The sequence below is a fragment of the Epithele typhae genome (assembly GCF_022376455.1).
Source record: "Epithele typhae strain CBS 203.58 chromosome Unknown BXZ73scaffold_55, whole genome shotgun sequence".
Classification (NCBI taxonomy): domain Eukaryota; kingdom Fungi; phylum Basidiomycota; class Agaricomycetes; order Polyporales; family Epitheliaceae; genus Epithele; species Epithele typhae.
In genome coordinates, this window is record NW_025954246.1 from 1 (window position 1) to 260211 (window position 260211).

The window sequence follows — 260211 nt, forward strand, 5'->3', positions numbered from 1 at the left end:
TTTTTGAACGCGGAACGCGCCAAGAGTGGCGAACTTGAGAAGTATGTCCAGGTGGAACGCTCAAGAGGCCAGGAGCTCCAAAATGCCATGAGGAATATGCAGACGGAAGCAGAACGGTTGTCGCAGCAAGTCCATCAGCAGCTGCAGGTCATCGAGTCTCTGGAGGCGGAACGCGTCTCGCTTGGGGAGAATTTGACTGAACTGCATTCAAGTTTGTCGTGTACGTGCATCGTGAATATATGCTATGACCATGGTCTGACTTCTCTTTAGTGACGCGTCAAGCGCTACAATCGGAGCAGCAGAACTCAACAAAGCTTCAGGAACAAGTCCAGTCGTTGGACCAGGCTTTGCACGAGTACACCGAACAGGTCGAACAGCAGCAGCAGACCATCTCTCTGCTGGTCTCGGAAAAGGCTTCTCTCACCTCTGCTGTCGAGAGACTTGAGTACACCGAGAGCGGTGAGTGAAGGGTGGTTGCTTATGAGAAACTTCTTTTCAAACGTGTCTCTAGCTCTCGAAGAGGCCGAGAAGCGTCTCCAGGACGAGTTGTCGAAGAGCGCGAACTCCAGGTCCGGGTATCACAGTTAGAAACTGACACGGAAGCATCTGCATCGACTATCGCCTCACTGTCCGAGTCCGAACGTGAGCTCACCGAGAAGTCGAGGGATCAGGTCCGTCCACATACGTCACCCATCACAGGCGGCCGAAGCTCAATCACTTGACGATCATGCAGGAACGCGAAATACAGCATCTCAACGCCTCACTCAACGAACTGGAGGTCCAGGCCGACGAATACCGTCGGCGTGCACGAGAACTCGAAGAACAGATTGAAAGCGACGACCGCGCGGAGCGCCTCGAAGAAACCCTCAAGAACACCAGGATCGCGCGGACGAAGTCGAGTTCCAGCTCTCGAAGTTGCGCCAGGTGAGCCTTCTCCAGCCACCGATCATCAATCACCGTTGACGAGCGTGACGAACAGGCTCACGATGCACTCCAACGCGATCGCGAAACTCTCGATAATCATCTGCAGAAGAAGACGGCTGCCGAAGCGGATTGGCAGGCACGACATGCGGAGGTCGAGCGCCAGCACGCCGCCGTCCAGGAGCAGCTCTCGCCGGTGATTGCGGAGCGCGACAGCCTCCTCGGCGAACGCACTGCGCTGCAGACGGAAGTCGAGGGCCACAAGCACATCGTCGCCGGGCTCGAGCAAAAGCTCGCTGCGCTTGCTGCGGACGTTACCGCGGGCGCACGCCAGCTGAAGCAGACCCAGGCAGAGCTCAAGGCGTCGACCGCGCGCGCAGAAGACGCGGAGCGGATGCAGAAGGAGCTCCAGACGGAGGGCATCGGTCTCATGCGCTCCCTGGACGAGATGCGGCCCAAGATCGTCGAGCTCACGGACGAAAAGCTGCGCCTGTCTGAGCGTATGGACAGCCTCGAGAAGACGGTCGCCAACCGCGACGCCATCATCGCGCACCTCGAGGGCACCATCGAGGACGCCAAGGACGAGATGGCTGCGGTCCAGCGGGAGCGTGACAACCTCCAGGCGGCGCTGGACGCCGAGCGCGCCGCGCTCCAGAAGGACTCGTCCGAGCTCCAGCAGGCCTACTCCGATCTTCAGGCCGAGCTCACTGCCGCCCGCAAACCGGCGGGGACGCAGAGGGCGACCGCACGAAGCTCCGCGCGGCCGTCGTGGCGCGCGAGGACGAGCTCCGCCGGCTCTCCGCGGACGCGCAGGCGCAGGCGAAGCAGCTCGCCGCGCTCCGCGCCGAGCTCGCGGAGCAGGCCGACGCGCAGGCGGAGGCGTCCGAGTTCCTCGCCCGCGCGCAGGCCGACGCCGAAGCCCTCCGCGCGGACGCGGCGCAGAAGGACGCGGAGCTCGAGCGCCTCCGCGACATCGTCGCCTCGCCCACCGCCGGGCCCGGTGCGGGCCCCTCGCTCGACGACGAGATGCTCAGCGCGCTCCGCCAGCAGCACGCGCTCGAGCTCTCCGCCGCGCACTCCAAGGTGCGCGCGCTCGAGTCCGCCGTGTACGACGCCGAGGCGAAGATGCACGCCCACCAGCGGCGCGCCGCCGCGCTCGAGGGCGAGCTCGCGGAGGTCCGCGCCCAGCCGCTCGCGCTCCCCAGGCGCACGTCGAGCCGGCAGAACGAGCTCCGCAGGGCGTCTATCGGGTCCGGACGCCCCGCGCGCACGGCGTCGCCCCCACCCCCGGCGACGCTCGCCGCGTTCGAGGGCCTCTCGCCCGAGGCGCGCCACAAGCGCAAGGTCAGCCTCAGCATGCTCAAGGCGCGCATCGACAGCGAGCTCGCCGCGTCTGCGCACCCGCCGCGTGCAGGAGCGACAAGCTCGCCGCGGCGGAAGGTTTCCGGACTCCCTGTGGTGGTTGAGCCTCCCGAAGTGGACGAGGCGCCGCACTCGCACGATCACACTCACCAACACGCGCACAACGGTCATAGCATTAGCCACAAGCGGCCCGTCTTCATGGACGAGTCGCACATCTTCTGGTGCCACTGCTGCCAGGGCGATCTTGTCGTACTCTGATCCCGGGGCGTACACGGTGCTGCATACTATACTTAGTTTGGGACAGGTACAGACACTTGCTAGCGGTCGGGATGTTGCTTTCGTTGTTTATTCCATTGCCGCGTTCGCTCGTGTGGAATTCATATATTATAATGTACAGGATAGTAGACATAGGCATGCAACGCTGCATGTGCGCGCGGGCGCGCAGCGCTGTCCGCGGCGCGACCATTAACAGACCATATAATATGTACACACAGGTGGGGGAGGCACAACGTCCGAACGAAGCAACGAGTCCCATGAGAGTCGTGAGAGATGATGATAGTGATGTACATGTACACGGTCGGGAAGGGGGTCGCTCATGAGGCAGTGGTGGAAGTAGACGTAAGGCTGTTGCGCTTCGACTTCAGCTTCGATAGTTTTTGTTGCAGGTCCTGGGAAGAGTTCAGGTGTGTGAGCACGCGTGTAGGAGTGAGAGGGGCACGGGATATGGCGCACCTGGACCTCGTCGGGCTTCAACGTGCCCTTGCCGCGCTCCTCCTCGACGCCCTTCTCGATGCTCTCGAGGATCTCGTTCATGAGGTCCTTGTAGTCCACGCCGAAGAACTTGCCCAGCTTCGCCGCGCGCCGGCGGCGCTGCTGGAACGTCTGCTTGCCCTCGAAGGAGCCCTCCATGGGGGTGGGGAGGAGCATGGCGCCAATGTCGGACGAAAACGAGGCGACGGACATGCGCGACGGTAGCGAGCGGCGGCGGTCCGCCTTCGAGGTCGTCGGGCTCGAGACCGAGAACTCCTCGAAGAGCTCGGGCGAGATCTGCGGGGCGCCGCTGATGGAGGCGGCGTTGGTCGGGGCGGGACGTTCGCGAACTGGAAGTCGTACTCCGAACCCACCGGGTAAGGGTCGGTGCCGGTGATGTAGTCGTGCAGCTCGGCGAGGGACTCCTTATCGTCCTGCAAGCAGGTCTGAGCACCACGCACGGGAAGTCAAGACGGAGAGCACTCACCCGGTCGATGATGTCGTTGAGAGAGTTGAGAGAGTGGCGATAGTGCATGTACACGGAAGAAAGGTTGGGTTTGAGGAAGTTATCTGCGTCGTTGATGAGAGGCTGTGAAGAATCGCCGGTGCCCGGACGTTTTGAATCCTTACTCTTGACATTCGACGATGACCCAGGGGCGACGAAGCGGAACGGAGGCGTCGCTGGCGAGCGCGGAACGGGGGTCCGCCAGCCAGGGCTCGGTGCGGTGGGAGCGCGGGTGTGGTACAGGGTCTGGGGCGGGGCGACGCCGAACATCTGTAGGCATGGAAGACGCACCCGTTCAGCAAGAGGGGCTAGCACACACGCGGGTGCTCAACGCACCTTCTCCATCTTGACGGCGCGGCGGACGTTGATCGCCTTCTCGCGCTCATTGAGGTCCTCCTTGAGGCGGTCGATGTCGTCGGACCAGGTGCGGGAGAACTCGGCAGCGGAGGAGGATCTACGGCGCCTCATCTTGGCTCTGTGGACGTCGGTGGTGCCGTCGCCGTCGTCGGGGAAGGAGGGAGCGGGAGGGGGGAGCGGGGTGCCCTCGTCGAGGGGACCGAGGACGAGGTGAGGGGGGACGCGGGAGCCAAGGTAACGATGGAGCTTCGCGAGCTTTTCACGCTTTCGACGGCGCTCGTCCTCGGCGAGCTCCATCTCGGCGAGCGACGCGGCGGACGGCGACGGCGCACGTCTCCGCCCGGGCCGCCGGGTCTCGTCCAAGTCCATGTCACCGCCCTCCTCGTCTGAGAGGTCGATGAAGGAAAGCGGGGAGCCCGGTGCGGCGGCAGAGCGGACGCTGCGCCACGAGTGGCCCGCGGCAGAGCTGGCGGTAACGTTGTCGGGCGGGCCCTCGCGCTCGCCGACATGGACGACGGCGGTGGACGGGTGCGAGTCGGCGGAGAGGCGGGAGTCGAGGGAGGACCGGGCGGGGCCGAAGAACGCGACGTCGTCCGGGGACAGGGGCGCCGAGTGCCGGCGGGCGGCGGGCGCGACGTCGGACTCGCCGCCCGGGACGGAGGGGGCGGGGCGGTGCTGCTTCCGGCGGGGATTCAAATTGAGCGCGAGCGGGCGAGGGAGGGGAAGGCAGCCCGGAGGCAGCACGACGTCATACTCGTCCCCCGTGACAGGCGAGACGGACGTCCCCGGCGGCTGCCCGAACACCTGCGCCAGCTTCCGCGTCGTCCGCACCCTGTCCGCCCGCTCCTGCGTCGAGAGCGCGTTCGAGGACGCGAACGTCGGCCCGTCCACCTCGTCCGCGTGCAGATGCGGCGGCTGCCCAGCGTCGGCGACGCCTTGCTCGTCCGCCGCGTCCCAAAGTCCGGCTTCGGCGTCGTCGGGATCGGCGGCTTGTCGTACCCGGTCGGCGCAACGAGACGCTCCAGTCGGGGCTTGTTCGACGACGACGCGGGGCCGGAGCGGGGGACTTCGAGCCGGAGCCGGAAGACGAGGACTTGCCGTGGCTCGACTCCCTGCTCGCGATGGGAGGCAGGGGCTTGTCCCCCGGCGCGGCCGGGGGCATTCCGACGTACCCAAACTCGGCGCCGCGGGGCGAGTACGTGGGCGAGGCGAGGTCGATGAACGACTCGCGGTCGGGGCTGAAATTCATAGGGGGTCGTGTGCGGGGCGGGGGGAAGAGGTCGAAGGAGTGGCTATTAGCGGTCGAGGCCGGTATGGTAGACGAGATCGAGACGCGGGGTTCTGGAGGAGGGTCGTCCGAGGCGGAGGGGAAGGAGGAGCTGAAGCGCGGCTCGAGGGAGGAGGAGGACATGTCGGACGGCTGGCGCCCGTGGGAACGGCGGGGGCGTGATGATCTGTGCTGGACCGTGATTGGACTCGGTCGAGCCCCGACTTGCGACAGTCCGAGCTCGCGCCCCGGTGCGACCGCCGCGCCTGCTGATGGCGGTCGCTCTCCGCCCCTGGTGAGCGTCCCCTGCGCGCCCGCCACCACGCCTGCGACACACAACACGATGAAATCCACCGTCAGCGACCCGCGCCGGCAGCTATTGAAACTGCGCACCTTTCCCCTTCGACCCAGACGACACCGGCGAGCTGGGCACGCTCCCGCCCACAGATGGGATCGGCTTCATCAGCTCCCCCGCCGTCCTCACGCCCCCGACCAGCCGTCGGTACCGCGACGACATCGACCCCGACAGGTCCTCGCTCCCAGAGCCGCCCTTCTTCAGCGTCCGCCTGCCCTCCCTCAGCGCGACGTCGCTCATCCGCCGTGCGGGCAGCGCCGCACCCTCCTCGGGGACCGCGCTCGGCTGGCTCTTGCCCTTGCCCCCGAGCTTCGTGATCTTCTGCAGGCCCGTCAGGACCTTGTTGCGCTGCCCGCGCGCCGCGCCCTCAGCCACCGGCGTGTCTGGCGACGACGGCTGCGAGCCGTGGAACCTGAACGCCCCGAGCTCGCCGTCCAACGCGTTGTCTGGCCAGTGGCGCGACCCGCCGACGCCGCCGACGCGCTCCCCGTCCGTCGCGACGAACGCGCGGGGATCGAGCCTGGGGGCCTGGCGCGCGATCCACGGCGGGACGTGCCCGGACGTGGACGCGGACGCGTATACAGCAGACAGCCTGCCGTCGTCGTCCTCTTCTCCGAAGCGGTCGTGGTGGCCCCGTCGCGAACGCGCCGTGGCGTACGTCTCGTCCGCGTCGTCGAGCATCGACTTGCGGCGGAGGGGCGCGAGGCCCGTCATGTCCCCGCGCAGAATGTGCGAGAGGCGCGGCGACGGCCGCACGAAGGCGTTGTCCGAGGCGCCCGGCGTCTCCGGCGAGTTCGTGGGCGGGGACGAGAGCGGGGAGCCGGGCAGGGAGCCCGCGACGAACGAGGCGAGCTGCGGGACGGGGTGCTCGCCGCTCGTGGCTGGAGAGTTTGGAGTCGAGCGCGTCGGGCGCGCTCTGTGTGTGTTCGGGCGTGGTGGGGGAGGGAGGCCGACGGGGCTCTGAGGCTGAGAGAAATGGCCTGCGGCGAAACGAGGACGTAAAAGTTAGCGGTTGGTTCGCGCTGCAAGCGGTTGGCACAGAAGCAGATGGGGAAGTGCGGTATTGTCGCTCATGCTATGAGCCGTTTGGGGTGTTGGCTCATCCACACCGTGCGGCGTTCACTGGAGAGACACGTAGCAAGAACAGGCGCGTACGTAAACGCCGTCTATTTGATCTGCAACGCGAAGTGAATACATCCTCATGCAGGCTGAATTGAGAACAGGCTTGTCTTAGGTGCCCGACCAGCCGTGCACCACTCGTCGGTGTACGCTCAGCCCACCCCCGGCAACCTATGTGATTGGTGGGGAAGAAAAGGCCGGCACACGTCGAACGCGCAATTCCTGATGCGAGTTTCCAGCACACAACCGCGCATGCCGACATACGGTGATCGGCGCCAGAGAATACGCAACAGAATGTACGGCTGTATGCACGCTCGTTCGCCCGACACGCCTTGCGACGCCGCGGCATCCGCGAAGCGCAACTCAGGCGACGACCGCCGCTCAATGGCGTGCCTCACGTGCATAACGTGGCTCGCGGGAAGCGCGCCGGAGATATCGAGGTACGCACCTGCACCGGCCGCGCCCCCGTCGCTCTCGAACGCGGCGTTCAGCACCTGCGGCTCGACGATGAACCGCCTCTTCCTCCCCGGGCCGGGGACGTCGGCGAGGTTGAGGAGCTCCTCGAGCACGGCTGCGTTCGGCGCTTTGTCGGTCATCGGGGTGCCGTCGTGGTTCGTGAAAAGACTCGAGACTTGAGGCCTTGACGCTTGGAATTGGACCGGGCTTGCACCAGGCGGGTTTAGGCAGCGTTCCAGGACGCGTCGTGACAGGCCTGTGGGCGTCGGGCGTCGGGCGTCGTGTGGGTCCGTGCTGTGTGCGGGGAAGCTCGCCCGATCGTGTCTCGTCGGAGCCGATCGTGGTGGGGGTAGGGAGGGACCAAAGTGCGTGTGCCCCCGACGCAAAGACGAGAAAAGAGGGAGGCGGGGCTTCAAGTTGGAGTGTGCAAGGCACGGCGCGCGCGAGACCTTTTAGACGGTGCCGGCTAGCGTGTGGGTATGCGGTGGGCAGCGCGCGGGGTATGCGGGAGAGGGAAGGGCCAGGGGGCGCGGCGGTGTGAAGGCGGAGCGGCCCAAACGGAGGGTGAGACCCGGGGGCGTGCGCAGGGTGCACGGGGCGAGGTGGAAGGCGAAGTGGACGAGTACGCGGGCGCGCGGGAGACGAGGTGCGCAGGTGCCAGAGGGTGGGGGCGCGCGGGGGCGCGGTGCGCTCTATATCGCATCCGCATACGGCGTGGCCTGCCCACGGCATCGATGCGCCCGCGCACTGGCCTGCGCCCCCATCGGCCCGCGCACTGGCGTTGGCCCGCGCACGCCGACGCCGGGGCGCGAGAGGGGGGAGCTGTTTCCGTCGCGCACGGAGCGAGGCGCGCGTTCCCATGGCGACTGCCCTTCGCCCCCACCCCCTCGCGAGAGAGTCGCGATCGTCGAGGCTGCAGCCGCGCGCGCGCCGCTGTGTCATGCTTGTCATGCTTCGCCCCGATCCTCGCAATCGATCCGTCTTCTGCGCGCCCCAAGCCCGTCCTCGCGCCACTGTCGCGCAGGCTCGTATTCTGAGGTTGGGAGAGCAGGAGTGCGCGCAAGAGCCTCGCGGCCCCGCGAACCTGATCCAGGCTGTCAATCATTCTCTCCGGCCGGACGCACAAACCGGCGGCTCCGTCCCAGGGCCAAGGCCCAAACCACACGCCCAGGCGCCCGGGCCCGATAATCACGATGTAGCGCCGACGTAGTCTAACCCGTCGAGAACCTTGATCGTGGCGTTCGCACCTTCCGGCCCGGGGGTGCGTCTGCCCCCGACCACGGAGAAATAGGAATCCGCTCGCGCGCGACGACCGCAAAGTGGACAGCGAAAGAAGGAAGATTGCGCGAGCTCTCGCATGCCTCCCATCGCGAATGGGCGACTGCGGCGAACCGATCGTCCGTACGTCGTGCTCGTCGCGACGCACCCCGAAGATGCTCGATCACGTCAACCACCACGCCCGGCGTGAGTACTCCCCGCACACGAGGCGTGACGGCGTGAAGACGGTCCTCCAACTCACTCATGAGATCACGTACATGCGCGGCATCCGAGACGGGTGCGCATGCCCGTCGGCGGGGCGCAGATGAAATTGTGACACTAGCGTCCAGGATCAAATAAAAAGGATGCGATTGAGGTGAGACGATATAAGGCGATGCGGCTCCAGAGGCAGAGGAAACGTTGATACAGCAGCAAGATGCAAGATGGAGATAGCTAACGAGAAGTATCGTGATGTACAATCCAGGTCGACGACGTAGGAAGTGAGTGTTGAGATCTGTAAGGACGAAGCTATGACGAGGAGAGGTGGGGATAATGATGCCAACAACTCGACGAATGACCATCTCGACAATGAGAGTGACGACGCAAGAACCTAAGTCGCTGTCCGTAGCCGGCGCGGCGGCAGCGCGGGGGGCGGTCCCCGGCCAATGGGAGGCATCGTCGACGCTCCTGATCCCGGTGGGGGGCTCGGCGGCGACGACGGGGTGGGCGTGTTCGACATAGGCGACTCCGACATGTTCGTGGACACAGGTACATTCGTACTTGAGTCCGATGCGTCTTCGCCTTGCGCGAGCGGTGGGGTCAACGGCGAGATACCAGCGGGCGGCGTCGACGACGTGAGCGATGCACGCTTCACCCGGTCCTTGACCACGATCGACTGCAGCGCGGCCGACGCAAGCGACACAGACTGAGCATCCCCCTGCCCGACCGAGGCTTCTGACGGACGCGAAATCTCCGGCTTTGCGAGCAGCGCGTGTGTCGAATTTGCGCGCGGCGGGAGCGGCGGCGGCACGCGTGCCGGTTGCGGTAGGGTCGGTAGCTGCGCTTGCAGAGCGGCTGGTGGGAGTGCTGGGATCTCTCCACGACCGCCGCTCGCCTCCGCAGAGGACGACGGAACGGGTATCGAGTCCTGGTCATGCCCTGCGAACCCAGTCTGAGACACGGGGGCAGCGTCCTCATGTTGGGGCGGTGCACCATTAGCTGGCGCCTTCCACAGACGACTGTACATGTTTTGCAGCTGCAACGGCGCCTTCTTCGTGTCCTGTGGTGGCGCTGGCGGTGGGGGTGCGTAGCCCATGGACATCACCTCGCCGCGATTCTTCGCGTGGATTCCCGGGATCATCATCGTCTTCGGTGGCAGCGGTTGAGTGTGGATGGTCGTCGCAGGCCGCTCCAGCGCTTCTGGCTCGACGTTCGCGATTGGTGCTGGTTTGCTGTGCTGCGAAGATGCCGACGCCTGCGACTCCGTTCTCTCCAGAGGTACGGGTGATTCTGCGCGCGGGGCCGCCGCGGTCTGTTTCGCACTGGCAGGGTCATCGAGCGCAGGGGGTGCAGGGAGCGGTGCGTTGGCTGGCGGCACGCTCTCCGCCCTGGCTTTGCCTTTCCCATTGGGGACGGGGACAGGTTCCATCGCAAGCTGGTTGCTCCACGACGTCTCTTGCAGCGGCGGACGCTCTCGCTCGCGCCGTTCTTCCACCGCCGCACGAACCTCGGCGTACGAAGGACGCACGCCGCGCCGGGCGCCCGCCCGTCCGCCCGGGACTGGTCCCCGTGCCCGCCATCGGGAACGTCGTCTCCGGACAGGGCCCCGGCAGACCCGCCGCTGATAGACTCCCGTCGGAAGTTGCTCCAGTTGACGCCCCATTTGCGCATCGCTTCCTTCGCAGTGTTGCTTAGCGCCTGCTTGTCCGCCGCACGAGTCTTGAGCGTCTGGAAGAACCCGCTGGGACTGGTCGGGGTCTGACGTGAGGAGCCACCATTAGCGGCAGGGCTCTTGGGCCGGTAAGTCGCAGTCTGGGCGTCCGGTGCGTCGTCGGAGACGTCACCTGCGCGAGACGACGAAACGGAGGTGGAACGTGAAGAGTTGGAGCGGAAATGCTGGGAGGAAGAGGAAGCGCGACGGGTAGAGTTGCGGGCTGACAGATACTGGGACTCTGGGACCTCGTCCGATGGTAGAACGGCGGACTCCTCCGGCTCCTCAAGGGCCCTAGAGTTCGGAACGCTTGCAGGCCTGTTTGTGACCTCCGGTCCGAGACTCCTACCCCTTGAAACGGGTTCGTCTGGGACAGGTGTATCGGAAGGAGTGGACGTGTCGGCGTCTTGCGCACTTCCAAACCATGTTCGACGTTTAGCTGAGGAGCTTGAGCCTGAAGACCCGGCGATTTCAACTGTCGTTGCTCGAACCATTGGTGCGCCGTCCGGGGGTGACGTCCCGCTGGTTTCGTTGGCAGAATGGGAGCGCTGCATCGGAGGAAATCCAGGTTCTCCAGTGTCTACCCTTGACGCCTCCTCCGGTGGTGGTCCTGTAGGCTCTCCAGCAAGCGTTGGCGCTCGTTCACGACGATATGCGTCGGCCCAGATACCACCACGGTTCGCGTACTCCTCGCTGTCGAAGAACGATATGTCGTCCATGTTGGGAAGCACCACAGACTCCAGGATCTGTCAAACGTCGTGAGCCAACAGCACACGAGAGTCAAAACGACACTTTGACATGAATAGACACGCACCACTTCCTTCAACTTGGACTGCACGGTATTGAGGATCATACTCCAGGTGATCTGCCTGTCGCTGACGACGGGCTCCACGTCCAGGACGACGTGCGGTTCCTGGGTGAACGCGTACCAGATACGGCTCGAAGGCGGCCGCTTGACCTTGATGAGCAGGTTGCCCTCGATCTCGCGGAGGACGAGCGCAAGCACGAGCTTGACGTTGTACACCTTGTTCCCCGCGAACGCCCCCAGGTTGATCGTCGCCGTCGCCTCGACCGTGATGCGCACCTGGCCCTTGTACGCGACGTGGACCTCGAGCGCGGCGTCGCCCTCCTTCGTGAGCTCCTTGAGCATCGGCTTGCTGAACGTCGGCGCGCGGTCGCCCACGCTCACGTCGCGCACGTTGATGTCGGTGAGGAACCCGGGCCGCTTCACCTTCGATATCTTCTTCATCAGCCGGCCGATGATGTACTCCTCGAGCTTCGCTGTCCGGTAGTAGCTGAAGAACACGCGCCCGAGCAGCGCGTTCAGCCACCGCATCGGGATCACGTCCGGCTGCTCGTCGAGCGTCGCGACGAGGTGCGCCATGTCCTCCGCGCGGTACACGGCGCGGAGCGGCGCGAGCGTCGGCCGGTGCGCGGGCTCGCGGCTCGCGTGCACGAGCGCGAGGTACCAGTCCTCCATCTCGACCGCGGAGCGGACGAAGATGAACCACGGCGCCGTCACGTCCGCCGCTGCGCCCGCGCCCGCGCCTCCTCCCGCCTCGTCTGCTCCACGTCTCGTTCCTCTTCGTCGTCGTCGCCCCCCAGCCGCATCTCCCTCGTCACGCTCGGCATCCCCTCTTTCCCGCTCCCTCTCCCGTTCCCGCTCCCCTCCGACCGCTCCCCGTCCTCCCCGTCCGCCCTCGGCCGCAAACAGATCGCGTTCCGCTTCGCGAACAGCTCCCCGTCCGGCAGGCCCTCGGGGTGCACCCCCACCCGATGCGCCGCGAGGTCGACCGCGGCCCCGCACTCGCCCATCCCCTCGTCCTCGTACAGGTAGAGCACCGTGCCCTTGAGCGCCGCGAACCACGCGTCCTTCGGCCGCGCCCGCCGCGGGTCCTTCGAGCGGCCGTCGAGGAAGCCCCTGACGAGCTCGACGTACGAGCCCTCTGTGGGCGGCTCCTCGAACGTGCGCCGCACGGTCAGCCAGCCCCGGCGCGGGCGCGGCGCGTCGTTCGTCTCGAGGGCGTTGTCGTTATCTGAGGGAGAGGCGGAGGCGGGTGGAGAGGGTGAGGAGGACTCGGCGTCGGCGTCAGCGTGCTCCTTCTGGGACCGCAGCTGCAGCTCGCGCTTCCGGAGCTTGTCGGGGTCCGCGTCGCCGACAGGGACGGAGGTGTAGACGGTGTAGAAGACGGCGGCAAGGACGGCGAGCGGGAGGAGGGTGAGCCCGCCGAGGATGTATGCGTAAAAGAGCGCCTTGAGCGACATCGATGAGGTGCGCGTGGGTGGAGTGGAGCGGGGAGGCCGGCGGTTCCGTTCAGCGATATATGGAGAGCATACGACGGCGTCGATGCGGACGGCTAGGGCGAGTGGGAGGTTCGGAGTAGAGCACGGCGGCGAGCGCAGGGCATGGGCAGGAATACGTGGTGGGACGGCGTCTGCTGCAGGGGCCAGGGCGCGGTGAGGTCACCGCATACAGCTGTCCCCACGTGCGTCTAAGGCACGCGCGGATTCCCCCAACCAAGTCCTCGACTGCTGTGCCACGTTCGCATCTTCCCCCGCCGCATGTGTCTCTGATGTCGACAGACACTAGATAGCATTGGAGATTACCGCACGCGTCCGCTGGCACCAGCGACGCGGTGACGGGCTACAGAACGAATATAACGACATGTACAAGAATACAGAACGCATAGCATACCTGGCAACCGACGCAGCCCGCACATCCTCCATCCACGATAACCAAACGACAGACTCTAAGGAAACCAAACGTGCCGCGGGCACGACGAACCTCCCTCCAACTCACACATTTTATCCCTCCCTCGGGCTGCCCCGCGAATACACCACCCGCCCGCGCGGCGCCGCCCCCGCCTTCTCGTCTCCCGCCCCGTCGCCGCAGCACGCGCGCGCCGGGTCGACAGCGGCCGCGAGAACATGCCCCTGCGCATCTGCTCGTGCACGGGCGGCAGCTGCGCGCGCCAGTGCCCGCGCTCGTACCGCCAGCGCTCGACGAGCAGCGGCCCGCGCGGGGGGCGGACGAGCGGCGGGAAGACGTCGTTGAGCACCGGGTGCGCGGGCACGGGCAGGCGCGCGCCGAACGCCGCGTCCTGGTACGGGACGAGGCACGCGCCCGACGGCGGCAGGGACGGGCACGGCGTCACGACGATCGTGGGCACGGCCGGGTCCGCGTTCGTGATCACGAGCGGGACGTCGGGGTTCGAGGGGAGCCCGGGGCTTGGGCTCTGGGAATGGGAGTGAGGGTGGTGAGTGCGACGACGACGAGACGTAGAGGCCGTCGGGAGAGTGCTCACCCTGGGAGACTGGGACGACCGCCGTCGGGGCCGCTGGGGTCGCAACGGCAACGCCGTCAGGTTGCCGGTGCTGGCCGTCCGTTTTAGGCCGCAGGGCTCGTCGAAGCAGCCCCGCTCTTCTGCAGGCTGCGGAGGCGTCGACGTCAGGGGCCACGTACGTACGCACCCAAGACGCCTCGGAGGTGTACGTACCGTGTGCACCTCGGAGGCCTCTTCTACCTCCGCCTCCACCTCCGTCTCCGTCTCGTCCGCCTCCGCCCCCTCCTGTTCGCCCGCCGCGCCCTCGAGCTCGGCAAACAGCCGCGTGACGGCCTCCATGTCGTCCCGCAGCGCGCCGTACACAGGCGCGACCGTCCGGGCGCACGCGTCCGCGACGCCGTGCCACGCCAGCCGGGGCAGCAAGCACAGCTCCTCGACGCTCAGGCTCTGCCGGCGACGCCGCTCAGCGCTCTCCTGTGACTTTGACACGCACGAGCACGGCCGACTCACCACCTCGCTCCGCCCGTCCTCCGACGGCCCGTGGGCCTCGACGGCGCGGAGCAGCGTCCTCGTCGCCGCGTGGGAGAGGCGCTTCAGCATGGTCGGAAACAAGTGTGCGCAGTCCGTTCCTTCGGTCTCGTCGGTGGTGACGATGGGGGGCGGGTACCGCAGGTGCAAGAGCCGCTAGCTGTGCAGGGTGTGTGCAGGATAACGGTGCATATGCAGGCGGGGCGACGCGGACATGAGAGGACTTGACCCGAGGAGGGCCAAGGTGGTTGCAGTGGAAAGGGTGACGCGGAGCCCCGCGGCTGAGTGCGGGGGTAGCAGGCGGGCGCCGTCCGGGCGCCTCTCCCGGCCCGGCTGGGGAGAGATAGCCGGAGCCGGCGGGGCGGAAACACGGGAGCGCGCCCCTCTCCCGAGATTACGATCTGCTCAAGCCCCGCAACGCGATCGGTGGCGCGCCCCTGCCCCGCAGTTGTTCTAGGCCCCCTGTGCTCCCTGCGCGCGCAGACTCTCGATCCTGGCTGCGTAGGCGTGCTGCAGTAGAGAAGGGAATTACGGATGACATATGCTATTATGATACCCAATATATACCTTGCGCAGATCTATACAGAGATGAGCGAGAACGAAGGAGAGTGTGTATAGCTACAGAGGGTCTGGGCCCCAACACGGACGGCCCCGACGGCCAAAGGAGATGGTATGTGCGCGAAAGAGCGAGAAATACGTGTGTGTAGATGCTACAGAGGCCGCCGACTCCCGTCGACGGCGATGCGAGGCTTAACGAGTGGGCGTGCGCAGCGCAGGCCTGCACATGTACAGACGAACGAAAACCGAACCTTGTCCGATCCAAACGGAAAAAAAACTAAGCGCCCCAGCCGAGACGCGGCACGGCCGACATCTCCGCGGCGGCGACGCCGTAGTTCCATTCCAGCACGTCGTTGAACGGGTGCTGCTCTGAGGGGAGCGCCAGCGCCGGCAGCTGCAGCTCTTCAGACTTGTACCACGAGAAGTTCGAGTCGAACAGCGACCCGTCCTGCTCGAGGCTCATCCACGAGTCGAGGCCAGCGTCGCTGTTGTCGACGAACATCGGCAACTCTTCTTCGACCTCCTCCTCCTTGCACGCGAGCTCCTCCTCGACCTCCATCGTCTCCGCCTCCTCTTCCTCCTCCTCCGCCGCCGCGTCCAGCGCGAGATGACTCACGACGTCGAGCTCCCGCAGGGGCAGGATCGGCTCCGACCTCCGACGCACAAAATCTTTGGGGTCGTAGTGCATCGCCGAGAGCAGGATGGGCGGCTTGAAGCCCCGCACGGGCCGTGGGCTCTTGATCTCCAGCAATTGCGTCTGATGCGGCGCAATCGATGGCGGCGGTGGCAGGACCAGCGTCAGCGCCGAGGGAGCGAACGATGTGGGCTGAGGTGCAGATGCGTGTGCGAGTGCGGAACGGGCTGCCGTCGACACGGGACGGGGTTGATCTGCGATCGGACGCGTGGCGGCGACGGCGGTTGGCGATGGCGCCGGCACCTCTTGGTGCGCGGGCACGAGGAACGGGAGCTGGGCAGAGCCGAGCGTCGCGGGCTCGCTGTGTCGACGCGCGTCGACGAAGGTGGGGGCAACGGGGGCGGCGAAGGGGTAGAGTGGCGGCGAGAGCTGCTGAGTGAAGGAACCGAAGTCGAACGAGAAACCACTCGGAGAGAGCGGCGCGGATCCTGGGACGTAAGAGAGCGCGTGCGTGAAGTGGTCTTTCGGCTTCGGCTCCAAAGTGAATGCGAAGTCGTGGCGGAACGACGCAGGGTGGAGGGCGGAGGCCAATCCGACGACGGGTTCGTTCGGCGTGGGGGTCGTAACCGTGCTGTCAGATGACGGCGTGGGATAGTCTTCGGGGTAGGGGGACGAGCTGTCCGTGTCGAACGAGGCGGATCCGCAGCTGGAACGAGACGCGGAGCGCGAGATGGGCGACGAGGGGTTCGCGGAGATGGGACCAGACGTGAAGTCCCAGCTGGCGAGCTGGTCCTCGGCCTCGAAGAAGGCGCTGGAGGCCATCATGTCCGAGGTGAAATCTGCATCGCACGAGCTATCGGTGAGAGAGGATTGGGCAAGAGGGAGATCCAGCTGACCATTGATATCAAAGTCGTAGAGAAAGTCGGGAAAGTCGGAGTCGAAGGGGGGCTTGGCGGGAACGCCACCCATGTCAGCGGGGAGCGTGTGGATGGCGGAGCGGAGTGGGTCCGGGCCGAAGTGGAAGGCCATTTGGTGGTATGGGGGGAGGAAGGGATGTGCAGTCGGGGGAGGAAGGGCGGCAAGGGCGGGATGTATATAGCCATGGGCACAAGTGGCGGCGTGGGCGGGGAGCGCGGTAGGCAGGCCAAAGGCGATCGCGGCGGAGGGGCTGTGGGCGACTTGCGGGCGACATCGATGATGCGCGGGGAGCGAGGTCGCAAGCAGACGCGTTTGGCAGGACACGGGCGTCTGTGTGCCGGATCGGGGGCGATCAGCCCGGGGGAACGGTAAATGACGGAGGATACAATGGGAGGCGGACAAAGACGGGCTCGGCCAGGTGCAGGCACGAGGCCAGAGGCCAGAGGGCGACGATGCATGCGCATTGTGCACAATGAAAGGCGAAAACAGGCCTTGGCGGCTCACCTCGGGATCGGACCCTGCGCCGACCCAGGCTCCGTTTGGGAGCCGGCTGGTCAAAGGGCGCACGCCTGCGGGGCAGCAAAGGGCGATTGGCCGGCCGGCGCTGCGGCGGGGGTGCTGGAGGTAGGGGTGGAAGGTCTTTGCACGCTTCGACGGCGGCAGGGCGAACTCGAGCGGCGCGGGGCGGGTCGTGGGCGGGGGCATGGCTGGGGCAGACGGGAGACGGAGGGGCGATGGGCGGGCTCGAGCAGGGATATTTGAAGGATTCGAGCGGACGGAAGCTGTGAGATCGGTGAGAGACCGCAAGCGAGAAGCGTTCCAAGACTGTTCCAAGTCGCGCCCGATTTGGGGGGGCGGACCACAACCGCGCACCGGAAACCAATTACTGCCCGCTTCTCCGAGTACTCGCCATCCCGTTCGCCATGATAGCCTCCGCCCCCCCAATCTCCCCCGCCTGCCTCGCACGAGCCTCTCCGCTGCACATCCACCCCGGCTTCGCAGGACGCGTTGCCCGGTGTCGTAACGCCCGCCACCTTCCACCGCGCCCATCATCCGTAGCGTTCGTTCCTGTTCGCTCTTCTGCGCCGTCCCACACAGCGCACGCCGGAATCAGTCTGCGACACAACTCCATCACTGATGCACCCCTCCTGCTCTCAGCTCGACTCGAGCACGGGCGTGGGACAGCCTTCTCTGTCTGACTGTCTGATATCCGGCCGCCGCGCAGGACGAGTCGCAAACCCGGAGGTTCACCGCCCAGATGCGCAGCGCGCGGCACGGGCGGCTGCACTCTATCCCGACGTCCGCGGTCGTCGACGGCATCGCGCGAACAGAGTACGTGGCTCGTCGTCAGCGAAAGCCCGAGAGGTACCGTCGACCGCGGCTGCGGATGGCCGAGCTCGGAGTCGTGCTTCTGTCGGCAGAGAGATCTTGAGACACCACCGAGTCACAGGCGGCCCCTGTCGCCGTATCGCGTCGCCGTGGGCGCGGGCTTCGTTTGCGGGCGTGCGTCGTAAAGGGCGGCGAGACCTGCAGCTAGAGCTCTTGAGAGTGGCCGTGTGGGCAGGATGGCGCCGATCCGTGGTCGGGTGGCCCCCGGGCCGCTCGAACTCGGCCTTCCATTGTCCGCGCGCGCGCGGCCACCACGCCACTCTGAGGCAAGTTTGCCAGACACAACGATCACTCCGTCGTCGTTCGCCATTATCCGCCCTGCCGAGCTCCAGACAACACTCGACGAGGACCGGATGGGAATGTCCATGTGCGCCGAGCGATCGCTCCGAGACCGGCAAGCTCTCTCTCCAAATGGGCGCACGGGCCCAGTCGCGAGGGCCGCCCATGATCGGAAGCCAGGCTTCTTCCAACCCTCTTCGCTCCCCTCTTTGTGTTTTTGGCTCGACAGGAAACATCACAAGGCCCGCGCTGCGTCGCCGCCACGTGTCCGCTTCGGGCCAGTGTACAGCTGCAGGCACTCCGGATTCCGAACACGGACGCCTGCAAGCTGTCCACGCCTGACGTCCTCCCGGCTATCGCTCGCGTTCTGGGGCCCCCATATATCCTCCGCGGCGTGAGGCACTCAGGGAAGCCACCGCGCGCCCGGCCCACATCGGTCTTTCATCTGTTTCTGCGTTCATGACACAACCCTCCCGCCTGCGGCGAACCGCCTCCCATCTCCGAGACCAGACCACGTACGTACGTCCGACTGATTCATGTGGACCGCGCTATCCAGAACTTACTCGTAATATTGTTCGCACCCAGACTCCGCCGGTTCCCTTCTCCGAGACGGAACCCCCCGCGGTCGACCGGGCGACGGCTGTCTGGCTTGTACGGAAGTGCGAGCCTCGCGGCGCCGTCCCAGAACACGACCGGGCTTGCCACCAAACGCTGCGCATCCCCGCACCCGTCAGGAAGTTTTTCTCTCCGGGCGCTGCTCGTCTGAACACCGAAGTTCGAACCCTGCGAGGTGCTAGCCGAACGTGGCAGTGCGGACAGCACTCAATCGGCGCATCCAGGACCCGCAGCCGCCACTCCCAATTGTGTTCCATACGAGGTCCCTGGAGGTCTCAGGCATCTCACGGCGTACAGGGAAGCCTAAAAGAGGACGAGTCCGCATCGAAGCGCTCATGTGACAGCGTCATTAACACCTTGTGGCTCCCCCCTCCGTTTCGACCAACTCATTTGGCCCCATTTTTTGTTTAAATGGCCGACGGAGAAAGGAAACCGTGTGTATCATGTCATACTTGCTGTTCGATCTGCTGATTTCGACACTATCGAAGCATTGGAGGTGAAATACCCCCTGTCCTATCCGACCTGCACAACGTCCACGCCATCTACGGTTATGCTGTCGAATCATCCAACCGCGACTATTTCCCGAAGAACTCTCGACCCGGCTCCGATATGAGGATCCTAAATTCCATCTTTCAAGCTGCAGGGGACGCCAGAGCGAGCTGTATAGGGTTTTGCCATTGCCACGTCGACGTCAACGATATACTTGAGGACAAGGACGGCCCGTATTTCATCATCCTCGCCATCAGCCACCCTCGGGAAGACCGGGAGCCGGAGGTGGAGAACCTGCACCCCGCCACAGGAAACGTCAGAGTTTGGATCGAGTCGCTAGGACTTGAGGGCAGCCCCCGGTGGACGTGAGGCAAGAAATCGATATGGGGCGGGCGTGTTCACTGTTTATTAGCTCGGTGGTCTTGTCCGGCACCCCAGCTTTGAGCAGACTCGTCTTATGGCACTTCTCATGTCTCGTGTCTCCGTGAACACGTACTAATGCATTGTCGACCCAGGCGAAATTCGTCCGGATTGTAGGCCCGTTCTCGATGCCACGTACGTTTCGCATGCTCGATTGTACCAAGGTTCACGCTCAACGATCTGCAGCGCACGCAGACACTGCGCGGAGCCCGACGATTCGTAAAAGCGCGAACTTGGTGCGCAGACCCGCGCGGGATCCCACGCTGGGGTCGCCCGGCATCCGCGACAGGCACGGCGCCGTCCGCCGTTCAATCGACCGTCGTCAGCTGTCGTCCAGCCGGGCGCGGTCCCTCCATCTCTCTGTCCAATCTGGGCGGCCAGATGGAGATGGCTCTCAGCGATGCCGGAAGCCGCGTGCTGCACCTCTCGTAACTGCAGCTCCCCTCCGTCGCTCACCATCTTGTTCTCCTCGCAAAATCCGAACTCAAAAACGGTGCCCTGTTCTTCCGCATACATACCCACCGCGCTACGTTCGAACCTGGCGTGGACCCGTGTACATTCATTCACGTCCCCCGCCCTGACGCCGACTCGCGCCTTCAGTTCTCCAGATCACTCGGCCCACCCACCGAAGCACCAGTCATCCTCTGTCACCCTGTGCTTCTGTGCGCCGCATCGGCGCGCGAACGCAACCTCGCGCGAGGGTCTCCTCATTCCGATTCCAGCGGCCCCCGGCGCGCAGTGCCACTGCACGGCTCTGTGCACGCCCGACCGCGGCGCACCTACGGGAGCACGCACGGCACCCCCGCATCAATGCATCATGGACGCGTCCGAACGCACACGGAGCCCTCTGCAGCGAACGGCGCGCGTGCTGTATATACACCGCACTAGTGTACCGCTGCCATATATCAACTGCCGATATGTGCAGTCGCTTGTCTCCTGCTGGGAAGGCGCCACACCGCATCTACGGGAGCAGCCTCGCCCGTGCGTTTGATGACACTTGCGCAGCACCCGAGGACGTACGGGACATGTGGGACTGGGACGGCGGTCTCGCCCACAACACGACCGCAACGTTCCAACGGATGATCGCGCTGGGCAGCCCGAACCCCAGCGCTCTGCCCGCGTCGATGTGACGGAACCCCGCGAACAAACTCCGCAGCGCCGGGACGGAGGGACGAGCGCACGCTCTGGCCAGAGTCTGGATATCCGGATACCCTGTCGTGCCAGAGGTGCACGCCACCGAACGCACGAAGCTCGTCGGGGTCTCCCACCAAATGCCGGAGATGAGTGGAGCGGGGTGGGCGCACCGCTGTCGTGGCCGTGCAGGGAAGCTGAGAGCGTACACATTCCGGACGATTGCGATACTCGCGTGGCGGGGCCGCTGCCAGATACGCACCCATGACGCTGAGAGACGTCGTCCCGTGGGTCTGTGCGTGCGATGCGCGTGGATGCGGAGAAGCGAGGGCGGCGTGTATTCGTACAACAGTGATAGCACAACGGTGATGTGTCAACATTCGAGATTGCCACAGGGCGCAGAATAGAGTGCGGAAGATCCGGAGAGGGCGTGCTGAAGAACGCAGGTACTGGTCGCGGTCATTTGACCGAAGATCAAACTGTGTCATGGGAAAGAAGGAGGAAGCGCATTCATAACAAGAACAGATGCTGTTGCGCGGACGCGCGCCGCTGGGGGTTGGGCGGGGCTGAGTTGGTTGATCCCTGGCCCGTTGCTGCGAGATGGGCCACACGCTTTCGCTCCCGGGCTTGCATGTTTCACAACTCAACCGGCCGTTCAGCGATCGGGATGTCCGACTGTGTGTGATAGAACGGTTAGGGCTCGGAGCAGGCGATTCGGACGAGAGCGAGCGCTCACCGCGGCAGTGTCCATGGTGTACGCCCCCTCGATGAGGCCCACGTACGCGGCCGCCTCCCACGCGAAGAGCTGCTTGAGGTGCGCGGGGAGCCCCGCGGGCGAGTGCCCGCCCCAGATGCGCGCGACCCCGGGCAGCGCGCGCCGCACGCGCTCGCTCAACTGCAGGGCCTCCGCGAGCGGCCGGCCCCGGTGCCACTCCGCCTCGAACGCAATCTTGAGGAAGACTGGAAGGGCGACCGCGTGCGTGCAAGGTCGAGCAAGTTAGATAGAGTGTGAGTGAGAGCACCGCAACGGGAAGGGGAACTGAGGAGCTTACATGGAGACTCCTCGTCATCCGGGGGGTACATCTCCGCCGCCTGCCTGTAGAACTTGGCCGCCGCCGCGAGCATCTTCCCGGCTTCGTCGGTGTTGCCGCTTCGCACCGCGTTCAGACCCTGTTGCATCCACATCGCCCCGAGCGTGCTGTTCGATGTGTGGAGAATCCGGATACGAGTGTGAGTTGACTGAGGCAATCAAGAATGCCAAGAAGACTGCTCACGCATGCGCGTCGGCCACCGGATAGACGTGGAACGAGTACCAGGAGCCTTTGTCTATGGGCCCGTCTTCCTCGCCGTCCTTGGGCACGTTCTTCGTGGTCTCGTCGACCATCGAGTTCGCCATGTCGATCAGCTCCTCGACACTGTACTTCCCCTTCTCCCCGTCGTCGTCTCCTTCGTTGCGCAGCGCCTATCCGGATCTCCATTCAGCGCCGCAGCACCGAAGGAGCGACGAAACGTGACACGCACCTTCAAGTACGTCTCCATCCGCAGCCGCCGGATCGCGCGCACGTACGTCTTGTGGAACACACCCCCGCGCTCTCCCGGCGCAATCGCGCGCTCCGCCGCGAGCTGTATGCCCCACTCGAGCACGTCGACGATGTCCGCGTACATCTGCAGAGGGACCCCTAGCCCCTTCCCGCCGCGCGTAAGGAACCACGCGCGGAGAAACCACGCCCTGCGCCGACCGTCAGCGCGTCGCTCGTGCACGGCACGCTGACAAGCGAAGGATGCGCACCGCACCGTCGCGCCCACAGCGACGCGCATAGCCTTCCAGCCCTTCTCCTCCAGCAGCGCCGCGGCCGCGGCCTTGACCGCACCCGCGTCGCCCTGCGGCCACCCGCCGAACGCGGCGAGCTCGAACTGCACTGCACGCCGGACGCCGTGAGATCGGATCCGCGGCCCTGGCGCAGGACAGGACGCACCCTGCAGCTCGAGCCGTTCGAGCCACCCCTGCGCTTCTGCCGTGCTCTCCGCGTGGAAGACGCGCTGATCCCGCAGGGTGCCGCCGACGATGCGCTGGAGCGTCTGCGCGGGCAAAGGTCAGCGCAGTGCACGGGGATGCACAAGGATGCGGGTGCGGCTCACGTTCAGATCGCCCTCGATGCCCTTGTCCGTCTTCGTGAGCTTCTTGAGGTACTCCAGGCCTTCGGAGAAGTCCTGTTTGCGCGGGTCAGTGTCAATTAGGGCACAGGGATCACGGCCTGGAGCGTCACAACTGCGCCGGCGACTATACTCTACTGACTTTGTATGCGTTCATAAGCGGCCACGCCTGTAAACGCCCGTCTCAATACCGCGAGGGAGCAGCCGAGGGAGCGGGGGGAACGTACGCAGGTGTTGAGGACGTTGTTCGCCGTGAGGACGTCTTCGAACTCGAGGGCTCTGAGCCACGGCAGCTTCTCCGTGCTGGGTTCCGAGGACGTGTACTTCTCGGTCGCCTTGAGCTCCGCCTCGGCGAGCTCGCGCCCCTCTTCGTACTGCGACTTGAGTTGGAGCTCTGATTGTGTCGAAGGCTCTGCTGGGAGACACCCCAGCGCCTTCGTCCACGCCTCCTTGCTCCTGTCGTACAGATGTAGCTCCTAAAACACATACGAATTGAGCACAGCGCAGACAGCACAGGAACGAAACGTACATGACACGACTTTGCGTATCGCGCCCATGCCTTTCCGTACGTCGGATCGAGCTGTGCGGCCTGTAACGCAGCGTGGCACAGCCGGTGAGCCTCGTGCGACGCCAGAACTCTCTTCATGCACCTTTAGCGCGTCCTTCGCTGCATCCACGTACCTGCGCACCCCGGCAGTGAATACGGTGTCGACAGCACGAGAGAGAGGGACGGAGGACGCACTGTTTGAGGGCGATGTATGTCGCCGCGCGATTCGCGTACAAGATCGCGTTCGCGGGGTCGAGGCTGATCGCTTCGGAGTACTTCGATCGGGCCGCGGGTAGTCGCCGTTCTGGTGGAGGGCGTTCCCTTGCGCTTTGAGCTGCTCTGCCGCGCCCGATGGCATGCTGATCCCTTGTCGTCGTCGTCGTTCGGGGCAGACCCTTGCCCTTGCGCCCTTCTCCCCACCTGGTGGTCACAAGACAACAGACCGGCCTCTTACCGCATATGGAAGCCCGCTGGAGCCGCACACGCAGCGTATGGAGCGAGAGAAGCCATCCAGCTAGGATTTTGTTAGAACTACAGGAGGACTACGGGAAGGGTCCCTAGGTAGTCGAATGGATGACAAGCGCTACAGGCCACTCACGGTGTCGGCGAGTGTCGGCGGTGGCCCCGTGGGCGCCTACCAGCTTCGTCATGGCTGCCGAGAGCGACGCACGGCGAGAGGGGGAAGAGCGAGGGAGAGTAAAGCCGGACAAGGGAGCGCTGCACGATTACAAACTAAGAGAACATCACAGACAGGCAGCATAATATCGAGAACATGACCTCCACCTCAGGATGCACGCCGGTTCCTCTCCTCCTCTCGTCCAATATCTCCGTCGTCTTTCGTCTTTCGTCGACCGTCTTGCTCCTCCTCCGCCCCTTGAGGCCCGCGCCTCGCGCGTTCACTCGCTGCCGACCATGCCCGCCATGGGCCGCTGCACCTCCGGGTTCGCTGCGCCGTTGATGACCCGCGGGCCCAGCCCTGGGTGCCGCACGCCCAGCGCCGCGCCGAGCATCCTCTTGCCCGGGTCCCCGATGCGCGGCGCGCCGTGCTCCGGCTGCGCCGCGAGCACCGCCGGGTCCGCCGCGGTGGGGTCGATCGGGGAGACGTCGGTGGAGAGGGAGGACGAGATGAGCGCGTTGAGCGTCGGGTGCGACGGCAGGCTGGGCAGCGTCGGCGACGGCTGGTCTCGGTCCCGGGCGCTAACGGGGGCGCCGGTCTGGTCGAGCAGGCCGTTCGTCTGGATCGTCGTGCTCGCCGCGCCCGAGTTGTTCGCGGTGCGGTTGTAGGAGTGGCTCACGGACACGCCGCGGGCGTGCGAGACGGAGGCGCGGGCGGCGTGGCCCCGAGCGTTGTTGTGCGTGCGGCTGTTCACCGACTGGATCACTTCCTGGGCATCGGGCCCGTCGTAGGGCTTGATGGTCGCGGTGGTCGAGGTGTTGGGGGAGGTGAAGATGGAAGGAGGGAAGGCGAGCGCGTGGAGATATGCCCGCTTGGCTGTAAGATTGGCAGTGGGCGAGGATCAGCGGCGCAGGCAGACGTCGAAGGCCAGTTGTGGAGGCTGGGGACGCAGACACGCACCGACGGTAGCGTCATTAAAGACAATCAGGAGACTAGTATCGTTAATCCACTTGATCTTGAAACCGCCGCTGACGGTATCCCATTCGGAGAAGGCGGCTTGGATGTCCCTCGTTTTGAGCTCCTTGGGGAAGCCGGTGAGGGAGAGGATGCGAGTGACGCAAGCGGAGAGCTGAGAGAGAGCAGCAGCCATTTGAGCACACGAGATGGGGTGGTGATGTGTGTGGGGGGATGGCCAGCGGGAGAAGGGGCGTGTTGTTGCTGTGCGAGCGGCGGGTGGAGGGGGCGAAAGGAGTTAAAGACGAGAGAGCTGTACGTTAGAGAGACGGGTTACGAGGAGGAAGGAGCGAGGAGATGGGCGTAGAGAGTCAAGAATTTCGGAGTGGCCAAGAAGCGCACCGTTGTCCCTCTAGACGCCGGGGCACATCACGCACGGCCCCGCTAAGGAACGGCCTCTTCCATCACCTTCTGACGGTTGCTCAAGTTGGCATTCAAGTTGGCACAACAACACTCGCACTCCTTCTTGGCCTACGTTTCTGGTCTATGCGCCTCTGCACGAACATGTTTTGTGGGTTGTTACGGCGGTCGATTAAAATAGAGACGGCTATGCCCACCGCAGCCAAGGCTCTAGCCATGTAGCACGACATTGACATTTAGGGCGAATAGTGTGATCGCATCTACACATACATGAGCAAGGTGTCCAGCTTATGTACAGGTCCTCCTCGTTGCTTGTCCTCAAGGACATGGTTACGTGGCTTGTTATAGGTGCCGTCGAAGTGCATTGAGTCATTGAGTAAGCTTAGATCGGGCTTCGCTAAAATCTGATGAGATTGCAATGCTTCGGGCGCCAAGTCACGTGCCTCCTATCACACCCAAACAACGTTTGTGTTAAGTAGAAGGAAGGGATTCACTCTATATGGTGCATGTGTGATGAAGATCATAGTCATTCCGCACGCAGTTGAGGACGCGGTGCAACAGATTCTCGTTCGTTCGTTCGGTGGTGGTTCTTGGCATAACGGGCAGATGCGATGTTTTCGTGGACGCCCTGAGCTATCGCACAGCTTTCTCTGTTGATAACACAACCCCTTTGCATTTTACGAGACGATGTAGGTCAGCTTAGGCAAGAGGGGTTGCAGAGTCGACACGGACATCCATGACGTCCGTTGGTCGCGAGGTCACGCCACCGGGCCGCCTCCGAGCGCAGCTCTCGTGGTGCGTGATGCGTGACATACGGACCCCAGACACCTGGAAGGACACGATGCGGGGCACACCTCGACGCGCGACTCTGCCAAGGGCGCGGTAATCCCGGACATCGTGAGGCCCACGATCCCCGCTATCCATCCTGGCTGTCTACGCGGACTCGTACGCCATGTACCACGACATGGACGCCGACCTCATACGGGCGTGGCAGATCCTCCACGAGCTCTCCGACCAAAATGCGCTCAACCAGAAGCTGGCCGCGAATCTCGCTGCTCAGGCGCACGCCCTCAAAGTGAGCACGATCTACCCGCGTTCGTCTGCACGGCTGCTCATGCATGTAGAGTCCTTTAGGCTGACGCGGAAAGCGTGGCTAGCGGGTGCTCGTTGCGGAGAGTCAATGTGGACATCTCGAAAGGTGCGCAGCCACTCAGTCCGTTCCATCTGTCCAGGCGTGCTCACTGGGCATGCCTCCTCCCAGAGGTCTTCGAGTCTGAGCTCGAGCGACATAATGCGCACATCATCATCGAGAACCACACGCTGCTGCAGGAAAACAAGCAGCTCTCCCTGCTGCTGAAGGAGTACGAGGAGACCATGGAGAACGTCATGTCCAAGTTTCGCAATCACGCAGTACGTGGCCTGCGCCCCCCTCCCCTCCCTCTCGTCCTCACGGCGTACCCCAGTTTGCGGCCCAGCAGCACGAACTGACCGTGACCCGCCACTACGAGGCCCTCGTCCAAAACCTCGACGCATCCCTCGCCCAAAACGACCTCTCCACCAACACCACCACCACCCTCTCCCTCCACCGCCTCGCCCAGTCCCTCCGCGCCCTACTCCTCTCCCTCGCCGGCGAGCCCACACACCCCCCATCCCCTTCACAACCCTACGACCCCTCCAACCCACCCCCGCTCTCCCAACACCCGCACCACGACCCCGCGCCTCCCGCACTGGCCCTCCCCGCCGCCGTGCCCACCCTCGCCGAGCTCGACGCCCTCCTCGGCGCGCGCGCGGACTGGGCGACGGAGCGCGAGGCCGAGATCGCGCGCCTGGCCGCCGCGAACGCGCGCCTCCGCGCCGCGCTCGGCGTCGACGCCGCCGCCGCCCGCGCCAACGGCTGGCTCGCGGACGAGGCGCGCGACGCCGCGCTCACGCTCTCCTACGCGCACTCGTACGGGTACGCGGCGGGCGCGGCGGCGTTCCGTCGCGCGGCGGGCTCGGCTGCGGGTGGGGGCGGGGGCGGGTACCGTGCGGGGAGCCCCGGGCAGCGCGGGCCCGTGCCCGTGTTCGACCAGCCGCAGATGGGTATGGGGATGGGTATGGGGATGGGCAGCAGCAGCAGCAGTACCAGCAGCAGGGCCCGCAGGGGCCGCAAGCGCAGCAGTTCCAGATGCAGTTCCATATGCAGCAGCAACACCAGCAGCAGCAAGCAGCAACAACAACAACAAATGCAGCAGCAGGCGCACCAGCAGCAAATGCAGCACCAGCAGCAGATGCAGATGCAGCAGGGCGTCGGCGTCCCGGGGGGCAGCCTCATGCAGCTCGCCGGCGCGGGCGGGGGTGCAGGCCCGGGCGGCATGCGCGGGGCACCGGGGAGGCGGCCGGGGATGTTTGGGCGGCGGACGGCGCCGATGTTCAGCGGCGGGCGGGGCGGGGCGAGCCTTGGGACGGTGCGGCGGGGCAGGGCCAGCCGCCGCCGGCTGGTGGCGAGCGGACTTGGTAGACTGGAGGGGGGGGCGAGACTCGAGGTCGGACTCGCCGTAGGATGAAGTTCGTTTGTCCGTACATGTGCATGCATACCACTTTTGATGACATTTTTCGCCGGGGGCATTCTTATGTCTCGCCAGAGCCACACGAGGCTTGAGGCTTGGAACGCACGCAACGCAACGTCTTGAGGCCGACAGTCACTCGCAATTAGGCATAAGTCGTTTCGTCATAGCGTGCAACTAGGTACATCGAAGGGCATGAAGTGATATCATCCGGGCGGGGTATGTCGGATCGACGTGGGGGAACGGGAGGGAGATGTGGGTGCAAGGAGAGCGTGATGGTACAACAACGCACACAGCGCCCTGCGTGTGCATGTCTACTGATATGTACAGCGAAGTGGAACGTGGGCATGATACAGTGCAAATGACTAGGCGGGCGAAGCCGTGAGCATTAGGGAACGGAGCGAGAGGGAGAGAAAGAGGGAGGGAGACGCATTATCGGAGAAGGGACCCTAAGCGTACGTGGGCGCGCCGCAGCGAAGACTCTAGACCACCAGGAGACTGCCACAAGTACAGTGCCCCGCTGCGACGGCTCTGTAGGAATGAGAATACGAGAAGAAGCGGCTCAGGGTTGGCAATAATTAGCGGCAGAGATGGGTTGGGGATGTTGGAAGCGGAAGCGGAGGAACTAGGGTGGGCTCATGGACGACGTAAAGCGTGGTATGAGTAACAAGTCGTGAGGAAATGAAGTCCGTGAAAAGCGTGGTGAGAGCAGGATCAGAGAGCAAAGCGCAGGTGAGACAGCTGAGGAACGACAGTGGGTAGACTGAACGTGAGACGGGGCGACCTAAGGAGGGATACCTGATCCGCACCTAGCACCAACGCGGAGTCCGGCTGGTGCGAGGAGCGGAACTGACCTCCCACCCGAGGCTGCTCCTCCCGATGCCCTCCCAAGCGACCCCGACCATCTTCTCCTTGCCCGCCGCGAGCGAGCCCTCCCGTCCGCGCTGCCAGGCGATGGCGCTCTGCTGGCAGGTATTGTGGAGCGCCTGGAGCCTGAGCAGCACCGGGTTCGCCACGGGACGCATGCGCGACAGACGCATACCCGGAGCGAACTGCGGCCGGAAGGGCGAGCGGGGAAGCGGGGGAGGAATGGGGAAGACGCGCTCGTGCGCGGGAAGTGTGTCGGAAGAGGGCGGGCAGAGCGGAATGAGTGTGCGTTGGTATTGCATCGACTCATCCTCGTGGTACATGTCGAGTGGGGCGAAAGTATTCACGTCGACGGACGTAGCGCGGAAGCCATCAGGTTTCAGGCCGTTTCGTCTGTGCGAACGCGAGGTGCCGGCCCCACTGGCGTATATCGGGGAGCGGGAGCGGGAGAAGGAGCGTGAGCCGGAAGAGGAGCTGCCGTAGAGATCGACACCGGCGGAGAACATGGTCGCCTTGACGTACGCACGCTGGAATTGAGCAGCCATGTCAAGGATGCTGGACACCGAACGACTGACTCGGTGAACGAGCGTGGACGAGCCTGTTCCATGCTCATCGGTGGATGGTGGCACGTCCGAGCGCCGAGTGAGGGGGCGACCACGACCAACAGCAAGGTGCTCCTTCGACTTGAGTTCAAGTGGCACCGGGAGGGCTAATGGATGGTCCACCGCAGGAATGGTGGGAGCCATCGGAGGCTTGGAAGACGCTCTGCGTACGAGAGGGCAGTCTGACGGAGGGGAGGCGGAGAAGGGCATGCCAAGAATAGCTGGAGGCTTCGTGGGAGCGACGGGCGAGGAGGAAGGCGTCGTCAACACCGTCGAGGTCGAGCGGATAGAGCTCTTACTCCCGAAGGAGAACCATGACCCCGAGCGAGTAGCGGTGGAGGCCGAGGAGGGAGTGATGGAAGACGTACTCGCGTCCGACTCGACCGAGTCGAGGGTAGAGGACCTGACAATGCGAGAGATAGCTGTCTTCTTCGCCGTCGCGACCCTCTTCGGACTCTCCTGGATACGACACTTGCCCTTCTCGATGCTCTTCTCGGGTGGATGCAGTAGGACGGCTAGCAGCTCGTTCTGATGGGCCCCATGGCGAGTAAAGACCGGCGTGTCGACGTCGTCAGGGAAGAGGGGCCCATGCATGGCCACGAGCATGTCCGTGAACGCGACCGATCGGGAGATGGCCTTCGCATGCTTGGCTGCCAACTCCCGCTGCATCCGCTGCATCGTCAGATTGTCCTTGTCCGTCGGGGAGCGGCTGGTGGGCGGAGAGTAGGACGCGAGAGAGGCGGTGCGCGAGGGTGGGGACGGCATGATGTCGTAGAGGAAGTGCTGCTGCTGACCGTTATCTCCCGCGCGGTCCGCCGCCGGCGTGGCCTTGAGAATCCGCGAGTCCGCGTTCCTGAGCCCGTCATAGCACACGAGCTGACGGGTCTGGCCGCGCGCGATCCGCAACTGCCCACTGCTCCGCGCAGCCCGCGCCGCCTCCGCGCGCCTCGCCCGGTCGCGCTCCGCCTCCTTCTCCCTCCGCTGCGCGTCGCGTCGCGCACGGTCGGCGTCCTCCTTCGCGCGCGCGGAGCGCTCCTTGTCGCCGCGGTGACGTCGTGCGGAATTCTCCCAGATGCGTTCGCATTGGCGCAGACGGGCCTCGCGCTCGCGACGTTTCTGGGCCTCGAGCGCGCGGCGCTCGGCGGCCTCTATGCGCGCCTCGGTCTCGGCGTCGAGCCGGAGACCGCCTTCGGGAACGAAGGAGGAAGAGAAGTCTTCGTCACGGACGGCGGCGATGCGGGGGTCGTCGTCGCCCGAGACGTCGATGCCCTGAAGCTTGAGGAGAAGCTTCTTGGCGAGGAGCATGTTGTCGAGGGCGTAGGCGTTCTGCATCTGGTCCTGGAGGGTGCGAGGAGGAGAAGGTGGGGAGTCGTAGTATTCCAACGGGCGGTCGAGCTGGTATGAGCTGTCATCGGGTGGGGTGAGTGGCTCGAGGGGGGTTGGCTCGGAGGAATCGGAGAAGACACTGTTGGAGGAGTGGGTGCGAGGAAGAGTGTCGGAGGGGGAGGTGGACAGCGAGGAGTGGTCTGGCTGAGGGGAGGGTGGGAGGCGTGAGGAGGACGGGACGGGGGACGGGAGGTGGTTTAGGTGGTCGCGTGCGTCCACAGGTGGTTCGATGGCAGGGGTGTATTTGGAACAGGCTGGCGGCAGGGGCGCATAGAGGTGGATGGTGGCTTGCCTCTGGACGAGGGCGGGGGAGGTGTAGGTGCCGTGCTGGCGGGCAGGGCGGGCGAAGGCGATGGGAGAGATGTCTCTCGAGCGGCCACGGTCCATGTACATGGCGGGCGCTGGAGTGCGAGGAGCACGGGAGGTCAGAGAAGGGGACGGTGAGGGCGGAAGGGGGCTTATACGCACTGGGAGGCTCGCGTTGGTGGGAAAGTGGGTGTCGGCTCGGACGGGGGTCGAGATATGGAGGATGGCGAGGCCACGAGGCGGCGTCTCCCGGCCGTCCCCTCTGCCCGTCCCGATGGCGATTACCGCACGAGCCAAACAATCGTCCGTTGTGGCACAGCCCCTCGCCTTCCACCCGCCCTCCATCACGCCCATCACCACACATATCCTGCAGCGTGCCCCCTCAGCCCGCCTTTCTGCACTTAGCTCTCCCCCGCCTGCTCTTCAGTCCACTTTCCCCCCACGGCCTGTCGCCCGTCACAGCTCTCTCCTCGTCGACATCGCTGCATCGGCTTGCGTTCATCCCTCGCGCGCTGCCCTCCCTCCTCGTCGCATTTTGCCGTGCGCCGTGCGCCACAATCGAGCAGCAGCACATGCGCCTCTGCCCCCTCGCGCCCATCTGCCGATCCTCCGAGTCTCACGCGAGCCCTCTGGGGATCTGGCCGACGAGCCCCCGCCTGCCGCGTCTGCAACGCTATCCAGACCACGAAGATCGTCGTTCTCTTTTCCGTCGTCCGATACGCCTCCAGTCCGGGACCAGGCCCGGCTTCTATAATTGGCGCCCCTGCCATGTCGCAGCCAAGTACTCCAGAAATCCAAAGCACTGTCCCCGCCGTTCGCCCGCACAGTCCTTCTGGCACACCGCCCAGACTGCCTTTGAGCCTGTACGGCAGTCTCGCCCTCTGCCCTGCGTCCGCCGCCGTTGCGCTCAGCTCGGATCGAACGTAGATTTTGGCTTTGCGGGAAGCTTTCCCCAGCGTCCGCGCCCCCGAATGCGGCGACTCCCACCTGCTCCCGCTCCCGAAGCGTCCTCAACGTCTGTCGCCCCATCCGGCCTGCTCGCCATACACGCCGCACGGCGACGGCCGCATTCTCGCTGCCCCGTCTCCACGTTCGCGCGTCGGCACCAGTTCCCTGCGCTCGCGCGGACGCCCACACTCCCAGACGGGTAGGAGCTGGGCGGCGAGGGTCGCACATCGCCTCCTCCGCGAGCTCGGTCGATGGGCTCATTTCCGCGCGCGCCCGCGCCGAGCGGGACCGCCACCCGGTGTGTGTGCGCCGCTATGAGTTTCTGGGCCGATTCTCGTGCCGCAATAGATCGAGTTGGCCAGACTTGGGGGTGCGCTCTCGCACGTCATCGCCGCCATGGCAGGCTCGGGCCCATTGCGGCACGGGAGAAGACGATGGGGGAGGAGCGTGTGCGTGGTCGTGTGTGTTCTGTTCGACGGCGGTACGCAAGCCGATAGATGGATGATGTCCTCGGACTTGGGAAGCATCTCTCTGTGGCGCGCCTTATCGCTGCACCAGCCCGTCTGAACTCTCTTCTCGTCCTCACCCTCGTCCCTTCATTCATCTCCCAGTCAGACTCCTGTGGACGCTCCGAGCAAACCTGCGCTAACTTTCTCTGAAACCGATGCGCAGGGGTGCACCGCCAGGACGAGTCAAGTCTCGGAGCTTGCTGCGCGCTGAGGGGCCGCACACGCAAGAGTACCCCACCACAGCGTCCACTAGACGTACTCGAGGTGTCCGTCCGTCCTCGCGACATACGGGCCCGGTTCCAGCGTGTCGTAAACCGGTCAATGGCAACGCCCCTGCCTTTTCTGAGCCTCCTCGCGTATCCTCCCGCGGCCAGGGCCCCTCCCTCTCGAGCACTGCAGCGCGACCTTCCCCTCCAGTGCGCGCCCTGACCACCAAGTAATTCAGACGGATGGCAACCTGCTTAGCTCCGATCACCGCAACCGCTTCCCCGCGCTCGCCGGAAAGCTAGTGGGCGAGGGAGCCCTCCTGCCTTTGTGGCGCGGCTGGGATGGGGAGGCTGCGACCAGGCACGTGCCGGTGACGCGATGTGCTCCACAACGCCTGCGCAGTGCGCACCGCAGCGAAAAAGCCGGGCTCTCGCGCCACGCCGCGCCCCCTCCAACCTGCGCCCGCCCCACGCCCCCACCCGCTCGCCCGACACGAGGCCGCGTCTGCGGTCGCCCGACGACGCGCCGCTGCTGCTGCCTCCCTCTACCTCCCGCTTCCCCGGGGACGGGTGCTCGTGGCGTTCGTATCTGGCTCAGATCCCACACGAGAACCGCCAGCTTCGAGGGCCGCGTGGGATCGCGCGCGCCGCGTGTCCCGCTAGTCCTTTGCGATCCGCGTCGAGCGCGGCGGCAGCGCCCCCCCTTTCATGAATCATGTCCGCTCGCGCGCAGGGTGGCACTGGCTCTTGGCCGCGCTGACGCGGCCGCCTGCGCACCGTCGGTTGCACCTTGCCCTCGATATCGCGCCGGGGCCGCGCTAGCGCGGTGGGATGGACAACCTCGACACGAGTACGTCATCCGAATCCGGTCTCGTCTGCGCTCTGGGGAGCCCCCGGGCTGACGTCGTCCATCCAGCTACAGGCTTCTGGTTGATGCCATGCGTCGACTGCTCCGTCCCCGGAATCCGGGTATTTGCCAGGACGGAAGCACAGAGCTGGAGCGGCCGCGACAAGGACAAGCTGGATGTCCAAACATCCACCGCCTTGCCACTCGCATGCTTATCTGTGGGCGACTTTCTGCAACCCTGAAACAGATCGGCGACAGTGCGCACTGCGCAGAGGTAATATCGTGCGTCACCCTTTCGGCCGCAGCCCCGTTTTCGAGCGTCGGGACCTCGTCTGCGCAGATTCCCGGACGACCTGGGGACCGTCGTCCATTGACAAATGTACTGAACGCCGGGCTGCTCAGCGAAAGAACGCCTTACAAGCGTTTTACGTCCGAGTACGTGGCGTAAATTCTTCTGGTTCAGATGCACCACCAAGCCCGGCCACTCTAGACGTCTCGGCGAGCACCACCGCGAATCCTGCTGACCCCGCTTCCCCTCTCACCTTGTACGGCAGGGTCTCGGTCGGCCCACGGCCGCTGCATCGTGGCTCCAAGTTATGCACGACGCGCCGCCTGCGCCGCCGCACCCCTCCCCGCTCACCGGGCCGCGGCAAGATCGCGTCGGAGCGCCAGCTTACGGCTCCACGCAAGATCCGCTGGGAACGAAGCCCGCGAACCACGCACGACGCAATACAATGTCGCAACCCCGTGAGGGTCCTGTCGTCCTCCACCGATCGCCTGCCACAAGTGGCGGTGGTGTCTGCTCGTTCTTGGGCGCCATTGGTCCTGAGGGAGGGAACGCCGTACCCTGAGTGCGACGTCCCTTCTCCCCGGGGCCGCGGCGAACGTAGGAGGGATGCTGGGTAACGCATAGCGCTGGGATCTCAGTTGGTGGGCACCGAGCGTACGGCGGGCCCTTCCAAGTACTCGCGTACGATCAGCCGTGCGTGGTACCAAGAAGACGAGGCCGAGACCGATCGTGTCAACGACCCGGTACGTGATGGTGGGGTACGTCAGCAGAGGTGCACACGGCTCTCTGTAACCCCGGGGAAGGACCAGGAACGTCATGCAGGCCTTTGGACGAGTCGCTGAGACGTCGCGGGGAGCCTGGGCTGACTCTTCACGCAGCACAAGCGAGCAGACGCGCCCGCGAGGCGTCGTTCCGCGGTCAAGCGACCCCGCACGGACGCAGCCTCGCGCGGACCCTCGAATCATTCAGTTCCCCACAACTTCGCTGCAGCACGCCGCTCTCGAGCCCGCGTTGGCGCGGCCCCTCCCGCGACGGTCAGCCCCATGTGCACTCCATAGCCGCAGCGACCACACGGACAGAGGCGAACGCGAGAGATCTACCGCATGCGACTTCGCCTTCGTCTTCGTCGTGGTCTTCTGCTTCCCTTGGGGCATGTTTGCCAAACCAGGGGCTCAGCAGCAACCGCACCCCTCCCCCACAATGCTGCCGTGCTCTCGATCGCGGACGGCACTTACCCGCCGGCTCTAGCTCTAGCTCTCCCCCACCTCCTTCACAATGATCACACCTCTCGTAAACCCCACCTCCCCGTGCCTCCCACATGCCCCCATAGACCCTGTGGCCGAACAGCCGAAACCAGCCAGCGGCCGCGAACGCTCCCCGCGCTCAGGCGGTCAGCCGACGCGCACGAACCTTCAGGATCCGCACCCCCGCAGGGCACCCCCGCCCGATCCGGAACAGATTACTGAACGCCGTCCCCACACCCGTCCCGTGACCGCGCGCGGACGCTCGCAAAACCTCGGGCCCACCGCGGACGTTGCGGCGCCCGACGGTCCTCCGCCGCCCACCCGCCCACCTCGCCAACGCTCAAGCCGACACATCGCCTCGGCCGTCGGGTGCGCGCGCGAGGGGGTGGCCACCGCAAGGCGCACCAGGCACCCTGGTTCGCCACGATGGCCCGCGGAACGTGGCGCGCGCGCATCTACGGCGACCCGCGTCCACAACGGCAATCCCATCTCCTCCATCTCCCCATCTCCCATCTGGCCCCGCGCGCGCGCAGGACGAGGGAGAATCGGCGCGATGGCGCGATCATCGATACCGAGCGCGTGCCCGCGACGGGTGCCGCGGGAGCAGTGCTCGACGCGTGCCGCCGTGCCTCCGTGGGCGTTCGGTGCGCGGGGCGCGGCCCTCGCACTTTGCGGCGGACTCGTTTGGCGGCCCTGGTCCATGGCCAAGAGCGCTACGGCGACCACCTTCCATCTGAACGTTCGCGTTCAACGTTCAGCCCTCTACGGCCACTATCTCAACGCCATCACCCCCTGCCTCCTCCGCGAGGGGCGGACCGCGCGCCTGCCATCCGTCCATGTCCAGGACGCCGTCCGCGCTTCGTGCGGGGTGGTATGACGATCGATGGGTACCAGGGGCGTGGTTGGCGTTCATTAGGACCGTGGACGGATATGTGGCCCGACGCTGTGGACGAGAGGAGAAGAGGACGCAGGAGAGCGACCATGCAGCACGCACGCGACCGCGCCGCAGCTGCTACCGCCGCACGTCTTTCTTTGGGTCAAACCACCGCAGGTCTAGTGTTGCACGCCTCGAAGTCAACGAACGGTCTGGATCAGCTCGAAGCGATGTCGCTGCGGGTTTTCGCACATCTCCACCCGCGCTCCTCCTGGAGATGCCAGGGCGGCAGAGCACCATGACCTACGATGCTCGCCTCGGACTGGTTCAAACACTGGTGGCCCCTCTCCGCGTTCGCCAGGGTGCATCTCTTCTCGCTCCTCCCCGCACACGCGCTCCTCCAAACGCCTTCCTACTTCCATACCTCACGCATATGTGACTGCACCCCAAAGACGGCCGCCGCGCACAAAGTTCTGCTCTCACCCGCGCCTTCTGCGGTTTCGTGTGCGCCTCCCTTGTTCCCCAGATGTCAACCGCCTACAGCAGCAGCAGCAGCACGCTCGACGCATCCCAAACCCAAGCCTCCTCCCCCTCCTCCCCTCTTTCCCGACGTCTCGGCACCCTGGCCGTCCCAACACCCTGCCGAGAGCATGCCGTACGCCCCGTCGCTCATTCGCTCATCCGCGCCGTCACCGCTGCCAGCCGGGAGCGACACGCGCCCCCGTTATCGCCCCCCCAACTCGAACTCGAGCTCGGGAAGCTTCCAGGGGACCGCGCGCCCAGACCGCTATCGCGTCGCGCGATCTGCGGCATCCGTGCACGAGGCGGACGCCGTCGCCGTCCGCGGCCCGCTGATTTCGACGTTTTCGAATTCGCGACGAGCACGAGCAGCGGTCGCCCGAAGGTCGGTCAGACGAGCGGCGGTTCCGGCCCCTCCGGCTCGCCATGGATGACGTCGAGGACGGGGGCGATGGTCATCAGCGTGGGGCTGTTTGTTTGTCGATGGCGGGGGTCGGGACGGGGATTCAACGGCGCCACGAGGTTGGGTAGAACATCAGACAACTACTTCCTACCAGTACATGTATAGCGCCGGCCGGTGCGACAACGCCAGTGCTGCGCGCGCGACACAATGCATATGTAGTGTATCGCCGTTCCAGACAATGTACGGGTGCGGGCCGCCGCAAGACACATGCCACCGTCCCAAAGGCTTCCTGCGGTTCCGCCGATATTACTAGGACCGCACAATGCAACACGCGCTTTCTCGAGGAACACAATGGTCCGCTATCTCTGCGTCGAGGCGGAAATGACTGTATGGGTTTCGAGTCGGCCCGGTGGGAGAACGGGAGTGGTGCACATGCGCCGGAGGTAGTGCGCCATGGGAGGATTTGGAGAACGTTTGCAATCAGAGTCTGAAGACAACGTGGTTCATTCAAACATGATAAGGTGACGCAATGTACGATGTAAAGGAGTGGAATGGTTCACTGAACGGCGCCTTCGAAGCAGTGAGTTAAGTTAAACAATGAGAGTCGAGACGAAGACGGAGAAAGGGGACGATTGAGGAGTGACAATGGGCGCGGACAGAGAGTATGTAGAACGAGGGAGTGGAACGAAACCGCGACGGGACGGAACTACCTGAGAGTGGACTCAGATACATGGCGAAGGCGTCTGGGGCGTGCAAACTCGTCGATAGCTTGCCGGGTGCGGATGAAACGCACGCACAGGGCTGCAAGTGTGCGAGGATAAACGCCTAGTAGGACCAGAAGCCTCGTCGTAGAACGTACCGATGGTGTCACATACCACCTCCCGCCGAATACGCACGCGCCCTCCCCACCCGTGGACGGGTCCACTTTCGCCTGGCGTCTTCACTGCCGCAGATTGAAGGAGGCGCGTCGCCGAGCGCACCCGCTAAGGAACTCGAAGACGTGTTGAACGGAGCGACGGGCAATGAAGACCGCATGAACGAGGTAGACGTCGCTGAGTCCGCTTGCGAAGGCACGAAGGTGACCGTCCTCTGTCTCGGGGTCGCGGCGGGGGTGTCGGAAGGGCTATGGATGATGTCGCCGAGTTCCAGAGCGAGTGTAGTCTCGTCGTCGAAGCCAGATCGGGTGGAGTCCGTCAGACAGTCTGAAGAGTAGCCGGTGGGAAGTCCTTCGGAGAATGAGGCTGACTCTGGGGAGCTGAAGTATCCAGGTTCTGAACCAGGAGGCGACGAAGCAGAGACAGGTATCGCAGCGCAGAGAGGTGGAGATGTGCTGTAAGGGAACAGGACCCGTTCGTAGTAAATCTTGGTCTGCTCTTCCATGTACGCGCTGTAAGTCCCGACGCATTCTTGAATTCCATCAGCAGGACCCAAAGCCCGAGACAAAGCCTCATAGTAGGACAGACGTTGAGAGGGATCGAGTGGTACATCTTCACGCAGAGGAGATATGCAGTCGATCAGGGGGTCGCAGAAGATTCGAGTGTTGCCGAGGGGGGGCCGGGTTGGTGCGTCGTAAACTGCGGAGACAGGATACGAAAGACACAAGGGGCCCGCTATCCAAGCTTTTGAGAGGCAGTCGTCAACGAGTACGGTAGGTTGGATCAATGGAGAGCCGGTCGAAGGATTTTGTTCCGTCGGCGTGTGTGACGTGGGAGCAATTTTGGCAACACCCTTGCTCGAACGAGCTTTGGTGGGAGGAGGTGCAATGCCAGATCGGCGCATCCGTCGCTAAGGCATAATATGCTGTGTATGAGCGCATCTAGCCAGCGACACACTCAAGACAACTCACGTGCATGCGCATAGCATCGGTTTTCTGCTCGACGGTCGCGCGCTTGTCTTCCTTGGTGACGCGCAGACCCTTGCTGTGAAACCAGTCGTAGATGTGCCGGCGGTCGACGTTGTAGCGCTGTTGTATATCCTGCCGGATCGCGAAGGAAGGCATCTCGACCGCACCAGGTCTGATGAAGCTTTGCAGCTCCGCGACGAGCTCCGGGCCTAGTCGAACAGCGAGGCTGTCAGGGTTGACACGTCTTCGGGTGTTGTTGTATGCGGGTAGGGGAGGGATGTCCTGCAGCCGGGGTTGCTTGAACGACTCGGTTGGCTGGTAAGGCAAGATGGCGGTCTCAGTGGGACGCTTGGTCGGGACGAGGGTATCGCTGCTGAGATGGGAGACATGCATCATGAAGTGTTGGTAAAGAGGAGAGTGGGAGGACGAGGGGGGGATGGGAGGAGGACGAGAAACGCGTCTGCTCGCGTTCTTGAGCGAGCAGTATACGGTGTGAAGGCATTCAGGGACCCCCGACAGCGCGTCACGGGAGTCACACTTCCTTTTCTATGGGCTCCGTGCAGGAGCATTCATTAATAGGGGCAGCAGCAGAGGGGGGACCGTCTATATGGGCATGTGATTAGTATGAACATAAGTAGGAGCCAGCGCCAGCCGTCACGACGTCCGTTTCACCACCCTCTCCGTCAAGCCGATCAGTGCGTCCTTCGCCTCGCTCTCGGGCAGCACCCCCAGCACCTCCCGTGCCTTGTCCGCATGCGCTAGCGCGAGCTCTCGTGTGCGCTCGACTCCAGAGGACCTCCGCACAAGATCCCGTGCCTGCGAAAGAGCAAGTGAGATGGGGCATCGGTGCGTAGATCAGCGCCACTTACTAGCTCAACGTCTCCTGGCTGCTCGAACTTGCGCTTTATAAGGGGGCCCATCTCCGGATGTTCTTCCCAGGCGAACAATGCGGGCCCAGTGGCAAGCCCGAGCTGAAGGTCGGCTCCTCCGGGCTTACCGAGAGTCGCCTCCCCGGCCTCATAGTCCAAGATGTCGTCCACGAGCTGGCCAGACATCAGTCACCGTGATGGCAGGTATGAGTATGAGGTTGACGGAACTCACCTGGAAGGCAATGCCCAGATTGCGGCCATAAGCATATGCAGCCTCCTTCCAAATCTCCCCGTCCTTGCATCCACCCAGCACGACCGCCGCACGCGCTCCCTTAGCCATCAAGCTAGCCGTCTTGAGGTAAGTCTTCTGAAGGTAGATGTTCCAGCTGTCTTGCCCCACGGTTGGCGACAGGCCGGTGATACCAAGCTCCTCCGCGTGGACCGCCTTCAGCTGCAGGATCTCGCCTTCGACCAGGTTCGCGATGACGCTCGCGATGAGCTCTACAACCTCGTTCTCCCCAAGCCGCGAGAGCGCGGCGCTCGTCCGCCCGAGGAGGAAGTCGCCCGCGAGCACGGTGAGCTTGTTTCCGAACGCGACCGGTGCGGAAGGCGCGCCCCGTCGCAGAGGCGACTTGTCCACCACATCGTCGTGCAGCAGGCTAGCGACGTGGATCATCTCCACGATTTGCGCGAGCCGCACCTGCGTTGGCAACAGCGTGAGTGGGGATGCGACCGTGGGGGTCGCGCCGGCTAGTTGTGCTAGGTCTGGGGGCGGGCACGGCGGCACCGCTGGAGGCCGAGGAGGGTGCAATGCGAAGGACGTTGAGAAGGAAGCGGTGTGGTCCGGCATGGATGGGTTCCAGTCGTTGAGCACGTCGGGACGCGTTAGTGGACGGTCCAGCTCTTCTGTTCGCCCGCCGGCACCCTCGCATTCCGCTGCCCACTTCTTGACGTGCCAGCCACCGCCGAGCCCGTTCGTAGCCTGGGAGAATAGTAGGACGAGGAGCGGCCGAAGTTGTTTTGACGGGTGAAGGAAATAGTACTTCGCGATCTCCGTGAGGGAAGGGTGTGACGAGCCGAGGAGATCGAGGAGGGTTTCGCGAAGGTACTTCAACTCTGGCGCGACGAGCTTGTACGGGTCTGTACGCGAAGGCGAAGTCGGTATATGCGGGGGTTTAAAGTACGCATCATTCGTCTTGAGCGGCTGGGGAGGTGTGGAAGGAGCCATTTTCTGTTGTTGTGCGTGAACGCTGTAATTTCTGTGCGTCCGTGGCCGCGTGACCGACGCGACGGAGGGCGCAGGCGGCTGTAGGCGCACTCGAGAAAAAGCACAGCGTCGCATGGCCAGCAAGGACGCTTCCGGAGGCGTTGGGGACGGAAGGACGGGTCGGGAAGGACGGTGGGCCCGAGGCGAAGGAGGTCGCGGAAAGACGGAGAGGCAGGGCGCTTGTCTCAGCTACCGGCGTCCATATCCGCCGCCTCCGGTCCCTATGACGTCCTTGCCTATTTCTTTCTCGATGTTCTGCATCTCGCACGCGCATTATCCCAAGTTCAGCTGGATTACCGCGTAACATAGTGTACAGAAGAAATACTACTCGTCTACAAACCAAGTGTCTACAACTCGTAAGGCTGACGCGCCACATGCGTCATCATCCCCCCATGGCAAGGGTGAGAGTACTCGTTCCGCGCAGCAAGTTGACTCGCAGCACCTGCTCGCACGCCATGGCCGGGGCCCGCTCTACCCCGCCCCAGCGGGGGCCTCAGCGACTAGAAGAAGACGAGAAGATTTCTCTGATGGGCCTATGTTCTCAGCTATATCCTCCGCTGCGCGAACCTGGCCTTGGATGGACAGGCACGTACGTCAACGAAGTACACCGCCCAAGGGCGCAGGTCACCGCGCCGTCCCGTCTGCGCGCCGCGGGCTCGTGACGACGTGCCTCTTGAGCGGTAGGGCTTTTTGCAGCAGCTCCGCCGGCCGGCGCAGGTGCTGGACCAGCGTCCTGGCCTGCACGCGGGCTCAGCGACGGGGCGCAAGCGCAGAACAGGAGCGAACATACCTTGAGCTCGAGCTCTTCCCAGGGCACGCTCGCGTCCGCGTTGAGCGCGAGGAGGAGTAGCGGAGGCTCTTCCTCCTTGTCATCGACTTTCTCCTTCTCCTTCTCCTTCGCCCGCGCGACGGCTGAGGCCGCTCCCGGCCGTTCCACGGGCACGACGAGCAAGTGACCCATCTGGTCTCGTCAGCGCACGTACGCGTCCCATGCGAGTTGATGCACGCACCTCAGAGTCCACCATCCCGACCTGCTCGTGGTCCCTAGTCTCCTGCCATATCTCCGTGCTCAGGCCCACGATGACGCGCACGCGGTCCTTCGTCCTACTTGGCCCTGATTCATAGCATACGAGCTCGCCTTCGGGTGTGAAGAGGGCGACAGTGTGGAGCGCGGGGAGGTCGAGAACCTTGGACAAGAGGGTGCGCAGGTTGGTGAGGTTCAACATGGCATCACGAAACGGTGGCGAGCTTGGAAGGCGCGCAAAGATTACAGCCCATTACACAGCTCTGATAAAGTTAGGCTACAGTCTCCCTTATTATGATCGCCTGACTCCATAAGCCCACCTTACAGGCGTCAAGCTGGGACGTCCGTCACGGAAACACGTACGGGCAGAGGTGGCGGAAGTAGCGTGAGTACGTAGCATATACGTACCTTCACATTGAGCAATAAAGACATGAGAGAACAAGATAACGTACGAGAAAGGCGTGTCTACGGGACAGATACTACATACGGATTGAACAACAAAACGAGATCGACAGTCTTTAACAAGGAATAAAGTAAATGTTTTGTCTACCGCTTTTGCTACATGTCATGATGCTACCGTTAGAGCCACTTCAATATGAGCACAAAGAAGTTACATACCAAGTAAGCCATCAATTGCTGGTAACCGGCATGCCCACCGTTCGTTGCAGGGGCACCAAGAGTTTGAGCACTCGCTGATGCGGGCGGCATGCTGTACGGCGGCATAGGTGGAGCACCAGGTTGAGGTGGCTGAGGCTGCCCTCCTTGCTGAAGCAACGCTAGGATGCTGGGGGGGAGGCCTGCCATCGACGGCACCCCAGGAGGCGGATATGGGTTCGGTGGAGGGGGAGGGGTCGCATGAGCGGTGGTGTAGGGGGCAGGCTGATGTGGTGGCATGGGTGGTTGGCCGTAGTAAGGCTGCATGTTCGGGGGTGGCGGTGAAATGTGTGTAGCATGCGTGAGAGTTGGTGGCCCGGGAGGAGGTGGAGGATTGCTCTGAGGTTGTTTGAGAGCGGCGAGGAGTTGTTGCACTTTCTTGGCTTGTTCAAGCCGCTCGCGCTCATCTGCAGCCTGGGGGAGATGTCAGACTCTTGATCAGGTGCAGTTTGCGGTTAATATACCTCAGCAGATGGTATAGAAGGCGGCGGCTGATTATAACCTCCGGCTGGGCCACCATAGCCAGGACCCATATTACCAGGAGGACCACCACCATAACCACCCTGTCCTCCCCTGTGGTTGGTGAACTCACCACTACGCTGGGTCCGACCAAACTCATCCTGGGGGCCCCGATTGTTGTCGCGGAAATTGCGGCGATCATCCCAGTCGTTGCCTCCGCCGTACCCTCCACCACCACCACCACCACCACCACCTCCAGCACCTCCGCCTCTCCAACGACTCCCACGACCACGCCCACGGCGGCCGCCACCACCACCACCGCCGCCGCCGCCGCCACCGCGCATGGGCATTTCGTCCCATTCGTTATGTGCAAATGGGTCGCGTCTGAAAGACCATAAGATCGATAAAGGGGACGTTCATGGGACATTCTTACCGAGGCGAAGAGGACCGAGGGTCGTCAGTTGGAGAAGCGTATGCAATCTCCATGATCCCGTCTTGGAGGCCTTGGTGACGAAGTCGATTATGCGCATCTTCACAGATCTGCACATGTTATCAGTCACACCGAATACACCCTTCGCAATGTTCATTCACCCTTGTATCGAAATACTCGATGTAGCATTGACTGTGGTACTTTTGCTTAGCATATGTAAGTTTTGAGCAGACAAGGAACTTACTCGGCACGCTCCATGACCCGTCTTACACTCTTGACTTCGCCTAACTGCTGGAACTTCCGACGCACTTCGTTCTCATCAATAGGCTGATTCGTCGCCGAATCGCGGAGAGTTACGAGCAGATTGCCTTGTAGATCCTACCAACCAGGTCGGTACACAACGTCAAAACAAAGCCAGGAATGGAACTCACTTGGTCTCTCTGCCTATCTGCGCCTTTGCCATTGTCGTCCCGAGGGAGAGAATAATGAACATCGATCTACGAACAAGCTCCAGTAAAAGAGGTGAAGGGTTGGTTTGGAATTTGCTTACAGGTCGGCCACTAATTTCAGATCCCTGCAGTCTATCTCTGGCTCTCTCTGCCGCACGGATATCATACTGCAGGCCCGATGAGTATGAGAGGCGATCACTAGCATGACTTCCGGACTCACAAATGTCACGAACACCATACCGCGGTTCCCGATAAGGTCGAAGAAGGTCTTAATTTCTCCATGCTCTTCGAAGAGACGTCTCACATCGTCGCTGCTGGTCTCATACTAGAGATGTAAATCATCTATCATCAGCCCAGGAGGCGGATTGACATCAGGCACGTTGGACTCGCCTTGATGTTACGAATAAAAAGCGTGCGACAAGGTCTCTCCCTCTGAATGCGTTCTTCAATGATTGAATCGTGCGCTTTGTCTTCTCGCTCGCGGCGCGGAGGGCGCTGTTTGAATGGACGGTTACTACTGAAAGCACCCTGACCATAGCTCTGGTCTGGGCCATCTATCGAATGGATTTAAGTGAGAATGCAGCGCTCAGAGACCGAACCACCATGACAACGAAAACTCCGAGTAGACGGTCTCCCAAGAAAGCGACGCAGGTAATCATCCTTGACTGGAAGCGTCTGGCCATCATTGCCTACGCACCAAGATCTTGGCCGAGGGCGGCCAATAGATCAGTATGTCCCAGATCACGACGAAGATAGTGTTGGCCCATCTTTGCCGAGGTCACGGTGTGTGTCGCCCATGAGCTTAGTTTCACGATAAGGCGTACTGAAGGTTCGAAAGCCTCACACCATCGTTGCGACAAGTTCTCGGCAGATAACACTTCACGACCTCAAAGGACTCAAAGACTCTTAAGCGCACCTTCATAGCCGTAGCCACCCTGGTCATAGCCAGGGGGGTCTGGATTGTACTGCCCGGGGCCTGGAGGGCCGTCGTAGTTGCCGTTCTGCTGGTAGTATGAAGGCGGTGGAGGAGGCGGCGGACCGGACTCGTAGTAGCTGTTGTAATCTCCCGTGTCACCTTGCGGGGGACCCTGGTCATACGGACCCGCATTTCTGTGGTTGTAGCCCGCCCCACCACCACCGAAGTGACCCTGACCACCGCCGCGTCCGCGGCCACGGCCGAAGCCACGTCCACGAGGGCCACCACCACCTCTGTCCGAGTAGTGAGATCTGTCGGGCCCAGGGCCGAAATTGCCGGGAGGGCCGCCTCTCCTGGGCCCTCCTCCTTCATAGGAAGCGCCGTACGGGTGATGTCGGTTCATGTTCTCAACGGGCTTCAAGGAGCTTCACGGAGACTGTTCGGACTCTGGGCGAGATTGCGTGCGCTTAACGACGAGGGGCGAGACAGCAGGGCGACGGGGTGTGCGATGACGTAGTTCACGAGGCTTGTTACACGTGTAAGCTGGCGAAAGACGAGAGATATCGCAGGATGGCGGGGGAATCTCAGGACGGCAGCGGGCGAGCGAGACGACGAAGGGGGGCTGGAGATGACGGTCGGGACGAAGGGCGAGACATCAATTTTTGGCGACATGGGGGAAAGGACGCGTGGGAAAGTTCACAAGGGGCGGGCGCCTGGATGGACCCACCCGAAGCCGGCTCAGCTCAGGCGCGTCAGACGCTGCGCTCGATAGCCTCCCCTCCTCCACCACGCCCACCATGTCCAAACAGTTCCAGTTCAAGCTCGTTCTCCTCGGTCCGTTCCTCGCACGCTTCCCTCGACCTCGCTGACCTCTCCCTCCCCCTCTTCAGGCGAATCTGCCGTCGGCAAGTCCAGGTATGGTATCGGGAATTCTACTGTGCTGTCATCCCCGCTCTGAGCCCGGCTATTCTACTAGTCTCGTCCTCCGTTTCGTGAAGGACCAGTTCGACGACTACCGGGAGAGCACTATTGGCGGTATGCATGCTGCGCCGTCTACCTTGCTAGTCGGCTGACAGCCTCGCAGCTGCCTTCCTCACACAAACCGTCACCCTCGAAGACCAGACGACGGTAAAGTTCGAGATATGGTGCGTCTGTCTGTATGTGTGCGTATGGGCACAGCAACTTAAGTCACACGGAAGGGATACCGCAGGCCAGGAGCGATACAAGGTACGAATGTCCGTATCTTCATGAAGTGTATCGTACTAATCTCAGCCTCAGTCCCTCGTATGTCCTCTCCGCTCCCAGATATCGCCTCTACCTGACAACGACCGTCTCGAAAGGCCCCCATGTACTACCGTAACGCCAACTGCGCCGTTGTCGTCTACGACATCACCCAGTCGACGTCGTTAGAGAAGGCGAAGGCCTGGATCCGCGAGCTCCAGCGACAAGCAGACCCCAACATCGTCATCGCCCTCTGCGGCAACAAGCTCGACTTGTCCGCGCGACGCCAGGTTACAGAAGAGGAGGCGAAGAAGTACGCCGAGGAGGAGGGTCTCATGTGGGGCGAGACTAGTGCCAAGTCTGGTGAAGGCGTGGCTGACATCTTCACTGCTATCGGTGCGCCCTTCGTTCTCTGTTCTAGTCCAACTGTGCCGCCGCTCATGCTGTGTGTGCATGATCAGCGAAGAAGCTGCCGCTCACCGCAGCACCGTCCGCGCGGAGTGGTGCGCGCCCCGGTGCCGCAGGCAGGACAGGAGTCGACCTCAACAAGCAGGCTGCGGGCCAGGGTCAGAACGAGGCGTGCAACTGCTGAGTGTCTCCGGCTGTTCTTGGCTCGTCATTCATCGACATCCCTCGCCCCGGCACCATCACCCTCTAATTCCTAGCTGTCCGCCCATGGTATGAGGCTACAGCTCGAGGGCCCCTTACTCATACAGGCTTGTTTCCTCTTCGTCACATTCACGCTCTACTTTGTACTCTATTATTACCATCCACACTTTCGCGCTGTTATATATGGACTTGCGTCTTGCGGACATACATACTTCCTCTCGGAAAGCTCTCGTGTGGGCGTCCGCCCAGAGTGCCACGTATGTCGTATCGAAGTAACACCACCAACGGTGCCCCTGGTAAGATGCTGATCCCGGATCGTGCGGTCGATGGTAGCAAAAGCAGCCCTAAGCGGCTTTGGCTTATTTCGGATGTATGACCCAACATATCACCAGCGACACGCCTGCAGCGACCCCGGCCGCGCGAAATGTATGCGAAAGTACCGGCGGTCCGCTGTGTAGTACGTGCGCGACCGATTACAGAGCATAGAGCAATTAGGAAAGTACAGACAAGAAGGAGCGACGGGGGGACGAGATGCGTGTGTAATGAAGCGAGTTGTACAGATGGTTAGGAGTAGCGAGGCAGCCTCAGGCTCAGTAGTGAGAAGGAGGGTGAGAGTGATGAGGTCGGGACGCCAGCCCGTATACGAGATATCCTAGCAGCGAGAGTCCCAATATATAGTCGTGCGGATAGAGATGCAATAAATACCCCCGACCGAGGGAGCGCGGCCTGGCGCAGCGCGTTCAGAAGCCGGCGAGCTCGAGGCCTTTGCGGATGTCGGCGTGGAGCATCTCCGCCTGCTGGATTTCCTGGCTCTTGGTCCAGAACACGTTCTGTTCGACGTCCCCGAACGCGAGGAGGTTCGTGTCGATGAGCGCAGCCAGCACCGCGTCCTCCGCCAACGCGTAGGGGCGCGCCTGGTGTCGGTGGATGGCGTCGAGAGCCTCCCACCACTTCTCACGCTTGGCGAAGTGGATGAGGGACGAGGTAGTGCCGAGGGGAGAGACCGCAGCGGAGACGCGGACGTCGTCTGGAAGCTGATCTTGCACTGCTTGCATGTCCGTGAGGTGCATTGCGATGTGCGGGATGCAGGGCCCGTCGGCGGACCGTTGCCAGAGGCGGTAGGAGGACAAATTCCCTGCTGGGTCGTGGTACTTGGCGAGCTGCTCGAGCTGAGCGCGCCTCTTGACGTGCGCCCATGTGAAGTGTAGCCGGGCTATGACTGGACTTGAAAGCGCGGCGACGACAGCGTGAAGGGAGGCGTAATTATTCAGCGCCTTGCATTTCTGCGCACGAGAACACACGTCAGTAAGATTGCTACTAGGGGACCTAGGGAATGAACAGATGGCACACGGTGCAGACACTCACCTCCGCCACCTTCACCCAGAAGTCGATCATTTCCGCACGCTTTCCCAAGGGTTCGAAGTTGAGAATGCTCATCTTCACCCACGGGCCGAGCTTCTCTTGGAAGGCGCTGAACGCAGCAAGGTTCTTCACTCTCGGGCCTCGCGGCGCCCGCACCCAGTCCATGCACTCCTGGGGGCGAATCTTGCTGTACAGCCGTTGTTCAAGCATGCACAAGTGTTCTGCGAGCTGCTGCGGGTCCATCTTGAGGAGTTCGGCCTTGGGAGCCTTGTTCTTCTTGTGCTTCCCATTTGCCGCGGAATGTGGAGTGGCAGGAATGACAGATATCTGTCGATTTGTCAACCAGGCTGATCAGGAAGCATAATGGTGCGGATACTCACAAATCGTTCGAGGGACTTGAGGACGTCCTGGGCCGCCTTCTTGAGTTGTGGGGGGCCGTCGACGGAAGAGACGAAGTTAACGATCCGTGGGGCCAAATGGTGATCGTCCTGGAGTAAACCAAAGTCATCCGTCCAGCTCTGAAGCACGGTGAGGACGCGGCGACGATTCGGGCGCTGCCTTCTTTCTGTCCATTGGTCCATCTCATGGGGACTGAGCCCAGATGGAGGCTCAATGTTGAACTGCATGATGAGAAGATCGAGGACCTCCTCGGCAGCACTGAATGACTTGTGGGTCATCAAGAACGCCTGCCGATATCGAACTCCCTGTATGGGTTCTTGAGACGCGTAAGTGTCGGAATCGGTTTGCCCAAAAGAAAAACCTCACTTGGAAATTCGAACGTAAGGCGCTCAACCAGAGCGCGAAGAGTGCCTGCAGTTACACTCCCGTTAGGCTGGAGCATGATCTCCTCTTCCCCGTAATGGGGGCGGAGGTACCATGTTCCCTGAACGATTTGCGCGTCATGGAAGGCCTGGGCGTCATTGTCCCCAGTGATTTGCAAGACCTTGTCGCGCGCAGTCTTGTTCGTGCGAGTGAATGCGTCGAAAGATTCAGCCACAACTGGACTTGCGATAAGGTGGTCTAGCTCTTCGATATTATGGGCCTCGAACAGGGTAGTAAGACGGTTCAGCGACGACTGGTCATCGATCAGGAGGGGTCGGCGCCGGAGATGGCGTCTAGTTGGAGGCTTGGCGGATTCTGAACGGGATCTCTGGTGGTCAGAGGGCGGTGCATCCCCAGTGGGTAGAGACAGACTACGGCGACGACCTCCCGCGGACCCTGGCGTCCGCGGAGTGATCGGCATTTCTTCAGAGGGCGCAGGAGGGAGCGTGATCACCTGTTCACCCTCGTCTAGGGCAGGCGAGTCGAGAGGTTTGGGGCGGGAGCGCCGTTTCATGCGCGACGTGATAAGCTCTGTTGGCGAAGCGAGCATTTCTTCGAGCTCTAGGAAGGCTGCTTCAATGCCTTCCGGTGGAGGGACCAGTGGACTGAATGTGGTTCCCACCCCTGAAGGTAGACTCGAATCCTCTGCGAGCTGTATAATGGGGACCAAAGGAACGTAGTCAGTGCTAGAACTTGTGAACAGCGTACACCAATCCAACATTGAACACTCGCGCCCTTCGTCTGGACATGACCTCATCTAGCTATGTGCGCCATATATGCGGTCGAGCCCGGTAGGGGACGATGATCGGTTTGTTCGTGGGGTGCGAGGACGCAAGAGAAAAGGCGTCCGAACGTACCTTGTCTCCACTGACCACAGGCATCCACTCGTAATCTTTGTTTCCATCCTCCGGAGTAACGATAAAGGGGTCGGTCAGCTGAGAATCGGGCGAGCCGTGGAAAGCGTCGTCATTCTCTGCCTGGTATATTTGAACGTTTGTATCCCTGCTTCTCAGTTTATCCGCGAGTGTGTCCGAGATCGGTTCTACGAAAGCACTCGGGATCCACCCGACGCGGTCATCGTCCAAGTGAATGGCCGCCCACCAGCCCTATGAAATTGCGGTCAAGATGGGCGGGACGCGCGACAAAGTGGGACAGGATGGTGACGTACTGTGTCCTCCTTCTTGACGACATCGAGGATATCATTCCGACGGAAGGAGAGCTGGTCGGAGTCCTCGGCGTCGTAGTCGTAGAGGCATAAGACGTAAAACAGCTCAGCTGAAGACGTCGGGGTGGCGGTTTCCGCAGAGGCCGCCAGAGTGGAAGACGGGTCCGGGGAAAAGGAGAGGCGGGAGTGGAGAGGGAGCTCGAGTCGGCAGTGGATGGGTTCGGGTCGATCCAGAGACGAGGGCGGAGCCCGGCTCTGCGCTTGTTGTGGTGAAGGACCTGGACAGCCATGCTCGCGCGGCGAGATCAGGTGCGTTGCGAGCAGGTAAGCAGGAGAGACGAGAGAGCGAGCGTGGGTACAGGGCGGGTCCGCGGGCTCTGGGCGCGCAAGATACATCCACTTCCAACCAAATTGCCATCACCGGCCCGGCCACAATCCTCCGCCACACGCACGAGCACGGTGACCATCACCATCGTGATCGAGCGCGGCCATGTCAGCGTCCTGCCCACGATCGCAGTGCGCCCGATCCCAGACTGCCAGAGCGGACGTCGTGGCCAGCGTCCTGCCTCCGCGGGCTCTTCGCCGCACGCGGCACATAGGCGATACTTAGCGGCCAGGGCGCGGGCGAATGCTTCAATCGTTCCATTTGATGGCACCTCTCAAGTGTGATGTTTGCCTGGAGGTCCATGACCTCCCTGAGTCCTGACGTGGGCCATCACTCGACTTGACTCAGAAGCACATGGCAGTTGTTGAGAACTTAAGAATGTCGATGCTTGCAGTTGCATGGTTACCACTCCTCGCACATCCATTGATCCCATTCAGACCCTGGTCACCACTCGCTCTCTTCCGCAAATAAGCTACGCTGCTCACTGCGCTTTTCGGTATTATCTACCCCAACGTAGTCAATTCCCTTACTATTAGGTTCCATGGAGGCTGTACTCCAAGCCACCGGCCCGGCCCGCGGAAATCTGATCTTATCGAGAGAGGACATTCGGCTTCGTTCCGACTACTCCAGCTCCCATCCTCGACCTCGTCTCCCGATACCTCCGTCTGTGATACCAACCATCTAGCGCGTCATGGCACCATGGAACGCTGCCAAGGCCAAGGTATGTTTCCTTGTGACTCGTCTCGGCGCCCACATTTCTTAAGCAATCTGATCAAGGTCCAACTTCGGTATTATCGTCTTCACCGTGGCTGCAGGCGCAGTCTCAACGTCGCATTGTCAGGTTAGGCGTACAGAGGCTACGAACACTCCAAGAGAAGAAGCTAGCACAAGCTAAGGCATCTCGGAGAGACATTGCGCTGCTGCTCGAGAAAGGGCGGCTGGAGACGGCGAGGATTAAAACAGAGAACAGTGAGTCCCATCCACGATCCGCACTAAACCTCCATACGAACTCGGTCTGTGTCTCAGTAATCAATGAGGACATATACGTCGAGCTTCTTGAGCTTCTCGAACTCTACTGCGAGCTCCTCATTGCGCGTTTCGGTCTGCTTGACCAGAGGTGAGCAGCATCCGCCCGCATCCGTTCATTTCCATGCAATCCATCTGCTCAACTGCCCCGCTCTGACATCATCCTCGGGTCCTCCAACTTTGGCTATCTTTCGCACCGCTGCGCACAGCACAAGAGAGCCCGATCCAGGTGTCAGTGAAGGCGTCTGCGCTATCATCTTCGCCGCCCCACGGACCGAGCTCAAAGGTACGCCGCGCGCGGCCTCATCTGCGCACCCACTGAGCCCGCATCTTTGCCACACAGAGCTCCATGTCTTGCGTGACATCCTCATGCACAAGTTCGGCCGCGACTTTGCGCTCGCCGTGATCGAGAACCGTGACGGCTGTGTGAGCGATCGGGTGTGTCTTGCTTTTTCGTCTCCGCCCCAGCGCGTTCCTCCCAATTATTCCTCCCCCTGTCTGTGTCCGCGGCCTCTGCGGCATGCGGGCGCGCCTTCCATGTCACGCCCGCACCGGTTGCGCTCGGCGCGCTCGCGACTTGCACATACACGCCGTTCCGGTACGTCCATAGTACCTGTGCTGACTGCGCTCGCCGCCCACCCAGGTCGCGCGCAAGCTAGACATCGCCACCCCGTCCACGGCGCTCGTCGACGCGTACCTCTCCGAAATCGCCAAGGGTACGGCGTCGACTGGTCCCCGGCCAGGGCCGACGGTGATGACCCCGAGGGCGGCGTGAAGGTGAGCCTCGCACAAAGATTTCTCAGTTTCTCCGCGCGCGCGTACCTCTCGCCCTCGTACCCAGACCTTGGGTCCCCAGCACGCGTCGGCTCAACCGCTCACGCACGCACGTCCCACGCCCCACAGGAACCCGCAGTGGCGACGGAGAAGGAGAAGGAGGACGCGCAGAAGCCGCCGAGCGCAGACGCGATCGCAGCGGAGGCGCGGAGCGCGGGCGCACGCACGCCTAAGCTGCCCGAGGTGCCCGTGGACGATGACGGCAACGGGAAGGAGAAGGAGAGGGCGGAGGCGCAGCAGAAGGCGGCCGCGGCTGCGGCGAAGTTCGCGCCCCCGCCGGACCCCCCGAAGAACAAAGAAGAGGAGGACGAGTTCGACGCGTTGACGAAACGCTTTGAGGCACTGAAGAAGCGGTAGTGGCGGATGATGGAGGGCATGCCACACACAGGTCAGGGATGATGACACATAGCATACGTTGCTAGGCAGGTGTAAGTTATAGTGTACGATTACTGCTGGAGCATGGAATAGCGGATGTGACGTCATGGTCGTCCTCCGCGACAGAGTAGGCTGGTCCTCCTCGCGACATGAGCAGGAGTCGACAGAAAGCAGCGGCGCGTCGGGGTCTGGATATCCAATGAAGCCACTCGGAAAGCTCTCGGGCGTCCGACCCTTGAAATTCACCGTCACTCTCTTTGGGTTCATAGTCCAAGGGGTCGTCATCGGGGGTGTGTTCATCATCCGGGAGATCGTCGTCGCGGGTGGGATCGCCATCGGATGGCATAGGCGAAGTCTCTTCTTCAGAGGAGGGATAACTGGACTGCAGAGAAGCTCCGTAATCGTGGTGTCGATACCACGGGGGACGCGCGGCGGGGTTTGGGGGTAGGGTGGTGGTGAATTCGAAACCAAATATTCGTGGGGTCATGACGCCTTGCAACTAGCTATGCGGTTCGGGGAGGCGCTCGTAAATCCATGCCTCCCGAGCGAGCGTTCGGCATCGATTCGGTCGAGCTATCTTGATGCAGAGCGCGGATTTGGTGGGGCACAGGATAGGATGTGCGTTTTGGCCTTCGGGTGGTTGAACGGAAACGACCTCTGCCTTGTACACCCAACCAGAACGGCCGCTCCCAAGACGGTCCCCGAGCTCGAGAGCGAGGTGGCCTCGATTTTTTGGTACGTAGGCGGCTTTCCATACCCCGGACAGAGTCTCGAAGCACCCCTCACCGAGATTGTACCTGCGGGCAGGGAACGACTCTACTCTTGAAAGGGTGATGGGTTTGGGTATGTGGCTCCCAGTGAGGGTCAAAGTAGAAAACAACGAGAAGGCTGGCTGATTGAAGGTATCCAGCAGACGCAGAGACTGGGCAAAAAGACTCGCATCGACGTACTTTGTTTTGAGCCATGGTTGGTGAGTGAGAGGACTGCCAAACGTCGACGTTGGGGCGAGGATGAGTCAGCAGACGCTGGCTGGCGACATCGCGACGTTGGATTTCGAGTACCCCGAAGACGGCCTCTAGATTCCTCTCCTTGAGACGGTAGTTCCCCACTGACATTTTGTAGGTCCTCTCTCGGGCACGAAAACTGTTACTGCACTGACCGGCCTCTTGTCCGCACCTACCCTTTCATCCCCTTCATCCATCCCATCCCCGTCTGTTGTCGTCCATCTTGCTAGACTCACGTTGGCAAAGACTCGTGCTAATACCTGTTTGCCGCTTCAAGTATTCGCAGCCAATCTCTATCTCTAGGCCCACTACATACATTACCGCATTCCACAATTCACCCGTCATTCGCACACCGGAAGGCTTCCTCTAGAGCCCATAATTAAAGATGTGTTGCCTTCCCAAAAGCACAGCGAGGTAGTAGGCAGCTAATGGTAGACGACGCGAGGCGCGCCAAATGGTGCACGTCCTGTTCTTCACAGTCGTATCCTTCTTCTCGCCTCTTGCAGGTACGACGGACGCGGTCTCCATCTTGTCGTCGGCCGTTGGTGGGGTGGACTGCGTGATGCAAGCCGGCGAAGCCGAGAAGGACGGCGCCGAGCTCACAAGCTGAGGGTGCCCGGTGCGAGGTGTGTTCCCTTGTGACTCGTTTCGGCGCCCACATTGCTCAAGCTTGAATCTGATCAACAGGCCCAAACGCTCTGCGCGCTCGCCGCGACTTGCGCATGCACGCCGTTCCAGCACATCCACACCTATATGCTGGTGACCGCGCTCGCCGCCCACCCATCGCCACCCCGTCCGTGGCGCCCACTCGTTCGCGACGCGTACCTCGCTGAAATCGCCAAGGGCTACGACGTCGACCGGTCCCTGACCAGGGCCGACGGTGACAGCCCCGAGGGCGGCGTGAAGGTGGGCCTCGTCCCGAGGGTACAAAGATTTCTCGGTTTCTCCGCTCGCACGCGCGTACCTCCCGTCCTCGTGAGTACCCTGATCTCCGCTCACGTACACACGCCCCACGCTCCACGCCCCACAGGAGCCCGCAGTGGCGACGGAGAAGGTGGAAGAGGACGCGCACACACGATCACAGCGGAGGCGCGGAGCGCCGGCGAACGCACACCCAAGCTGTGGACGACCACGGCAGCGGTACCTAGGGAAAAGGAGAGGGCGGATGCGCAACAGAAGGCGACCGCCGCCGCCGCGAAGGTCGCACCGCCGCCGGCCTCCCCGAAGAGCAAGGAAGAGGGGTACGAGCTGAATTTGATGCGTTGAAGAAGCGCCTTGAGAAGCGGTAGTATGGCGGATGCTGGATCGGAGGGTGGGAAGGCACGCCGCACGCAGGTGAGGGATGAGGGCAGGTAGCATGCGTTGTGAGGCAGTTGTAAGTTATAGTGTACAATTGCTGCCGGAACATGGGATGGCGGAGGCGTGCGTGTGTCGTGAGCATCTTGCTGGGTTCGTACGTGGCTAGCAGGTACAACAGGGTACAGCATGTAAAGTACAACAAATGTGACGATCGATAGCGAGCGTGCGATGCGTGCTGGAGTGGTCGTGAGGTCGTGAAAGTCGTCCTGCCGCCCTAGACCCGCGCACCGCGGATCAGATCGGCGGCGCGCTCTGCGACGGCCATGATGGGCACGACGGGGTGGCCGAGACCTGGTCAGGGAAGACAGAGCCGTCGCAGACGCGAAGTCCGCGCACGCCGTGCACGCGCAGCGCCGCGTCCACGACGCTGTCCGTCGCGTCGACACCCATCCGCGCCGAACACAGCTACCGACCGCCACGCATCAGCTTGGCTGTTCGACTAGAGCACTTGGGGAGCGAGAGGGGGCTCACCGGGTGCCATGCGGACTGCCCGCGCTCGCGGACGAACCGCCGGATCTCGTCGTCTGAGATCGCGTCCGGGTCCGCGTCTCCGGGCCAGAACCAGTTCGCGTCGTCTGGGCGCGACGCGAGCGTGCGGACGTCGAGCACTTCGGAGAGTGGGAGGTGCGCGCGAGGCGCAGGATGAGGCGCGTCGCCTTGATGATCGCGTTCATGTCGCTCTCGTCGCCGAAGTAGCTGCGAGACGTGGCGCTTAGTACAAGGGGAGGCGCACGAAGACACGCGGAGACTGACTTGGGGTCAACGACTGGGGGGTCGTACACGCTGTTGGAGCGGAGTTCGACGGAACCCTTGCTTGAGGCTTGAGCAGAATCGATCCCTAGAGCGGGTTGACGTCGCGTGAGCAAAACCTCCCATACACAACGGTAGGGAGTTAGACATACCACCGAGATACCGTTGTTTCCCAGTGGTGGTACACTATTCCCGTGCTTCGTGACAGCCACGGGGAACACGAGAATCTCAAGGTCAGGCGCGCCTGGTGCGATGAGTTATCGTTCACGGTCCCGGTGACGGGCCGAAGGGTAGGCTTCACAGAACAGACCGTCAGCATATCTGAACGTGTGGCAGAAAATGGGCCTACCTCTCGTTGTCAAGCGCGTGAAGATGGCGACTTGGGCGCCGAGCTGCGTCATCACACCCTTGCCGGTGAACATCCACTGCAGGAGCGCGGCAGTCCCCATCAACGGGTTCTGTGTGTACTTGTCGAGCGTCGTGTTCGGGCGTGCGCGGAGCACGAGGGAGCCACCCGAGTAATGCTTCCGAAGTCGCGAACAGTCAGCATTTAGAAGCATGCAAGCCGCCGATGAAATGACTCACATCCGCCAGGTTGCGTCCCACATGTGGTAATTCGCAGACGACAGGGACCTGATGCTGCTGCAAGACGGAGGCAGGACCAATGCCGGAAAGTTGGAGGATATGGGGGGAGGCCACTACGCCACCGCATACAATGACTTCACGCTTCGCCGCCGCGGCGAACTTGGCGGCGGAAGGGCCGGAGGAGACCTGGATGCCGACTGCTCGTGCCGTGCCGTCCGCTTCTGTGGTAAAGAGGACACGTTCTGTGAAGACAGCCACGGCCACCGTCAAGTTCCGTCGCTTGAGGACCTCGTGGGTGAGGTAAGCGGTGGCCGCAGAACTTCCTGTGAGCATTCACGGTGAGAACTTGCCGTCAGGATACGGCGAGAAACGCCGTACGTTGCTGGCTTGCGTCAATCATGGCAGGGAAAGCACCCGCACCCGCGGTACTTTCCGCATCTTCGAACTCCCTATCTCTGATATTAGGACAAAGGTCGCTGCAGTCGGAGATCAGCTCGACGTACTTGTTGAGGGGAAGACCGAGGTTGACGGCAGCCGCGACTGCTGCCGAGCTTGCGCCCTGAAAGGCGGCTCTGATGTCACCTTCGAAACGGAACCGACGAGCTCATCGCAGCTTACCGCGAGCTCAGCCTGCGGCTTCACTTTCAGTCCACTCTTATCTACCCGATCAAAATATCTGAATGGAAAGTGCGCCCTTCAGCAGCGAATTGGAGAGTGTCGCGGGAGCGTGCATACTCCTTGAGGACACCGTAGCCCCAGCCTTTGATGCCCTTGCGCTCCCATGAATCGAAGTCTGTCCTTTCGTTATTAGGTAAACGTCTAGCGGCGACAATCGTGTTCTCACGTACCGCGTGGGTCGGCGCGATGGTATATCATCGCATTGATAGAGCTGAGAGGCAAGCCTGAGCCACAGAAGCCCCACTGAACGCAACCCAGACTCACCTGGTCCCCCCCAGTATCCGCCCACGCGGCCAACTCACCACCCGTCCATCGAGGGTCCGCTGCGGGCTGCGTGATTTCATTAAGACCGAACGAGACCAAGCGGCTACCAGCCCAGGGCCGGATCAGGAACGCACGTCGTTTGATAGTTCCAGTCCGCCGGGGTCTTGAGCAGCCGCAGGAACGCGAGGGGGATGCGCGAGTACAGGTTCCCTTCATGACTGTGGGAGAGCCCATCAGCGGGGTCCGGGCCGAGGCATCTGCATCAGCGCGCACGCACCTCTCGCCCGCTTCGACGAGCAGGACGGACACCTGCGGGTCCTCCGACAGCCGCGAGGCGAGAATGCACCCGGCAGTCCCTGGGGCGACCGTCAGCCCTGCAGCGCCCCGAGCGGGCCGCGTTGACAGAGTGCGTTACTCACCGCCGCCGACGATGATGTAGTCGTAGGACTTCCAGGTGCTGCTCTCGGAGTCGGGGACGACGCTGCTGGACTGTGGGAGGAAGGAGGTGGCGAACGAGGCCGGGTTCTTGGTGTACCGCGAGGAGGAGTTGCCCATGTTGGCCGAGGGGAAGAAGCCGGGGAACGGTGGGATCGAGTCCGCCCGGTGCTTTAGTACGGGGGGAAGACGCCGGAGGTGAGCATACAAATGGGAGATGACGCGATGACGCGAGACCGAAGTCCGAAGTGGCGCACATGTGACATCGAGGCCGCTAGTGCAGTCTCGAGGATTGTGGGCGATGGGCGGCGACTGGGCTAGGCGGGGCTCGCACGTCGTACCGAGAGTGGGAAGCGGCGGGTGGCAGAATAATCACCGGCGCGGGCCCAGGGGCGCAGGCGAGGGGTGCGAGAGCAGATGCGAGTGCGCGGCGAGGCAAGGGAGAAAAGAGCCCGACATCGCGCCGACTAGCGTCGGCAACGAGTCTATCTCTCCCACTGGGGATAGGTCTCAGGCGCTTACTCAGTCTTGATCTCGCCCCTGATGCCTGTTTCAAGCTGTGGCCTAGTGTCTCCTTTTGTCTATATCGACCTTCCGCAAGACCACCGGGTCTGGGAAGAGGGCTTTGGATGAGATATCAGCTGCTGCCGGGCCTCGTGCAGTGGGGTTCACTGCGATACCGTGCCCAGTGTCACCGATCCCTACCATTTTCTCGACCGCTCAAGCGACGTGTCAGCACATACCGTGGCTTCCCGTCGTGTACCGTGACGTTTCGAGACGTCAAGGTTACATAGCAAACTTCATGCGACTGCAGCGCACTGGATGATTCTCGCACCAACACCAAAGTGAGGCTCCGGAGTCCTGAAATATCCGTTCGCTCAAACAGACGCATGCAAGGGTATGTCATAAGTGCACGAGGCGGCCTAGCGGCACTCACCTGAGAAAGCCACCGAGTATTTGCAACGCTGATATAAAGACAGACCACGAAACGCGGCGCCGTGATTGTATACGCCGCTTTGACCGAACTCTCGTTGCGGATCGTTGTGTCCGATATATGCAAGCTAGTGAAGGAGGACCGTGGTGAGTGCTGCGAGACAGACGCATGGTCCGAGAACACAAAGCCTGAAGTCGCAGTGACAAGGCTCTCAGAGCCAAGACATGAGCGAGATCCAAATTCCGACCGCACCTCCATAATCCATTCTTCGAGAAGAGCTTCCAAGCGTCTACAGATGAGACACTCGGAGTGACTCATCTATCCTTATCCGGTGCTTCAGCTGCGAGATCACCTCGTCCAAGAGATCCAATCGCCGTCGTACCTGACTAGACACTCCGTGATGGTTGGACAACCCGCACCAGGATCCGCTGCGTTCGGGGTGGCACCCAGCGCCGCCTGCGCATGACGTGGTCGACCGGCCACTGAGTGCACGCCGTCCACTTGAAGAGTGCGGGTGGCCCAGACCCTCGCCTCAGTGCTTCCGCGACGGTGTTAGCGTGCTCTCCAGCCACTACTGACGCCACCGGGGGATCGCAGGCCCACCATCAGCATGTACCTAAAGGGAGCCCTTGGCCAGCGCTAGCGGTGACTGCGCGCTCACTCCCACAGGCGCACAGTCACCTCACTGGGGACGAGCTGAGCCGCGCCCGAGCGTCGCGGATTTGGTTAAGAGGCTTCACGAGCGAGTCTCAGCGTGACAGCCATGGGTCCCGCCGTGGGGTCCCGGTTACCAGCCAAACGCCCGTTGCCAAGTAGCCGGATGTCGTGATCCCTGTTGAGTACAGCAGAGGCACCGCGGCGCTCGAGGTTGACGAGAGCTGGCGGGAAAACGCACGGGCTCGCGGGCTGCGAACTTTGGAATGGAAGTGGCCACTTGCTGTTTGCTCCCGACACTGTGGGCCGCCGGATCACGCGCGAACGCACCAGCCACGCCGGCGCCGTCCATCTTGAGAGTGCTCGCCAAGCTGCAGGGAAGGCGTTCGAGGGGTAATCATATCTGCTTTGAAGGCTGTTGCTATATACGCTCGACATGTGCTGAACTCTACGGGAAAAGGTCAGCGCACCTCACACTGTATTAGCGGTGTGCACGCTGCAGGCGGCAGAACATACATCAGGACAAGACGCTCGAGCGCAACATCTGCATGAGAGCCTCCCGCTCGTCGTTCGCGCTGCGCGGTGCGCACACACTTAGCTCCGCCGGTCCGGAAGCAAAGACGACAGACACCAGATTCGATCCGTATCCCCGATGGCGAATCCGATGTCGAACTCCGACTGGGTGCGCGACGTCCGTGCGCGCAGGGTGTGAACCCGCCGCGACCGCAGAAACTGAATCAGCGAGAGAGCGTCGCCCGAGAACCGCGCACTCACTTGAACGACACGCCCGCGCGAGCCCGGCCGAACAGAGCATTCAACCTTTAGCCCGGGCTCGAGTTCTGCCTCAGTGCGCGGCCGAGAGCTGGAGGCGCGGCCGCCGTACGGCGGACGCCTGGCAGCAACCGCCATGGGATCATCGGGTCGTCGGACCCTGACGGGGCTGACGAGCGCAACACGCCCCGCGGGAGGCTCGGACCGACGCCCGCGCAAAACAGGCGGTGGGAACTTGCGTTCTCCGCCGGCCGTGGCGCATGCTGTGCCGCGCCTGAAGCTCTGAAGGCCTGAACGCTAGATCGGGGCTCGCACGCGCGCGGGGCGGGTTCGCGACGAGTGGGGAAAACGGGCGCGCACGCCTCAGGTCCCGTCGTGCTGCCGAGTGAGGCGGCGGGGGTCCCCGCGGGTGTCACGAATAGCGAGATGGGAGTTGACGATGAGCCTGGGAAGCGAGCGCGTGGAGGATGGGGGACGGGTGCGCATGCTACTGTGGAGGCGGAGAGAGGGAGGAGGGTGGGAGGAGAGTCGGGCTGAATCTCGGCACTGGGCTATTCATACGGATATAGATCCTGCAGAGGGCACCGACAGGGCGCGAGCGAGGTTGGAGGGCGGTGCGCGCCAGGAGACCCGTGGAAGGCAGGTTCCCCGAGTGCGACCCCCAAAGTGCACGCAGCGGGCTCTGTTCGTCTTCAAGCCCTGCGATCAGGCTCGGCGGGGAGCCTGCGGGCCCTATGTCCGCAGAGAAGGCGAGGGCCCAGGTACGCGCGGCTTCGGGCGCGTGGTCGCTTTTCCTTCGTGTAGGCCCTTCGACCGTGATGATGGGTCGCAAGCTGGCGCGAGGGGCAGATGACGTGTCGGGATTCGAGTTGAGTGCATGATTGCGAACAGCAAAGTGCAGCGCGGGCGTCGCGTGCGGCCGAATACGTGCGCTCTATTGATGAGAACGCGCAAGCGGGTGGGAAGGCGTGCGCTCCGCCGAGCGTGCTCCGAGGCCCAAACTCGTACGAGAGGAGCGCGTCGGTGTGTCGTCGTCTTCGCAGGGCCGCCCGCCAAGCGCGGCGGACATGAAGGGCGGCCGCAAGGCGCAGTCGGATGACGTGCGGGGGGTGTTGGCGTGCACGTCGAGAGGTCCGAACAGGTTGCACCGACCGCAAGGGAGGAGGTGGATGGTCTTGGGCGTGTACACGGTGGACTCGCGGCCGCGGTGGCGGACCTCGTGCTGGAACCGGTGCGCATGTGCGGCAGGCGGAGCACGGCGAAAGCCCTGAGCGGTACACTCGTACTCAAACCTGGGGCTCGCCGGTGTGCGCTTGCGGGTCGAACGTGTCGCGGCGAAGGACGAGGCGAGGCATCTGCAGTTGGCGCGCGGCGTCCGCCTGCGATCCTGGCAGAGGAAAACCTAGTCGGCGGAGGGGACGCTGGAAGATCTCTCGGCCAGTTGTCGCTGCGCAAGGCCGGGCGATCGGAGAGGCGAACGCCGATAGGGCTGCTGGTGGGGGCGTGCGAGCGGAGGAAACAGGGCGCAGCGGGATGAGAGAATGGTTATGAGCGCAGGTGCCAGGAACGTCGGTGGAGGTTCGAGAAGAGGGGGAGGAGAGACGGGCATCGGGACTTCTTGTCTAGAGGGGGCTGTCGCGAAGATACCTCGGCGATTGGATTATAGGAAAGTGATAAGGTCATTCTGTCAATTGGTTGTCGGGCGAGGGGAACAGCTGGATGCTGGAGACGAGCATGTTGTGACCAGCACAAGGGCGTCTGTTGGAAATTCACAGACACTGGCGCGTTCCGCATCGGTGGGTTGGTGGTGACGCGGGTACTTCTGTGCTGGCCGGGGAGCGTGCTAGGAGGTGGTGTGGAGCACACGAGGCGGGCACATGTCCGAGTTCCGCCGACAGACGCAGGAACGGTGGAATACGAGAGTGGCGGCTGTGCGTGGGCAGCGGGAGTGGGTGGTGAGCGGATGTGCGCGCGCAGCGGGTCAACGGTAGCTAGAGCGATGGAGGGTGAGCGGAGCACCGGCGAGAGAGAGAGGGGTGGGCCAACTTGGGACCGGGAGCGTGACAGGAGGCAAGACCGCAGTGAGCGGCCTGCTAGTTCGGGCGAGAGCGCGGACCGGGATCAAAGGAGGCGCCGCCCACTGCGTCTCCCGCGTCGGTTGGGCGGAGGCGGGAGGCGGAAGGCGCGCTGCATTCGGCGCTGGCTGGGCCGACGCCGAGGCGGTGGCGGGCAGGATGGGGCAGCCAGGGGACCGCACGCGGCTCGCCGTCCGCGGCCGGCCGGGCGCCACCCATCGGGGAACGGAGATGCAGATCCGGCGTGCGGGAGGCCGCACGTGCGAACCCGAGTGACGCGGAGTTCGGTTCTTGTCCATGTCCTCCGCCGCAATCCTGCTCTATAAAACCCGACCCTGCGATGCTCACCGACCAGCCTTCCCCCGTCCGTCTGCCCCGCCACTCTGCGTTCATGCACGCCATCCATCCCACATGTCCCGCCACTCCACCGAATACGACGATGACGACTTTTCGATGGACGACGACTCCTGCTCTGTCGCGTCCTCTTGCATGAACGGTGCTCGATCCGTCTCTACCACGGCCACATCTCATGACTGGGAAATGCGGTCCGCGTCCCCCGCCCCCTCCATGTACTCCGTAACAAGCTCCTTCGTGCCGCATCATATCGCCACGAGTACGGCCGCGGTATCAACAACTACTCGGACGTCTACCGTCTCCCCGCCGATGATGAAGAGTTCGAGCGTCTCGGTCCGTGCTTCTCTCACTCCCGGCGCCCACTGCTGCTTACGATTCGCTCCCCGTGCGCAGACCTGCAGCACGTCATGTTCTCGGAGGTCATGGGCAGGTATGCCCAACCATTACCGGAGGTGCTAGCAGACGATGGGAGACCGAAGGCAGTGGTGGATCTGGGTTGTGGAAGTGGGAGTTGGTGCGTGATATCTCCTCGGTCTTGGACTGGTGCCTAACCTGCCCGACCCGGCAGGATCCTGGACGTCGCAAAGGACTTCCCACACTGCAGCGCGGTCGCAGTCGACCTTGTTCCCATGCAAAACGTGTGAGTGCGGACCGAGGCTCGTCCTCTGCCGTCGCTGATGGTGGCGGCCGCTTCTGCAGCAACATGCCTCCCAATTGCAGGTGGGCCGCGTCCTCGTGCCCGGCGGCCGCGCCCGGTGACTGACTGCTTGGCAGGAGCGAGGTGGACGACATCAACCTCGGCCTGCAGCACTTCTACGACTCCTTTGACGTCGCCCACGCGCGGCTCGTCTCGTCCGGGGTACGTACTCTGCTCGGGGCGGGTCCGATCCCGCCTGAGAAGCGGCAGGCGGATCTGCTCCTCGCATCTCCGGCCGTCCGCATTTGGCCGCTCGCTTACGGCAATCTCAGATCCGCGACTACAACGGCCTGATCGACGAAATGACGCAGACGCTCAGACCGCGCGGCCTCATCCACCTCATCGAGTTCGACTTCCGCGTATACGACTCCAAACACCGCCCCATCCTCCCCGCCCACGGCGGCCCAAAGGAGCCTGCCGCGCTCGCCCGCTGGATGAACCTTGTCAACGTCGCCGTCGAACAGCGCGGTGGCGAGCCTGACGCCGCCAACCACCTCCAGCGCTGGATCACGGCCCACCCGTCTCTCGAGGACGTCGTCTACCGCGAATTCTGGTTCCCCACATGTCCCTGGGCGAGGGGCACAACCCCCGAAGCTCTCCGCCATAATCGCACGGGCGCTATGATGCGTGACGACATACTGGTGCGCTCTCCTTCTCGCACCTATCTAGAGTTCACGCTGACACGGCCGCCGCTGTTGTGCTCAGGCGTTCTTGAAGTCCGGTCGGCCGCTGCTTCTCAGCAGCGACCTGAACCCCGATCTCGTTGCTGAGATCGAGGCCGACGCCGAGCGTGAGCTCCTCGAGGCCAAGGCACACACCTACATCCGCGTTCAGAATGTGTACGCCCGACGGAAAGCGCAGTAGCTCCGGCCCCCCCTTCACCCCCTCTCACTCCCCTTTCGCTACCGGGAGGGCCTGCTCTCATCTCAATATAGCATACGGTACAGACCCCCGCCGCCGCCGACGCGGCCGCGCCTAATCTTCTTCCCGCTCGCACTCATGTACTTCGCTCACGCTCATACTCCCATTCATCCGCGCCCTGTGTAGACTATAATTACGTACACGCATGCTTTCTGTGCCCGCTGTCGCTGTCGTCGTTGATGCTATGTAAATGATACACGCTCCGAGGCGTGCTTCCGCCGCCGATGGTCGTCCACTCGCGGGCGCCGCCTGTCGCGCTCGAAGCCCGATCAGCGACCGCGACCATCCAACCCTGCACCCCGGGGTCAGGTACGGGCTAGCGTGGCTGCTTAACCTAGCGGTGCGTAATCAGGCTAGGGCACGGCGCCATCTCGCGATCTGCGAACGTCGTCTGGATGAGTGGATGTATGCGTACAGACGCACACGTGCGGTGGCCCGCTCTGGCCTCTCGGCGAACTTGTGTTGTTGTTGTTGATCTGCAGTGAACCTTGCGCACGCAACGGTCGCTGAACGGGTCGTCGAAAGGCTCTGTAGTTCTAGTGCGTTTCGGGTCCGCAAACCACCAGTACTCGCGTTACGCAGGGCGGTCGGGCATAAGGTCGCGTTGAAGCACCTGACTTGCACGACACCGTGTCTCTGCAGTCGGCTTGGCGACGGCGAATTGACGATCGAGCCACTCACCCACGCAGACCCTGGGTCTCAACGTCATTGAGCGCAGCCCTGGCGGCCGGTTGATGGAGGGAGCTGGTGTTCGCCGACGGGGCACGCCGCGCGTCGTGAACGTGGTGGCCCTCGGCGTACGTCCGGCCCTTTTGTGCCCAGGTGCACACCAGCCTTGGGCCCAGAGTCTAGAGAGTGGCATGTCCCCTCCGCGACGCCAAAACGCCGTTCATCGACAGGGACCACCGGCCACCCCGCGCGCCAAATCAAGCGCAAAGCAGAGAGAAAACGTCTGATTGGTGGAGCGCCCGGCGGTAACCGGTAACCCCGGGGCGAGCGGAGACCCCACCCGTGCGCCGTCTGGACTCCGGAGCCCCCTGCAGTCGGGGTATGGACGGATCCGCCGCTCGCGCACGCGACGAGGACGAGGCCTGTCACTACTTGGAAGTTGGGGTGCACCGTGCAGGCGGCCTGGAGGCTGGCGGTCGGCGTGGCCCCGATCGCGGGGGGTCGCACGCGCAGAGCGCAGAGCGCCGGGAGCAAATCAAGTCGAGTGGCCGGGATCGGCGCCTCCTGAGGCAGCTTGGGCCCTGCCGCTTCATTTAAACGCAGAAACGCCGTGGGCGGCGGCGGCGCCACCGGCGGAGGTAAGAATCCGCCCTGCTGGAGCGTGCTCGAGGTCGCCACAAGGCGGCCGCGCACGCCGGGGCGGCGACAGGCTCGGAGGATTCTCCCGACGGGTCTCCAAGCAGATCTCCAAGACATACGCTCGGCCGCGGCCTGGTGTGGATGTTCCGCTCGGGCCTGACCGGATAAAGCCTGCAGCACCTGGCGGGACGGTCGAGCCTTTCAAGCGGGCACTTGGTACGCAGCAGGCTGGAGGGCGTTGGGTCTGGTGAAACCGGTTGCCAGACGCGCTGCTCCTGGCCCCGGCGGCGACCCTCGGGGATACAACGGTGGCCGAGAGAACGTTGGTCATGGAATCAGCGGAAGTTCGGTACGGGGCGGAAGAACGTCCGGGAAACTGCGTTTCTGCGCAAAGCGGGGACATGAGACGAGCGGGTTGGTGGCGGCGGCGGAGCTCGGGGATTGTGAAGTAGCTCGAGAGCGAGAGGCAAACCGAGCTCACGAGTCGCGGCAGACGCCATGCAGGGGTATGATATATAAACACACGCGCGCTGCTGGCCTCCGGGTTTCCCGCGAAGATATCTTAGAAGCACGGCGAAGCAGAGGCGAACAGGGGCGGGAGTCTAGCGAAACGGGGGGTTGTACAGGTCCTGTACAGCTAAGTATGTCTCTAGAATGGAATCACTTGCACTTGACCATTGTCGATGATGACGTACGAAGTGGTGAGAATGCGACCATGTCGTATTGATCCTTTGTGCTGCGTGGACTGCGTTATTTCCTATCTCCCCTGTATGCGGAATGAGCCCAGCTCCCAGTAAGGCCGATCTACATCCCAGTGCGTCGAGGAATTTCGTTGATATTGATATACCACTCCGCGCAAACGAGCTAGTTCAAGATCGGCACATAGCATGGTAGAGAGAGAGAGAGAGAGAGAGAGAGAGAGCGGTTCAGCGTCTCCCCTAGAGGGAGATACCCCGGAACCCCACTTAGACAAGCCCAGTCGCGCGCCGGCGCCCGAACTCATGCTGTGGGTGTCCCGCCGTCCGACGGGTGGCCGCACGAGCACATGTAAAGAGAGAAAGGCGTGATGTCTTACTATACTACTAGGATACTGATGGGTCATCACAGAGCAGGAAAGTGTGCCTAGTCAAGTCGGCCAGCAGTGCTACCGCGTCAGGATCTTTGATCCAGGCCGCCAAGAAGCGCATGTCGCCCTCCCAGGACGTCGCAATTGTCCACAGGTGATGGATACCCGGGTACGCACTCTGCACCTCCTCCAAAATAGCCTCCCTTCTCTCCGCCAGACCCTCATTCGCACATCTCAGTAAGAGATGGCGCTCTGTTTCCACCCGCCCCTCGGCACAGAACCTACAGACCCGACTATGGTAAGGGATGATGTCCGGGCGTAGAGAGCGATGGCTTCCAGCGCCTGTACGGTTCGCGCGCCTATGAAAGTGCGAGCGGATACAACATTTCACCGTACATATCAGAGCAGTCGAGAACAACATATAATGTCAACACACTCACGATCATGCCACCCGGCCCTCCTCACCCCGGGACCACCACGACGTCTCAGTCTTCCAGAACCCGGGTCCACCCTCCAGCCGCTCCCTCCAAGCACGTAACACTTCGTCGAGGATATATTCTTGGCCGTTGGGTCCCCTCGAGTACGGCCGGGATGGAACCAAACACCAAGAGCGGGAGGCCCTCGCGTGCATATCTTGCAGCTCCTCCCCGAACTCGCGCTCTATGCCCATGGAGTCCGACCCGAACCCACACCCGGGCCCGCGGAGCCACCCGATCCCCCTCGCGCTCGGCTGCAGGAGGAACGCGCGCAGGTGGGCGAACACGGGCGCCGCGCCCGCGTTCCGCCTCCAGTCCGCAAAAGAGCTGGGCCCTGCGACAGCGTCAGCGCCGGCGCACCCTACCCCCACCCCTGGGATACTCACCAGCACCGAGCATCGCGCACATGGCCGGGCACAGCGCGTACGACGCGCTCCTGTCTACCTCGGACACGCGCAGGTGCGTCACCCCCGGCGCGCGCCGCGCCCAGGCCGCCAGGTCCGCCGTGCCGTTGTAACCCGGGACGTGGAGGTGCGTGAGGCGGGGGAGGGGCGCGAACTCAGCATCGGCGGCGGCGGGCGCGTCGTCCCGCCTGGTGATCCGCGGCGTGAAGGAGAGCTTGGTCTCGCCGACGACGGTGAGCTCGCGGAGGTGCGGGAACGCGGTCGTCGTCCCGAGCGCGGCGGGGAGCGGCCAGGCGCGGAGGCTACCCACGGCGGCGGGGGCGCCGGCGAGCGACAGCGTGTGCAGGTGCGGGGCGGCGAGGGTGAAGAGCGCTTCCAGTTGCTCTTTGTAGTCTCGCACCTCGTTGGAGGAGGGCCGGCTGGGGTTTGCGCAGGCCGCGGCGACGTGCAGGTGGCGGATCCGAGGGGCGGGGCTCCCGGTTGCCGCGGAGTAGGCGAGTTGTGCTTCGAAGGCGCGGAGGAGCAGCGCGAGTTTGGTGCGCGAGAAGGTGAGCGAGAGCTGGACGGAGTGGAAGCGGGATGGTCTGGATAGTTCGCGCATTTCATGGGATGTGAGGGCAAGTGACGAGCCTGTGTATCCTCCATCGATACATGCTAGCTCCAAGATGGGCAACATCAGCTCCGGTGGAAGAATTCGTGGTGTGGGTGGCATGGCTGTCGTTACTGTCGACGAAGTGACTAGGCTAGAACTTGAGGCGGTAGTGGTCGAATTGAGGACATTGGCGCTTAACCGGTGAGTGCACAAATTGATGAATAGCCGAAATCGACTATAATCGCTCTCTGGGCTGTCGAGGCAATGTGGGAGCTTTCATTATGAAGCTACAAATGAGAAGAAGGGAACGAAAGAAAACAGAATGGGTGTTACAGTATGCGAAGGGCTAGCTTAGTCAGACAACAAATGTATAAGCAAGCAACAATCTACCATCATCGACGTTCCGCAACCATCACGCAGAGTACTCCGGCGGTGGGAAGTCGGGGTGGACGTCGCTCCCCAGCTCGCCCCCACCGAGGTTGGACCGACTCCCGTGCCGGCTGACGGACCGGTTCTGCTCCGTGCGTTCGATGCGGTTTATGATCACCTCCACGAGCCGCTCCACCGCCGCCGTGCTCGGCTCGGACTGCGCGCCTTGGCTCGAATGCTCGCGCACGTGCCGCGCTTGCGATGGGTTCCCCACCTGCGACCCCGACGCGCTGTACGCGCTCCCGGAGGGCTGCGACCCTGAGGCTGACGGCGCACCGGGCGAGGCCGGCGAGGTTCCAGGCGCAGTGGCCGCGCTCGGCCGCGGGTTCGCGGCGTACGCCTGCTCCGCGGCGAGCTTCGACGGCCGCCCGCCTGTATACGGCACGCGCGCCGTCGTCGCCGTTAGGGGGGTGGAGGGGGCGCCGTCGGGCGCCGCGGACATCGCAGGTGGGGGTGGGGACGAGGTGGTCGCGGGGAAGGGCGTCATCCAGTGGCCTTTCTGCGCGCGCTCGGTCCGAGCGCGGTGCCCGCGGAGCCAGAAAAAGAGAAGCGCGGCGACGAGCGCGAGACCTGCGACACTCCCCACCACAGCGCCGACGATGGTGCCGGTGTGGGACTTGGAGGTGTCGCTGCCGCTGTTATCGGGGCCCCCCGGGTTGCTTCCGGGGCTGGAGGTGTTGCTGGGGTTGGTAGACGAGGCATTTTGGACGTTGAAGAGGGTGACGGTGTTTAGCCAGAACTGGAAGCCGTTGCCGACAACAGGAGTTAGGGTGACGTTGTGGACTTGTTGCGCATCGAGTCCGTCTTGGTAGTACAAAAGTGCGTCGGGTATAAACCACTCTGTGCTGCTGTTGAAGGTGGAGCTGGTGCCATCTACACTCTGGAGTCCCGTTTGTGAGATGACGCAAGCGATCTGGACAGGCATAACATACCACAGCAAATTTCCATGCTCCGTCGTTCCGTGTGCCATTGATCGCAAGACCGGTTCCTCGGAAAGAGAACGACATACTTGGGGTCCCATTTACTACTTTGTGATAAGGCGCCGGATGCGCTATGCTTGGAATGTTGATCGTTCCGTCGGTGTTTTCCAAGGTCCACGGCCCAACGTAATTCAGAAAAGTAGTGTTTGTGTTCTGGATCACGGTTGTCTCGGGGCCATCAGGGCTTGGGAAGAATCAGTTTGCGCAGGAAAACATGCGGGGTCGGTGACACATACCCGTCTTGGTCCAGGTGCGAACGGGTGATGTTTGCACCGTCGAAAGCGAACATGCTCGAACTCGAAGCATCGCCGACAGTGACGGTGACGGTATGGGTTTGCTGGGACATGGTGCCGGAATGGAACAGCTCTGGTCCCTGTGAAGGATCCAACGAGCGTGAATCCCCGTCTACGGCGACAGTGTACGAGCAATTGGCAGAGCCGTAAAGAACGACGGTCGTTCCTGGAGCCGAGCATGAAAGGAGAACCGCTTCGGTGGGCGGGACAGGCGTACCATAAAATTTGAAGTCGAAAGAAGCACCGGGCAGTGCTGTTATGTGCTCTGATTGTCCAGCCGGAGACTGCCCGTGTTGGGGAGCTCCTCCCGGGAATGCGGAGTACCACGCCTGCCAGCCTGTGCTGAAGTGAACTCCCAGACCGCCATCCCTGTGCCAAATGAGCTGGGGATGCTAAACGTGGCGCACATGACATACCGTAAGGAGAGTAGTTGATGACGGAGCTCGAGTCGTCGATGTTGACAGTCCAGTCACTCATCGGCGCGAATGACGGAGCAGTGGTGGGAAGAGGGAGCAGCTCTACGTGGGCTGTGGAGACAATGCGTGTTATACTTGAGCTCGCAGTCTGGTGTCGCTTCGATCAGGAGCTGTACTGGATCCAGGTCGGGTGACAGAGTCCGGGCGGTGGTCCTTCCGTCCTCGGAAGGAAGTGCATGTGGTGAGGGGATGATGCCGGGGTTCCATACCGCAGAGTCTGAAGACGGGATTGGTCAGTCTTTGTGGACAATATACCCCAGGGCATCACAGGCTAGCACGGGAGTGCGCGCAAATCGGACAGATGCGCTGCGGGTGCGGTTCTGTGTCCCTGCGCTGTGCAATGGCCGACGCGCCTCTCACAGCACATCAATACCAGCACAGCGCAGGCTCGACACTCTACGAGAGGCTGGGCACTCACGGCGAGTTCATGTACGGAGACAGCATCAGCAAAGGGCGTATCTTCTTGTCACACATCGCGGCGTCTGACCGCGCTTGGCGCTTCCTGATAAGGACATGCCGTCTTTTGTCTGCTAGACGGCTGATGGTAATACATGGCAATCAATTGTATGTTTTACTATTGCTTGCAGAGCATGGTACATAGAAGATAAACCAACGCCTGTAAGGCGAGGGCTTGACATGCATGGTAATGTATGGTGGGATGGGAATACATGTGGGCATATGTAGTGTACACTGCTCGCGAACCCGGGAGGCACGCAAACTTAGGGGAGTGAGGAATCGCGTGCGAAGCCGTCGAGCTTGCACTACAGGGAGTCGGCCTGATGCGGAGAACGGAGCGCACGCGTGGAGGTTGAAGGCGAAGGAGGTGCTGGAGCGGGAGGAATCGATGTCGGATGAAGGCTGAGAAGGTGCGAGAGGCGGCGGGACGAGACAGAGGCGATGCGGAGGCTACAGTAGATGGAAGACGGCGAGACTTGGCTGACGTGTGGAGGGCGGCGGCGGCAGATGTACGGCGGACTAACTGAGTAACACGCGCGTGACACACTGAGGCTGGAGAGGGGGTGGGAACTGTAGATACGGAGCGCGGATATTACTAGACTAAATACATGAACAGTGAGTACGAGGCGTACCAACCGCGTTAACGAGGTCCGCACAGACGGAGGACAGGCATACTGGTTCGGAGGTAATGAGGCACTAGAATGGTCTAAACGAACGCCGAGAGGAGGACAAGAGTGTGTAAGGTAGAGGCCGCAGCGGCCTCGTGGTCACGAGAGATGGTAGCGAGACAGGTGTAGGTGGTGGGTGGCAGGAACTTGAACGTACCGAGTAGCTATAGGCTGAGATATCGTATACCTGAGACAGACGGAGCGGGAACGGGGCAAAGCGGGAAATGCGGGGCAACTCGGAAATACCTAGAAGCGTCAATGGAGTACTACGGAATGCGGGGAGGAGCAAGCTAGAGGAAGGGGGATCTGTCCCTGGGAGAGGTGGGGGGCGAGTGTGTTGGTGGAGTGGCCGGGCCGGCGCGCAGACGGGTCGAGGTGCAGCTGTAGCCCATCATGGTACGAGACGCACCGCGCGCGGCCGCACGGCACGCAAACAACCGCACGGATCCTCAGCCCAAGTCTCAGGGCGAAGCTCGAACGGTGGTAGCCAGGCGGGGGGAGAAGCGGAAGGGGGGACTACAAATCCAAGAACGCCCGTTGCAGATAAAACAGCTTACCTGGCAATTGCGCGTACAATGCCCCGGTGCGTGGGAGATGATTGCACCGAGTTACATCCCGACCCTCTGCAAATACACACCAGGAGGCGACGCAACAAGTCATGTCGTCTGGAATGGGAGGAACACCGGTTGAGCTGCCCCGAGGACACTGTCGGAGGCTGCACGCAGCGCGCTCTGCTGATTCCGAACAACGCGCCCAGAAGCGCCGTCTCACGCCAGGCAGGCACAGATTCCTTAAGTCGTTGGGGTAGTGTTAAAAGTAGAGAGATGGCGGGGGGTGGTGGAGAAGCACGCGGTCGCCGTCTTGTTCGTCGTACTCGAGATCAGGCGTGTTTGGCGCCCGCGCAGACAATAAGTCGCGGGCGTGGGCACGCGCTGCGCGTCTACTGAACGCTCACCACAACCGCCATCATCAGACTCCCAGTGCCACTCTCCTCAGAGTCGGGTATGTAAGAGGCACACTCATGGTGCGATCACTACATCCCGCTTCCTATTCCCTCATACCTCATGACTTTCCCCACCTCTCACAGACTGCGTGCGCAACACCGACTCAGAACACGAGTACCACCACACATCGGGCGGGCAGTTTAGAGAATGTGATCAGGTGCGCACTGGTTCACAACCAACTCGTTCAAACCTCATGTTCAATGTTGCATCCACAGCGATGCCGGCAGGTTGCTCACTCGGAAGTAGCCGGACCAGAAGTCTGTCGTGGAGATGACCAACAGGACGCTGACAGCCTCACGCTGTACTCCGTCATCGCTGCAGCCACGCTGGTGAGCTCCTCCGCCACTTCGTGTGGCGTCTTCTGACACATAATCCATCAGGTTCGCTTCCGAGCCCAGCTGGAGCTGCGCCGATGGGGACTGGGATGTTAACGAGTATGTCAAGGGCCCGTTCACTCCAACGCACACGGGAGAAGCCCGACTAGACCGTGAATCTGTGGCGTCGATGGATCAAGTGAGTTTTGCTTTGTTGCGTCACGCGTGGGCTCACTGCTCGTCGAGACCTCAACTGACTTATACGTCAGGGAGTTTTTTGGGAATGGGCACGAGGGGCGTGCAGACCATCCCCCGATCATGGGCGATCGGATCTGCGACATTGAGGAGCCTTCCGGAGATGGGTCGGGCGAGGAGCTCGGGGATTGAATGGTGTGTGCTGTACTATGTGCTTGCCTCCACGGCAACACTGGCTCATCGTGTCTCGTCTTACAGATGTATCTTCAAAATGAGGGATTTTTCCGCGTTTCCGCAACGTTATATCTCCAGTAGTATTCGATTATATATGTCGTGATTTGATAGCTTCGTTTAAATAGTTACTGCACGTCTCAATCGTCCACTGCATGTGCTACAAAATGCGATCTTACATGGCAGCCTATGACAACCGTCTAAAATCATTGCATCAGATTACCATGTTGCCCCTTGGGTATGGTCGGACAACTACAATGCGTGCAGCCAGGTATTGCCATTGTCTCCCTCGTGTATTGCCATCGGCTCCCTCATGTATTACAATGCGCGGCGGGAGAAGACAATTGTCCGACCAACCGGCGTCTAGCAGGCGGTAGATTGCCATGCCAGACGACCGATGGCCGTCTACGGCTACCACCCTGTAATACGTGATATGTCTTGTGATTACTTACCATGCAACACGGCCGTTGATCACGCACTGCAACGCATTGTCTTCAAATCCCCCGTTTTGCTGATGAGGGTATATGCAGTGTTGGCGCTACTGTGGGGCACCATAGGCTACAGCCTCCCACGTGTCTGGCAGACGCGCGCGTCAATACTTCCGAGCTTCAAGCGCCCGCAGTCGTCCTCTGTCGGTCTCCGCCCACATCCGCGTTTGCTCACGCCGCCGAATCGCGCAGTGGAGCACTCGAAACGATGATTGAACCAAAACTGATTCACAAGATCTGCATCCCGTCCGGGAGCGACGCCGACGAGCTGCTCGCTCATCTGAGGCTCGCCAATCTTCCAACCAAGGAGCAGGTTCACGACCAGATTGAGCGGAACCTGCTCCTTCCACGGCCTCGTCTCCCCGATCATTGGCTGCCGAAATACCAGCTGTAAGTGTGCCCTAATATTTTCTATTCGTGCTCACAGACCTGCCAGACACTGGGAAACAAAGCTGTCCATCCCCTCGCTGCTCAAATTCGAGCCATCGCCTCCGCCTACCTCTCTAGCCTTCGTTCGAACCGGGCTCCAAGGCCGTGTAACTGACTACACTGAGGTCAGCGACACGATAACGCGTGCTGTGCATCGAGATTAACCTCGTCACCTAGGTTGCCAACCCTCGCGTAGCCACCGGCTTGACGTCTACTGCTCTCGACCGAGCGCCCGCGCCCAGCCGCAGTTTCGTTAGGGGGAAGTCCAGCTATATCCCCTTCCTACCGGGCGGTCTCGATGTTCTCAGGAAACCAGTTGAGGAGCTGGACTTCGTCGAAGGCTCGTCGCAGTTGCGCACCCGCGCACCGGGTTTGTCGCGTGGTCTTCGACTACCCGGTGAAGTCGCAGATGAGGCAGATCCTGATTTCCTCGGTCTCAGCTTTGCGTCCCGCGCCAGAGCGCCTGAAGAGCAGGATCTGGTGCGCTCTTTTTGGATACGTGCTCCGATTTATCTTGATAATGCTACAGAGTGCACGTGCTTACGAGCCAATAGACGAAGACGCGGAAGGAAATATTGGTTTCGGACCAGGCACATCCGAGATCGATGAGCTGCTTCCCACAAGTGTAAGGCATCTTGTCATTTGAAGCGTTCGTATCTAATATTTTCTCGTTTCTGCAGAGGAGCCAGTTAAATCCCGTACGAACAACACGCAGACAGCTGCGCCGCGCCAACGTTCAGAAGCGAGATTGGGCCCATGAAGTTGACATCAACAAGCCGATGACAAACTTCCACGAGCTTGTGCCAGAGATGGCACACGAAGTGCGTAAAGCATACACTCAGGTGTCATTCCAACTGAAGCTCATGGTGGTTTCCTAGTATCCGTTTGAGCTCGACACGTTTCAGAAAGAGGCAGTGTACCACCTTGAGATGGGCGACTCTGTTTTCATTGCAGCCCACACGTCAGCCGGAAAGACCGTGGTGGCTGAATATGCTATTGCTCTCGCGGGAAAACACATGACCAGGTGCCTGAGGACCCTTCTTCCGTTCGTCACTGTTCAATTCACTCAATTTTCCCCTGCGGCTATTGACAGGGCCATCTACACTTCCCCTATCAAAGCACTATCAAACCAAAAATACCGCGACTTCAAACAAACCTTCAGCGCTGCCTCTGTGGGCATCCTTACAGGAGACGTCCAGATCAATCCAGAGGGAAACTGCCTCATTATGACCACTGAGATTCTCCGCAGCATGCTGTACAAGGGCGCGGACCTCATCCGCGACGTAGAATTCGTGATCTTTGATGAAGTCCACTATGTGAACGACGCTGAGGTGAGCGCTGGGACCGCAATCTGTCAATCGCCTTCTTGTCGCTCCGTTTCAGACACTCTTCGATGCTCACATTTCTGAGTCTAGCGAGGTGTGGTGTGGGAGGAAGTCATTATCATGTTACCGGACCACGTCAACATCATCTTGCTTTCCGCCACCGTCCCCAACTGCAAGGAGTTCGCGGACTGGGTCGGGTATGTCATTCAATATCACTTCTTTTCTACCGAACGGAACATACTAACGCTACCGCATAGCCGCACGAAGAAAAAGGATATCTACGTGATTTCCACCGCGAAGCGCCCCGTCCCGCTAGAGCACTTCCTCTACGCCAACCGCGACCTGCACAAGATCGTCGACGCAGATCGCAAATTTATCACGGAAGGGTTAGTCGCCCAGCAATCTCCGCGACCGCGGTGCGAATCGCCGGAGACTGCAGTCCGTGTTCGCTGACCCCGTTTCCGGCGAGTAGATACAAAGCCGCCGGCGAGGCGCTCCGCCGGAAGCAGGACAAGGAGCGCGAGGCACAGGGCCTCCCACCCGTACAACGGGTGGGCGCGCGCGGGGCCGCCCCGCAGCGCGGAGGTGGCCGTGGGGGCAGAGGTGCGGGCGGCGGGCGAGGAGGGCAGCCCGCACGGGGGGCTCCGGCTCGCGGGGGCTCGGGCCCGCGGGGCGGTGGTGGGGGCCGCAGCTTCCACCAGCCCGACAAGAACCTGTACCCGAATTTGCTGGACTTGCTGAAGAAGAAGACGCTGCTCCCCGTCGTCATTTTCACTTTCTCGAAGAAGCGGTGCGAGGAGAATGCGGGGACGCTGACGAACAAGGACCTGAGCACCGCGTCTGAGAAGAGCGAAATCCACGTAGCGATTGCAAAGGCGCTGTCGCGGCTCAAAGGTGCGCACCGCCGTCCATGTCTAGCGTGCAGTTTAGGCTAATAGTAAGAGTGCAGGTTCCGACAAGCAGCTGCCGCAGATCAGACGCATGCGGGAGCTGCTCCTGCGAGGGATTGGTGTTCACCATGGCGGTCTCCTCCCTATCGTCAAAGAGGTGTGTTCACCATGTAATATCGACCGCATATACTCACATGTAGTAGGTCGTGGAGATCCTCTTCGCTCGTGGACTGATCAAAGTCCTTTTCGCGACCGAGACGTTCGCCATGGGCGTGAACATGCCCGCCAAGTCCGTCGTCTTCTCACATATCCGGAAACACGATGGCCGCAGCTTCCGCGAGATCCTCCCAGGAGAGTACACCCAAATGGCGGGCCGTGCCGGTCGTCGCGGTCTTGATTCCACTGGAACGGTAATTATCGTTGCTAGCGACGGGTGTCCTGAAGTACGTCCGCACTATTTGCCCTTTTCCTTGTGCTGTCTCGCTTACGCTGTGTCATCTCTCGTAGCAAGGCGTTCTCGATACTATGATCCTGGGAGTTCCGAACAAGCTCCAGTCTCAGTTCCGCCTGACGTACAATATGATCCTGAACCTCCTGCGCGTCGAGGCTCTACGTGTCGAAGAGATGATCAAGCGGAGTTTTTCTGAGAACGCGTCGCAGCGTATGCTGCCCGAGAACCAGAAAAAGGTCATTGAGGTACGTAGAATGCATTTCTTCCTATAGCAGTGCTTCTGAAACTCGCATGTGGGGTCTTTAGCACGAGAAGAAACTAGCGGCGATGACGCGCCTTGAGTGCGATGTTTGCACGGCCGATATCGAGCACTATTACGACACGTCCTTCGACATCGTGGAACACAATGACCGCTTGCTGGAGTACGCCGTTCAACATGGCGGACGATTCATGTCACCCAAACGCGTCGTAATCCTGCGGGACGGGGTGGGTTTTCACCGCCATGTTTTCTCACCTGTGCCTTAACCCCCCACCCCAGTTGCTCAAGGGCAACGCAGCGATTTATCTCAAGGTGGCGGACGCCACCATGGGCGGACAGAATGTCAAGATGTACACCGTCCTCGTCCTCGTGGAGAGTGAGTGGAAGAAGGCAATCAACAAGACGGGGCAGCCCGGGAAAGGTCAGTCGTAAACGAGGTTGCACTAGACAGTCTGCTGACAGTCATTAATTGGCAGACTTGGAACTCGCCCCTCCACACTGGCCGATCACCCCTGAATCACTGCTGACAGACAAACCAACTTACTATGTGACCATTGTTCCTCTTAGCAGCATTTGTCTCATTGCGGACCACGTCATGGAGGTCAGCGTTTGCGCGCTCGTGTGGGCCTTGTATGTGCAATGAACGCAGCTGATATCTCCGCCAGAAACTTGATTTGGGCAAAAACCTCGACCGCATGAGCGTCGCGCGGCTGGAAGCTGGCGTTCGTGAGCTTGACGATGTGGTCAAGAAGTGGGCACGTGCCGAGACCATCCCGGAGGTCCACTGGGGCAGGACGAAGAAACTCGATTTCCAGGAAGCGCTGACCCGCCGAGATACGCTCGCCCGCACGCTCCCGCGGTTCACCTGCACGTCGTGCCCGGACTTTGAAGCGCATGTGAGTTCTCGTGGATATTCAACACCACCGCCAGGTCCGCAGCGACTGATTTCATTTTCCACACCCAGTATGCTGCCACGCACGCACGCAAGTCGCTCGAGGCGAACATCGCCGACCTCAAGGCCGCGATGTCGGACCAGAACCTCGAGCTCATCCCGGACTATGAGCAGCGCATCGAGGTCCTCCAGGAGCTCAAGTTCATCGACGACAACTCGACCGTGCTCCTCAAGGGCCGTGTCGCGTGCGAAGTAACTTCCCCTCTTTCTCCCCCCCTCTTGACGCCCCGGTGACCGAGCTCCCCCTCCACAGATCAACTCCGCGAACGAGCTCGTGCTCACCGAGCTCATCCTCGAGAACACGTTCGCAGCGTATGAGCCCGAGGAAGTCGTCGCCCTCCTCTCCTGCTTCCTCTTTCAGGAGAAGACCGACGTCGAGCCTGTCGTCCCGCCCAAGCTGCAAGACGGGCTTGCGGCGATCACCGCGATCGCGGAGCGCGTGGAGCGGGTGCAAGACCGTCACAAGGTACCCGGAGAGGAGTTCCGGCAGCTCAAGCCCGGGCTGGTCGAGGTCGTGTACGAGTGGGCGAAGGGCATGGTGCGTTGTCGGTGCTCGTGTCGGTGTCGAGCTTCGAGTTCTGAGAAGTCCGATCGCAGCCGTTCGAGCAGATCACGGAGCTTACGGACGTCGCGGAGGGCACAATCGTACGGGTAATCACCCGTCTGGACGAGACCTGCAGGGAAGTGCGAGACGCGGCTCGGGTCATCGGCGATGCAGAGCTATTCAAGAAGATGGAGGAAGCACAAATCAAGATCAAGCGGGATAGTACGTTTCTGGGTCTCCTGGTCGCTGTCTTACGCTTACCACTTTCGTCGATGCAGTTGTATTCGCAGCCAGTTTATATTTCTAGAGAGAATGCTGCCGTGGTTATAGCCCTCGCATGTAAGGAGCGCATCGTAGATGGTGTTTTGGAAGACGTGGATATGTTTTAATTGTAGGAACAACGGGCGATTTCCGTCGGTGGCGGGAATAAAGGCATTCGAGTCCACCCACACGCCAGAGGCCAGCGTCCCGACGGAATTGTCAATTATGACCATATAATTGCGCTCTACGCCTGTTGGAGATCCTCGCCAACGTCCGAAGGATCTGAAGGGAGAGTGTGGGCTCGGGTTTAGTTGTAACCTTATGTGACTTTGGGTGGGAGCAGCGGAGAGGTGGTACAGGCATTCAAGGTGCGAGATGGTATACACTTAGTTTGACATTAATCGTCGCAACCTGACGTGGAGCGAGGAGAAAACTACCTACTGGTAACAAACGATACTGGAGCCCTAAGCTTCCTGAACATACGCGGTCGGCGCGTGCCGATGGCTCTGTCGTTTTTGGCCCATTCTCACGCCCAGGCTTCCCGACTGGACATCGATGGCCTGACGCTGATCAACACTCAAGTACTCATCCTTCGCTCCCTCCCCTCACACTCTCGTTGACCATGGCGGCCCAAGAACGCGTGGACAGATCTCCCCCCTTCCTCATTGCCATGGGCTCTGAGCTGAACCTGAAGCCCTCCGCACGGGCGACCGTTTCCACTCAGGCGGCGAGTCACTCTAGGCCGAAGGGAGGAGTCCCCCAGGAGCTGCGTATGCTATACCTCGGTACAAAGATAACACACCGCTTGGCCAGCTATGTCACACCAAGGCACTCCGTTCCAGGCGTTGAAGACCAGCCCTCATCAGGAAAACCCCAAAATCCTAATTAGTACTATCAAGTATAATATTAGTGCTATCGCTTCACTAATGGGACTACTGAGTTTTGACCCTTCTAACACGTACTAAAGGGATACTAGTGCTTGAGCTTCTCATATAATATATCTATCTGCAACTATTACTTCACCTATCACTGGACACCGCTGTCTAGTCAGAATACACACACCTAGCACAGGGTCTAACCAGTGACTAACTACTGCATTTTTGGAGGTCTATAGAACTACTAATACAATCAATAGATCACACAAACGTGAAGGAGAAGCAAATCTATTTGTGTTCATTACACTACAAGGTACACAGTAGACTACAAACAAAGACACTGAACACATCCAATCAGGCGAGACGGGTGACACAGGCAAGAGCGAGGTTGGTGAGGTAAGCGTCATGGATGATGCAGACGCGGGCGAGGCGAGTCGTGGATGTGGGCGCGAGATGGAAGAGGCGGGCAAGGGAGGCGACACAGACGAGGTGGGCGGCACGGACACGACGTGGGTGGGGGCGAGGGCGACGTGGACGCAGGCAACGTGGGCGGACGAGGCGGGTCGCGCAGTCACACAGGAGCGAGACGTGGGCGACATGTCGACGCAGGGGTGAGACGCAGGCGACGAGGACGAAGTGGGTGAAATAGATGACGCGAGACGGCAGTGCGACGCGGGCGAGATGGGCGAGGGGATGGGACGGGCAAGGAGAGCAGGACGAGCAACGAGCGAGATGGACAACGAGCGAGAGGCAGGATTGACAGACGAAGCGGCGACTCGGGCCAGACTGACGCAGGTAAGCGCGAGGCGGCAGGCGCGATGTGAGTAAGGCAGGCGAGGGCGAGGGGGCAACACGGCGGGGTGTGGGCGACGCGGGCGAGGGCAAGACCGGCGAGGTGGGCAAGATGGGCCAGATGCACAAAACGGGCAAGGCGAGCGACACGGGCGAAGCGGGTGAGGTGGGTGACGCAGGGGATGCAGTCGCGCGGTCAACGCAGGGGACACGGTCGAGGTGCGAGACGTAGGCTCAGAGGGGCAAGAAGTGGGTAAGATGTAGGTGTTGCGGAGGTGGCGACAGACGTGAGTGGCATGGGCAAGATCGGTGACGCAAGCGAGGCGGGTGCAAGACGGTGCAAGACGGACGAGATCCGGGGCAACGCGAGCGAGGTGGGCGACACAGGCGAGACGGACAAGGGGCGTGAGACGGGCCAGGCAGGCGAGACGGACAAGGCAGGGGTGAGAGCAGGTGGGCGACGTGGCGACGTGGGCAGTTCGAGCAGAGGGGTCAGCGCACGTCGTGCTCCCTGCAGTTGGGCTCGGTACGCGGCATTGGAGAAGACGGGGCGAGGGTTGGCGTCGGGGCGGCTCGTACGGGAGTCGCGGAGGGGTCGAGGGCAACGTCAAGGGGACGACGAGGACGCTGCTGGCAGTGTCAAGCGCGGGAGTGCACGCGACAATTCCCACGCCTCCAGAGGCAGCGCCTGCTAGCGTGTCTGTGCTGGCACCGTCCTCTCTGTCCTCCCCGTCCTCCCGTCCTCCCCATCCTCCTCGTCCTCCCTGTCCTCCGCGTCTTTTCGTCCTGGTGCAACATCTTCGAGGAGCACGCGAACACGCCCCTCGCCTGCCGCGACGAGCTGTCTTAGTGAGTCCCTCGTTCTGCCCTCTTGCGCTCCCCATTTTGCCCACCACCTTGCCAGGCCCTGGCCGCACCACGAACCCTGTCCCCACCACGAGCACGTCCCAATGAAGCTCGTTTCACCGGTGCGGCCGTGCTCTGCGGCCGTTGTCGCCGTCTCGTATATCGCCCGCTTGCCCACTACGACTCGGGCTCCTGCGTTGTTGATACACCCACCTGTAATCCCAGCCAGGCGACGGCACGACTCGGTGCGAGGACTGCCCCGCGGGGCAGTCCTCATTGGAGGGTGCGTCCGCCTGCTGATATTGGTACGTTCTTTTCGATGGACCGTGCTCTGCGTGTGTGCTCACAGCTGCTCCGGCTTTTACTCCGACGTAAGCGCGGGCAGCTGCTCGCAGTGCTTGACACCTGGCGCGTACTCCGTCGTCCGCGTGCTCCTCCTACTCCGGCGGCCAGCTCTATTGTCCCTAGCTCCTGGCCCACCTGCTGTGCGTCCCTCCGCCGTTCTATCTTTCCACTTCCACGTGCTGACTTCTCGTCCACTCACCCCGGTTCGGCTTCGCTGTCCCATCTGCGAGCCACCCCGTCAGCCGCTTGTCCACCCCGACGCCCAGTACCTGGTTCGGCAGCATCTGGAAGCTCGCGAACGGCCGCACGACGGGCTTCCCGTCGCCCTCCCTTTGCACTGGCGCGAGGACCTCGGGGCCCGCGCGCGGCATCACCGAGACGAAGCCGCCGTGGTCGCCGAGCGTGGCGTATGCGAGCCGCTGCGTGTTCTCCGTCCGGTCGCGTCGTACGCGAAGAACATCGGCGCGCTCGACGCGGCGGCGAAGACCGCGGCGAGGAGCTCGGGGATGGGGAGTGCGTGGTCGATGATGTGCGTCGCGCCGAGGGACTGGAGGAACGCGGCGTGCGACGCTTGCCCGTGTCGTTCTTACCTCGCCCACGTCGTCTGCCTCGCTCACGTCACCCAAGTCCCCGACGTCATTCGTCTACCTTGCCCGCCTCACCCACTTCGCCACGCCCCGTCCTCTTCGCCCCCGTCCTCTTCGCCCACCCACCTCGCCCACGTCCATGTCCTGTCGGCTGCCCAGTCGCCCACGTCGTTCCCATGTTGGCCGCATGTCTACCTTGCATGTGCCATTCACGCGTCACCCACGTTGTTCCCATCCTGCCCGTCTACCCCTCGCCCGCCTCGTCTGCCTTCCCCGTGTGCGCACTGACCTCTGTAAATAGCTGGTTGTCTTGTACAATACTTTGTGTAATCTAGTCGTCATTGCCAATAAATTTCGTTCTCATTACCTCTCTATCTGTGTGACTGTCCCTGATATTGGTCCACTAATCTGAACTATTTCTGAGCTGCCCTACTATGTCTAGATGTATGAACTAATGCTTGCCTACACCTATGACTATCCCTGTCTATTTGACTAGATTAGTTTTTGGGACTTCTAAATAGACCTAATCAACTATTCCTGACTATTGGTCTAATTAGTGCTAAATAGTCCTAATTAGGAGTTTGGGGTTTCCCTGACGCTTCCGTTGCACCGATGTCCCCACGGCGCAGGTGCTAAACGAACAAATCCAAGCTGCTATCCAAGGGATGTATAGAAAGGAGTGCTCCCTCCGTGAAGATTACCCTCCTGTTCTAGAATCGGCGGAGTCTATGTTTGAAGCAGTCGGACAGCAGATCTTTCCAATCATCAACGATGTCATCAAGGTAAGCTTCACATTTCTCCTGCTTCTCGTCATAATCTCAATGCGATGCAGACCCGGGAGGTCAATACGAACACGGTGCAAAATCTACCACAACCCTCTGATATAAAGCGTGTTGCTACCCAGGACACTAGTGCAAAGGCCGCTGCTAGAATGCCAGCGCGGAATTTCTATGAACGCGTTGATGGCCGACCTTTGGATTTTGAGGTGGCACAGAAGACCGTCTTCTTTCCATGCTGGAAGAGGGATCCTCCCGCCTCACTCCAGGGAGAAACCAGAAACGGCGCTGGCAGAGCTGACTACGCACTATACCTGTCTCCCAACGATGAGAACACAATTGCTGCCCATTGTGATGTTCGTCCACCCTGGTCCTATCCCTCATATGCATTTTGGCTCCTCTTCACGAACCCGAAATTGTGCTTCATCGACCGGGATTCGTCTTGCTACTCACGGAGTCGCATTTATCCAAGCATATCATCAGCCATCGAGATGGTGAGCTCATCCTAGCTTCGAAACATCCATCCAATCCCAAGTCCTGACTTCGATAATCTATCTGCAGTGCTTTGAGCAGGTGACTGCTCACCCATCCTCCTTGGGCTTCATTACCAACATGGATATCATTATATTTTATTGTTATCATGATGGATCCAGGGGTGGTCAAAGCGGTCTCGTTTTCTCCTGGCCGATGCTCTACACTCATCCGCAGGCACTGGTCTGTCTGCAAGGCTTCACCTTTCTTGCCTTGGACATGAAGGCTGGGCGGTGGCCGGGCATACAGCTGCTTGACATCCTGGCCCCCGGAGAGGAGCTTATCCAGATGCAGGAAAATATGCCTCCCATTCCCGCAGAGGACGACTTCATTGCACTCCTGCGTCGGGATCCCGCTGGTAAGTCTGCCAATCCGCACAAGCTCAGCACTATTGTTGACTTTTTCCAGGGGCCTGAAGTGGAAGAGGAACTGTAATTCCTGTGGGCTGCGGGCAGCCCACACTATACATGGGCAATGTCTGTTTTGCGTTTAGTTCTCGCATCGCGCTGCGCGCGCTCATTTGTATCTCGTGGCTTGATATCGTGACCGTGTCCCACCCATGTACTTAGCTTAATCCCTCCCCCTCTCCTGGCTTCGCCTGTTCCGAATGAGGAGACGTGGATCGCATTCTGCTCATCGACGAACACGAACACGTTCAATACTATTGGGAGGGGAATAGGACAATTCGGATTTTGATCCAATGAGGTCATGGTTCCGGCGACTCGCACAGCGCACTTGAGATCTTGAGACTCCACCCAATGCCCAGCTTTGCCGTTGCGTCCTTGCTCGTCTCTTCCTCCAGCCGCTCGCGCTGGTCAGCTTGGACACCACCCAACAGCTTCCATACTGCAAGTTCACAACGTCCAATAAGCGTCGCCGTACGACTGCGTCTGTCCACCGCTCACTCTCAGTCTGGGCCGACAGCCAGCACGCCCACTCGCACGATGGGTGCTTACATAAGCACAAGAGACAATAGCAGACATACCGGACGCGAACACTGTTCGCGCCCAGCTCTCCATAGTGGGTCAGCTCGCACGCGACACACCTTCGACTGAGCGCCGGGCGTACGGTCAGGTATGACGGGAGCGCGCCCGCCGCTGTACCATTTCTCAAAAGGCCGTGGACGAGCGAAGTCGACGACCTGTGACACTAGAACGCGGCAGCTGTGGCTGAATGTATATGGTACGCGAGGGGAAGGTGAGAAGAAACACTTCCTGTGCTGAACCTGGCGTCCTGACCATCATCGTCGCACCTGGTACCGTATCTGCTAGACATGCTGGTCTGTCTTGAGGGGCGGAGTTGGAGACGAAGACACGACATGCATGGGTGCTTCCACGCTCGGGACGCAGAGTGGGGGACGGAAAGGGACAGACCGTGTCATGATATCTGGAAACTATCGACTACAAACCACGAGATGGGCTCAGACGTCAGCCCCAGCCCCATTCCCGCAGGGGGTAACAGCATGTTCTACCGACATTAGCTCTGCTCAGTACCATTCACCCGTGTAGAAGTGATGAGACCGATAAAAGGTCCACAGTCCGCCTTTGAGGAATGTCTGTTTCTCATCATTCCCCTTCTCGTCATCAAACTCATCTACTACCGACCAAGGGAAATCGACCAGATTCCACCGGTGAATGCACTTATGACGTGGACACTCTTGTGTGTCTGCAGGCGCGCGTAGGAGGTTGGGCGGCCGGATGTCCTCGTGCAAAATAGCGCTAAAGGACAAATCTTCCAGAATCATGGCAATGTCGTGTCTACATGGAAGGTCAGAGTCGATAGCAGCATGAATGACGGTGCTGTACTTACAGGGTCTTGGTGTCATGATCGTCATCCGCGACGGAGTAGGCCGGTCCTCCTCGCGACATGAGCAGGACAGAAAGCAGCGGCGCATCGGGGTTTGGATGCCAGTCAAGCCACTCGGAAAGCTCTCGGGCGCCCGGCCCTGGTTCACCGTAACTCTCCTTGGGTTCATCGTCCGGAAGATCGTCGTCGCGGGTGGGATCGTCATCGGATGGCACAGGCGAAGTCTGTTCGTCGCGGGTGGGATCATCGGACTCTAGAGAAGATCCATGATAGTGGTGTCGATACCACGGCGGATGCGCAGCAGGATTTGGGGGCAGAGTGGTCGTGAAGAAACCATAGACTCGCGGGGTTATGACACCTTGCCAATCCGGTTCGGGGAGACGTTCGTACACCCATGCCTCCCGAGCGAGCGTTCGGCATCGGTTCGGTCGAGCTATCTTGATGCAGAGCGCAGACTTAGCGTGCAGGATAGGAGGTGCGGTACGTCCCTGAGGTGGGTGAATGGAAACGGCCTCTACCTCGTACACCCAGCCAGATCGACCGCTCCCAAGACGTTCTCCGAGCTTGAGAGTGAGGTGGCCACAGTGCTTTGGTACGTCGGCGGCCTTCCATCCCCCCAACCGGTTCTGGAACTTCCCACGCGTGTGATTGAACCGACAGGCAGGGAACGACTCTGCTCTGGAAAGGGTGATGGGTTTGGGTATGCGACCCCCAGTGAGGGTCAAGGTAGAAAACAAGGAGAAGGCTGACTGGAAGGCATTTAGCAGCCACCGAGACCGGACGAGAAGAGTGGCATAGACGTACCTTGTTCTCAGCCATGGTGAGTGAGTGAGAGGACTGCTAGACGTCGACGTCGACGTCGGGGCGAGGTTGAGATTGACGAGCGCCAAACTGAACTCGGCGGCTGGCCAGGCTCAATGAGTCAGCAGACGCTGGCTGACGGGCGCACGCCAGTGACTTTCTATTTTGGAGTCGCTCGACGTTCCGCTTATAACAGCACGAGCCCTTTTCCAGAGGCGGTGATTCAGGATATGACATTGTCTCTGCTGCTAGCGAGTTTGTTGCTTTGGTCTCGGGCAAAGGTGGCCCTGGCCACTCATCGAGGAGCTCCCCGCGCACTCTCCGCCGACTTGGTTTATGCTCGTTTCCCTTCTGGGCCTAGTCCTACCCATACGACCATGATATCAATGAATTGTATCCGCTTGGCTGTTTTCTGCGACTCATCCATCCTCTTACAGCATTGCAACCCATCGTATTTCAATTTCTCGTGTCTTACTTGCTAGACTTTGGCGCACACTTGTGTCAACACCTGTTTGCCACTCCAAGTATTCGCAGTCACGTTTTATAATACACCCGTCATTCGCACACTGAAAAGCTTCCTCTGAAGCCCATAATTAAAGATGCGATGCCTTTCCAAAAGCACAGTGAGGTAGTAGGTAGCTAGTAGTAGACGACGCGATGCACGCCCAAGGGTGGACGTCCTATTTTACTTCCGCTTCTTTACAGTCGTGTCCTTCTTCTCACCTCCTGCAGGTGCGACGGGCGCGGTCTCCGTCTTCTTCTTGTCGTCGGCCGTTGGTGCGTCGGTCTTCTTGGTGGACTGCGTGATGGGAGCCTGCTGCGAGCCGGCAAAGCCGAGGAGGACGCCGAGCATACCGAACAGGGTGAGACCAGCAAGCGCAAGACCGGCGCCAGTCTCAGGGTGGGTCTTGAACGCGAGGACAGGGTCAACCTTGGCGAGATCGATGAACTTGAACACCTTGGAGCGGATGAACTCGACCGGGTCGGACTTGAAGTCAACAACGGCCTCCTCGTCTTCATCCTCAACCTTGTCCTTCTCAAGTGCCGCATCCTCCATCGCCTTCTTGACAAAGTAGGTCTCCTCCGCGAGCTTGCGGGCGTCCTCGATGGAATGACCGACGTAGAGGTTGTCGAAGAGGATGTCCTCGGACATCGTCCAAAGCTCGATGCCGACGCCACCGATGGGGACGAGGCTCTTCACGGGAGTCTTGTCCTCGAAGAACGCAGGGTTGGGGACCTTCCGGGGAGCCCATTCGCCCTTGTACTCGGGGTTGTCGATCATGGGGGCGTACCACTTGCCACGGTAGGCGGGGTTCGCCTTGTATGGGCGTGTCCACTCGCCGCATCCTGGGGCGTCGTCGCATTTGGGGTTGCGGACAGTGGGCGCGATCCAGTCACCATCCTCCTCGTCATCCCACTCCTCAGGTTTCTCGGCGTCTACCCAAGTCCAGTTAGTCCCAGTACTGTGCACTTCATCTGAACAGACTGACCAGGGTCGGGCACGAACTCGGGCTCATCGTCGAGCCAACCCTCCGGCTTAACAGCCTCCTCGTCGGGGATTTCATAGGGAGCGTCCTCGTCCCAGTCCTCAGGCTACAAGCACGGTCAGAACCAATCGAGCGACAATGCGAAACAGTCACTGACCTTCACTGCCTCGGGGTCAGCGATCCGCTTGGTGTCAACCCAGTCCTCAGGCTTCGTGTCCTCGGCGTCGTCAATCTCCGCAGGGGGGTTGACAGCTGGAGTGAAATCCTCGAGCATGTCACCGAGGTTGTAGCTTTCGCCGTTAAAGAGCACATCGTAGGTGCTGTTGGGGAAGACGTGGAGCGTGTAGAGGTTGGTTGCCTTGCCGAAGCTGGGCTTGGGCGGAAGCTTGAGGTGCTTCTCCTCGAACTCGCCGTTGATGGGGTTCTTGTGGCGGAAGATGAAGTGGATCTGGAGGCGCACGAGGCACGTGAGCACACGCGTCACACCACCAGACCTCACGCGCGATCGAGATGCGAGCACTGCGCGAGACTAGAAGCGAGGTTCTGGGCTCACCTTCGTGCCCGGGCAGGTCAAGTCAGGGCCGAACATGACGGTCCAAGGAGTCTTGTCGTCGAACTCCTTGCCCGCGGTCTGGAAGCCGTTCTCGAGGAGCTTGATGTATCCACCACCGCAGTTGCCGCCCTTCTGGTACTTGACCTCGTACTGGACGACAACGGGCTTCTCGCCGAACTTAATGGGAGAAGCGAAGGGGGCGGAGATGGCATGGTGGGCAGCCTTGGTCTTAGCGACGAGGCCCTTGTCACCCGAGATGAGGGGCTCCAGGGGCTCCTCAACTTCCCACTTGCCGACATAGCTGAAGGTCTCGGTGCCAACGGGAGTCTTCTTGGTCGCCTCGGAAGGCGTCCAACGTTCTGACCAGTCGTCGGTGAACTGTTCAAGGAAGGGGGCCTTGATGGAGGTAGACTACACGCGCGCGAGGTGAGTATATGCAGACAAGTTGCGGATGCGGGGATGCGCGCACCTTGAAGGAGATCTCGTCGCTCGCAGAGACGGTGGTGGCCGCGACGGCGAGGATGGCAGAAAGCGCTACGCTTCGCATTGTGTACGAAGGACCAGGACGGGGAAAGACAAGGAGGCAAAAGAAACGGGAGACAGAGAGAGAGAGAGAGCGAGGTGAGTTGCGTGCTGGCAATAGCCACAGACGCCCTCTCTTAACGGCCTCTCGGCTATTTCCCGGTCACACATGCCACGTAGCCCTAGTCACAGGCGCCCGCCTGCTTTCCAGAGCGTTCGACGCCTCTCTCACGCCGCCATCCCCGCTCCCGTCCCCGCGCACGGCCTCCCACCACGGGGATCGGCTGAGACCGAAAGCATATTCCATAGCACCTCTACAGAAACAATACAACATGACGCTACCCTACCCCAGCAGTTCAGTATAGTCCGACGCCGACAACGCGAGCTGTGTATGATGTCATCGTCAGCGCGCGCGCGCCTGTCCGGGAAGGTGCCACGTACGATGAACTCGTCGTCCAGGTATTTTGACACGGCTATCTGGTCTCCCAGACCCTTTCGCCTTCTCGTCTTCAGTACCAGGTCTCGTGCGAGGGCGTTCCCGGACGCCGGCTCTAGTGGCCGGAGCTTGATACTCGTGTCCGTGGGATCACCTGCGCCGGGCGTGACCTCTCAGCTCACCGAGTTTTCCGCGTCAAGGCAGAAAACCACTCACCAGGTACGGTCTGCCAATGGCTGAACGTCTGCAGACAGTATGCCTGGCCTTGCGTCGCAGTTCGCAGGTCGGTCTCAAACCCGTTCGCATCGATAACAGGGATTACAGCCTTGAGGGTGTAGAGAGGCGAACCAGCCTTTGGCACATCTTGAATGACGTGACCGCGACGTCGTGCGAGAACGGTGTACACCGCGGAGATACAGTCTGCAGGGGCTTGTACCTCCACCGCGTATATCGGCTCCATCAATCGAGGAGTAGCCTATATCCTTTCTAAACAAGGTACGATATGGGGAAGCGTCGAAAGTGCTTACCATGAGGAATGACGAGTAGCAAACGCGCCGAGCAGTAGGCACAATCTGTCCGCCCCCTCGATAGATTGGCTCCTGCGCAAGACTCGCATCTATTATCCGGAACTTCACGTTGCGCATAGCTAGACGACCGTGAACTCCAGCGCCAGAAAGAACACATCCATGTAGGACTTACGTTCGTCACATAGTGGGCCTTCACGAGTACCCCACTGGAAGCCCTGCTTGATATGGTCCTTCACAGTGGTCAGGAGCTTTTTGTCGATCTGTGAAGGCAGAATGTCGTCCAGGAGGATGTTAGGTCCACTGTCGTCAGGCCCGAACGCCCATATTGACCGCGACGCGAGAAGGTCCCACTGGTATTTATCCTCGAAGAACTTGCCGCGCTCCTTCGGTGTCATGCGCATGTTCACCCGCCCGGTCTCGATGTCCTCCGCGATACCGCGCTCGAGAGGCTCAGCGATCATCGTGAGGCGGTTCCTGGAGCACGATCAGCTGCGGAGGTATTTTTATACATTATGCCACGTACTTCTTGTTCGGCGTGTCGGCGTAGCATTTCAGCGCACTCATCTCGAGAACAGTCTCGCAGAATTTGGTGATCGGGTCCGACACCTTGATCTCGATCTCCGAGAAGAGTTTCCTCAGGTCGTGCATAACACAGTCGAGGTACAGCTCGCCTGTGCCGATGAGAACATGCTCACCACTCTCTTCGACCTTGGTCGCAACGAGAGGGTAAGACTTGTTGATGCTTCGAAGACCAGACAGCATCTTCGGCAACTCTGACGGCGCTATGGGCTCGATAGCGATCTTGAGAACCGACTGTGTCATGTGCTTGATTGGTCTGAAGATGTGCAGGTCGTCTTCGATATTCATTGACACGATAGTGGCCGTCTTAGATATCGACGCGTCGACACCACCAAGGAGGACGAGGTTTCCTGCAGGTACCTCTTCGGCAGGAATGAAATACCTTGGCGAAGTTTGATCAGCAAACAAGCAGCCACGTACAGACTCTCCACTTACCGCGCTTCTGCGATCCAAAGATCATCAACTGTCGCTTTCGCCATATCTTCTTCGTCTTCTGGAGAGTATCCCTCGCCGAGGACCTTGACGTCCATGCCCTTGCGGACGGTGCCGCTGATTACACGCCCATACGCACGGAAAGACTGTGCATCGGTTGTATGGTATAGCTTCGCAACTTGCACCATAACTGGACCTTCAGGGTTGCACTCCTGCATTGTGTGGACAAGCTCAGATGACAAAGGGCCAAGATAGGTGTTTTCGACCTGGTAACTGTAGTGAGATTCACAACTTCATACCACTACAGAGACGCATACCTTTGACCGGGTAGCCTCTGCAGGTGATGGAATATGTTCTGAGATAATGTCGACCAAACCCACGGAAGGGCCGAAAAATTGGTCCAAGACGACCTTCAACAGTGGCCGCACGTCCATCTTGTACATGACAGGCTTCAGCTCAATACCAAGGCCGGCCAAGGTCTCCTTAAGTGGGTCCGTCTCCTCGCTGAGCACCTGGCTGTAGAGCTTGTACAACGGCTCAAGGATGAAATGCACGAAACTGCGATTCGCTTCTGTATCAGGTTGCTTGCGAGTGAACTTGTGACCATCCGTCCAGATGTCGCCCCAAAGACGGTCGGCGAAGCCCCCCACGTCGAGGTCGCCTACACACATTCAACGTCAATGAGAAAGTGAAGTCTGCTCTCGAGTGCTCGCAACGCACCGTAACTGTCCGCGTACATCTGCGCAAACGACCGCAGGGTGAAACACCAGTGCATGTCCGTGCTCGCAAACGCAACGTTTCCCTTCTCGGGGCTGAGGCGCAGCTCTGGGTCCGGGTCAATGCCGCTGTAGACAACTTAGTTTCTGAGTATGCTGAGCGAGCCAGAAACACTCACTGGATGAAGCTGTTGATCTCCTCAATGGTGTGCCGGATTTTGTAGTACGCGTCGGCAGGCTTGATGCGCAGCTCAAGGATTAGTCGATCGATCTTGTTCACGACAAGAGTGATTTTGACACTTTCTTGGAGTGCATGCCGGATGACGGCTTCCGTGTTGCACATCACCCCTTCGACTACGTCGACGACAAGGACGACACCGTCGACCAAGCGAATGGCACTGGCTACTTCGTCCACGAAGTTGACATGTCCGGGAGTGTCGATGAGATGAACCAGGTGGGATTTGCCCGCGCTATTCTGGAGGATGAGAGACATGGGACTGGACTTGATGGAAATCCCGCGCTCGCGCGAGAGAACGTGGGTGTCGGTGTACCGTGTCTATATTCCTTGATTCAAACAACAGTCAAAACACTCACAAGAAGAAAACACACCTGGTTATCTGAATCCCACGTCAACTTGTGCGTCTCGAAAGCAAGCATATCCATCAGCGCCGTTTTTCCGTGGTGCAAGTGACCGACGACAGCAACGTTGCGGATGAACTCGGGGAACGCCATCATGTTCAGCAAAAACCTGCCAAGGTTCTATCAAAAAGCGTTAGGAAACCGCCGAGCCAGGCAGACGCACCCCTTGTCGAACCGCGTTTCCGGCATGTCCTTCTCCTCCACCGTCCATCTGCGCACTTTGATGGGGGCGACGATGGGCTCGGACAGCGGTTGCGCGTCCTCCTCTTGGACGAGGGTCTCGACGTCTTCCCCGTAAACCTCGGACGCGGAGGGATAATACTTCTTGTCTTCATGCAAAACCACAGCATTATGAACGGGCTCTAGAGGTACAGTCTTAGAAGACGGACACTGGGAGAGTAGCATGCAGAGCTTACCGTCAACCTCCATGAGTGCCATTTCATCGTTTTGCTCGGGCTCCTCGTCGAAGCCCTCAAGAGGCCGGACATCTTGTTGAGGCGCGAACTGGTTCTGTTGCAGCTCCTCGTCTTCATCATCCGAGTCGAGGTCTGCGCCTATGTAGTTTCCAAACTCGTCGTAATCTTCGAAGGACGCCATTTTGCCAGTAGAAGGAACGGTCAGACAGCGAGGGGGTGGAGAATGGCGTGTGGGTGTGAACTAGTGGGGCAGAGGTGGCAGCAGAAGCAAAATAGAATACAGCAGAGCGATTAGCGCGTCCTCAGACCGACGTGAGGCGCGTACCAGGGGGGCAGGGAGGAAGGGGGACGAGATGGGGATTTTGCAGGGGAGCCACAGTCGCGGTCAGAGCGAACGCGTCGACCTTAGCGCTAGACGCGTTCATCTCTGGACATGCGGCGTTCATCCCAGCAAGACTCGTCCTAGATCTACCCGTGCACATTTGTCACTCCCCGGCCGCTCCTCGAGACACTTAGAGCCATGTCAACCCTCTCCGACGACACGTTGCGCAGGGTGCGTCTCCCGCGCACGCCGTTCGCCTCGCCTTGCTCACGCGCGTCGCGCACCTGCTTGTCGTATACAGATCCTGGCCCAGATACAGCAGACTGCGCTCCAATCGCAGCGTTCGCTGAACATCACGAAGCAGCAAATGACCGCAAAAGAGCGCGAGCGGCGGATCGTGCAGCTCACCCAGGAGGAGATCGGCAGCATCCAAGGCGACGTCAACCTCTACAAGGGCGTCGGCAAGATGTATGCACTTCGTGTTGGTTGGTTGCTCGTTGGCACATCTCACACGATGCCTTCATCAAATAGGTTCATGATGGTCCCGCGACCGGTTATGGAGCAGCAACTCAAGGACGAGGAGAAGGACCTGTCGGACGATATCAAAAATCTCGAGAAGAAGGTGCGTCTGGATTCCTATTCGACTTTTGCGTTTTCCTCAGTCCTGGTCGGCAGAGCAAGTATCTAGAAAAACAGTTCAACGATGCGCAAGGCCAGCTGCGGGACATTGTAAGCCCTCGTCCTGGTAGACTCGTGACCAGTATACTGACCCCCTCTCTCAGTTCAACAGCGCACCCAAACAGTGATATCTGCCATCCGTACATTGGCAATGTTGGGTTCTCAAAAATTCATATACACTTAATGTCTGACTCTAATGCTACAAAACATACTACACTGTATCATTATTGTACACCTGTCATCGGAAGCCTCCACCACTTCCAAAACACACTACACAATCTCTCGCGAATGCTTCGGAAGATGCTCTATTAGGGTTGTATATAAATCGTGTGATGCTACCGAGGGAATTATGACAAGCTACATGACCGGAAAGATGCTGATAGAGGTTGCGTGTGGACTAGAAAACAATGTAACAGGCAACGATAGCTTCTATAGGGCGATGCGCGAGCGAGAGGAGTATGAGGTGCTAGGTAGAATGTGCCCGGAAAGCCTCTGGATCGAGGATAAAAAGTCTAATGAGTGTGCATGAAGACATCGAGTACGTCAAATCACCGCTTGGCGTAGCGGAGGAAGCGTGAGGCAACTGCACAGGTATTTGTGAGCGACACGATCCAAAAACTCTTCAACGAAAAAACTCACCGATCGTGATCGCAAAGTTGAAGAGGAAGAAGCAGAAGAGGATCCACACGTCTCGCCAGCGGTTGCTGTAGCTGATGTTGAGCGGCGTGAAGAACTGGTCGCCAACAGCGTACTGGCAGTAGCGGCACTGCGAGGTGGCGTTGAGGTTGTCGATGTACCCGCCGAAGTTGTTGACGAATTCGCCCGCCCAGTCGGAGCACGTCTGCCCCGACGGAGGGTCGAAGCGGATGAACTCGTCGGATTTGCAGCGGATGACAAGACCACTACGTTTTCCCGTTAGTGAGAAGTCGATGGTTCGGCGATAGAGATAACACTCACTGAAGCTCAGTGGAGAGCATGGCACTCAGGGCACGAGTGTACGGAGTGAGCTCGTAGAGCCACCTCCAGTACGTGGGCAGGGTAGGGTAGGGGATCGTGACGCCGCAGAAGGTACCGAGGATGAGCATGATGAACGGGTTGAAGAGCGGCGCGATCTGCATCGACGGCGAGACGGCACCGATGAACTGGCCGAGGCTCACACCAAAGAGCTCGATGAAGATGATGATGAGCAGCTCGAAGAACTCGCCGCCGACACCAGCATTGCCCTGGCCGAAGCCCATGGGGAAGACCTACAGGACGTGTGAGATAGCAAGTCGAGGGATTTTGGATGGGTCGCTTACCATGAGCACCCAGTAGACCACACCACAAAGAACCGAGTAGGGGACTTCGCCGATAAGCTGGCCGAGCGCGAAGACGTACGGCGAGTAGATGCGACTGGACGCTTCACGAATGAAGATACGTCTGTTCAGGATCCACATAGGCTCGAGCTGACCCATGACGATGGCCGGAAGAATTGTGATCCAGAACCTGGTCCGCAAGCGTCAGCCCACCCTCCACACAAACACAAACTCACAAAACTCACATTCCGAACACACGGTACTGCAGGTCACGGACGCCGGTGCCGAGCTGGAGGAACGACAGCGAGATCCAGAGCGCGATGAACGCGTGCACGAACAGCCGGCTGAACACGTAGTCGGGCGAGCGCCACAGCTTCTTGTTGTTCCGGTCGACGACGTACCGGAGCTGGTGCCAGAACGGCGTCGCGTACATCGTCACCTTCTTCGGGATCTCGCCGTCGTTCGCCGTGCTCAGCTTGATGCGCTCGATCTCCGCGACGGCCTCCGCGCGCTCCTCCGACTCCAGCCAGTGGTCCTTCCAGTCGCGGTCGCCGACCCGAGGCGCGAGCCCGGCGCCGATCGCGTCCAGCATGTATTCGGCAGGGTTGACGGTCGGCGGGCAGACGGCGCCGTGGCGCGCGAAGTAGTCGCGGAGAGTGCGGCAGTCGGGCCCGACGCCGCCGAAGTAGACGGTCTCGCCGCCGCGCTCGAGCAGGAGGAGCTTGTCGAAGGTCTGGATGAGGAGCGACGAGGGCTGGTGGATCGTGCAGAGGATGGCCTGGCCGTTGTCTGCGAGCTTGCGGAGGAAGCGGACGAGGTTCCACGCAGATTGGCCGTCGAGACCGGAGGTGGGCTCGTCAAGGAAGAGCAGCGAGGGGCGGGACGCGAGCTCGACACCGATGGTGAGCCGCTTGCGAGCCTCGACGGAGAGGGAGAAGATAACGGCGTCGGCGAGGTCCTGAAGCTCGAGCACCTCGATCATCTCCTCGACATACTTGTCCTTCTCTTCCTTGGAGATGTCGGCCGGTTGGCGGAGGTAAGCGGAGAAGCGCATGGCTTCACGGATGGTGGCGGAACCCTCGTGAACGTCCATCTGCTCGGCGTACGCGGTGTTGCGAGCGAAGTCAAGGTCGAGGGGCTTGCCATCGAGGAGCAGAGTGCCTGAGACAACGCCCAGGTTCTTGCGCTGCGCAAGGACATCGAGACAGGTGGTCTTGCCAGCGCCAGAGGCACCCATGAGAGCGGTCATAGTGCCAGGCTTGACGTAGCCGAAAACATCGTGGAGCAGACGACGAGTGCCGCCGGGGACGGGGACGTGGTAGTTGATGTTCTCCCAAGTGAAGGGTCGGCCGTGGAACTGGGTTGTCTTGCTGTAACATTACAGTCAATTGCACGTCGACAACAGCAAAGGTCTCGTAGACTCACCCATCAGCATCGACATCGCCGGCCTCGAGGTCCACTTTTTCGTCGCCCCTCCCAAGCGCCGCCTTACGGTTCGAATTCTTCTGTTCCCTCCTTTCGCGCAACCGCTCGTTGAGCTTGTGCGTCTCCTCCGTCTCCTCCACGTAGATAGTGGCCGACCCGCCGCCGCCGAAGTTGGGGAACAGCTCGATGAGAACAACCTGGGTGACCTGGAAGAGGATCAGGAAGCCGAGGAGGACGAGGAAGTTGCGCCGCCAGATGTCCTTAACGTCGAGGCCGTAGCCTTCGCGAACGTACGCGGCGCCGCTGACGATGTCGTTACCGGGCTCGGCACCAAAGAGCGTGCAGACCTGGTTGGGTCCGAGGCCGTTGGGGTACTTGGTGCCGCCTGGGAGATTCCGGGGGACGATGGAGCTGCCGTCGCACACCATGCTGATCCGCGAGAACTCGTTCTCGAAGGCACCGACGAACGCATAACCGACCGGGTTGATGTAGTAGATCCAGAACAACCAACGCTTCATCTGGAAAACAGGGATCATGTACCCGGCGTACTGGATCATGTTCGGGATGAAGAACGTGGCCAGACGGAACGCGGAGTCGAAGTTGGTGCAGATGATACCGAACGTCCGGAAGAAGCCCTGCATAGTGAGGAAAGCCATGTAGATGAATAGGTGATACGTGAAGAAGCCGCCCGCCGACCGCGACAGGTTCGCCATGAAGTAGATGATGATGTTGTAGATGAAGATCCGCACGGCCGAGAAGGGGATGTCTGACAGCGTGTTCGCGATGGCGACCGCCGCCGGGCGGTATAGCGCGTAGTTGACTTGCTTCTTGAGGATGGGCCGGCCGAGCATCTGCGACGGCATCTCACCGAACGTGTCTAGCGCGCAGGTCAGGAGGCCGGCGAAGACGACGGACCCACGCGTGAACGCGCCCGCGGAGGTGAGCTGGAGGTTGTAGTAAGCGGCACCGATGAGCAGCGCGAGCGCGGTCGAGAGCGTGAAGCTAGTGATGAGCTGGAAGCGGTCCTGGAGTTTCATGCGGAACCGCCGGAGGAAGAGCGACTTGACCTGGCCAGTGAAGCCGAGTGTGTACGGGCTCTTCTTCGACACACCCTTCTTCTTGTCTGCGAGCACGGCGTTGCGGAACGCCTCTTGGTCGCTCCGGTCCGTCTCCATCTTCATCTTGTACTTCTCCAGGTCCGCCTGCATGTCGCCTGCGAAGCGTGAGTTACGGAAAGCCTCCTCAAGCGCATCCGGCGTGCAGGGAACGTCGACCTCGGAGCGGCCGGGGGCGAACTGTCGCTCGTTGGGGTCCGTGCAACCGGTAAGGTAGTCAGGCGTCGATTGACGCGGGAGGGATTTGAAACCGAGGCTTTCAAAGTAGGCACGAGCCTCAGAAGGAGGGCCGAAGTAGACTTGCCGGCCCTTGTCGAGAACGAGGACCTTGTCGAAGAGGTCGTAGATACCCTCGCCGGCTTGGTATCTGCGCATGCGAGTTAGAAACTCATTTTCTGGCCCACGTTGCGGGAGACTTACAGAGTCGCGAAAGTGGTCTGTCCAAGGATATCGGTCATGACCCTCATTGCCTTAACGAAATCCAGTGCAGTACTGGCGTCGAGACCACGGGTCGAGTTGTCGAAGCACAGGACGTGCGCACGGGTGGCCATCATCTCCGCGATCGAGACACGCTTGCGCTCACCACCAGAGACACCACGAACGAACTCGTCGCCAACGTAGGTGTTGGAGGTGTGCGTTATGTTGAGCATGCGGAGGAGCATGTCGCGGATGGACCCATCGAACTCCTTGCGCGTCATGCCGGGCAGTCGGCCATTTGGACCAGGCGTTTTGAGCGAGAGCGCGAAGTCGAGGGTCTGGGCGACAGTGAGGGTGGAGATGTGGAGATCATCCTCTTCGTTATAGACGACCTCGCCCTTGAAGTATTTGCCCATGGCCGCGGCGTCGATGCCGGCATAGCGGACGTCGCCTTCGATCTGAGCGTAGTCGTCGCGCTGATTCGCAAGCGCTTTGAGGAGGGTAGTGCAGCCCGACCCTGGGCAGCCGAGAACAAGGCACATCTCGCCAGGCTTGAGCAGACCAGATTGCCTGTCGGGATATGTTGGCATCGATTTCACCGTGCGACGCGCAGGGCAGAGTGTACTCACCGCTTCAGGATAGTAGAAAGAGGCATCTCGGGTTTGAGGGCAGGAACGGCCGTTTCAGCGAGAGACCGCGCCCACCGGAACGGTGCAAGCCAGAAGTTGAAAGCATCCTCTGCAACGCGTACGTGGGTGAGGGGGTGGTGCGCGCGCATATGATAACATGTACTTACGACCGAAGGTCTTGATATAGATCTGAGATGTGCGCGAGGTGGTTAACGGAGAGGACTGGTGATCCTCGGAGCAAATACTCACCTTGAAGCCCTCGCCTCCAATACCCTTCACCATGAGGTTTTCCCAGGTGATACCCACGTGCTTGTGAGAGAGGCCAGCGCGTTCGGCCTCTGCATTGGACGAGGTGAGATAAGCACGAAGGTCGAAGGCGGTTTCGGCGTTGTCCCCTTTTTCAATGTCCTTTTCGGTCTCGTGGCCGGAGCGAGTGCTCTCGCCTTGTTGGGAACGAATGGAGAGGACGCGCTGAAGCTGGGTAAACTGCTCTGCTGCCTGCGCAATGTCGACATGATGAGCGTCGGGGAGAGGAGTGGCGTCTCCACTGAGGGTGCGATCGTCTCCGGGGGTGTCAGCCATTGCCTTCAGGGGGAGCCCGCGAAGGTGGAAAGGGGAGACCAGCGGAAGGAGAGGAAGGGCGGGGAGACTGAGCCCGCACGAACCAACGAGAATGCACGAGGAACCGGGGCTGGGGAAAGCTTGGATATATAGTGCTCAGGCATGGAAGATGGTCAGCGGTCCTTACGCAAAGGGTGGTGCGAATTGTATTAGCAAGCAGGTTCTGCTATCCCTCCGGGCCATGTCACACTTCGTCACAAACTCAAGGGCAGGTCGAAATCCGGGCCGACGAATGCTGGGCCGTCAGCGTTTCTGCTCAGCCAGATCTCTTCTCTCCTCCGAGACTCGACTCGAGTCACCGGCACCAAGCCCCGCGGCCGAACGCCGAGTACCACGGTCGCCCCGCGCAACTCCCGGATCAACTCGTTCGAGCGTTCAAACGGGGCGCGGTAACGGTCCCGCTGAGACGGAGAATGACACAACAGAACTATTCAGAGACATTGACCCGGGCCCGACATCGTCTGGGCGGAATTCGACACGGTTTGAACGTCATATCACTTATCTGATACGAGACCGTTGAAGGAACCGCTTTCCGACCGGATTCGCCAGTCTCCGACCGGATGGACACATCTAACGCTTGAAGTGATATATCATTCAAGCTCGCACGTGCCGAACTAGTGCTCGCTCGTATAGAGCCAGCATGCGCCGCGCAAAGAGTCAGCCTGGACGGCGAGCTGCTGCAGGCTGCTGCATATATGCCGCCGATCGATCGCTTGTGCTATTGCGCAAGTTGAGCGGAGAAATGCTGAACGTTCTCGAACGCTCACTTACTTATGTGTAGGATCTCCGATTGCCGACTCCACCGGTCAATGACTGTTTCTGTCCCTGTTACCAAGCCATCCACGACCACTCTCATCTTTTTTGAGACGAGGTACTTGGACCGCATCATCCATGTGATCTAGTCGTCGCGTTCTGCAGGTTGTGACATGAGGTGTTGAGGACTGGCTGTCATGGTGTCGCCGATGACCGTAAGCGCGGGCACGCGGCAATCGAGCACAACCGCAGCGACCGCTGGTCATGGTATGCCCAAGGCCAAGGGGAGACGAGAGTCACGTACTGCTATGACGCACGTATCTACTTGGCGGAGTAGTATCGACGTCCTTTGACAGCGCGGGAGCGTCCTGCCTTTGCGAGCGCGAAGCAGCCACGCGAGCGTCTCCGCGGACGGTTGTCCTCGACGGAGACCATCACCACCCCCGCCCTTCCCATGCATCTCCTCGCCAGCCTTGCTCTCTTTGCTTATCTCCGCACCGTTTCTGCCCACGGCGACCATGGCCATGACGCCCCTCACGATGGAGAGTCAATAGCGCAGTACGCGGAACGACACGTATGTTTCACATACCACCTTTGGACACACACGCGCTAACCCATTGTCCCTCTAGATGGCTACGGAGCACCACATGTAAAACACGCGCTTTTGGGCTGCGTGGGGTCAGAATGCTAATCACGGTTGGTAGTGATTCGTTCGACTTGCCCAGCTTCTTCCAGCTTCACGATCTCAACCGGTGCGTTCTCACTTAATCCCAATCTGCGACTTCATGTAAGCTCTGTGTGCAGTGACGGAAGTGGGACAAGGAGGAGATTGAAGCCGTCTACGGTGTCCACCACGTCTACTCGCAGAAGAAGTCTAAGGTGCGTGCAATTACCTGAACATATGCTCGCGTGCTCAACCTACCCACTCCAGGATGACGTCGAGCACCAACAGAAGGCAGACCACATCGTGAGCGCTGTGCTGAAGCTTCTGGATAAAAACGGCGACGGCGTCATTACTCTCGATGAGCTGGATAAGGTCGGCCTGGAGGGGCTTCCTAACTTTGACGATCTCGGCGCGGAGGGCCACCACTATGACGTGGAGAGCGGTACGTCGAACGCGTACCATCTTTTCTTATTGTTGTCTCAAACATTCTGTCTGTGACTTCAGAGTTCTTCCTTCACCACGAAGGTATGTCTCCGTGCATCACTTGAAGCATCTCCCCAACCCGTGCCTCACGCCCTTCCTTCCTCAACCTCCAGAACAATTCCACTCCACGCCCGAACACAAACCGACGAGTCTTACAACCACCCCGAGGACCTCGAACACTTCGCGCACCACGAGAAGATCGAGCAGATTGAGGCCGAGCGCGAAGCCAAGTACCAAGGCGTCTCTGTCGAGGAGGTCATCGCCCAGCACGAGCCGCACGAGCACGAGCACGATGCCCCGCCTCCGCCCCCGGCCGCGGGCGAAGACCCGCACCTGATGGTCCAGGACCCGCTCAACGACCAGCTCAACCCGCCCCCCGCAGACGCGGCAGGCAAGAAGTACACGTACACGCGCAAGACAGACCCGGACGCGGAGGACCCCGCGGCGCGGTACGCGAAGGTCAAGGCCGAGGCGGACAACCAGGGCGAGTGGGGCGCGGGCACCGCGGGGTACAAGCCGCCCAAGACCCCCGTGGAGAAGATGCGCAAGAACATGCCGTACAAGGTGCGTACCCCCTTCCCCCGCTCCCCGCGCTCCGTCCCCGCCCGCCCTCCTGCGCGTAGGAGGGCGTCAGAGGGGCGTGCGCTACGCGTCTTCCGCTCAGGACACGAGGTGACGGACGCTGACGGCAGGAAAAAATGCAGTACAAGTTCCGTCGGACCTGGGGAGACTTCTGAACGATGCGTGTCGGAGGGCCGGTGTGAGCGCCGGCATTGGGCGGGAGGTCGGGGTTTGCAGTACCTTCGACGACGGAGTGTTGTGCCGCGGCGGCGTCGGGGTCGGAGTCGGGTCGGATGGAAGCTTGTGGCTCGCGCCCTCTCGCTGCGCGGCGGTGCCGTCAAGGTGTATTTATCGCTCTGATTAACTATGTCACTACTCGAATGTCATCGGTTCTCTGCTGTGTAACTCTCGGACTGTCCGATGCCGATCGCCGTGTGCACCATGTGTGCACCCTGATCCTGGAACAGTCGTAACACCGTGGGGATCAACAATCTATGCAGAGTGATAGGCCGTCTGCGACTACTCCAGTATGTCCATTGACCGGGTCCTGGCGACATCCAAAATCGAGGCAGACATAGGAGCCGATATTATAGATGATAGATCGACGGTGAGTGATAAGTAGTGATGTATCGAGGTGTTGGAAGACGTGAACCGATATGCCCAGGCTGCAAGCTGCGAGCGCACAGTGCCCTCCCCTGGTCATACGGTGGTGGCAAAAGTCCGGCATGGATAGCAAGGTGATATACGAGGCTGGTCGGCACCAATCACCGCCCGTCGAAGAGGTCGTCGAGGAGGCCGCGCTCGACCGCCGGCCAGTCGATGACCCCAGAGGAGTAGTAGACGCTCTCGTAGGACGCGATGCTCGCGGACGAGAAGAACGGCACGAGGTCGCGCACACTGTCGATCTGCCGCACAGACGCGAGGAGGGGGCAGCGCATGTGCGTGTGTAGACCGGCGGGGGTTGGGAGGTGAGTGCCGGAAGCTGACGAGCCACCCTGAGAGTCGAGTGCGTTAGGGGGGAGGCAAATGGCCGGGAGGGGATGTGCGCGCACCTCTGAGACAGGCAAGGCGCCAACAACTTCTGCTAGTCGGTCCAGCAGCGCTTCTGGGAACCATGCTTCTGGTCGGTGAACGGCGTCTACGGTGTCGGTGATGAAGATCCATTGATGCCTGGAGGGAGAATGAGTCAGAGGAACCAGGACGTTCGCATGGAGACATACACCTGGAACTCCTCTGTTTGAAGGACAAGAAGTAGATCGAGCAGCTTGCAGGCGGACAAAATCACAGAGAGCTCCTCCGACCCATCCCCGGGGATGCTCTGCATAATTTGGTCATAGATGCGGTACTGGAAGGCGAGTCAGGAGACGGCTGACGGCTGAAAATAGATGAAGACTTGCCAGCTCCGCCAAGATTACCGGCCAGAAGCTTGACAAGTTATGTGGAGAGAGGCGGCAGAGCAGGACGCGCACGCAGAGGAACACCTCGCTCTGCACAATTGGTGCCGAAACGTTCCGGAGGGTATCGACGAGTTTCTCCTGAATAGCGGGCAATTGCGCAAGGAAATGGTTCTTCTCAGCCGACAAAATCACGTAGGACAACCTCCGCAAGTTCAATGATCGCAGGAGCATCTCATATTCGCGGTTGGTGAAAATATTGGCCGAAGAGACGGTTGTGATTTTGCCTGACAAAAGCAGTCAGCTGGTGTTCCATGCTGTGTTAAGTGGACGCATACCTAGTAACTCGGGCAAGGCAGTTTTGTCTGTGTCGAAGAACGACTTCATCATAGGCATCCATGCTTGTCCAGCGTCGGCGGTTGAATTGAAGCACCTGTTATCGCTGAGCGAATCGAAGACAGGTGGGCGCCATGCTTTGACAGCAATATTGATCTTCGTCATCTCTCGTATTATGGCGATGATGTCGTCTTCAATATCCAGTGGCCTGCAAGCACGTCAGAATTGACAACACCAAATAAGTCTTGACAGTCACGTACCTCGCCTTTCCTTTCAATGCGGGGGTGACGATGTTGTAGACAATCTGGTTGCATGCCGCTAACACCTTGTCTGAGTCTATGAGAAGCTTGCGCATGTTCGGCAGTGCGTCGGAGGCGATGTAGGAGTTGACCTAAATGAAGCAAATGAAGCTTGCCATCAAAGAGTGGATACTGGGGGACGGTTACTTGCCTGCTGGGAGACATCAGAGCCATAGGTAGCCTTGCCGGCATCAGGAAGAGGTAGAGATACAGAACTTGTATTCTTTTCCTCCATCTTCTCTGCAACTGGATTGACGTCAGTATTGGGTGCTCTGTCGGACGCGCAGGGATCATGCATACCCCGCAACGTCGGCGTCGGAGAATCCCGACCGTTCGTGCTGAGAGCTTCTCGTTGGCTTCTCCGGATCCACGAGCCGGATTCAGGTGAACGACCAGAGAGAACACAAAGGTCTAGTAGTTTCCCGTACGTCTCCTATCGGAGAGTGAGAGGTGCGCACATAAAGAGGAAACAAAGAGCGCACCTGCATGTCTTTTCTAATTCGCCTGTCATCCAACGCAGTCGTTTGTGAGACCTTGTCAGCGAGCACGGTGAAACATCTACGCAGGAATATGAGCCAAGCTCTCGTTCTCAGTATTATGTGCCCACTTTAACGCAGCAAAAGCTTGTGGACGGAAGTCACGCAGGGAACCCAACAAGTCTTTGGCCAGCTGCAAGAACCGATTCCAGACTTGCAGTGCCAGAGGGCCTTCGAGCCGCTTCAAGTATTGCTCCAGGAAATCAAACAGCGTCATGTCATGCCTGCATGGAATGAGGTCAAAGACAAGGCTGTTACGAGTCACAATACCGCTCACAGTTCCGCGAACGCCACGGCTTTCTTGGTCCGTTCTGACAAACCAGGTATACGGCACGAAATACTTTCACAAAGCATGTGTACGGCATTCTGAGCGCTTGCGGTGAGCGTATCAACTAGATCATACGCTGTGGAGGTCTCCACGTTATCCGGGCGTGCCTAGTGGTGCGTTAGCTTTGGGCGGGAAAGGTGGGGATCAATTGCGTACTGTGACCTGCTCCCACCAACAGTCAATGACTGCTTCGAGAACTTCGGTGGAATATGCGCGGAAAAGATGCTCCAACACGCGTCGACTACGGTTTCTTGCGCGAGAGTATATCAAGGACAGTGATTCTTCCCTCGACGCCCAGTGATTGTCTGACGGGACAACCAATTTGTCCCACATCGCGAACAGCACTCGCACGGCATTGTGTAAACAGCGGTAGTCGGAGGACTTCACCTGTGACAAAATGAGGGACGCAGACATGCTTCGGCAGTGGCGCACTCACAATCAATGTATCTTCGGTAGAGCCACCTCCCTCAGAGCTGAAGACATTCGAGACATATCCGAGGAGGCCACTGGACTCCTGCAAGCCCTTTTCAGCTGCTTGTTGATCTTCGTCTTGGACCTGCTCCGTCCCGGTGCGAGTCATGCTCAGCAGTGACAGCCGTTCGAGGACTGTCAGCAACATCATAAAATCGGCGTCCGTGGTGTAAGAGACAATATCACTGTCACGGGGCCCGTCCACCGAAGCGTCCAAGATCTCGGTGAGGGCCAGGCGAAGCTGACGGCAGATACATTCCGTGAGAGGACTGACGACGACTTGGAGCATTTCTTTGAATTGCGGAACGGTCATCATGACGAAGTCAAGCCAATGCTGGAGGAGGGAGCGGTTTGAAGGCAGCGAGATTCCGTCGACGAGTGTCTGGACAACAGCGGATGAACGGCATGAGATTCCCTTCTTGAAGACTGGGGTGCGTCTTGGAGGCTTATCGCATCACCACTACGGTCCACCTGAGGAGATGAACCCTGTCTGGCAGCGATGGAGGCGACGATGATCGAGTGGAGGAGATGCAGTAACTTGTTCTGCAAGTCGAGTCGGCCCGAGTGAACGCAAAAATAAAGCTTCTGGACCACTGCGGACTCAAGCGACTCGAGGGTGATCAGATCGACTTCGCCACGGGCAACCAATGCCTGCAGGATCTCCGCTGAGAGGTTCTGCGCAACGATGTTGAAGGCGTGCATGGTGGGACTGAGAGACGCCTTCGGCTCAGACTGCAAAATCCTGTCCAGCAAAACGATACTTCAATGCACACGCCCAAGGGAGAAATATTGACTACATACCTCATGAGCAACTGCGACATGATATCCATGTAGGTAGTGTCCGGAAACGCAGATGTCACTGCATCCAATCAGAGTGGTTCGCGAATTGGTCTCAACGTCTATTGCGTACCGTGCTGTAATCTCTGCATGAGGTTGGCATACATCGAACGAGCGATGGGAGTGCTTCGGGCGATCTTGCTGAACCCTTGACCCCCAAACTTGATAACAGAAAGGAGGGTCTCCAGCAAGTAGTTGACGTAATGCTGATCGAATGGGCGGTCGTAGGCGAACCCTTGTAGTTGCTTGCCGTTGATCTCAGTTGAGGATGGAGAGTATTGTACATTTGGGTCGAAGAGGTCGCACAGAATCGGGTCAAGCACTCTTCAAAAAAATGAGACGACGAGAAACGCGCGGTAGACGTGAACTTACCGAAGATAGGACTTCAAGCTGCAGCGTACCCATGTCTCACCTATCCGCCGGAGCTTGGGGTCCTCACTTCGCAGGGTCTCTAGAACGGACATCATTGGAACCTTGAGGTGTACTCCGGGGAGGGCACTGTCCTCTGCAGGGCTTGTTATTCACAGAGCAGGCATATTGTATGCAATACATACCAGTAAGCCTCCACAACACACCAAATGCTTCGCATGCGTCTTGCAATCGGCCGGTGATTGTGCTGACAAAGTTCGTGCGATTACAGATTCGACGTGAGGTTGTGTGCTGAGCCTCTCGAGCGACCAGATTAGGCCGACCGCGCGGACATGATAGGCCGTGAAGGATGGGCGAAGATAATACAATAGCTGTGATACGCATGAGCCACTGGATGACACCTTCGGGGTGGTTTAGACTCACCACGTCGACCATCGTTTGGATGTAGGCACGCTTGTTGAGAGAAAATACCGGCTCTAGTCGGTCTGTTTGATGCAACTTCACGGCGGTTGCAACGAGCCGGTCAACGATGACGAAGGTCGCGATCTGGAACTGGGAGTTAGCTACCCGAATGAAACTTCAGTGGAGTCTCGTGCCTTTGGCTGAAGGCACTGTAGCAAACTGGACAGCCACATCGCCGGATCCCAGGAAACGACCAAGGGAACTTCTGACTCCGCGTCCAACCGGCCCACAAGTTCCTCCAGTAGGAAGAGCGAGGACTGAAGTACTTGTTGAGGCAAACGGTCGTTCCTGTCGACTTGTCTGAGAAGCGCGGCGGATGATACGGTCGTAAGAGTGACAATGTCCTCGAAGGCGGCCACGAATGGAGTGTTCGACTGAGACGAGGTTGACGGCGCCTCCGAGGCGGGAGACCATAAAATGCGCGTGCGAATGCGAACGCATCATTGAAGGCTGGTGGAGGCCTGTCTTGGCGGAGAGAGGGGCGAGTTCTCAGAGCACCTTCGGGTATGTGCTCTGAAATCTCTTGAACGAGGTTCAAAGCATCCATGACCACAGGAGAAGTGAACAATCCTCCGTGTAAGCAGGCCTATTATAGGTCAGCTGCAATGTTCACTGAACGGCAACCCAAACTTACTGCAAGTTGTCCGAGGATTGCTGTAAACACTACCGGCAGGTGATAGTCTCGATTTCCTCATCGTGTGTGTGGAAAGTTGTCAAGATGTATTTGACCATGCCACACCCCTGACGATTGTCCGTAAGCTGAGATCCTTGGTTCAATCGAGGGACTCATACCTCTCGACGGCCTTGAGATCCATCAAAATCCAGCAGGATCGCATGCAATAGGCGATTCCACAACGCATTCTGTTCAACGGCTTCATACAGTGTGGCCCGGTCATGGTGAGCTGTGATTGAATAACCGTTAACGAGTTGGTATGACGGCATATGCATAGTATCGTACATCGTCACCAGAATCTGCACCCGAGCCCAGTGCTTTCCGCAAAGCTTTGAAAGCGTCGTAAACCAGTACCTCCGTCAATGGCAAACCGATCTCCCATTTGTCGAGAAGCGAAATGAAGATCTTAAACGGCCGTGATTGAGAATACTCTGGAGACGGGTTGAACATCTCATTCTGAATGTGCATTCAGCATAGGTTTCTGACAATACGCGGATGCAATGACGTACTCTGAGGGTCGAACGCAAAAGATCAAGCGAATATTGCTTGTAGTACTCCATTTGGGCTTGGCTGCTTTCTGCGGGACCGAGCAACCATGAAAATAACCTTCGGTTGAGTGCTAGGTCGCGTCGAAGGACCACGCTAGTTGCCGCGCGCATCAGGATGGCTCGATCGTCTGGTTGCGACTTTATCACGGCAACGCCATCTATACGGAGGGATTGAAGCAAAATATCCAGAGCACCCCTCCGCACAAGCAGATCGTCATCTTCCAGAGCAGCAGAAAACGCCCTGATCATGAGCCCGAGGTCACTGCCGACGATTGGTGTGATGTCTACGAGAATTGTTCAGTCTATCATGGCCCGGCCATCACATCGTACATACCCTCATCCGGCTTGAAGGGGGGTAGGCGTCTGGAGAGGTAGCTGAGTGCGGTTCCTCGGGCGCGCGGAGTTGTCAGCATTACAAGCCAGATGTTTTGGAAGAAGAATGATTGCGAAATGGTGCCTGCTAGACGGTCAAGCAACGCAAGAACCTAGGGGGCATAAGGACCCCGCGATGCAGCACATGATGATTATCCTCACCTTCTCAAAGTACTCTCCTGTCTCTTCCTCCAAACCAGGTAGTAACGCGAGGATGAACGACTTCATGACGGGTCGAAGGGCAGCTTGTAGAGGAAGGTAGTGGGTATCAAAAAGGTTCAGGACTGTAGGCTTCACGGAATTTGAGGCCATTTGTGAGCGCAGGGATTGAATGACTATGACGCACCTTGACTGCTGTTGAGGCGTATTCGAAGAATGGGAACAGTCCGGACGACCATAACGCAAGATCTCGTAGGAGACCTTCAGACTGAAATGACGACTGGATTAATGGAGTGAAAGTGGAATTTGAGGACCATACGCACCCCGAGGACAGCAAAGATGTGCGAGTACACGTCCAGTGCGCGTGATGCACGCCGTTCGGGAGGGCAGGATTCAAGCACTGTGATAACCGCTTCGACACCACCAACTTCCGGGGTATCTCCTTGAACTGCTGGTAGGACTGAAGCGTCTGCGACCGCCGCACACGTCCCGTTACAACCGGTCCACTACCCAAGTACTGTACACGCACCTTGAGCAATTGCTTCAGGAATGAGATGAAGTCGGCCCATTCATGCACACTGTCAAAAGAGGACAGACACTTCTCCACTTGTTGTGTGTACTTCTTGAACTTGGGATCGGCGGCATAGCCTGGAGGAGTGGATGCTAGCGCGAGCCCAGAGTCAAGCAGAGAGCGCCGTATGATCTGAATAGCACTCACTGCCGTCATGTCCGCGCAACGCGTGCCAAGGCCCCTTCTTTTGCGCCTCTCCGTTTGCAGCCTGGGTGGATCCAGAAGCATACATGGGTACGCGGCGTGCTGAGACCCGCGTCGAGGCGTTGGAGGGAGAGAGGAGGAAAGTGGCGGAAGAGGGGTGGCTGAAGCGGACGCAGCAGTGGTCGCGCAGCGCGCACTTGTGATGAGCGCTAATACGTGGCGATCTCTTCTCACCGGAATGAGATACCTGGTTCAATGCACCATCAAAATGGCACGCTGCGCGCGAAAACACGTTCAAGAGAACAGGGTATAGCCGTATGTATTATGGAGGCGGTCAATACAGACACAGTGAATATATATGCGTGTACAGAGGGAGGCAATCCGAAGCATCCGGTCCATCCTAGCAGCGATACAAGTGTGTTCAAGATGGGGGTGGCGGAACAACAGCAAGTGATGCAGATGCTTCCACAGACGGAGTACTGGGTCCGCTAGGACGTTTTTTGAACTGAGCGGAGATACTGTCCGGCATCGCCGAGCCTGCGCGTGAAGATGCGACAGTTGACGAATGGTCCACATTGTGTCTTGCCCCGCGACCGCGGCCTCTGCCGGTGCCGGATATTGAAACAGCAGAAAGCCTTGGGAGAGCAAGACCAGAGAGAGAGTCCCCCGCTACACTTGCCATCGCGGCTTGCTGTGCAGCCATCGCGGCTGCGTACTCGGACTCCTTTTCACCAACGTAGGACTTGACGAACCATCGACCACCGGCGACGCCACGAACCTCTCGGTTAACTTGTCGCCACCGTCGGACAGGTTTTCCACTCTTGTCCAAAGGAATGACTGGCGCGAAGCCAGTCGCTATCTTCGGTGGAGGCTGCACGGGGAATGGTTTCGAGGGGAGAGGGTATACCGGTAGCGGCACTCCATCGAGTGGTGCGTCCTCAAACTGAGGGTGTGGTGCGATGGAAGACGGCAGGGGATAGTCTGGTTCGGGAGAGCCGTCTAGGGGAATGGGCGACGACGCCGCTGTGCCAGCATATGCTAGCAAAGCACAACGTTAATGTCTGAGATGTACATAAACACGACGACCACTAACCTTCACTAACACTGTCAGCATCATCCTTGAGCTGAGACACGGAGGGGCCTTTTATGGTTGCCCTGACCAGAACACGATCTAGCACGAGTCGCGATCCTTAAAATGAGCACTTACTTCGAAACCTTCTTGCGAATGGCCCGGTTGATAGTAGAACCTTTTGGTGGTCCTGGCTTCTTCCTCGTGGGGCTGAAGAAGCCTCCCCCGAATACCTGACGGATCCCAGACGTCTGGACGCGTATCTTGAACGATTGGTGCAACGGCGGCCGCAGCATTTCCCCGCCCACCCCGTCCACGTCGACCTCCTCCTCGCCCACGACTTCCACGTTTCCCGGCTGTCCCTCTCACAGGAGCAACTACTGGTGGAGGTATAACAGGTGCGGGTTTCGGAGGAATGTCATCGTCGTCGTCGTCGTCGATAAGTTGGTCTTCTTCTTCATCGTCTCGTCGTCCTCGTCCTCGTCGCTGGCGGCCCTCCCAGGCTTACTGACCACAGAGTCCGCTTTAGATCCCTCTGCCTTGTCACTGACGAGCAACTTGATCCGAAATTTGGATGGTGCAGCGGGTTCCGGCGTGTTCTCATCGCGGAGTGTAGAGATCTGAGGAGCGTCCATGTCTACGTCCTCGGACATGGTGCAAGAGATGAAGGATGGAGAGATGATCCCAACGAGTCTTGGTGGCTGCCACACGCCGGCGTGCACCGGCCCGAGGGATGGGAATGACCCCCGGACACCATTGGAGACTCTTGCTGGACGCGGCTGCATTACGTCAGCTACCATCCTATTCCTCCCGTCCAACGTCGGCGCAGCAAACGCTACGCCGGACTCATACCTCCCTTTCCACTCCTTCCTCGGTAAGCACCATTGCTACCGTGTGCACGACGAATGCTCGCCTGACTACCTTGTGGTCATCTCTGCACGTGCATGCCAGGTCACTTCCTCCCCTCTCTCACACTCGGCACACTGCAGTTGGAATGGCTTCCGCTACCGTCAACGTATGTCTGCATGGATACGCTTATTTGTCCCGTACAGTATGATGACGCGTCGAATCGTGACTTAGGTTGTGAGGTACACCGCCCTGCTCGGCGGTGCCTTCTATGGCATTGCCCACCGCCGTACACTTCAAAAAGCACACGATGCTGAGGTCCGGCACCACGTCGTCCACGAGCGCAAACACCTTATTGAGGAAGCCAAGGAGGCCTGGAAAAAGAAGCAGTCCAGTGGGAGTGGAAAGGGTGACGGTGGTGAGTACTGGCATGTTACCTGTCTGCGCTCTTACCCATCACTCTCAACCATATATTTGCCTTCCCTCCCCATTTCTGCGCTGCCATCTGCTGACATGCTCTTGTGCTTGTAGTCGTGACCGACCCGGAGGACCCAAGGTTCGACCTGGAGAAGCTGATTGCCAAGTGGGAAGTGGAGTCCAAGTGACGTGGACATCGCCTGTATGCCTCTCCATTTAGATTGCAGGTCTGTTCAATTCCCCGCACTGGCCCTGGAGCGTGACGTGGATATGAGATGTCGCCATCTTGTACGCATTAAGTTCTGTGTGCTAAGCCCGGCGTAATACATGTGCTTGCCCAGCCGACGGCCTGCGAGGGTCGCAAGCATCATACTATATGGTTCTCTATCTATAGGTCCCGTTTCCCGGCGGACGCCAATCTCTGTATGCGCCCTTTGTGCAAAACGAGTATCAGCAACCAGTGCAGCTTGGGAGTCTGCGGCTCGGAAGACCTCACGTTCCAGAGCGTGACGCTCAAAGGACGCGTTTGTGACGCGACGCGAACGCCCAATCCTGCCTGTGCCAGGCTTTTGCTCATATTGTTCTCCTTGTTCCTTCCCCCTCACTCACCGGTCGCGACACGCTCGTATCCTAGCCGCTTCTCTATTCATCTTTGTGCTTGGTCCACCGTTAAGATTGATTGTGATCATGAAGCCACCCATGCAAGAAGAGCTCGAGGACGATCTCGCCGCGGAGGAGGAGAACAAGTTAATCAATGAGGTATATCGCGCGCCAATCCCACCGAGACATCGTTGATTTCCGACTGTTTGTCACGTATAGGAATACAAAACCTGGTAAGGAAACATGTCGCGCAGTCAAGTGGCGGCTGGAAGCTCACGCTCGAAACTCAGGAAGAAGAACGCTCCGTACTTGTACGACGTCGTCATCACACATGCCCTCGACTGGCCGAGTTTGACGTGTCAGTGGTTCCCGGACAAAGAACAGTGCGTAGATCCAGTTGGACTCCCCACACCCTGGCCTGAACTGGCCTGTAGACCCGCAAACAAGCCATACACTGTTCATCGCGTCCTACTCGGGACGCACACGTCGGGACAAGCGCAGGACTACCTGCAGATTGCAACTGTACATCTCCCAAAGCGCGACAGTGGTAGCACTTCGGACAGACTCGATCGCGGGGACTACGATGATGAACGCGGTGAGCTTGGCGGCCACTCCCTTCCCCCGCAGCCGCGCGTCCAAGTCATTCAGCGCATCAACCATGACGGCGAGGTCAACCGCGCACGTTATATGCCACAGAACCCGGATCTACTTGCAACGAAAGCGGTTTCCGGAGAGGTGCTCATATTCGATCGGACGAAACACTCCAGCGAACCGGAGCGTGGTGGTGTCTGCAAGCCCGACATTAGACTGGTAGGCCAGACAAAGGAGGGGTGAGTGACTCGTGCAGTATACATCACCTTTCCGCTCATCATGCCTTCAGTTACGGCCTCGCGTGGAGTCCAATCAAGGCTGGACATGTCCTTGGGGCATCAGAAGACCTGACCATCTGCCATTGGTACGCACTTTTCGCTTGGGGTCTGCACACAAATTGAGCCGTGTGCGTCAGGGATATCAACTCGTACTCCAAAGCGAATAACACTATTGAGCCCACGACTGTATTCAAGGGGCACACCTCTGTTGTCGGAGTGCGCATCCTTTTTTGTTACAAGTTTCGCCAGACTTACGTGTATTTTGCACAGGATGTGGATTGGCATGCAACACAAGAACACGTTCTTGCTAGTGTAGGTGACGACAAGATGTTGATGATGTACGTGGGTAGCCGCGGTCTTTGCTGCGTTTGCTCATATCTTGTTAGCTGGGACACGCGAGACGCGTCGAAGCCCATGCACGCACTACAAGCCCATGACAGAGAAATCCTTGCAGTCTCATTCACACCGAATGTTGATTTCCCTAACCTCATTCTCACTGGGAGTGCCGACCATGTGAGCTCTTTGACCTGTCTACGTGCTGTCGTCCTCGTACTTCTGTGCTGACGCTACTCTCTAGACCATTCTTCTCCGAGACATTCGCAAACTGGAAACACCGATACACGTGTTCGAGGGGCATACAGACGAAGTTCTGCACCTATCATGGTCTCCGCACAACACAACGATCTTCGCGTCGGCTTCCAGCGACAGGCGCGTCAATGTATGGGACCTCTCGCAGATTGGAGCGGAGCAAACACCCGACGACCAAGAGGACGGCCCGCCCGAACTTCTGTTCGTTCACGGAGGTAAAAGTTACCTTCCTGCATCGATATGATCTCCTTCTCACATGGGATACGCAGGACATACAGCAAGGCCGACAGACTTCTGCTGGGCGCCAGGAGTCGGTGAAAGCTGGACGGCGGCCAGTACCTCAGAGGACAATATCATCATGGTGTGGCAGCCAACAATGCGTATCTGGGCTGGTGATGAGGTGAAGATCGACGAAAGGGAGCTCGAGGGTGAAACCATGGAGGGCATCGAAGCACTTGATGGTATAGAGGAGGCGGGCCCTTCGTCCTAGGAGAAGCGAGTGCGCTCAGAGATATACTTTACGCTCACCAGTCCCGACCACGCACGATCGCATGTATCTTTTGACTTCACAGCATCTCCCCTCAATGTATGCATCACCCATGACACAGGCAAAATCCGGGGGCCACAGAATTTCTTGCCGTGCTGGGCCTGACCTTCCGACAGAAAGATATCCAGGCGACTAAGGGGAGCGCATAAGTTACAGCGTATGTCTGTTGTACAACGAGCGACACTCGTCCGGGCGCGCAGGCGCCCCCTCTGCGAGGACGAACGAGGTCATAGGAAGAAGAGGCGAAGCAACTCGAACAGCACTGGGGGAGCATACCACGGGCATGAGCTGTGATACACGATGCAGCCTTGAGGACCACGCACCTCCGCCCACTACGACAAACATAATGATCCCGAGGGCCCAGAGGCTGATGGGGCTACGTTTTAAAAGCCGCTCCTGGCGGGAGGGCTTCACCGGGTTCTTGCCAGCGCGCGACTTCTCCGCGAACTGGGAGTTCCGCTTGCGAAGCTCGAATTCGGTGGGCTGGTGTGCGCGCGTAAGTCGCAGTCGCGCGACCTCGGTGCACGGTAGAGAGACGCCGCTCACCATGGTGGTATGGCACAGCGAGTAGCGTGCAAATGTAAGGAGCGACTGGGAGGTGGTGGTGCCGGTATAGGTAGCGTGTGTAAAGCTGAGGAAGTGTATCAAATGTAGCGAACGTGGCACGGGTATTGACGCCACGTCGCGCAGCCGCGGGGTCCGGAGCGAGCTCGGGTGTTTGGTCGTGTATGCTATCGGCTTTGGATTCTAACACGCGCAAACAACGCCCGTCCTGCGCTCCCACCACCTCCGCAAACTGTGCGAGCGAAGCGCCGAACACCGAGATGGGAAAGGGAAGCAAGAAGGGTTCGCTCAAGGCCGCACTCTCGTCTCAGCAGTCGCGACTCAAGAAGAAGCAGGAAGCCGCGCAGGCGATTCAACGTGCGGAACGACTGAAGGCGGCCGGATCACAAGCCAAGGGGAAGGGCAAAGCCACCGCCGTTCCCTCTCACACGCGTCCAGCCATTCCTTTCAAACCGACAGATCGCATTTTGCTCATAGGAGAGGGAAATTTCTCCTTCGCGCGGGCGCTCGTCTGCTCCCCACCCGAATCACTGGCTTTTCTCCCTGCAACGAACGTCACGGCTACAGCGTACGACACAGAGGAAGAATGCCGCACCAAATATCCAGAATCAGAAGAGATCATTAAGACTCTGAGGGAGAAAGGCGTTCACGTCCTCTTTTCCGTCGACGCCACCAAACTCGAGAAATGCCATGCGCTGAAGGACCGGAAGTACAACAAGGTCGTATGGAACTTCCCACATGCAGGTGACGGCGAACGACAGCATTTCATCAACTGGCACGCTAACATAGGCGTGCATGTAGGGAAAGGCATAACGGACCAAGATCGAAATATCCTGTCCAATCAACAGCTACTTCTCGGATTCCTGCGCTCTGTGGCCCCTCTTCTTACGAAGGGGCCAATACCGTCGGTACGGGTGTCGCGGAAGCGGAAACGCAATCCGGACGACGACGAAGACTCCGGCGATGACGGTGGGGCAGACGCAGACTTGCCGGAAGTCTCATCGGATACGCCTACCCCGAGAGGTACTGTGTTGATCACATTGAGGAATGTGGCACCTTACACTCTTTGGTGAGTGGAAGTGTCACGCAGTATCAATGTACATGTAGAGAAGCTGACCACCCACTAGGGACCTTCCTAATCTTGCGAAATCCCCTCCTCCCCCATCGACCGCTCAGCCTCCAAGTCCTCGTTACATTCAGCTTCGATCGTTTGCATTCCACCGCACGCTGTGGGAAGGCTACGAACACAGGATGACAAAAGGAGAACGCGCTCACGGCCAGGGGAAGACGGGTGAGGGTGGGGAAGATCGTACTTGGGAGTTTTGTCTTCGACTCCGAGATTGATATCGAAGATTGTCGACAACTGCGACCCGCTTCACTGAAGCGGATCTACGCCTGTTGAGGATGAACCCAGACCGTAAGTGCATGCGATATTGCAACTCTCATTCTCAGGAGCCGTTCTATTTACGCAGGTCATTTTTTGCGACCAACAGGCGACATGTCCGCCGGGGCTCGCACACCAACTCCATAGCACGAACGATTCACAGTCTCTTGATCTCTAAGAAGCGTACCAGTACAACGGCAACGATACTTGCAAAGCAAGATCGGAAAGCTACGCCGTCTTCTTCTTTGTCGCCGGTTCAGAGCCACTCCACTCGCTGGGTGTCTCCTTCGTACACTCAAGGACGTACGGTCATTAATCATCGTATATTGTTCGCTGCATCTTTTCGAGCATAGCGTAGAAGGTTCCATTACCCATAGGTCTGAGCTAGGGTTGTGGTTGGACCATGTGGTCGAATTTCTCGTACCCGCCCTGGTGAAAACCATCACTGCGGAGGACGCGGGTGCATAGACACTCAATGGCGAATTGTAGCCGCGTATGCAAAATTTCCCTCTGGATGTCTCCTAGAATCGTAAGACGAGATACTCGAGGACGTGTACGAACGCGGTAGACGGGGTACTGTAACAACAAGCTCGACCGGAAGTACTTACCAGGGTCCCTAAGAGGTCAGGCGTAGAATACTGAGTCACTGTACGATGTCTGCAATCCGAGGACGCCTATATAGAGATGGATTCGTTTGTATGTGTTGAGAATGGCAGGGACGCATGCAGAGCCTGTCGTGGCTGGTCCTCGAGGGACGGTTCTGAGTGGGTCTGGTCCTCCGGCTCCGGAGAATGAAATAGTGGGTCGTACTCCGATGCTGCGAGGTGACCGCTTGAAGCTTTGAAGCGTGCTGAGTCGGCGTTCACCGGCAACCCGTCGTCCCGGGGAACGGCGCCAACGTTCACCTTAATACCCCGCATCACGGGGGAGGCAGCGCTACCTCCGTACCACCACCATGGGCAAGACAAGCTCCCCGCCGCAGCCTCCGGCTCACTCGGAAGAGGTCAAGCTGTCATTTCCGCAGGAGCATGTCATGCTCTTAACGTTCAACAGGCCAAAGTCACTGAATGCGATCACGCCGACCATGACTTCGGATATCAAAACCATTCTGGACTGGTTTGACAATGAGCCTAGTCTTTGGTATGTGGTGTCTGTTGCGCGACATTCTAGGTGTGCATTGACAAGACTTCAACTAGGGTACTCGTCGTCACCGGTGAAGGCCGCACGTTCTGTGCAGGCGCAGACCTATTCGCGTGCGTATACAGCGCGGTCCTCAGTATCCTTCACCTCCTCCTGAACTCAGTATTTTCCAGGTGGAACAAACGCCAGGCCACGCAAGGCGGCGACGGAGACCAAGCGGATGTCCTCGGGTTGCCAGACGGCTTCGCCTCCCTTTCACGCCGCTTCCCGACCTCCAAGCCCGTCATCGCGGCCGTGAACGGCGGCGCTTACGGAGGCGGGATGGAGCTCATCCTCAACTGCGACATAGTTATCGCCAGTGCGGACGCGAAGCTAGCGCTGCCCGAGGTCAAGCGGGGAGTCGTCGCTGTCCAGGGAGGTGAGTCGCATCTGGACGTCGACGTCCCGTCACTCCACGTTAACAACCTCGCGTAGGCATGCCGCGTCTTGCGCGTATAGCAGGACATCAGGTGCGGGGCTTCCGGCATCGAACACACAGTGCGGCACATTGACAACGTGGTGAGCAGTTGGCGAGCGAGATGCTGCTCACGGGCAAGGCGATCACAGCACAAGACGCGGCGACACGCTTCGGCTTGTCAGTCTCCCGTTGTTTGTTTGCGGCCCCTTCACGCGACTGATGCCATGTTGCTGTCTCCCACCTAGCGTAAACCAGGTGGTCCCGAAGGAGAAGGTCATCTCGACGGCACTGGCCTGGGCGGCTGAGATTAACTCGAATAGCCCTGACTCCGTGCAGAGCACGAAACGCGCTCTGTTGCTCGCTGGCCGTCTGGGAGTGGAGGAAACGGTAATTGCGCATATCAACTCTGCGGAAAGTAAGAGGCAGTTCCGCAGTGAGAACATCCAGGAGGGACTGAGGGCGTTCACCGAAGTGCGTAGGGATTTCTGCACACTGGTTGCTCAGACTGACGCTATGTCGCTGCTTCTTAGAAACGCCAACCAGTGTGGAAGAACCCCGCAAAACTGTAAAGGATCGGGTCAGGTTCACCGTGGAACTGAGCGACGAAGACAATGCGGTGACGGTCGGAGGGGGTCCCACGTCGGCAACCGAGTTGGGAGTCGGGACCGTGTTACGGCTTAAAGTTGCGATCTTTGCTTATGTACTTGGATTTTTGGGTGCAGATCGCGGTAGTGGACGCAGCTAGTTTCATGAAATGCATAATAACGGCGTTTTGGGGCGCACGAGCTTGTGCAAGGCCGTCGGTGTTCTTGTCTGGTTAGGCTCCCGACGTGAGCCGACGAGGACGAAATACATCAGACCTGTTCGGTATAAGTTCAAAGGAGCCTCGAGAAAAACGGCGTAGCGGGTGGTCTGTAGGAGGGAGCCGGTCGAGCGCTGGTAGAGAGATCGGCGAGAACCCACACATGGAGATTAGGTATCCGAATACCGGTGACGTTCCGAAGTGCCGTAAGGCCCTCTCTCTCTTCCCTACAACCATCCATCCATCTCAAAAGCCCGGCTCGTCTTCTCTGGCTCTTCCGTCCTCCGCACCACCATGTTTCTTAGGACGCTGGCCCGCAATACTTCCCGCTCCATCCCCGCCTTCTCTCGTGCGATGAGCTCCTCCCCTCCCTCCCTCTCACCCCGCCTACCCCGGAGCAAGAGACCGCTGCGTTCAATACTCGCGTCGCCGACATGGAGGCCTTCTTTGCTCAGCCCCGGTTCGACTCGCTCAAGCGGCCATACACCGCCGCCCAGGTTGCGGTCAAGCAGGGCTCACTGCCCGTACTCCCTCTCCCCTCCACATTACTCGTGGAGAAGCTGTATGCGACCCTCGACAAGGCTGCGAAGGATGGAAAACCGGTCCACACCATGGGTGCGATTGACCCCGTGCAGATGACCCAGATGGCGCCTCACCAGGAGGTTGTGTACGTGAGCGGATGGGCGTGCTCGAGCTTGCTCACCACGGGGAACAACGATGTCGGTCCGGACTTTGGGTGGGTGCGTTCTCCGTCCTTATGAAACCTCCACCGACGTTTCCCCCATAGGGATTACCCGTACACAACGGTGCCCAACCAAGTGCATCGGTTATTTCGCGCGCAACAGCTGCATGACAAGAAGCACTACGATGAGCGCATGTCGGCCAGTGCAGAGGCTCGAGCAAAAATGCCCTACATCGACTACTTGCGACCCATCATCGCCGACGCTGACATGGGGTGAGCACCTGACTACACACAAAACAAGGACCCAGGATGGACAGGCTGAGTAGGAGTCCCCATTCCTCAGACACGGCGGCCTCTCCGCTGTCATGAAACTGGTCAAGCTCTTCACCGAATCCGTGCGCCGTCTCTTCCCGCGTCCCCCCCCCCCCCCCCCTCTCATCCCACGTTCACCCGTCTAGGGCGCGTCCGCAATCCACCTCGAAGACCAGCTTGTCGGCGGCAAGAAGTGCGGCCACCTCGCGGGCAAGGTCCTCGTCCCAGCCTCCGCGCACGTCTCGCGCTTGATCGCCGCCCGCTTCCAGCTCGACCTGCTCAAGTCCCCGATGCTGCTCATCGCGCGCACGGACGCCGAGTCCGCGAAGCTGCTCTCCTCCACCGTCGACGTCCTCGACCACGAGTTCATCCGCGGCGTCGCGCACCCGGACCGCGCGCTCGCCGAGGTCATCGCCGCGGCGGAGGCGCAGGGGAAGAGCGGGAAGGAGATCGACGCGCTCGAGGCGGACTGGCTCGCGCGGAACCCGCTCATGACGTTCGCACAAGGCGTGTGCCCACCCGTTGGCCGTTGGACGGCGAACTGACCTTGGCGGATCTTGCAGCGTTCGAGGCGGCGCTGGAGAAGTCCGGCGTGTCGGACAAAGCGGGCGCGTTGAAGACATTCCGCGAAGCCGCGGACGGCAAGTCGAATGCGGACGCGCGCGACATCGCAAAGGACATACTCGGCGAGCCCGTGTTCTGGGACTGGGACCGTAAGGCCATCTCCCGCCCCTTCTCTGCTGTAGACAAGACTCTGACGGCCCGGGGAACACGCCAGTGCCCAAGACGCGCGAAGGCTACTACCACTACACGGGCGGCGTCGAGGCCGCGATCAAGCGTGAGCTCGCGTTCGCGCCGTACGCGGACATGATCTGGCTCGAGACCAAGCTGCCCGACATTGAGCAGGCGCGCTACTTTGCCCGCAAGATCCGCGCGAAATACCCTGGAAAGTAGGTTGCTCTGGGCACGCGTCCGTAGCACGCGAGACTGAGCACCGAGTGCTCGGCTGCAGGTGGTTCGTGTACAACCTGAGCCCGAGCTTCAACTGGGCCGCCCAAGGTTTCTCGGACGCCGACCTCAAGAACTTCGTGTGGGACCTCGGCAAGGAGGGGTACGTCCATGTCCTCCCTCATCCGTCTCCGCACGTGCTAATCACCGGACCCGCGTCCAGCTTCGTCCTTCAGCTGATTTCGCTCGCCGGCCTGCACCTGAACGCGATGATGACCGCCGAGCTCTCCGCGAAGTTCAAGACGGACGGCATGCTCGCGTACGTGAACATGGTCCAGAAGCGGGAGAAGGAGATCGGCTGCGACGTCCTCACCCACCAGAAGTGGTGCGCCGTTTCCCGTGGTGCTGCCCTTCTCACGCTGCGCACTCACGCTCCGTCGTTTCCAGGAGCGGCGCCAACTACATCGACAGCATCCTCACCACCGTCTCAGCGGGGTCGTCTTCCACGTCGGCGGTCGGCGGCGACTCGACGGAGAACGCGTTCTGACTTTGAAGTGCTCGACGCCTTTCATGGCCTCTCATTGGAGCATCTATCGCTCGCGCAGAGGGCTGTTGTACTATCTAGATAGGTGGGATAATTATACACATCGGATACACAGCGACCTAATGCGGCAGCGACCGTGGCGAGCGGGTGGGGGCGAGGATGAGAATAAGGAAATGTGAGAAACGTAAGAAACAAGTGCGAGGGAACTGGGAGCGTAACGCCGTAGCGCGTATGCAAAAACACTAACGCACTGAGGCGTGCGACATGCAGAGATAATCCAAAACCAAAGCGTGGCGTCGTCCGTCGAGCTCGCTGGGAGGAGGAAGCCGCAAGCAGAGGGTCATGACCGTGATGTGATGGGTACTCATGAATATGGGATATGGGAGGTGGTGGGGGTAGTGAGCAGTAACTATGTAGACTAACTAGCTGATGCAATAAAAAGGGTCTGCAGCGGCGGTGTGGGCGAAAGTGCAAGGAGGAGAAGCCGCGCTCGCGCGGCGGGGGGTGAATGCGAAAAGAGGCGCGAGCCGGGGATAGGAGTGTGGGGTGCAACAGCAAGAGCATGGGATCAGACAACAGGGCGTGAGGAGCGTGGTGAAGCCGTGGGAGGGTAGTAGAGCGCGAGCACATGCAGGAGACGAGACAGACACGAGGAGAGCAGCAGCAAGGACAGCGACAACAACAGGACATAGAGCCTACTCCATAGAGGACATCGACTGGTCCATCGTGTTGTACGGGTACGAGAGCATGTGCGCGGGCGCGTGCTTCGGCGAGACAATCTCGAACTGGCTCTCGTCGAAGCTCGGCCGGTCCTCGTACGAGGACTCACCGGACGTACGTGGGACTTGCAGTCCGGAGAGCACGCCCTTCCTTGGCGGTGATGTGCTGCCCACCGCGAGACGAGCCGAGGGAGCGCGTGAGAGCGACTCCGTCGAAGAGGTACTCGGCCGCTTCTGGCGCACGCGCGCGAGCGCGTTCTGACTCGAGACCGACACCTGCGACTGCCGGCTCGCAGAGCGCGAGTGCGAGGTCGAGTACGAGTGCGTGCTGTAGTTGCTCCGCCGGTCCGGGAAAGGCGGGCTTCGCGGGGCCTCGTAGAGTGTCGCAGACGACGAGCGTGGCATCTCTGGGAGCGGTGGCGACCGCGGCGATTCGTACATGAGCGTTGCGGAAGAGGCACGCGGGAGCTCAACAAGAGTCATGGTGGACGAGACACCTGAGGCGCGCTTCATAACGGAGTTGAGTTCGACGACACCCGATTTGCGCTCGTTGCTGGTGCGACCGACAGAAATGGAGGACGAGGAGGCATGAGAGGAGTGTCCACCCTGCGATTTGAAGCTCTTCAGAATCGACTTCCGCACATTGCTCTTCTGGTCGGAAGGTACAGCTGCCTGGGTGGGAGCAGCGGGAGCCGAGGCGGGAGGTGGGGGCGTGGGAGTGGTTGGGAGAGGGTAGGCAGCAGGGGATGGTTGGCGGCCTGGATAGGGGGGTTCCTGGCTGTTCCACTGCATCTGGTGCTGTGAGCTCTTCCGCTGCGGCCCGAGCATCTGCTGGTCGAGCAGCGGCGAGCGCGATGGAGGACGCGAGGGCAGCCCCGTCGTGCCGGGCACCAGCCCCGAGTCACTAGTTAACGGCGCGGAGTTGGGCGAGGCACGACCTGATTCAGGCAGCGATGGTGACGGTGTGGCCGAGCCCTGTACTGACGCCTTGTTCGTCCTCCGCCACAGTTTTTTGATGCTTTTTACACTTATGATTGAATTACTCTTAGAGCTCCGACCCCCCTCCTCTTGACCCGCCTTGTGGTTCTCCGTCGTCGAGAGTGAGTCAACAGAGAAGCGACTCGACGAGGGCGTCTCTGATATGTTGCTGAGAGTCTTGCCGTGTGACCCTTGTGGTCGTAACGCGGAACCCTGTTTCAGACCCGGCGAGTGGTCGAGCCTAGGGGGTGTAGTGTCGTATTCAGATGGGAATCGGCCGAAAGGATCCGGCGATAGCGGGATGACCGGAGAATCCGAACCTGGACGCAACAGTGATGGCGCCATGAGTGGCGGGTACAGAGCATCTTGCTCTGCGAGCTCGCGCTTGCGAGCGAGGGTTTCGTCGGACTCATCAGAGTTGTGGGTTGAGAATCGTTGCTGGAACGGCGACTTGGGCAGCTCCGTGGAAATCCCGTTGAAGGCGATCCGCGGCGGAGATGGTAGTCCGTCAGCTTGCTGATCAGGCGATGACATGTTGTTGAGCGTGGAATAAGGGATGGCAGGCCAAGAGGCGCCTTCAGTCGGAGCACTGTCAATGGCATGAGCATTTCAGGTCAGCACATCATGTAGTTCAACAACAAACCCGGGCTGGGGAGAAGGTCGCGGAGTCGGTGCACCCTTGATGCGACTGTTGGGTGTTGGCGAGAGGCTAGCCATGGAAGGCATACCTGTAGGAGACTCAGCTGCAAGGTCCTCAATGGCAAGCTTGCGTGGCGAGAACTGCGCCAGTGCCTGTTCGTATGTCGCTTCAGGTCAGCTTCAAGCATAGAGGACACGAAAGTACGTACCCGCTCGATCTCATCGAGCCTAGAGCTCATGAGGACCTGGCTCTTCCGCCTATCGTCCGGATCGTCGTCGTCAAACTTGACAGATCGTCAGCCCACATAACATACCTGGAGAACATACAGGCGCGTACCTCCAAAGACGGATCAAGGCCGAGGTTGAGGTCATCGAAGAACTGGCCGTCGCGCTTCTCTTCGAGCGGGCTTCGTCGCGGCTTCCCGGTTTCCTCATCAACGTCGTCCAACGAACCTGTAGAGGGGGTCGACTCCTCCGTCAGGTACGCCAAACCGAAGTTGTCACCGCCCGTACCAGGTGCAGCGATCTGTACTGCGTTTGGCAGGGACGGCGCGAGATCGAGCGCGGGTGGGATGTGCTTGCGCGACAAACTTGACGTGATCGAGCCGCTGCGCTCCTTTCTAGGGGGAGACTCGCCGGGAATGGCCACCGAGAGCTGGGGGCGGGAATTGCCCTTGAGCAGTTCGGCAACTTCGTCGACGTCGTCGCCGTCCTCCTCGTCCTTATCCTCGTCCTCGAGAGCCGTAAGTTGCGCGCCAGAAAGCGCAAGGTCGACGATGTCGGGGTTATTCCTCCGCTGATCGGGTTGTGATTCAGCATGCATGTCCGCCCATGTCTCAGCATCCGTGCCGAACACATCCGCAAGTGGATCTCCACTTACGCTCCCGTTGTCAAACTTCATCGTGGCCTCTTCATCGTCCTCCTCATCAGAATCTGCCAACTGCGCGTACCCATCGTCCGAGCCGGGAGGGAGTAGCCTCCCATCCTTCGACCTGAGGTACGCGGGGGTGTTCGCCTCCTCTCGCAGGCGCTCCACCAGCCGGAGTTCCAGCGCGGGTTTCCTGTCCCCGTCCTCCCCTTCCACCGCCGACTCATCACCCGCTGTCGATCCCGCGCGAGAACGCCCACCCAAACGGCTCTCCGCGCGTTTCGCGGCCTGCGCGCGTCGCGTCTTCTTCCACCTGCCGTACCAAGTAGCCTTGCGCTTGTCGATATCGAACTCGACCTTCGCGAGGATGGGAATGAGCGACGAGCCGTTCAGGCCCGGCAAGGAGATGTCGCCCGAATCTGAGACGGAAGTCGCAGAATCCGGGGAATCAAGCCCTGAGCGTGATGAGATCGCGGAGTGGGAGGCCGTTGTAGAAGGGGACGGCGTCCCTAGGCGTGCCGGAGGCTCGGTGCGCATAGGCGAAAGGAGTGGACGCAGTGGGTTCGCAGTGGGTACGTCTTGCAAGAGAGAGGGGGTGGACTGGGCGGCGGGGCCAAAGCCCAGGCCGTTGGGCCGTGGGCCCAAAAGCGAGTTGTCTTCGCGTTCAGCTCTGAGGACGCGCACCCAGATGTGTCTCCAAATATCCTCCGATAGCCGAGGTCCCGGCTCTCCCTCCTCTTCAGTTGTTGTCCGAGGCGCATGCCCGCGTTCGCGGAAGGGGTGTTGTTGATGAGGTATAACACGATGCCGACCGTGCTGGGCAGAGCGTACTCCTTCGCGATGGCGGCAATTTGACTGTGAAGCGTCGGATAAACGGGGACGAGGACACCGCGACGGAATTGCGCGTGATAGCCGGACGCGTTTGGTGGCGGGGCGAGGAGCTCGTTGTCTTGGGTGAATTGAGACTCGTGGGGTAGATGTGACGGAGGCACGACATGGAGGAGAAACCTGGAGGTTTGAGATGCGGGGGTGTATGTATGCGCGGAGGAGGCAGCAGAGGGTGTCGGGGAGCGGCGGAAGTCGAACGAGGGTGAGAAGGCGGGAGATGGCAGTATAGGGGAAGCCATGAAGGGCGAGGAGGGAGAGAGAAACCCGTGCAAGACGGGGACTGGTGTTGACACACCGAGCGCGTTTGCAAGCTTTGCAAGCTTGTGTGGAGGGAGGGGCGCGCGCGGGGGAGCCCAAGAGGGCGAAACCGCCGAGGGCGGAGAGTTGGCGTCCTCTTCAGGCGATGCCATGGTGGTCGTGATAGGGTTCGTTGACGGTTTCGGGTATGCTCTAACAGGGACACCGTCTGTGCATCTGTCTGAAGACTGGCCGGAAAGAATGGCGGCGGAGGACAGCCATAGGCGTGTAAGCAAATGAGATGTTCAAGTGCGCAGCGCCATGTCACTCACAGCGCGCTCTGCGGTTCGCCCAAATTCCGGAAGGCGCAGCGAGAAAAGAGGAGGAAGGGGAGCGGGGAGGGGGAGCTCGCGGCCTGGGGGACAAGACCGGGCGGTGGATGGGGGAGGGAGGCGAAGCCGGAGGACTAGCTTGCTGGAGGGCGGGCCTGAACCCCTTCCCGGAATCCTGGTCACTTTCGGGCGCCAACAGTCATTCCGTCTTCCCACGGCCTCGTATGCCGATCGCGATGAACCCAGCAAGCGCCTCGCCTTGACTTGCCTGTACTCCCGCCTTTCCACCGACTCTGGTTCTGGTTGGCTTCTAGGCCGTCTATTTCCGCTCACCTCTTCCATGCGTCTAGCTCCACCCGGCCATCGCTACTCTACTCACCTCATTGTCTTCGGGCCGGTGCGAATTCCTAGTTCTTCCCTCAGAATCAGCCTGATGGCGATTTCCCAAGGCACGTTCGCATCTCGTTCTGGCTCCTCGTCTTGGTGCACACCTTCGGTCTCTCCCTTTCTGGCTCTAGTCAACATCTTCTGCAATTGAACCCAGGTCGGACTGCGATGGCGGTCGCATTTACTCTGCACTGCTCACTCCACTCATCCAACAACGCACCTCCGGGCCGTGGACAATTGCCGATCTCCAGACTTGTTCCTCGAGGTCCGCTATCAGAGATCATCCGCCAAGTTCACTGAGCCGTGGTCTCTTTCTCGGTCCTTTCCATGCCTCTCGTCCTCAGCGCACTGCTTTGAGCCATCAAATGTGGACGAAATGCTGATCTGCATCAGTCAGGAGGTGTTTTTTGGTACTTTTTGGGCCTTTTTACCATATCATCCGTTCCTCGCTGTCAATCATCTACTTGCAACCTCTGGCTCTTCTTTTCTTGATCCCATACTCTCATGACTCGCGACGACTATAATGCACGTATCGGCTCATAACTCCAGAAAGTGCAGTTTTACGGACCGTAGGACGTCTCCGAACTCTCCAGCTCTCGCTTGATGCACCGAGTGGTTTCCACACCTGCGCAGTGCACACAAGGGAAAAATAGAGTTTATGTCCACCGCCTCCATCACAAGCGCACCGCCAACCGCGCACCTTCCGAGAGACGTCTCTTCAGATGCCGCACGCATGTGTACGCGGTTTCCTCTTTCTCATCTTCCCTGTATATCAACCACATCCTCATCAATCCTTCCATCGCATGTCTCCACGTCGTCCTTCTACAAGTACTTAATTGGCTCTGGTAAGTGACCTACACCGTGCCTCCCATGTTTCGTATTGCAGGCGCCGCACCGCCCCAGTTTATAGCAGCGCCAGGAGCCGTCGCATTGGGTGGCGCACTGCCATGTTCCCCGAGTGGAAGCCATACCTACCACCCCGCCCCTCGATCCAAACTTGCTGCGGCTCTCCTGTTTCCGACCCGTATGAAAGACTCGGCCTGCGCGCTGTCTCGCCTCACTGCGCCGCCCCCGCTTTCCCGGTGCACCGCAGTCGCCCTTCCGAGATCATCCAGCATCGAGTCGCGGCCTTGAAACGCGTCTTGCACCGCACGTGCATTTGATCCTCCCCGCACCCGTGCGTCATTCGCCTCTCCTTACGGGTTTGAGGGTGCGCAAACTGATCAGCTCGTGTCCTCTTATGCAGGTGGAGTGCTCGCCGCGCGTTCGCTCAAAGTCACCGCGCCGTCGACGGTCGAGGACAGCGCCCCCCTCACACCGCATCAGCCCCCAGTGAGTCCAACCCCCCCGTCGTTTTCCCATCCACGACGCCGCACTCACCCACCCCCGCTCCGCCCAGTGTCGACCAAGCGCGCGTCCCTCCTCCGCCTGAGCGTTCTCGCAGAGCAGTCCTCCTCGTCACCCCCATTGACCCTCGTCCTGCCCGCGACGCCAGTGTCCCCCACCACCCCAACCGCGAAGCCTTCAGCGCCGCGGCCTACGTGCCCAACCCCCTTCAAACTCAAAGCACGCCTCCCCCCTCCGTCGCGCCCGCAACCGTGGTCACTGCACTCCGCCGCGGCCTCCGCGCTGGACCGCCTCCCCTCCGTTGGCGCCGCGCGGTCGTGGCGCGGGTGCTCCGTCGAACGGAGTCCGACGCCGTCCTCCGCGAAGCCGGCCAGCCGGCGCCGAGGCTGGGGCAGCAGCAGCAGCGGTGGGCGAAGGGGAGGACGGAAATGGAGATCCAAGTGACGGTGGAGTCGGAGTTCCACGGCGAGTGGTCGGTGCGCCCGTTCAGCGTCGTGCTCGGCCTGCCGCGCAGGGAGTCCGTGCGGTTCTAGACTTGAGGCCTTGAGTAGGTACGTCGTCCTGTTCACTATTTGCGTCGTCTTCGGGTTGCTGTACGGTACCTTGTATACTAGGGATGATTGGGTTTTGTCGCACATAGAGTCATGTAACTGCAGAGGTCGTGCTTCATCCATTGATTGAATGTAGCAATTAGGCGAGTGACATCGGCGTAGCGACGCGTACCGTAAATGACAGTGACGGAGGCATATCATGGCAATCCGTATTTGAACAACAAACGCAAAGCAAGTGGACAGTACGTGATCGACTGGCTCAAGAACAGAGTTCGAGGTCCGTGCAATGGGTGGCACGATGGATTGCAGCGAGTAAAGACAGGACCCGAAGCCCGCCCCCTACAGGGCACTAGCTACGGAGCGGTACGTAATGTGCGATGATGGTTGAAATCCATAACCCGAAACGAAAGGGAAAAGGAAGAAAGCCGAAAAGTTCATAAGCCGTCATGGTCATGTCTGTCACATCCCGATCGAGTGCGCTAGACTCAGAGCAGAGCGGCGGCACCAGCCACAGCGGCGAGCGCGATGGCTGACCAGGACGCAACGGTGGTCCCGGCGCCGTTAAAGCTGTTGCCAGTGCCACTCGTCGGAGAAGAAGTCCCACTCGAGGACGTACTACCAGAGGAAGTGGTGCTACTGGTGGTCCCGGCGGTGTTCGATACTGTGTGACCGAAACCCGAAGTCGTCGACTGCGTACCCGCCGAGTTGGTTGTAGTGCCAGTGGTCGAAGCGCTGTGGGCGTGGTCACCAAACGGAAAGCCGGCTGACGGCGAAGGCGCTTACCCGGAACTAGCCGAGGTCGCAGTAGTGGACGACGACGACGACGAGGAAGAGAGGGGGGTACCGTCCACCGTGAACGCAGGAGTCTCATCGAAAATGTCGCTCACGTTGCTGGTGATGGAACATTGTTGGGATGAAGCCACGAAAAGAGTGAACAGACAACTCACGTCGGGCTGATGGCACGAAGGGTATATTCACTGGTTGTGGGAGCAAATCAGCGGCAACCCCGGGCGACAGAAGCTAACCACACACCCTTGCGGAACGACGCCGAGCTGGAAGGACGCAAAGTCGGCCGACGGCTGGAGGTTGTTCGCGATGCTGAAGGTGTCGTGGAACGCGGCCGTGCTGAAGAGCTGAAGGGCAAAGACAACGTCGGACGAGTCTGAGTTCCAGGTAATGTTGACCTGGGAGCTGGTGTGCCAGTCGACGGGGGTCTGGAGAAGGATACCCTGAGCCCACGGGGCGAGCGCGAGCGCGGCGAGAAGGCTGCGAATGCAACAGCCGTCAGCCACGATGCAGGAGCAGCGGGGGACGCGCATAAACTGACGTGGCCGAAGCGAACATTCTAGCAGGCGGCAGAGAGCGTGAGGGGAAGGAGGGGAGAGGCCGGGGTCGAGGAGAGAGCGAACGACGAGGGGCGACGAGGCGGGATGTCCGCCCAGAGCCTTTTCTAAGCCGGGGGTCGCGTCTCACGGGGCGCCGAGAAGCTTCGCGGCGGGACGCTGATTGGTTCAGACAAGGCTGACGTGCGTCATGGATCACGCCAGACAGTGCTCGTCCTCTATTTCTGCCACGCCCTCAAATGCAGCCTGGGCCCCGTTGTGTCGCAGACTGCAGAGCTACGCTAAGACAGCCACACCATATGTCCCACACGAAGTCGCCCAGCCGCAACGTGGCCCCGACTTCGCCGCGCGCGACCCAAGCGGCGCACTCATGGGACCAGCTCTGAAATAGCTACGCAGCCCATCGCAGCACGGTCTCTAGAACCCCGTCTGGAACCCCTCGGCAGCACACGAGCACTAATAAATCTGTCCCGGCTCTTCTGTCAGCCCCCAGTGTGAAGAGATCGGTCGCGCTCCGCACCTCGTCAAACGGTCGTGTGTCGTTGAAGCAGCTCTCCCAGACCTCGTTGACGACTCGCTCCGCCGCCGCCCGGTCCGGACACGACGCATTGCTCGCTACAGAGGTGATCGCTCGTCGCCGCACGCATTCCTGTTGGCGGACCCGTGAGCCTGGGCTCTTGCGCGCTGGACGTTCCTCGGCCAGACTCACCTGGTGCTGCTTCGAGAATTTGAACAAGAACCCTCTCCCCAACGCTTCACGGCCCCACTTGCAATCCCCGCTCAGGCTGTTTGCGCGGATCTACGCGGAGGAGCGGTGCCCGTCAGGAGTATGTCGCTGTCGCTGTATACAGTTGACTGGGAGAATGCACACACCTCGCTGCAGGCGTGGTGTCGGAGGTTCGTCCAATCGACTTTGAACTTCGCGTGGTCATACATATGCACGAGCTCGTGCGCCATCGTGGTCTCCATATGCTCCCTGTCCTTGATCCGGTCTTGGCAGACCTTTATGACTCCTACCGCGGGCACAAAGCCCGCCGCTGTGGCTCCGTCCTTGCACGGCAGGCAAATGAAGTCGTCGATGTGCACGTCAGCCCCAACAAGCTTGAGCTGTTGCATCATGAATGTCACCGCAGGACCTACAAGGGGCTCGTGCTTGTAAGAGATGAGTGCGAGGAACGCAAGTCATGACCCACTGATACTGACTGTAATTCGTGAGCTCCCGCTTCCAGTACTCGCACCTCTCCCGGTAGAATGCTTGTTTGTCGCCCTCGTTGCCGCCTATCCCCGAATAGCGCGAGAACTTGCTTTGCCATCGCTGGAAGATGGATTCATCAGAAGGGCCGGAAGATGAGGAGGCGGAGGCAGCGGCAGGATCGGCCATGAGTGTGGTGAAGGAAATGGAGAAGGCCTGTCGCTGGCGGTGACGGGACGCGGTCGGGCCGCGACGCGTGAAAGCCGGACCGAAACGCGTTGCAAGCCGTGAGAAAACTGTCTGACCCCAAGGAGACCCAGCTTCGATACGGCGTTCTGAGCCTTTCGCAGGGAATACGACCTCTCCGCCATTCACTCTTTCCACCACCGACCCCCCAAGAGCCGCCTAGTGGCGCGAAGATATCGTGGTCGTTGCGTCTTTCATAATTCTCTAGTAGAGATCACATCGCCCGCGTGTTACGTGTAGATCGGATCTCAAGATCCGCGATGTTTGCGTCGCACGCGGTCAAATCGTTGCCTGACCTCTCCCTCGATGTCTCCGAAGCCATCGACTGGCAGGCTGGCCATCTCAAGACCCTCCACTACCACCTTGCTATCACTGCTGTCGCCACAGATCCTTCGTCCGGCCTCCTTGCTATCGGTAGAGTCTGAGGTTGAAACTCTCCAGCTATGACGCATACTGACATTACCTCATCACTGCGGCCAGGAACTGCTCGGGGAACGATCCATCTGTATGGGTCGCCGGGCGTTGAATGTGAACTACATGTTCCCGACCCTCCTGGCCTTCGGGTCAAGTTCCTCCAGTTTGCCGCCTCTCCATTTAAACTAGTCTGCATCGGTGCGTGCAGCGTTCTCTCATCCTGATACAATTCGGCTCCTTATGCTTCCTTTCGCAGACGAGCACAACAGGATCATCGTGTGGGATCTTGGGAGCTCAGATGCGCCCAAGCCACAGCGAATCACTGGTTTTGGACACGCTGTGACGTACGGGTGTTCTTGCTTTGCGAAGATATATCAATGTTGATACGAACCAACGCAAACCAGCGCCCTTGCTACATCTCCATCTCATACCCATGTACGTATTCTGCACACGGCTACCCCGAAATCCCTAATTATCTGTTTCAGGCCTTCGTAGCTCTTGCCTCAGGGGAGATCAAGACATATGATCTACTTTGTCTCCGCATATCCCAGTACACCATACCCAACCTGTGGACAACATACGAGGAGAAGTCACTTACTGGTGCAGACTCATCTTCGTCGTATGTTTTTCAGCTTTTTATCGAGATTGTGATTCATCAGAAGTTTCTAGGGGAACTATTGTGGATATTATCACTCACCCTCGTGATCTGAACCTCCTCTTCATTGCTTATGAAGGCGAGTGCCGGAATATTCTTTCGCGATGAAAATGCTCACAATAAAATAGGAGGGATTATGCTTGTGGACCTCGTAAGAACGCGGTAACACGTTTCCCGACCATTTGTTCACGCAAAGCCATAGAAAGAGCAAAAGCCAGTCAGGACGTTCGAGTTGACACTACCGCCCGGGGCTCCAGGAGGATCCGGGTATCATTTGAAGGTAACTGTAGCAATTCGGTGCTTTCAGCATTGATGCTCATATGCATGTAGGAAATCATGCAAATCCGTCGCATGCTTGTCACGGCTATGGCTATCCACCCTTCAGGACACTTACTTGCTGTTGGATATGTCGACGGGTCCATTGGATTTTGGTCTCTAGAAGACGAAGACAAATGCTTGAGTTTGAAGACTATCGACAGCGGCGACGACGAAAATCTTAGCCAAGTGGATTCCGTTAAGCTAGAATCGGTTCTGTCAAACACCCTCGAGCACGTTCCAGAGCCCCTCAAGGAACCCATCTTCAAGCTCTCATGGAGCGGCTTCCCGAATTCACACGATCCCCGCGGCGGCGACACAGTCCTCACGGTTCTGGGGGAATGGCTCTTGACTCCGCACCAGGAATCACCACCTTGCTCCTTCCACCTCTACATCCACCTATACCATCAACTCCGCAAAGCGCAGCGCAATCTCTTCATCCTGACACCCGCGCAGCCATGTGCTCGTCCCTCAATGCGCGGAACATGCACACCTACGGCACGGCCAACCCGGTGCAGGACTTCCTGCTCTTCCCGCGTTCAAGCCCTCACTTCTCTGGCTCTTACGACCCCAGTACCATCCTCATAGTCTCCGAGTCGGACGTCTCAGACGCACGGTTCTGCGAGGCGTTCAGCTTTCCGCCACCCAGCTTCCTCAATGCTCCATCCGACGGTCCTACGCAATTAGAAACGGGAAGGCGGGAGACGATGACGACATTGTGGACGACTTGGCAGACACACTACAATCGATGTCTGTATCGGACGAACCTCTTCCCTCGAGACTGCCTCCTTGTTTATGGAACGTACTTGGTGAGCACATGATCATGCTTGACAAGCATGCGCATGAGACTCTTGTGAGGGACAAACTGGATGAAATCGACGGCGAGGTTGCTTTCCCGGTGAAGGGCGGTATGGCATGGCACGATGATGAAGAGGGCCTCATGAAGTACACCAAGGTACAGAACTACATCTCATCTCAGGCCACATGAACTAAGATGACTCCCTCTAGCAACAACCTCGCAGAATTCTCATATCCCGCCTCCGAGACCTCACTATCCGTTTCCTAGACGCTAGCCCGACCTTGCTTGTGAGCACCGGTCCTGACGCGCCACTCTATACCAGCTTCCCTTCACCCATCCCACGGCTCACGATCAACCTCGCCCCGCTCCTCATTGACCATTCCCTCGGCCTGGCGGAGCAGAACCAGTACGATCCACATCTGACAAAGGAGCGCATCGAAGCAGTCTCATTCGCGCCGGAGTCGCTTGAATGCGTGACAGTAATGCGCAACCAGGCGGTGGTGCTGCACCGCCTCGATGTGCCGGAAGAGGCACAGACGTTCGTGCAGAAGAAGCTGCAAGATGAGGAACTCGTGTCGCTGTCTCACATCAAGCCGAGGAAGGGCATCCGGTACAGTCCGATCCTCGCCATCAAGCAGGACAAATCGCGTGGGCCAGTCACAAGCGTTGCGATTGCGGACATCGGTGAGTTGTTCTCCGTAGCATCCTCTCCGAGTCTCGGGTCTCATGAGCACACCAGGCTTCCTCGCGGTGGCGTACACCTCTGGTCTACTCCTCGTCATCGATCTTCGAGGACCCAAGGTACTCCTCCGGAGCGACTCACACGCGCGGGGCGGGTCGAACTTCCTCCAGCGACACTCCGAAGTCGAGTCCATCAACTCGCTCACCTGGGGATGCTACCCGCTCGCCACCGACCCCACCTGGCGTGTGCGCCTCATCGCGACCGGGTCCTCTGGCCACACGAGCGTCTTCACGCTCACCTACAGCGCCAGCGCGTGGTCGATCGCGTCCCAGCCCGTACCGGCGGACGGCTCCTCCCGACCTGTCCCCGGGGGTCCTTTGTTTTGAACGCGAAGACTGGCGCGCGGTGCCGTGCGGACCGAGCGGCGCTTGCGGCGACACTCCAGGGCGAGCAGAGCGCGGACCCGGAACGCAAGTGTGTGTGGGTGTCGGCGGGAGCGAAGGGCGTGCGCACGGCGTTGAACGTAAACGGGGAGAAGATTGCCAAGGTCGACTGGGGGAGCAAGGTCGGGACTGTAGAGCATGTGGAGGTCGTCAGCAGATTGGGTACACAAGCCTTACTCTTCTCGTTCTGTGACACCAGCTGATTTGGCCTCTCATAGACTCGCAGGCGTTGGTCGCGTACACGACCCTGGGCATGGCGCTCATCTACACCCTCCCTCACCTCGAGCCCATCCACACGATACAGCTCACCCCGTCCGGCTTGACCGAGTAAGTCCCTCCAAACCATCCCTCCTTCTCCCCATTCGTGACCCTCCCCACGCACCCCCAGCCCTCCAAGCACAGACGAGTCAGGCGACTATACCACCCACACCCGCGTCCCCGGCCCCGCGCCCGCGCGCCCGCTCGCCTCCACCGAGTTCCGCACGCTCTTCACGTCCAAGCGCGCCCCGCCCTACGCCCCGCCCCGCGTCGCCCTCGCACACGGTCGCGCGCCCGTGCCCGCACAGCCGCTCCCCGTCGCGCTCGGCCCGACGTCCGTGGTGGGGTCCGTGCTCGGGTACCTCGGCGCGGTCGTCGCGCCCAGCGCGGGAGACCAGATCGACGCCCTCCGTGAGTCGCTGCCGTCATCGACATCTCTGTCGCGAACGCTGGGCTGACGGACGGACGCTTGCAGTGGCCGGGCCAGACCGCCCGGTGCCGGTTGCGCCTGCTCCGCGGCCGTCTACGGCTCTCTCGCCGACGAGCGAACGCGGGTCGGAGTCCGGCCAGATGGTGCAGGACCAGGTGTCGGCGCGGGCGGCGGAAGTGTCTAGCGGGATAGGGGATTTGGCCAACCGACTCGGAACCGCCATGAGGGAGAGAGGGTACGTTGTTTCTCGGCTTGGAGAGGCATGGAGGGTGCTCACGCTTGTGGTACTGCCAGGGAGATGCTGGGAGATCTGCAACAGAGCATGAACCATCTGGAAGAAGGCAGCAAGGCCATGGTTGCGCAGGTCAATACTTGTTCTCGTGATGTCGTGGCTAGGAAAAAAAACTGATTATCTCCCGCTGTTCAGGCCAAGAGTCTCGCCGCACAGCAAGGCGTGAAGAGGTGGTTCGGGTTTTGAGCATATGCGAAGACGAGAGCACCGTGTACTGTTAGGTACGAGAAAGTATTCATTGCCACCCCTTGCCCTAGTTTACCATCCGAAACGCGCAGATAATTAAACGGAGTCATGGCATTTGTATAACAACTTCGATGGCGCAGCTCCGCTCCGTTACTATTACATGATCAAAGAGCTCCGAGTGAGGTTCACTTCCGCGCCCACGGCGTGAAATTTTCAACTTTCGTTCTTCTGTTCTGGTGGTGCTTGGCTGACGAACATCCCCGTGAAGTTCGCCGTAAACTTCTTCCTACCTTCGTTGAGCATGCCCATGAACCCATCTTCTGCAGAAGTCTCGCGGCGGTGGTTCCACTCTTCCGTGTGACGCGTAACCTTGTGTTGGTCGTTCGTCTCGATTGTCAATAGAGAATTGATGGTCTAGCCAGTTCCTCGCGGTTCAGCGAACTTCAACCTAGGCTGACTCAAGGTCTAAACACTGACCTTGATTGGTTCACCCTGGGGGTTGCGGTAGTACGACACGTCCTGGTCGATGAGCAGCGTGCTCTTGGGAACGGAGGGCGGGTTCTCGAGCACACGAAGTTTAGGTATTTCCGCGCGGGGGAACAGCTGCCCCACCCACACCTTCTCAGCGCTCTGTGTGGAGGCAACATACGCACGACGCACCTTGGCAAGCCCATTAAACTGTGCGCGGATCGACTTGACACCCTCCGCGATGCCTATGGGGTCGTGAAAGACCGCAGTCTCTGTGTACATTTCGTACGTGCTCTGCAGGAGGTAGTCCGCGATCAGCGCGTACGTCGCGAGCGTATATTCCAGGTCCCTCACGTCGGTGGGCTTGCATGTGTACAACTGCCGAAGAGACTCGTGAGACACAATTGGTTCAAACGACACACGGACCACTCACCTCCTTAATGCTCTGGATAATCTGCTCTTCGTGGAGTTCGGGCTAGCGCTCCTTCAGGTTCTTACTCTCACTGGAGGTGAGTCCCGACGCGTTCTTGACGTCGTCACTGCTGACAGGCATGCTGCGTCTGGCGGTAGAGAAGAGTGTGCGTGTGTAGGTGCGTGATGCGGTATGGGGCGCAAGGAGAAGACAGGGTGCGACCATATTGGCCGAATCGTAGGATGTCGCGCTGGCTATATACGCACAGCTGGATGCACGCTGAGGCGCGATGACGTCGTCGACGCGATCAGAGAGCGTCACCGCAGACGGTGTCTCGATCATCCGCGACGCGTCTGACCGAGATCTGAACCTTGGAGAATCCGATGGCCGCACTCAGAAGGGAGCACAGATGGAATTAGGATTGCTTGTTACAAATGCAAGACAATGAACACTAGATGCCGGATATGCTGACAAAATTCGCCCTGTCCACTGACATATCAGAATACACACAACTGCAGGGTAATCGTACCGGGCGAGGGTCTATGGCGCGAGAGACGCTGGGGGTAACAAGGTGCTAGTCCAAATCGTCTCCCCAACCGCCGGGAATATCAAAGTCGTCGTGGGCCCGCGGATGGGTCGATGATGACTGGGAGGAGGAGGTAGAAGGAGTGCTGTTTTGTCGTTGGCCGCTGCTGGATCCACTGTTCCCGCCCGAGCCCTGCTGGTTTTGGGCCTGGCCCGCCTGGGCGAATAGATTGATCATGTTCTGCAGGATCCCGCCACCGCCATTATTGTCCCCAGTGGATGAACTGTTGGATCGACTCGAGCCGGCGGACGGAGGTCCTGGACCCGGAGCATGCGAGTCTGGTTGCGGAACAAGCTGGTATCTGCAGTTGATGTGAATATTATCCCATGATTTCTAAAATGCCGTTCATGCATACCTGCAGACGGGACATGTCCCGCTTGTTTTGAGCCATGGAAGTATACAGGGTTCATGGAACGGGTGTTGGCACGGGAGCGTGATGACAATCTGTTCATCGGGGTCCTCGGTCTCCAGCTTGAACTGGTCTTTGCACACCGCGCAATCCTTCTCCAGAAGTGGCGCTGAGGATGTTGGATCAGCATCGAAGAAGGATTAGAAGGGCTAAGCTGCTTACAGCCTTCCTCCAGGACTTCTCGAGGCAGCTTCTCCACGACTTGTTCAGTAGCGGGCACTGGCTGGTGAGCATTGTTATTCTCCATGATTTGGGAGATGATTTGGTCGAGTGCTATGGAGAGTTCGATTGAACGTGAGCAAACACAAGCATGTTTGCAACATGTGGCGGGATTTACCCTCTTGGTTGAAGACATAATCTCCCCATCGCCCATTCTCACCGCCACCGGGAGGCATGCCGCCAGGACCGAACATACCGCCAAATAGCTCAGCGAAGGGATCTCCATTCCGGTTACCACCTAGACCATTGCCCATGAGCGCCAACAGGTATTGTGTCAGCAGTGGACCAGTGATATTAGCGCGTTCTTGCGGAGAGCCATCGGCGTTCCGTGGGACGAATCTTGAGAGAATTGGGTGAACTGCCATGAGAGGAAAGCCGGGAAGACTCACTGCGATAACCTAGGTACTTCACCCGCAGTATCAGCGTTCCCGCCTCCACCGGGCTGTGGCCCACCCGTCACAACCGTACGCGTTCGCCCGCCCGAGGTGCTTGAGCGCTCTATCCGTATCGTGAACTGACCATTGCGCCCCTGCGTTTGAATGAGGCCGCATGTAGCCAGAGCACAACGCACTATCCACTCACCAAATTTCTCGTGGTGGTAGTAGTCGTATGAGAGGCGTCATTGGAGTTGCTTGAGTTGTTGTTGTAGGGTGGCACGGGGGCAGGAGGAGGAGTGGGGGCCATTGGAGGTACGGGTGCTCCGCCACCAAGTATTGACCGCAAGCCGCCTAAGGTGCATTCAGCAACGCCAAGATAAGGGAAAGTAACATGCACTCGCTCAGGAAAGTATCCATATCTCCTGGTAGAGGGCCGTTCCCCCAGTGGCCGCCGTCCGCGAGGCCGAACTGTCGAGGGTCGTCGGCCGGGTCCTCTATCTGGATTTTCGTGTAGTTGCGAACATCAACACAAAGATCGCCACATACCTTCTCGACAAATGTGCCATTGCATGACGCGCAGTGAGGGTCAGGGACCTGGTGGGTGGTCAGACGAGCAAAAGGAAGGGCGAAACGAGTGAAGCGAACCATCAGAGGACGCATCTCGGCCTGGCACTGTTGAGATAGTGAGCAGGGATCGCGGCAGTGGCGGAGGGCGCGACGGACCTCATGGCAATACCACATGGGTTCTCTTGTCCTGCCGGACATGACGGGGAACACGGAGAGAGAGGAGATAGTGGTCAGAGAGAAAGTGCGAGCCGCTGCAGCAGCTGCAGCTGAACAAGGCCCAGTGCCGCAATTGGCCGATGACGTCGAGACGCCGTCGCATGCTTACGTGGACCAGCGCCGGCCTAGTCGATCTAGCGCGCGTCCGGGCGTTTCTGGGCTGCCCAACACGCACTCAGCCACTGGAGACAAAGCTGGCCAAATAACGCGACGCGAGCACGAGTCGTGCGACAGACTCAAAGTTAACGTGTCGCCCGTCCTCCGCGCGCCTTGGCCGGGCGGTTGTCTTCTGAACCATCGCTCTTTGCTTTCTTTGCTTGCTTTCCCGTCCCTCCACCACCCGCGCCCCCCTCTCTTCCTGCGCACGCCCTCGCACCCGCCTCACGAATACCCGCCACCATGGCGTACCACGACTCCGACTTCGATTACGATGACGAGAATGGTGGCATCGACCCTGTCTGGCTCCTCACCATCTGCATCGCGCTGGGTATCTGGCTCGTCATAAACCGATACCAGTCCCTCCTCAACCGCGCCATATTCTTCCGCATACCTCCGCCACCCGTACGCGCTCTCTCAGTTGTCTTGCTTTCTGTTCTTGCTGACACGAACTTTGCTTGCAGCAAATCAAAGAAACATGGACCGCGCAGAAGCTCCCCGAACCCTCACTCGAGGCGCACCTGCACACTGACGGTCTCTTGCCCGCCATACCCATGGATGGCCGCAAGTACATCACCGCCTACGATCCCGCGACTGCATATCACCTTGACACCGTGCTCGCCGACTCCCGAGAGGACATCGAGCGCAAAATCTCCGCGGCGTACAACGCGCAGAGGAACTGGGCGAAGACGTCCTTCCATGACCGACGCCGCGTCATGCGCTCGCTCAAGAAGTGGCTTGTCGACAACCAGGAGACGTGCGCCAAGGTCGCGTGCAGGGACACGGGCAAGACCAGTGAGTCGCGCGTGTTGCGGCGTGAATTCCGCGCGTGCATCCACGAGGCCGACGCTAACGCGTGTGGCATACAGTGCTTGATGCTGCCCTCGGCGAAATTATCACGACCTGCTCGAAGCTCGACTGGCTCATCAACCATGGCGAGCGCGCATTGTCCCCCGAAAAGCGGAAAAACAACCTAATCATGTTCTACAAGTCATCTTACGTGTATTATGAGCCTCTCGGCGTTGTATCCGCCATTGTATCATGGAACTATCGTGAGTCCAGATTCCACATGTCAAAAGTTGTTGCTCATGCTTTTGTTACAGCCTGCATAATGCTTGGTCTCCCATCGTGGCTGCACTATTTGCTGGCAACAGTGTAGTGCTCAAGTGCTCTGAGCATGTCGTATGGTCCACCGAATGGTTTGTAAAGGCTATCAAGGAGTGCTTGAAGGCTTGTGGACATGATGAGAACTTGGTTCAGGTACGCTTTCTTGCTCGACTGGCGAACAATCGATATTGACTTGGTCTAGCTTGTGTGCTGCTTCCCCGAGGATGCCGATGCTTTGACCAAGTCCGCTTTCATCAGGCATATCACTTTCATCGGCTCCGAGCGCGTTGGCCGCGTCGTAGGTTACCTTTGCTGTCCATGCACCCAGCTACTCATCCATCATTCTAGGTCGCGCAAGCCGCTACCGAGTATCTGACGCCAGTCACGCTTGAACTCGGAGGCAAGGACCCCGCCATCCTCCTCCCTTCGACTGACCTGGACAAGCACATCAGCCTTCTCATGCGTGGCGTATAGTGAGCCCATATACTTATATTCGACCAAATGTCTACATGCTGATAAACCGTTTTAGCCAAAACGCGGGTCAGAACTGCATCGGCATCGAACGTATCCTCGTACACGAGTCCCAGTATGAGGACCTACTGCAGATGTTCACTGAACGCGTCGACAAGCTTCGTCCCGGTCATTCGCTCAAGAGCCCTGGTGATGGTGTTGCCCCGGTTGCCGACGTTGGCGCAATGATCGCTGGGGACCGCTTCCCTGGCCTGCAGCACGCTATTCAAGACGCTGTCGCCCAAGGTGCTACCCTGACAGTTGGTGGTGAGCCATGGACGCACCCGTATCTCGAGCGCGGATCGTATTTCAAGCCCACGCTGCTGGGTGATGTCAACCCCGACGCATCTATCGCGCAGTCCGAATGTCAGTGGCGTTATAGGCCCATGCGATGCGTAGAGCTGAAACGAATGGTTTACAGTGTTTGCGCCCATTGGTCTTATCATCAAGTACGAAACCGTCGAGCAGGCTATCGAGATCGCGAATTCCACACGATACGGCCTCGGAGCTAGCGTGTTTGGGCCGGTCAAGGACGATTGCGTGAAGGTAGCGAAGCGTCTACACTGTGGAATGGTGGCAGTCAACGACTTCGGCGTCTTCTACGTGAGTATCCCTGCTAATGCTGATCATCCTGATTAATGTGCTGATGCTTTTATTCAACAGTTGAAGTGCGTTGCATCACATCTCATTGGAGCTAGGAGTGAGCTAATTTTGGTATCGCAGCCAAGACCTACCGTTCGGTGGTACGAAGTACAGCGGCTATGGTCGGTTCGGTGCGTGGCTACATCCGTGAAGCAGCTAGCCAGCCATTGACGCGTGGATCCACAGGTGGACCCGAAGGGCTGCGCTCCCTAACAAACGTCAAGGCAATCGTCACGGACCGATGGGGCTGGGCGATCCAGACCACCATACCTGCGGTTGTAGACTACCCCGTGCGCTCCGTCGCGCAGAGCTGGTACGTTGGCGTCGCGCTTGCATTCACGAGACGTCGTACTGACCCACGTTGCAGGGACTTCATCAGCGGATTGGTGGGCTTCCTGTACGCCGATGGCTGGCGTACAAGGATAGACGCACTCTTGAAACTGGTCCGGGCGAGTGGCAGGTAATTGTGCGTCTAGAGGACGGCGAGGACGCGGGACCGACGTTGACGTTGTACAGTGCCAGTAGTGGACGATCTAATCATGACACGAACGACACCCCAACGCGATTGTGGCAGGCTATTGTTGTGAGCGGAACGAGCGCGCCTGGGGTCCATGTGGGGACGGGACCGCGAGTGCTGCGGAGAAAGGAGGAAGGCGGCGGTCATGCGTGCCCCGGTTGCGTCGCACCCAATCGGGCGACGGAGCACGCGGTGCGGGCGTTGTGGCTGCGCCAACCTTCGACGCCTGTGTCGCCGCTCCCGCTTCGCCGTGCCTATCCTGCCCACGTTTTCCATGCAACACGACCAACGTTGGCGGCACTACTCTATCGCGCCGCACCATCCTTGCGTCCGGCCCCGGCCATACGGACCTGCGCACGACAGGGGGCTGCATCCGGCGGAGCATATGCGTGCGGTGCGCGCGTGATGTTCCGTCGCGATAGCTTCTTCCATCGCCGGCAACACGCACTTCGTCGCCCACCCCGGTCATGACACGCATCATCGCAACTTAGCTCCCCGCCGCGATCCTATTCCTGGCTCCGCTCGACCGTGCGTGCACCCAGCGCGTAAACACCGCCCAAGCGCTGCTATCATCTTTCCTGGCATGCGCCCTCGTGGCCCCGTGCATTATCTTGCGCTCCCACATTGTCGCGCACGCACAGGGAACCTGATCGACGACGTATCTCGCCTTGCGCCAGTCTCCAGGTTTTGCCGGAGATCGCGGGTCGCGGGCTGGCGCGGGGCGTGCGCGATTTCGACCCTTGACGTGGGCGTAGCCCGGCGCACGCGGTCGGCCAATGCATCCATCGACCTCCGAAGCCCTGACTGCTCGCGCGGGTGCGGCTTCGGAATTGGTGCCTGTGTGGGTATAAGAGCCACTGGGACGGCTCTTCCGAGGCCACCGTCCCGAATCCTGTGCCCAGCCGCCTCCGCCTGGTGCTCTCCCCTCCCCACACACCGCCGCCCCACCGACCACCCCACAGATGCTCACCGTGACCCTCGCTCTCGGAATGGCCCTCGCCGGGGCCGCGCTCGCGACGCCGACGCCGACCGCGGTCGACTTCACGTCTCCCGGGGACGCGATGAGCCTCTTCAAGCGGATCAGCTCTGGCTGTGGCACGAGCGGCCAGACGTCGTGCCACAACACGACGCACCAGTCCGACCTCTGCTGCTTCGAATCTCCTGGGGTACGTTCTCCTTGTTACGGTCTCGTCCTGTGTACCATGCATCGCGCCTGCAATACTCGCGTCAGCAACTGCGGCGATGTTCTGGTTCTAGGAGGACGGCCTGTTACAACTGTTGTACGCGGGGGGAAGGGCGACGCTGCTGACCTGTTTATGTTGTAGGGCCTCCTTCTCCAGACTCAGTTCTGGGACACGGATCCGTCGACGGGCCCGTCCAACTCCTGGACCATCCACGGTACGTTTTGTCTCGCCTCAAGTGCGCACCTCGAAACCCGCAGCTGATGTTCGTGTTCGTCGCTACGTGCAGGTCTCTGGCCGGACAAGTCAGTCATCCTTTCCTGGATACAGCTGACGGTCGAACGTGCGTGCTGATCCCGACGTCAAACACAGCTGCGATGGTACCTTCACCGAGAATTGCGACTCGTCACGCGACTACACCGACATTGCCAGCGTGAGTTCTGGCTCTATTTCTGTTACCGCCGTCACGGAAGCTCATTGTCATTGGGGGCATTAGCTTCTCACCGCCCAGGGCGCCTCTGATACCCTGTCGTTTATGCAAGAGGTAACTCAACGAGCTGCACATGCGACAATCAGACGCTGATCCCAACCGTCCGTGTAGTTTTGGGTGGATATCAACGGCCAGAATGAGCAGTTCTGGGAGCACGAGTGGAGTACGCACGGAACATGCTACAGTACGCTCGAGACGTCCTGTCTGCCGTCGGGCTCCCCCAAGGGCGCGGAGGCGGTCGCGTTCTTCCAGACGGTCGTCAAGCTCTTCAAGACGCTGCCTACGTACGACTGGCTCGCCAACGCCGGTATCACGCCCTCGTCGAGCAAGACCTTCACGCTCTCGACGCTCACCAGCGCGCTCAAGAGCGCGTCTGGGGTGACGCCCGCGCTCAACTGCGACGGCTCGAACCTGAACGCGATCGAGTGGTACTTCAATCTCAAGGGCTCCGTGATCGACGGCCAGTTCGTCGCCATCGACGCGCCCTCCAAGGGCTCATGCGGTTCGAGCGGGATCAAATACCCGCTCAAGAGCGGCTCCTCGACCACCTCCACCTCCACATCGAGCGGCAGCACCTCGACTGGCGTGCGTGCCGCCTCGGGTCTTCGAAATTTGTTTGGATCTGACATATATGAATACTATAGGGCTCTGGCTCCTCCCCTCCAAAGGCACGATCGTCGCGAGCACCACCGGCGGCCTCCTCACTGCGGGCACCTGGTCGACGCAGACGCTCGCGACGTACACGTTCTCGGGCACGTCGTCGAGCTTCACGATGAAGACGTCCAAGGGCAGCTGCGGCGTCTCCGGCGGTCGCTCTCGTGCGGCAGCGGGGTGAGCGCGACGACATTCTCCGCGGTCTCGTCCGGAAGCAGCCTTCTGCTGGCGGTCTCGGGGTCGACCGCGTTCTCGAGCTCGGCGACTCCGAGCGGGACGGACCAGGAGACGGTGTTCACGGACTCGAGCCACAGCAAGACGTACACGCTTTCCATCGTCTCTTCGTGAGCGAGTAGTGTGTGGTGCTTGGCGCTGAGCGGGTCTCAGATGATTTGTACGAAATATGGGGAAACCTGTGGGCTGTTGTACGACTTCCGGCATGGGCTATGTACTGTACTACCTACACGGATTATGTACAATTGAAGGTTATATTTGGAGTTTGCGGTCGCGTGTGACTCGTTCATGAGCCGCGCGAAGCGTTCTGCTCGCTGGTTTTTCGCCCGTCGGACAGCTGCCGGATCCGATTTTGTTCAGAGGGAGGAAAGCCAGACTCAGAGCTGCTCCACCTTCAGCATCGACGGTTTGCGGGTGAGGAGGACGTTTGATCGGCCATGTCGGATCGCGGGAGGCTTGGGGCGCTTGATTATGGATATCCGGACCTGTGATTCGCAGCGCCTCTTCACCACCTTCGTGTTGCCCCTCGATTTACTCCGGCCATGCCAGCTACTCGCGCCCTCGCACGGCCAACGCCGCGCCGCGCCATGCTATCCGACGACATCTTCACCGCTCGCCCGACACAACTCCGGTCCAAGCAGTCTCGTTGATGAGGATACTCCGCGTCGTTGTGCCTGTATGTGTTTGTCGTTATCGGAATTCGACGGTGAGCGGACTATGTGTCCATACTTACTTTCTTACTAACGAAGTACAAACGGCCTGGGTGCGTGGTTCTACATGCTCGTTGTATTGCGCCGCGGGTGCTCAAAAGGTATCCAGCATATATCCATCAAGTTCTCTACAACTTGGATTTGCCAGGGCCGCATCACATGCGCTTAATGCGCTGGTTTTCCACGAGCCTCGATGTTCCCTTCGTCGGCGCGGCATCAATATTGTGGAGGCTGACGTCCCGAGAGCCGACCCCAGTACGTCCTCAATGTACGTCCATGCGGATCATTCGAACCTATCGCAAGCCACAGACGGTAGCCAGTCTCAAAATATGCTGCCTCTTCGCTCCGTCGGCCTTTCCTCGTCCCCGGCTTCGCCTGTACAACAAATGCAAGGCGGGCACAGTTGGCAGTACAGCCTGCGAACGATTGAACCCGCTCTTCCGAGATACGAACACGGACACAAGACATGGCGGCCACGGGTGGTCTGCGCGGTCGTTGAAGCGGACAACGCGAAGTTCATCCGACCGCCCGTGCAAAAGGCCACCTGGATGTCGTCGGGGTGGTCACGGACGGGCGGCATTGGCTCGGAGAAAGTCGCCTGACGGAAGGACCGGCTCTGGTACGCCTGCCGACGCTCGCAGTTACGCAAGTACTAATCACACTCTTCTCCCCTACAGTGAGGGGCTGCGAAGTGAACAGCCAGCTCCTTTGCACCTCCTGCTCCTAGTCGTGAATGGGTGGGGTGCACCCTGTGCGGTGCGGCGCCGAGCACTCCCTGCGGGCCCACGGAGACGCGGGCGGAGCAGTGGGCACGGGCGGAGGATGTAGACACGTGCTTGGCAAGGCTTCGATCCGGGGACGGGCGTCGCTCGCGAGATCTTTGATCGGCTTTCGCTTCACGAGACTGCTGCTGGCCCTTGTCCTCCTCACGCCAATCGTCGGCCACCTGACCTGCACGACGACCCAGGCTTGAACCTCGGCGCAATGTCCAGTTTACCCGACTGCCTTCCGCTTTCTTCGCCACACTGCAACACCCGCACGGCTCTCGACACCTATAAAGGCTACCGTCCTCGGGCCACTGGAACAGCACCACTCACCGGTCTTCAAGGTCTTCTACCAGCCTCCCGGCCTCACAGTCGACATGTTCCGCGCCGCCGCCCTCTCCGCCTTCATCTACCTCGCCACCGTCGCTGCCCAGCAGGCCGGCACCTCCACCACTGAGACCCACCCTCCCCTCCAGTGGTCCCAGTGCACGTCTTCGGGCTGCACCACCGTCCAGGGTTCCGTTGTCCTCGACGCCAACTGGCGCTGGGTCCACAACGTCGGCGGCTACACCGTAAGCAGCATCTTGCAACTCCACAGCAACATCCTCTGATGCAGTTGCGCCCACAGAACTGCTACACCGGCAACACGTGGGACGCCACCTACTGCCCTGATGGCGCCACTTGCGCTAAGAACTGTGCTCTCGACGGTGCTGACTACTCTGGCACCTACGGTGTCACCACCTCCGGCAACGCGCTCAAGCTCAACTTCGTCACCGGCAGCAACGTCGGCTCCCGTCTCTACCTCCTGAAGGACGCGTCCACCTACCAGACCTTCAACCTCCTCAACCAGGAGTTCACTTTCGACGTCGACCTTTCGACCCTCCCCTGCGGTCTCAACGGCGCTCTCTACTTCTCCGCTATGGACGCCACGGGTAACATGGGTGTCGGCAACAACGCTGCGGGTGCCAAGTACGGTACCGGTTACTGTGACTCCCAGTGCCCCAAAGACATCAAGTTCATCAACGGTGTTGTGAGTATCTCAGCTTCTTGCAGAAGCCGACTCGGCTTTAACACGTTCTTTCACAGGCCAACAGCCAGGGCTGGAACGGTACCTCCGCCAACTCTGGCACTGGCACCACTGGTGCCTGCTGCTCGGAGATGGACATCTGGGAGGCCAACAAGATGTCTGCGGCCTACACTCCCCACCCGTGCACTGGCACTAGTCTCACCGCGTGCACCGGAAGCCAGTGCACTTCGACCTGCGACCAGGTACGCTCGCTCGTCGCTGATATCACCTTGACATGGCTTTGCTGACTTGTCTCCTATCAGGCTGGATGCGACTTCAACTCCTACCGCATGGGTGCCAAGAGCTTCTACGGCCCCGGCATGACCGTCGACACTACCAAGAAGATTACCGTTGTCACTCAGTTCATCACCACCGACGGTACCGCCAACGGCGACCTCTCTGAGATCCGCCGCTTCTACGTCCAGAACGGCGTTGTCATCCCCAACTCGCAGTCGACCGTCTCTGGCGTCTCCGGCAACTCGCTCACCACCGACTTCTGCTCGGCACAGAAGACCGCGTTCGGCGACACCAACACCTTCCAGCAGCTCGGTGGCCTCAAGCAGATGGGCGCCGCCTTCAAGAAGGGCATGGTCCTCGTTCTCTCCATCTGGGACGACTACGCGGTGAACATGCTCTGGCTCGACTCCGACTACCCCACCAACAAGGACGCATCCTCGCCCGGTGTCGCCCGCGGTACCTGCGCGACCACCTCTGGTGCCCCCGCCGACGTCGAGGCCAACGGCGCCTCAGTCTCGGTCACCTACTCGAACATCAAGGTCGGCACCCTCAACTCGACCTTCACCGGCTCCGGCTCGACGTCGTCATCCTCGACGGTGTCCACGTCGTCGACTTCGACATCGTCCACCACGTCCCCCACCGGCGGCACCGTGGCGAAGTACGGCCAATGCGGCGGCACGGGCTACACCGGGCCGACCGCGTGCGTGTCGGGCTCGACCTGCACCGTCCTCAACCCCTGTGAGTGCTCTCGCCCCTCGCGCCTTGCAAACCGACATGGCTGACGTGCTCTCATCGTCTCTTCCTCAGACTTCTACCAGTGCCTCTAAGCGAGGGGTCAGAGTAGGGGCAGGGATGGCGAAAAAGCCCCGCTGAGGTTGTAGTTCGTGGCCTTCTATTCTGTCTATTGTTGTAATATGCGCGGCACCTCGAAGATTGTACGAGCGAAGGTGTGGAATAGACACGATTTCTCCACTTCTCACTCCCGCGTGATCATCTACCGTGGGTCGCGCGTGGTCTTCGGAGACGGATATGAGCTGGTAACGGCACGGCGATGTCTCGATCAACGGGTATTACAAAGCTTCTGGCCATCTTCTACGGGCACGAGACTGCTAGGCAGACGGAACCGAGGCAGATGTCCTTGGAGTAAATCCGACATATTCCGAAAATCAAGCGTTCAAGGCAGGTGGCCTCTGCCATGGCGACACGAACTTGCGCGCACGAGGAGCAGAACATCGTGACCAAAATGCCCTATCGGACCCATCGGGCGGTGCCCAGGGATCCTCAGCTCGTTGTACGTACTACGCATCTTCCTCAAGCGCAAAGCCGCTTCAGGCGGAGGTACGGCGGCACGAGCTCCTACAGGCGCGGACACCGCAGCGGGGAGCGCGCTGTTGTCCGCGCGCCCGGGTGCTCTGAGCCTCCGACTCAACACAGATGCACTAACTCGGCGGGATGCGCGGCGCAGACAAAGGTCATGGTGCAGACGAAGCAACAACATGTCGCGAAGGAGATCGGTGGAGTCATGCCATGGATGCGAGGCCCGGGGCAGGCCCCGGCGGGCCACACTCCTCAACACCTGCTAGCTCTCCGCCTCCATCTCGACCAACCCATTTGGCCCTATGTCTTCTTTTCAAAAGGCAGGTGAAGGAAGGAAACCGTGTGTGTCGTGTTATATATGCTGTTTGGTTTGCTGATTCCGACACGATTGAAGCATCGGAGGTGAAATATCACCTGTCCCATCTCACCTGCACAACGTCCAAGCCATCTACGGTTATGTTGTCGAACCATCGAACCGCGACCATTATCAGAAGCATTTCCAGCCGCATTCCGATCTGAGGATCCTGAATGCCATCTTTGAAGCTGCAGCGGACGCCGGAGTGCGCGGAGCAGGGCTTTGCTATTGCCACGTCGATGTCAACGACATACTTCAGAACAACGACGGCCCGCATTGCATTATTCATCAGCCATCCTCGAGAAGACGGGGAGCCGGAGGTGCAGGACTTGCGCCCTGCCACGGGAGACTTCAAAGTTTGGATCGAGTCCCTGGGGCTTCAGGGCGACCCCCAGTGGATGTGGGGCAAGAAATCGATTTTGGGTCGGCCTGTTTATTAGCAAGTACGCCACTGTTTGTGACTCGTCTACTGAGATCCTCGCTCAGTCCTTCCCTAGAAGTCATGTCCGGCACCCCAACTTTGAGCAGGTTGTTCTTATAGCAATTCTCGTTGCCTCTTGTTTCCACAAACGAATGTTAGTATTCATACTGCCGACGCAGTCAAAACGCGTCTGTAATCTGGACCGTATGTAGCGCAACCGACAAATTTTTGATCCCGCTCGTACGTACCAAAGCGGCGCCCACTTCTACGTCCCGTGCTGGTGGGGCACCTCGACTCCGCGTTGGTGCCGCATCGCGTTGAACACCCGCGTCCACGCCTCGCCCGGGTTCTGAATTACAGCGCGGAACGCGAGGTCGAGGTTCGGGAACAACCTCCCCAACCCGTCCGCGACGCGCTCGACCACCACATCGTCGGGCAAGTCCCGCAGGCGGTCGTCCGCGACGAACAGTCTGCGCAGGCCGTGCCCCGTCCCCTGCCCCCCTTCCTTCCCGCTCCCCTCCCCGCTCCCCCTCCCCCCTCGAGCGCGAAGTCGCCCCCGGGGGGTAGGTCGAGGTACGGCAGCACGAGCTCCTGCAGGCGCGGGCACCCCCGCGCGAGCACCCCGAGCGCGGCCGCGGACGGCAGCGGCCCGCGCGCGTCCCACGTGCGGAAGTTGAGGCGGAGCACGCGCAGGGCGGGCCACGCGCGCGCGGCCGCGGCGAGCGCGCCGTCGTCCGCGCTCAGCGGGGGCGGCGCGCCGAAGCGCAGCTCCAGATTCGCGAGGTGCGCGGCGCCGAAGAACGGCGCCAGGAGCGCGCGGAGCGGGGTCGCGGGCCCAGGGGGCGCGGGGTTGCAGCTGAAGAAGGCGAGGCGCAGGCGGCGGAGCGCGGGGAGGTGGACGGCGTGCGCGAGCGCGGCGGCGCAGGACGCGGGATCGAATGGGGCGGAGGTGAGGTTCTCGTCGAAGAGGGTGATTGAGCCGGAGGTGAGGCTGGGGAAAGAGAGCTGTCGGAGGACGTGTGGAAAGGAGGGCCCGGAGCCGTGCAGCTTGAGGTCCTTGAGCGAGGGGAATGTGATGGTAGATGTTGGGGCGGTTTCAACCCGGATGACGATGTCGAGGTGGGTGAGCCCAAGAACGGAGGGGGCAGGGCGTAGAATGCGATGTCATCGAGCGTGGATAGGATGTGCAGTCTACGCAGTCCGGAAAACGAGGCGAGTTGCTGGACTGCCTCCACGCCAAAACTCTGACCTCGGGCGTGGCAAACGAATTTGACTATACTGGGTGCGATGCTGGAAAGAGTACGAAGAAAATAAACCGGAATTTCTTCTGTACCGATGAAATTGACGGCCGCCTGAACGATTGTCTGCGAAGTGAGCTTAGGGAGCGATACATTGTCGTGTGGGGACCAGGACCAGTCTATATGTTGCAGCGAAGGGAGTATGGGCTTGCGCTCGTTCTTCTTCCAACAGGCGTCCACTAGCTTATCGTGTAGAGTGGCCTCAAGCGCAGTACGTCGTGGTATCTTTGAATGCTGTGAACGCGATGAGCATATTGCAGAAAGCGTGACCAACGCTCGAAATGATTCCAAAGTGCGTTCTCGAGCACCTGTCCGGCATGAAATCAGCACTCGATGCCAAATGAATCACAAAGAGGCACGGACCATGGTCATGTACTGCTCGTTGTTTATTGGATTGTCTACGGATGGCATTCGGATGTCGTGGGGAGCAAGAAGGCTCCAAAGGTGATTCAAAGACGGTAGAATGTTCCAGAGGACCCGCAAAGCCGCTTCGCTGAACGCATGAGATACCCTCGCGCATCTGGCGAGATCGACCAGATTCTGACGATGTTCAACGGACGTGAGATCGATGTGCATTGCAGGTGGGTGGAAGTTGTCCCACAACATGTGGCAGAGGATGTCGTAGTTGTTCAGGCACGGAAGACAGCGCTGCTCCCTTCGTCCGAGTTCATGATCGTCGTCGGCCGGTTCGAGAGGTCTACAAGCTCAGTGAGCACTGAGCAAAGTCTGAAGGGAGGCGCCGCTGGGCCGTTGCCAAAACGCGTCCGCGGGCCGGGAGCCGCCCACAAGGCGGCTCCGACTCTCGGTGCTTCACTCCGAGTTTCTGATTTCCCACTCTCACAACCTCGTCATTATTCTCATGTTCCGGCTCTCTCTTCTTTTATTCTATCACCATCAAGCCCGCATGACTCCTGTCCAGGATGACGGAGGAATAGACGGATGATATCCCATCTAACGAGATGCCTTGGATACACATGTGGACATTCATCGGGTGTTTGGGTGAGTCCCTCAGGCTCGGTTCTCAGGAGTCAGTTCCATCGACAATGGGTGGACTGTCCAGCTGGCTACGATTGAGCCAAAAGGATACAGCCACACACTGTGATGGTCCATGGATGTGTTTACGGATCCGTGGGCATTTCCAACACACTGCTCCTCCGGGCCGCCTATGTCACTCCCTCCTTTTCAACTTGTCGTCCAATGTTTGGCCGCGACGCCAATGGCGTCTTTCTCGTTGTGCAGGAGCAGGGGTTGGGAGAAGCGGAAGCCGGCGTATGAGGACTCGGTCTCGACGAGGCAAGTCCTCATACGCAGGTGGTAATATTTCGCTGGGCAATGGGTCGGGGTATATGCTTCCTGCGTCCACCTCGCGACGCATCACGGCTGGGAGCCTCTTGTCAGAAAATAACTCGCAAAATTGTCGCTGGGAGGCTACTCACAAATGCCCATTATTACCGGGATTTGTGCCACCCCTCGGTTGTCCGCCATGACGTGGGCATTTTGCTCGTCATACGGTCTGTCGCTTGGTGTCTCCACTCGGACGGGTGCTTGTCCAGGGGGTATAGTGGCTTCTTCTCCACCTGCTCCAAGCATAGGTCGATGTACAAAGACGAACAATTCAGCTCTTACCGATGTCGTGCTTGGACCAATGTGGCTCTCTGCTTGGGCGCGTGATGAAAGGATCGACCGCGAGTCCATCAGAGTTCTGTACTCTGACTTGTTGTCGCCGACATAGGAGTAGTGCGAGGAGTAGGACGGCTAAAATACTCCCGATTGCTATTCCGACGATGCTGCCCGTTGAAAGCGAGTGGTGCGTGGCAATAATAGTCGGGCTGGTCTGCGGCGTTGTGGGGACGGTAGATGTGGCCGTCGTGATGCTGCTTGCGGAGCTCGACGTGCTCAATGTGCTCGATGTTCTCGGTGTGCTCGATGTGCTCGTGGTGCTTGCTAAAGTGAATACGTGAGGGGCTGCTGTTGGTGGCGCAACAGATCGCGAGACTTACTTGATTGTGTGCTTCCCGTTGTCACGGGCCGCCACCCCGTACTCCAGCTGCCCCATGCTCCAGTTCCTGATATCTCGAATGTGCAGAAAGGACAGTCGGTGAAGGGAGGACGAGACATTACGAGTGGAGACGGAGTCCTACCGAGTCCCTCTCGCCTTTAAGCAGCCATGATCTGCAATGCGCCTTCTATCGTCAAAGCTTTACACACTCTATCGCGCGGAGCACTACCACATCGGTCGGTCGCATCATTGGCCAAGCTCATACACTGATCAACATCGACATCGAAGTAGGGGGCACTGTCTATCGTCTGCCTTGCGCTCGCCGATGGAGCGCGGAATCTGTCCAACGGCTTCTCTGAAACTGATGAAGTAAGTTGATTTCCCGTAATATCCCTCGATGAATCGCTTCTCGGCCCTTTTAGCGGGCTTCCTGACGCTTTCGGCGTCGAAAAGATCTCGGGCAGCACAGGCATTGGCTCGATCCTACTGAATCGACTCGGTGTGCATCGGCTTTGAAAGATGGTCGTCAGGTGCCGCTGGGTGGCCACTTGGCGAAACCGCTCGCGTCCTAGGAGGATGAGGCCGTTCCAGGGTACCACGCAATTACGCTCCGTTTGATTGCGGTGTCTGCCATCGAACTCCACGGCCACTGAATCAATCGTACCACTCTCACCGGTGTACATTCTCCGTCGATGTCGCCTCTCCCATTGCATGTTCTGGGGTATGGGTAGGAGAAGGGACAGCGGGCGACGCGCAGATCACAGGTACTCTGCGGTTGCGGGGCGGTGTTACGCACGCAACAAGTTGGCTTAGTATAACACTGGTTGACATTTGCCCCGTGAAGTCTATGAGTACAGTGCGGTGGAAGAACATACGAGCTATAAAAATACGGGAGCGCTGTGACAGATGCCAAGTGAGAGTGAAGTAGCGATAGGGTGCCTTGTTCGTGTTGTACATTGATGATACACGGGGAGAGCGCAAGAACACGGTCCGGCGGTTCCGCGCGCGCACGCAGCACGGCTAATGCTTCTATGGTCTCGGGTGTAGGGATGCAGGAATGTGGTGTGTCATCCGCGTCCGGCGAGGATGCAACTTGGATGGTGATGTTCGAATGGCTGCAAAGTCACATCAGCACGGGAGTAAAACACCGAGTTGACGACAAGCGCACACACGTACGTTCGCGGTCACAACGACGCCTTCGGCCGCGGCAGCGGAAACGGCGGCAGCATCCGCACGGCAGCGGCGTCGCTGAACGGTGACTCGGAGGGCGAGAGCGCGGCGGTTAGGAGCGACGACACGGCCAGCGGCGACTGCGGCGACGTCACCTCGTACGGCGGCGCCCATGTGCTCGGGATCCTACTGCTGTTGCGCGGCGGGAGCGTCCCGTACGCAGGTGGGAGCGGTCTCGACCCCACGGAGAGCTCGGTGTCGGGTGTGTCCCGGCCGTCGAACCGGCCGTCGATGTAGTCGCTCGTGTGGATGCTCCCCGCGTCCTCTTCGTGCGCCGCTGTTACGCAATCCGAGCACAGATGAGAAGGAGTGCGCGCAGGAGAGGAGCCGGGCTTACGAGTTCGTGGTCGTCGAGGGAGGACCAAGGGCGTTACCGCCCTGGAGACCCCCGTGATGCTGCGCATGCTCCAGTTGCCGCCGCTTGCAGCTCTAGAAGGCGCAGGGGACGCAGAGTTGCGGCTGCCTGAACCAACTGCTCCGATCGCGATGACACTGCCCTGGTCCGCAATCGTCACAGGCGCACCCATGTCCGACATCTCGGACATCTCGGAGGGCGCTATGGGACTGCGTGGCTCGGAGGGGTCGACGTCGACGACGTCGCCGGCGCCGTAGGAGCGCACTGCGAGGCGGGCGCGGCGGCGGCTGTTCCAGACGAAGAACGCGGCAAAGACGAGGACTGCGAAGACGATCGAGGCGAGGATCGCGATGAATGCGACTTCGCCTCCGGAAAGACCAGGCGAGTGTTGAGTGGAGCCTTGGGTTTGGGTGGAGGTGGGGGACGGTGTTGGGACGGTGGAAAACCAGAGTCCTCCTTGATTTGTCGTGTCCGAGGACGTCGCTGTTGCGAATGTGACCGACGTTTGGACAGAGACTGACGTTCGGACCGATGTCGTTAGCTCCGTGACGACAGTGGTACTGGTGACCACGTCGGTCGAGGTTGTGTTTTCCATCTGCATGGGTGTCTGAAAGAGGGTGTCAGAGACAATGGCGGGTTGTGTCGAGGTGGAGAATGGGCTATCTGAGAGCGTCGCCATGCTGGTTGCGAACCGGTAGACGGAGTTGCAGTCGCATGGGGCTTCAGGCCCGGGAGGGGAGCTTGTCCAAGAGACCCATGAGGGGGTAGAAGTAGAGGAATGAGCGACCGAGGAGCTGACGGTAGCCCAGGCAATGCCCGCGGTGCCCGTCGCTGTGGACACGAATGGGTCCTGCCTATTGGGGCGCCTGAGGGTCAGATCGGTGAGGACGACCAACAAACGCACCATTGCTCCGACTGCTGCCAATCCTCGGACTCGTAATTGACATACGCTTCCCCACCCCTACTCCCGCTCTCGTGAGCGTACGCCGTCGATGTGATCGTTATCCAGGTCGGCCACGCGCGGACGCGGATCCCCAGAGCCATACGGAAACGAAGCCAGCTTGGGCTGCGTGTTGCACGAGAGGGGACCGGCGCAGCAGGTGGGCGGGGCCTCGCCATCGGATCGCGGAATTATAGGTCCCCGCCGTCGCCTGGAACCCGCGTGCGCAACTGTTCGTCGCTCGACATCAGGGCAGGGCGAAGTGGAGAGATTCGCAGACCCTGTTGGGGGACTGAGATGGATGTGAAGAAGCGTGAGCTTTCGGACAGATTGCGACGACCTGTGACAACGAGCAGTGAGCGAGGAAGGGAAGCAGTGCGCAAGTCGACAAGCCTCATCCTGTTCAAATCCAAGCAGCAGTGGAGGACTTGTGGTGGATCGATGCAAGGGCCAGTCTTGTCGGCCGTACCAGTTTCTTAAGCCACGCAGGCTGTAGATCGACCACGGCGCACATTGGGACCAGAGGAACCTGTCAACGATCAGCAGATGCAAGGCCAGAGTGCAGTGCATGAGCAGGTACCTTATCACGGCTTTTGAGGGGATGTCGAGTTCCCCGATAGATCAATCAAAAGAAGTGGAGCAGAAGTTGTGAACGCAGCCCTCACGAGACGCTGGCGCAGTACGTGGGGATTCAAAGCATGTAGCATAAACTGGGGATGAGATATGGATACAGAATAGAAGCGTGTATTACAACGGAGACGCGGAGTAGATTGCGTGGTATACAACGTAAGAGCGTGCATCGTCACCGGAAAGCAGATGTTTGGCGAAAGGCTCAATAAGTGGAGCCGCCTCCGCGTCCGAACCTGTATCTGTGGGTACCGGTGCGGCGAGTGCGTCCTCCGAAGCAGTTGCAGCATAGGATGTCGAGGATGACATCGAAGATAGTGACAATGATCTGTGGGGCGAAGTCGAATGAGCGAGAGAAGGATTCCGACTGCAGCGAGCGGCATACCGTTACGATGACGCTGACGATGATCATTATGATGTTGGCAATGGCGGAAACGATCGCATTGATAGCACCGCCAATGGCAGAGACGATTGCGCCCTGGGTTTATGTTAACAAAGAGCGAGCCATGACAAATCGAAGGCTGAACCGACCATGATGCTAGTGATACGGTGAGAGCTAGGGGAGGTGCGAGCGGGTCGTGATGGCTGTGGTCGGGTGGTGGCTGCGAGAGAGGTGGACTTGGGATATATATGCAGGACGAGTGGGAGGATGACGTCGGGACGAGCAGAGCTGCAGCCCGTGGACGTCACACTGGAACCGGGACCGAAGTATGCCCGCGCACATGTCGGGCGACGGGCACGGAGAGGGAAGGATCCGAGCGAGGACAGACATTGCTCCGCGCGGTGGGGAGGCCGGCGAGACTGACGTACCTGTCCACCGTCAGCTGGTGTCCTCGCTCCCACTCGTCAGCCCAGACGCCGTGAACGCATGCGCGTGTCATCCGATTCTTGCCATGACGTGTGCAATCCAGAGTGCGAGCAAGAGATAAGGACGGTGCATAGCGGAGCCAAGTGGGAGAAAGACAGACAAGAGGCACGCTCTCAAACACCGCTGCGCACGGGCGCTTCCCACGGCAAACGCCGGCCATGGTCCCCAAGCTGTTCAGCACGACGTCATGCTGCACTCTCGTTCTCTACGCCCTGTCGACAACCTACTCTACTCCTATTTCAACTTGCACACAGATGGCCACATACGACTCGCTGCACAGGCAGTGCCGCACTCTTGAGGCTCTCTTCGACACTAAGCTCACCGCGTACGCCCGCCTTGCATCCTCCATAACCCGCAATCACGACGACCTCGAGGCGAGCGGGTCCACGGAACGATGGAAGGACCTGGAAATGGAAGTTGATGAGCTGCTTGAGAAGGTGGCCTCTTCCCCTGCGCCGCGCATGCTTGAATGTAGAGCTTAGCAGGTGCATGTACCAGTTGCAAGAAATCAACGACGAGCTGTCCACTCTTTCCAACGACACTGAGAATCCACCCTCACAATCTATGCTCCGTGCCATCCAGAGACATCGAGAAGTCTATTTGGACTATGCCAGAGAGCTACGCCGGACCAAAGTACGTCATTCGGCGCGCTTACGCGTACCATGGTCGTGACTTTTGGACAGGCAAACGTCAAGACCGCTCTGGATCAAGCCAACCTTCTTAGCGGAGTCCGCAACGATATCGAGTGCGTCTAGGCGGAGTGTCGAGAACACAGCTTATTCACCGTGGATTCACAGTGCATACAAGTCAACCGCAGCCGATTCCTGCTCGCAGAGCGGGGTCACATTGATAGCTCTCACCGCATGACCGACGATATGATTGCGTGAGTGCTTTGCTCATTTCCAAGAGGACGCTGGACCGCCATCCAACCCTGCAGAAAGCGGCCCAAAGTATCTATGGATATCGGCTATGTTCTGACATAACTACAGGCAAGCATATGAAACCCGATCCGAATTCGCTCGTCAACGGACAACGATATCTGGGATTAACAACCGTATGCAGAGCGTATTGAGTGAGCACCTGTCTTTACCACGCAGTTCACGAACTGAACGCGCTCATCGTTCTTTCTTCTCCTACTCCCTGCTCCCCTCGCTGCGTCACTCCTGTGCGCGGACTCTGCACACGCTAGGCACTATGCCTGGCATCACCAACCTACTTGGGATGATCAAGACCCGCCGGCGGAGAGACGCTGTTATCCTCGGCGTTATTATCGGGCTGTGCACGGTGCTACTCCTCATGTACGTCTTCTGAGGTCGGAAGCACCTTGGTGCCGTCGGGTCAAATAGGCCAGGCTTGTTTGGCCCTTGTGGGCGCGTCGTTTTCCCCATTCATCCGTCGGTATTGTAATTCGGAGAGGATAATCCCTTCTATCTTATTGGACATCTTTCCCTTCACCTCGGCCACCAGACCACCATCCATAGCGACCACGGCGCGAACCAGCCCTCTCATTCGTTCTTCTCGCCTGCCTCCCACTCCTCGATCGCCCTGTCCCGCCTTCGTTTCTTCCGCACGCGCTCCTTGTGCCTCCGCGGACGAACGCCTCCCAATTCGCCTCCAGCCTCCGCACCGCGCCCCAGCCCTCCTTCACCTCTCCTCTTCGCTCTTCTCGTTCGCGCCCTCGACGTCGGCGTCGGCGTAGTCCCAGCGGTCCTCGACGCGCCAGCCCTTGACGGCGGCGACGGTGCGGAGCATGTGCCACGTGTACGGCCCAGAGTGGCGCGCGTCGTAGTAGTCGGACTCGACAAGGAGCCGGTCCGGCGCGCAGGCGGCGGCGAGCGCACGGTACGCGGGCGAACGCGCGTTGATCCCGGTCGAGAGCGAGAGGAAGGCGTTCGGGTGCGCTTTCTGGGCGCGTTGGTTGCGTGTCAGCGTTCGCGTATTTGTTTTTTTCGGAGTCAGTGGGTGTGGTAAGGTGGGAGCGAATTTAAAAGATGTGGACATGAGAAGGCGAGAGTGCGAAAGACGGTGCGCGGAGGGTTTCCAGCCAATGTCTGTGCGCGGGATGCACGACGTTGCGGGCAGAGGGATTGGGTGGCAGCTCGACATTCCGCCGCCCGCGATCCTGTCACGTCCTGCGCTGCGAGTCGCGGGCTCGTTCATGTCCGCGTACAGCCCGGTTACTGTCCGTCAGTGGAAGTGAATGTTGGGCACCCGCGTCGGTCGGTCGCCACGCAACCTCGAACCCGCGAAGAACTATGTCCGACAGTTCCATGGCGAGAAGAACTGCACGTTCCCCAGCGTCCCCCACACCTCGGCTCCAGAGGGTCTAGCATGCCGTCAGACATTGCATCCCGCGACCGCAATGGACGCTGGAGGAGCGTTCGCAATGACAGACCGCGCCCCTCCGTCTGATGCAGTGCGACGACACGAATGCGTCCGGCACCCCACGCTTCCCATGTCCACCACGGCACGTGCAAGCCCGAGGCAGACCGAGGAGGCACTCACTCACCGAGATCTCGGACCACGTCTGCGCGCTCATCCCGCAGCTGTGCAGGTCGACGCTCACCGCGAGCCACCGCGCGCCGTGCGCGGCCTTCATCCGGTCGAGCAGCGCGCGCGTCGCCGCCTGCGCGTGCACGCTGTGCACGCTCGCGCCGCGCCGCAGGTCCACGGCGACCGCGAGCTGCGCTCGACGACGCGAGCTGGTGCGCGAGCGGGATCGCGAACGGCGAGCGCGCGCGCGCGCCGGGCCGGTCGTCGTCCTCGGGCGCGGTCGCGTACGACGCGGAGAAGGGCGGGGCGGCGGGGCGCGCGTAGGGGACGCGGCAGACGCGGTCGAGGCCGACCTCGCCGAGGAGCGCGTGCGGGAACGCGGCGAGGTTCGCGCGGAGGTCCGCGAGCACGTCGGCGAGCGCGAGGGGCTCCGGGAGGAGCGGGAGGAGGCGGGCGAAGGCGGCGGCGTGGTCCGAGTTGGGCGCCGGGGCGAGGAAGAGCGCGCGGTAGTGCTCCTCCTTGGGCTTCGGGGGCGTATCGAGCGAGATCCAGTGCGAGAACCACGGGTGGTACCCTGCGCCGAGGTGGGCGGTGTCAGCAATCGTGCATACGACAGACCGACGTGGGGAAGGATTGGAGGAAGGAAGAGACAGGGCAGCTCGGGGCTCGAGAAACCAGGACGACGACAACCGACAGGGTTGATCAGCGCGCGGTGTTCCCCAGCCGGATGCTCTAACCCGCGACGTCGATCCGTCCAACAAGACATGCAGCACAGCGTGCGCGACGATTTGGAAAAGAGGCGGGACCGCGGTGAGACGCACCGAAGCACGGGACAACCCTGTCAGGGTGCGCGCGCGCGAGCGCAGCAACGAGCGCCTGGTCGCTTTGTCGCGTTGCCATTGCGCAGAGGCGGATCGGCGACTCGGCGACCGCGGCGTGCGTCGCGTCCGTGGGAGAGTCGGTCGGATGGCAGTGAACGTCGACGACGTGGGCGAGGACGGCGCGCGGGGCCGCCGCGAACGCGTCGTGGATCGCGACGTCGTCTGTCGACGGGAAGGAGGCGTCGGAGTCCGTGCGATCAGGCTGCATTGGGGCTTGTGTGCTTAGAAGGATTGGACTTGGTATCCACGAGAAGCGGGACCCGGGGCGCGGGTCGATGTTGGGCGGGAAGTCTGCGGAACTCTGATGAGCTGATCGACGCGATAATTGACATGACAGGCGACCTGTGGGCAGCTCGTCCGACGCACCCGGCGGAGAGATTTTTGCGGGGGCAGTGGAGGAGACCACAAGCCTCTCGTGGGCGCACAATGCGGGTCGCAGAATGATCGAAATACTTCGATGGGCGCGCACAGATGGTTGGTACCCAAGATGTACTGGAGATCAGTGCGCGGTTAGCCCAATTGCGATGAATGTCTAGTCGTGGTGCACACCGTGTGATCGCCGTGGATGGAGACGGGGTCGCACTATGCGATGGTGGAAGGTGTGCGGATGAGCTACGCGGCTTCGTTTTTGGTTTAGAGGCGCGTGCTAGCGGTGCAGGCCAGAGACAATGAGTGATGACTCGTCCTTTGGCGGGGCAATGTCACAGCCGAGGCACTCTCCCTTACCTCTTCGCCAATTCCTACGACAAGAGGGCTCTTTCGTGTGGACAGGCCTTTTGAGTGGTGCTGACGCCAGTAGATGAGATCTTGAGAGCCGATGAGGGACGGGCCTCTGGCGATGCGTGGAAATTCCAACTGATTGGTCATCACAGGCGGCCATTGCGTGTCATACCGCGTCCTTTAGTCGTTTCTATGACAAGAAGACTGAGGGTGAGTTCCACGCATTACTTGACTGTCGATTTAATCACGACATGAACACGCGCCGTCCATGGTTCACTAGTTCACGAAAGGTGCGTGAGGCTCTGCCATATCAACTGCGGCCCGTAGTATAGTATATGAAGTGTCACGGTTAGTGAACTTCCAGAAGTAACACACCCTCGGGCTCCGTGGAGACGGCCAGACTAGTGCCATGAAGGGAATGGCACCGATCGGGTACGGGTGAACGGAGCCTCGTACTCGACCCGCGACCTGCTTTGCTTTTACCCTTGCGCAAGAGCACGGGTTTCGCGGGTACGATGCCAACGTAAGTCATCACCAGGTGCATTCCCTCTGGTTTACCAACTGCGCTCGCCCTGTGACGCTGTGCGCGGTTCTGCCCCAGGTTGTTCTCAACATCCGCCGGTGTCCCTCGCGGATCGAGCGCACCGTGTCATCCGCAGCCGCTTCCACGGCCAAACTCGCCAATGCATACCCGTTCCGGGTCATCGAGTGACGCCTACACCACTACGTCGCTGCCTCCGCCACTTCGCGCCGTGCTGAAGGATGGTGCTGAAAAACTGCCGGTTCACTCGGTCACCTCTGGAACCATCGCACGCTTGGGGAGCGAGTGGCCGAGCGCTGCAATTGCCATCCTCCCCGACATGACAATCCTTCCCGCCTCGGATCTGACTCGCTCTTTGCCTCCGTTTTCGCTATCGACTCGGCCCTCCACAGACGACTGCAATCATGCCAAGTACTATCGGTGTGGGCTCAAACGACCTCCCCGACGCAGCGCATCCGTCACGCTTTTTTGATCGGCTGCGTCCCTGGGGTCGAGCTAGGGTTTATCGGGCCGTTTCCTTCCTGCTGCGCCGCCAGGCGTCGCCCCCCGCTCGCGTCCGCTGCCGCCGCGATCAATGCCAACGGTTAGAGACACAGTTGAAACTTGAAACGCGACTCAGAAGCGGATAGACGAAATGGGGAGGGGCAGCGCCCGCATAGCCGAGCTAGCGCGCGTCCGGGCGTTTCTGGCGTGCGTCTCTGTTATCTGTGGCGCAGATAGGGAGAGAATGTCAGGTGATCTGTTCCAAGGCGCCTACAGAGCTCGGCGGGAGTCGGCCCAAGTCCCCCGGAGGCCAGACCCGCCCTTCGCTTCGAAGGGGCTGCACAGCTCGCGCTAGCGAGCATCAAAAGGTCTCGACCAGGAGAGACCCTTGGTTGTCGGCCTTCACATTTACGGACAGCGTCAGACACCCATCATTTCCCGGTCTGGTGCATTGCCTAAAACGGCCGTGAAGCCAATTGCATACAAGATCCTCGACGAAGGCTCCCCCAGACGGGTCCTGGAATGTAGCTGATATGCAAGAATACACATTCCCATAAATCGTCTTGAGGAGCGATTGGGCAAAAATGGAGCAGTAAGGAAAATAAATGGACATTAAAAAAACTATTCTCAAGACCTTTCCCCCACTCTCAATAGCTACAACTTTTCGGAGACAACCCAGGTGTCAAAGTGGCTGCACATTGCGTGATGCTCTCGGAGAGTATGGCTGACAAGTTGAAATAAGCGCCAGAGAAGCGAGGCGCGACGTCACGCGACGTCGTCGACCGCACAGTCAGCAGGAATAGTCGCGGCGCTTGGACGCTCGCTAACAACTCGCTAACATGCCCCATCAATTGCAACGGATGGCGGCAACTAATCGGCCACCTCGGGCGAAAAGGCCACGTCACTCACGCCACCTCGCCAAAGGATAGCAAACAAGATAACTGATGAGATTAGACTATCTGCTGTTATCTACACATAGACGCTCTTTTGGCGCTCGGACGCTGGGCGCTGCCCCTCCCCAGACGAAAAGGCTGCGAGGAACAAGCCCGGGCTCCGTGCGGTCGCCGAGGCGACAGCAGCACAACGGAGGTCTTCCGATATCCCCATCATGTCATTTGTCCGGTGCCGGGACAACATGGCCGGGGCGAGCGGACAAAAAACCGAAACGAAGAGTAGCTAATCCACGCACCATGGTGGTGGATGACCGAGGCCTTAGAAGACGGCATATACAGCAAACGAGGACCTTGGGAAGCCGAGCTGACGCAGGCGATTCCGAGGCAAGAGGCTTTGGGCGCTCCGACAACTCCTCATGAGTGTAGGCGTTCGTGACCGAACACGACGCTTCGGTTTGCAGAATTACATCAAATGTCCGACCGTAGATTTTTCGGGTGTACTGTGTCGGAGTCTCGGAAGACGTTTTGCCGACGCGCGATGAGAATTCAACCCTCAAAACTCCGCTGAAGTCGAGAAGCGTTTATCGTGGAATACAGGTGTATAATGGTACAGAGTGTAGTACAGACACAAGTGACTAGCCCGCTACAGCCGTGGCACTGCGAACTCCAAGGACATGAAGATTACTCTTGCGCCGCTCCTGCTGCCTGTCGGCTTTCTCTGTGCCCTCCGGGGCCGTAGTGGCCGCTCTCTCCTCATCTGCATTCTGGAACGGGTTGGACTGAAGCGCGACATGAGTGATAGGACTTGGATTTGAGATCATACTTACATCATCCTCCATTTGCTGCTTCTTCACTGCACCTGTACGAAGATCGTGACCGTGCTGAACGACTTCGGGTTTGCGCAGGATTTTTCCTTTCATCTCCTCTTTCCAGCCGTCGACCTTTTCTCCGGTGCTCTGCGACATGTATGTAAGCAGGTTTCTATTGATCGAAGAGCACAGCTGATGGCTTACCGCGCCCTTGGCATATTCAGGCCCGAGACCAACTGCACCGGCGTGCCTCTGGGGCGGGTATGAGTCGTTGCCACCAACATTGTTGTCGGTGGACCGGGACTCGGCGGGGGACTGTGCAGGTGATGCGCCACTGGCCATATTGAAACGCGGAGTTCAGGATAGGAAGAGTGTGTAGGGTGAGACTGGGGTTTGCTGGTCGAAGCTGGAATACGACGCCGTACTCTTATATCTGTGGTCGGTCATGCATCCTTCCTCGTTCTTGTGGAGGCATGACGCACCTCGCACCCAAAGCGCTATGACGTCGACGTAGTAGAAGTAGTAGTGGCGGTCGCCAATGACGTCACGACGCCTCTCTTTGGCCGCTGCCTCTTCCAACCCAAAAATACAATACTGCTATTAGTGCTGCCTCGAGCTGATCAAAGGCAGTTTCATCGGCCCTGGCTCGAGAGTCGACCCGGCGCCCGGCTCCCGTTTCGTCCCCATCTGGGGTGAGCGGCCCCTGAAGGCGCAGGACGAGGACGAGATCTAGATCCCATCAACTCCGGCGGACCCGTCAGGGGGCGCCTACACGGACGACCGAACGGGCGAGATCTGGCGTCTAGCGTTGCTGTCCCGCCACATCGCATTTCCTCCAAGTCCCCTGCTCCACCTTGTGTTCGCCCTTCGCGCATGATCGGCTGCCTCTCAGGCGCACGCCGTTTTATCTCAACCACTGCCTCAACCATGCCCAAGGGAATCGGCGAGCTCCTTACGCTTCCTGCAGGTGCTGGACTTGGTCTCAAGGATGGCGCGCTCGACAAGTCTGCATTCCGCAAGGTTATCCCCGTGCTCGCAGCAAAAACGGCTCCGGAGACCGCAGGAACGTTGCTCAAAGCTCCCGCGCTCAGAGGGTACGTCTCGTGTTTCGTTGTATGCGCACCAACCTGCAAAATCGTTCCCCAGAACCCTCATCAATGTCCCGAAGGTGAAGAGCGTCGTGCAGAACCCCATCGGAGAGCGTTTAGTTCTGCTCAGATACTCGGACCGAGGTGCATTGCTATCCTTCACTTCTCGGCCCTTTCGACTGACCGCTCGCCAAGCCAGCTGATCTACCCCCAGTCGCCCTTGACTTCCTGCAGGAGCGAGCAGTCGACCTTGTCACCCATGAATTGACCTTTGGCTATGATTACTGGAGTACTGGTCCGTGGTTCCAGTTTGTTCACGCCTAAACGTCCATGTTCTCAAGGTGCTTGTGCAGACGATGTGGTCCAAGCAATTCTTCCTCAAGAGCTGCTGGAGGGTGCCCCTTCTGGGTTTGCTGCTGTGGGGCATATAGGTGCGTGTGGTAGTCGAATCTCAGGTCAACAGCGCGTCTAAGTCTTCCATGGGTAGCCCATCTCAACATGCGGCCGGAGTACTTGCCTTACAAGTATCTGATCGGCCAGATCATCATCGACGTACGTGCGCTTTGATCTTACCGTTCCACAGACGCTCATTGCATAGCAGAAAAACCCAAAAATCCGCACGGTTGTGAACAAACTGGATAGCATCAGCGCCGAGTTTCGCGTGTTTGACATGGAGTTGCTGGCAGGAGACCCAGAGTTCATGGTGACTCAGGTGCGTGTCATATTACCTCCCGATTTGACAGGGTTGACAAGCGCACAGATGGAGAACGAGTGCCGCTTCACCTTTGATTTCCGAGAAGTGTACTGGAACACGCGCCTGCACACGGAGCACGAGCGACTCATTGACCAATTCGACCGCAACGACTTGGTAGCTGACGTCTTCGCGGGAGTCGGACCGTTCGCTGTGCCTGCTGCGAAGAAAGGATGCGCGGTGCTGGCCAATGACCTCAACCCGGCTAGCTTCAAATATCTCACGCAAAACATCACCGATAACAAGGTGGGCTTCGAATGTGCGGAGATCATGCGGGGCCAAGCTAATCGTCGTCTTATTACTCAGGTCGACGCACGGATCAGGGCTTTCTGCGAGGACGGACGGGAGTTCATCAGACAGGCATTCAACCGCGCTTTCGACGAGCCGCTAGCCCCGCTCCCTGGCCGAAGCTGAGCCGCACCGAGATGCACAGGTTGCGCGCAGAGAACCTCCCGCTGCCCTCCGCTGGACCCGTACGGTCGCACATCGACCACTTTGTCATGAACCTGCCGGACACGGCGATCTTGTTCCTGGACGCATTCCGCGGGGTGCTGAGCGCAGAAAACCGTGGGGACCGGAACTTGAGCGGCGTTTATACGGAAGAGCGCATGCCCATCGTCCACTGCCACTGTTTCACACGTGAGCGGGAGCGTGCGGCAGCAGTCGTGGACATCCGCCAGGTGCGTTTTGGGCGGCGCCGTGCTTGTCTGGAGCTATACTAAGTTTTTGGCTCGCTCTATTCACAGCGCGCGGAAGAGAAGCTTGGGGCAAGTATAGGAGAAGACGCGACGTTCCACTGCGTGCGAACGGTGGCCCCGCAAAAGGACATGTACTGCGTCAGCTTCAAGCTTCCGCACGCGGTTGCCTTTGCGGAGTAGGTTGGGCGGAGGTGCGGGGGTGTGCAGGAGCCGGCACCTGGTCCAGCTGCCGCGGAGAGCGGGGAAAGGGGTGGGAGGCTTAGTCAGCCGTGTTTGACCGGAGGAGGAGAAAAGCGGAGGCGCGCGCTCGCCAACTCATCAATTACCCCGCCTTGTTCCGTCTCGACTCTCGCTCGTGGCACTGGCAGCTTTCTCTCCTAGACTACTCTACACTCTCGTTCCTTAGAGCCTGTCTCGCCTAGACCTGCTATACCCTCCCGGATTCCCTAATTATCAACCTCGGACGGACTATAGACAACCCGGACACCGCCAAACAACATGTTTCCTTTCAACCTCCCGCGCATCTTCGACACCGTCTACTGTGACGAAGCCCCCAAGTCGCGCGCCGCGTCGGCCTTCAGCTCCGTCAAAAATGCGGTCGCGGTCCCCGAGAGCGAGCTCAAGCGTTGGAGGCGGACGTTCGACGCGAACGCAAAGACCATGGCGGATGGACAAAAGTGCGTATCTCCCGAGTGCGGACTTAACCTGCGTCCGCGGCCTGACTTCGCCCTCCTCCCCTCCCCTTCCTCCCTCTATCGCCGCCGCACTCGTACGATGCGCCTCGTCGTGCACGCACAGGTACATGAACCGCGAGCAGTTCGTGGAGGCCATCGCCCCGAAGGGTGACCTTAGCAAGATCGGCCGCTCGTCGTTCGCGACGCTTTTCCGAGTCGCGGACGGGAACAAGCGCGGGCTCGTCTCCTGGGATGACTTTGTGGTGTTTGAGACCATCCTGAAGCGGCCGGATGCGGACTACTGGATAGCGTTCCAATATTTTGACGTGTACGCATACCCTCCTGTCCTCTCTACTCGCGCGAATGCCATGCAAACGTCACCCCTCTTCTCCCCTCCGCTGCTCTCCCTCCGCTACGCGCGTGAACGCGTGTTGTGGACGGCAGAGACGAGTCGGGTACCATAGACTATGATGAGTTCAAGAACGTGTTCAACGCGAACATCGGCCCGGACGCCATCCCGTTCGACTTTGACTGGTGAGTGTACGCGCTGGGGCCGCGTGTCGCCGTTGTGTTGACGTGCCGCTCCGCTTCACAGCGACTGGGTGAAGCTGTATCTCGGCAAGAAGAACGGCGCGCACGTCCTTGGCTGTACGTCCGTCTGCGCCGCGTATCAGGACGCAGCCACTGACCGGGATTCGCAACGCAGACAATGAGTTCACGCAGTTGATGAAGGGTCTCCAGGGCGAGCGGCTCCGCCAAGCGTTCAAGTACCTCGACAAGGACCAGGACGGGTACATCCGCCCTGAGCAGTTCAAGAAGATCATCTTGGTGCGCCGCTCTGCCTTTCTCGGGCTTCCCCGACCAACCGTCACACCATTTCCAGGACATCGCCGGACACAAGTTGTCCGATGCGGTGATCGAGAGGCTTCCGACTCTGACGACCCTCACGCCGGGTGGGCGCATCTCGTATTCCGAAGTCATCGCGTTCTACAACGTCATCCGCGAGATGGACATGGTCGAGCGGTGCGTGGTTGTCACGATGCGTTCACGGCGTCCTGATTTGGATTTGTGTGTGGACCAGGATCATCCGCGAAGCTTCGGCCAAGACCAAGGACAGACGCATCGACCAGTCTGACTTCCTCAACTACTGCGTGTCCAGCTCGCGCTACTCGCTTTTCACGCCGATGGAGGCCTCCATCATCTTCCACTTCGCGGGCCGCGGAAATAGCGCGCAGCGTCTCTCGCTGCTCGACTTGCCCAGCTCCTTGACCCTCGCTGGAAGGCCCCATCCGAGACGGTCGACGTCAAGCCTGAGGACGGATTCACGTCGTTCCTGCACCAGTTCGCGCACTCGGCGTACAACTTCGGTCTCGGAGGTGCGCGGGTTTCCACGCCGCCGAGTTATATCGTTTTGACTGCGCCACAGGTATCGCCGGCGGTGTCGGGGCGTCGATGGTGTACCCCATTGATCTCGGTACGTTGTGCGCTGTGACTTGATTTGAATACGGACGTTTGACTGACGCCGCTGATGGGACAGTTAAGGTGAGATTGCGCCCAGAGGATTCGCTCGTTTGCTGCGGGACTGATGGCGAGCGCTGCACCGCCTGGGCTTGTAGACTCGGTGCGTCACATCTGCCTGATTGACGTATTTTTATGCGCGCTGGAACGCGAACGCTGATGTGTCCGTCTGTTCGCAGGATGCAGAACCAGCGGAGTACGGTGGTCGGGCAGCTGCTCTACAAGAATAGCCTGGACTGCGTCCGGAAGGTGTTCAGAAATGAGGGCCTCGTCGGCTTCTACCGTGGTCTCGGACCGCAGCTGATTGTGAGTAAGATGTGCCTGTGGCTTGATGTGTGAAGACACGGGATACTGAGACGGGAACGGTAGGGTGTCGCGCCGGAGAAGGCGATCAAGCTCACTGTCAATGACTTCGTGCGGTCCCGTGCCATGGACCCGGAGACGGGACGGATTACCTTGCCCTGGGAGCTCTTCGCCGGTGGTTCGGCCGGAGGTTGCCAAGTGGTAAGTGCTTTTCGCCACGCGCGAATGCACTGCATCACTGACGATTCCCAGGTGTTCACGAACCCGCTCGAGATTGTGTACGTGCCCATCATGGGAACGCATCGGGCACGTGGGGACCGGAGCACTGATCGCGAGGTTGTAGGAAAATCCGTCTCCAAGTGCAGGGCGAGGCGGCTAAGGTGGAAGGAGCTGCGCCCAAAGGCGCTGTCCACATCATCCGTCAGCTTGGCCTTCTCGGCCTGTACAAGGGCGCGAGCGCCTGCCTGCTTCGTGACATCCCGTTCTCGGCGATCTACTTCCCGGCGTACAACCACCTGAAGAAGGACGTGTTCAACGAGGGTTACAACGGCAAGCAGCTGTCGTTCCTCGAAACACTCACCGCGGCGGCCGCAGCGTAAGTGCAGCTCCTTCGGGCGCATCGGGTCCCGGTGATGGGCCCCGGACGATTTGATGGTGGACTGACGCTCTTCTGACGCAGGGGAATGCCGGCAGCGTATTTCACGACTCCGGCCGGTGAGTCTGGGCTGCAGTAGACGCGCCGAGAGCATTGGCTGACGATGGAGCATGCACGGACAGATGTGGTGAAGACACGGCTGCAGGTCGAGGCGCGTAGCGGGCAGACGCACTACAAGGGGCTCGTGGACGCGTTCGCGAAGATCTGTGAGTGCTTCGATCTGCCGGCGAGACGCGGTCACGGGACAACGGCTGACGCGGTGGACGGGGATCAGACCGCGAGGAGGGCTTCAAGGCGTTCTTCAAGGGCGGGCCTGCGCGCATCATCCGAAGCAGCCCGCAGTTCGGTTCACGCTCGTCGCGTACGAGTATCTGCATAAGGTGCGTGGGTATTGCAGCAGCGCACCGGGGCCGGGGCTGATGGATCGGGGCGTGCGCGGGCGGGGATTGGCTGCAGTTCCTCCCAGTGAGTCGGCTCGCTTACCTCATCGGGCTGTGGCCGGACGCTGATTGGATGGGCGCGGGCAGTATCCGTTCGCAGGGCCATCGAGAGAGGTGGAGACGACGCTCACCTCGCAACGCGAAGATATGGCTCAGGTCCGGGCGCGCAATGCCCTGCGCATTCTGCTCGACGTTCACGGCGATTTCGGGCGGCGGGCGTAGCGGGCGGGACAGGCCGGGCGGGCGGGGTGCGCGGTGGACGTGCGGGCGGGCGGCGGCATGTGTCGCGAATGCAGCCCGGGGTTGTCTGTATCTACCGCACCGCAATGGGAGCATCATCTTGGATTGCAGCGCACAGTTGGCGGATGGGCGATGGCATTGGCAGCCTGCCAGCGGAGGGACGGGGGCGCCGGGCCAGGGCAGCCAATGGGGCGCGCTGGGTCCCTAGCTACCCGATCAGTGATGATCTGTTGGGTGTGTGAGCGCGTGTGCGAGGGCTCATATAGCCCGCCCGGCGTGGCCGTTCGCCATCGTCCCCCCGTCTTCGTTCCGGGCCTCCTCCCTCCTTTCTTTCATCCGCGGTCGGTCGCCTCCGTTCCTCCGTCTTCCCTCCGCTAACGGCGCGCCCCTTCCACAGAGCTCTGCGTCCCCCGCAAAGCCTCCCGCCCTTTTCTTCCGCCCGCCACTGCTAGACAGTCCCGCCAGCGTAGACCGCTATCACTCCTTTGCAACTAACGTATTCATCCGGTTCAAGTCACGACTACCCTCTGTCCTAATCCGTCATGAGCTCCATCCTCATCGCCCTCTCCCTCGCGGCCGCGGCCGCCGCGCAGATCGTCGCCGGTCCGGTCTCCATGGTCCCCTCCTCCCTCCTCTCGTCCCCCACCGCGGGCAACAACCAGGCGCAGACCACCGACATGGCCATGTCGTCGTCCATGATGGGTTCCTCCACCTCGATGGCCTCGGACTCGATGTACACCCAGCCCCCGGCCACCGACGGCGGCACCTCGATGATGCCCTACTCGTCCTTCACGAACGGCGGGTACAGCAGCATGAACTGCGGCTACGGTTACTCCAAGGACAACTCCGGAAAGTGCTCGAAGATGAACTGGGTGAGTCCGCGCGCTTTTCGACGCGTCCGTGCGGAGGAGCTGACGCGGGACGCGTCGTGCAGTACACCACGGACTTCGGGTGCTACGAGACGATCATCATCAACCAGTGAGTGCACCGCTTTCGATCACGCGTTCCCCCCTGTGTCCCCCCCTTTCTGTGTCTATTCGTCTCGCGCGGCGCTCACGCGTCGTGTCTTCTGCAGTGGTGGCGGCTGCAGCGGCAGCAACTGCGGCAGTGGCTACAACAACGGCTATAACAGTTACAACAACAACTGTGGTGGGATGTCGACCGTCACGTCGACCAAGACGATGACCGACACCAAGACGATGACTGACACCATGACCGTCACCAAGACCATGGAGAACACTTCCACCAAGACCATGGAGGTTACCAAGACCATGACCGACACCAAGACCATGACAGTCACCAGCACCATGGAGAAGACCGTTACCAAGACCATGGAGAGCACAGTCACGAAGACCATGACGGATGTGAGTCGCGGCGTTTTTCGTGTGCGGTCTGGCTGCTCACCAGTGTGCGCGCGTTGCAGGTCAAGACCTCCACTGTCACCATGCACGAGACGGCCACGCAGACTCAGACCAAGATTGAGACCGACCTGATCACGCAGACGAAGATCGAGACTTCCACCATGCTGGTGCCCACCACTCGCGTCTGGGTGTCGACGGAGATCATTGACAAGACGAAGACCATCGACCACACCCTGACCGCGACTGAGACCTCGACCCAGGTGAACGTCTACACCAAGACCCAGACGGACGTCAAGACGAACACGCAGACCGTGTCGAAGACCGCGACGGAGACCGACTTCATGACGGTCACCAAGACGGACGTCAGCACGCAGCTCGTCCCCACCACGTACGTCAAGACCTGGGTCAGCACCGAGGTCATCGACAAGGTGAGTGTCCGCACCATGCGAGGCTTGATGGGTGGTGACTGATTGCGCGATCATCAGACCAAGACGGTCGAGAACACGCTCACGTCGACCGTCACGGACCAGATGACTGTCCTCAAGACCCAGACCCAGACGGAGGTCCAGACGAAGACGGCCACGGAGACGGACTTCATGACGAAGACTGTCACCATGCTCTCGACCATCGTCAAGCCCACGACGATGCTTGAGACTTCCGTGAGCACCGAGATCATCGACAAGACCAAGACTGTCGAGAACACCATCGTCCAGACCAAGACCATGGACCAGACCATCGTCTCCACGCTCACGTACGAGTCGACGATCACTGCGACCGCGACCACGACGTCCGTCTCCACCGCCACCGTCACGGACACTTCGCTCGTCAGCTGCCTCCAGGGCGTGCGTATTTTACTCTTCTGCCATCCCGTGCTTCCTACTGACGCGTCCCCGGCAGTGCAAGACCAGCTACTACCTGACCCAGGGTAACAGCATGTCTTACACCTACAGCTCGACGCAGACCGCCATGTCGTCGATGATCACCCAGGGCTCCAACTGCTACGGCGACAACTGCAACACGTCGTCGGTCATGTCGACGTCGAGCATGGGCTGCAACAGCGGCAAGTGCGACAACACTTCGAGGCGATGTCCACCTCCACCTCCATGGGCGGCTGCAACAGCGGCGACTGTGGTGGTGCCTCGTCGACGATGACCTCGGCATGACCTCGTCAACGACGGGCTGCAGCGGCTCTAGCTGCGGCTCGTCCTCGTCGTCGGGTTGCAGTGGCTCTGACTGCAAGAGCAGTTCTTCGTCTTCCTCGGGCTGTGACTCTGGGTCGTGTTAAAAGGGACATTTCGCTTGCGCACACAGTGATGTGGTGTCATGGACTCAGTCGAACTGCTGACGGACAGTTTGGTACCTTCGTCTAATCGCCTTCGTTAGTTTCCAAGCAGGTCCTCTTCCCGTACATACGCACTCTATGATACCTTGCTTAGAGAGGGCGCCCGACGCGGACAGTTAAGTAGGATGGCAGTTTACGTTGTTTGCATATCCCCCATCCCCAGCTTCAGCACTTTTTTTTTGCTTCGTTCATCATCCTCCACATGCGCATATATATTCTATCATTGCTGAAGCTATAAATTAGAACGGGCTCTCGCGAAGCAAAACCCCGTGGTGTGCGTGAGTGACAGCTTCGAGACGGTGGGCTCGTCTGCGCGCCGGTATCACTGCGAGCTGTCGACGGTCGGCGTCGCACTCTACTCTATCATGCGCGTAATTACGGCTTCCGCGGCCGACTTCGAAGGCGAGCTGGGAGTCGCTCCTCATGCACACCCTAACGACGGGCAACAGGACTATTGCACGTCCTGCGCGGGGTGTTCGGTGTTCCTGGCCTGGGGGGTCGGGCGGCGGCCTGGCCCGGCGTGCGCGTGAGAGCGCGGTGGGCCGTAAGTTGCCTTTCCGAGAGACGAGGACGCGACGGGCGCGCACGTTGCGCACGGGTCGGGGAGCAGGGGGCAGTGCGAGGTCGGCACAGGCCGACAGTGACGGTGCTCACTCGCGCGGTGCGGTGCCATTGTGTCTTGTTGCTTGTTGGACGTCAAGGGAATGCCATTGGGGAGACGCGAGGATGTCGCGGTCGTGCACACACACGATGGCTTCCTTCGAGGACGGGGGCGGTACCTGTTCAAGCGTTCACGCACGCCGTTCCCGTGTCTGTGTCCCGGCGCCGTCTGTCGCCCGTGTACATAGTGTGTCCGGGATCGGCGCGCGTCCGCGTCCGCCGACGTTGAACCGATCGCGCAGGTGTGCGTGTGGTTGTGCGGTTGCCAGTAGGTTAGGTGGTGGTGTTCGTTAATTGGGTGGCGACGTCCCGACGTCCCCGAGGGCCTCTCGACGGCGCGAGCGGCCCGCGACCGCGACCGTCCTTGATTGTTTATGCATATGGCTGGGCGTAGCGGTTGCGGGAGGAGTGCCAAGAGGACGCTAGAAGCCGGAAGGTTGTTTGTGCCGGTGATAAAGTCGAGGCACGCTGCGCGTCGTGTGGGGTCTGCCGCGGGTTCCTGGAAATGCGGCCTCGACCGTCGCTCGATCGCCCCGAGAGTGTGAGGTCACGAGCCATTTGTGCGGTGCCGCTCGTTGCTCCAGCCGTCAACGTCGAGAGCTCTGCTGTCGTGCAGTCCCCAGCCTGCTTCGGAGGTCCGTCAAGGAGGATCGATGAGTCCGGTGTGAGACCGTGCACATTGCATACGCGCCGCTTGTCGCCCACGTTCTAGCATGAGTGTTGATGACCTTCTAGCGTGGCGCGCCGATTTGCGCAATCCCGAGACACCCAGTGGACGAGGGTTTTCCCGCGTGGCCGAACGGTTGTCCCGCCGCGGACGTTGGGAGCTTCCGAGGCCTGGGACTCGTCGCGACGACGGCCGCTTTCGGTCGCGATCTCTTCGGGATCGAAAGACCACGAATCCACGATGGCTTTCAGCGGGAATTGGCCGCAGCTCTATTTTTACGCCGAGATGTGTGCGACGTCGCCGATCCGCGATCGCGATCGAGGAGGACGCAGCTCCGTCGGGACAAAGTGGCTCGGGCGGACGACCTTCGAGCTGTGCTGGTTCTGTCATCCACAGAGTCTGGCGTAAAGAGTCAAACCCGAGTACTTCTCGAGATGACAGTGCTTCTCCGTTCCTTCCCTACCGCATAGGTAGTTTGAGCATACGTGCGAAAAGAGGGTAACGGAAGAGCCAGATCTATGATGAGAAAGACTGGATGATAATGCGGCAGGAGTCAGCGAGTCGGTCCAATGATCCTCAACATCTCACCCCCAATCTTCGTATGCTTCTCGGACCAGCGAGAATCGGTTTTTAGAGGAGAGACCAAGACTCGAGTTCAAACTCTGGCACTGATGAAAGAATGAGGGTGTGCACTAGTGCCCAACTTGGAGCGTAAGAAATGATGACGTAAGGCTTACCTTCTTCCTGTTACCTGGGCGCTTCCCTGTCTTATCCTTCTTCAACTCAGCGCGACTAGAGCTCTCTCTACCCCCATTATGCTGCTGTTGTATCACGCATATGCATCAGTATCCCGGGCGTACTGCTTTCTAAGGTATTGCCACGTGCCCCATCCAAGGCCGGGTCCCTGATTTATGTGCCATGGGTTGGCTGCGGGGCTCATGCGCAGTCGTTCGCAAGTCATCCACCTCGACCGGCGTACACATTCCCGAAAATCTGTATCGCAGCTATACCGGGTGTGTAGGTACGTACTTGCTGCTTTCGTCTCTATGCACGTGTAACACTCATGCCGCGAAGTGTCGCCCCATGAGGGCACCCGCTTGTTGGCGTTCCTCCGTTCGAGGTGTCAACTGCCCTTGACACCAAGCGCTCTGTTTCCGGATGGCCGCTTCTCCGCATCCCCCTACACTGGCTGCCTCTCCTGCCCCTTTCACCCCGACCTAGTCCCACTGGAGACGCCGTCAAACCACCATTCTGTACGTCTGCCTTCTACTCTACGGAGCTCTCGACGCTCACTCCTCCGACTCCTTCTATCCAGCCTCACGAAACACCGGACGCCGTCGTTCGGGCGGTTATGCTTAGACATGCGAGGAACAGCTTGTCTGCGGAGGACGCAAGCACCGACCCCAGTGGACTTTGACGTTTCTTTCCGGGTCTTCCGGCCTCTGGAACGGCCTATCTCACCTCGGGTCCTGACTGTATCTTGCGAGCGGGCAGACCGTTCCTGCGGTGGAGTCACCCGACCCTCCTGGGTGCGAGATGCCGCCGCCGATTACCTCATCTTCTCATCCTCTCGGGAAGGGATCGGCCTGCTGCAGCTCACAGCAAGTGCCGGCCTTTTGTTGCTTGCTCCATCCCATCTGATGATCAGGACGTCCACAGACTCACAAGAGGCATGCGAGCAAGGCGGACGGTCACGGCCGGTTGTGGGCGAGCCGTTCAAGACCGCTCCGTCCATCGTCGCCATTGATTTCGACGTGCCCCCGAAGCGGACGCTGGGAACGCGGCCACGGGGAGAAGGCATCCTCCATTGATTCGCAAGTCAGCGCTGCCGTGAGGCGACCAATCGATCCCGGCCATTATCGAGAAATAAGACGTAAGTGTCTCTTATCCAGCCCCAAGTCTCCAGATTTCCTGGGTCCTTTCGTTGAAGAAATGCGCTGCAGACCAAGACTGCGGGACGCCATATATAGCCTGCCGCGCATAGTTCGACCGCCTGTTGCCTCAATGGAAACGCTCTCTGGGAAACGCACCCCATGAGCATGACCGCCGTCAAGTCGCCTCGCCGTTCTTTAGCGCTCGCGATCCACGCCACGATGCGCTCGCGGACTCTAGCGTGAGCGTCCAAGACCTGCTTTCCCCACAGCGACCCACCTTGCCGTGCGGCTCACGTATCCCCATTCGCCAGGGACCTCCTCGTGGTGCTCGAGTAGCCCGTTGAGGATGGCCAATGGGCGGCTGACAGGTCTACAAGCGCATCCCCCGGGCGCTCCAAAGGATGTGCGAGCTGCGAAAGCGAGCATCAGGCGAGGGTCGTGGAAGTAAGGTGAGGTCTTGGACGCCGGGCGGGGCTACCGCCGTCCTACATAAATCGCTCTAATTCGCGCGACGTGCGCATCCGCAATAATGCCCCCAAACGGTACTGCGCACACCGACGCCGTCGCTGGCCCAGCCACGCTCCCGCCCCACCCAGCCCAGGCCGCCCCCCGTGTCTGGCAGGACGTCGCTCGCGCAAAGCAGGCGGAGCGGGAGCGGCGGCTCGCGGCGCGGCCCGAGTGGCGCCTTCGGCCGGCGAGCGCGCCGCCCCCGAGCGAGCGGACGTGTCGGACTTCGCGCTCTCTCCGCTTTCGCCGCGCGAGCGGGAGATCGTGCAGATGGACGCGACCGCGCTTGCCGAGAGCATCGGGGCGCGGCGGTTCAGCGCGGTCGAGGCGCTGGAGGCGTTCTGTCACGCGGCGACGGTCGCGCAAGATCTGACGAATTGCCTGACGGAGGTCTTTTTCGACGAGGGGCTCCGCAGGGCACGCGAACTCGACCGGCACCTCGAGGAGACCGGGCAGGTCGTCGGACCGCTCCACGGCGTCCCAGTGTCCATCAAGGACCACATCCTCGTCAAGGGGCACGACACCGCGACCGGCTACATTGCGTGGGCCGGGAGAACTGTGGCGGAGAAGGACGCGCTTGCGGTCGACATCCTCCGACGGGCTGGTGCTGTGATCTATGTGAAGACAGCGAACCCTCAGACTTTGTTAGTACGTGCAACATTCCGACGGTGCTCTTCTGTCGGTCGCTCACACGCTTTTCTGTCACAGGCTCTCGAGACAAACAACAACATTTACGGCAGGACATTGAACCCTCACAACCGCAGTCAGTGTTCCCTCCCCCGGGGTCCGCCGCTGCGCCATCCACAGCGCGGCGGGCAGGCCGACCGTCTACCCGCGTGTTGGAACCTCCTGCTGACTCGGACCTCACAGCCTCACACCCGGAGGCAGCAGCGGAGGAGAGAGTGCCCTGATTGCGATGCACGGCAGTCCCCTCGGAGTCGGCACAGACATAGGTGGTTCGATTGTGAGTGCCTGCCCGTGCTTCCGTCTCCTCGTGCGAGATCCCGCCGCTGTGGCCCAGATCGCGACGCGCCGAACTCAATAGTAACGCTAATCTGCCCGCCACCGCCCACCGCCACCGCCACCGCCCACCGCCTCCCGCCCCGTCCGCAGCGCGCGCCGGCCGCGTACATGGGCCTGTACGGTCTCAAGGGATCCGTCGGGCGCATGCCACACGGCGGGCTGCTCGGCTCCCACGACGGTATGGACGCCATCATCGGCGCGCTAGGCCCGCTCGCGACGTCCGCGCGCGACCTCGCGCTCTTCTGCCGCACGATGCTCCAGGACGAACCGTGGCTGGTCGAGCCCCCGCTGCTCCCGCTCCCGTGGCGGCAGGACCTCGCGGACGGCGCGGGGCTCCCCGAGAAGCTCGCCATCGCCATCCTCTGGGACGACGGCGTCGTCGCGCCGCACCCGCCGATCACGGCCGCGCTCGCGCGCGTGCGCGACGCGCTGCTCGCCGCCGGCCACGACGTGCTCGTCTGGGAGCCGCTCGCGCACCGGGACGCGTGGGAGCTCATCGTGCGTGCCTTCCGCTCGAACACGGATCTACTGTGCGTGCTGACCGCCGTGACGTCCCTCGTTCCCCCCTGCGCGCTCTCCGTCCGCGCGCGCCCGCTGCGTCGCTGCTCACGCGGACGGCCACGCACCACGGGCTGTACGCCTCGCCGTCGACGCTCTCGGCATCCTCTCCGTCCTCTCCGCCGTGGTCGGACCGACTTCCGCTCTGGACTGCGTCTGGCCGCACCGCACCGCACCACCCCAACCCATCGCCCACCAAACCCGACGTCCTCTCATCCCTACACACGTTCAGGTGAAGCTCTACCTGCTCGACGGCGGCGCGGAGTACCGCGCGCTGACCGCGCCCGCGGTCGACCCCGCGGTGCCGCAGACGGCGTGGATCCTCGACCAGGCGCCGGCTCGTGGGTACTCCGCCGCGGAGGCGTTCGCGCTCAACCGCCAGCGCGAGGCGTTCCGCGCCGCGCTCGCCGCGCACTGGAACGGCACCGCGGCGCGCACGCGCGACGGGCGCGCGGTCGACGCCGTGCTCGCGCCCGCGGCGGCGACGCTCGCCCGCGCCACGACGGCACGCGCTGGTGGGGGTACAGCGCCCACTGGAACCTCGCGGACTATCCGGCGGTCGCGTTTCCCGCCGGGCCGCGGTTCCGCGCGGCGGAGTGGGTCGCGGACTCGAGGGGAGGAGGAGGCCTAGCTGGCCAGGAGGAGAGGCGCTACGAGGGCGCCGCGCCGCGGAACGAGACGGAGCGAGAGGTCCGCGCGCAGTGGGACCCGCTAGCGTTCGACGGCGCCGCGGTGGGCCTGCAGCTCGTCGGGCGGCGGCTCGGGGAGGAGCGGCTGCTGGGCGTGCTGGGCAGGGTCGAGGGTGCGATTCGGGCTCACGACGCCGCGTCGGCGTCGGCGTGAGTGCGGGCACGGGGGCGGGTGCGAGTGCGGGCGGAGAAGGACGAGGGGCAGAGGCTGGGCCCGGAGAGGCCGGGCGGAGAGGGTTCGCGTGGCGGGGAGGAGGGAATGGATGGACAGGGTTGGACGATGGACGTTGGACGTTGCGTGTGGGGTGGACGAGGCGCGAGTGCGGGCGGACGCGGGCTTCAGTTCAGTGTTCACGTTCAGGGCGACCAGGGTCCGCTGCGCGCGTACAGGTGAGGCGGTGTGGGTGTTTCTTTCGGTCTGCTTGCCAGCCGTCAGGCCTTGAGCTCACCACGTCGTCATGCACAGGCATCCATTCGCCGCGACCCGGCACTGTGCGGTAGGAACAGATGGAAACTCCGGACCCCCGGCCTGCGTCCTTCCCTTACGTCCGCTAGGGTTGTGGACTCTGCCAGCACACAAGATCTCGGTCTCGCGCGGGGCCCCGGATCTCGAACCTGTCGGTGTAGGCGCGGCGCGAGGACGTGAAGGGCAACACTGGTACAGCGGTGCGGGGACAGCTCCCCGGCGGACGAGTCTTCAGGGTCGGGACAAAACTCGATCCTCAGCGCAGACGGGCGAAAGAGGAATCGCAACGCTGGCACCTCAAACATAGATTTCGATTGTCCGATGGTCGTGATATACGTGCATGGGTTCATTTTGTATTTTGTACTGCTGCCACCGATCTGTATCATCATGGGAAACGATATTTTTCACTGACTGCGGCGTGCGCAGATAGAGAATATTCGACGACACACAAATGGCACCCCAGCCGCACCGCGAGGGGCGTCGACCATCCTAATATAATATTCTTCTTCATCCTGAACGACATGAAGAGTAGCACTGGTACGGCGGTACTCGGTGGTGGACGCTCCGAACCCAGCGAGCGAAGGAGGGCTGGAAGCCTAGATGGCCGTGACGGAGCGCTGCCGTACGTGTGATTTGGGTCACTGCTGTGGGCCGCAAACCGCAAACCAAGAACGGATCAGAGTGGTGCTTGACGGTATGTGGTAAGTACAGGGGCGAAACACCGGGGATTAAGCATCTCCAGGCTCCCCCCACAGAAATTGCGCGGAAGTTGGTTGGGGCGCAGCGGGCGGGCGCGGGCGGTGCGAGGAGGTAGAGCTCGGCATATCCATCTACGTCCACTATGAACACGAGCCACGCAGGCACACCACATGTACCGCTGTGGCCGCCATGAAAGTAAACATCTCCGGAACGCGGAAACAACAAATGCGTAGCGAGCGCGGGCGAAGTCCGGTCACGAGCACTCTCGTCCGACGGCTCCTGGACCTGGACTGTCACTCCGACCCCCCGCTGCGCGCATTCCACTCTCGCCGTCGACGGCGGCGTTGATCTTGGCTGTCACCCGGGCTGCAGCTGTGCGATCCTATCAAATCGAGGCCACGATGGCGTGCAGTCGGTGGTCGCAGGTGGATCGATATGGCCTAGAGCGACGAGCGTGGGCGACGAGAGCACCAGCGAGGCGTCACGCCGTGCTCTTCGGAGACTCCGGGACGGGTTCCCTGAGAACATCAGCAGCACGCCGTACCTCGACTCGCACGCACCAACGCACGCTCGCGTTTGTCGGGGAGATCGCGCAGCAATGAGCGCATTGTGATTGTGGGGGCCCGCGGAGGTGGTTTCATCCACGGAGCCTTCGTTCTGTCCCAGTCGGCTTGCGTGTCTTGGAGGGGCCGAGGTTGCGGTATCCGTGGGCCGCTTTCGGACCGCACCGTCCGCGCGATTTCCGTCTCGCCCGCGTGGCCTGTATTGACGTGTGCGACGCGGAGACGTGGGGGTGCGGCGCGCATTGCCCTGCGGATGAAGGATCGTGCACGCAGCCGGTTACCGCGGAGGCAGATTCGCCTGGATGAAGGTATGCGGACTCAGTCCAATGTGCATGGAGATGGAGGCGACGAAGAAAATCTGCACGAGAAGCACCGAACCCTGAGGCGACGACCATCCGCATACTCGCACGATGATCACACTCGCCCGCCCGACACGCTGCAGTGCGCGAAGGCGAGCCGGCGTCGCGCCGAGCCTGATTACGCGAGCGATGGCGTGCATTGTGGGCGGGGCTCTCCGTCCGCCGCGCAACGTGAGCTCGGGGATGAAATTTGGACGGACCCTTATTAACTGCCAGATGCGCCTTGTCTCTGGATCCGTGAATACATGCCGTCGCGGAGAAAAGTCGGGGCTGGACGCGTGGTGGTGCGCGACGTTTCATCACCGCCCACCGGGCGACGCATGTTGGAACGAGATTGGACGTCACCGAGTGGGGAGGGCGGGCCTGGGGGTCGGGCCATCGGATACTGCGTGCGCCGGCCGCGCAAATGAACAATATCATAAATGGATCGTTTGTTGTGGTCCATCGCACATGGCTGAGTGGGGCGGTGCGCGGTCATAGATCGAGAGTGCAGACGGACCACTGCGGGCTCGGAAAAGGTGGTGGGCGGGGCGGAGAACGAGTGCGAGGTGCGAGCGGGACGGTCGGGGTGGCCAGAAACGGGCAGCGTGGGCGCCACGCGGTCACGGTTCCGAACCGCGGTTTGATTCGAGTTGAACTGCTCATGAACCACGGGTTCGTCCCGAGCTCGTGTTACGTAATGTTTCTTAGGCCCAAGGCACAGACGGTGGAACAGAAGCTGTGTGCCCAACCAAGAGGATAACAATGTCGGCTTTCACACCGGATCGTCTCTCATGGACCATGGGAAAAAGCGGGCATGGCCTGCGTGCGCACGCGATGAACAGGACGAGGGCCTGACGTCCATGACAACTTGACGGCTTGGCCAATAGTTCTTGGGCATTTGACCCTGCCTGTGACGGACGTTTTGTCTCCGCGGCGTGTACGCCATCGCCCGACATACGGGGAATCGTGCGAGACCGTGATCCGGGCGGGCCCCTGCACTCTGTTCATCGTGCACAGCCCAGGCTCGGTCCGTGGTGCGAGGTGTTGCCCAGTGCTCTGTAGTGACGCCAAGCATCGTTAGGCCTATCAGCGCGCGGGCCGCTTTTGAGCCTGTACGTGAGCGGTGACGACACGGCCACGGTGGCAGTTGGAGCAAACGCGAAGGTCCATCTTGAGGATAAGCGAGGGATCATGAAAATAAGATGAAGGGCCGGCTCGCACGACGGCATGGGCATATGGGTATGGCACGTAACGACGGGAATGTTAAACCAGGAGTGGGATCCGGCGAATGAATGGCAAGTATGGATGGCTGGGCGCAAGATGAAAGTTTACAGTGGAGTCTTAAGTGGCCAAGATCAGGCGACTGAAGCCGAGCTTACGGCAAGGACACTTTTTGGGAGGGCTCTGCAAGGAGATTTAGTATTTACATACGGAGAGTGTGATGCGGAAGTGGTCCAGGACAATGGCGGGAGGCTTGGGAGGGATGAATGGGGCGGATATACGAGAAGGCATCGGGCTCGGGACATGGGGCTGGACAGGCAAATGGAGGTGGCCTGCGGAGAATAGCACGCACATGAAGCAACGGCCCTGGATGGCGGCAAATGTCCTGTGAACAACGTGGCGAGTGGCGAAGGCATTAGGCTGGGGGAAAAAAGTGGATCTGACAAGATGGCCGAGATCTGGGCGAGACGATGGTGGCGAGGCGCGATGAGGTAAGGCGAGCTGGAGATCTCGGCCAGCGGGAGCAGGTCATCGTTCAAACATTCACCCTCCCAAGTTGGCAACGACGTCCGGGCGAGACTCGAGAGGCGAAAGTCGAGGCGACGGAGGGCGACGGACGCAGTCGCCAAGGCCACGTGGCCGACAGTCCGGGAGACGCCCATGGCGCGTGGAAGGACTGGCCCTTGGCAGACGTCGTGCGCACCGTCGACGTCCTGTTTCTCGTCCACACTGCCCCAGCTTCGTCGCCGCTGCCTGGCCATCTCTCGTCCATCGTGTCTGGTGGCGGCTCCTTTTCTCCGCCGCGATCTGGCCAGCATCGCGTTTCGACCTCCGCTATCACCCCGAATGCCCGAATGCCACGCTCGCCCTTCTCCGCCGCGACTATATGCGCATCGTCCTCGGACTCCTCGCACAGACCTCCGAAAACGCGAGCGGTCCGTGCGTGGACCAAGTGCAAGCATATGCGGGGCCTTCCTCCGGGCACGGCCTCATCCAATTGATGCCGTTTCCCCCGCTCATCCTGGCGCGCGCCTTCGCGTCTGCCCCCCGCCGGGTCGGAGCAGGCATCAAGGTGAGATTACTCACAAAACTCTCTTGAATTCATTTTCTCGCCCGCCCTTGCGCAACTGCGCCCGGCCCTTGTCACACATCCGGCGGGGACATCATGTCCGATACCCTTAGGGACGCATCCCGATCCTCCGCTACCCTGGCGCCTCTCCGTCGGGTCCCTCCACGAGTTCATATCCTCGACGTCCATAGTCGCTGGCCGTGACATGGCTGTCCTCCCGTGCAGACATATAAGTCCTCTCCCCCGGTCCCGCCATTCTCATCCATCCTACCGACCAGGCCCTCTTCTCCCTTCCTCCGGTCCCTCCAAGCCCCTCGAGGCCTCCGTTTCCTCTCGACTCTTCTTCTCCCGCACATCCCGTCGATCCATTCTTCCACCATGCCCGGTCTCACCGCGTCCCCCAACAGCCCCCGTCTCTTTGTCATGCAACACAACTCCGCAGACGACTTCTTCTCTTTCGCCTACCCTGTCCTTCGTCGCCACGAAGCCTCGTCCAACATCATTCTGGCGCACGCCCTCAAGCGCGTCGGTTCCGAGACCGCGCTCAGCGGTCATTTCCTCTCTCAAGACGAAGTGAGCGCGCGGTTCCCCTCAGTGGCGTCCGACGCGTTCGCCCCCCAACCCACGTCGGGTGCCTTTTGGCTCACCGTTTGGAGCGTCTCGTCTTCGTCGTCGGCGCCTTCCCTCGACCTCATCCTCGCGTCTATCGACTGGACGCTCGGCGAGTACCCGATCTTTCTCTGGACACCCGACCGTACCTCTGCGTCCTCCACCCACTGGCTCGAGCCCCGTATCCACGCCCTTACGGACCATTTGAACGCCATTGTGCCTCCAGAGCGCGTATTCTCCGTTTTCGGCCTCACCACCCTTGTCAAAAAGTTCTCGCAAGTCTGGTCCCAGATGACTGGCTTCGCGATCGAGCCAGAGCCGTTCTACGCGGCGCTCTTCTCGTACTGCACGTCCGAGACGCTCCGGGGCGGCGACACCCCCTTGCCCGAAGGACACCGGCTTCGCAAGGCGGCGATGGCGGATCTCGAGCCCGTCGCACGGCTGTGCAAGGAGTTCGCGGACGATTCGGTGAGTGGCCCCGCGCGCGCCCAGGCGCCAGCGCCGTCTGCTGCATCAGTCGTGCTGACCGTCTTCTTTTCCGCATCGCTCCGTGACGGTCTTGTCCGTGCTTCTTCTCCGCCCGATCCCTCGACTCCCGATTCGCCACACCGCTTGTTTCGATCTCAGATCTACTTCCCTCTGACCATCGAACGCGCCCGGATAGAGGCACGCGAGCTCATCGCCAAGGGTCTCCTCTGGGTGTACGACGCCGACGGTGACATCACCACCATCTGCGCCGTAACGCGAAACAGCCACCGCGTGTCCGCGATCACCAAGGTGTACACCACCCCTAGGTGGCGTCGTCGTGGCTGCGCCGAGTTCCTCGTCCGCGACGTGACCGCCCAGTGAGTGTTTGCTTCCGTCCTTCTCAGGTTTCCGGGCTGCCGCCGTGACGTGACGGTTGGCTGACCCGGTTCTCGCTAGGCTTCTGCTGGACTTCCGCAAGGACATGGTCGTGCTTTACGTCGGCCACGAAAACAGCGCGCAGCGCGTGTACGACCGTGTTGGCTTCGCCGGACTTTGCGGAAAGCCAAAGCCTGACGCCATCGAGGACTCCCTCGAGCTCGGCTTCGTCGGCGCGGACCGGGGACACTGGTAAAAGCTTCACTCTCGCCTCCTCCGACTGGCATCCCTTCTCGGACGATGGTCTCGAGCACGAACACAGAACCTCAAGTATAATGCCCGGCCTACGTTTATTATCCATTATTGTTCCCTAACTACGATTCTCGGCTCGTTGACGCGCTCCTCTAATGCTCTCCCCTGCCTCGCCTCGCCTTGCCGCTCTCTACCGAACGCAATGTGTCCGATGTGCTATCCCTGTCCTCCCCCACTGTATCGCTAGTCCTGCTTTTGTCTTGCACTTCGCTTTCGACTCCCTGTCCTATAGCCACCCCCTTCCCCTCTGTCCTTTCCCCCCTGACTCAACTTTCCTGGATTGTTATTTATCACCTGCCGCACTAGTCCCCGTTGCTCAGCGCTCTCTGTTACCTTTAATCGTGGATTCGGACGCCCCCCGGTCCGCTCTTCGTTGCTCACACAGTACTTACATAGTGTTCTAATGTCCACATAATCGTGACCCGTTCGACCTTCCCACCTCGCGTGCGCCCAGCCTTTGTTTGCATCCGGATATCCGCGCAGCATCTACTGCATCCGCGCGAGATATCCCGACATCGCGGTCGGTCGGTCTTGGTGCACTGATCGCAGTCGCGCTGGCGTGGGTGCGTCATGCCCACGGGTCGCTCCGGGCTGCACGCGAATAATGACGGTGGGCGGGACGGAGGGACTCCGACTTAGGTACGTTCCTCGGTCGAGATCTCATCATCGTGCGTGCGTCGCTTGCTCGGTCACTGGGATCCGCCCTGGGTGGTGAGCCCACCTGAGCGGGCGACGACCCCGACGCCCGTCCCGTCCGATGTCCAGGCCGAAAAGACAAAATGATCTGGGACCGCGGAGGTCCCCCGGCGGACCTCGAGGGGCATTTGCGTTGTAACTTGTCGTTCGTCCAGACTCCATTCGCCACGTGTGATGCGACGTCGCGCTGCCCTGCCTGCCCGGTGTCAGTCGCGTTGGTCAGGGCCATCGTGGCTCCGTGGCTTGTTTTGTTTGATTGTGCGCCGTGATTGGCATTGACCGCGGCCGCGTGCCCAGGGCGGGTATGTCAGAACTTTTTTGCACCGTGGCGAGACATGATCAGACACGAGACACGACACACGCGACATGGACGGACGACGACGTGAGCCAGCTCCTCCTTCCCGGTCGCGAAGGACTGCTTGGCGGCGCGCGAGGCGGATCCGGAGAGTCGAACGTTTCGTCGGACCCTGGGCGCGGTCGCAGTAGTGCGGCGTGTGTGGCGGCGCGCGGAGCCGCGGGAGCTGGAAGCTGAACGCGAACGTCCAGTCCGCGCGCCCGCGTTCGGCCCTTCCCGTCTTCGCGTCCGGGCGGCGCGTGTCCGCGCAGACTCCGACTGGACTCCGCGGCGTGCGGTGAGCTGCTCGGTCCGCGGGCGCCAGAGCGGCACTCGAAACGCCGGCGCTCACCGATATATCGTTGCGAAAGCTAGAACGAGCGCAGATCGTGCACGCCCCGCCGCTCACGGCCAGGGCTGAGGGCACGGGAGTTACTAGCGCGACGGGCGTCGCGTTCGGGCTCCGTACCCTCCCACGGGCCGGAATCCGAGGAGCGCGTCGACGTGAGTCGGTCGCTCGGGGGCGAAGCCGCAGCCGGGTGCGTGCAGTGAGCGTGCAGTGAGCCTCCGCGCGAGGATGTGCGCGACGTGCGACTCACCGTCCATCGCCCGGCCACAGCTGGGAAGCGGGGAGGCGGGGAAGCGGCACGGAGCCGTGCGAGGAGCGGAGGCTGCCGCTCGGAGGGCGGGGCAGGCACGCGCGGTGCGTCTCGCGTGGCATAAGCTCGCCCGAGACGGGGCGTTTGCCGAGGGCGGTGGGGCCGCGCGGGCGCAACAAACGTCTCGTGAGGCTTGTCTGACCGGTCCGCGCGGCGTGCGGGTGCGGGTGCGGGTGCGGGTGCGGGTGCGGGTGCGGGTGCGGGTGCGGGTGCACTGTGCAGGGCTGGAGGCTTGAATGTTCACCGCTGCCTTGAAGCGTTTTGGCTGAGATTAATTCTCGAGGACGAACCGATAGGCTGCACGACCGCCCCATTCCGTTGCGTCCAGCTCCAGCCCCAGCTCAACGTCGGCCGCCGTCGCCGCCGTACCACTTCAAAAAGCGTTCACGCGCCTGATGCTCGTGCGGCCTCCGCCCATATGTCGTATGATGGACGGATGGCCAAGACCCGTCCGCGGGCGGACGCTTACGGCACTCGGTGCCCTCTTTGCGCCAAGGCTGCCCGCCTCCCCCGGCAAACTAAATGCTCGTCGTCCATAACGTTACCCGTTCGCCCCGCCCTGCGCGGATGTCAAGGTGTCTGCGCGAATCTGGATGGTGGCGCGCGAGGTGCTGGGAAAGCACGGGTCGCTCGAGCACCAAGCGAAGCACTGGGGCAGCGACCGCGCCCACCGTCGACGGACCCTGCGCGAGCCCTCCGCCCAGGACGAGAACGGGAGGCGGGGGGGCCGCGCAGGACGGCGCTGCGCCCGCGCCCGCATCAGCACGCGTTCAGGCTCGACGACGGATCCGCACCGAACGTGTGCTGCGCCCCCGCCGCCGCCGCGACGTGACCTGCGACTGGGAGGCATGATGCGGATCGCACCAAGGTCCGGCCTCTCGCCCTCACACTCACAGGCTCGCCACCCACAGGACGGGGCCCGTGCGCGCGGGGGCAGGCCGTGGCTGCTAATGCCGGCGCGAAGGCCCGTGCTGCGTGCGCCGTTCGCCCGCGCTCGCGCCCTCGGGGCCAATGGAGGCGATCGACGCGCACCGGCCACTTCGCCCTCCTCGCCCCGCGCCCTCGTCGGTCCGGGCTTCGTACATAGGCGCCAGGGGGACACCGAAGGTCAAGTGCGAAGGGCGCCCGGGCGCAAGCTGGCGCATTCGAATTCGGAGCGCCTGCGCGCCCGGGGAGCTCGCGCTGCTTCGCGATGCGCACCAGACGCCGGGCGGCAGCGGCGTGTCCGAACGAACCGCACTGTTCTGCCGGAGAAAACCTCGCAGGGTCGAGGTCCCATGAATCCCCGGCGAGGCCGCCGAGCTGAAGGGAGGGTAAAGCGTGTGCCTTGGATGTAGTGAGTACCCCAGTGCACACTGCAGACTTCGAACCGCGCGATGATGCAACCCGCCGGAGCGGGTGTAGTCACGCGACCGCTGCGACACCGCGACGGGGACGGACGGAGGGACGGGCAAGACCAATCTGCAAAATGGTTGAGTTCGTCGCCATGCGGCCAGTGCCCCTGCACGGTCCGCCCGTTCCCGACCGAGTCCCCGGACCGAGGCCGTCGCCGGTCACCGTCACGCCCCTCAACGTCTCACTGCCGAGGACGTCTTGTCCGTGAGATGATAGATCTGAGACGCACGCCGCGGACGCAGGCCCCCATCCACCGGGGCTGGTGCGGGGGAAGGGGGAAAAGATGCGCAGCAGCGCACGGGTCGGACATTACGGACGCGCGCGCGCGCGAGTCACCGCGCTCCCCTTCCGTCGTGCCAATAGTTGCGTCACCCGGCCCGCCTCGAACCGTCCTGGTCCCTGATCAAAGTCTGGAGAGTCGAGAGCGAGCGCTGAGCGCGCACGCCCAAGGTCGGAGCGCGTCGCGCCATGCGTCATGCGCCGCAAATTAGGCATCGGCGCTCGAGTCAGGCGAGGGAGTGACGTGAGCGAACGTACGGCTGCCGCCGCTGGGGGTGCACCTTGCGATTGGGAGCGAGGGCGTGACTCCGTCCTGGCCGGCATGACTGGCGGGGTTTGCGGATAGCTAAAATATTAACTCCTCGGCTTCGCGGAGCTTTCGGTGGGTGCATGGGACCGCGCGCGCAGCCGGGGCGGTACGCTGTCATGGGATGTGTAAGCCGCAAGCATTGGCCCGCCGCTGGACAGCGGGGGTTGGGGTACCTCCCAACGGCCGACCCAGGCCGGATCGGGAGACGTCAACTCCGGAGTTGGAAATGGGCGGAATTAGGACGACGGAATAACACACCAGGCATGATGCAACGGGGCGAGAATGGGCCATTCCTCTGAGCAGCCGGCCTGTCCGGCTTGGGACCGTCTGCGGCGTAGAATGTCAAAGTTTGATGCCCGAGGGCGAGCACTGAGGCGAGAGGCGAGAAGCCTAGCTCTCGCTTGCTCCGCTGGATGCGCGGAGAACCAATCTCCGTGGCCAGGGACGACGAATGTCACGTAAAGCGCAAACTCACGATTCATACTCCGTGCGAACACACAAGACGTGGCGTTTCCGGCGCACCCGGACTCTCGGAGGCTGCGCGGCTGGGACGAAAAAATTAGACACAATGTTTGCAAAATGGGTGCGTTCGCCAGGAATTTGCCACGACGCGAGTGCCTGCACTGCGTTCGTCGCGCTCACCGTGACCGACGATCGAAGGGGAGAACACACCCAAGGCCGAGCGCTGAGGTCTGAGGCTGAGATTAGGTTCTACGACACCTCGTTCTACACCCACCGCCAGCCACACCACACCGCGCGCGCGCACCAGCCCAGCTACTGGCCCTCTCCCCGTCCCCGCGCACGAAGTCCCCGCTCTTCCCGCCCGCCTTGCGCTCGACGAGCACGTCCCGGATCACCATCTCCCTCCCCGCGACCGCCTTGAGCATGTCCCAGACGGTCAGGAGCCCGACCGAGACCGCGGTGAGCGCCTCCATCTCGACGCCCGTCTTGCCCTCGCACGACACCGTCGCGCGGCACACGATGCTGTACTCCGCCTCCTCGCCTCCTCCACCTCCGCTCCGACCTCGGACCTCGTGCCCGCCCCCTCGGCCCGGTCTCCGCAACCGCCGCCGCCGACGCGCCGACGCACCTCGGCGTGCAGGCCGACGGCGACGTGCGAGAGCGCGAGCGGGTGGCAGAGCGGGATCAGCTCCGCGGTGCGCTTGCAGCCCATGATCGCGGCGAGCTGCGCGACGGTGAGCACGTCGCCCTTCCCGCGCGCCTTGCGCGCCGCCGCCGACTCGTTCGTGTGCGCGTCGTGGCCCGCGCTCGACGACCAGCGCGTACGCGGCGCGCGGGACGACGATCCGCCCCGACGCGGTGGCGGTCCGGCTCGTGGGCGCCTTGTGCGCGACGTCGACCATCGACGGCCGGCCCGTGGCGTCGATGTGCGTGAGGCGCAAATGGGACGGATCCGGTGCCACGTTCTTGGGAGCGAGGGAGCGAGAGGAGGTGCTGAAACACCGCGCCGCCGTGCCACTGTTGGTGCGAGTGGGGCGGTGCGCCGACGGCGGAAGCTGAAGAGCGGATCTGGCTTTCGGTGACAGCGGCGTCGTCGACCGGCGGACGACGGGGCGGTGCGATCCTGGAAAACGAGCGACGCGGGTTCAGGGTTGGGGAATCAGGACTGAGGCGTTCCATGACCGACATACTGGAGATGTACTCAACCGCCGATGAGAATCATGGGCCTGTTCGTGACGACGTCGATGTCCTCCATCCCCGCGTGTTTCGCCTTCTTGCCCAGCACTGCTCGGCCGATCGTTGTGAGAAGCCCCTCGTCATCTACACCGGCGCGCATCTGGTCCCGGAGTGAGATTTCTTTTGCGTCGAAGAGGCAAACCTAGTAGTAGAGAGCGATTGAGATGTCAGCCTATACTTTCGGACGTGCTATAGTTGCTCACTTTGATTTGCCCGTCCGCAGTCAACCTCAGTCTATTGCACGACCCACAGAAGTGGTCAGACATGCTGCTGATGAATCCGAAACTCCCCTGGTATCCAGGTATGATGTAAGATCGGGCGGTGTCGTTTAGCTCGTCCGACCCTTTGCGGAGAGTAGGATAACGTTCCCGGACCCTTGCCAGTAAGTCTGCCGAGGGCACCATCTTCGCCTTGTCCCAACGATTGCCTACCGTCGCAGGACAGTCAGAATATAGACCGGGTGAGGCGATGTCGACCTCATACCTGTGAACGGCATGAACTCGATGAAACGGACCGACAGCCGGCTGTCCCTCGTCATCTCGATGAACTCCGGCACCTCGTGATCGTTCAATCCTTTCACGACCACAACGTTGAGTTTCACCGACTGCAGTTCGGGTGTGGCCAGCGCCTCGGTTAATGACCGTAGGACAGCATCGTGTCCCCGGCGGCGCGTCATGATCTCAAATTTGAAAGGGTCGAGGGTGTCCAAACTGGGACGGATGACCGTAAATCTTCAATGTGGGCGAAACGCGACGGGTGCGGTGCGAACCTTATGTTCAGATGCGTCAACCCGTTCCGCACCAACGCGGGCAGCTTCCTGTGCAGCGCGATCCCGTTCGAAGTCATGCCGATCGATTGCAGCCCATGCTCGTGCAGGAGGTTTAGTCGGCCTGAGCGGAACAACGTAAGGGGATGCTAGCAGGGTCCGATGGCGCATCCTAAGTTACATACCGACTATTTCAACGATTCCCTTCCTCACCGTTGGCTCGCCACCGGTGAGCCGTATCTTGGTCACACCGCTTGTGACGAACAGTGTTGCGAGCCTGATGATTTCGTCATCCGAGAGCAGATGTTCGGGCGGAGATAACTCTATGCCCTCGCTCGGCATACAGTAGAAGCCTACAAAGCATCGGAACATTAACGGCTCTATCGGGTTGGTAAGGTGAAGATAAGAACAAGGCAATGCACGTAGAAGGTCGATCATTGCAGCTCACTGTAACGGAAGGGCCGGGTGTAGTGGGGTGTTTTCATGGGCCCGTCCGAAGGACCAGCCCTTCCGTACTGGATTGACCTTCCCAAAAACACAGCCATCTTGGACGTTACCCCAACCAAGGGATGCAAAGGGACACGCCAAGGACATAGTAATAGACACTCACATCGGAGATTACACCGCTCGGTGAGCGAGATGCGGAGATAGTTGTGCTCTCTCTGGAAGCCGTCGACGAGGAAGGGTGAGACCCCGCGCCGTGCCTCGATAGACTCAATCCTGTCCTAATCCCACAGCGCAGTACGACGGCCGGAATTAGGATAGGTCGCGCACGTATATAGCACCGATTTACACACCTGCGCCCGACGCTGCACGCTCGCGCCTGTACTCGTGCTGGTACTCCACGGCGTTTGGATGGGAGACGGGGGCTGGGCGTCCTTGGAGGTCCTGGTCGGCGGCCTCGGGATTGCAGATGTGTTCAGGGCGCGCGCGACGCGCACGGTGAGGGGGCGGGAGCGGCTCCCGACAGGTCGGAACATGATGGAGGGAGTAGCAGACAGAGTTGGTGCATGGTAGCGTGTGCGGAGAAGAGGTGTACTAAGTCTAAGCGGTAGACGGAGCGGCATATCCAATTGCGCCGGTTCAATTCTATCAGAACTGCAATGAGCCGAGCGCCTCCTGCCATACACGGAGATGACTTGCTTCAGGGCTGGCCCTCAGTCACCATTGGTTGCAGGAAACCCGAGTCAGACCGTCCTTCGCCGGGGAGCCAATCCTCGCAGGTCCCAGTGCACGGTGCAAGAAAGTGACTCATCGGACGTCTAAGTTCCGCAGCAGTTTCACACTTGGATTCACCTCCGTAGTTGGCCACAGGACGAAGACAATGTATTCAGAACCCCCGCAGCCACACCTCTGAAATTGTCCAGCGGTCCGCCCTGTCATCCTCCAGCCTCGCTCGGAAATACCGGCCAGTCGCGCGCAGGTGCAATGCGCTAGAACCCAGGATCATCTGCACGCTGCATTCCCGTAATCCAATTTGCTCTTCTCCAATCGTCGCCATGTGGCCCGTATCGTAACAGAGGGGCGCATGTGTAGCGGCGTGCTGAGTGGATGGAAACCCAATGATTAGCCCGATGGTCGCCAGGTGGGAGGGGAGAGGTGCGCACCCAAGCTTCCTTGTCAGTTGACCATTCGAAGACGCTCGCTTTGAGGATTTCTTCCGTGGCAGAATCTACAAGCCAGGCGAGCTCGATCGCGGTCCACTCTCGTGCCTCGCTGATATCTGTAAGAACGTCAATCACAATCGTGTCGCCTTGGGCAGCATCTGTAGAGCGTGATAGAACGTTCAGCACCGGGGACGCTGTGAAGGTACTCTTCACTTACGTGTGAGAGATCGGAAGACGGTTCCAGACTTCATATCAACAGCATTTGACGGCGCGTACTGCAGGTAGTTATCTTTCCCGGCTTCCCCAAGAACCTCGAGATTCTTCTCCTCCAAGGCAAATATGTCCGTGATGCTGTTCGCTTCACGCGAGATTTGTGCCGGCAGAGTGCGGATATTGGTGTCAAGGACGCAGGACGCGCCCCGACACGCAGCAGACGTCCATGAGGTCGGTTCGTACGAACGGTCCAATGCGATATATGGCAACTGCGGTCCCTTTCCCTGAGCAAGATCCATAGGCTCTTCGCATGCCGTTCGTCCACAGTGGGCCAGGGAAGCCAAGTAGTTGGCCGCACGAAGCTAAACAGGGTTGCCGTTGCGCTAAGTAAAACACATGAAGAAACAAAAGGCGAGCTCACAGTAAAGTTTCTGTTGCGCTCGTCGCCTTCGGGTCCCACCGTGAAAGGTTCACCTCCACCCAGCTCGAACATCTGATCTAGCCAAACTTCAGGTACCCGATTGCTCAAGAGCGTGAAGAAGTTGTCCGCCATCTTCATCTCATCCGATGTTGCGCTGATGGAACGAAGAAGAGTAACGAACTTCCTGGCTTCTGACCTGTGCATCATCGTTCCATGTCCCAACCAGGCGAAAGAAGTGTGGATGTCGGAGAGATGGGTGTCGTCCGGCGCCGGCACATGAATCTCCCGCAGTTTTGTGGATAGATGTTCGTGTGGGGGCAGAAGGTGAATGGTGTTCGCGGCACCGAGATCACTGATTCGCACATGGAGGGACTCAATGATCTCGTAGGGAACAAGATAGTCATCATCCTACGAAGCAACGAATGGGCATATGCACATGGGGGATTAGGCGAACACCACTCACTTGCACAAAGCAGTACGGTGTCTCCACTTGGGCACAAGCCAGGTGCCGTGCTTGGAACAGCATGTTCTTCGGAGCATTGTAGACGGTCAATTTAGACCGCGTACATCCAGAGTTCTTGAATTCCTGGAGACGCAGTCAGTCATGATATGCACGCCTGCATGAAAGGAAAATCATATGCACACTTCATATCTCAGCTTCGCAGGACTGTTGTTCCATATGAAGACCTGGGCAATCGTGTTTTCCATCCACGGCGCGCACATTAGCGAGGCGATAAGCATAACGTTCGGGAATCGCGACCAGTTGAGGATGACGGCCGTGACCTCCGGTTTCGCGTCGGCGGTTGCATTATGGAGAACGATATGCGTTCCAAGCCGTCAAAGTCGGAGATGCCGTCCGTGTATGTGGCCAGGAGACCCCTCGGGGCGTATCCAATGTCCGTGAGCAGAGGCAGATACAGGGATACAGGGACCTCTTCCTTGGGTTCACCAAAGATCTTGCGCGAAAGAAGTCCAAGGATAAGGGGGACGGCGAGGGTGGTGAGGAGCCTCCATGCCTGGCGGAGGTGCTCGCGGGTGATCCATGGGAAGGGCATTGCGGCCGAGGAGGGCGTCGGACGAAGGGCCCAGAAGCGCACCCGCGTCGCGTGCGGGTCAAGGGCGCCTCTCTCTACGCGCCGGGCCACGTGGGTACAACTGGGGCATATGACGCGGGGCGGGCTCGTGCGGACAAGACCTCAACCGCCACTTTCTCGCTCTCATCTGCGCTCACCATCGCCGTCCTCGCTTTGCTTCACTTTACAGTGCCTTCTACGCTCTAAGCAGTTTCTGTCGTTCACTCTCGCGCCCGCAAGGTTCGCACAATGCTCTCTAGGTACACCGCGCACGCGCTCAGGCAGACGGCCTCGCGCTCGGCCGTTCAGGCCAGGAGGGGGATCTCAGTCCAGGTGAGTGATGCGCATTCATTCCATCTGTGCCAGTGTTTTAGCTTGAGCTTGTAGTCTTTGCTGCATGGGTCCCCCGAGGCCCAGGAAGAGGGCGACGTCTCGATCCAACAGCACTCGCGTCTTGTCGCCCGTGGCAAGTACGTGCACGGTCTTGAAAGTGAGCACATAATCTTGCTTGGATACTCTGCATACAAACGAACGTTTCACGCAGTCCACAAGGTCAAGCCCGACGCCGTGAAGGAGTACAAGAAGGCTGCGTACGTTGGTTTATTCACGAGCGTCTGTCGTTACCCCACTCACGATCGGCGTTAGAGAGGCGTACTACACCGGGATCAAGGATGACCCGGAACTCCATGTGAAGTTGACCGGAAGTTGGGAGTCAGTTGTGGGCGAACAAGACGTGTTTTGTACGTGGTTTACTTCAACCGACGCGACATTGCGCTGAAGCGGCCGTGACCTTAACCAGTCCACATCTTGGAGTATGAGAATTACTGCGGGTACGATAAGACGACCCAGAAGATCAGAACTTCGGAGGTTTGTACCCTGCATCTCTCCGCAATGAGTCGTGTACATGTGTTGATTACGTGCCTTGACAGCACGCCGACACGTACGGGAAACTGATCCCACACCTGACCTCGCGTTCGCAACAGCTTTGTCAGGAGTTTGCGTTCTTCCCGACGACGCCTCCTCGCATCGAGGGCGGCATCTTCGAGCTGCGAACGTATCAGCTTCACCCAGGCACGCTGTTGCAATGGGAGCATACCTGGTAAGCATTTGCGGTTGTCGGGAAGCATGGGATGTTTGTGACAGTTTGATGGCAGGCGTAAGGGCATCGAGGCACGCCGGAAGTTTGTCGAGCCTGTTGGAGCCTGGTTCTCGCAAGTGGGCCGGCTGCACCAAGTGCACCACATGTGGCAGTACCCGTACGTGGATCGTTAGTTTGGTGCCAGCCGGATCACTGACCGAGTGTGTTGGCTCGGTGGCGGGCTGAACAGGGATCTGCAGAGTCGCAAAGACATGCGGGAGAAGGCGTGGAAGATAGATGGCTGGTCGGAGACGGTCTCGAAGGTGAGTCAATGTGGGCGGACGGATGATCAGTCGCTTAGAGTTCTTTGCAACCTGCTGCGCAGACCGCAGAGTACTCGGCGCTCATGGACGCAATGATCCTGGAACCGTTGCCCTTCAGCCCGCTCAAGTGAGGGGGAGGCTCTCATGCGGATGGACTATCGCTCGGAAGCATTGGGACCCCGACGGCGGGCGGCGGGGGATCGGAGGATGGACGTGGATGTGTATGCGCATACAGCTCGATTGGGTTTAGCGGCTAGCCGGCACCCCAGTGCAGGGTCATCAGCCCCTCGGCGGCCTATCAGCGGGCTCGGCGCGGAGTGATCCCGCCGGGACCTCCCAAAGATAGCAAATTGCGTCTTCGAGGGCTCTTATAAATGCGATAGGGTCTGTACGTACGGCATACGTACACGTCCCCGTCCGTCGCTCGCCCAGGCAGGGGACCAATAAACCGCGGGGCGTGCTCTCCACAGTCTGCAGCCCTCGTCTGCAGACGACGCCCCCGCCGCCGTGCACGCCCAAGCGGAGACACATGCACGCCGCGCTTGCCCTGGCCACTATCGTGGTCGATCAGCCACGCGCCGCCGGCTGCTTTGACATATGTGACCACGAACCACATTGGCCGCTGTTTTGGATTGGAGGCCCTCGCATCTATTGTGTATCCGCCGTCATTTGCAACAAAAATACGCCAGGACCTGCTGGGCAGCCTGTCGCGGCGGCGATGGCCATGCGCGTGTTGCGAGGGAACGCGGCTAGGCGAGAGGATAGGGCTGTGCGTTTGTCTAGGATCGGGGGTTGGATCTAATAGAGAACAACGGTGAGTGGGGGTCATGGACCCACAAGCTCAACGTGTGCGCCTACTCTTGCCTTTTCCTCTCCCCCGTCACACCCACACACCTCCCCGTCCTCCTCTTCCCTCCTACTGCCACCCGCCCTGCCACTCCTTCCCCCCGCCTCCATGGCCAGTCTCAACAGCCTCCTCAACCCCGAGTCCGCCTATGAGACTTCCGTCAGGTACCCCCACGATCGTCCCCGCCCCCTCTCCGTCTGACGCTCTCACGCGTCGCGCGTCCTCCCTCCAGACTCCAGTCCGCCCGCTCCCCCAGTAGCGCAGCCCCATCCCCCACAGAAAAGACCTCCGAGGCCGATAGCCCCATGAGCGCAGAGATACGCCCCCCGCCTCAGCGCCCCGAGGTGTCATCCGCGCCCATGAGCCACATCCCGACTGCCCCGACACCCTGGCCTGCCTCCCTGACACCGAGGGTCGCCCACAGCACACGCTTCCTGTCATTCTCAGATGCACCATTCTCGGGAGCCCGCGAAAACGCCTGACGATCCGGGAGATATATGCCGCGATGGAGAGGAAGTACCCGTACTATAAGACTGCAGGCCCGGCTTGGAAGGTACGTGATCTGATTTGTCCTGCGTTCATCCCCACCTCGTGTCCTGTGTGCGCAAGGGTGCTGAACGCGTTCTTCAGCAATCCGTGCGGCACCACCTCTCTCTCAATCGCCTCTTCGAGCGCCAACCCCGCCCTCCGTCCGATCCGGGCTTCGGTTCGTACTGGACTGTCAACCTTGACGCCCCACCAGGGACAAAGCGTCCGAGGAAAAGAGGAAGGAACAACAAAACGGATACCTCGGGAGACGGGCTTGCGGGCGGTATGCTTCCCATGCGCGTACATCCTCCACCGTTGTCCACCCTCCCAGTACCCCTTCTCTCGCACCCTTCACAACCACCACCTTCGGCAACGCCATCGGTATCGTCGACGGTTGTTTCATTATCACCCAATCCTGCATCCGCTTCGTCAGGGTCTGCTTCCCCATCTATGCGACAACTGCCTCATTTCTCTCAGCCACCTTCCCCTGCCGATCTTATGTCCTTGCATCAAAGCCCGCAACAAGCATCCCCTCAACATTTGTCCGCACAGTCTCATCTGCAACATGCCCAGGCCCCTCCGCTCTCTCACCCCCTCCAGCATCCTCACCACCTTGTGCAATCACCACATTCACAAGCGCCGCCTCCCCCACCACATACTCATATGCAGCCCAGCCCGCACCCACCTCACCACATGCCTCCACTCACAGCTCCACCGCATGTCCATTCGCAACGCTCCCCGGTCTCTCATCCTTCCCCTCATTCCCTGTCTCATCCTCCTGTGCATCCACACACGGCCCCTGCACATCCGCACGCGCCTCCACCTTATGGACACCCCACCAATCACTCACAGCCACCCCCGCGTTCGCACGTCCCCCCTCCGACGGCTTCCCAACCTCCTCCACCTCCTCCGCAACACCACGCTATACAGAACTCTCATTTACATCCGAGTGCCAACCCCCACGCGCACCAGCAGTCCGTTCCTTCCATGCCAAAACTGCGTCCAGTGGACAGCCACTCGTTCAAGTCGCCCGCTGAACGCAACTATTACGACGACGACGATGACGAAGAAGACGACGAGATGGAATGGGAAGATGAGGCGGACGTGCCCCGGTTCACCGACGAGGAGTATTCCAGCTCGGAAGACATGCCGTACCAGTATGACCCTCGGTCCCACAACCGCGGCCCGAACTCCTTCCCCGGCGCGGGGCACCGAACGCACTCTACGCCTCAATCTCAGCCAGGCAGAGGAGGACCCGGTCTCCACGGGGCATTTTCCAGCTACTCGGCTCTTGATCACCAGGATACCATCGAGCGGCTTAAGATGGAAATGGCCGGGCTGCGGAGACAGTCTCAGGACGCGGTAAATGCGTACACGCGGTTATCCGAGCAGCTCAAGGCCACCAGCTCGAACACGCGCAGACGAGCCAACAAATGAGGGCCGCGGAAAAGATGCTCGAGGAGGAAACTCGGCGGCGTGTTCAGGCCGAGAAGGTCGCGGACGATGAGGTCAAACGGCGCCGGCAGGCGGAAGACCAGCTCCGCGCGCTGCGTGTGCAGAACCAGCAGCAACGCAAGTACGGCCCATAGTAGTGCGTTTCACGCGCGTCCCACTCCCTTCTTTTCTTCTCTACTTTGTTCGCTTATCGGCACTTTTTGACTGTAGCACACGGTCCTGAGTTACCGTTCTTTCTTCCACCACGTGTATCGTCGTTGGTGTTATTCGCCCCGGACGTTTGCTTCCGCCAGCGCCGCTTCTCACATGCTCATTAGGCTCTCGCTCTACTACATCACCACTAGTTCCCAGTCCTACTGGTCCCGCGGATCGTGCACGGATTCTGTACTGATGATCTACCTACTCTCGTCCATCATTGACTTATGCCCTAATTTCCTCCAGGATTAGTCTAATATTTGGCCTCGGCGTTCTGCAGCTCGGCGACTGTACATAATACACTCACTGGGCCGATGCCCTCCAATTCATTCACCACGGCCCTGCGATAGCTTCAACTGATACGCGCGCGCGTCCCGGTCTCGCACCGGAGGTACAGATACCGAGTGCCCCACTGCTCGAGACAAGACCGTCAGGGGTGGAAGCGGGTTCCAGTCCGAAGCGCGCTGCGCAAACGGTGACCATGCATTGTCTTGTGTCTCGCAAGGCGAGCTTCTCGTTCTCTTCTGCGGGCTGCCATCGTGATCTGGTCGCAGCGAGCGTGATAAAAGGCCCGCGTGGTATGCACTCGCCCGATCGGGGCGTGCGTTTGTTTGCACCCCCGCGGCGGACAATAGACACCTACACGGCCCACCCGCCAACACGCACCCGCTGACCCCCACCGCGGGCACGAGGCGCGGCGACGCGAGCCGACGGCTGCGCTCGCGAAGGGTGCATCAGACCCGCCCGCGGGCGGGGCGAAGCGAGCCTGAGGCCGGAGGCTTGATCCCGGGCGCACTTGGGCCCTGAGGCCTGAGGCCTTGAGGCCTGTGGCGTTGAGGCCTGAGCACGGGGGGCGATCGAAGGGCGCAGAGGGACACAGATGGGTGTGGGCTGCTGCACGGCGCGCGCGGGCAATCTCCGCCGCACCCAGTCGCGCAGCCCGGCGTGGAAAGGATGTGCGTCCACATGTGGGGCGGGCGCGGGTACGCGGGCCGAGTCAGTGTGGGCTCCTCCCGCCCCCGCGAGCTGGACCTTCTCGCGCGGTGTGTGTTCGCATCACGCAAGGGAAGCAGAAGCGCGCGGATGTTCGGAAAAAGCAGAAGACGAGGGCGGGCGGAAGCAGAAGGGTCGCGAGGGCACCCACGGTCCGCGCGCGATCGCGTGTCGCACACAACATATGAGACATGCGCACTGGCCGCGCGCTCGTACGCCACTGGAAGTCAGTGGCGTGCGATCAGAACGCCTGGATAGACGCCGAGTGGAGTGTGGTGAAGGCGTCGCACAACAGAGCCAAACAATCCCACGGATTTTTGGCACAAGCGCCCGGGCGTCCGATTGCCGCACCGGACCGTTGCGCTTTTGCTCCTACCATGGAGTCTTCTGCTTCAAGACCCAAGCTCAGGACCGCGTAAGTGTGGGTATATACGCATCATTCTGGCTCTGACCTCGCTCAAATGCGCCTAGCTTCAAGAAGGACCGGGTCATTGCACCTCTGCACACCGCGGGGCCCGTCGCTCTCACTCCGGATGGCTCGAGATTGATCACCTGCTTGGGCGAGGAGGCTTTGTTGACGGACGTCAAGGCTGGTGTGGAGATTTGTCGCTTTTCCGGGGTGCGTCGCAAAACTTCTTCCGGCTGCATAGTCGCTGATGGGACACGTCCTTTGGAAATCTTCCTTGTGCAGGACACAGAATCCATCACCGCCCTCTGCGTTACTCCCTCTGCGTCCCACCTCGTGCTCTTCACGTCTTCTCTCTCCCTCCGCATCTATGAGATACCGGCTTCTCTCGCCCCGCAGTCAAAACCCATCAAACCAATCCGCGTGATCGCGCGCGCGCACGACGCACCCGTTCATGTGTGCAAAGCGGACCCCACCTCGACCTACCTCGCCTCCGGCGCCGCCGACGGGGTCGTAAAGGTATGGGACATCGCTCGCGGGTACGTCACGCATCTCTTCAAGGGCCATGGCGGCGTCGTCAGTGCCCTCGCGTTCAACTACCCCTTCGACCCCGCCTCCGTCGTCCGCGAGCAGAAGATGCAGCTCATCACTGCCTCCGTCGACACCCGCATTCGCATCTTTGACCTCTCCGCCGCCGCCGCGCGCGCGAGCGGCGGTTCCAAGCCTGAAGCAGTGCTCGAAGGGCATGTCTCTGTCCCTCGTGGTCTGGACGTCTCGCCGGATGGCAAATGGCTCGTCAGCGGCGGACGCGACTCTGTTGTGCTCATTTGGGACATATCGGCCCCAACCGGCGCGCCTGCGGAGACGAAGAAGGGCAGCAAGGGCAAGGGACGGGAGACTGCGTACACGCCCGTGCTGCAGAAAACGATCCCGGTGCTCGAGCGCGTCGAGGCCGTTGGACTCCTGCACCCTGACGAAGACCTCGCCGGCGCGCCATCTGGAGCTGGGAAGCTCCGATTCTACACCGGGGGGGAGAAGGGCTTGATCAAGATTTGGGATGCGCGCGAGGGCAAAGTTTTGTTCACGCTCGGGCAAGAACACGACGACGCAGGCGACGACCAGGAGGAACAGCGACAGATCGTTGACGCCATGTACGTACTCTCCCTCCCCAGCTTCTTCTAGAGCCGCACTTTGTGCCCGTCGCTCACAGCGCGCGCGTCTCCAGCTACCTCCCATCATCCTCCACCATCGTCTCCGTTCACGCGGACCAGAACATTCTCTTCCACTCCCTCTCAAGCCGGGCGCTTAGTCGCCAATTGATCGGCTTCAATGACGAGATCATCGACGCCGTTTTCCTTTCGCCCGCCCTACCCCTACAAGCTGCGCCTGCGCCCACGCTCTCCGATACACACGTAGCGCTTGCGACCAACTCGTCGCTCATCCGCGTCTACTCGACCACGGCGCTCGACGCCCGTCTAGTCGCTGGTCACGCGGAGATCGTCCTCTGTCTTGATCGGGGCGCGCAAGGCCGCGTGTTCGCGAGCGGCAGCAAAGACCGTTCCGCGCGCGTATGGGCGGCCGTACCTTCCGGCGAAGGGGACGCTCCCGCAGTGCCGGAATACCGTTGCATTGCGGTGTGCGAGGGCCATGCGGAAAGCGTGGGTGCCGTTGCGATGTCGCGGCGGGCATATTCAGGCGAGCCGGACGCACCGACGGACAACCTCGGCTTCATGTTCACCGGGAGCCAAGACCGGACGATCAAGATGTGGGACCTTTCCGCGGTCTCGCTCGCGGCGGACGACGAGGATGGGGACGAGCCGGTGAAGTGCAAGAGCTTGGCGACGCACAAGGCGCACGACAAGGACATCAACGCGCTCGACGTCGCCCCGAACGATCGCCTCCTCGTCTCCGGCTCACAGGACCGCACCGCCAAAGTCTGGGCGATCGAGCACGTCCCCGGTGCCGGTGCGCGTCCTGCGCGCGGAGAACTCAAGCTGCTCGGGACGTGTACCGGGCACAAACGCGGGGTGTGGTGCGTGCGTTTCGGGCGCGCGGAGCGTGTCCTCGCGACGGGCAGCGGGGACCGAACTGTGCGCCTGTGGAGCCTGGACGACTTCACGTGCGTGCGGACGTTCGAGGGCCACACGAACTCGGTCCTCCGCGTCGACTTCCTCAGCGCGGGGATGCAGCTCGTGAGCGCCGCCGGCGACGGGCTCGTGAAGCTGTGGACCGTGCGCGACGAAACGTGCGTCGCCACGCTCGACGCGCACGAGGACAAGGTGTGGGCGCTCGCGGTGAGCGGTGATGAGCAAACCATCGTGTCCGCCGCCGCGGACTCGGCCGTCACGTTTTGGCGGGACTGCACTGAGGAGGAAGAGGTCGCGCGGGACGAGAAGCGCGAGGAGGAGGTGCAAAAGTGCGTTCGTTCTCGTCGCTAGGTATAACGCGCTGACGACTTCTCCAGGGAGCAAGACTTTGCGAACTACCTCGAGCTCCACGACTACCGCAGCGCGATCCTCCTCGCGCTCAGCATGGACCAGCCCGGCCGCCTGCACGCCCTCTTCGCCTCCCTCCCCTCCGTCTCCGCCAGCAAGCAGGACTCGATCACGGGCCACCCCGCCGTCGACACCGCGCTCGCCACGCTGCCGCTGCCCGACCTCGCGCGCCTGCTCCGCACCGTGCGCACCTGGAACGCGCGCGCGCGCACCGCGCCCGTCGCCCAGCGCGTCCTCCACGCCGTCGTGCGCCTCCGACCCGCCGCGGACGTCGCGCGCGCGTTCGACGCCGAGGCGTCCCTCGCCGTGGCCACGTCCTCCTCCTCGGTGTCCTTCGGCGATGGCGACGCACCCGCCGCGGTGCGGCAGGAGGAAGGCCGGGGCGCGACGGCGCTTAAGGAGCTCGTCGACGCGCTCATCCCGTATACGGAGCGGCACCTCGCGCGGATGGACAAGCTGTTGCAGGACAGCTACGTCGTCGAGCACCTGCTGTCCGAGATGGACGACGGCATGTTCGGGGAGCTCGCGGATGACCTTGAGGACGAGAACGACGTCGACCGGATGGATGTGGAGAGGACCGTCGCTGTGTCTGCGTGATGTGTTCGGTAGTGCTGAAAAGTAGTTTACGAGGATCTGTGTAATAGTCGGCCGGACGTTTGTTTCAACTGCTTGTCCAGGAGAGAGAGAATCCAAGTCTATTGCGCGTACACAGTGTGTTACAACATGATGGAGAGGAGTCGATGAAATAGGATACAGTGCGTGCGAAGGAGAAGTACGTGGTACCAGTAGGCAATACAGCTGAAGCTCCAGCCTGGGGAGGTCGCTGGGAGCGGTGCAGCACAGAGAACATATCGTGCACTCATCTCCGAGAGGGATCTTTCAGAGACGATCTAGGTGAAGATAACTTTCTCGCCTGGGCGACCCTCAGACAGCAGAATAACGGCCTGTGGGGTTAGGCAATGTAAGTTCCAACGCTGGCCGACATCGAGGGGCAGACAACGTACGTATTTGCCACTGATCTTCCAGCCCTCCTCCTCCTTGTCCAAGCGCTCGGCGAGCTCGTCGCCGTCTGACCCGAGACCGACGACGACGTCCGACTTAATGGTGCGCATGCTGCAAACCCGGGGCGCTCCCGCCGCGGACGCCATAGGCCCGATTGCAATCTCGAATTCCGTCGAGGGCGGCGCGGCGCAGTCGTATGTGAGCTTGCGGTGGTTGAGGTCACCCTTGAAGATGACGAGGTCGGAGCGGGAGAGGTGGAGGAAGAGGTCAGGAGCCTCGTTGTGGAGCTCCCAGAAAGTGAAGCCGGTGCACCAGAAGGGGTGGGCCTCGTACACCCACTTGCCCTGCTTCTCATACTCCTTCCAGCGCATGCCGAGCCGGCGGAGCGAGTCCATCTCCTCGTCGGTCGCCTTGGGGAAGAGATGACCATAAACCATCGAGTTGAGCAGCCAGGCCCAGTCTTGCTTGGTGACGTCGGAAACGAACCATGGATAACGCTTGCCGTGGAAGCGAACCTCTTTGGCGAGGCCGCTCTGGATGAGGAAGTCGGCTGTGTGGATATTGACTGAACGGATGTCGCAGAGTTCGATGTGAAACCAATGACATACCGTACACGCAATCGCAGTAAAGCTCAAAGCCAGCATTGTCGAGTACGAAGTCGATGCGACCACCAGTGTTTTGGCGAAGGTTCACAGCGGTCTCCCAGAGGCGCTTCATATGGTTTCCGAGGATGTTCTTCTCCGTGGCGGCCAAGTTTTCGCCGCCAGTCGACTGGAGAGACTTGATCTGCTCCTCCGTCATGTTGATCAGAAGGGACAGATCCGTTGAGTTGCCCCAGAGACAGACTGCGCAACATTATCAGATCCACATGTGCGTCGGAAGAAAGGCATAGTATCACGTACTCTGCGTAAGCTCCATGAACATCAGACGCTCAGACTCAAGCTTCTCTTCCGCCGAGATGCCTTCCTTCAGTGAGAAAGGCTCTGCAAAACGCATCGAGAGCTCGAACACTGCGTCATGTGAGCGGGAAAAAGTATCGCACTGCATCGATGCATGTCAGGCACAGACACGTGGCGAACGCTTAATTGCTACGTACCTTCTGCCGGAAAAAGACGTCATACGGCTTCCAGAACTTGCTTACGCTGAAGCATTCCCGGAGACGACGGTACTTGTACGCCTCGGCGAACAACCAGGGCGCATTCATGAAGGTCTTGCCTACGCACGCAAGCATGAGTTAATACAGGTGTATAAAGGACTTCCGAACATACCTTGGAAATACTTCGCAATCAGCTTGTTCCAAAGAGCAACATCTGCCTCGCCGTCGTCAATGATGGGACGGAGCTTGGCCTGCTCCTGAAGCTCCATCTTGAGTGCGTCCATGCGTTCAATGCACTGGACGAGGTCGACGACACGCTCTTCGTCAAACTCTTGGTTGAGAGTGGTGACGACGTCGTCGATGGCCTTGCCGAGAATGGTAGGCAGACGCTGACCCATGGTCGCATAGGCGAACGAATACTCGTGGTAACCACGGTACGCGGGCCATGGCGGGTTGTTGGGGTCAATCTGCGGGAGCAAGAGGCGCCTTAGGATACGCGCATATAGGGACCGAAAGAGCGCGTACCGTGGAAGGAGAGCGAGGGTAGACTGGCTTGATCTTCTGACGACTGGGCAGATGTGAGAGCTTGAGTGACATGCGGTTGGGTGCATCCTTTGTGCCGGTGGGCTGTCCGGCGGGCGGTGCGGCAGTGTTGCGCTTGGGAGGGGCGAGGGTGGCCATTTTGGGCTGCGGGTCGGGGTGAGCACCGTCGACGGGTGGGGTCGGGGGGAAGTAGCCGTTGCCGCGGAGCATGGGAATGAAGTGGTGGAGGGGGGGAGGAAAATATGATGGGGCAGATGCTCACTGGACAGCTTTATAAAACAAGGGCGGGGGGATGGGCATTCGCCAAGGACCGATCGTTGCTTTTGAGTGTGCGCCGAAACGTGGAGGGTCCGTCGCGAGCGATGACGTCACGCGTGCTGGCGTCAGAGTTCCCATCGTCGACCGCCAGCCCTTCGTCATCGTCCATCCTGCGTGCGCCCCTCCGCTCGCCGCGTCCACCCCTCGCGCCGACGAGGGAGGATGTGCGGGCGGGGTGCGGCACCCCTCGGCACCCACATCGCCGCTCCCACAGGAGCGTGTTTCGCCGTCGCCGACGCCCCAAAGAGCTGACCGGCAACGGCGGCGGCATGGCTTATCTCGCGTATTATCAGTCCCCCATTCGAACGGCGCGGCGCGCGCCCACACCGTCGACTGCCGGATTGGGAAAACAGCCCGAATTTCCGCATCGTCCCGCCTCTTTCGCGCCTCGGCGACCCAAAGCTGGGACATTACTCCTCGCCCGCTCCACCCTTCGCGCGTTCGGGCACGCTCACATGCCCCGCGCCCGGGGTTCTTTCCCCGCCGCGCGACGCGTGCCAGTGACGCAAACGCGCGCCCGCGCCAGCGTTGGCGGTGCGATCGCCTTCACTGCGATCGCATGCGCGGGACGGATGGGCGAGTGACTTCATCCTTGGGCAGAAGAGTGGGGTGACATCACTCATTCTTGCCCACGGCTGCCATTTCGAACGGGCACATCCACCATCGATGAAGCGCCAGCAATCCATCCATCCTTTCCATCCCACGCCCAACGCTGCGTCGTCATTCTGAGTCTCATCCACATCTGCCTGCCCACCAACACGCCCCATGGTTCCCTGACGAGTACTTAATCGGCAGTTAGCACTGTAGAAGAAGCGAACAAGAGCGACACGGGAGGTGGGCGGGACTCCGGGGACTGACGTTCTGGGCGTGCGCCTCCTACGGGCGCGGCGTCTCGAGAGTGCGCCTGGTTGGAGCATCTGGGGCGGGGTGGACGGTTGCGGTGTGCGCGAGACTGCGTGCGCGTTCGCAGACGCCGAGGATGACGGCGGACACGGAGTCGAGCTCGCCGTCATGCAACGAGCGCGCGGCGAATCGCGGCCACCTGCGCACTTGATCGTAACGGCCCGCCCGTGTGGACCCATAGATCCCGTAACATGCAGGCATTATAGCAAGACGTACCTGTATGAGTGCGCGGACGATCCTCCACCTGTGCTCCCCCTTATCTCCCACGTTTCTCCGCCAAAAAGGCTAAAGGTGAACCGAGGTTCCCCATCGACGCGCGGACGATCCTATCCTGAAAAGTACGCACAGAACGCGTGCGTGAGGTGCGCGAGCGGGCTTGCTTTTTCACATGTCGCCCTTTCTCTGGAACGCACCCGGGGACCCTTGCGGCGTGCACCGCACTTCTTCCCAACCATGGAAGGCTCCGAGCGGACGCGAAGCCCGTGCCGATGCGAGGAGGAGCGCGAGTGTTCCAACTCGCCGCAGGTTTGCTGGGCGGTGTGGCTGGTGAACAACCGGGATGGCCTGCGTGTTTGGTTGCCATCAACGCCCCGACCGCATCCGAGTTGGACATACATCGCCCGGGAAGACGCGGGACAGCTGCCGGAGGTGCATCTATCCACAGGGATGTAGTGCAGGCCTTGTCACAATCAAGGCCTGGCTCATTTGGAGGGGTTGTCTGGCCTGTGTGGAAACAGCACCAGAGAAACAGCCGCAGTTAGCACCCTTTCAAAGCCGCCACAGAGGATAATCACGTACATTGACCGTCGTCTTCTCACTCCCGTGTCGCGCTTCGTTAAGGATGTGGCAGGGTCTTCTCTGATTGATATATCCAAGCCAGAGTCATCAGTACAACGTGCACCCTCTAGAGAATAACTCCCTCGGCTGTAGCGGTCTTCGAGCCGAATCGGAGCCGGCATCTCGCTGGAAACATCGAGACAGATGCCATCCAGGAAGACGGGAGGCCAGGAAGAAGGGAGGTTCGACCACCTACATATACGCACGTCCTTGTCCTTACAAGATTAGAATCCCCGACCCCAACCCCAGCCCCATGTCCGCCTCGACGAGTCTACGGCACACTACGCTAGACGATCCCTTCGGGTTCGGTCAGAAGGTGTCGTCCGCCCTCGACGGACTGAAGGGATTAGGGCCGTTGGGTAACGACAAAACCTCAACACGGGCCACTCAAGAATCGACGACGGAAGTCCACTCGCCGGGCTCTCAGTCGTCGAGCACAACCACGCCCTCCCGTCCACCGCCGAGTTCAGTCGCCTCGCCGACATCGCCGACACCGCTGACATTCAGCGCCAGCAGTCTGCCCAGTGCCACCGAGTCGGAGACACCTAGCGCTTCCCCCGAGGCATCGCCGGCTCTGGAGTCGAACACCTCTCTGGCGTCTACGACCGCCTTCGTGGACGTCACCGCGACCCTAACTCAAACGGCGTCGGTACGAACGACGGAGACGACGGAGGCGACTGCGCAATCCGGGGGGAACGCTCACCTTCCGGTCACCGCTGGGCTGTTGGTCGCGGCGGGGCTTGCCTTCGTGACAGTCCTGGCCGGGATGTACGCGCTCTGGAGAAGACGCAGACGACAAATAGCCAGCGGGCGGAAGCGTGGGTTGAAGGCGTCCAAGGAGGGCGGCAGGACGGAGGAAACGGTCGAGGAGAACCGTAAGCGTTGCATGTACTCCGCTACGGGATCGAGTCACTCACTGTCGGAATTGCCAGGGAACGAGCAGTCCTGGGTAGTCCTCGGATCATCGATGTCGAGCAGGAGCAGTGCCAACCTAATCCCTGTTCATGGTGAGTACCATACCCTACGAGCTTGTACTGCAAGGCTGACTGGCTGGATGTCCTGAAGAGAGCGCAACAGCAACCTCGCCGGCGACCTCGGCGATGACGACGTATCGTGAGATCGACGGAGGGAGCGTACACGCCTCGGTTTACGTGCTGCAGCCGTTCGGCGATGGCGGGCGTGTGGAGGAGCCTGGCCTGGTGCAGCTGGCATCGGGGCAATCTCCTCTGCCGCCCGCGTACGAGGACGTGCCGCGCCGGAAAGCAAGGATATTCTCGCCTGCACAGACTTGCGGCGTTTCCGGTTATCATTTGGTGAGTTCTTCTATGGGGTATAGTGGGCATCATCAACTCACAGATTCCATCACGTCAGACCAACGCGGCTAGTGCCCAAGAGGCCTTGAGGGCTCCGGACGCTGTGGAATCGTGGGAGGTGCTGCAACCCGACGTCATCTCAAAGGGAGGGGAGTTGCATGAGTACATGTGCGTTGAGAATGCTTGAGCGACGAAGTTGTGGTCACCGCTGGAAGCAGGGTCCGTTGACGCCGTATGTCGCCAAGCGCCCGGTCTTTGGTCGCTCCACGTGGAGGTCGGGCGCGTGAGTTTTTGGAGGCTCGCCCCATACCATTCAGGCCCTCTCTTTGCTTCCCACAATGGTTCAACATTCAGCATCATTGCTATCCTTCGATCTATCAGGCGACTTTAATGTCAGGACTGGGCTCATCGTGACGGCCCACAGAGCTTTGCCATGCGATACGACAACTCAATCACTCTTTCCCTCTTTCTGAACGCAAAATCTGCGTACATGATCCACATTCTAGCCTCGGAGCAATCCGCAGCCCGGATATTCATCTGTCAATGTCCAATGTGCCTATAACAACTTGCTATTCCCGGCAGAAGGCCGAAGGCCATTTTGGCTTCCATGAATGGACGGCTCACCGCCTCCGTGCTTGCGGTCCATGTCTGGCAGATCTCCGCTAGCTCTCCACCTTCGTCGACGCTGACGTTGTGTATTTTTATTAGAGAAGAGTATGCTGGCTCTTTCCATCAGCTTCAGCATCTATGCTCTGCAGATTCAGCTGGACATCTCCCGCGGGACACCTGGTGGCGATCATCAACAGTCCCTTCCGTTCCTCAACGTGCGACTTGATCGAGTAATTTCCGAACACTACCATGAATTGACATCTGACTAGTGCCTCATATTCTCAAACACAGGCGAGCGGCGGCGAATCATTCCACCCCCTCTGACTCCCCCGTCATCCACCCATGTCTCTCCTCCCTCCTGTACTAGTCGCTGCTCGCCCACGATTGACTCGCAAGGCCGTCAGTGCTGCAAGGCCGACCTCCACTCCCAAAGCAATCCCTGACGCGACTATGGTCCCTACTACAAGTGTCTTGGCTACCTCTCTCCTTTCCACTGGCAGCAGCGCCGCCGCCGCGTCAACCACCGCCGGCTCTGTGGTTGACTCTGGCCAGTCCACTAGCACCACCTGGTTCCCGGACAGCTCTTCGGTGAGCACGGAGACTTCTGCTGTCATCACGCCGAAATCCACTTCCGAATTCAATGAGGAGCAAGCCGGGCCCTCCATGACCACTGTCCTCTCGGTTCCTGCAATCTCCGACAGCCAGATGTCCTCAACGGTCAGTAGTAGCAACAGCAGCACTTCCATCGCGACCACTTCAGACGCTCCTACTGCGGTCGCCGCAAGCGTTGCTACAACGAGCCAGGTATGTCACCTCTCATGGTGTAGGCTGGCAAGCGAGCTCACGTCCACCTCCTCTCAGATTACCGATGGGGCAATTCCGGTTCACGGAAAGAAAGGCCTATCCACGGCAGCCGCAGCGGGGCTCGGCGCCGCCGGTGGGGCAGTTGTTATCCTTCTCTTGCTGGGTGCCACGTTTGTGGCATGCCGCCGCCGCTCAAAGCGCAAGAGGGCGCGAAGCGACGCGGCGACGCAGCTTCCTCCACCCAACGACGACCCATCCACGGGGGCGAAGGCGCACCGGGAGGCAGCGTTGCTTCCGAGCAGCCAAGGACTCGGCGGTGGGTGGCCGCGCATCGCCTGCTCGTGAACCCATCTGACGTTCCCCATTCTTCGTGCCAGACGTCCAGAGACTCCCAGATGACTCCGACATGGCCCTCGTTTCAATGCGACGACGTTCGCACCCACACGCTCGTTTCTATCACGACCAAGACGGCACCCTGAGGTTTCCGCGTTACGGTACGTGTGCGCACCGACGCATTCTTGTGGGTCCCATCTGACGCGATCCACCAGGCCGCGAAGTCGACGCCGGCAGCGTTTACGCGTCTACGTACGACAACAGCGACGGAAGCGTCCTCGTCATCGTCGATGGTCTGCCACCCGCGTACGAGGACATACGTTCCGGTCCGGCGCCTGGCAGCCCTCGTCCCCTCCCCAACCCCCCCGCAGACTGGCCGGCGCACCGGGACCCCTCCGCATCGGTGGAAAACATCTCGTTCCATGAGTTTGTCGAGCTCGAGAAGAGACGGGGGACAGTAAGTCCGACGCTTCTTTCGTCGTTCGCTCGTCGATTGACCGCTCTTGTCTATAGGTTCTGACTTGACGGCGTGGCGCGGCGGGACTGCGCATACGGACACGATCTTGGTACACACACCATAAACCCTCCAATATAGCAGCGTCTATACGAACTAGCAGGACCTTTCGCTCGCGTACTAGTGCCGCTCTCCCGATCACCCCGCATAACTTATGCAAACCCATCATCTCATCTCCTCCCGCTCCTTACCCCTTCGCGCCACGCAACTCCTCTCCATAGATAGTGACAGACAGACAGAAGGCACCGGCCGACTTTGGGCCGTTCTTTAGCGACGTGTTGTCGAACCGTTCAGGACGGCGGGCTGCAGAAGGCGCAGCGTCAGCTCGCACGGCAACAGAGGGACAGGCGGAAGGGAATGACGTACACAGGCGCGACCGAGGTCGCCGGGCCCGCGTCGGTGTCGAGGGCCGGGAACGGCACCGAGTCGCACGCGTGGTGGATGTCCGCGAGGGTCTTGCCCGCGGGGAGCGTCGCGGGCGGGAGCTTCGCGGGGGCGGGGACCGGGATGACGTTCGAGCAGTCGGTGAGCGCCGAGGGCTCCTGGCCGAGCGTCGCGAGCTTCGCCATCACGTTCGTGAACGAGGACACCATCAGGTCGTGGTCCGTGATGAACGCCTGCCAGTGGCACGCGGAGCGCGAGTCGCGCGCGATGTTGTTGTCCGAGAAGAGCCGGAACTCGCCCTCGAGCGCGGACTTGGACTCGCCGACGTTGGAGCCGTTGCCGGGGAAGAGGGTGCCCTTGAGGAGGGTCTCGACGAAGAACTGGGAGTCGAACGCGCTCGGCGTCGAGTCGAAGGGCGTGCCCGGGATCGTCGGGTCCACGTGGTCCTGGGCGGCGACGGAGTGCGAGGCGAGGAGCGCGACGAGCTCCGCGGGGGAGAAGCCGGCGTCGGCCATGCGCGCGAAGATCTTGTCGTTCGAGTCGGACGGCTCGGGGACGAGCAGGTCCGGGGACGGCGAGGAGAAGTTGGACCGGCCGGCGAGGAACTGGAGGCGGGGGCCGCCGGCGCAGTTGGAGACGCCGACGGCGCCGGCGAACTGGATGAAGTCGCCGAAGGAGACGTTGTGCTTGAGCGCGAAGGGGCGCTGCGTCTCGACGATGTCGTCGATGCCGCCGTTGGCGTCTGGAGACAGAGATCAGTTCCGGCATTTGAATGGCCTAGGACGCGTGGCATATACTCACGGAAGTTGGTCTCGATCTCCGCGAATGCCATGATGGAGCCATCTACGGACAGCAGCTGATTAGAGACCCAGCATGATGGATCGACAAGCCAAATGCTAACCAGCGCCTCCGCCGCCAAACTTGCCCTCGGCGAAAAGCTTGGGGGAGAAGCCGATGGCGTCGTGGAAAGTGAGCTAGGAGAAGTGAGCTACGTCGGTGGAAGGCTTATATGGAGGGGTGGACATACACGGAGGGACTCGTGAACTTCCTCGCCGCACTCGCCACCGTCAAACCTAGAAAGAATTTAGCAAGGAACTCATGTCAGAGGAGCTGTAGCTTACAAGTTCGCCTGAATGTCGTCCAAGACCTCGAACCAGACCGCGCAAGAACCAGCAGCAGCGCTGGGAGCAGCGCGGACGGCGACCGCAAAAGCCGCAAGAGCGATGAGGGCCTTGGAGAGCATCTTCAGGGAAGTATTGGAGAGGGAGTGGGTGGCTAGAGTGTAGAAGGTGTCGATGCCAGGAGACTCGGATGAGTGCTGGATACTATGAGCGGTGGCCAGGGGCATATATACTCCTTCGCTGCCCTTAATTTGGACATGGACGCTTACGAGTTTGTGGGAGCTCAAGACGGGGATTGTAAAGGTGTGAAAGGAGTTCGCGGGTCAAATCCGCCCAGAGAGGTCGGAAGTGCAGGGTTCCGCGGCCCGAGGACGTCGAGGGAAAGTGGATTGTTACGCCGAAGCGCTAAACGGGGACAGTCGACCAATGTGCGTACCGTCAGAGGTTCGTGAGATGATCAAGTGTGTTGGGACGCCATGCTCGCCGAGGACACACACTTCATCCGGAAGAGGTGGGGGCGACACCGACGCGCCGAACGGCGGGTGCTCGCACGGAGCGGATGTCCGTGCTTGGTACTTAGCAAATCGTGCACCTTGTACAAGATTTACTAATAAAACATGAAGCCCCAAGAGAAGGTAGATTGCTGACTGTCGTCGTGTACATGGACACGGCAGTGGCCAGAGGACTCCAGGGGGGAGTTCTGCCCAAGGGACTAGAGGAAATTGAACCAATCAATTGTTGATTTATCCGCAAATAATCAATACAAGCCACCAGACTTTGACATCCACACACTGGTGCTCCGTCTGACGGACATGCGGTGTGAGCAGAACGCAGCCAACGGGGAGCAGACTGCCGAGGCGCCGGCGTGGGAATGAGTTGCATAGCGACCAGGGACAGGCCGCGGAAGCCTGGCACCCGTCGATTCTCCCAGTGGCACTCGTCCAACCGCCTCAGACATAGCTCCTCTGATGTTCCGATGTCCCAATACCATACATACCACAAAGTAGATCACTCGTTTGTTCATGGCACATCTCAGGAATCTATACAAGATGAGCACTTGACGTGTCAAGCGCGCGGAGAGACCTCCCGTAAGATGTTCTAGTACTACATCAGCAACCCAATAGCTGACATAAACATCTAGTCAAAGTGCTTGAAGATGTATATAGATTGGGTTCGAGAGCGTCCAAGATGCGGTTTCATGTCGACGGCGCTTGGACACCGGCCTGGATATCCCGCGTGGGACCTCCAACCCAGGTCCGTGGATACGACCTTTTATGCGCTCTGATCTCCTTGCTCTCCTCCTTTTATGCTCGGGGCCCACGGCTTAAGCTCCAGAGCCTTCGCAAGCACCATGTCCACCACCACAATCGCTGGAGACAGTGAAACTGTTCCCGCCACTTCGACCTCCGATCCCTTCTCTACTACCTCAACTACAGACGCCGTGCGGACCTCTACAATAGATCAATCCAGTGCTACATCAATCACATCACAGAGTCAAGGCATCGTTTCCAGTACCCTTTCAAGCACACCCACTTCGACCCTCTTTTCGAGCTCTACTATCTCTCAGACCAGCATCTTCAGTTCGTTCACCGTGACTGTTACTTCCTTCGTCGGCGGCGTCACTTCAACAAGTCAGGTCAGTACTAAGTGTGGGTCGGAGTTCTAATTCTTACGTTGTGATATCCTAGGTTGCCATGGCGCCTAGCTCTAATTCAACAGGATTGCCAACAGGTGTTATCATAGGGCTAGCCGTAGTGTGCACACTTGTCGGTATCGCACTGCTGTCGGGATTACTGGTTTGCTACCGCCGTCTCCGCACGAGGGTGCCAACTTTGACTCCATTCCCACCACTTTTACGAGAAAGAAGGATCGAGCCGCGAACACCAGTGAGTCATCTATGTGTAATGTAAGGAGTAGGCTCAAATTCACACTTCACAGGCATGATCTCATCGACAAGAGAGCCGTCAATATCATCGGCCTCGAATTCGCTGCTGCAGACATGGTATCGAAGATTACCCAACGGGACTTCCGCGCAAAGCATTCCTATTCGTACGTTGTCCAACGAAGCTGGTGCTTTGATATCACATGGATAGTAACCTGCATGTCACAGGCCGCGAATTGGATGCCGGAAGCATTCATACCAGTGTGTATCTGAAGAGCAGTGACAGGGCAAGCGTCCACACTGTCGCTCTTCCACCTGCATACAGGACATACCGTCCCGCAGGAGACCTCACGTCCGCCCCGCGCCTCGACTTCCAAGATATCCGGGTCACAAAAATGCACCAGATGGCGGGAAAGCGGGCTATGTGGTAAGCCGTTTCTGTTCCAGCTGTGAAGTCCGCTCATATTCATTGTACTAGGTCATATCTTAGACTGTTGAGAATGCAATGACATCATCTTTGAGCTTTTTTCGAAGGTTTATGGCAGTAGCGCAGACGTGGCTACTGGCGCCGGGACGTCACGGGTGCTAGTCCTAGGGACTGGAACCTCCGCAGAACGATCAGAAACATCAAAACGAACACCTCAAAAGTGACATCTCCCGCCGAGACGATACGTGCCGTGTCCTATGCCGAGCGTCGCGTGTCTTTGGAGCCGGAACCCGAGCTCTCGCGGCACAGCAGTAACTCTGAGGACCTAGCTGGCATATCGATTGTCGGGCCGCGAGGCAATGCTGCAAGTCGATCTAAAGAGGATGCGCTTCTCGTGGGCCGGTTTGATTCAAGGTCTGGAAATAACCTGACCGTGAGCGCATGACTAAAGCCTCTCTTCTTTTGTATCACAGATTCACAGGCGCCCGAGGGCATGCTACTTAAAGGACCCTGCGCTCTTCGAAGTATCGAAGAAGCCACAGACGGCTCTTGCTATCATCTTTACATTCCCTATATCGATCTCCATGTCTAACGGGACTTCGCACAGCCATTGGAGGTCGCGATTGTCGGAGGTGGAGTTTGCGGTCTCGTGGCGGCAGTCGGCCTGCAACGCGCAGGTGTTCCAATGAACCTCTTCGAAGCCGCGGTGAGCACAATAAACTTTCGCAATCACGAAGGGCTCGGCTGATCTCGTACTTGAGCCCGCATTCAGTGAAATAGGTGCCGGTATCGGATGCGGTACGTATCTCTGTCGCTCTCGCGACGTGGACGACGCTGACCTCGTGTGTTCTTACAGGACCCAATGCAATCAGCGTCCTCAAGAAGCTCGGCATCCTCGAGCATCTCATGAAGCTGATAGACCCCTCCGAGCTCAGGGATCGCGGCTTCAGGTTCTACGATGGGTTCTCTGAGTCGGTCGAACCCATCCTCGCCGTAAGCCTCACTCGTCTCACCACTCACAGCCTTCTGTTTCTCATGCCAAATCCAGTATCCGACTGTGCCCGAAGAGAAAGACCAAGGACTTGCCCTCCACAGGTTAAACTCCACTCCTCACTTCCGTACCTCCCCACCTCTTACCCGCTATCGCAGAGCCGTCTTCCTCGACGCATCATCGGCGCGCTCGACGCCAGCAGCGCGCACTTCAACAAGCGCGCCACCGCGGTCACGGAGTCGCCCACGAACCCGAAGCGGCTCGTGATCCACTTCCAGGACGGGACGACGCACGAGGCCGACGTCGTGCTGGGCGCGGACGGGATCAAGAGCACGGTGCGGCCGTACGTGCTCGGGCACAAGGACGACCGGGTCAAGTTCGCGAACACGGTCGCGTACCGGGGCTCATCCCGTGGGAGAAGCTCAAGGCGGCGGGCTTCAAGTACGACATCTCGGAGTACCCCGCGTCCGTGTCCGGGAACAGCAAGGTGCGCCCGTGCACGGTCGCGGGGAAACCTCGAGCCGTGCTGACGTTCTCGGTTTCTAGCACTTCATCCTCTTTGCGATCAAGAACGCTTCCATCGTAAGCGTCGTCGTGCGGCGGAAAGGACTGGGCTGACCGGATGCGTTGCCACAGATCAACGTCGTCGCATTCGACGCTCGCTACGACATCGAGATCGGCGACCAGAGCCTTCCCGAAGGCGCGCCCTGGGTCGAGAGCGTGACCAAGAACGAGATGAAGGCAGCCTACAAGGGCATGAACTCGAGCATCATGGCCCTCCTCGAGTGCATGCCCGAAACCCCGAGCAAGTGGTCCGTCCACGTCCTCGCCCCGCCGCTCGAGAGCTACGCCAAGGGTAGGGTCGCGCTGCTCGGTGACGCGGTCAGTGTCTCTCAGCACGCGCACCGGGCTTCCACTGATTAGTTGCAGGCACACGCGATGCTGCCCCACTGGGGCGCCGGGGCGGGACAGGGCCTCGAGGATGCGTACCTGCTCGTGCGCCTTCTCAGTGACCCTGAAACCGACGTGGATAACGTTGAGGTGAGCTTCGACCTGCCAGATACACCGGTATCTCATTCCTGACTCATCCCCTCTCTCCATCGTGCCTAGGAGGTCCTCCAGGAATACTCCCGCATCAGACAGCCTCGCGCCCAGATGGTGTGGGAGGGGAGCCGACGGTCTGGGCGGATTTACGATCTCAGCCATCCCGACGGGAACACGTACGATGACGTGCGGAACAACCTGAAGGACATGTACGCCCCTGTGTGGTACCACAACATGGACGATGACGTAGACGAGGTTGTGAACGAGCTTAGGAAGAAAGGGGTCTTTAAAGCAATGACTTCATAAGAGTGGTGATCTAGAGGTGTACACATACGTAGACAGCGCGATTCTCCAACATATCAATTCACACACTGCCCATGACAGCGATCAGGCACAACGTCCATTCATATAATGGGTTTTCTCGATAGTGGGGGCTACTGTACAGGGAGGAACGAGCGACAATCATATATCACAGAGCGTGGGCAGACAGAATCATGCACAACGATGATGGAAACTATCGTACAAGAAATAAACGAAGCCATATAATAAGGTGGGAGGCGAGGCGAGTCAAGAGAGCAGGAATCCGTTTACTCGTCTCAGACGAGCTGTCGAAGAGCATGACGTACTCGGCGTCCTGCGGCGCGACCATTGGAGAGGGGAGCACACGCGAACGGCTGTCTTCGTAGACAGCGTCGTCGGAAGAAGAAGAAGAAGAAATCGAGAGGATGGACGGAGCGTCGAGGAGAAGATAGAGGAGCCACCTTCCGAGCGCGGCGCAGATGGAACATAGATAGAGGTTGGCGAAGGGAGCTGCTCCACCGTCGAGCGAGAGGACGTAGTCTCGGCGAGGTTGCGGGGCATGATGATGGACGAAGCCGCAAGAGACTCGTCCGACGACTCGTTCATCTCGGCCACAGTGATACTGCACGTATGCATGAGCGATCTGTTTAATCACTGAGTATGCAAGACTACTTACTCGACCCAGATGCTGTTCCCGAAGAGATTGTTCTTGCCATCGCTGAGACGCCAAGAGCTAACGTACTTGCCGGAACCTCTGGCGCCTAAAGAAAACAGGTAAGAATACGACCAGGGGCAACAAACACTGCGCACATACCTTCATCTCGCCAGAGAACAGCTCAACTTCCTCACCAGCCTTGACGACGCCAATCATCACCTTGGCGGGGGCCACAAGGCGAGGAGCCATTCGGTCACCAGCGACGAACACAAGTTCCGTGGTCGCAGGCCAGTCCACCTCGCCGTCGTTGCGCATGCGCCATGATTTGACGAACTCGGCGCCGGGAGGGAAGATCTGGCCGTCCGGGATGTTGCTGTCTGAGACGAATGTCGCAAGGAGCGGCTTGGCCTGATCCTCAGTGTCCAGGTGGATGGGAGAAACGCTGCCAATCAAGTCGCTCAGGCAGCGCTCAACGAACGGCTTCTCCGCATGAGCGGCCTGCACAGAAGAGGCTCGCCAACTAGCGGGGACTGCTCCATCGCCGGGACGGGGTCCATCGTCTTGAAGGCTTCGTCTTCGACCTTCACCTCCTCGTTGAGCATCTCCCCAGGCATGGTCGAGGGACCGAGAGAAGTCAGATGAGAGGGAGGCGGTTGCAGGAGGTGCTTGAACACAGACGTGAACTCCGGCCACAGTTCTTGCCATTCGGTACCGACTGGGCTAAGCTTGGGGACAGACTTCGATGAGGACTCAGAAGACGCTGGGAGCTCCGAAGGGGTACACGCGCCCCCAAGAGTGTTCTCGGGCTCCAGGATGGGTGACGGCACCAAGGGAGGAGCAACCGGGTAGCACTCGCTCAACTCGACGAGGCGAGGGATGGACTCAACCGACGAAGCGAGCCCAAACTCTTCGCGCTGTGTGAAGGATGCAACCGGGAGAGGGGGCGAGCCGGGAATGCTGTACGGAACCAGCGGGAAATGGCAGGCAATGGGCGTAGAACGCGGCGACCCAAGGTTCGGAGTGAAAGCGGAGGCAGGGGTGAGAAGAGGCGAAGGTGGCATACGAGTCGGCTCGGGAGACAGCATATCGGTGATGACGCGGATGGGCGTCATGGACTGGGTGGGCGGCGACATGACAGGTCCGAAATGACTGGTCCAGTGAAAGGGGTCCAGCGGCGACTGGGCGTAGGGCGTGTCGGGTGTAGGGGACCTGTGTGGGAGAATGATGGTAGAGGGACGAAGCTGGGTGGATGGTACGGTGTGGAGGCTTCGAAAGTCGGCTCTGGGTAGGCAGGAGCCGAAACTTCTGGGATAGGATCCTCCATGGGCCGGGGCGTCGTCAAAGGCTCGCGATGAGCACAGGCACGTCACTCGTCCGCTTGACCGTCGGGATGATAGCGCTAGGAACCTTGACCTTGAGCATGGGGTGATGGATAGGGTGAGTAGGGATGGGCACGGCCTCGCAGTTCTCGCAAAGATCGTAGTCCGCACATGACTCGTGCATACACTACAAAGGAGTGAGCAAGTGAACGATGACAATGTCATTGACGAAATACCTTGTAACGAATGCCGCAAATCCTCTCTCCGCACGAGTTACAAGAAGCGAAGTGAATGGGGTCATTCGCCGTGTCTCGAACCTGAAGGCACCGATAACCATGTAAGCACGGGGGTGAGACATCAAATGGTTGATCACACATACCATCAGCATTGCGGGGTCATAATTTTGACGAACCCATGCTCAGGGTGCTGTTCAGGGGTGATCCTAAAAGCAAGGTCAACAACAATCTACAGGAGCATGCTCCTGAAAACATACGTGTAGCACAGCTGGCAAACGTCGTAGTCTGGGCAGTTGAGGCACTTCTGTAGCACTTGTAAGTCACCAAGCGATAGGAATAGATGGACAGTACGCACGTAACGATCTCCACGGATACGCGAGTCGCACATGTTGCACATAGCATTGTGGATGACAGGCTCGACAGGCTCGACGTTCACAGGAGGAGTGGTGACCGGGGGAGGTGGGACACTCCTAGTCGCGGTCGGCATGTGCTCATCATCGCCGCTGAACACGGTGTGCACGATGACTTCTCCAGGCTTCTCGATGGCGAAGAACTGGTGCTCGAGGTGGTGCTGGGAGCGCAGAGACGGCTTGGAAATGCAGTTCTCGCACATGTCGTAGTCCGGGCAGTCGAGACACTTGTGCCGGACACCGACGACTTCGCGGTCGCACACGTCGCAGATGACGTTCTTGTGGACCAGACGAGTGATAGGCTGCGACTGATCCGCGTTCGGACAGGAGTTGTGCGGAGCTTCATGGCTGCGTCGATGGTTGGCACGAATTCTGTCGTACTCGCTGTAGTCCCGGGGACGGGCATGGGGACGAATGCGTGGCGCTGAGGTGGCTCAGACGTCGGCTAGGGTCCGACATGCAGGACGAGCAAAAGTCGTAATCTACGAGAGCACTCAGTTAGGCCATGCCTGCAACTGAATGTACAGGGATACTCACCAGCACAATCAAGGCACTTGTGCCTCACACCTCGAATGGGATACTGCTCACACCCGTCACAATGGACCCCGAGGTGTTCCACTTCTCTGGGCCGTGGGGGAACAACTGGAGGCCGCTGCGCCTTGTCGCGAGCCTTATAGTACGCGGTCAACACCCGAGGAACCTTGATCGGGAAGAAAACGTGGGACACTCGTGCATTTGGCGCGTTTCAGGGCTGGCTACGCACGCGTCGCAGAAGTCGAAGTCTAACCCGAGATCAGCCAAGTATCGCGGCGGATGTCGTAATATACTCACCTGCACACTGCAAGCACTTGTGCCTCGTGCCCGTAACATTCCGCTGGTTGCAGCCATCACATGTGATACCCTTATGGACGGGGCGCTGGAGCATCAAAGCAATACGATTCTTGACGATAGGTATCGCATGAGGTCGATGTCAGATACCACTGGGAAGAAGGCGTGTCCCTCGTCGTGTGTTGCCCAAGCGGTCGGAGATGTCGCGCAGTCGCTGCACCAATCAAGATCTGCAGTGCAGTGAGAAATGAGCACTGCTCATGACAAGGCTCTGAGACATACCATCACACTGCAAACATTTAAACCTAGTACCGGTGATATCCCGCTCGCCACAAAAGTCGCATCGTATGCCCTTGTGGACCACTTCCTTGGAAGGAGACATCTTCGCAGTTGCCTGAGTGGGGTTAATGCTACGGCGGGATCCAACCAGGCGGAGGTGGCAGTGGAGGCAAAGGGGGAGTGCTGGCACGGGAAGACGTGGCCTCTGAGGATGGTGAGAACGGGCGTTGTTCGCGCCAGACTCCTGCTGGGAACGGAGGGAGAGGTGGCGGCGGCGGCGGGGACGATGCACGGGGGCGGCGGGGGAGGAAGCATAAGACCCGGAGGGGGAGGCAACGGGCGAGCAGGAAGCGGAGGCAGTGTCAAGTTGCTAGGAACTGGGGGTGGAGGTGGAGGGGGTGGTGACGGCACCCACCAGCTATGCGACTGAGGCCCTTGAGGGTAGAGGGACGGCAGATGTGTGGGAGGCGATGGCAAATGAGGCATACGAGGACCCCCGATGGTAGGACATCCCATTCCTCTCCAAAGGTCTTGGCCATGACTGAACGGAAGTCGCGGTTGAACTCGCCGACCAGTCTTTCGACCTCCACTTTGCCCTCAGAGACTGAGCAGCAACTGTCCACGTTGCCTGTGGGGAGAAGCGAAGACGGATCATCGAGGATGATGGACGACGCCCTCAAGGAGTCTGGCCGGCCTTGCTGCGCAAAGGGTGACATATCCGCTGTCGACACTGTTCGAGACAAAGGGGACCAGAAGCTGCGGTTACGCCGCGGGCGGGCGCCGCACAGCAGCTCTTCGCAGTCTTCATCGGGAGGGCTAGGCTGCGTAGGAGCACGAGACACCGGTCCCGAGAACAGGATGGGGGGTGGGGGTGCCACGAAAACGGGTGGAATGGGAGGCAAGTGCTCGCCAGATCTGGATTTCATATCGACGAGGGGGTTGGGGATGGCATTGAATTTGCTGAACAGAGAGTCGAAGGACATCTGCGAGGAAGCGTCGCTGTGCGGGGAGAGGTCTCCGGTAGACACTGGCTCAACGCCTGCTGCGACCTGCGAAGGCTCCGCAGCAGCCTGCGGACTCGACTGGGAGTTGGCCAGGAGATCGAAGAGTGATGGGCGGACAGTGCGACTGCTTACGGCACTGGCGACAGATGAACTGGTCGACATCGGCCGCACAGGAAGGGGTCGCCATCCAGCCGGTTCCGAAACCAGGGACGTAGGACGCGACGACTCCACCATCGACGTTGGACGCGAAGATGCGGGGGGCGTAGGGGGCATGATGTGGATGGAGGAGCGGTGGTTCGTACCCTCCCTGATGCGCTCTAGCAAAACCGGCGACCTTCCCGGAGATGGCTGCGGAGCTCCCTAGCTGGAGCAGCAGGTGGGGCAGAAGCGTCTGAGTCCTGAGCGTCGGGTGAAGTAGGCAGACACTGGGTCTTCGCTGTATGGTTCGAGATTCCTGACCATGCTGGGTGTCTTGTGGGGTGTCTCGTCGAAGACGGAGAAGCGAAGGAGTGCAGCTGGCCATGAACGTCCTTGATAATGGGTGACACAGCGACCATAGTCTTCCGCGGAGTGGACCTCTTTGCCAAGGAGGATACGAGCGGAGGAAGAGGGGTTGGGGGAGAAGAGAACTCTTGAAAGATAAAAGGAGTGGGAGGAGGGGAAAACACGATACAGCTGCAATGCTGCGGTAAGTATGCGGCCTGGAGGAGCACGACGGACTGGAGATGGAGCCTACCTGGCTGAACAGCTGGTCGTAAGTGGGGAAATGGGCTTCAGGGAAGGAGAATTTGCGGGTTTCGTTGCGGTAGGTGGCCTTTACGGTGAAGGCCGCCATGACTGCAAAGGGAAGGATGGAGGGCGGGGCAGCCCCGGCGCGTCTGCACGCACCACTATATACCGCTGCAGACGCCCGTCGTATTAGGGTCGTGACGGAGATGACGCGTCTCAGTCACATGCTCCGTCGTCTCGACTCGACTGCTGCGGCACTGCCCGGTCCCGCTCTCCCTCTCAGCCGACTTCATGGCCGCTCCTGCAGACTATCATCTTCTTGCTACACTTAGATACGACCCCCAGCTCCTCAACGCTTCATGGAACACAGACGCATCGCCGTATCTCTTCCTGTCTTATCAACTAGAAAGACTTTTGGAGGCCTCCCGGCTGCACAAATGGCCCGTCCCTCAGGCGCTGTCTGAGGACAGCATGAAAGCGCATTGTGACAATGCTGTATCGGATGCGGGTGGTGTGTCACCTGAGGCAGCGTACCGGGTAACACGTGCGACTTTTTCTCGTTGTCGGTGCTGATGGCGGACTTAGGTTCGTGTTCTCCTCGACCACTCCGGCGCCCTCGCTGTTACTGCGGCCCCCGCCTTGTCTCTCTCCTATCCGGATCCATTGGCCGCATCGCTCTGGCTACCCTATGTCGATGCACAAGATCCCCCACTGTTCGGCCAGAAAATGCTCGAGATATGTCCTGATTCTGCTCCGACGCTATCAAGTCTTTTTACACGCACAAAGACCACTCACCGCCCCATTACACGGCCGCTCGGGACAGGTTCAGTCTCCCTGCGTTGCCATCAGACTCGGTGTTGGACGTCCTGCTGTTCAACGAAGAAGGCAGCGTCACGGAAACGTCCATACGAAATATCGCATTTGTGCGTGGGTCTCCCCCTCGTTGGACCACTCCAGCTTCCTCCACGGGCTGTCTCGCGGGGGTAGCACGTCGCTGGCTCATCGAACAGGCCGCATAGTTGAAGCGGGGATGCTGAGCCATTGAAAATTGATGACATCGGCGCTGGCGAATATGTACTTGCGTTCAATGGAATGGAGGGGTGCGGATTGGTCGGATCACTTCGAGATCTCTATGACGAACCGCCGGATTACGATGCGCATTGTGTAAGTTTTCTCATAGTTGGAAGGCATGCCATCCGCTAACGCGTCGGCTACAAAGCTCATTCGCCCCTATCTATTCATCGTGGACGCGATCATCAGCGTTTCAGCCAGGCTTGTGCGGGTGCGTAACCATACACGTTATATATGATTCATGACGTGCACTCTGAGCTCAGTTTCTAACATCAAAACTGCACTTCTGCGTGGCAGTGATGCTCAATGGCTCGCCATGTCGACGGCGCGCTCGTCACGACCGCGTCTGCGCGGGACGACGTGACGCGGCTGTGGCGAACTTACACTGCGACCGGGCGGACGGCACGCAGTGGGAGTGCGTCGCGCGCTGCGTCGATTTCGAGGGGCTGGTGACCACGTGCGCGCTCTCGTCCGACGGTGCGCTGCTCGTGGCGGGCTCGGAGCGGGAGGACGTGCAGGCGCATTGGGTGCGGGAGTGGGTGATGGGACGCGGGGATCATCGGCACTCGGTCGTCGCGAGGTCGTAATCTTTGCGAGTTTGTACGTAGGGGTTCGAAAGTGAGTCGCAACCTGTATTTCTGGCATTTTCCGCGAGACAGCGCGGTAGGGCACGGACAGAAAAACATTTGTCTCGGAATACATCCGAGTGGATTGCGTACGGAGTACGGAGTATGATACAATGAGTATGCTACAGTGTGAGTGCAAACGAGCGTGAGGAGATGCGAGTACAAACGAGTGTGGCAGGATGTGCGAGAGGAAATAAGAGGAAACGAGCGTGAGAGATGAGGACAAGGGAGTGTGGAAGTCGATGCGGGTGCGCGAGCGTGGGTGTCGGTGGGTGTAGTAGGAGCGTGGATCAGTTATGAACAGCGAAAACTTGCGAGTGTAGACGAGATTGAGTCACGAGACGGGCACGGTAAGATCGTTCACTGGATCTGGCACATCGCGCGAGCTTTGGCGGCGGCGGCGACGGCAGTGGCGACGGGCTCAGCGACGGCGGAGGGATTGGCAATGCCGGGAGAAGGAGAAGGGGACCGCGGTGCAGCGAGTAGTGCTGAGACCTCTTGAGAGCTCGCGGAGGAGATCGTGGACTACACTCAACGCTGTTAGTGCCCTGCGCAGTGAGCAGACTGGTTGGGGAGACACACCTGAGCGTGGCAAGGGTTGGAGTCTTCTGGCGGATGAGAGTACCATGCGACGTCTACCGCGTGCTCGTCGCAGATCATGCCAATGATGTCGTCAAGGAGAGGGTGAGTCCACTTGTACCAGCCGCTATGGGTCTCCTGGTTGTCACCGGCGGCATACACGCGCACGATCCGGATTCGGTGATCCCTGTCACGCTTTCCCTTCGGGTCTCTTTGAAGAATTATGTACTCGATCCCCCTACCTGTTCTCGGGTTGATCCGGAAGCCAATGCCGAAGATCTTCTCCGTATCGTGATGCTTGTTCATGTAGTAAATGAGATCGCCTGTGGGGTCAGCGTCCAATTTGTCCTCAACGATCACAAGAGTCTTGTTAGGCATACCAAGCCTGTCGACGGTCCGAAGAACGAAGTCAGGGATGCAGAGTATCTGGCGTCCATCGTCATTTCTCCCGACAAGTTTCCCGCTGGAGTTGTGTGAGCAGGGCTGGGTTGCAGACACAGCGCTTGGGCCCCGGGAAGGCTCCTCGCTGTTGGCGGAAGGCGTCGGGTCCCGGTCTGGGCCAGAGCCACCAGAAATGTGAGCGTCGTCCGAAAGGTCGGTCGTCGGCTCTGGCTGGGGGCGAGTGGTACGAACTGAAGCAGATTCCACAGCAACTTGATGGTCATCGTTCGATGTCTCAGTGGCATGCTCACCAGCAGAGGTCGTGGAGTCGACCTGGATCCCGTTCGGAAGATCTGGAGGAGCGTCGAGATAGAAATTCGCCGCTCCGACCTGCTGGATGTGGAGCCACCTCTGGAAGTGTTCATCGCTTTGAAAGAGACCATCTTTGAACATGCTCGGCCTGATGTCCAAGAGATCGCGACATTTAGGTTGACCCATGAACAAGAACGACTTATCGGGACGGAAGTGGGGGCTGAGCCTGGAACTGACTATACCATCGACAGTAGATTCGTTGGGCGTATCAGCGCGTTTGATGGTTGACCCTCTTGTCATAACCCACTCGGACTGTCGCGGCCTGGCCGATCGAACGAGAGCTTGATGCTTAGTTGCAGTGTGAGCGAGAAACGTATATAAATGACCAAGTTATCTGTGACTCACCTGAGAACCGACGTTATGCTGGAGTCCCGGCTGTACGAGGGAGTGGTCGTACGTCTCCTTGATCGAGACGGCTAGCTTGAATACCTCGCGCTTCACAATTCACGATTCGAAGTGGTCAAGATACATTTGGGGGGATGCAAACGAAAGACCTCTCACCCTCATATCATTTTTCAAGTTGTTGAGTTCAATGATCAGGGAGTTGAGCTTCCCGGTAACTACATGTGCATCAGGGAACGTGGGGCGTTTCTTCGAGTTTCTAAGAAGTATGATTAATACAGAGGAATAATACAAATCAATATTAAGCACACGTACCGTAGGGGCTAGCAATAAATGCCAACGATCAGATGGTTGAGTGAAGAACTGGCAGCCGTGAATTGGCAAGGAGGTAGTAAACAAACATACAATTCGCTTCTTGCAAAAACGGACCACACTGGCAATTTTTTCAACCTTGCACTCGAATTCATGGTTGAACTCGAAGACCGGGCCCTCAGCGGTCACGCCAGCGTGGTGAGGAGTCTCAGTCGGCTCGGGCTCCCTACAGGATTGGTGAGCGATGGATTGGGATATCAAATGAAATGGCTTGCCTTCCTGAGGCGCCCCTCTTGAAGGGTGGTCCGGTGTTTTCGCCTGGGGCTTTTCGTTTCTTACCCATGGAAGGCGACGAAGCAAGGCGATGACGACGTCGGGAGTTGGAGAGCCGCCAGAGGTGGGTCGGAGTCGGGTGTGGGATTGGTGTGGGAAGTCGGGTGGTAGAAGTTAGAAAAAAAACGGGCATAGAATGGGGAGGCACGTAGCGGCGCCTTATATGTGCCCACATAGAACAATGGGAACGGCACACCATTGTGTGCTCGTAAGGGAAGTGGTCAGTTCAGAATTGCGGCCCGCGCCCCGGCTGGCTGAAATGTGGTCTTCGTGGCTGTGCTATCTGCTGCACGTGCATTTAAACACGTGATTAACCGAAATGTCAGCGAACTTTCGAAGGCGCCCACATTGCAGAAACCAACCATCACCTCTACGCCACTTGCCCTATCCACCCACTCGCCTCTCCTGCATCATGGTCATAGTTAGCGCATTCAGCAGACGCATGGATTGGAGGTTTCGTATTCACCCACAAGTCCTTGATGCACTTGTGTATGAAGGCTTACGGCATGGATGAACATCTCCTGGACTACGAAGACGCGATCCTCGCCAGTATCAGGAACTATATAACCAGTCTGTACTCTCTGGAAGATCCCGACTTCATACCCTTCCACTTCAACTCACCCGACACTACGTCGGCGATACGAAACGGTATATCTTATCATGCCGACTCGCCATCGTGTCACCAGGCATGGAGAGGCCAGACCTTGCCCTTGACTCTGCCACCAATGCCTTTGCCAACTTCTGGTACCCTCCCGCTCTCCGAGGCTTGAAGAGTTCCAGGACGTTCAGTACGTTCAGCTTTGTCTACCTCGACATCTTGAATGTATGTCGTCAACTGCTCCTCCTTTGATGGTCTGCTCACGAATCTCCACCTTAGACAAACAAGTGCTCGGAGACGTCAACTGAGATTGAGAAGAACTGCATAGCGCATTCCATTATCCCAACTTTATCCGCTGGCTTACGATAGCGAGAACACCAACCGATTGATTCCCTATGTGGTGAGTACATGGTTCGAGCACCGCAGGCACCAATTCATTGCCATTCTAGGCTCCGCGGCTGCCAACCGTGTACGTGTTCAGAAAAGGTCCACCGACCATATGTCCTCGAGAATCCCTGGTATGTTCACGACTTCAATGCTTGTTAACAACGCGTTGACATTTTGGTTCCTCAGCGTCCGTATCCTGCACCTCTTTGGGCATCAGTATGGCCCCGCGAGTCATAGCTGGCTTGACACGCCGTGCCGCCTTGTGTCATAACTTATCATATTTATGTATTAGAGCATTGCACTGTATCTAGTCCCGTTATTTTCTTTCTTCGCCTGTTCTTCATCTGACATCGCCTGCTCGGCTCTTGTAAAGCCATGGATCCGACACGTTGTTGACTGCTGAGTACACAAAGTTGGTCTCCCTGTCATATACACTTCTTGAGCTATGCCCTTGGATCTTAGTATGACCTTGTGCTTAGTATTTTTCTCGACCACAATCGTGATGGTCCATCTCAAAGCTCATTATGTTCATCCGGTGTGACGATGGTACAAATACACACATGCATGTATTACAACAAAGTGAAGCGTCACTACAACACAGTTAAACATGAGGCGATACCGACAGAGGACAAGATGTAGCTAACGAAAGATGCCCGATGCACTATAGTACAGGAAGAAGAGCAGTATCGGCGGAACGAAAGCACGGACATCACTGGAGGTTGAACACCGCAGGCAGGCTCCGCCAGAGCTCCCTCCTCTTTTTCTCCGCCATGACGACGATCTCACGCGTGCACGAGGCGCACGGGAGCTCGCTGAAGAGGCTGTCGAGCCGCATGCAGTCGTGCAGGATGTCGAGCGGGTCCTCGAGCGAGTTCGGCGCGTTCTCCTGGAAGTACCTCCAGCAGTCCCCCCGCGCCTTGGTGCACCCGCGCGAGCCGCGCGGGCACCGCGTCCCGAACACGTCCGTCCCGATCGCGCGCGTGTGCGCGGCGAGCAGCTTCTGGCCGCGGACGAGGCGCATCAGGTCGCGGGTGTCGAGCAGGCGCCAGCGCGCGGTGCGCGCGCCGAAGCGGAGGCGCTTGCCCGGGTCGCCCGCCCGCACGGCGTCCCAGTCCGCGTCGGGGGAGAGCAGCGCGAGGGTGTAGAAGGCGGCAGGGAGGATCGAGGGCACGCCGTGGTCGGACGCCGGTGCGGATCGCGGACGCGGGCTCGGGCAGGCGGTCGTCGAGGTAGAGGCCGGCGACGCGGCCGTGCACCTGCAGCGCGTGCTCAGAGCGGAGGAGGACGGCCTCGGCGCGGCGGGCGTCCCACTGGGCGAGGGTCTGTGGCCAGTCGGCCTCGAGGGAGGCGATGAGCTGGTGGCGGAGAGCCTCGCACTCGTACTTGGCGGCGAGCTTGAGAGCACCTTGGACGAGCACGGGTGTGTTGGGTTGAAGCGCTTGTATGCGGTCCCTCTGAGGGTGAGGATGGAGAGTTGGGAGATGGGAGAAGGAGATGAAGGGCGAGGGCGGGCTCACAGTGGATCGTAGAACATGGTGAGGAAGCTGACGAGGTCGTCGATGCTGTCCTGCATCTGCACGTGCACGACGCGTCGTACACCTCTGCAATCTCCGTCGCGGACCCATTGGAGAGGAGTGGGGGAGGGCAAAGAGATCGGCGAGCACGGGGGAATGTCGAGCGAGAACGGACTTGTGGACCGGAAATGTTGGCGTTGGCCGTCTTGGGTGAGCCGGAGAGGACGACGTTGCCGTCGTCGTAGTAGAGCGTCGGATGACGCTCGCTGTGTGGCAGAGAGAAGGATAGGAAGAACTCTCCGAATCCGAGCCGCCTGGGTCATGTTGATGCATGTTGTCCGCCATTGGGAGGGAGCAGAGGAAATGGTGGCGAGACGTCAAAGGCGCTATGACCTGCTATGACGCGTGTGACCTGGGTCCGATATTGGGCGCCTGAGGGCGAACGCACGCAGCGAGCGCTGCCTCTCGGCCTCTCCTCCTCCCAACCACCGCAGGACACGCTCCCACTCCAACGTTTATAACATGAATGAGACACTCTTCTGTTGCCCCCCGAGTGATTGGCTGGTGACCCATGGTGTTCTCAACAAGGACTGGCCCGACAACACCGTCGACAGCGTTATTACCTTTCTCAAGCAACCTCATGACGATGGGCAAGCCGTTCTCGACGACAACGGTTGGGTTGACATCAACGCCTCCAGAGCCGCCGAAGATGACGAGATGACAACATTTTCGCACTTCGAGCAAATCGCCAGCGTGATCGTGCAGGCCGTGAAGGAGATACACCCCACCGCTGCCTTGGTCGCCCGACCATATATGAACTCCACCCCTGCCGTCAAGGGCTATCAGTCCCACCCTGACTATCGCACCATCCTTAGACTTCGCGATGACAAAACCCCCTTCCGTGCAGTTTCCTTGGGAAGAACACTCCTTCAGATACGAGGTCTTCCGACCGCCTCAAACAGATGCGCACACCGAACGATGAAGCAGCATGCAGGTATGCTTCAGACGAGATCACAGCCACCGCGACGATCGCAGAGTTCAGACTAGGCAAGTCTACCGACGACAGGATGGATGTGAGTGGAGTCATATCCAATCGCACCACGACCTGTTGCTCATCGTCTCATAGAACGAAAGGAAGCTGGTCCAGGCAGCGACCGAAATCTTGTTCAACGATCCCTGTAGACGCTGTGTCAGCGGCATCACCATTGAAGGCAGCAGCCTCCGTTTCTTTAAGTTTTTGCGCTCCCATGTCCAGTGCTCGACTGGCTTCAACTTCCACAAGGTGCATCCCCTTTTCGGAGACTGCCGCCCCGACTGTGACTGACATTCGTGCACAGGAACCACGACAACTAGCGTGGTTTTTCCTTTTTGCGATGTATGGTTCTATGGAGGCCCTCGGTTATGACCTCTCGGTTGAACGCATCCCCTCCGAGGCTGACGACGGCACAGCCAGGGCCAGGTATGACTTCCGTTATTCAACCGAGGGCCGCATGTTCCAGACAGACGGTGATCCCATATCGGAGGAAAGAGCACACAAGATCGTGTCCCGCGCGACTCGGGTCTGGAAGGTGAAGGAAATTCGCACAAACAACGGACAGATATTCGAGCCCTTGGAGTTCCTCCCTGGCGAGAAGGTACTGAAGGACGTCTGGTCGTACAGAAACGCTCTCTTGGAGGGCGAAATCCAGGCCAAGATCTTCAAGGAGCTACGCGACGGCGCGGAGGAGGCACAACAGTACTTTCTCACTATTCTCGTCGACCACGTCGTCTTGCTAAGCAACGGGGAGCGGGACATCACCCCCATGTGCCCAGGAGGGAAAATGGTGGAGTGGACACGATCTGACTCTCCATTCCTTTCTCGCTCCAGATCGTCCATGCAAGCTTGTTCAGACACGATGTCTGGCCAGAAGCCTGCAAATCCCGAGGGCAACGCACTGAAAAGTAGCCTCTGCCGCAAGCACGTTCGAACTGTCTTTGAAGGGTGCTGCAAGAGTGTGTATGAGCTGAGCGACGTCTCCAACTTCCTCCGATGCGTCACCGGTTGCGCAAAAGGTACGTCTTTCATTTCAGGCTTCTGGAATACCATTTTCAATGACGAAAATCACTTCAGCCCTGGAATTTATGCAAAAAGCAGGCTTCGTCCATCGCGACGTCAGCGCAGGAAACTGTCTCTACGATCCAGTCAAGAACGTAGGCAGGTTGGCAGACCTGGAGTATGCTAAGCCACACAACGCCATGTCGGCTTCGGAACCCAAGACGGTGAGTATCACAACAGCGGCCACTTGGAACGTGTCGTTGATCGATTCCTAGGGAACTCCGGATTTCATGGCCGTGGAGTATCAACTCAAGGACTGGTTATTTTACGAGTGGGACGTCCCTTCGGACCCCACCCTCACTGGACGCACACCCCATCCTCCGTTCATTGTACACCACCTCCACGATCTCGAGTCGCTCTGTTGGGTCTACGTCTGGTTCTTCCACTTCCGCATCCCTCACCAGTCAATCGTCAAGCTTCAGGAAACGGGCGTTGACATTGTGAAGGATCTCCACAACAACATCGACCGGAGCTCGAGGGAATACTTCTTCTGTGGCGTGAACGGAAATGGGCCGCGAAGCGCCCTCATCACCCGACCCTGGCCTGGGGTCAAGAAGTTGCTTGGATTGCTTCGCCCGCTTTACCCATCCCATCCTCCCCTCCTGGCTCCCATTGGGTTCTTCATGAAACTACAAGAGGCCTACATGACTATCCAAAAGGCAGACCTGGTGCAAGCTCCCGATGAAACCTGGCGCCTGCCTGTCTCGACCACGGTCACCGGCGACCTCTACACGTCGTTCGGCCAACTCATGCGCGACGCCCTCGATTCGTTGGGCGAGGAGCGGCTGCCCGTCGAGAAGTTGAGCAAGATGCTCGACCTCTGCTCGCCGGTCGTGACGGCGGACACGGCCGAGGTGGACAACGATGAGGGGGCCGAGCCCGGACAGCCGCCGCACAAGAAGCTGAAGATGCTCAACAACGGTCCTGCCGCTGGGAGGAAGAGGGGAGAGTGACCGGATCGATGCCCGGTGCGAGTTGGCGTGTTCCGGAGGGCGGTCTCTTTCATTGGTACGCAGTGCACTGTGTTGTCGATGATTGGCGGTCTTTCCCCCGGATTTCCAGTCTATCCCACGGCGTCTTGTACTCTGTAGTCTGCGACAGCTAAGACATCTAATAACACGTGTATGCGGCAAGACCAAGTCCGAATGTGCCCACGGCGCGCGACGTTGTCCCGTCATCTCAAACCCTTCGCGAGCGCACTAGCTTGCCAAGCCAAAAGCTCTCGAAACGCACGGACTTCAAAAGGGCACGGAGTTGCGGCACGCAGACCTAGTCTCCCTAGCATCCCAACGCAGACCCGATTCCGACGGAAAGTGTGCGACGCATCGCATTGCACGAGCGCACCACATAAACGACACAAAAACATGCACGTTCACGCGCGACGCACCGGTCTACGTGGGGCACACAGCGATCGAACGTGTGAAGCGGATAAATACCAACAAAGGCGGCTAGGCGGCGGCGGCTGCATGAGCGCGCCCCCAGCCGTTAATCTGCGAGGGAACCCAACCGGAGTCGGTATCAAGAAGGGCGGCGGAGAGGGGTGGAGGGGGCCATTGAGGTCCGTCGTGTGCGGCGGACGGTGGGGAGGGGATGTGCGGGAGATCAAGACATATGAGGAGTAGAATGTGCGGACAAGGGGCGCGCGGAAAGCAGGGGAGAACGTGGCGTGGTGGGTTAATCGTACAGATGTAATGTTGATGGGGCGTTGGCGTACATGTACAGTGAACGGAATGCGTGTGGGTGTGGGGAGCGATCATGCGATGGGATGGAATGCGGGGTAGATAGCTGATCGTGCGTGCGGGACATGGGAGGGGACATGGACGCGGGCATGATGGATGGTCTTAAAATGAATGCTTCATCGTCGATGGACGGACGGGTGGCGTCTCGGGAATGGTCGGTCGTTGGTCATTGTTCGTGAGTGTCGTCACGTCTTTTGAGGCCGCGGCGAACCCTTCTCGCTTTTGGTGCTCGGGGTGAGCTGGCGCGCAAACGCGGCGTGCGCCTGCGCGCGGTCCGCGTTCCGCGCGATGCGCAGCGCACTCTCGTGCGCCCGCTCCACCAGCGCGCGCGACGGACTCGTCGCCGGCATGTGGTCAAGCAGACCTGGGGGCGCACACACACCGACGTCAGACGAAACGCGTCTTGGGGCAGCAGAGGGAGGACGCACCGCGGTACTTGAGCACGTATCGCATCACCCGCTGGATCGGCTGGATCGCGAGGTCGCGGACGACGCTCTTCATCTCCTGGTCCGACGTCTTCCGCGGCCCCATCCCCGCCGCGGGCCCGCCGTGCCCGTGCGCGCTGCTCGCGCCCCGCGGCACGCCCGACGCCGGCGTGTACGAGGACCCGTGCCCGAGCGCCGACGCGGACGACGCCGGCGGGGGCGACGACGGCGCGACGGAGAAGCTCGCCGCGAACGGCGACGACGGCGTGACGTTCAGGTTGGGCGTGGACGGCACGCTCACGCGCTTCCAGGCGGAGCTCACCGCGCGCGAGAGGGCGGTGCTCGACGACACGCGCGAGAGCGGCGCATCAGCCGTCGGCGAGTGCAGCGGCGAGGGCGGCGATGAGGCCGACGAGAGGCCGAACCCGAGCCCCGCACCGAGCGCGGCGGTGAATAGGCCCACGCCGCTGTTGCGCCGTGAGAAAGCCGGGGAGCTGGTCCCTCCACCGCTCCCGTGTCCGATGTCCGACATCGCGTAGGACGCGCGGCGGCCCCCGCCGATCGCGCCCGCGAGGCTCGTGAAGCTGCGTGTGCGCATCGTGGGGAGCGCGAAGAGGTCGTCCGAGGTGGAGGACCGCTTGGCGAGCTTCCGCGAGGGGCGGAGGTTCGCGCCCTCGGCGAAGAACTCCCCCACGATGGCGGACCAGGCGACGAACGCGGGCTCGAGCTCCTCCTCGCAGCCGATGAACGCGGCGCTCACGCCCCATGCGCTCGGGTCGTCCTGGATGTGCGAGAGGAAACGCTCCGAGACGCGAAGGAGCGCAGGGACGTGCTTCGCGACGAGCGAGGCGAAGCGGGGCGCGAGCTCGGTGCAGGCGAGCTCGCGGAGGCGCTCTTGGTAGTTGCGCTCCGTCTGGACGATCTCGCGGCACGAGAAGAGGACGTGCCGAGCCGCCTTCCAATCTTCCTCCCCACACTCCTCCTCCGAAAGTGTCCCCTCGTCCGAGTCTTCACCGTCGCAGTCGGCGAAGGATTGCTCGTAGTGGCCCACACTGAAGCATGCGCGCGACGAGGATGGCGAGGTGGCGGCGACGCCCATCTCGCGCGGGCCGCCGAAGACAAACGATGACCGCCTGTCCAGGGTGTCCATCGTGACGTCGTCGTCGGTGTGGCCTACTTGGCTGGGCGCAGCGCTGCGGCGCCCGGAGAGCTTGCCTCGCGCGAGAGCCGTGCTTTCTTTGCGCAGTCGTTCGAGGTGGAAGGAGAGCACGTCATCGGGCACGTCGGCCATCGCCGTGGTCCACCGTCGCATGGCGTCTTCGCTGCGGTCGAGATAGCCCCCGACGACGGAGAAGCCTGACGTCGGCTCCTCTCCGTTGGCCTGGAAATCCCGATGGGAAACGGAGGGCGGAAGGGAGGTATATGCGTCGTAGACGCTGCCGTAGGGGTTCTCAGCAGAGGCGTATTCGGGCGAGACGCATTCGGTGTAAGGATTGAAAGACTCGGAGTGTTGCCACTGGTCCTGGAGTTCTTGGAAGCTCTGCTCTGTCTGCGCACTATCCGCATACAGCGATGTGTGCCGTGCTATTGAGGTCGAGGAAAGCCCTGTGCATGCCAACTCGGCCAGAGTTTGTGACGACGGCTTTCTCCGGACTTCGAGAATGGGCCGTAGACCGGCAGGAAGGCCGTCCGACGGCTGTACGGGGGCGAGGGGATGACGCGGGGGACGACGACGAAATACGCACCACAGTCGTCAGCGTCGGGTCTCGGCGCGCAGCAGGAGAGTTCAGAGGACTTACGGAGGCTTGCCACATGGGATGCTCCTGACCTGGATGAGATCTACCTCCCGCAGCTGCTTCTGAGGCACTGGACCAGATCCGGCTCTTCGGTGTACGCTGGCCTAACCCGTTGGGGGTGGATTTAGACCGGCCTAGGGCCAACGAGACCTGCGCGCCAGGCGGGAAAGGGTATGCAGAGGGCGCGACGGGGGGCCGCCTCTTCTGAAGCTTGCGCGCGACGAGACTATTGCTCGGGGACAGACCGGGGGAGTCGGAGGAGTCGGGGGTGGTGATGTTGGTGGAGGTAGAGGCTTGGGACGTACTGGTGCTCGAGGAGGTGGAGGTGTATGTACTGTCTGTCCGCGCGCCCCGGAGACCGGTGTTCGGGCGGAGGCAGGAGCCATCGCTGAGACTCCGCGCCGGTCTGTGTGAGGAGGGGTGTTGCATCGGCGAGGACGCGCCGGGTGAGAGGAGGGCTGACGACTGGTCGCTGGGGACGGGGCTGCGGGGGCGCAGGACGGCAAAGACGGAGGCGGGGGCGGCGTTCAGAGTACTCTCCGGAGCCCGTCGTTTTTGCAGCCTGTTGGGACGCGGCGGGGGCATGGGCGGGCGATGGACGGCGACGGATTCCATGCCTGGGCTGCCTGAACGGAGGCGGGGGGCATCCGAGGAGAAGGTGAGGGTGCGAGAGCCGGCGCGGTGAGGCAGTCGCTGGGAAGTTAATAGCGTCGGCTGGGCCGGCGCGTCTTCCGGCTGGAACGGCGCATGCGTCGAGGGCAGATACGAGTGGCCCGAGTCGGGGCGAGAGTGGGGATGCGAATGGCGCCAGCGAACGAACACATCGTCGGCTGGGCCTGCACCTCCCTCTGGACGGGCGTCAGGGGCCCCGCTCGCGCGCATCGTCTTCAGACGGTAGTACGCCGGGTTTTTTGGCGGCAGCGGGGGCGGGGTGTCGGCGGGGGTGCGAGCAGGCGTGGGCATGGCGGCGGGCGAGCTTCTATCGCTGCGCGCAGGCGCGCGTGATGCGGGCGGATGGGCATCAGAGGTGACGTCGAGGTCGTGCGTCGAGGGAAACGTGCTCGACTTGTGTTCGCGCGGCGGGTTGATTGAGCCCGTTCCTGCGCGGCAGAGGGCGCGCGGGGGCGGTGGGTTAGAGTAAAAACTCTGATAAGCGGACGGACGACGCACTGTGTGGCTCGGCCGGAGTCGCGCGCCGCACCGCCGGGAGGGACGTCGGGGGCGGGAGGCGAGAGCGCGGTCGTCGCGCGCGGGCTGGGCCCGAATTTCAGTGCGCGGCCATGGACTGCGTGCGGGAGACTCGGGCACAATTGGCGGGAGGGGCTTGAACGTTGCTGGTGTGGGCACCGTGAGCCGTTGCACAACCGCCATCGACGTCGGGGGCGCGAGGCTGAGCAGGCCGTGTGCGGCGAGGAGGAGGGGAGGGGGACGACGCGGGGGACGGGGTGCGACGAGGGCCGGGGAGGAGGAGGGGAGGGCGGAGGGAGGGTGGTGGCCAGCGAGGGCTATGTGCTCGTCGTGTCGCGGGCGGGCCGTCGCGCGAGGCGTCGCAGAACGCAGGCGGCGACAATTTAGCATGACACCCGTCCCTGCAGACTGACGTCAGTCGCCCCTGCCCGTTCTGATCTCCGACACAGCTGCTCGCCCCTCCCGCCATTCCGCCCAGCGATCTCCCGTCCCTGTCCACTGAGCGCCTCCAGCTACCACAGCAGACTGCCCCTCTATGTTCGCACTCCCACCGCAACGCTTTCGCTTGACGGCTCGCACCTCTCCGCGAGGCGTGTGCTTCGGAACCTGCCACACGCGTGCCATGTGCATGGAGGTCCGTCCGCGATCATTCTCCCTCGCCTTCACACTAGAACTTCGCGCGCACGCTGTCGATAGTCCGGGCTCGACCGCTCGACGCACGGATCGCGCGAGGCCACCAGTTCTCATCTCCGTCAGCATCGAATATATCCGCCGCCTCCTCCTCTGCTCTCCTAACACAACGCCCATGCTTGCCGTGGGTTGGTATACCGCCCCGCATTGCTCGAAGATCGGCTGCACAGCATCCTCATTCCGCATCGCGTTCTTCCGCCACACATGTGCAGATGCGTCGTCCGGCCCGGTTCCTCCGCCCATTCCCTGACGCATCTCCGCTGACGATTGAATTGCCGCGGACAGAAACAAACAACGTGGGCGATCCCTCTCGCTCGCGCTCCAAACAACACAGGGGTGAGCCCCGCCTTCCCAGTGAGGCGGGAGGGTGGCCTCACACTCAATCATCATGTCAAAGCCAAGGCCTATTCAGGCCCAGGAACTCCGCGCCACACGGTGATGCAGGTAGATGGGGAAAGTCACCTACGGTGCAGGAACATATCTCGACCGGACGCAACTCGGATCCCCAGACTCAGACTCAGAGCTCGAACAACTCGCCGATGTAGCGCCGATCGCGGCGTCAGTGTCCTTCCCGCAGGTGGCAGGAAAGACTTTGCTTGCAGATGTGGTTAGTGAGGAGTGTCGAACGTATTGCACCATCCGTACGTGCGCTGGAGCTCAACGGGCATCGATGCGGCTCAACAAAGTTGCGATCCCGACGTCTCGCACTGACAACCGGCATCGCCGAGAGCGCCCCTTTGAGTGCCACGGAAGGCCAACGGCCGGACAGGCGGCCGCATCACCTGTCGTGCTCGACAGCTGGTGCGCCCGCCGGCCGGTCTTGGGATGCATCATGGGCGATTCAACCCAAAGCGAGTGCACCGAGGGGGAAGGAATGTGTAACTTTGTGACGTTTGATGTCGCCTGGCCGGGGGCGTCGAAGCACCGGAGGGTGTGTCGGTTGTGCGGGAGACAGTTGGCAGAACGCACATAAGTAAGACAGGAAGCACGGGCGACGGAGTATGTTCGGTGATTGTCTTGTGGACTCGGTTTTCCTGGACCCTGGTCCTCGACGCTCGGCGCTCAACATTTCAACGTTCAACATCAAGCTCGGTCCCGCTCCGATACTGTGCCTACTTGTTCCAGGCGAATCATGCAGCAGGGACACGATCGGGCAGGTTTGACGGCCGTATGAATCTTCGAGCTTGCGACGGGAACGAGAAGTGCTGGGGGGACGGCGTTAAGGGGCACGCAGGTCCGCCGTGCCCTGCGAGGACGAGCCTGGACGCGGGAATGGATCTGTACTCACTGCAGTCTTGGACGCACGCCGACTGTGCCGCAGCCGTGCCGGTCGAAGGCCGACTCTCTATGTATTGCGATAGGAACCACGGGCCCGGAGGCTGCACTTGACGGATCCTCCTCGAAGAGAACTAGAACTCGCCACGCAGCGGGTGTTTACCGGCATATCAGCCTCCCCCCGCGTCGCTTCCTGCCGGCCCATCCGCCTCCGACCTCTGTGCCGGTGCGCGCCGTCTTCCGTCCCGCTGCGGTCCATTCAGCGCGCGCGCATGGCGACCACGGCGTCAGGCCCGAACACCGCCGTCCGCACGGGCTCGAGCGTCGGCAGCTGCCACACACGGGGGAAGAGCGCGTCGTGAGCACGGGCAGGACACGGGGAGGCGGGCAGGACGAAGACCCACGTCGTCCGCGCGCAGGCCGCCGCCGTAGCCCACGCCCGCGTCCCCCACGATCCGCGGCGCGACGGTGACGACGAGCGCGTCGACCGCGCCGGGGCCCCCGCGCGCGGCGCGCACGAACGAGCGGATGACCCGCGCGCCGCCCTCGACCATGACGGAACGCACTCCGAGCTTCCCGAGCGCCTCGAGCAGCACGGGGACGCCGATCGTCCCTGCGAGGCAGAGGCAGACGGTGGTGAGCACGCCGGAAAGGGGGGGAGCGGGTGCGGTGCCTCACCGGACTCGCGGTCGGCGGGGACCTCGACGAGGCATGCGCCTGCCCTGTCCAACGCGGCTTTTCGCTCCGCGTGCGCCTCCGTGTCTTTTTCCGACAGTTCGACCCCGCGCGCAGACGATCCATGGACGCCGGCCCGTTCCGGCCCGGTAGTTCTTGAGGAGCTTGCAGTCCGGCGAAGTGCGCGCGCGGGTGTCGAGGATGACGGGACGGGGAAGGCGATACTTGCGCGGGAAGTTGTGGGGAGTGCGGGGAGATGGCGGGCTGCTCGGGGTATGGGGGTGGTTCGCGAGCGCGACAGGAAGGACAGTGTTGGGGACCGAAAGGTGTGGTAGGTGCATGGAATTCACGGCGCGGCGGGCCCGTCCGATGGAGATGTGGTGGGGCGAGCAAACGTCCACGATGAGGGCCAGCGGCGAACCAATTGGGCCGGAAGACTCACTGTTCAGCTGGGGGTCGTCGTTGAGCGCCGTCCCAATCCCGACAAGGATCGCGTCGTGGAGGGTGCGCATCCTGCCGGGCGAAGAGCGACCGCTTATAAGCAGCTGGGTGCTGGTTCGGAGAGGTTCGTGGCCTGGGGTGCGAGCTCGTGCTGCACCTTGTCGAATCGCACTGTAGGGGTACGAAGAACGCGACATACCAATGGGTCATGATCATGCTCTCTTTCCCGCTCAAAATGAGCTGCTGTCCTCCGGCTCCAGCGATCTTCGCATCTAGCGATTGTGCGAAGGTGAGCGTGACATACGGTCTGTCTGTGGCTTGCGATATTGGAGTGGGCAAGGCAGAACACTCGCGGTCTGCATAGAATATAGAGGTGTGTGTGTCTGGCGTTGAGTGTAATTCATACAAGTCCAAGAGAATATCGGGGCTTGAGGAAGGTCCACATGTTCCATGACGATAATCCGAGGCTCCGTTTTACACCGCGGGCGTTCTAGGTCTTGAATAATAGATGGAAGTCCAAGAAAATGCAATGAGCAAGTTGGGACGCGGATCGATTGCAGCAGACATACCGTCACGTGGCGCGGCCCGCCAGCCTAGAACTTCGGCACGCATACCTTTTGTGGCGTCTGCGCGATTGCAGCGGGCGACAAGAATTCTGACAGTTGCCTTGTGCTCACCACCAGCCTGGTGCCAAGTCTCGCTTGCTTCTCGTTCACTCATACTCGTGCCGCCAAGACTGCTTGCATCTCAGCCGTACGGTCCGTACCTCGGGCTTCGCAAACCCCACAAATCCTTGAAGAGCAGACATGATCGCGCCGGTGGAGAATAAGCCAGAGGACGTCCCACCCGCCGTGGTCGACGAGGAAGAGGCTGAGGACGGCGAGGATGGGGCTCCTGAGACGCAGGGTGCTGGAGGTGAGTGTACTACATGATCTCTAGGCGTGCAAGCTGAACGCGTGTGCGCACCGCGCGGCTGGTCTGTTAGGTGAGGGCAAGAAAAAGAAGAAAAAGAAGAAGCCCAAGAAGAAGAAGCTGGAGCAGACGGAGCCTCCGTCTATCGGACTGTCCAGGCTGTTTTCCGATGGGAATTACCCGGAAGGCGAGATCCAAGATTACAAGGACGAGTGAGTGCACCGATCTCTCTTTCACCGTGCCGGACGGGTCGGAAATACTCGAGGACATATGCTGAATGAAACGTGTTCCACCTAAACAGCAACTCCTACCGCACTACGTCGGAGGAAAAGCGCTACGACGAGCGGAGAATGATGGAGGACATCGACGAGACATACAACAACATCCGCAAGGCGGCCGAGGCGCACCGGCACGCCCGCAAGTGGGCGCGCAAGTTCATCCGGCCGGGCATGCGCATGCTGGACATCGCAGATGGGATCGAGGACGCTGTGCGAACGACGGTCGAGGCGAACGGGCTCGAGGCGGGTATCGCCTTCCCCACCGGGCTTAGCCTCAACCATTGCGCAGCGCACTATTCCCCAAATCCCGGAGATACACTCGGTGAGTCTCCGCAGACGATTTAAGATGTCCTTGAGAAGCGTGTGATGCTGACGGCCCAACGAAGTCCTCGGCGAGAAGGATGTGCTCAAGATCGACATTGGTGTCCATGTGAGGGGGCGTATTTGCGACTCTGCTTTCACGCTCTCTTTCGACCCTACATACGACCCCCTGCTTGAGGCCGTTAGGGCCGCTACCGACACTGGTGTCCGGGTTGGTGTCGACTCATTCGTCTGGAAAACGTCGTTGCTGATGAGATGTTGTAGGAAGCGGGGATTGACGTGCGACTGGGAGAACTCGCAGGTTACATACAAGAGACGATGGAATCATACGAGGTGGAGGTTAACGGGAAGGTGCTTCCAGGTATGGGTGGGCGTCTTGAGTCGGCGGCCTGGACTGACAATATCTCCTAAACAGTGCGGCCCATAGAGCACCTGAGCGGGCACACGATCCACCCCTACCAGATTCACGGGAAAAAGTCTGTGCTGCTATACAAGAATGAGGATCAAACGAAGATGGAAGAAGGGGAGTACTTTGCGATCGAAACCTTCGGCTCGACAGGGAGAGGCAAGGTCGTCGAACAGGGCGAGGTGTCGCACTACGCTCGCCGGGCTGACGCGCCGCATGTGCCGTTACGGTAGGGGATGCTCATGTGGTCGAGGCGGGTGCTCATCGATGGCTCTCTGTAGGCTGACCTCGGCCCAGAACCTGCTAAAGTCGATCAACAAAAACTTCGGGACGCTTCCCTGGTGCGACGGTACCTCGAGCGGCGGGGGAGAGCAGGTACCTGCTCGCGGTAAGCGATGACGCGATTCGGATGTTTCTCGAGGGTCGCTGATGGCCCCGCTCGCAGCTGAACCATCTCGTGTCCCAGGGCATCGTGCAGGACTACCCCCCGCTGTGCGATGTCCGTGGGGCCATGACGGCCCAATTTGTGAGCGCCACCCACGATTCGGTCTCGGCCAGCGGCTCATATGCACACAGGAACACACGATCCTCCTCCGCCCGACGAGGAAGGAAGTAGTAAGCCGGGGCGACGACTACTGACCGCGCTCGTAGGGGGCGGCGGGGGCGTGGAGGCCCGAGGATGCGGGGTGCGGGGTCAGGAGACATGTACGGTTGTAGACATAACGATGGGCGCCTGGTGGCCCCGCACGACCGATGACGGACACGTGTGTGCGGGCACATGTGATTTGCCCGATCTGTGTGCGACGGATCATGGCCCTGGCCGCTGTGGCCTGCGTCTGGTGCTGGATCGTCCGCCGAGTGCGCTCCCTTTGTCGCTCTCTCCTCCCCCGCACCCGGCTCGCCTTCTTTACCGTCCCCCCTCCGCGTGTTTTCCGTCCGCTGGCTCCCCACCCCCGCATTCACCGCCACCCCCGGGTCCACCATGCCCTGCTTCTCCCTCGACCGCAGCAACTCTGAAGACACCGAGCCCGAGGGGAGTCCCAGACCGTCCGTCCATACGAGGCACTCGGGCGACTTCAGCCCGGTCGACGCCCTCCGACACTTCGAATACCCCGGCATCCCCCTTCCTCCCTCTGCCCGCGTCGGAGATCCCAAAGCCAAGCAGCGGGAGAACGAGCCCATCAGGCTCTGGCACCTCTGGAAGTACGGAACCTTCGCGGCAGTCAAGGGTACGTCTGTCCTCTCCTCGCGCACGCGACGCCCAGCCCCGTCCGAGTGATGGCTACCCCGCAATGCCGACCCTTCCAGGTGCGGGGTAGTGTGGGGAAGGCCTTCTCTATCGGGCGGGGCTCCAGCCTGTGACGTCGATACCGGGCGCCAGACCCTGCACCGCGACCCACCCCGACGGCAACGGCGACGCTCACCGTGCTCCCTCTCTTCTCCAGCGACCACACTAGCGGCCGATGTCGTCTCCCACCACATATGGGGCCCCGCCGAAAGTCCTGGGGGCTCGAGATGACGCTGCTCACGAGCATGATGCGCGACGTCAGCCGGTACTCCCACTTGACCGACATTGTGAGTTCCTCCTGCGCACGCGAGACCCTCTGCCCCACTCACCTGCGCTCTCTCTGCGCCCGCAGGTCACCATCCGCATGCTCATGAGCATCGGCGGCCTTGTCCCTGTCCCCTCAGATGCGCTCGTCACCCCCGTCTCCTTTCCAGTGCGCACACGTGCGTTGCGCGGGATCCTCGCCGACTTCGATGCTGCCGAGAATGGAAAACGGGAGCTCTCAGGGGAATGGGTCGTCGGCCGGCACACTTGGCGCAGGCTGCAGGCCGAGTGGCGCGCTCGCAAGGAGGGCAAGCCGCCGGGCACCGTCCCCGGAAAGGGCAAGAAGAAGGAGCGGGTCGTGTTGTTCTTGCACGGCGGTATGTGTCCGTTCTGCCCGCTTTCCTCCTCCATCCGCCGAATGTATGCGCCCACACAGGAGCGTACTACATGTTCAGCGCCGCGACGCACCGCCTGATCACCATCCCCCTCGCGAAACACCTTGATGCGCGAGTTTTTTGTGGGTCTCCTCCCGTTTCCGCCATTCTTCCGGTTCTGACATGTGTTTCAGCCCTCGACTACCGCTTGGCGCCCGAGACCCGCTTCCCCGGCCCGCTGCACGACGCTGTCTCGGCATATTTCAGACTGGTCAATGACCTTCACGTTCCCCCGGAGAACATTGTCATCGCCGGCGACAGCGCTGGCGGTGGCCTCACTCTCGCTCTGTTAATGTATCTCCGCGACAACAAGTACCCTCTCCCGTCTGGCGCGATACTCATGTCTCCGTGGGTTGGTGAGTTTAGCCGCATTGTGTTTCAGTGCCGGTCTCTCCATTCTTGAGGCTCACAATCCTGTTTCAGACCTCACAATGAGCTGCGAATCATGGGAAGGCAACGCACAGTTCGACATTGTGCCCATGCCCCAACCTGGAGATCACATGAACCCGATAATGTGCTACCTTGGAGAACACGTCGAAAAGTATCTCACCCACCCGTATGCGAGTCCGTTATTTGGCGATTTTAAGGGCCTTCCACCCTTGCTTATCCAAGCCGGAGAAGTTGAAGTACTGCGCGATGAGATTACCCTTTTAGCACACAAAGCATCACGGGCCGGTGTGGAGGTGCGACATGAGCTGTACGAGGATATGGTCAGTGTGTCACGTTTAACATCTTCATCGTCGTCTAATCATGCTACAGGTCCACGTCTTCCAGTCTTTTCCATTCCTCCAAGCTGCACGCCACGCCTTCAGCTCGTGCCATGACTTCGTTTGGAACTTCCTGCCCCAACACCAGAGTCATACCCCGCAGTACTTCGAGCCGAGCGCCGAGAAACAACTGGAGGACGAGATCGACTCGAATGCCACCCGTGTTGTCCGGGGCGACGGCACCGAAACTGATGCGAGCCCAGAAGTTATTACCCAAGACCGCGATCCGCGGCGTGGACGGTCTTATCGCCGGCTGCGGCAGCCCGAATCACGTTCGCCCACCCCTGGGGAAGAACCCAGCTGGGGCTCCATGTACCTCTCCTCCGACAGCGAGGAAGAACGCGACTTTGGCGAACGTGTCATCCGGGTTCAGCCTAAGGAGTACACACCGCCGTCGCCGACATCCCCTTCTGAGTCGCAACCGCCGCTGCTCATGAGGGTGTCCTCCTTCTCCCGGCTGCGAGCGACCTTCAACGTCATCACCGGCGCCGCCAACGCCTCCGCGTCTACGACGCTGAACCTCCCCACGCCATGTCCCTCGCACCCCTCCGCACCGTCGTCCCCCATGCGCAGGCGACAACGCATCTCCTCTATCAGCATGACGTCCTCCTCCGGCGCCGCCCCCGAGCCCGCCATCCGTCGGTCACAACTGAGCCACCCCGACATCTCCTCGCTGTGCAAGCAGTGGGCGGCGCAGGGCCCCGCGAACGAGACGACGAAGTACAAACCCGAAGCCCCCGTCGACAAGTCACGACCCCATATACCCTTACATGACCCGGCCCCGGTTCCCTGTGACATCGGCTCCCTCTCCTTTCATTCCGTGCTGCCACCCAATGCTTTTGTATCACTTGCGTGCTCCATACTCGCTTCCGCATCTCCTCACCTTGCTCCGCACACATCTCTGCGCATATAAGGACCCTCATATAACTCACTGTCATGTCCTCACCATCTTTGTTACATCTCCGGCAGCATCTACCTCTCGCTCGATGTCTTTCCGTCAACTTACTCGTCCGTTACCCGCACTCGTCGTCTCCAGCCCGGTCAAATCCAAACCCGTAATGTTTCATTAGTCCGCAGTGCCTCTGGGAGGTCGGCCTCCCCGAAGACATAGTGTATGTAATCTACCGCGCACGGCGCGTGCAGAAACAGCGGTGCTGTAGTCGTAATGTACCCCGCACGGAGCGTCATATGCCATCGCCGTCGCCGCCACCGCCGCGCTCTGCCCGCATCCAACACCACGTCCCCTACGGCGAGCCGGAGCCGGACGACCGTCGCCCGCCGCGGGCCTTGGCCTCGAGCGCGCCGCGGTAGAGCTCGAGCTCCTCGATGACGTTCGTCAGCGCGCGCACCTCCCAGTTGCCCCACAGGAAGCCGACGTAGAGCATCGTCGTCGCGAGCCACGCGAGCGCGATCGTGAGCAGCACGAAGAGCGCGCTCACGCCCGCCGGGAACCACGCGGCGGCGACGACGATGACGAGGAGGAGGAGGAGGCAGGCGAGGAAGACGGCGAGGTGGAGGCGCGCCTGCCGCTGCGCGAACCGGTACCGCGCGGTGAGCGAGGAGAGCGCGAGCGTGAGGTCCGCCGGGGTCGTGTCGCCGTCGCCGTCCGCGGGCGGGGGCGCAGCGTGGATCTCGAACGTCGCCTCGAGCCCGAAGTGGTCCGAGTACGAGTATGGCTGCCGGGGCACGCGCTCGGCGAGCACCACCCGCGTCTCCACCGGGGTGAGCACCGGCGCGTCCGCGGGGCCGCGCGGGGGGCGGAAGAAGACGTAGTCGAGCCGCTTGCCCTGCAAGAGCCGCGCGGCGGGCTCGAGCCGCTTGCCGGCGGAGTGCGAGTTCAAGGGCGAGTCGGCGGTGACGCCATGGAGGCGCACCGCGTCCTGCGCGGAGGGCGGGCGCGCGGGGTCCGCGGGCGGCACGTCGCGGTGGGTGGCGTCCCAGGCGTCGGCGAGCTGCGCGTGCGCGCGGAGGAGGGCCATGGGGAGCGTCGCGGGGACGGAGTTGAAGTCGCCGGCGGCGAGGACGTGGCGGCCGGCGGCGGCGGCGGCGCGGGCGAGCTTCGCGAACTCCCAGGCGTTGACGAGGCGGTGGGCTTTTTGCGCCTCGGTGCCTTCGTCGCCGCCTTTGGCGTACAGCTGCGGGGCGGGTGGGGGGCACGCATGAGCTTCGTGTTGGTGGGCACATGGCCAGTGGGGGAGCGAGGCCAGGCGGGAGAAGCAGGGAGGGAGAACTGAACAGGAGGACGCACATGTGTGTTGAACAGCTGCACCTCGCCGAGCACGGGGTGGAGGATGACCGCGCTCGCGGCGCCCTTGCCGACAAACCAGTCGCCGGCGACGACGTCGATCGGTGACCCGTTGAGCGAGTACGGGTGCATCGTCGCCGCGACTATGGGGAAGCGAGAGAAGATGACGAGTCCCGCACCAAGCGCACCGCTGCCGGGGCAATGCTTCGTTTCGGTCCCTCCCTGCGCGGTGTGCACGGACGGAGGGCGACGCACCTGTAGAAGAACTTGGAGTATGGCAGCTTCTTGGAGAGTGCAGACCGCACGAACTCGAAGTCGGCAAAGACCCAAAGCTCCTGGAGGGTGATGATGTCGTAGTCCGCGGTCGCGAGAGCCTCTGCGATGGCTGCGACTCGCTCTTCTCGGAACTTTGAGACATACTTCAGGCCCCTGCAGGGAATCCATGAGGAGAACAGGGCGTATGCGTGGTGCCAACATACCAGCAGTTGAACGTGAGCAGTCGTAAGCGGGTCTCAGACATTGTGGGGGTAGTACACCGTGGGGTGAGGACGATGAGAGTCGACAGAGGTGCGGAGAGCAGCACACGCCGCTGATGGCATGCGCGCTCCGCCCCGATCATTTCCGCGGCCCGCGCGCACCCGGGTCGAATCTGACATACACGCCCAAACTAACCGAAGCTAATTTGCATTAGCGTAGACGATTTATGCATCTCTCTCCCGCGCACAACGGCTTGGCAAAACATCCCGGCCGTGTTAAAACCGTCTCAACCACCCACGTCCGAAAGATGGGCGAAATATCGGTATTGCACGACGGGCATACAATCTGACTACCACGCCAAGCGCGACCCAAACATACGACGTGGACTGCTCATTCACTTCTGGAACTCGGCCAAGACCCGTGCAGAGCTGAGGAAGTTCGTCTTCTCGATCAGGAAGTCTGCGCTCATGGGTGAGTACGTGCGCAGCGCTCGTTTCGCACCGTGTCTGCCTGCTTACCGTCGGGGATGGCGGTGATGTTGTCGCGCATCAGCTGCAGGACCTGTTTGTTTCCGTCGTGTACTGCGGCCATGGCGCTGTGAGAGCGTCAGTGAGCTGAGCTGGGCACGGCGAACGGGGCAGCGTGCTCACCGCCTGGGTTCAGGTCGGCGACGAAGCTGACGTAGAAGTCGACCATCTGGTTGGCAAAGTCCCTCTCGACCTCAGGGAACGCGTTGAACAGCAAGGCAAGCTCCGAGCCGTGGGGGACTGCGCCGTGGCGCTCAGCTGGGTGGTTACAGAGAACTCGGTATAGCTGCGCACCTCCAAAGAACGGGTCCTCTCCTGGGATGAACTCCTTGAAGAAGTACGCGAAGATAGGCTGGGTGGCGGCGGCTTTGGAGAACAGGAGGCGACGCGGTGCGAGGTACATGTTGTCCGTGTACCAAGCCTCGGCGCGGTCAAACAGGGAGTCGCCGGTGTTGAACGCACCCCAAGGCTGGAGTCGTTTGCAGCGTAGAATTGGTGAATGCCGTCCAGCAGGTCCTGAGTGATGGGCGTGGGGTCGATCATGAGGTCCTTGATGAATTGGTCGAAACGGGCATCTTCCTGGTCGGACGGGATGGTCAAATTCGCGACAGACGTGCTGAATCCGGCGCCCTCGTTCAGCTTCAGGAAAGTTACAGTCAGAATTCTGCCCACGTGCGAAGGCCCGAACACGTACGTTCGTCCCGGCGAGGATAGGCACGCGAAGGAAGTTGCCGCTGAGAACACGTTGAGAAGGACGCTCCGTGATGAGACTGCCTGGAGGTCCGGGTGCTGGCTGCCAAAATTGCCCGTTCAGAGTCTCGCTCGTAAAAACGTTAGTGATATTCATAAGAGTCTGTGTTTCCGTTTTCGTGAGCGCGGGAAATCTGAAGTTGATCGAATGGTGACCGACCTCGAGTGGGACTTTCTGCAGGCACGCGAATGAAGCCGGGCCAGACGGACATCCAGTCGCTGAGACCAGTCTCGCGAAAGGGAACCCGGGTCATCGTAACGGCTTGCGGGTGGATCGTTCTTGCTGGCGGGAGAAGACAGCTGTGTTTCAGTGCCCGTGCAAGTGGGTCGTGTGAATACTCACAACGGCCCCGTGGATGAATCCATGATAGCTGCACGGAACAGTGGCTCCGAAGGGGGGAATAGAATGTGAGTCTCGACACTGCCGGCCCCTGCAGACTGAGTGATGATAAGTTGTATGCATCAAATACATACTAGGGGGAAACGGGCGCATACCTGGCCCCAAATGGTTACCTATCGATGACATTAGTACCTGTTATGCGCAAAGAGATCGATTGGAGGAGAGCGCCTCACTTTGGAAGCGTCTCCACCAAATGCAGCCAGATTTTGCTTGAGAAATTTCAGAGCGCCAACTTGATCTTGAAGACCCGCATTCAGGTCTTCCGGGGGCACGAACCGACTTGCAAGCTGTGTATATGCAGGTGAGTGCCCCAATCGCGACAAGTCTGGCAAGAACATACGAAGCCAAACGTGTTGACACGATAGTTCCTGCACATAGCATCAGTCTCGCTGGATCGGAATGCCGTCGACTCGGAGGCGTCCTTACACTGTAACAAACATCATCGGCTTTCCGATTGCCACGCTCCGTTGCATGAAAACTGCCGGTGGAGGATGAGAAATTGTACATGGGGTGTTGGCTTGGCTCTACTCACGCGTGGGGTCGAACTGCGGGTCGGAAGCCGCGCTACATGGTTCGGAGGGATTAGCATGCGCAGAGACGTAGACAGGCACGAGAACGCTCACCCATTCATATAACCGCCACCCTGGGAAAAGAACAAACGAGATTGAGGAGTGCGGTAAAATGGTGACGTAGACGCGGAACTCACGTAGAACCACACTAGAACCGGCAGTTTCTCGTCCATGCTGATTCCAGTGGGGCGAAAAACCTGGGCGGGAGGTCGTGAATCATCTCGGATAGGGCGAACAGGACGATACCTACGTTGAGATTCAAGCAATCCTCTGATAAGGGAACCCCGAACCTGGCCGCGGGGACCTGTGGGCATGCATTTCCGAAAGTAGATGCATTCTTGACTCCCGGCGCTGGGGTGGTGATAGGGAGGGGGGCTTTGAAGCGCAGAGAGCCTACGGGTGGTTGCGCGAACGGTATGCCCAGCCATCGGTCGAACGTGCTGCTGACCGACATTCCGCTAAAGGTACCGGAGGTAGTACTGACCACCAAAGGTGACTGCGAAGCAGCCAGGATGAGCTGGAGCGACGCAAGGAGGAAGAGAGCAGGATCAGTAGTCTTGCCATCTCGGACGAGGCACAGCTGGGGAGGGACGTGGTATCGACGCTGCAAGACGTAGGGGGGTATAAAGGCGGGGAATGCTGCGTGTGACCTGGATATAGGTGCCGCATCCACGGGTGCGCTTCCAGGGAGGTGGCATGGGACCCAGGAAGTCCGACAAGCTGGGATGCCGCAGTTAAGTAGGCGAGGGCCTGTTTTTCATATTCCAGAACGCTGGACCCGTTCACAGAGAAGCCAGGTAGTAAGTGTCGTGAGCGCGGCTGAAAAATGGGAAAAAGAAAGGCATCGCACAATACAGACAGACTTACGCCCAGCGTCACGGGCATCGTCTGGGCTGCGCACGGCGTTCGTGTGGCTGCATCCTAAGGGAATAAGGTCCACACGGTGAGTCGGCGACGGTCAAAGCAATGCACGTTTAGTGATGTGACGGTCGAGAACAGAGGACGTCCGGCGCCTGAGTAATGTCAATGAGTGCCGGCCGGACCGGACCGGGCTGATCGGAACATCTGCCCTAGTAATGATATTGCATTCGCTGCGGATCATGGAAGGAGCTTCTACTTATTCCTGCATTCAAATCGGTCACCTGGCGCGAACGCGAGTTCCAACTGCCCTGCTATGCTTGCGTCCCCACCATCGACCGACCCGTCTTGCAAAAACACCCGGTGCCGTCCCCACGACCCGTTCTGCATTATAAGCACCCGATCCTCACGACGTGCTCGCTCGCGAATGACCAGCTCGCCCGCTCGGGTGCGATGGTGACAGGGCGCCCCATGTTCAACGCTGCGCGGCGTGCATACAATGAAGCGGCGGTTGGAGGCAGGATGCAGAGCTGGACGACTCGGAGTCCCTGAGGATGCGGTGCACTGTCTCCGAGTCCCACTCCGTGCCTCGCCCACCCCTCCGCCCCGCCTTGCTCCCGCCCGCTGCCTGCCGCCCACTACGCACTTATCATCTCGCACACTGTGCAACGCGTTAGGCGTCGTCCACCATGTCGGACTCCAACCAGCCGTGCCCCCATTCGCGCTCGCCAGCCCGCAGCCCATCGCCGTTGTCAAACGTTCAGGAGAGGCAGCAGGAGAAGACATCGGAGATGGACGAGAAGGGTCAGACGGAGGCCGTGGAGGTAAACTCCGGTGTGATGGTCAAGATCCTGATATCCCACTCGCCGCTGTTCTCCACGAACGGCCACCCGAACCCCAGCCCGATCCTCATCAAGCACAACGTCCCCTTTTGCCATTGGTTTGAGCGAGCGCTGCAATTCCACGGCTCAGACACCGTCGCCTTGCAATACTACCTCCTCGTCCACTCTGTGTCTGACGCGGAGGCAGCTCTCCTTTCCGCGGGCTGGACTCATACGGTGCACCCCCCGTCGCACGTGGAGCTCTGGGACCCCGCCGTCGATGGATCTCCCGTGGTGCTCGTATCCCCCACGCCGTCCGACCCCCCCTACGACGACCTCACCATTCTCTTCGACGCCGGCGTGTGGACAGGCATGTCCAAGGAGCTCTCGACTTCCCCGAAAGGCTCCGACCATTATCCGTCCCTGTCACGCTTCTACTGCGCGTTGGTGCACCGCATCCTGGACACCTCGTCTGAGAGCTTCATTCGCTACCTCCGAATGCAGCTGCATTATCTCTATGCCGCCCAACTTTCTCTGCTTTCCTCTCCCGCCTCGCTCGAGAGCATCGACCCCGAGCTCCGCCAGTGGCACGTCGACTGGATCAAGGGCGAGCTGAACATGCCGCACCCTGACACCATCGCACACGAGCGGGACATACGCGAGCGAGCACGTCGCGGGGACTGGGTGCTTTTGCGAGAAGGGTCGGACGGTCGTGGAGGACGCAAGTTCAATAGGGAGTTGGAGGCTCGCATTCGCGCCAAGCGGGCCGCCGCAAGGGTCAGTTCAGAAGAAGCCCCTTGCACATAATAACGAAGAACCGTATGCGATAGTCAGCGGATGTAATATTACTGTAAGAGGGGCAATCGTCTCTCAGAAGGGTGCGAGAGGGACCGCTATCGGCTATGGTCCAACTTGAGGCCCCTGCACTGCAACCATTTGCAGGATGCAGTCACGTCCGAGCTTGGCCTGACGGACTGGGACTCCAGTCTGTTTGACGAAGGTCTCAATTTACTAGCTACATAAAAACGAAGACTGAAATCTGCTGGGTACCATAGTGGAGGTTTCGAACGCGAGTTCGCCAGCTATTGATGCAGAAGGGGCTATGGAATCTGAGATGAGGGGCTTGGTACACTGAGCTTGAAGAGCTCATTGTCGATGCCATATTATAAGTTACATGTATATATTCAGGGCGTGCGGAGTACATAGCGATCTTGTGCAGTCTTCGTAGCCTGCGAGGCGGAGGAGTCGTCGGGGTACTGATGAGTCGGAGCTCGACATAGGATTAAATTGGCCACCTCGAGTTCTGTGACTGGGTTGCCAAAATATGCCCCAGATGCGGCCAATGGATGGCGGCCAAAATGCGGGACGGTGAAACGCCATGAGCGGAGCAGTCTCCTTTTCGAAGTTGAAATGGACGCCCTCGTTCTCGCAACGAGTCCTCGCCACTCAGAAACGAGACAGAGGAGCTCCATCCGACTAGGCGTGAAAGCGAAAAGTTGGTTACTTCTTCGGGTACTATACAACTCGACGCAACTACGAAGGACGCTATACCTGGGCGGAGGCAATGTAGAACCACTTCGAGACTACAGAAGAGACGTCATCAGTCAATACACGAGCACATCGAGAAATGTCGATCTCGTACTGGACGGGTCAATGGCTGCGGGGGGCTTGCGCGAATCGGTGGGGAGGCCGGTGTACGCAGGGTCCGACTTGCTCGTGTATCCAGGAGAGTTGGGGACAGTGATGTTGCGGCTACGGGAGACGCAAGGACGTGAGCATCCCCGCACGCACATGACGACTTTGAGAAAGAACGGGACGCACATCGAGAGGTCGTACGAGGCCGTCGAGGCCGGGGTCTCGCCCGACGCAAGGCGGCGCCAGGCTTCGTGGCACTCGTGGATGATCTCGGTCGCGTACTTCTTGTTCTTGGCCTCGCCCGAGAACGCGAAGTTGTTCTCCGGCTTCCCGTCGGGGATCTTGTAGATGCGGAACCACTCGTTGGTCGCGCGGATGAGGCCGGGCAGCTGACGCTCGACGTCCTCGATGTCGTTCATCCGGCTCGCGAGCGGGTCGCGGACATCGATGACGATCACCTTCCAGTCCGTCTCGCCCTCGTCGAGGAGAGCCATGATGCCGAGCACCTTGACCTGCTTCACCTGGCCGACGTAGCCGACCTGCTCGCCGATCTCGCACACATCGAGAGGGTCGTTGTCGCCCTTCGCCTTCGTCTCGGGGTGCATCTGGTTAGGGTCCTCCCATGTCTGTGGGACCGAGCGCAAGCGACGATGGGTGCGTGACGAGTGGGGAACGTGCACGCGAAAGCAAGCGCGGACCGGAGGGTGAATTGGAGGAGACGATCGCGCCATCGCGAAGACGGTGCGGTAGGAGGGAGGCACGGGAAGCAAGGGCAGGCGCGCCATGAGTTCTACCGCGCGACGAGCACTGTAAAGGGGGCACACGCACTTGGGGGAACGCGCCGTAGTTCCAGATGTAACCGTGGTGGGGGAAGCAGTTGCGGACGAACCGCAGGCGGCCTTTCTTGACGTCCTGCTTGATGGGGTTGAAGGGCTCCTCCTTGCAGACCTCCATCTTGGCGTTGGTCCAGCGGGGGACCTCTACGACCATGTTGAGGATGCCATTGTTCTGGTCGGCGAAGAGGGGGATGTCGTGGAAGGGCGAGACGACCTGGCCGTTCTGCTCGATGAACACGCGGTGCTCTGTGTGAGCGCGCCGATCAGCATGTGTGCGCTGGCGCGACGGGGGCGCGACGGGGACGCGGGGGACGGACGGGCAGACGATCACGATATCTGTGCATGGGCGGGGGGCGATGCATGCACGAAGGCAGACTGACCGAGGGTGTTGGGTGCGCCGATGAGGCGGGTGCCGTACTCTGCCATGGGGGGAGATGAGCGGGGGAGGAGAGAAGGAGGCTGGCGTGGGGGCACTCACGGGCCATTGGAGAAGTAGCGGAGAGAAAGCGGAGCTGCTGAGAGACGCGGCGGAGGGCAGATGCTCGCAGCATCCCGACTGGGCTGGCGGACGTATATACTATGCGGAGCCCCTGCTCGTGGCACGCTCGCGCGGTGTTGCGGTCGATTATCGCCATCGGCTAGATAATCGGGCCCTATCCAGCACCCGCCATTTCGCCCGCGCCCCGCTGCTGCCTGCCATTGCGCGCTGCCCGTCGCGATGCGCCTGACCAAGCCTCAGTCTTTCCTCTCGCCTCGTCCACTCACCGCCGCGACATTCGCCTCCCAGGTCACATGACCGTTCTCTCTCAGCATCCATTTCACTCGCGACGACAGCTATCATACACCCACAGCATACGAACAGCCACCAGTCTGCAATCCAACCCCAGCGAGCCTTCCCAACTATTTGGCCCCCACGTCAAGCTGTCGTCACAGCACTACAGCTGTCGCCGCTGCGCTAAACGTATAGTTCGTTGTCCTGCTCTCGCAACTCCGCGGCGCGCCATTGAGCGCGCGGCAGCTGTGCTGCGTCAGACGCGGACGACGATCCAATGCGAATGTTCATGAATGTCATCAAGAATAGAATTACGTGCTACAGATATGTAGGGATGCAAAGTCATAGCGGGCGTAGCAACTAGCATTTTTGGGAGAATGGTCCGCGGCTTCTTCACCGCACCTTGTCCGCGTCTTCCTGCTGCACCGGAGGGTACCGGCAGTACCTGTCCGAAATGGACGTGATCGTCCATGTTCCTGCACAACGAACCCCGTCAGCATCGAACCGCGCTGCTCAGGCACGAAGAACGCAGCGCACCTTCCATGGCCGAGAAGATCGAGTACTCCTTCGTCGTCACGCCCGAGACCGTGTGCGTCTCCAGCACCTTGCCCTGCGCCCCCTTGCGCGGCGTCAGCTCCGCGCGCTGGTACGTGAACGTGAACGGCGGCTCGCCGACGAGCGTGAACAGGATCTCCGCCTGGTCGCCCTCGTGGATGTCCTGCACGATCCGCTTCCCGTGCCCGACCTGCGCCGCAGGGAGCGCGTGCACCTGGTACCGCAGGTCCGCGACCGCCGTCCGGCACCGCTTCGTCCGGTGCGCGACGCTCGTCACCGCGAACTCGCCTGGGGTGGTGAGCGCCGCCGACCACGGCGAGCGCGGCGCGTCCGCCGTCTGCACCCGCCCGTTCACCCGGAGCCCGACCGACCACGGCGGCGTGCCCTCGAGCTGGAACGGGATCGAGTCTCCGACGCAGTAGTCCTCCCGCCTGCTGAATGGCACGATCGCCGCCGTCTCTGCCACGTCCGCCCAGACCGCGCGGGTGCGGGGTCTTCGGGGGCGACCTGTTCGCAGCGGGACGCGTCGCGGACCGAGTCCAGCGTTATCTGGTGTGGGCCGACGGAGTTGAAGCTGTAACTCGGCAGGTGTACGCGCCAAGTCGTGTCCCAGAGCTCAAGGGTCTCGGTGTGCACTTCGACGCAGCCAGGTTGCGGATGGAGATCGTGAGTTGGAAGGGCGGGGTGCCTTCAAGAACAACCACGCCGTCGCCGTTGGGAGCATCTGTGGCGGACAGTGCGTCGTTGAGACAGAAGGTCAGGCGGTTGTTGGACTTGAATCGGGCCGAAGGACGCATGAGGACTTGCTGCTCGAAGAGGAGGCGCCCGGAACGCGGAATAATGGCGTCGCGGTTCTTCGCGAGTGGGTAGGCTGCGTCGCCGATCTGCTTGACTTCGTAATAGATGCGAGAGGGTTCGGAGGTACGAAGCTGGAAGCGCGTGCGTGGCTGAATGCTGCTGAAGGTGGGCTGGTCGAGGAGCTTGGTGGCACTGAACCCGTTATCTTCGGCGATGTTGTACATGATCTGGAAAGGCGGACGACCTACATACGACAATCAACGATGATGATTGATGAAGTGAAGAGGAAACCCACCAGTCAGATCAAGGTCGACGTGATCGCTCACGCCTTCACAGATGGGCGAGAGTATATGTGACCGTTGAAGCTCTCATATGCAGCCTCAACATCCGACGACAACTTCGCAGAGGGACGCGGTACGTGATCCACAACATAAGTCTCGTCGCCCTGAACCACCGTGCCTGGACATTGGGAATCGGAAACCTGAAGCGTGTTCAGCGAAAAGGTAATTTCCTGATGAGGCCGTTCTACTCACCTCCAAAAGCTCGTACGTTCCTTTGGCATTTGCGCAAAGCTCGTCATTGGGTGACTTCAGAGTGATAGACTGTGTACGTCCTGTATCTTGGACACGATACCTGACTTGCCAAGGCTGCGCAAAGACAACACATGAGTATACAACCGAGTTTGAACTAATAGACAATGCATACCGCTTCGCCTGTTAGACGGAGAGGAAGCATGGCTGCTCGTGATCGAGAACCGTGATGCGGCGTTGACTGGGCTTGCCGTAAAACTTGACCGTAGGCTGATGGCTTTGATGTTAGAGCGACTAGGCTCCGATACCAACAGTCGACGTACCAGCACGCGGCGAACGTTGACTGCAATGCCGGGAACCGACAAGGAACGCTTGCATTTGTACGCGTCCTCAACGCTGACTGTTATGGATCATGAGAAACTGGGTGCTGGATCGACGTCTTATGCACTCACGCAATTCCACCTCGAACGAACCACCGTCTCTGTCGATGGCCTTGGGGATGGGCACAGATAGCTTCTGCTTGGCGGTCGTGATATCACGGAAGGTCATCGTCTCCGAGCCCTTGGGACCAACGATCTGAACCTCGATGTTCCATGGTGGTGTCCCCTAGAGGAGACGTGTCAGAAAGGAATTTGATCCCCCACCCAGAGTGAAGCAGACTCACCCGTAGATCGACGTCCACATCGACATTGCTTCCCGAGCAGCTGCTGATGCTCTTCTTGCCGCGATTACCATGAGGCGTACCAGAGAAGTCCGCAGACGGAGGCGGGTGCACGTCGAGCTCGATCGAAGAGCCCTTCAGGTCAATCCGCTTGTAGTTCGCGTCGCTGATCTGGTAAATCTTGAACGTGTAGTGTCCGCTGCGATCCGGTTGCACAGTGAGCTCCCCGCGAGAGGTCGGGAACGTCTTCGCGGAGTCCCTTGGCGCTTCAGAGTCTCGCTGTGATTGGTAGTAGACCTGGAACGGCGGTGTCCCATGAAGGATGAGAGAGGCAGCGACACCGATGTCGCCAGAACTGTGGACACGGACACACGTGGGGGAGCAAGGCGCGTTAGCGGACGTAAAACAGGTTCACAAGGGTGCGAAACGCACCACTCATGGATCTTCTTCCATTCAATCTCCGCGGAGGGCTGAGGTCGCTCCACAACCCTGCAGGTGTCGGGGCTGAGGACATCGCCTTCGCAGTGTTGTCCCTTGACGCCAGTGATCGTGTACTCGCCCGGCGCGGTGGCACGGAGCGTGAGGTCGCGCTTGTTCTCCTGCGTCTTCAGTGCCTTCGTCCAGGCCTTGTACCGCTTGCTCGGTTTCCCATCATCACCCAGCGGCGGGTCGTAGCGGACCGCGACTTCCCAAGGCTCGTCTTCAGAGTCCGCATTGACGACCGAGACGGGGATTTGAGCCTCGGAGCCAATGAGCAAGGAGGCGGGCTTGCCAGGGCCGCACGACTTGAACGAGACGGAGGGGCGGCGGAGCACTGAGACGGAGCGGGTCGTAGCCAATGTGTGCATCTGCTCCTCCGGTACTTGGCGCGCAGACACGCCGGCGCGCATTGGAGCAGGGAAGCCGGCGTGCGCAAGGTTGCCTAGCCCATCGGTGATGGATTCGAGTACGTACGAGTGCTCGCCAAGAGAGTCGAGAACCACGGTCAGCGGCACGCGCACTTGCACGGGCGCGCGGTGGCCGTCCCCGGCCATACGTCGTTCGCCTTGTGAGACCTCTTCGTGCTCCGGACCTTCGATGCCTTCGACCATGAAAGGTTCCCGCCTGTAATCGACGTCGCGGTGCCAGCGCAAGCTGAGAGGAGGAACACCGGTGATGTCGATCTCTAGCTGCAGCTCCTCTCCTGCGCCTCCCACGAGCCCAGGGGTCGCACAACGGATGTCCTTGACGAGTGTCTCGCTGGTAAGAGTAAACGCCACGCTTGGACATGGCACGACGGTGATCTCGTTGGGGAAAACCAAACGAGCATCCACGTTGGACTGGTCGACGACCCGGTCGAGGCGCAGTGTTCCGGCCTTGTTTAGTCGGATGTATGTGAGGTGCTGAGTCTTCTGAAGCGACCCATGCGCCGAGCGTGTCGCGTCGTCTTCATCCTCGTCGTCATACTCGTCAAACTCTTCCACTTCCTTCTTGGCGGCTGCGCGGACGAGCTGCAAGTGGTCCACGCGACTCTGTTCGATCGCTCGGAGGTCCTTCGAAGAGAGGTCGAAATACTCGATCTTGCCTGAGCTCTTCGAACTTGCCGAATACGCAAGCGGCGTCAGCGTGTACCGGACGCTTGCTGGGCTGGTGTTGTTCAATAGCACAGGTATGAGGACGTGCGAGGTCGTCGAAGGAAGGCAGAAAGTCTCCGAGTAGGGGTTGAGTTGGGCGGTGCTGATGGGAGACATTCGGACCGTATGCTGACCAAGTAGGTGCGCATCCTTTCCGCCCGTTGACCCGAAACCCGGGAGGTAGTCCCAAATAGCGGATCCTCCTGCTACGTGCATCACAACGTGATCAGCCTTCGAGGGTTGATTTCTAGAGAATGCCAGACGCACCTGAAGACCGAGCTGCGCCAGCCCACGGACCACCACCCACATTCACGGAGAGGCCACCAAATGCGACCCCGTTGAAGATCCAGAGCGAGATGATTTGGAGCGCGACCACGGCCGCGCCATACCTCAGACGAGGTATTCGTAGCCAGGAGAGGGTGACGCAGAAAAGGAAGTCCACAAACATCCACTTTCTTGCATAGGATTGAGGACCATCACTTGATAGAAACCAATACCTTATGAGGTCAAAGATTTTGATGGCCTGCAGAGAATTTCAGCCGTTGCACTTTAGAAATAGCTTCAAGTCACGCCGAGAGCTAGAGAAGGGCGTGTCGCATCGCTCATGTAGGAGGAGTGTCTGACTGTATATGTTGGCGGCCACAAGTATAACTTCGCGTTAGAAGCATGGTACAGCCCATGGAGGAACTCGCGCCGGCGTATCTCCACCACAAGCCCTTCTTTTCTGGACAAACACGCTCGTGGCTCCAAACATCGCGCCTTTCCTTGAACTGGTCGTGTCCGCTACAACGCGCGTAACTCAGGTGCCACTCACCTGGCATGCTACGCCTAGGCTCAAGATGTATCTCCGCTGGTCCGGTACCTCGATGTACCTCTCCGGTATCCGTGGCTGAAAGTCTGGTGGTGGTGGTGTCGCGCTGGTGAGAGCAGGCTTGGAAGAGGACATAGCGGCGTCCTGCCGTCCGGTAGGGTCGAGCGCGTCCGAGAGTGGGCGACAAAGGGCGTTGTATAGGTGTGTTGAATGATTATGAGGTCGTGGAGAGCTAGCGAGCAGAAAGCATCGGTGTCGGGAGGGAAGGGTGAACGTCGAACAATGACTGCTACAGCAAGCACGACGCGCCTGCACGAATACACCACGTGACTGGGGCAACACGCGAGGCGCGATTTCATTTGAATTTTGAAGTTCACGCGCCCTCCTCCCTCTTCAATTTGCAAAGATCGCAGTTACAGCCCTTTGCATAAAAGTGCGGAATCATCACGAAAGCAATTTCGGGTAGACGCCCAGGCACAATGCGCAGATGTGACCTGGGCGTCACGCCCTCTGTGAGTAGCGCGCGCGGTCCTCGCGCCTCGCGCGACTCCCTACTTATGCTCGACGCGTCTCGGAGATTGCTAGCTACTCTTGTCTCCCGCGTCCAGCCATGGCTCCTCAGTCTCGAGATACGTGATCCACTGGCACGTCGTCGACAACAGGCCGGTCTCCGAGATCTGCGAACTCGCCACCTGCCACAGGTCACCGCTTCAGCAGTGCGCAGCGTGAAACACTTCCGGGAGTCTGGCAAAGCAGGTATCCTCCCCAGGCCTCGACGTTCACGCTCCCTTTCAGCCGTCGACATACAATTTATCATAACAGCCATCGAGAGAAACCCAGCGGTCCATCTCGACGAACTGCATACACACTTCGGCCCAAGTCACTGCTGGTACAGTCTCGTTGACCCCTTCTCAAATCTTGCGCAAGCTAGCGTCCACTCGCGAGAGGGTCTCGAAGGTTTCGCTTGAGCGCAACGAGCTCCTCCGCGGCGCGTGGGTAGAGGAGTGGGGGGAAATCCGCATGGAATATGGTCTGGTCGGACGAGTCAGCAGCGGATGGTCGGACGAATTAACGGAGGATGGGATGGGCACCACTTGGGCTCGCGTGCGTACGTCGTGGTACGGTTATTCGTGGCCAACACTACTCTATCCTTTCTGCCTTTTCCATGGATGGTATCATCGCCCTCGTCGAAGCCCATGGTTGATTCGTCACGCCTTACATGTGATCACGCGCAAGCAGGCGTTGGCAAGAATTGAATCATGTACATAGTTTCATGTAGTTTAATAGGTTCTTTCCCCAATACTATGATCACTCTTCATATACTTGGTGCGGGAAGGCAATGGGGAGCACCCGACTTCATGCAAGTCGTGTCCGACCGCGGGATCCAGCTCGCGGGGGGTGTGACGACCGGGTCACATCTGCGCATTGTGCCTGAGCGTCTACCCGAAATTGCTTTCGTGATGATTCCGCACTTTTATGCAAAGGCTGTAGCGTAACCCCACGGAAGTCCCTTGACGCTGCAAGCAACATACCGCACAGATATATCCTGGCACACGCAGACCCCTACATCTCTCAAGCGTCGTGCCTGGAACATTAGAAACCGTTCCATTGGTATGTAGCATACGACTCTGCTGGTAACGAGGCAGACTAGAGGCTTCCTATAGTAATTAATGGGCACTCGCTCGATGATCTCTGACGATGGTTCGATGCATGCATGAATATATACAGATGCAACACGAGGTCAACACAGGAGGGCCCGATACTACTCTTATAACAAGGGTGGACTTTTTCCGGGAGTACGAGAACACTGGACTCAAGGAGAGAGGGAACAGAGCGCGGTGTGAACTAAGGAGTGTGAGTTAAGCCAATTAGCTGGCAGTGGAACGAGAGTAAAGAACTAAGACGGACAAGGAGCGGCAGGTCCGGAGATGCGGTAACGTCAGAGAACACGGGGCAGAGCAGGATACATGCTAGCAGACAATCGAGGAGCGCGACGATGCATATGAGAGGGAGCGGAAGTCTATGTGAGAGAAAGAAAAGAGAAACGCAGCGGAGAAAATCAGGCCTCTGAGGCCTCCGAAGAACTGTGCGACCTGACCGGGAGCATGCCCTCGAGCTGCCGCCTGGCCTCGCGCAGCTGGCGCTGGCCGAGCTCGAGCTTCTCGTCCAGCCTCCGCTTCTCGTCCCGCATGTCGCGGGTCGCGCGCTGGAGCTTGCGGTAGCGCGAGCTGAGGTGCAGGGCCGACATGAGCTGGTACGACGACTGCCGGTGGGAGCCCTTCTCTCCTTCGAGAAGCCGCGCGGGCCAGCCTGCGTAAACGCCGCCGGACTCCGCGATCTCGCCCGACGTGAGAAGGGTGTGCTCGAGAAGCATCGACCCTTCCTCCATGTTCGCGCCGGAGAGGAGGCGCGAGCCGGACCGCAGCGCGGCGCTGCGCACGCGAAGCGGGGCGATGTCAGCTAGCGTGGTGCGTGACAAATGGAGGACACGCACGATGATCCGATGGTGAGCCTGTTCAGGGAGAACTTCCCGCGGGAGTTGATGTGCGCGACGACGGAGCAGTTGTCGAGCGCGACGCGGTCCCCGAGTTCGACGAGTCGGGCTCCGTCATGAGTCCGACCCAGCCGCCGGCGAAGATGGCGCAGTCGCGGCCGACCTTCGCGCCCAGAGCGCGGAGGTACCACACCGCGTAGACGGAGCCGCTGATGCATCCCAGAATGCCGCCGT

General features: G+C 60.2%; 74 protein-coding genes across 74 annotated transcripts; 33 read left to right on the top strand and 41 right to left on the bottom strand.

The window, feature by feature from the left end:
* Positions 1-87: 87 nt before the first annotated feature.
* Positions 88-2541, top strand: BXZ73DRAFT_80145 (uncharacterized protein; the record flags this gene model as incomplete). The annotated part of the gene is made up of 6 exons (XM_048023225.1): positions 88-220; positions 271-459; positions 512-569; positions 861-924; positions 980-1529; positions 1619-2541. 6 exons carry the CDS (start codon positions 88-90, stop codon positions 2539-2541), a joined length of 1917 nt encoding a protein of 638 aa, XP_047874388.1.
* Positions 2542-2876: 335 nt separating this feature from the next.
* Positions 2877-5306, bottom strand: BXZ73DRAFT_91933 (uncharacterized protein; the record flags this gene model as incomplete). Its single annotated transcript, XM_048026167.1, has 6 exons — positions 2877-2951; positions 3016-3330; positions 3375-3467; positions 3521-3808; positions 3875-4810; positions 4914-5306. 6 exons carry the CDS (start codon positions 5304-5306, stop codon positions 2877-2879), a joined length of 2100 nt encoding a protein of 699 aa, XP_047874389.1.
* Positions 5307-8959: 3653 nt separating this feature from the next.
* On the bottom strand, positions 8960-12544 carry BXZ73DRAFT_91934 (uncharacterized protein; the record flags this gene model as incomplete). The annotated part of the gene is made up of 5 exons (XM_048026168.1): positions 8960-10056; positions 10086-10412; positions 10443-11025; positions 11094-11928; positions 11955-12544. The coding sequence occupies 5 exons, from the start codon at positions 12542-12544 to the stop codon at positions 8960-8962; spliced, it is 3432 nt and encodes a 1143-aa protein (XP_047874390.1).
* A 2382-nt stretch (positions 12545-14926) lies between these two features.
* On the bottom strand, positions 14927-16906 carry BXZ73DRAFT_104705 (uncharacterized protein; the record flags this gene model as incomplete). The annotated part of the gene is made up of 2 exons (XM_048016001.1): positions 14927-16531; positions 16706-16906. 2 exons carry the CDS (start codon positions 16904-16906, stop codon positions 14927-14929), a joined length of 1806 nt encoding a protein of 601 aa, XP_047874391.1.
* Positions 16907-18895: 1989 nt separating this feature from the next.
* On the top strand, positions 18896-19342 carry BXZ73DRAFT_80147 (uncharacterized protein; the record flags this gene model as incomplete). Its single annotated transcript, XM_048023226.1, has 2 exons — positions 18896-18918; positions 18973-19342. 2 exons carry the CDS (start codon positions 18896-18898, stop codon positions 19340-19342), a joined length of 393 nt encoding a protein of 130 aa, XP_047874392.1.
* Positions 19343-24121: 4779 nt separating this feature from the next.
* On the bottom strand, positions 24122-24991 carry BXZ73DRAFT_91935 (uncharacterized protein; the record flags this gene model as incomplete). The annotated part of the gene is made up of 2 exons (XM_048026169.1): positions 24122-24717; positions 24802-24991. The coding sequence occupies 2 exons, from the start codon at positions 24989-24991 to the stop codon at positions 24122-24124; spliced, it is 786 nt and encodes a 261-aa protein (XP_047874393.1).
* A 1176-nt stretch (positions 24992-26167) lies between these two features.
* On the top strand, positions 26168-27856 carry BXZ73DRAFT_104707 (uncharacterized protein; the record flags this gene model as incomplete). The annotated part of the gene is made up of 5 exons (XM_048016002.1): positions 26168-26290; positions 26350-26413; positions 26477-26625; positions 26679-27552; positions 27840-27856. The coding sequence occupies 5 exons, from the start codon at positions 26168-26170 to the stop codon at positions 27854-27856; spliced, it is 1227 nt and encodes a 408-aa protein (XP_047874394.1).
* A 714-nt stretch (positions 27857-28570) lies between these two features.
* BXZ73DRAFT_52220 (uncharacterized protein) lies at positions 28571-31003 on the bottom strand (the record flags this gene model as incomplete). The annotated part of the gene is made up of 1 exon (XM_048020775.1): positions 28571-31003. One exon carries the CDS (start codon positions 31001-31003, stop codon positions 28571-28573), a length of 2433 nt encoding a protein of 810 aa, XP_047874395.1.
* Positions 31004-38577: 7574 nt separating this feature from the next.
* On the bottom strand, positions 38578-38760 carry BXZ73DRAFT_52234 (uncharacterized protein; the record flags this gene model as incomplete). Its single annotated transcript, XM_048020778.1, has 1 exon — positions 38578-38760. The coding sequence occupies one exon, from the start codon at positions 38758-38760 to the stop codon at positions 38578-38580; it is 183 nt and encodes a 60-aa protein (XP_047874396.1).
* Positions 38761-39258: 498 nt separating this feature from the next.
* BXZ73DRAFT_52300 (isoprenoid synthase domain-containing protein) lies at positions 39259-41966 on the bottom strand (the record flags this gene model as incomplete). The annotated part of the gene is made up of 6 exons (XM_048020785.1): positions 39259-39420; positions 39474-39647; positions 39706-40704; positions 41531-41632; positions 41678-41701; positions 41751-41966. 6 exons carry the CDS (start codon positions 41964-41966, stop codon positions 39259-39261), a joined length of 1677 nt encoding a protein of 558 aa, XP_047874397.1.
* Positions 41967-42873: 907 nt separating this feature from the next.
* BXZ73DRAFT_52250 (uncharacterized protein) lies at positions 42874-45075 on the bottom strand (the record flags this gene model as incomplete). Its single annotated transcript, XM_048020780.1, has 9 exons — positions 42874-43147; positions 43326-43417; positions 43469-43499; positions 43552-43685; positions 43739-43804; positions 43858-43923; positions 43977-44070; positions 44136-44310; positions 44673-45075. 9 exons carry the CDS (start codon positions 45073-45075, stop codon positions 42874-42876), a joined length of 1335 nt encoding a protein of 444 aa, XP_047874398.1.
* A 394-nt stretch (positions 45076-45469) lies between these two features.
* BXZ73DRAFT_104713 (GTP-binding protein RAB5) lies at positions 45470-46485 on the top strand (the record flags this gene model as incomplete). Its single annotated transcript, XM_048016003.1, has 8 exons — positions 45470-45506; positions 45563-45587; positions 45649-45707; positions 45757-45817; positions 45872-45899; positions 45951-45956; positions 46013-46289; positions 46355-46485. 8 exons carry the CDS (start codon positions 45470-45472, stop codon positions 46483-46485), a joined length of 624 nt encoding a protein of 207 aa, XP_047874399.1.
* A 757-nt stretch (positions 46486-47242) lies between these two features.
* BXZ73DRAFT_91941 (ras GEF) lies at positions 47243-50141 on the bottom strand (the record flags this gene model as incomplete). The annotated part of the gene is made up of 7 exons (XM_048026170.1): positions 47243-47785; positions 47868-48191; positions 48245-48579; positions 48630-49338; positions 49544-49792; positions 49855-49961; positions 50012-50141. 7 exons carry the CDS (start codon positions 50139-50141, stop codon positions 47243-47245), a joined length of 2397 nt encoding a protein of 798 aa, XP_047874400.1.
* Positions 50142-50927: 786 nt separating this feature from the next.
* On the top strand, positions 50928-52453 carry BXZ73DRAFT_91942 (DUF292-domain-containing protein; the record flags this gene model as incomplete). The annotated part of the gene is made up of 7 exons (XM_048026171.1): positions 50928-50957; positions 51052-51205; positions 51263-51353; positions 51472-51548; positions 51606-51700; positions 51906-52013; positions 52166-52453. 7 exons carry the CDS (start codon positions 50928-50930, stop codon positions 52451-52453), a joined length of 843 nt encoding a protein of 280 aa, XP_047874401.1.
* A 142-nt stretch (positions 52454-52595) lies between these two features.
* On the bottom strand, positions 52596-53354 carry BXZ73DRAFT_10228 (uncharacterized protein; the record flags this gene model as incomplete). The annotated part of the gene is made up of 2 exons (XM_048015180.1): positions 52596-52848; positions 52972-53354. Coding segments are annotated over 2 exons (636 nt in total), but the record flags the coding sequence as incomplete, so codon positions are not given.
* A 1694-nt stretch (positions 53355-55048) lies between these two features.
* On the bottom strand, positions 55049-57666 carry BXZ73DRAFT_91943 (GMC oxidoreductase; the record flags this gene model as incomplete). The annotated part of the gene is made up of 15 exons (XM_048026172.1): positions 55049-55084; positions 55126-55239; positions 55306-55442; positions 55568-55703; positions 55737-55828; positions 55934-56108; positions 56170-56492; positions 56548-56645; positions 56673-56741; positions 56833-56962; positions 57018-57058; positions 57112-57177; positions 57246-57329; positions 57389-57467; positions 57531-57666. 15 exons carry the CDS (start codon positions 57664-57666, stop codon positions 55049-55051), a joined length of 1716 nt encoding a protein of 571 aa, XP_047874403.1.
* A 4725-nt stretch (positions 57667-62391) lies between these two features.
* Positions 62392-63895, top strand: BXZ73DRAFT_91944 (uncharacterized protein; the record flags this gene model as incomplete). Its single annotated transcript, XM_048026173.1, has 7 exons — positions 62392-62571; positions 62595-62667; positions 62728-62848; positions 62903-62974; positions 63109-63193; positions 63304-63672; positions 63737-63895. The coding sequence occupies 7 exons, from the start codon at positions 62392-62394 to the stop codon at positions 63893-63895; spliced, it is 1059 nt and encodes a 352-aa protein (XP_047874404.1).
* Positions 63896-66768: 2873 nt separating this feature from the next.
* BXZ73DRAFT_80158 (uncharacterized protein) lies at positions 66769-67918 on the bottom strand (the record flags this gene model as incomplete). The annotated part of the gene is made up of 2 exons (XM_048023227.1): positions 66769-67136; positions 67189-67918. The coding sequence occupies 2 exons, from the start codon at positions 67916-67918 to the stop codon at positions 66769-66771; spliced, it is 1098 nt and encodes a 365-aa protein (XP_047874405.1).
* A 292-nt stretch (positions 67919-68210) lies between these two features.
* On the bottom strand, positions 68211-69977 carry BXZ73DRAFT_52286 (uncharacterized protein; the record flags this gene model as incomplete). Its single annotated transcript, XM_048020782.1, has 7 exons — positions 68211-68261; positions 68304-68405; positions 68442-69107; positions 69160-69391; positions 69444-69666; positions 69718-69869; positions 69913-69977. 7 exons carry the CDS (start codon positions 69975-69977, stop codon positions 68211-68213), a joined length of 1491 nt encoding a protein of 496 aa, XP_047874406.1.
* A 3563-nt stretch (positions 69978-73540) lies between these two features.
* On the top strand, positions 73541-78489 carry BXZ73DRAFT_91945 (antiviral helicase; the record flags this gene model as incomplete). The annotated part of the gene is made up of 21 exons (XM_048026174.1): positions 73541-73722; positions 73769-73886; positions 73939-74241; positions 74291-74386; positions 74442-74582; positions 74640-74785; positions 74855-75092; positions 75177-75283; positions 75344-75472; positions 75559-75980; positions 76036-76133; positions 76180-76419; positions 76484-76672; positions 76734-76913; positions 76966-77107; positions 77163-77287; positions 77352-77582; positions 77651-77830; positions 77892-78176; positions 78236-78404; positions 78461-78489. The coding sequence occupies 21 exons, from the start codon at positions 73541-73543 to the stop codon at positions 78487-78489; spliced, it is 3750 nt and encodes a 1249-aa protein (XP_047874407.1).
* A 2828-nt stretch (positions 78490-81317) lies between these two features.
* BXZ73DRAFT_104721 (uncharacterized protein) lies at positions 81318-82029 on the bottom strand (the record flags this gene model as incomplete). Its single annotated transcript, XM_048016004.1, has 4 exons — positions 81318-81361; positions 81501-81729; positions 81789-81848; positions 82015-82029. 4 exons carry the CDS (start codon positions 82027-82029, stop codon positions 81318-81320), a joined length of 348 nt encoding a protein of 115 aa, XP_047874408.1.
* Positions 82030-83351: 1322 nt separating this feature from the next.
* On the top strand, positions 83352-83630 carry BXZ73DRAFT_104722 (uncharacterized protein; the record flags this gene model as incomplete). Its single annotated transcript, XM_048016005.1, has 2 exons — positions 83352-83553; positions 83614-83630. The coding sequence occupies 2 exons, from the start codon at positions 83352-83354 to the stop codon at positions 83628-83630; spliced, it is 219 nt and encodes a 72-aa protein (XP_047874409.1).
* A 135-nt stretch (positions 83631-83765) lies between these two features.
* BXZ73DRAFT_91946 (uncharacterized protein) lies at positions 83766-85820 on the bottom strand (the record flags this gene model as incomplete). The annotated part of the gene is made up of 4 exons (XM_048026175.1): positions 83766-83793; positions 84785-84952; positions 85005-85750; positions 85806-85820. 4 exons carry the CDS (start codon positions 85818-85820, stop codon positions 83766-83768), a joined length of 957 nt encoding a protein of 318 aa, XP_047874410.1.
* A 667-nt stretch (positions 85821-86487) lies between these two features.
* On the bottom strand, positions 86488-92290 carry BXZ73DRAFT_52218 (Calreticulin family-domain-containing protein; the record flags this gene model as incomplete). Its single annotated transcript, XM_048020774.1, has 17 exons — positions 86488-87239; positions 87293-87395; positions 87447-87737; positions 87843-88253; positions 88312-88376; positions 88802-88954; positions 89017-89275; positions 89328-89446; positions 89500-89801; positions 89851-90288; positions 90342-90604; positions 90656-90999; positions 91059-91183; positions 91234-91610; positions 91664-91802; positions 91857-92055; positions 92110-92290. The coding sequence occupies 17 exons, from the start codon at positions 92288-92290 to the stop codon at positions 86488-86490; spliced, it is 4521 nt and encodes a 1506-aa protein (XP_047874411.1).
* Positions 92291-92629: 339 nt separating this feature from the next.
* On the top strand, positions 92630-93237 carry BXZ73DRAFT_104726 (Prefoldin; the record flags this gene model as incomplete). The annotated part of the gene is made up of 5 exons (XM_048016006.1): positions 92630-92662; positions 92733-92899; positions 92963-93053; positions 93107-93160; positions 93214-93237. 5 exons carry the CDS (start codon positions 92630-92632, stop codon positions 93235-93237), a joined length of 369 nt encoding a protein of 122 aa, XP_047874412.1.
* A 420-nt stretch (positions 93238-93657) lies between these two features.
* BXZ73DRAFT_52235 (ABC-transporter) lies at positions 93658-98572 on the bottom strand (the record flags this gene model as incomplete). Its single annotated transcript, XM_048020779.1, has 10 exons — positions 93658-93692; positions 93749-94011; positions 94067-94356; positions 94408-94594; positions 94650-95770; positions 95844-97311; positions 97365-97931; positions 97991-98099; positions 98158-98179; positions 98240-98572. The coding sequence occupies 10 exons, from the start codon at positions 98570-98572 to the stop codon at positions 93658-93660; spliced, it is 4395 nt and encodes a 1464-aa protein (XP_047874413.1).
* Positions 98573-99818: 1246 nt separating this feature from the next.
* On the top strand, positions 99819-101248 carry BXZ73DRAFT_104728 (precursor to secretory protein Ssp120; the record flags this gene model as incomplete). The annotated part of the gene is made up of 8 exons (XM_048016007.1): positions 99819-99938; positions 99994-100013; positions 100069-100120; positions 100178-100243; positions 100296-100470; positions 100533-100553; positions 100579-101075; positions 101216-101248. 8 exons carry the CDS (start codon positions 99819-99821, stop codon positions 101246-101248), a joined length of 984 nt encoding a protein of 327 aa, XP_047874414.1.
* A 588-nt stretch (positions 101249-101836) lies between these two features.
* BXZ73DRAFT_91951 (Dopey, N-terminal-domain-containing protein) lies at positions 101837-110293 on the bottom strand (the record flags this gene model as incomplete). The annotated part of the gene is made up of 31 exons (XM_048026176.1): positions 101837-102242; positions 102293-102417; positions 102470-102753; positions 102805-103010; positions 103063-103193; positions 103253-103347; positions 103402-103534; positions 103584-103659; positions 103709-103861; positions 103915-104072; positions 104122-104352; positions 104402-104862; positions 104895-105178; positions 105238-105295; positions 105347-105597; positions 105646-105778; positions 105828-105889; positions 105952-106013; positions 106066-106205; positions 106265-106499; positions 106671-106674; positions 106772-106871; positions 106905-106965; positions 107063-107233; positions 107287-107609; positions 107660-107810; positions 107860-107988; positions 108044-108325; positions 108386-108519; positions 109067-109508; positions 110282-110293. The coding sequence occupies 31 exons, from the start codon at positions 110291-110293 to the stop codon at positions 101837-101839; spliced, it is 5493 nt and encodes a 1830-aa protein (XP_047874415.1).
* Positions 110294-111602: 1309 nt separating this feature from the next.
* BXZ73DRAFT_52215 (histone acetyltransferase type B subunit 2) lies at positions 111603-113450 on the top strand (the record flags this gene model as incomplete). Its single annotated transcript, XM_048020773.1, has 10 exons — positions 111603-111662; positions 111723-111736; positions 111794-111886; positions 111938-112333; positions 112384-112458; positions 112510-112588; positions 112643-112710; positions 112759-112885; positions 112950-113175; positions 113230-113450. 10 exons carry the CDS (start codon positions 111603-111605, stop codon positions 113448-113450), a joined length of 1359 nt encoding a protein of 452 aa, XP_047874416.1.
* Positions 113451-113734: 284 nt separating this feature from the next.
* Positions 113735-114056, bottom strand: BXZ73DRAFT_91953 (uncharacterized protein; the record flags this gene model as incomplete). Its single annotated transcript, XM_048026177.1, has 3 exons — positions 113735-113769; positions 113831-113990; positions 114054-114056. The coding sequence occupies 3 exons, from the start codon at positions 114054-114056 to the stop codon at positions 113735-113737; spliced, it is 198 nt and encodes a 65-aa protein (XP_047874417.1).
* Positions 114057-114331: 275 nt separating this feature from the next.
* On the top strand, positions 114332-115415 carry BXZ73DRAFT_52225 (uncharacterized protein; the record flags this gene model as incomplete). The annotated part of the gene is made up of 3 exons (XM_048020777.1): positions 114332-114815; positions 114873-115140; positions 115199-115415. 3 exons carry the CDS (start codon positions 114332-114334, stop codon positions 115413-115415), a joined length of 969 nt encoding a protein of 322 aa, XP_047874418.1.
* A 995-nt stretch (positions 115416-116410) lies between these two features.
* On the top strand, positions 116411-117621 carry BXZ73DRAFT_91955 (enoyl-CoA hydratase/carnithine racemase; the record flags this gene model as incomplete). The annotated part of the gene is made up of 7 exons (XM_048026178.1): positions 116411-116595; positions 116652-116708; positions 116769-117013; positions 117070-117104; positions 117162-117229; positions 117298-117523; positions 117583-117621. 7 exons carry the CDS (start codon positions 116411-116413, stop codon positions 117619-117621), a joined length of 855 nt encoding a protein of 284 aa, XP_047874419.1.
* A 396-nt stretch (positions 117622-118017) lies between these two features.
* On the top strand, positions 118018-120343 carry BXZ73DRAFT_91956 (isocitrate lyase and phosphorylmutase; the record flags this gene model as incomplete). The annotated part of the gene is made up of 10 exons (XM_048026179.1): positions 118018-118203; positions 118253-118590; positions 118642-118809; positions 118880-118931; positions 118995-119355; positions 119412-119561; positions 119627-119798; positions 119861-119959; positions 120020-120181; positions 120244-120343. 10 exons carry the CDS (start codon positions 118018-118020, stop codon positions 120341-120343), a joined length of 1788 nt encoding a protein of 595 aa, XP_047874420.1.
* Positions 120344-121035: 692 nt separating this feature from the next.
* Positions 121036-124842, bottom strand: BXZ73DRAFT_104735 (uncharacterized protein; the record flags this gene model as incomplete). Its single annotated transcript, XM_048016008.1, has 6 exons — positions 121036-122626; positions 122681-122829; positions 122886-122960; positions 123014-123472; positions 123557-123999; positions 124146-124842. 6 exons carry the CDS (start codon positions 124840-124842, stop codon positions 121036-121038), a joined length of 3414 nt encoding a protein of 1137 aa, XP_047874421.1.
* Positions 124843-129020: 4178 nt separating this feature from the next.
* On the bottom strand, positions 129021-130010 carry BXZ73DRAFT_52222 (peptidase M76 family-domain-containing protein; the record flags this gene model as incomplete). Its single annotated transcript, XM_048020776.1, has 4 exons — positions 129021-129278; positions 129339-129428; positions 129503-129765; positions 129833-130010. 4 exons carry the CDS (start codon positions 130008-130010, stop codon positions 129021-129023), a joined length of 789 nt encoding a protein of 262 aa, XP_047874422.1.
* Positions 130011-130327: 317 nt separating this feature from the next.
* Positions 130328-134541, top strand: BXZ73DRAFT_91957 (uncharacterized protein; the record flags this gene model as incomplete). Its single annotated transcript, XM_048026180.1, has 19 exons — positions 130328-130481; positions 130548-130679; positions 130738-130825; positions 130886-130916; positions 130967-131081; positions 131141-131215; positions 131265-131287; positions 131339-131416; positions 131467-131669; positions 131774-132123; positions 132156-132406; positions 132460-132934; positions 132990-133294; positions 133327-133537; positions 133594-133702; positions 133764-134044; positions 134121-134298; positions 134358-134427; positions 134491-134541. The coding sequence occupies 19 exons, from the start codon at positions 130328-130330 to the stop codon at positions 134539-134541; spliced, it is 3180 nt and encodes a 1059-aa protein (XP_047874423.1).
* Positions 134542-134754: 213 nt separating this feature from the next.
* Positions 134755-135562, bottom strand: BXZ73DRAFT_91959 (uncharacterized protein; the record flags this gene model as incomplete). Its single annotated transcript, XM_048026181.1, has 6 exons — positions 134755-134955; positions 135019-135144; positions 135202-135303; positions 135364-135387; positions 135443-135468; positions 135508-135562. The coding sequence occupies 6 exons, from the start codon at positions 135560-135562 to the stop codon at positions 134755-134757; spliced, it is 534 nt and encodes a 177-aa protein (XP_047874424.1).
* Positions 135563-135995: 433 nt separating this feature from the next.
* Positions 135996-137777, bottom strand: BXZ73DRAFT_91960 (uncharacterized protein; the record flags this gene model as incomplete). Its single annotated transcript, XM_048026182.1, has 9 exons — positions 135996-136340; positions 136371-136525; positions 136579-136689; positions 136754-136974; positions 137025-137164; positions 137218-137363; positions 137414-137510; positions 137559-137606; positions 137736-137777. 9 exons carry the CDS (start codon positions 137775-137777, stop codon positions 135996-135998), a joined length of 1305 nt encoding a protein of 434 aa, XP_047874425.1.
* Positions 137778-138194: 417 nt separating this feature from the next.
* BXZ73DRAFT_91961 (meiotic sister-chromatid recombination aldehyde dehydrogenase) lies at positions 138195-140674 on the top strand (the record flags this gene model as incomplete). Its single annotated transcript, XM_048026183.1, has 11 exons — positions 138195-138356; positions 138416-138746; positions 138821-139007; positions 139055-139211; positions 139261-139356; positions 139407-139531; positions 139588-139934; positions 139990-140175; positions 140297-140341; positions 140397-140523; positions 140578-140674. 11 exons carry the CDS (start codon positions 138195-138197, stop codon positions 140672-140674), a joined length of 1860 nt encoding a protein of 619 aa, XP_047874426.1.
* Positions 140675-141689: 1015 nt separating this feature from the next.
* BXZ73DRAFT_91962 (ribonuclease T2) lies at positions 141690-143400 on the top strand (the record flags this gene model as incomplete). Its single annotated transcript, XM_048026184.1, has 7 exons — positions 141690-141893; positions 142053-142129; positions 142281-142341; positions 142405-142452; positions 142510-142999; positions 143043-143229; positions 143271-143400. 7 exons carry the CDS (start codon positions 141690-141692, stop codon positions 143398-143400), a joined length of 1197 nt encoding a protein of 398 aa, XP_047874427.1.
* Positions 143401-145137: 1737 nt separating this feature from the next.
* Positions 145138-146890, top strand: BXZ73DRAFT_91963 (glycoside hydrolase; the record flags this gene model as incomplete). Its single annotated transcript, XM_048026185.1, has 5 exons — positions 145138-145332; positions 145389-145790; positions 145847-146029; positions 146090-146801; positions 146871-146890. 5 exons carry the CDS (start codon positions 145138-145140, stop codon positions 146888-146890), a joined length of 1512 nt encoding a protein of 503 aa, XP_047874428.1.
* A 1531-nt stretch (positions 146891-148421) lies between these two features.
* On the bottom strand, positions 148422-150060 carry BXZ73DRAFT_80175 (uncharacterized protein; the record flags this gene model as incomplete). The annotated part of the gene is made up of 4 exons (XM_048023228.1): positions 148422-148626; positions 148734-149212; positions 149473-149688; positions 149818-150060. 4 exons carry the CDS (start codon positions 150058-150060, stop codon positions 148422-148424), a joined length of 1143 nt encoding a protein of 380 aa, XP_047874429.1.
* A 2577-nt stretch (positions 150061-152637) lies between these two features.
* Positions 152638-154082, bottom strand: BXZ73DRAFT_104746 (uncharacterized protein; the record flags this gene model as incomplete). The annotated part of the gene is made up of 3 exons (XM_048016009.1): positions 152638-152960; positions 153021-153904; positions 153943-154082. 3 exons carry the CDS (start codon positions 154080-154082, stop codon positions 152638-152640), a joined length of 1347 nt encoding a protein of 448 aa, XP_047874430.1.
* Positions 154083-154810: 728 nt separating this feature from the next.
* On the bottom strand, positions 154811-155377 carry BXZ73DRAFT_104747 (uncharacterized protein; the record flags this gene model as incomplete). The annotated part of the gene is made up of 4 exons (XM_048016010.1): positions 154811-154933; positions 154991-155083; positions 155137-155143; positions 155328-155377. 4 exons carry the CDS (start codon positions 155375-155377, stop codon positions 154811-154813), a joined length of 273 nt encoding a protein of 90 aa, XP_047874431.1.
* Positions 155378-155727: 350 nt separating this feature from the next.
* On the top strand, positions 155728-156784 carry BXZ73DRAFT_91964 (V-snare-domain-containing protein; the record flags this gene model as incomplete). Its single annotated transcript, XM_048026186.1, has 6 exons — positions 155728-155910; positions 155972-156106; positions 156157-156218; positions 156291-156356; positions 156463-156545; positions 156663-156784. 6 exons carry the CDS (start codon positions 155728-155730, stop codon positions 156782-156784), a joined length of 651 nt encoding a protein of 216 aa, XP_047874432.1.
* Positions 156785-157117: 333 nt separating this feature from the next.
* Positions 157118-159714, bottom strand: BXZ73DRAFT_80178 (uncharacterized protein; the record flags this gene model as incomplete). The annotated part of the gene is made up of 8 exons (XM_048023229.1): positions 157118-157378; positions 157644-157799; positions 157983-158175; positions 158201-158540; positions 158788-159148; positions 159214-159339; positions 159397-159429; positions 159574-159714. The coding sequence occupies 8 exons, from the start codon at positions 159712-159714 to the stop codon at positions 157118-157120; spliced, it is 1611 nt and encodes a 536-aa protein (XP_047874433.1).
* Positions 159715-162119: 2405 nt separating this feature from the next.
* Positions 162120-162635, bottom strand: BXZ73DRAFT_80179 (uncharacterized protein; the record flags this gene model as incomplete). The annotated part of the gene is made up of 3 exons (XM_048023230.1): positions 162120-162263; positions 162312-162440; positions 162498-162635. 3 exons carry the CDS (start codon positions 162633-162635, stop codon positions 162120-162122), a joined length of 411 nt encoding a protein of 136 aa, XP_047874434.1.
* Positions 162636-163220: 585 nt separating this feature from the next.
* On the top strand, positions 163221-165010 carry BXZ73DRAFT_91965 (guanine-N-1-methyltransferase; the record flags this gene model as incomplete). The annotated part of the gene is made up of 10 exons (XM_048026187.1): positions 163221-163387; positions 163440-163525; positions 163581-163676; positions 163723-163812; positions 163869-163933; positions 163983-164093; positions 164142-164378; positions 164439-164479; positions 164566-164812; positions 164879-165010. The coding sequence occupies 10 exons, from the start codon at positions 163221-163223 to the stop codon at positions 165008-165010; spliced, it is 1272 nt and encodes a 423-aa protein (XP_047874435.1).
* A 318-nt stretch (positions 165011-165328) lies between these two features.
* BXZ73DRAFT_91966 (mitochondrial inner membrane protein) lies at positions 165329-168642 on the top strand (the record flags this gene model as incomplete). Its single annotated transcript, XM_048026188.1, has 17 exons — positions 165329-165507; positions 165629-165832; positions 165949-166038; positions 166100-166152; positions 166211-166332; positions 166388-166527; positions 166586-166740; positions 166931-166978; positions 167042-167129; positions 167202-167328; positions 167392-167526; positions 167578-167603; positions 167669-167920; positions 168005-168039; positions 168103-168186; positions 168255-168326; positions 168521-168642. The coding sequence occupies 17 exons, from the start codon at positions 165329-165331 to the stop codon at positions 168640-168642; spliced, it is 1932 nt and encodes a 643-aa protein (XP_047874436.1).
* A 6451-nt stretch (positions 168643-175093) lies between these two features.
* Positions 175094-177495, top strand: BXZ73DRAFT_91968 (amidase; the record flags this gene model as incomplete). Its single annotated transcript, XM_048026189.1, has 7 exons — positions 175094-175175; positions 175208-175719; positions 175780-175838; positions 175942-176035; positions 176185-176592; positions 176885-177248; positions 177272-177495. 7 exons carry the CDS (start codon positions 175094-175096, stop codon positions 177493-177495), a joined length of 1743 nt encoding a protein of 580 aa, XP_047874437.1.
* Positions 177496-182078: 4583 nt separating this feature from the next.
* BXZ73DRAFT_91969 (uncharacterized protein) lies at positions 182079-183408 on the top strand (the record flags this gene model as incomplete). Its single annotated transcript, XM_048026190.1, has 3 exons — positions 182079-182777; positions 182937-183154; positions 183234-183408. The coding sequence occupies 3 exons, from the start codon at positions 182079-182081 to the stop codon at positions 183406-183408; spliced, it is 1092 nt and encodes a 363-aa protein (XP_047874438.1).
* Positions 183409-187608: 4200 nt separating this feature from the next.
* BXZ73DRAFT_91970 (molybdenum cofactor biosynthesis prote) lies at positions 187609-190581 on the bottom strand (the record flags this gene model as incomplete). The annotated part of the gene is given in 11 exon segments (XM_048026191.1): positions 187609-187755; positions 187941-188121; positions 188169-188359; positions 188379-188722; positions 188806-188977; positions 189039-189262; positions 189319-189545; positions 189605-189725; positions 189787-189954; positions 190212-190326; positions 190399-190581. The coding sequence occupies 11 exon segments, from the start codon at positions 190579-190581 to the stop codon at positions 187609-187611; spliced, it is 2073 nt and encodes a 690-aa protein (XP_047874439.1).
* A 350-nt stretch (positions 190582-190931) lies between these two features.
* On the bottom strand, positions 190932-192897 carry BXZ73DRAFT_91971 (uncharacterized protein; the record flags this gene model as incomplete). The annotated part of the gene is made up of 7 exons (XM_048026192.1): positions 190932-191144; positions 191209-191366; positions 191426-191783; positions 191843-192250; positions 192306-192428; positions 192488-192625; positions 192769-192897. 7 exons carry the CDS (start codon positions 192895-192897, stop codon positions 190932-190934), a joined length of 1527 nt encoding a protein of 508 aa, XP_047874440.1.
* Positions 192898-193164: 267 nt separating this feature from the next.
* Positions 193165-194447, top strand: BXZ73DRAFT_104758 (NIPSNAP-domain-containing protein; the record flags this gene model as incomplete). Its single annotated transcript, XM_048016011.1, has 9 exons — positions 193165-193248; positions 193303-193405; positions 193460-193505; positions 193561-193655; positions 193715-193782; positions 193845-194014; positions 194070-194171; positions 194244-194316; positions 194379-194447. The coding sequence occupies 9 exons, from the start codon at positions 193165-193167 to the stop codon at positions 194445-194447; spliced, it is 810 nt and encodes a 269-aa protein (XP_047874441.1).
* Positions 194448-195271: 824 nt separating this feature from the next.
* BXZ73DRAFT_91973 (uncharacterized protein) lies at positions 195272-197280 on the top strand (the record flags this gene model as incomplete). The annotated part of the gene is made up of 5 exons (XM_048026193.1): positions 195272-195327; positions 195479-195716; positions 195794-195991; positions 196622-197053; positions 197113-197280. The coding sequence occupies 5 exons, from the start codon at positions 195272-195274 to the stop codon at positions 197278-197280; spliced, it is 1092 nt and encodes a 363-aa protein (XP_047874442.1).
* Positions 197281-198711: 1431 nt separating this feature from the next.
* Positions 198712-201832, top strand: BXZ73DRAFT_91974 (WD40 repeat-like protein; the record flags this gene model as incomplete). The annotated part of the gene is made up of 5 exons (XM_048026194.1): positions 198712-198749; positions 198806-198953; positions 199026-199891; positions 199966-201156; positions 201205-201832. The coding sequence occupies 5 exons, from the start codon at positions 198712-198714 to the stop codon at positions 201830-201832; spliced, it is 2871 nt and encodes a 956-aa protein (XP_047874443.1).
* A 293-nt stretch (positions 201833-202125) lies between these two features.
* On the bottom strand, positions 202126-203930 carry BXZ73DRAFT_52308 (uncharacterized protein; the record flags this gene model as incomplete). Its single annotated transcript, XM_048020786.1, has 7 exons — positions 202126-202179; positions 202240-202787; positions 202846-203082; positions 203140-203278; positions 203334-203452; positions 203506-203800; positions 203859-203930. 7 exons carry the CDS (start codon positions 203928-203930, stop codon positions 202126-202128), a joined length of 1464 nt encoding a protein of 487 aa, XP_047874444.1.
* A 2257-nt stretch (positions 203931-206187) lies between these two features.
* BXZ73DRAFT_80188 (uncharacterized protein) lies at positions 206188-208683 on the top strand (the record flags this gene model as incomplete). The annotated part of the gene is made up of 7 exons (XM_048023231.1): positions 206188-206941; positions 207000-207247; positions 207291-207415; positions 207444-207530; positions 207984-208086; positions 208253-208573; positions 208642-208683. 7 exons carry the CDS (start codon positions 206188-206190, stop codon positions 208681-208683), a joined length of 1680 nt encoding a protein of 559 aa, XP_047874445.1.
* Positions 208684-209827: 1144 nt separating this feature from the next.
* BXZ73DRAFT_52210 (heme peroxidase) lies at positions 209828-211134 on the bottom strand (the record flags this gene model as incomplete). Its single annotated transcript, XM_048020772.1, has 5 exons — positions 209828-210633; positions 210693-210734; positions 210793-210865; positions 210919-210964; positions 211013-211134. The coding sequence occupies 5 exons, from the start codon at positions 211132-211134 to the stop codon at positions 209828-209830; spliced, it is 1089 nt and encodes a 362-aa protein (XP_047874446.1).
* Positions 211135-214006: 2872 nt separating this feature from the next.
* BXZ73DRAFT_104765 (FAD/NAD-P-binding domain-containing protein) lies at positions 214007-215662 on the top strand (the record flags this gene model as incomplete). Its single annotated transcript, XM_048016012.1, has 10 exons — positions 214007-214027; positions 214083-214119; positions 214178-214314; positions 214370-214416; positions 214473-214701; positions 214731-214799; positions 214859-214894; positions 214949-215194; positions 215243-215353; positions 215423-215662. 10 exons carry the CDS (start codon positions 214007-214009, stop codon positions 215660-215662), a joined length of 1173 nt encoding a protein of 390 aa, XP_047874447.1.
* A 290-nt stretch (positions 215663-215952) lies between these two features.
* BXZ73DRAFT_104766 (uncharacterized protein) lies at positions 215953-221222 on the bottom strand (the record flags this gene model as incomplete). Its single annotated transcript, XM_048016013.1, has 16 exons — positions 215953-215961; positions 216023-216278; positions 216333-216417; positions 216467-216753; positions 216816-217520; positions 218043-218072; positions 218124-218170; positions 218222-218624; positions 219040-219058; positions 219108-219192; positions 219255-219334; positions 219387-219514; positions 219574-219809; positions 219872-220523; positions 220812-221062; positions 221124-221222. 16 exons carry the CDS (start codon positions 221220-221222, stop codon positions 215953-215955), a joined length of 3372 nt encoding a protein of 1123 aa, XP_047874448.1.
* Positions 221223-221407: 185 nt separating this feature from the next.
* Positions 221408-222153, top strand: BXZ73DRAFT_91978 (uncharacterized protein; the record flags this gene model as incomplete). Its single annotated transcript, XM_048026195.1, has 4 exons — positions 221408-221653; positions 221702-221882; positions 221903-222099; positions 222136-222153. 4 exons carry the CDS (start codon positions 221408-221410, stop codon positions 222151-222153), a joined length of 642 nt encoding a protein of 213 aa, XP_047874449.1.
* A 1020-nt stretch (positions 222154-223173) lies between these two features.
* BXZ73DRAFT_80192 (uncharacterized protein) lies at positions 223174-225331 on the bottom strand (the record flags this gene model as incomplete). The annotated part of the gene is made up of 10 exons (XM_048023232.1): positions 223174-223338; positions 223396-224024; positions 224085-224321; positions 224393-224426; positions 224491-224580; positions 224647-224746; positions 224803-224810; positions 224917-225025; positions 225139-225290; positions 225329-225331. The coding sequence occupies 10 exons, from the start codon at positions 225329-225331 to the stop codon at positions 223174-223176; spliced, it is 1527 nt and encodes a 508-aa protein (XP_047874450.1).
* Positions 225332-226826: 1495 nt separating this feature from the next.
* On the bottom strand, positions 226827-228204 carry BXZ73DRAFT_91979 (uncharacterized protein; the record flags this gene model as incomplete). Its single annotated transcript, XM_048026196.1, has 5 exons — positions 226827-227195; positions 227302-227569; positions 227635-227690; positions 227717-227897; positions 228080-228204. The coding sequence occupies 5 exons, from the start codon at positions 228202-228204 to the stop codon at positions 226827-226829; spliced, it is 999 nt and encodes a 332-aa protein (XP_047874451.1).
* Positions 228205-228593: 389 nt separating this feature from the next.
* Positions 228594-230679, top strand: BXZ73DRAFT_80194 (uncharacterized protein; the record flags this gene model as incomplete). The annotated part of the gene is made up of 5 exons (XM_048023233.1): positions 228594-228704; positions 228758-228913; positions 228969-229683; positions 229742-229890; positions 229942-230679. 5 exons carry the CDS (start codon positions 228594-228596, stop codon positions 230677-230679), a joined length of 1869 nt encoding a protein of 622 aa, XP_047874452.1.
* Positions 230680-231650: 971 nt separating this feature from the next.
* On the bottom strand, positions 231651-233181 carry BXZ73DRAFT_52292 (uncharacterized protein; the record flags this gene model as incomplete). The annotated part of the gene is made up of 2 exons (XM_048020784.1): positions 231651-231829; positions 231894-233181. The coding sequence occupies 2 exons, from the start codon at positions 233179-233181 to the stop codon at positions 231651-231653; spliced, it is 1467 nt and encodes a 488-aa protein (XP_047874453.1).
* A 3917-nt stretch (positions 233182-237098) lies between these two features.
* BXZ73DRAFT_104770 (dihydrofolate reductase) lies at positions 237099-238026 on the bottom strand (the record flags this gene model as incomplete). The annotated part of the gene is made up of 4 exons (XM_048016014.1): positions 237099-237170; positions 237244-237452; positions 237518-237581; positions 237634-238026. 4 exons carry the CDS (start codon positions 238024-238026, stop codon positions 237099-237101), a joined length of 738 nt encoding a protein of 245 aa, XP_047874454.1.
* Positions 238027-238761: 735 nt separating this feature from the next.
* Positions 238762-240511, top strand: BXZ73DRAFT_104771 (peptidase M24A methionine aminopeptidase; the record flags this gene model as incomplete). The annotated part of the gene is made up of 9 exons (XM_048016015.1): positions 238762-238870; positions 238941-239079; positions 239169-239467; positions 239532-239677; positions 239731-239827; positions 239882-240101; positions 240154-240247; positions 240318-240398; positions 240449-240511. 9 exons carry the CDS (start codon positions 238762-238764, stop codon positions 240509-240511), a joined length of 1248 nt encoding a protein of 415 aa, XP_047874455.1.
* Positions 240512-240854: 343 nt separating this feature from the next.
* BXZ73DRAFT_91983 (Alpha/Beta hydrolase protein) lies at positions 240855-243936 on the top strand (the record flags this gene model as incomplete). Its single annotated transcript, XM_048026197.1, has 9 exons — positions 240855-241101; positions 241318-241340; positions 241373-241447; positions 241513-241801; positions 241861-241941; positions 241993-242214; positions 242282-242568; positions 242618-243364; positions 243880-243936. 9 exons carry the CDS (start codon positions 240855-240857, stop codon positions 243934-243936), a joined length of 2028 nt encoding a protein of 675 aa, XP_047874456.1.
* Positions 243937-245741: 1805 nt separating this feature from the next.
* Positions 245742-248291, bottom strand: BXZ73DRAFT_91985 (alpha/beta-hydrolase; the record flags this gene model as incomplete). Its single annotated transcript, XM_048026198.1, has 16 exons — positions 245742-245806; positions 245866-245928; positions 245998-246114; positions 246169-246295; positions 246337-246513; positions 246569-246727; positions 246785-246843; positions 246870-246907; positions 246968-247062; positions 247198-247311; positions 247453-247502; positions 247557-247588; positions 247648-247667; positions 247731-247790; positions 247844-248089; positions 248244-248291. The coding sequence occupies 16 exons, from the start codon at positions 248289-248291 to the stop codon at positions 245742-245744; spliced, it is 1470 nt and encodes a 489-aa protein (XP_047874457.1).
* A 999-nt stretch (positions 248292-249290) lies between these two features.
* BXZ73DRAFT_52263 (uncharacterized protein) lies at positions 249291-250079 on the top strand (the record flags this gene model as incomplete). The annotated part of the gene is made up of 1 exon (XM_048020781.1): positions 249291-250079. One exon carries the CDS (start codon positions 249291-249293, stop codon positions 250077-250079), a length of 789 nt encoding a protein of 262 aa, XP_047874458.1.
* Positions 250080-250817: 738 nt separating this feature from the next.
* Positions 250818-252169, bottom strand: BXZ73DRAFT_52290 (inorganic diphosphatase; the record flags this gene model as incomplete). Its single annotated transcript, XM_048020783.1, has 5 exons — positions 250818-250855; positions 250915-251024; positions 251094-251533; positions 251736-251989; positions 252124-252169. The coding sequence occupies 5 exons, from the start codon at positions 252167-252169 to the stop codon at positions 250818-250820; spliced, it is 888 nt and encodes a 295-aa protein (XP_047874459.1).
* Positions 252170-252908: 739 nt separating this feature from the next.
* On the bottom strand, positions 252909-257618 carry BXZ73DRAFT_91987 (uncharacterized protein; the record flags this gene model as incomplete). The annotated part of the gene is made up of 16 exons (XM_048026199.1): positions 252909-252991; positions 253053-253564; positions 253594-253650; positions 253707-254112; positions 254164-254196; positions 254226-254393; positions 254418-254421; positions 254495-254515; positions 254574-254605; positions 254641-254668; positions 254722-254798; positions 254851-255004; positions 255063-255414; positions 255492-256875; positions 256940-257195; positions 257487-257618. 16 exons carry the CDS (start codon positions 257616-257618, stop codon positions 252909-252911), a joined length of 3699 nt encoding a protein of 1232 aa, XP_047874460.1.
* A 1924-nt stretch (positions 257619-259542) lies between these two features.
* On the bottom strand, positions 259543-260195 carry BXZ73DRAFT_80202 (uncharacterized protein; the record flags this gene model as incomplete). Its single annotated transcript, XM_048023234.1, has 2 exons — positions 259543-259915; positions 259978-260195. 2 exons carry the CDS (start codon positions 260193-260195, stop codon positions 259543-259545), a joined length of 591 nt encoding a protein of 196 aa, XP_047874461.1.
* Between the last annotated feature and the right edge of the window lie 16 nt (positions 260196-260211).